The 288,358-nt window shown below is 36.6% G+C and overlaps 1 protein-coding gene across 5 annotated transcripts; it reads right to left on the bottom strand.

The window, feature by feature from the left end:
- Positions 1 to 96,838: 96,838 nt before the first annotated feature.
- GABRB2 (gamma-aminobutyric acid type A receptor subunit beta2) lies at positions 96,839 to 262,284 on the bottom strand. 5 transcript variants are annotated; one of them, XM_062587241.1, is made up of 11 exons: positions 262,263 to 262,284; positions 261,263 to 261,495; positions 261,056 to 261,147; positions 260,045 to 260,112; positions 199,009 to 199,229; positions 168,312 to 168,394; positions 120,306 to 120,443; positions 118,959 to 119,111; positions 117,618 to 117,862; positions 103,198 to 103,248; positions 96,839 to 99,444 (listed from the first exon to the last, which is right to left on the bottom strand). In XM_062587241.1, exons 2-11 carry the CDS (start codon positions 261,337 to 261,339, stop codon positions 99,097 to 99,099), a joined length of 1,476 nt encoding a protein of 491 aa, XP_062443225.1. In that variant the 5' UTR covers positions 261,340 to 261,495; positions 262,263 to 262,284; the 3' UTR covers positions 96,839 to 99,096. The 5 variants fall into 5 exon arrangements, with proteins under 5 accessions (XP_062443225.1, XP_062443226.1, XP_062443227.1 ...); XM_062587242.1 differs by lacking the exon at positions 103,198 to 103,248; XM_062587243.1 differs by lacking the exon at positions 120,306 to 120,443.
- Positions 262,285 to 288,358: the final 26,074 nt, after the last annotated feature.

Raw genomic sequence — 288,358 nt, 5'->3', positions numbered from 1 at the left:
GTTCAGGTAACCTCTTTTAGAAGTCAGTCATTCTCCCAACTCAGTAACTTCAGAAATAATCAAGGCTCTCTCAGCTTTTAATGTTAACATTGAAGTGAGATAGATACCTAGACTGAGCAAAGTAAATTCTGGACTCCCAAACAGAAGGCATAAAAAACAATAGCCACTTAAAAAAGAAAAGAAAAACAGAAGACCTTACCGTGGATCAACTCACTAACTCTAGAATTAGAATTATCCGAATTTTAGACTAAGAATTCAAAGGTAAAATTCCTACTCATTTCAGTGTTGCCAGGATTTTACTATGGTCTAAAATGACAAGTTTGTCATGATTGTGTTACACACGCTTAACTTTGCTAAGTACTGTGTGTACAAGAACAGTAGAAAAGAGCATTTTCATTAAAGAGGCTAAGTGAAATATTAGAATAGACATTCCTTATAACTTACAGTTCATATAAACAGTGAGACTGGGACAGTCCTGGAAGAATCATTTCTTTTTTAACTCAAATAATATTTACAAGTCTTTCACGTCATAGCAATGTGAACTGGAGGCAGGAGTAATGTTATGGGACCTTGTTGACCTTACATAAGTAAATTCACTTTGCTGTTATCGTGTTCTCTTCTGCAAAATGAGGAGAATGATACTTACCTCTTATTCTTAAAAGGAGATATCTCAGTTTTCACCAGGGAGTTAATCTATGGCCTAATCGTTCCAGTGGTGCTCAAGCTTTCGTTGGTCTGCGATGGGACTGGAACTTTGTGCGCACGTGCTGGCCTCCGGTACTAGAGTGACTATCACTCCAACAGCATCTCCAATAGCAAGAAAAATAATGCTTTACATAGGTATTATTTCCTCTTCTCTTGGCATTCCCCTACCTTTCTCTCATTTCTTCTGCAGAGGCAATGGCTGCAGAAGTGTCCCTACAGAAGACATTCAAGAGGCATACTGAAAGGTACTTCCTTCTCTCTCAGAAATTACTAGTCCACCAGTGCTATGTAACTCACAACAAGAAGATGATGCAAAGATGATACAAACCTTGTAGCAGAAATCGACATTTCTAAACCACGGTGAGCAGGCGGAAAGGGACAGGTACTGCACAGCTATATCGATGCAGTGGTATCATTTGCAGTTGCATCATAGCAGGCGGTGCAAATGGGAAGAACAGGAATGCCAGGCTCTCCCCATCTTCCTCGCATAATTCCATGCCTATATTCTGTGCTGTTCTTAACTGAGGTCTATACTTTTCATATCAAATATCATACTAAATATCATATATATCACATTAAAAAGCTTGGGAAAGAACGACACTACTTTTTTTCTAGTTTAACTCTTGCAGAAATGGCACTTTCTATAGAAATTTAATGGGGCTTCAACTGCAGCAACTGCGTGATCGAAGGTTATGTTACTTTGAATCATGAGAAATTTTACTCTTATCTGGAGCAGTTACTCTTAAATTAAATTGATTGTGGTAGTTTTTTCTGATATGAGTTCCACTTTTTCTTTTGTTTTTAGAGATTATAATAAGTTGACCAATCAACTGGATTGCTAGGCTACTGGGAGATATAGCAGTCCTTGTGGCAAAAGGCCAGTCTTTCCGCGTTTCTCCGTTTTATTAGACGCTCTCACATTTTTGGCATCAAATTTTCCCGAAGTAGTACACTAGCTTCCTCTTTTCCTAGCTTTCTGCCCATAATTAACAGAAATCCCCCAGCTATAAAATTTTTATAATTAATTCAGCAGCAGTCATTTCCCACTGATCCGCTCTGCCGAATTTGGCTGTGCACTCTAACTTGTTTCATCCATTTATTCTGCATATTAAAGACTATTGACTGATCCATGCTTATCTGAATATCTTGAGCTGCAAAGCACATGCTCTAACCCTGAAACTAAAAATATTATGGGGGTCTGAGTATCAGCTAATGAGTGTAACATATGTTTGTAGTCTAAAAAGAAAGTTTTTCATTCTACCATAGTATCAATTCACATTTCCTATCCTTTATTTGCAGAAGCACCTTAGATTCTAACAGCAATTCTCACATGGATTTCACTCCAGTTTCAATGGGAAAAAGACAGAAGCTGTGTGAGATACTGTGGCTACATCACATGAACTAGCATCACACTGTGTGGAACTAATGAGGTCAAAGATCTTTTTGTCTCCTCCCGCTTGCTGTGTCCTTCCTAATTTGACTGTAAAATTTTACAGTACCAATTGAACCAGTGTTGGGTATATCCAATATATGTGGCTTTATCATATTCCTGAAGACAGTCAGGATCAGATCCTGAGCCTGACTCTAATTCCTTTATGTTGCTCTGTTGCAAAGTGCTGGAAAGTAGTGAGATGGCTAAGAGGAAATTCCTTGGGAGATTGCTGGTTGCATAGGAGGGATTGTGCCCCTCTGGCTAGTGAAGGAGCTACAAAAATGAGAGATCAAATAGAGCAGGTTAGTATGTTCAGGTTTGTGGGTCAAAGTGGATCTCAGTAAGGCAGTAAGAAACCTGGAATATCTAATCTTTCTTTTCATTTCTCCCTCTTTCATCTAAATTTATTTTTTGTCTCACACTCTGCCAACTTACTTGACCGGAATTGGATCTCAAATTCATTTATAACTTAACAAGCATAAAATTTACTTTTAGAGTCATTTAGATATTTCTCCATATTAAAACTTTTGATACAAGTTATAGTCCAATTAAGCTGACTTCCTAGATTTATAGCATGATACTTCAAATGAGGTTTGGAATATCTACTTTCAGAGCCTGAATCTGACCCATTACAGTCCCGTTGGCTTTAACTGATTTCATTTCACTGGTACAGCTTTGCTTATACTTATGGCCATCACACATTAAACACTATAAACTGATTTTTCTAATATATACTACCCAAATGTTTCATTCAGCCCACCTGTATATTCAAACAGTATTCTCATGGGAAGATAATGGTCAGTTTTACATACTCTGACAATAGATTTTTACAAGATCACTTCAGGTTTTATATTCACATCATTAACCCATATAAAGGTGATGAGCTTTATTCTTCAAGTACCCTTTGAAATTCCCCAGCTGTCATTCTGTCTTCAGACCCCTAATAACTGAATTTCTACCTCACGATCTTAACCTTAGTACCCCCTTACTGACGCTTTGTCTTTGGACTGCTTGCCCTCCTTTTGAATCTCTACTCCTTCAGAAATCAAAACGGTCCCTGTATACTTTAATTAATCCCTAACTCCTTAAAGATTATGTCTCAGGCCTCTTCTGATCTGACCAATGTTACTGACTTTCACTCAGCCTGTGAAACTGAGTCAAGTAGCAGCTTTAGATTCTCAAGCAGGTTGTCATGCTGTGGCATCCCTGTTGCTCAATAAAAGATCGTAACTATTTGTGCTCTTTTTTGGGTCAGGTTACCTAAAACAGCGAGGAGGCTGACAGAGAGTTTATATAGGGTAACTCTCTGAGTGAGTGTTAAACTTCCTGGCTTTGAGGCACAAGAGCAGGTGAGACACCGGGCCTACTGGAGTAGTGTCTAAGGACAATCATGGGCAGAAGCAACCAAAGCTGGTGTGGGCTGTGCCATTCAGTAGCTCTGCAACGAGCACCCATCCTGTCCCTCTCCCCTAAGGGAACTGTGCCCACCTTATCTTAGAGAGATTTGGCTGACTCACTTCAGAAGGTAACTCTGGGGAAAATTAGGATGGTAGTGGTAAGGAGACAGGTTGCAGGAGCAAAACAAGGATCCAGACTGACAGCATAGGTATTCCCTGAAGAATCTTACTCCAATTTCATGCCTCCGTTACCACACTGTTAATGGTACTAACTGGAACCCATATCAAACTCTTTGATAGATGACCTAAGCACCTGAACAAGCATGACAAAGAGACTACATCAAAACTTTAGAGGGAGTCAGGATAGAATATACGTAATATAATGCCTGAGATGATATCAATGAACTTGTGTCTTTGCATCTGTCAATCCATTCTTTTTCATTTCAAGAAAATATATCTGCTTAATATATATAAAAAAATCAAAACTACGTTAAGTATCCAAATTTCAACTATAGCAGTGAAACATTTCATATTCACATTGTGTTAATATGATGACTTTGCTATCACTGCAGCTTAGAGTGAATGATGAAATGAAATCATTGTTCTGCGTAATCAACATCCTGAAATTTAAAGCAAAACTGGCTTATTATTCAGGAAGTTCTGCCACATGTGGTAGAAACTAGTTGCAAGAATGAAGTGCCTGTATCTCTGGTTTAATGCGGTGGAATTACTTTTCTAGGTAAAGATATTATTTGCCCAAACCCAAGAAGCAATAGCTCTGATATTTCAGTTTTTCACTCTGTCAGGGCCAATGTTTTAATGTAGAGATTATTTTTTAAGTCTATTTTGCTTTTCAATTAACCCCTTACAGAATAAGTTGTATAGCCAAAAGACAATTTTGGCGGAGTTTTTAAAAGAACTGTCTTCCCTGTTTACTTGCTGTATACATGACTAACCTACTGCACATACACTGACTCTGCAAGCACCCATCAGTTTTGGTGTGAGAATACTCATGGCTCAAATCTCCAATATACACAATAGACAAGATTCTAGAGACTCTTCAAATCACTGCATTGAATTTTAAGTGTTAAATCTCTTGCCAGAAGGAATCAGTTAAGTCTATTTTATATGTTATGTGACAAAGCAGGCACATTCTAGCAGGTTGTAGTGAAATATAGCTATGTACTAAGTACTGAGATGACAAATTTCAAAGGAAGGACAAGGTATGACTTTTTCTTTAATTCCAACAGTCTGATTTTAGAAATTTAAAGTACTGTAAAAGTTTTAAATGTTTTTAAACTTCACTTTTAACAGGAACCTGATCTTTCAAAGGCCTTAACCGTCATATTTAAGGATCCGAAAGCACCAGAACTTCCCAGAGGCATTTTTACAGCAGATATTTCAAAGTGCTCAGAGATAAGTGTGAAGATCTTCATAGAGCCTCATTATCATGCGACAAAAATTTGAAGAACAACACCATACAAATGCATTTATCAAACTGACAGCTTGTTGCTGAATAATGACCACTTCAAGGAGATGCTTAATTTATCTGCTATTGAAACACTAGTATCTTCCCTTCAGAACACAAATAGATCATCACCGAATATGTTATAATTTGCATGTAAGGTGGAATGAAATATCTTCATAAAGACAGTGATTGCTTTTGTCATTCAAATAGTGATATTTATTCCATGTGACTTTTAAAACATGAATTATTTAAATTAATTGATAGGAATTTGGTTTTAACATTTAATATCATTTGAATCTTCACAGTACCCATTAATTGATTTGTTATTTAAAGTTTTTAATAAATGACACCTTATTTGCTATGAATACCCTAGAAGGAGCAACAAACCTTTACTAATCTCGAATCTTTTTAACTTAGTATCACTCCTATTTATTGCATACTATACTAATGGTCAATAAATCCTTGCACTGGAAGCACTTCTTATATTTATAAAACAACAACTTACTCCTAAGTTATATAATCAACCCTCTTTTATTTTCTTTTCACCTCTGGAATTCTTTGGATTTGACATCTAAATAAGTTTTAAGTAGTTCATATAATCTGTTCTTTGCTTGTATTTTTCTAAATTATAGACAATTTCAGTGTGTTGGCAAATATACTCATCCACATCAGCAGCTACTTTTGTATGCACAATAAAATTAATCCTAAATATATCTCAACAATAAAATAACCCCAAAATAACTAATAACTGAGAAGATGAATATTTTGATGTGCCAGGCTTTTAGTCACATTACCTAATCAACCCTCGATTAAAATAAATCTGTACCATGTCTCTTTTAAGAGATGACAAATGGAGTAGTCCCTTTCTATCTGGTTTGTTACCCAACAACCCAATAACCAGCATCCATAGCACTCTTGCTTTCATTTCTGTGTAAACAAGAGCTAAGTTGTCCACTGGTTTCTAAACTGCTGGAAAAGGGACTTACAATAGGACATCCATATGCAAGCCACGATCTTCAGAAACTGATGTGTTCTCCAAGGGTCAAATATACTAAGCATCCTTTGCCCACCACAGTCTGAATACAGAAGTTTGAAGCTGTGCCCAGAATATCAGCTTTGGGACCTTTGTTCTAGTCTTATCACTAAATGGCTCCTGAGACAGAGAGCTCCTTCTCTCCTCCGTCTCTCCAGACATGTTAGTCATGAGTCCAGATTCAGGTTGTCACATAAAAGCACCCCACAGTGTGAGACAGTTGTAGACTACTTTCAACTACCATCAGGATAGGCATTCCACCATTAAAAAATCTGAAGGTTCAGTTAGAAGATGTTATAGTTTAAATTACTTCAGTTTACAGGCTGGTGTCACAATAACTACCCCTCTAAACTAACATGGCAGGATATTTTGATAACAGCTGTAGCTTTTTAGTGACCCAGCATAACGTTCATTTTTAGCTTAATGTATTAGGATGTGTGGCTAGAACAGGGCAAAAATTTTTTTCTCTAAGTTATCATGGACAGAATTATTTCAGAGTTCACACATGGTTGTAGGCTAACATCTAGTTATATAAACAACCATTTAAGTATCTCTTATTTCATAAAAAATGCTATCAATGGCTTAATTGTGATTCCAATGCTTTGTAATTGGTGTAAAGCCTATCAACCACTTCTTTCATGTCTGAGTTGACTGACTAGACATTCTGTAACTGCCATATTGAAATCCGTCTCCTCTAATTCTATTTTCTTTTCTCCACTAAGACAAGCCTTTACAACCTAGTCAACTATTTAACTTTTGGGAAGATTTATGGTCTCTCCTTCACCTTAAAGTTTTCTGCGCACTGCTGCCAATTTTCCATAATGATTTTCTGTTCAAAATGTTGAATTTAAATTGTAATACAGGAAAGTAGATAGCATTTTAATCCAATGAATTTTTCTATAATGAGGATTTTCTCTACTGGATTTTCCTTATCATCTCCTACTAGTATTTTGAGTATTAACTACCAAACAGAAGGTAATTTTGCTGTGACTTCATTTTTTTTTCCTCAGAATTACTAACATAGCTGCAATAAATTGGGAGTGGAACTAAAGAGGTAGTACAATACATTACAAATTTAAAATATGTAAATTAGGTATGTTATCTTTGGAGGATACAGGAAACCCTATATTCTATTTTTCTTCCTTCAGAATACTAGGTTTGTGTAAGAACACATGTGTAAAACCTGCCGAATCTATTTAACAGTACTTGCTCATACTCCTTTTTGCGCTAGGCATATTAAAATATTTTGATATTTTTAGATTTTTAGGTATCTTTTAGAATGTCAAGCCAAACAGTAAGTAGTAGTAGTCTTTGCATAACATGGAATAAATAAAGTTTGAATGCCATTATCTTGATCATGTCATTTTTCATGCTGGACCAAAATGCGACACAGAAAAAAGCTTTTTAAGATAAGAAAATTGACAAAACTCCTGGAAGCTATTTGCAGTCTAACTGATAATTTTCTAGAACTTTTATTCTGTTTTGCATATCTTCATAACCAGTTTGAGTAGAGATGCTTTTCTTGGATAGGAGTATGATATGCGTTGACCAAGCTGCCAAAATCATTTAACGTATTTCCTGTCATAGCAGGTTTTTTAAAGCCTAACTTTTACACACATATCAAAAGTTATTTTTTTAACTGAAATCCTTTAATAATGGACAATTTAAAAGAGGAGTAAAGTCCACTAATAAACTATGAGTTTCTTATACATTTTGTTGCCTACTGGATACTGAAACTAAACTTCAGCAAACAAAAGGGGTGAATAATCCTTTCTGTGTGCCTTTTTGGAAATGCCACAAATAAGGTAACAGTGTCTGTGCCTGAGTTGGGTGAAAACTCCAGAGAGGAAGGAATTTCCATTTAGATTTCTATTCATTTCTCTAGAGAAATTCAAACTATTTTCTAAGGCACATTGCCTATCCTTAACAGAAATCTGCTGAAGGTGAGAATCTATGGGAAACATTTGGCCGAGTATAGAATAATGTTTTATTTGAGCTAACAGCTGGTGGTTCATTTGGTAGATACAGTCCTTTGTAGTGGCACAACAGAAATTAAAATTGGGAAGTACTTATCTCTGATCTCCTTACTTTCCCTCAGATACCATTTGTCGTTCTAATGTAAAAATCTTTGCATTTTATCCATGAAAATACTGAATCACAGGCTTGGAAGGTATCTTAAAGATCATTTCATTGACCCTATCCAGTTCTGTTCAATGTCCTCAGTTAATGCATTCAGACATCTCATTCACCTACATGACCAAATTGGATGGTTGCATTTAGTTTATAAATGACTGGGTCTCAATCTGTGTGGAATAGCCCACTTTCTTTATTTCTAGATGTACAACCCAGTATCCAGCTTTATTAGATCTATTTGATCTGTAAAACAGAGATTGATCCCCATTTATGTAGACATGTAATACGTTTCCAAGTTTCATTAAAATATTAGACTTAAAGTTCATATAGAAAATGCTACATTTTTCAGATAGAATCATTAGGTTTCTCTATTTCATATTTTCATTTTCCAGCTCTACATAATTTTAATAAAGCCTTTTTTTTCATATTTATCCTCTCAATTCACTATTTTTTAAAACAAATGAGGGGGGGGGGGAAGTGTGTTTTCCAATACCAGCGCATACAGAATCTAATACTTATTCTTCTGTCTTCTACATTTATAGCAATAGAAACACATACTGTGGACTTTCTGTCTCTTAAGTCTAGCAGCCTTTCTGCAGTAATGTATTCTTCTTTGTTACCATCTTGTTAATGATTTTATTCTCCTTTTTATTCTTCCTAAGGCAATTTTTAAAACAGCATTCCTTGAAAGACAAGGCATTAACAAATGATAACTATGTCTGATATCACAGAAGAGCAAAAAAATTTTAATGGAATGGCCACTTGAATTCCAGTAGTATCTTTCGAGGATAACATTTTGAATTCAAGGAAGTTTCCATATTTAAAAGGACTGAAATAAGTTAGAAACTTTGAAGTAATCTTAGAGATTCAACAGCCTAAGTTACATCTTTCTGAAGGGATAGGATTAACACATTTGACACAAAGAGAGAAGACTGTAAAAGATGGATTTGACAAAGTTGCATTTTAAGAACTGAAAATGTTTTGCAAGTTTTCGAAAGGGACTTGACGGGCTTCAGCTTATAACTGAAAAGTATACTTTGAAGATGTAATGTAGATATGTACACATGCTCATATACACAGGTATATTTCAGGGCATACAGTAGAAGAGCGGAGCAGGAATGTCACATTGCAGCATTTGCAGAATGCAGGTCTGAGAGCAGAGTAAAGTCTGCTATCTCAAGACAGCATACCTTTAATTCAAAAAACTCTTATATTCAACAGTAAATCTGTTCATTTTCAAATTAGTCTTTTACTTACACCTATCTTAAAATAGGGATTTGTACTTAAATAGCCAAATAAAATAATGCTATATTTCCCAATTTGGTATATAGGAAGGAGTTTTAGCATCAGATACTCTAGCAATATTTTGATTTGGTGATTCATTCAGTTAGCAATATTAGTTATTATGGAGTTTTGCATTCAATTAAAACATATGTATTAATATATTCACTCAAGAAGTTTTTGTTTCTTTAAAGTTTTGAGAAATAGCGCTTCGACAAAAAATGAATTCAAAATCAACTATCTTTCACAGTATTTTGCAGCTGTAATTATTATTCTGTATGTTAACACACAAGAAATATCAGCTTTAGGAAAGATATCCCAAAGGAGGTTTAAAGTTTCTCTTCATGAAGGAGATGGACAAGCAAGCCTTGTTTATGGTTCTAGATTTTCTTAAGTTCTTCTTCTAAGGCATTCTTTCTAAAACATATTTAACACATGAGAAGAATAGAACATAGCTTTATTATAATAGTGTCTTGTAAGACACTATTATATGCTCCATATGCTCCAGTGTGATTTTTTGCACTTTTGGGCAGCTTTTTCCTATATCTGAACATTGCCACTTGTAAAAACTTCATACTTCTTACCGAGACTTATTTAGATTATTTAAGCATTATTTATTTATTATAAATTTATTATTATTTATTATCAAGCATTATTTAGAAAGTATCAGTTACAATGTTGCAAAAAATTGCAAAATGAGAGTAGAACATTAAATTAAAAAAAGAAATAAAACTTCATTTTAGAGTTTACATATACATCTTTGAGCAGTCTTATGATGCAGGTTTGTAATTAGCCATTAACAACTAATAATCATTGCTTTACATCTACTGTGATATCCATTCCCTCTATAGTTAATTTTGTTGGCATTCCAGTGAGTTACCAATATGGGACACTAAAAAATATTAGAAACATCTCTATAAGAAAACTTAAGAGGAAAGCTTTAATAGAAGTCAAAAGGAAGGCTAATCATGCTAAAAAAAAAAAAAAAAAAAAAAAAAAAAAAAAAAAAAAAGTATGTGACCGTGAGTTACATCCCTAAAGGAGAGTTCCAGGCAGACACAACACACAAAAACAAACAAAAAGATAAAGCACCAGCTGATAGAGGAGCTGAGAAGCACTGCTTGCAACAGCTACGGGCAAAACAACCATATTGGAGCTACAGCTGCTTCCCTAGCACACACTACTACTTTCAAAAGACCATGCTGGGAAAGGATCCTTTGAAGTAGTAAGAGTAAACATAGCAGCAGGCTAGTTTTGAAGGATCTTTTTCTGCAGGATTATGCAATTGCTTTCTTAGGAATAATATCACTAAAAATACATATTTTAGAAAAAGTAGTCTAGCTCAGTGAAAAGCCAGTCTTGAAAGGAACCGTGAGAGGAGTGGCACTAAAGTTCGTGAATTGCCAGTTAGTGGGTGATGTTTCCTCGTTGTCTCCTTTTCCGCTTCACAGAAATTTTCATTTCTGTTTAAAGTGCTCATTTTTGGCCTTAGTTAAGACAGAATGCTTCACTCATCAGTAACAATAATACTTATTCAAAACTTCTGGTTTCTTTGTCTGGTTTCTTCTTCTAAATCTGTGTGATACAACCCCTCTTGTGGACTGCAGCACACTAATACATACTCCGTGCGCGCTATTGCCATACATATTCTACAGCTCTGCAAGCAGTAATTTTGTGAAATCATAATTTTAGTAGGAATAACTCATCTTTCTCCTTCTGCTAAGAAAAACATAGCATTGCTATATGATACTGCATGGAAAAGCGTATTTCTCAATGTGATTCAATACAGTACAATACAATAATACAGTAAAACAGAAATGCTAACTAGGTCACAAAAATAATTGGCTGCTGTAGTATAATACCTGAGATAGTGATGCTTGTGTATATGGTAAAATTTCTCATGGAGCCAGCTTGGCAATGTCTACATTGCATTTAATTTTTAGTTTATTTTATTTTGCTTTGTTCTATTTTATTTTATTTTACTGACATTGTGTAACTTACGGTCATAAAGTAAAATTTTCAAAAATTAGCATCCTGAATAAGTACAGTAAGTGTAATTTAAAATACAGTTCAGGTTCCCAAAACAGTCTAATTATGGTTGTGCAAGTATCTACGAAATACTAGCAGGCTGCACACATTATCTCCCTTGATGCTCCAAATACTATCTAGACTAGTTCTGATATCTGATATATATTCTAAGCTAGTTTAAAAATATTGGCACAATGCAGACATTTTGAGTCCCATTTCAGCATGACTTAAGGCCAGCAGTCCTGAAAAGAGCTACAAGCTTGTTTGTTGTTTATGGGAGTTCTCCGTCATTTTGGTACATTGGAGGCTTTTCTCTGATTTTTAAAAAGACACAGATAAGAAGCATTAACAAAACAGAACGATGTACTGAACAAGGTTCCATAACCATATGTTCTTAGCCAATAATTTCATATTGTCCTAGCAGATGAAATGAAGATTAGGTTCATTAAATTTCCAGACTAGTAAAGATTGCCAGTACTTAGAAGGATATCCTCAGAACTCAAATTCATCTTGCAAATGGGAGATCTTGTCTGAAAGAAAGGCTGCAAAAGGGCAAGAAAAATTTGCTACATCTAGCAGGAATTTGCAGCTACTTTAGAGACTACATGGGCAACAGTTCTGCAAAAGAAGACTAGGGACTATCTAGGGACTAGGCTGATCATTAGATCGTGTTGTACTATTGGGAAAAAGTAGTTGCTGTACGGTGCTACAGAAACAGGAGTAGACCCTGTAAAAGATATGAGTTAGCATTCTGCTTGTGTACGGGTACTAGAAACATCCCACCTGAAGTTTTATATCTGACTTTAGGCACTAAATGTTGTTGGAGTCAGCTGGAGAAGAGAACAAGGAGAATGATGCAAGACCTAGAAATAGTCCTAAAAGTGAAAGATTTCTTGCATAGGAAATTGCATAGATAATTAGAAACTATGATAAGAATTTTAGCTATATTAAAGATGTTGGGGAGAGCAAAGGAGCAATCCCTCCTCTGTGTCTGGTGATAACAGGACAAGAAACAGTGATTTTAAATTTCTTGAAGAAAGATTCAGGTGAGACATTAGGAAAAGGGTCTTTTTTAGCAGCAAGCACAGTGTAAGGATCTCACTTTGGGATTATCTGTAAAAGCTGAGACTCCATTAATGCAGACTATAATAACAGGCTGTACAAGCATCTGTGAAGAACAGCACAGCACAGTTGACCCTGCCTGAAGACAGGGAACAGAGGAGAAGAGACGACCTGTCGTAATTCAGTGTTTGTCTTTTGTAGAGAAACTGAATTGTGACTGAAGATGCATATGCTGTTAAACTCTTTTTAATGATGGGGGCTGGATTGGGGAAGGAAAGCAAACCCCTCGTGTAAAAACAGTACTTCAGCACTGCTAGTATAACAGCACGCATTTTATATATATATATACATCTGTAAATGGAGACCATCATCACTAGAATTGACCCCAGGACTTTTGGGGTAAAGGCTCATGAAATAATAGATATCAGAGGAACATTTGCATTTTTTGTTTTATTTTTAATTTCAGAGACCTTGCTAGACTAATTCACAGAAATCTTGAGATTCTGAATATTTTTATAGCATTGCCATAGCAACTTGATGTGATATAACAGATGCAGGGGATATAAAAGTCACATATCTGAGTTAAAGATGTTAAGACTTTTCCAAAGAACAGAAAAAACAGTGAAAGTAAGATATAATTTATATAAAATATGAAAAATATGAAAAATACAAAATATATACTTGCAACTCCTAAATGTTGCTGGATTGAAGGAAAAACAGAATTATCCTTGTGGGAATAAATTTCCTATTTCTATTTAAAACTATTCTTAAAGTAAAATACTACATCAGAAAAAGATGTAAAAAACATTTTGGACTATCTCATTACAGAACTGCAAAGGAAGCAAGTATTTTGGATTCATGATGATAATTACTGCTTTATCTCCACATGTACACAGAATATGAGAGCTAGATAGATTTGCAGACACATTGTCAATCAGCAGATCCAGAAGCTTCCACAGCAGAAAGAAAATTTACAGTGCTGGGTGAGAGACTTATCCCAGCTGTTTGGTGCTACAGGATAGGGCTCAAGAAGCCAGACTGGTACTGCTAGCATTATTTTGAAAATGGTAGCACAAGCTGGTATAGAGGCATGGCTACCCAGTTTGCTACAGCAAAATCTGTATCAATTACCTAAATAAATAAAAGTGAGGCATACATATGTAAAACTGAAGGCATCTAAAATAACCGGGATACGATGCAAATGCTGTGTATGTGTTCATGGCTTCATTCATTATTCCTAACACCTCTGATGAAGAGAGAGACAGTTATTGCTGGAGCCCTCAATGAATCTGCCCAAACTGATTCCCATTAACAATGCAGATTCAGAGTCAAGGGAAATATAAGATGCTGTAATTTGCTCCTACCCATGCTAACCATAGCAATTTTAATGCATAATTTATTCATAAAACATAGGCTGTTCTAGGATTGTCCAGTACTATAGGATACATTATATTAACAAGTCAGAGAATGCTTGCACACTAGTTGCAGTTACTAGTAATGCTCACTTTTGGTACACATCTAAACTTTATGAGATATATTTTGCCTGATTCACAGCAATGGATATGAATTTACTTAAATTCTGTAAAATAAAATAGTAAAATAAAACAAAACAAGCACAACTCTGTTGATATGGTCATTTCCACTTATACTTTTTCAATTTTTAATATTATAAAAACTTTGACAAGCTATAGCTGCCCATTTCCATTACAATTAAGAGAATCAAATAAACATTTAAATAGACAGGCATTTCAAAACATCTATATACACACAGACACACATAAATATGCTCTAAGAGTGATGCAGTCTGATACAAATTATTTACCACTGAAAGAACTGGAAGATTTCACAGAAACTAGCAACTTCTGTGAAAACAGGCCAAGTACTGCAGTTTTTGTGACTTTTGAAGTCATCAGATTTTATCCACTGATGGGCTTGACTAGTTAATGGACGAAGTCAACTTTATTTTAATGTGTGTTTCTTTAAACTATAATCCATTAACAATATGGTACTACAAATTGTGTCAATGCATTAAAAGGAGAGAAGAAAGGCCTTTACCTTGCATAATAAGTCCCAAATCATATGTGCTGCAGAACGTATGGTTCAAACTGAAAAAGCAATATTGTGAAACACTTAGTCCATGACTTAGACATTAAAATCCTCCCACCCTCTTCAATTAGTTGGTCACCGTCAAGAAACCCACCATTCTCATCAACTGTAAAATCACTGGCTATTTTCCCTCTCATTTTTCCTTAAAGCAATAATAAACTTAGAGGTAGGTATACTCTAACCTGCAAGTTCAATAGCAGCATTTCCATTGCTGCAAGGAAAACTGGTCTCTGTTATGACTGTCTAAAAAACTAAAAAAAATACTATGTAGCTTTTAAAAAAGTGTTTTATAACTTCTGCACAATCAGAAAAAGAAGCATTTTGATCCTTCTTTATTTTGTAATAATTCTATTACAATATTTCTAGCTATTTGGAAAAGAATTTCTTCTATTATTCTTACATGGAAAACAAATCACAGCAGCAATTTAAACACACAACTCCTGCCATATTTTCATAAAAGAATCCTCATGTCTAGGGGTTTGCCGTCCTTTAAGATTATGAGGACTAAAGCTTATTTCATCCCTTGGAACCTCAGTTGTAATTTTTTTTTAATTCCTAATCAGATAAAAAAAAATGAAATTAAAGATTTTGATTATTTTATATTCTGAGCCACTTAAAATTTTACTTTTGCATTTCATACAGGCATTGTTTTCCTGAACGCTGAGCCCCATGGCTGTGAGAAAGGACTGAAAAATTTATATTTGCATATGGACAGCTTCCACCTATTTATGGAAACTATGATGTGGTGTCTCCAAGATTCTCACATCTTATTCTTCATCGTAACCTTGCATTATAACCTTTATAACCTTGTTTCATCAATATATCTTCACTATCTTTTCAAAAGTTAGTCATTAGATGTTTATTGATTTCAATACCTGTTATCCATTACACACTGCGTCTTGAGGGAAAATAATAAATGTAAATATGATAAATGACTGGTATCTCTGTCCTGAAACATTGCTTTCTCTACTAAAGCACATAGTCACAGGGGTTTTTTTCCCCCTGTTTCTAACACTACTCCTACTAATCGAAAAGAATCAAGTAAATTACATAGTGAAGTTAAAAGGTTAATATATTAGCATATAATCGCAGTTGTTCTTTGAAAAGATATTATATTCTCAAGGGATAAACACAAGGAGGGATGACTGAACTGCGCTTTATCATTTTACTGAAAGCGCATATGAAAGACTTTCAGTCTAAAAAATTTGAATTTAAAAAGCTCATATGGGTAGTTACCTATGTGTACCTTTAGCAACATTTGAAGGGCAACTGTGGAAATATATGCTCCTAATTAAAAAGCTTCAATTGTATATTCAGTGAGAGCAAACTAGAACATAGTTTGAGTATTATGAATACCCACAAAAAATGGAATCTGAATCTAAAGCAACATCTGGATTGTTTGTTTTCCTAGTGAAAAGCCTGAGGAATGACATGTGATAAAATTAGATAAACTAGTAAGGTACAAAATGAAAATTTGAAGATATTAAGAGTGCTCAAATATTTTTGATAATTAAGGTCAAAATTGGAAGATAACTGTACTTGATTTGTAGTTGACGAACTTGTGATATGAGAACTCTATTGACCAAGTCTAAAATAATGTAATCACAACCTCTTGGATTGTCTTGAAATTATTCTTTATAATACTGATGGGGTACAGAAAATCTTTTTATTCTGTGCCCATATGATGTGGTAAGATCAGTATCAGTGTCATGATACTGCAGATAAAAAAGGTACCGAGTTCAGTTCACTTCTGATAATCTGAATATTTTTTTTTTAATATGAAAGCTAGCTTTATGCACTATATAGACTGCAAGTTCATGCTGTGTCTGCTAAAGCACTAGGAAAGGCTATTCCTTCTGGATTCAGCTACAGAATTTATTTCTCAACATAATATCGATGTCAGTTTAGTAATAACTAGCTGAAGTGAATAGACGAAAGCATCTTTTAGAAGAAAAGGTTGCTGGCTTTGTAATAACATTACAAAAAAAGTCTTCACCTGATCTTCACTCTCCTCAGAATTATAAAATCTACAGAAACAATTTTAACAATTGATCTTATTGCTCAGGTCATCTTAGGATTTCTTAACCTATTCTCTCACTTTCTCCTGAGGAATTTATGTTAAGGCTTAGCCTCTTAACTTCCCCAGTGGTGTATCTTTCTTAAAACTCAGTTTCACTGTTTATAAAAAAATTGTCCCAGCTTTTTTCTCTTCCTCTTTCTTTTCCCTCATTACTCACTTTGGAAGCAGATACTGCAGTCAGATATTTGAGATTGAACACACTTCAGAATATTAATGTCAGAGTATTTCCTTTCATATTTTAATCACTGTCTTCTGAGTTTTTGGCTACTTCATTTTGAATTCAAAAAATTAGCCTCCAGTTAGCCAATTTATGTAAGAAAGAGGCACACAAAATACTACTGAATTCTACACCAATTTCTCTAATCCATCATTTTCTTTTATTTCCTTTGAATTATGTAAAAGAGGCACAGTTTATTTTCAGGTATATCTTTTGACCTTGACCTGATCAGATCAACTATTTCATAGACACTACACCTACCCCCTCCTAATTCTGAATTGTTTTTGTAGCTGAGTGCTTAATTCAAAGTATAAACTGGCTTTTAGCTGGGTCAGAAGGTTGAGATAATCTCGGGGGCAAGGGGAGAGAGAGGAGCTTCCATCGTCTAGGCAGCACAAAACAAACTTCTGTTATTTTTCCAACAAGAAGAGTGTTAGTGAAAGCAAGAAGAGGAAAGGGATGGTAATGACCTAGTTTGGCCCTCACAACTCTCCTCCAGTTCCCCTTTGCAATGACAGAGGAACTAGAAAGCTGGCCCTGATCCTAGACTTCATGTGCATTAATCAGACAGCAGGTAGGTAAAGCTCACTTTCCTTCTCACTGATCAGTGGTTTAGAAATAAGTACTGCAGTGTCACAATGTGTTCAAGTGGTAGGATTACATGATGCTGACAATCTTCCTATCTGCTAGAGACTTTATCTAGGAGACCATGGAGTCCCCTCAGGAGACAACCCCCTCCTCCGTTCTTAGATGGCACCATCTTTTCGCTGATATGCCTTAGGGCTGCAGTGAATTAAATACCAACATGTTATGCATGAGTTTGCTCAAGGAATTCCTTTGCTGTTCATCAGCTATGGTTAATTGCCCAAGAAATTTCAGCTTAATATCAAACAAGCTCAAATTAAAAACATATTACCAGAAAAGTTTTAGGTTATGAACTATTACTTCTAGGAAGGCTTTGTCTTTTGCCATATGTGTTAAATCCTTTTTGGTATGGAACAACTCTAATTGCTTTAAAAAATAGTCTCAATATATAAAAGAAAAATCAATAATATCATGAAAATGATGCAGGATGTACAGACTTTGATTTTCAAGAGATGTTTTTAGTAACATTCTATTTTTAATAGGCACAATATTATAATGTTATTACAGAACCGACGGGAGTCTTTTGCTTTGGCAGAAGGAGGATGTGATGAATCCTACTGAGTTTACGAAAGCTTTCAGGAACACTCAGAGGAAGCGAGAAGCATCTTAAAGATCTGCCTACTATTTTTGTACCTTTGGAGGGTATTATATTGCTCAACTGTTTCCCTTACTCCTTTCAAAGCACAGACACACACATACTGCTGCATTTTTCTATTCCCACTTTTTCTGTTGCACAAGACAGACACTCTGCTCTTTCTGTTCTTCTGCCTTCTAAACCTCACCAGATTAAGTGGAATTACCATTTTAGGAGGTCTGTAGGAGAGAGGGGCGGGAATGCTTCATACATCACTCCATGTGAATAATCCTCACAGTGCCTTCACAAATCCCACCTACTTCTGAACTTCAGCTAAGATAAACACCCCCAAAAATCCTGAACATTTCTTACATATAACGGACTTTGATTTATGACAAAGATTGCATATCTGACATAATTTAATGACAGCTCTTCTGATTAACCACAACACTAAGTGTAGATCATTTTCTTTTCCTCTTCCAACATTTTGCAGTAGGATTCTAACAGTCTTTCATGTGCCTCCACGAAGGAAAAGGGTAGGAAGCACATCTAGCAAGTGTGCACAGCCAGGAGCAGACATTTTTATACTCTGAACCACCTCTAGTTATGAAATTCTTCCATATGCTACTATGCCACTCTAACCATGTTAATAAACTGTTTGAGTCTTTGTGACTCAAACACTCCTCCTCCTTCAGGTTTAGCGCTGACACTGTCCCACTGCACACAGCTTTGGCGGCAGCCTTTCACTCTGTCTTCCACAGAATTGGCTGCTTAGTGTCTGCCCAAGTCTTGTCAGGGTCACGTAGCCATTTTTTTAACAGGCAGATCAAATAGCTGAGCAGATTGCAGACAAGTACCCTAGCATTTTTACTAAAGGTTTAGGAGATTGCCAGGCAGATGGAGGCAACTATATTTACACTAGAACAATTCAATTTTCCTAACGAGGCCATTGCAGCAATGTGCAACACAGGGCAGCCCAACTGCCTGCAATATCCCTTCATCTGTGATTAGGAAAGTACAAATAGATTCCTCTTGGTCTCTGGATTTTCTTTCATCAGCTTATTGACTTTTAGGATTCATGTGGTATTCAGCAAGAGGATGGTAGTTTGTCTTCAGTTATAACTATTTTGATTTTATACTTTTTTCAAATTAGAATTTATTTGCTCCTCCCTGCATTCTACTAAATAAATTCAATACTGTGAATTGAACTTTCCTTTTTAATACAACTATTTAAAAAATTTTTAGAGAACATTTCCAAAGCTGTTTTCATAGAGTGAAATAAATGAATAACAACATTGTTGTTTTGTGCTTTTCAGTGAGGAAATATAACTACCATTAGCTGCATGCATACACTCAGAAGTGACTTTATTAATGGGGCAGTTAGTGCATGTCTGCACCATACATTCATTTATCTGGCTAACAAGTTCCCATCTTCCTCCTCTTTAAAGTCTTGGCTCACACAACATCTGTAGGAGGCACATTTAGAAATTAGTACTCTACCAGTTTAAACTGTCATTCCTTCAAGGGCCTCAGAAGAGCTCTGAGCATTTCTGCCAGCTCTGAACTTGTCTTTAGCCCAGAATAAGTAAGATGAGATAGGAATAAAATGTAGTCTTTTTTCAAATAATACCACATATACAGTATCAGATGAATAGGGTAATAAACCTATCAGCTGGTCATTTCACCAATGCTATCTTATTGTTATCTCATCATAAAACCATTTTTATAGCAAAGAGATTTATTAGAAATAGATTGATCAATATTTTCTCAGATTACTCCCATTTCATTCATTATTAATAATATGTATCCTTTATAATATATTTTTGTTGTTTATAACAGAATTGTAAGCAGATAAAATGCTTTCTCAATATTACTCCTATCTAGCAGTGCCTCTAGATTCTCTCCATCTCTTTATGTTATTATAATGATAAAACAATATTTAATCCTTCATTATGAGGTGTCTGGATGGAGAGATTTTTGAAGGAAATAGCAAACAAAGTTTAGCCTAAGATTTCTTATGTACTACCAGAAGGTGGAGGGTGCACTGCTGTCTCATATATGAATATATTGGATTTTCACTGTAGGAGAAATTTCCAGTCCCAGAAATCCCAAGAAGCTCAAGCTGATTACAGTGTGTCTGTTGTGTTTGACACTACAGGATAAATGGAAAGCTTTCTTGGAAGGATACCCACTCCCCCCGGCATAGCATTCATTTAATGATGTTCACAGTTATCTTTACAGCAAAGATACTGGCTTATTATGAGCTATCACTGAGCTTGTGGTGCCGTATTTCTTGTAGGAAATTGCCAAAATTGATACAAATGGCAATGAAAGCAATCTGTTTAAATAAATTGTGTAGGGACTTGCATAAAGTGACAGTGCATGTTAGGTGGGGACATTTAGTCTGTTAGGTATAGCACATATGGGTATGCAGACACACAAAAAGAGGAATATTGGGATTTCACATAGATGTGTCTATGGCAACTGACAGCTTATTTTCACTTTTCTTCAAAGATCTTTCCATAGGTATTTTTTATCTGTTACTCTCTTGTGCAGGAAACAAAAGTCTTTGCAATACATACATTCTGTTTTGAGAGGTGAATGGACCTTCTTTGTTTCATAAACCGATTGCTAGTTCCTTTTCATGGCAGAAGAAAAGTAGGGGAAGTTTTCATATATACAACATACAAAACCCAAAAGTTTAAGATGGTTGTAAATGTATATAAAATTATAATTGTAACATTCTGTTCCATTTTTGACAGAGTGAGTTACAACAAAAGGTTAAATGCAATCCATGAACTTGAAGAGTCAAGGTAATTGACAGGTGTGTACTGGAGCACTTGACTGGAGGACACAGAAATAAAAAGGCAATACAGAGGACAAATGTGATGACTCACAGCCTAGCTGGTCTTTCCCTTCCTCACACAGCCATAATGTCATAAAGCCCTTGAAAAAGGCCTTCCTCAGAAGTAATAAGACGTGCTGCAAGAACATTAAGGAAGTAACATTCCCTGCAAAGCCCATGTTCCCTAGATTACAAGGAAATTATTTAGTTTAACATATTTTGAGAAGTATATCACACTGATTGCTTAAGACAACCTCCACACAGATCTGTGCTGGGGATCGCAATATTAAAGGCAACTAGGAATCTATTTCTAAAGTAATACATCTATTAGAAATTCCTAACACATTATATATCATTTCATGCACTAAATCTTCTAATCTTTAAAAGTTAAGCCAATGTGGCAATTTTTCAAGGCTCTTATGACTATTAGCTATCATGTAACTACATTTCACCTCTTCCAGTTCAGCATTGTCTTCACTGAAAAATAAGCAACATTTTGATTTTCATGTGAACTAAACATTATCTTTAATTTTTACAGTGTTTTTGGCTTCCCTTCAGTGAAAAATTGATTTTTCATTATTTGTTTTAATTTTACAAGATGTAAGATAACATATTTTTTGCTGGTTCTTACCTTACCTCTACACTTTCTGACTTCTGAAGATTTCTTTGATGATCAAAACCTGTCTCCATTCTCTTCAGGTTTTCTGAATATTCCTAATATTCTCTTGAATATCCATTCATCCAGCAGGTTTTTAGATCATTTCCTGCAAGAAATGGGAATGTTTGCAAAGAAGACTCTGGAGAGTTAGGCATTTTTAATTAATAATGAAATACTCAAGAAACTCAAGCCTCATCTACATGAAGAGCTTGAGCTCTTCAGCACAATTGAATTCACTGACAAGTTCCCTTAATTTCCTAAAGCTTGCCCTTTTGAAATAATTAAAAAATGTAATTACTAACCTATTTGGTTTAAATTTCTATTAGATATAGACTGAATTAAGTCAGGGTCACTCAATGTAGCATTATTTTCTATGATCAATTCTTCTCAGAAAGTTCTCTGTTACCATTCAGTCTGCAAAAATATATAGCTTGCTCTTGATTTGGTGACTAGTAAAAAGTCTGTCAGCTGGCAAAGCCAGAAATTCATTGGCCTGACCAGTACTAGCAGTATTTTGTCTACAAGCTGTGAAGAAGAAAACGAAGTGCCCTTCAGTGAACCAGTTCTGCTGGTATTAAATCCACACCCAGAATCTGGCCCTGGGGTTTTATAACAGCCTATGGTTAATCTAATTCAGTTACAGTAAATAAACAATGAAACACATTCTGACACTGTGGTTTGGTCTGTACCAGTTGTGGCTTCTGAGTCACATGCTAGAGGCAAAACATTATGCTTTATTCAAAAATAGTTGGTAATAGGCTGTTTCCAAAGCAAGAACATGGAATCTCCCATTCACATGAAGACACCTTTTACATTTAGGCAAACACTCATACTAAAGCAAAATTCCTTCATTTAAAATTCAGCTGAAATAAACCACAATTCAATAAGCGATGTGAGAAATATACAGATAGGACAAAGATAACAGCCTTTCTACGTATGTCAAGATACAGAATTTTAAGGACAAAAAAAATATTCCAGATTCATCAATGCTTCTGCAGTTTTTCTAACAGCTAACGAGCTGTCTTTCCTTAGTTCATGAGAATTTCTCATTATTTGTAGTTTCCATGGGTCTGACAGGACATCTCATTGTTACCACTCTGCTTTTGTACCAATTAGTCAAGTCATAGCACATAACCTAGCAGTTTAGCAAAAGATGAAATTTTGACATGCAAATCAACAGTAGTGAGGAATAATTAAGTCAGAAAATCGAAAAAAAATCCTAGTTATAAAAAGGTGAAACACTGTATCCAAAGATTTAAAAACAAGAAATACAATTTTTCTTCCCCCACAGTGTATAAAGTAGAACAACTTGGCCATGGTGTCAGAGTAACATCAGTGTCTGCATCTAAAGTCCCACATCCCTTAATCTTTCCAAAAAACCATGAGCATACAACAGGACAATTAGCATAAAAAATGGACATCTCTGAAGCATTTTCACTGATATATCATCTAAAATATATATATAAAAAAAGATTACTCTCCCAAGGAATCAAATAACGTTTCCTATGGCATTTGGGGGGAAAATTCAAAGAGAATAGGATTCTCACACACACTAGCCTATTGTATTTGGTTCCTCAGGACCAGAATACCCTCCTGATATTTGATAAAACCTTCCAAAGTTACAGTAGCAAGAAAGTACTGTCACTCACAATCAGGCAGCGTTGTTTCACTCTTTCTCTTCAGTATGTGTATGCAATGTGTCAAGGCAAGCATTAAGTTCTCTTATTTTTATTGATCCTCAACACAGTTGTAATATTTCATGTGCTTCCATAAAGGTTAACACACAAGCTTCTTTCATATATTCCCTGTGTAATCACTGACAAACAGATCCACCAACTAACTTACTGTGCCAGAAAACCCTTGAGTCTGGAAAGGAGATAAGTGGCGAGGGGGGCGTGAGAGGTAGGAAGGGGGTGTGTATGCCGAATGATGGAGTGATAAGTGGAAGGAAAGTGATATCAACCCCCCCCCCCCACACACACACACACTACTTATCACTTCCCCTTTCTGACAGGGCATGCCTCTGCCATGCATCACCTCCCTGGCACTTACCACACCTCCGTTCTAACATATCACCCCCCCCAGCCATGTGTCATCCTATGGCCACATATCCATCCACATACACACTACTACTCACCCTCCTCGGTTACTTATCACCCACTCTACAACTTACGACCCTCCCTGCTCCCAGCTCCACCATTTGTCATCCCCACTACCACTTATTCGCTCCCCCATTGCCATTTATCACTTCTCTATTCCAAACATGCCTCCACCTCTTATCACTCCCCTCATTTATCACATTGCCCTTCTGACATATCACACACCCAGCCATACATCACCCCGCCACCTAGCACCTCCCTACCACTTATCATGCCCTCCTACATAACATACCCTCTTCAGACAAATCACACTCTCCACTACTTATCACGCCATCCTGCCATTTATAACATACCCCCACAACTTATCACACCCATCACCACTTACCACAACCCGCTGCAAGCCATTATGTCTCCTTGTCACTTATTATGCCCCATCCCCACAACTAATGCCTCTATCACCCTCCACATCTTATTATGCCTCCTTCCAACATGCCCTCCCCACTTGTTACACCCCCTTCTGCATAGCATGCCACCCTGCCACTTATTATGCTCCCTTTCCACATATCACAGAATCACTGAATGGTTGAGGTTGGAAGGGACCTCTAGAGATTATCTAGTCCAACTATCATGCTTACACAGGGTCAGCTAGAATACATTGCCCAGAATTGTGTCCAGATGGCTTTTAAATCCTCGGATGGAGACTATGCAAACTCTCTGGGCAACCCTTTCCAGCATTCTGTCAAGCTCACAGTAAAGAAGCTTTTCCTTATGTTTAGACAGACCTTCCTGTGTTTCAGTTTTTGCTGTTTCCTCTCCTCCCATTGCTGAGCACCACTGAAAAGGTGATGTTCAGGATGAGCTATTCCATCACCTTTTCAGTAACTCAGGTAAGGTTGACTGGCCCATAGTTCCCTGGATTCTCCTCCATGCCCCTTTTTGAAGACTGGAGTGACATTTGTTTTCTTTCAGTCCTCAGGTATCTCTCCTGATAGCCAAGACCCTTCAAACGTGATTGAGAGTTGCCTAGCAGTGACATCAGCCAGCTATCTCAGCACACATGGGTGCCTCACATCACGGCCCGTAGACCTGTGGATGTCAAGTTTGCTTAAGTGATCCCTAACCCGATCTGCCTCTAACAAAGGAAAGTCTTTCTTTCTCCAGATGTTCTCTCTGGTCTCCATGGCCTGGGATTCCTGAGGGCTGGTCTTACCAGTGGAGACTAAAGCAAAGGCAGCATTCAGTACCTCTGCCTTTCCAGTATAATTTGTCACCAGGGCCCCAGCTCCATTCAGTATTGGGTCCATATTCTCCTCAGTCTACCTTTTCTTCCTGATGTATTCAGAGAAGCCCTTCTTGTTATCCTTGCCATCCCTTGCCAGATTAAATTTCAAACGGTCCTTGGCCTTCTTGTCCCATCTCTGCATACTTGGACAACACATCTATATTCCTCCTAAGTGGCCAAATCCTGCTTCCATCTTCTGTACCCTTCCTTCTTCTGTTTGAGATTTGCCAGGAGCTCCTTGTTCATCCATGCAGCTCTCCTGCCCCTTTTGCTCAACTTCTTGCTCATTGGGATGCACTGTTCTTGAGCTTGGAGGAGGTGATCCTTGAATATTAAACAGGTTTCTTGGACCCCTCTTCCTTTTGGGAACCTATCTCATGGGATTCTTTCAAGCAGGTCCCTGAAGAGGCTGAAGATTGCTCTCCTCAAGTCCAGGAATGGTCACTCCATCCAAGGTCACCCTTGACCTTCATATATCTAACCAGCCCTTCCTTGTTTGTAGGTATGAGATCCAGCAGAATGCCTCTCCTTGTTGTCTCCTCTATCATCTGTATCAGAACGTTAGCATCAGAGCTCTCCAGGAACCTCCTGGATTGCTTCTGCCTTGCTGTGTTGTCCCTCCTTCTCACCTTCTTCTGACATATCATGCCCCCATTGCCATTTATCACTCTCCCATTCTGACATATCATGTCCCATTCTGACCATCACTTATCACCTCCCCACCACTTATCATTTCCCTATTCCAACATATCATCCCCTGCTACATATCACCTTCTGCTAGGCATGTATCATGCCACCCCACTACAGATCACCTCCCTGCCACTTATCATGTTGTCCTTCTAACATGTCACCCCCTGGCCACGTATCACCTCCTACCATGTATCACTTCCGTAGTACTTATCACATCCCCCTACACATCACGCCCCCTTCTGATATATCGTGCCCCCCCTACTTATTATGCCTCCTTTCGCATATCACTCCACCCCCACACACACTTATTATGCCCCATTTCTACATATCACATCCCCTTCTGAGATATCATGGAATCACTTTTATCATGAGAAAGCACACACATAACAGGGAAGATTTTTGCTAGAATTCATACCTTAAGGACAGAAAAAGAACATGATCCAGTTTCAGATCCATGGTCTGGAAGTAGAAGCAAGTTCAACAAGGAAGGAAACAATGGCAAATAACTCCAAAATTGCTTGAGAAAAATAAGCTAAAAAAAAAATGTTCAAGCACACTTTAATCATAGAATACACTAAAAAAATGAAGACACGGCAACCTGAACAACTATCTGTTGACAAGGACAGGAGGAGAGCTGATTAGGAAAGACAATTGTTCAATACCTATTTATAGGATTTATAGTTAATTACTAACCACCACTTCACCTTCTGCCAGTCAATACAAAACAGCCTGGCATTTATTTTGTTTCCTCTGCCTTGTTTAGGAATTAATCTGTCTTTTTAAATAATTCTTACTGTTTTATTGGATTGTTAGTATTATACAATTCAGCTCTGCATACACAAGCAGGTTCTTCTAAACATATTTGCATTTAATTGTAAGAGTACCAGTAAGTAAAGCTTAACTTTTTTCTTAATTAAACACCAAAAAGCAAGTCATTGTTAGTAAGACACCCTGCAGGGACAGAGATTAGAGATACAAAACCTGACCCAAAAATCTGTATTTATGCCTACAATTCATATTTACAAAACTGTATCAGAATACTTTGTGTCATTGTTAAAATAGCAAGAATATAGTAACAAATAAAGTAAGTGTGAATACTTTACGCAGTTCCCAAGAAAAAAATTGCCTGTCAGGAAGCAGCAGAAACAACCAAAGTTTTTTTTTTTTTAGATTGCTAATGAGGTCTGACCTTGATTTCATCCTTCTCTGCATTCACATGGATCATCTGTGCTGTCAGCTGCTTAGCTTGATGAGGGCAGTCAATCCACAGCTTGATCCACCCACCCCAAGTGTGCCCCATTTCAATGAAATTTAAAACTTCCTAGTGCCAGCACTGAGCATTTAGCGCTATCTTGTTGATGTTTGGCCCTTCTGTGATTAGAAACAAATTCAGAATGGATTCATAATTCAGATGAATTTCATATTCCTTTGCTTGGCATAGTACAAATGCAAAGCCTATTGCTTTGCATAGACATATACTACTTCCCCGTACCGCAGTGGAGAAATAAGAAGCATAATGTAAACACTTTCAGTGTAGACTAGTAAAAATAATGAAGAGGATGATAATTTACATGGCTCAAGTCTGATAAAGACCCTTGGGCTGGTACAAATGATCAGTGGCTTATTCATTAGATTTAATCTGTTCAGCCATAGACTGTTGTTTTATGCATTAGAGTGCCTAGCATGACATGCCCTGATCCATGACTGGTTTCTGGGAACTGGAATAAAAGAAATATTAATGAATTGATATAGTAGTAACACCCATATTCAGATTGAACAATCACAAGTCACACTCTAGAGACTTCTGAGTATTTATTAAAGACTACTGGGTTTAATTGTCTTTTGATTTCTGAGTCCTAGGGACAGAGTCCACATTTTCAAAGGTTCATTAGCAATTGTGATGGCTAAGACCTTACTTATTTTTCATTTTTACAAAGCTGATATTATTAAATAGCTAATAGTTCCCATAAATCAATTTTTAAGGCAAACAAGATATGTTATTAAGTTCATAATAACACAGAATAGTAGTTGATCACATTCACTAAAGTGAAGGATTAGGCCTGGATTCTGCCTTTAATAACAAATACATGTTTGTGTGTAAAAGTAACAAAGAGGAAGGGAGAGAGAGAGAGAGAGAGAGATGCTCTGGCTTGAACCTATTGCAGGAAGCTAGGAAGTCAGAAATCCATCTTGGGATCTTCTTGTGAATGTTGTAGTTGTGAAGTGTTAGCTAATCAAGTTTGCCCCAAAATCAATCACATCATTCACACAAGATAAAAATTCATAAAGTGGCCATCTCCACTGGTGACAATCATAGGCAAATGTCAAAGCAGACTTCTTCCTTCTACTTTCCTCCTCTGACTCTGCAGAATTGCCCCCGGTATGTAATTCAATGCTAATTTAAAAACATGCATGTGCCAGCGGACAGGCTTTTCCTTTGGGAGACTTTTTTTGACATTTTCCGTTAAAAGCTAAGCTATTCCTTCTGATTGAGGTGTGTTAGCAAGGTTTTCTCTAGTTTTGTTTTCCCTGAATCACACCTCCTGCATTCTACAGCTGAGAAATTTAATCTGTTTATTTGCTACTGCATTCAACACTGTTAACTGTAACCTCAGTTTTTACAATGACCTCCTTTACTTCAGCTGACCTATAATTCATCATATTCTGCATTTACAATTTCCTCCACTTCAATATTTTGTTTTTGTTTTGCTGGCTTCAGCTCCTCTTACCAGCTGCCTGCTTGAAATGTTACCTACAGCTATTTACTTTACACTTCTATTCCCAGTGTCTGTTTTGACTGCAGGCCTGGCACTAGGGTCATTTGACTCAAAATCTTAAGGCATGCTGGGCTATGCAGAAGAACAAGCAGAGCTTTTGTCTAGGGAGATTAGTCATTAAGTGATATCTTGTTCAATTGATTTTACTTGTCCTTAACTGGTACTAGTCCAAAACTAGTAAGCCATTTATCATCTATTTATTCTGTATAAATTTATAGTCATTGGCAGCAAGAGCTGCTTCTTGTTCAGGCTTTCTGGCTGATGTATTTATATTGAACAAAACTTCCAAAGGCTTGGGTGTTTTTGCCATTTTTTCTATGGAAAATTACTTTACAGAAATCATATTACAGACATGGATACGTTAATAAGATTTAAGTTCACCAATAAACTAAATCAAAAAATGAGCAACTCAAATCAATTCACAAACTTTTTCAGGTTATTGACGAATTTGAAAAATAAGAAAAAGTTCAAAGATCTTACTTTCTCCAGGGAATTCTGAATTCCATTTTTCATTCATATCAAATCCATTTGGTAAAAAAAGAGGCGCTTCTGTTGCCTAATAAATCTCTTGAATGTTAATTGTATTTAAAAGATACGATCGCGTTGGGTTTTCATAAGGAAGAAATGACCATTCACCAGTGAGCTATTTACATATGCATTTTCAAATGTTTCCTCATCAATTATATGCTAAATTCTGATTACAGGTTTTATAAATCGATCTGTATTGGTGATAACTCTGCAATTCTTGACATTAAACCTATTACACACAGGAACAATAGTTCAATGAAAAAGTTGTCAAGTTACAGAAAGAGAAGGAAACCCACTTTTGAATATCCAGAAGTCTGGAATGAGTTAATCCAATAAAAAGGGAAGATTAGGTTTAATTTACTTATCTAAATCAGCCTGATCAGAAAGTTAATCTAAAGTCTCCATTTTCTAAGCAAATTCTTTCTATATTATCTATTCTGACATACTCTCTTTCATGGCATTTTTTTCTGGCATAAGAAAATTGTACCCACTCAAAAGTTTCTTAAACAAAATTCTCATTTTCTAGACAGTGAAAAAATTCACTGTAAAGTTTATGGTATACTTTTTTTGTAGTATTTGTGGAACTCTTATATGACACTATATGTTTTTGTGGTTTTGCGTTTATTTCTATTTTTATCTCACATACAATACAGTGCTCTTCCTGATGGATTAGTTGAGCAAAGTGAAAAGCCACGATAACTTTAACTCTGTAGGTATTCTATTTTTATGTATTTCTTTGTTTTGCTAAAATGTTTAATTAAATTGAGGAGAATTTTACCTTTTAGCAATTTGAATATCCTCCAAGTTTATAATTTCAGATACTCTAGAGGTCAGATGCTGAGCAAAGGCATCACAGCATCTCATGAGATTCTAAATTTAGGCTAGCTCTTCCCAATATGCATTCTTCTTATAGTGTTTTAATCTGCAATCATGATGTTTGACTGTGAAGATGAGTGAACTATTTTTTTTAATTTCACTACCATCATGATCAAGTGGTACTGCAACAGAATGAACATGTAAAACTTTGCTTTCCATTCATGTTACTGCAATTCTGATTTCTTATTTCTCCTATTTTAGGTAGCAAGGATTCTCTTTTTGCAGGAAAAATGTTTTTTCCACTTTCACATTACGTTTTCGCTTATGACTTAAAATTGCAAATTGCATCATTCACTATTATGCATTACTTGTTATTATGTTAGTAATAATATTTCTTGTTAATGATTACATACTATTAAGCACAGTAATATTTAAAGAGGTATGGAGAGAGAAGCAAAATTCAAGTAATAAAATAGAAAGTTTTTGATGAAATGTACCTCTGGATATTCAGACTAAGGAGCAAAGAAATATCAAAAGGAAATACTCAGACTAACTGTTGTACTCTCTCTTAAGGATAGTATTTTTCCTGTATAGCTATTGTGGCCTGATGCTTTCATTGCAATTGAACGAAACAAGCCACAATCAGCAGGGAAAGACAGAGTGATAATCCTTTCTGAACAACTTGAGGGATGGGAAAAGGGCAATTCAGATTTCAAAATACATGATGAATATGTGGAGTTGAGGACAATTAAAGACTGGGATGATATGGGGACAAATAGGAACTGGATAACAAATTGTTTCTTAGTTTAGGCTCAGCTCTAACTGAAAGTTCTCAGAGTGCTCTAAGCAGCTTCAGTACAGGAATATATATAAATTCATAAAGAATCCACCTTTGCAAGAATTCCAGGAACAAGAGCATACTATATAACATTAGAATTAGCATAAAAATATTTTCTTAGGTCTTTTGAACACAATCTTTATTTCTAGTGTGCCTAGATTTCCAGTATGTGTAATGCTTTGGACAAGAGGGCCTCCTTTCTCAGTTCCATTAGATAGCACTTTCTACAACATGAATATAATTATATCCTTGATGTGTAATTTTATGGGGTACATCCATTCTGTATACTTGATTCTATATATACACATCTAACTATAAAGTTGATATAATTCTTTATTGACTTTCATAGAAGGAAGTGCTCGTTATTTGTGTTACAAATAGCATCTAGAAATTCCAACTATGATTAGGACTCCATCTATGCTTGACTAATACATCACAAAAGATAGTCCTGATCCTTAGAGAGCAGATGTATTCAAGGGACTGTACACAGGATGTATTCTGTGAATGGGACTACATTATATTCAAAACATTCTGTTCACATAAAAATTGTATTCTTTGTCAGAAAATCCAACAAGTAAAATGTTATTCTTGGTGAAATAAGCTGCTAAGAGTCAATAATATGAAGATTGAATATTAATGTAAGTTATAAATCAAATCTAAACTATATACATTTTTAAAGTTTTTTATTATAGATCATTTTAAGTGTGCTCCTGCAAGGCTCTGACAGTGCAAACTCTTAACAGTCACATTGCCTGCTTGAACTAAACTGTTTAATTCCAGTTTGCAAGAATCACTCTCCAGTCCCTGTGCTAACAGAATTTTGGACATCTTTATTTATTTATAGCTGATCCCTTGATTCTTCTTAACCCATATTCCCAACACTGTTTAAGTAACAGAACTAAATCTTTCTCTTTAAAAAACTTTAAGTGTGTGTGCTCTTGATTATTTGACTTCTTAAATCACATCTGAACATTGCTTTGACTTTTTAATGACTTTAGTTTGCTTTCTACTTATAGTTCAGTGGCTGTTGTGTCATATTTCCATATACAGAAGCCAAAAAAATCCAAAGTTTATGCTGACATGCCTGCTTCTGATTTATAATAATGCCATTCTAAGTATCAGGATTGTATTAATATGGTGATCAGTTTTGCTTTTACATAACAAATTTTGGGGTATATATGCCCATGCTTTATTTAGAGAAAGCCTAACCACTCTGTCAAGTATATACGTTCATAACCCTGTTCTTTCTTTGCTCATGCAAAAAGTGAGGACAGCTACTGTACAGTTTACATCAGCGGCTAAGATCTTATGAAAGTCTTTCCACTGATTTCAAGGAGCTATGTTCTCCTGAAGCTAGATACTAAGCAGAACTCACTTTCCTCTTTATTTAGCTCCTCTGGCCATATGCTGTAGAAATATGAAAACCAACATGTGTTTACCTTCTGCTCTTTTTCATCCCTTCCCTTCACAACTGTAGGTATCATCTGTGCTTCACTTTTCCCCCAGATATTTGAGATGAGAGTCAAAAAGTGGTCTACCATGACCACTTACAGAGAGAACAAGGAAAACTTCCTTGTAGATTTGTGTAAGGCTGCATGACCTGAAAGTTCTTCGAAAAAACAAATTTAGCTGGTTGTTTGAAATGAAAAATCTGTTCAATTAATGCTGAAATTATTTATAGTTTAGACCTAAGATAATTGTCATTTGGCCCAAAATCTCGTCATTAGTTTTAAAAGGATTTAACGTGTTAATAAGAATGAATTTTGCTCCTAGCCATTACATATACAGAAAAGCAGAGTCTATGAAAGTAATGGTTTAACACATTGATATCACAGTGCACTGATGAAAGAGCTACAGTAAACGTAATTAATATGTAATAGGAAAATTGGCATTATGCCCAGGTTTGTTCCCTTCTATTCTTTTATAAGAATATTTGAAGCTTTATGAAAACAGTAGCTTACTAATTGTCTTGTGTTTACCTTTGTATTACCAAAAGCTATATATGAGTTCAGATACAATAAATGGGCAATTGACTATATAAAGCACAACACTTAAGTAACTGAAAGCACATAGTTAATCAGTTTATATTCCAGGAAGACACTACCAATCATACACTGCATTCACTTAGCATTTCTGAAGCTGTTATAGACCTCATTTACTACACAAGGCTTCATAGCTGTGGGGTCACTCAGAACTCAATGAGATATCTCAGGCTTGGATAGCACTTCTTGGACTACTTCTTGAAACACTTTGTGGCTCTACATATAGAATCAAAAGTTCACAGTAATGTCATGGAGAAAACTCATGTATATTGATAATTCACCACAAAATTATAGCAAATTCTTGTGAAATACAAGATATGATTCTTAGAATATATACATAGATAAAAGCATTTATGATATTCAACGATTTCTTTCATTAGAGACTTTATTTATATCAGGCCTGAGACTGACAATTCATCAGTCCTGGTAAAAATTCAGTAAGTTTTTCTATGTTGACATGGAGGTTTTCCAGATGAGACTTTGAAAAATCAAAATCCATTTCTATACTAAAAGATCTAAATCCAATTGACATCTCTAGCTATATGCTCATGCTTTTCTCTAAATCTACATCTGTCTCAATATCTGAGACTTTCAGAAAGAGAAAAATTTAATGTCTAAGAAGAGTCTTCAAAAAGTTGTTCCTTTCAAATAAATATTTTGATCACTTATCAGTTGCTCTTTTCCTTCTCTTCACAGTTTTATTCACAAGATACAGCTTCAGACATTCAGAATCTGCTATGCAAGTCTGGACAGAATTTTATAAAGATAATTTCAAATTGTGACATAACAGAAAGTTTTCTGCATTTAATAAAATTCAGACTTTTTAAAGAAGTAAAGAGGAACATGACTGAACAAATAGACTCTGAGCCTAGAATAGGATAAGAGAGGGGAAAGCTTTTTTTTTTTTTTTTTTTTTTTTTTTTTCTCTCCAGTTCAAAATACTGTTCTTCTGCAGGTTGATATAAGAATAAATAAGTTATGTTCTATATGCTAATGCATAAGTTTAAGTAAAGAATATTGAACCACTCAAAGTGGAAAAACATTTTATTTGTTCATTTGTTCTATTTGGATTCAAATGCATCTTAATTGTTTATTCTTGGTTGTAATTCAGTTACATACCCATAAATGTACCCATTAATGACTGTCCAATATGAAATAAGTTTGGTTTTGTCATTTCTATGCTCTCTACTTCTGCCTCATGGATTCAATTGTCACCTTATTTCATGATCTCATCAAGAAAAAAGAAAAATTGAAATGCCTATAGGAAAAGAATTTCAGATTATGGCTGAACCTCACCTAATACCTAGGATGATGTCTCTTCACTGTTTCTCTTTTAGACAAAAATAGATGGATTGATTTTGACACAGGCTGATTTTGACACAGGTTTACATTTGGTGTTAATAATGTAGCTAATATAGAACAGCAGCTAATATAGAATATATAGGTCTATGGCAGCTACAACACTGTGTTGAACACAGTGCAATCATGTATGTAGCTGCTGGGGCTTTACAGTTTTTTTTTAGTGACAGTCTTGAATAGCAACTGACTTAACAGATTTTGGAGTTAAACCAAAGGGTAGATGGGACCAATACTGAGATTTTACATCTTTTTGTGAAGCAGTTGGCTTTGGGTAGTGTTGGAAGGAGAATGCCAATCCAATACAAGACCGATCTGATGTATGACAGTTTCTATCCTTTCTATTTGTGCAGAGCATATTAACAAAGGATACTTAGAAATTTCCCAGATGAGGATGGTAGAGAGTACATATGTAGCTTAAAATAGAATTAAATGACCACTCTAAACCCCACACCCAAAAAGTAAGATTACTGTTAGATTTGCCTCAAAATTCCTATAAATTCAGAATTGTTTCTCAGAATAGAAGTATTATAAAGACAATATAGCTGGTTTATTTTTCAATAAACCAAAGAGGAAAAAAAGACCCTCTAGATCAGAAACTTGACCATACTGTCTGCTATATTTTGTAGCATCCTTCTATGTAATTTTTTACCTGAAAACTTTTGCTGTATTTGTTGTGTGATGGGTGTTTGTGTAAGATGCATGATGCAATAAAACAGCATGCAACGAAATATTTTCTTTGGGCTACCGTGACTCATTTAAACATATTTTCAGGTTGGTTATGTTCTAAATTTATTGAATGGTACTATTTAAAAATAATACTGAATTATTCTTGTAATATTTTATAATAAGGAGCTATGCATTGATCTGTATAGTTCAGTAAATGCTTCTTAAATCCTAGGATACTTTAGATACATTCTGAGATACCTCCCAGGAAATTGGTTTTAAAGGTCTTAGTAAGTTTTGTTTCATTAACATTTTCAGCCTTGTAGCTGTTTAGCTATTGTTGTCCTTAAACACAACAAACTACAAGTGTGTCCTTAACTCCCAGGCTGCTAAGAAGTCTTCTCAAATTACACGTTCAACATGCTTCTTTCCAGCACCCTAGAACTTTTCCGCTCTTTCTTTTCCCTAGGACTTTGAATAACTAGTCTATCACATTATTGTTTGCTTATTTAGTTATTGTCATCAGTCAGAAACCCCAAGAAGTATCTCATTGCAGCTGGCACAGGCGCATTTAATTTACCAACCAGCTGCTGAATAGCAAAAAAACCTCAACAGCAGATAAGAGAAGGAAGTTGAGGTATAACACCCACAGTGCCTGAATGTGTATGATGTGATGATGATGACTGTCTAGTGAATGATTTTAAAACTCCTTTCTAAAGTCAATTTTGTTTAGTTTGTTTTGTAGAACAGATTTGGTTTGGTTGGTAGAACAGATTTTACTGAGCTGTCTTCTAAAAGACATATAGTAATGGATTAAAGACAAATACTTTTAAGATACCTTTTAAACTTTGTTCCTAAATAAGACAGATTGTTAATTGAATCACACTTGTTGTCTTTGGCTCACTGCAGTCTTTCCAGTGAATCACTTGTGCCTAGAAGCATATTATCTATAGGTTATAGAAAAGGCTTTGAAAAAAATAAACATTCATAGCAAGGTAAGATAATAGTGAGAAAGCATGAGTTTTTGGCTTGAACTTGCTACAGTGAAAAAGTAATTAATGACAAATCTTTCAGTCTTTTTAGTGACATGGAGCCTCATTATATCAGGAGTATACAAACAAGGTCTCTCCTGCCATGAATAGCTCACAATCCAACCATTGATTCCAGAAGGGAGAAATGAAAAGCACAGAAATAAAAGTACACAATGAGTGTGAATTTGCTATTATTTTTACTTCAATATTTTTCTCTATTTGGTTGAAGTTTTCCGTTGCTTTAATAAAGCTCATTGTTGTTCTTAATATTGAAGTATTAATATTGAAGTAAAGTAAGTAAAAGCCTACTCTCAAATCATTATTCTGATTATTAATTTTCATATGCAAGGACTCTCACTTCATTTTAATTTTTTTGGTACTTTTGAAAAACATAATCGTAGGGGGAAAAAGGCTGGGGAGAAAGAAAAGAATGGAATCACAGAATAGTTTGGGTTGGAAGAAACATCTGGAGATCATCTAATCCAACTCCCCTGCTATATCTCTAGGGTCAACCATAAAATTCCACAACCTCTTTGGGCAACCTGTTCTCCTATTTGACGATATTCACTGCAAAAAGGTTTTTCATCCATTTAAATGGAATTTCTTGTATTTCAATACAGAAAATAGAGGGAAGGGAAGAGGATCCTGAAGAACAGTCAGGACTAGAGAAGAGAGAAGGAACCACAGATCACCCAGCAAGAGAGAAAAGAATGTTGCAAATAAAACCTATAGAGAGCAAGTCACATAGTGAGCACTTAAAGACCCTGCTGAGGTTGTTTTTTGAGTTCTAATTCTAGTTCTTTTTGTTCTATCCTCACAGTCCTTACTCTTCTCTAAGTCCATATGGCTAAGAGGATACTATCTTAGAAATAAAATAAAGGATACTACATCCTTTTCTACTTTCACAGAATCATAGAATCAGTAAGGTTGTAAGGGACCTCTGGAGATCACCTAGTCCAACCCCCACACTCAAGCAGTGTCACCTAGAACATGTTAGACAGGGTTGCAGCCAGACAGGCTTTGAATTTCTCCAGAGAAGGAGACTCCACAGCCTCTCAGGGCAACCTGTTCCAATGCTCTGTCACTCTCACAGTCAAGAAATTCCTCCTCATACTCCGGTGTAACTTCCTGTGGTTCAGTTTTTGCCCATTGCCTCTTGCCCTGTCGCATGGAACAATCGAGAAGAGTTTAGCCCCATCCCCTTGACACCCTTCAGGTACTTATAGACATTGATAAGATCCCCTCCTCAATCTTCTCTTCTTCATTACAACAATCGTGTTGAGCCAGTAGAAGTCTGGACTGCACTTTAACATTGCCTCTATTCTGTAGTATCCACCAAGGCTGTGAAATGCCCCAGTTTTGATTCCTAGAATTCCTCTGGTTTCTGGGGCTGCTGAAGAATTTCTCTCTCCATCTCTGAGCAGAGAAACCATCTCCTCTACCACTGGGGTGCTGAATAAAGAAGTGATGTTGGAATTTATTCAGGACTGGATTGCACCAAGGGATTTTTGAGGACTTTTTTCTTTGAACAAAAAAAAAATCTATTCTTTTTTAACCATTAGTACGCTATGCCCTTCTCATTTTTTTTTCTTCTAAACGCATTGCTTTCTGTGCTATATTACCATAGTATGGTTTCTAAATAAGATGTTACTGGACTATCTATTTTGTTGTATTTTGTTTGTCCTACTGCTTCCAGGCTAAAAAGACCACCAGTGTTGGTGAAGACCTGAAGACTGCAGCTGCAAAAAAACCTGACTGTGGTTTGAATTTAGCATTAATATGCCAGTTTAAAAATATGATTAAGCAAATATTCTAACCCTATTCATCAAAGCAATTAAACTTGTACCTACTGACTTAAAACTACAGTGGTACCAGCAGGAAACCTAGAGTTAAGATTTCTCAATATAGTCCACATTAAAAATATTAAATTTCTCATAACATATAAATTTAATTGTTTGGACTTAAATTGTCCATATCAAATATTTATTGTATTTTTAAAAGAAAATATCAACACAAATAGTTCAGCCATTTCTGAGAAGAAAATTGACATAATTGACTCTGTTTTGCCTGTCAAAAAACAAAGTTCACAGTATCTATTGAGAAAATGTAACACCTTTGTGAGTTAGAATTTATAATACACCATCTTTTTTTAAAAAAAAAAAAAAAAAATAAGGGAAGAAATCCTCTGTAACATAATCAAGATCTGCACTCAGAAGGCCTGAACACCTTTTTCTATCCTTCTTATGCATATGGATTTTGATACTATCTCTGTTTACCTGGCAGAACACAAGATTTTTGCAAATCACTTTATATTCAGAGTACAGGAAATGCATTAGGTCATTAATGACGTTGTTGTCTAAAGAACCCTTGCTTCAGATAGTGACAGGAGTGCAGTGACTGGAAAGAAAACTGCAAGAAGAAAAGATAGACTGGGCGGCTGAATAACATACTGAAGAACTGACTTTTCTTCCACTGTGAACAGACCCTACATATTGCCTATCTGATGATGCACAGGTCTTTTAAATCAATCTTGTTATTATTGGATTACATCTATCATATTCCTTTTTTGGAAGTGTTTAATGTGACTCTTACAAACATGCATTAGTGGTAGACTTAAAAAATGTGTAAACGTAATTATCATTAATAAAAGTAGCTATTGTTGTCACTCTATCATTACTCATTATGAGTCTTATCCTACAAATATCTATTCATCAGAAGATCACTATTAAATTCCTTTAAAGATTGCAATTACCATTATGCTCGGGCATTTGCAAAATTGGACTATTTACTTGCAAAGATGTGTTGACTTTGAGCCACAGTTCTGTTTTCCTCAGTCTGTTTTAAGGCACAATGTCAGCCTGAATGATGAAATAAAGTACATATATATTCATTAAGATCCAAGATGACACTACTCTTTGAAGGCTCAAAAACATATCCAAAAAATGGGTTATAATACAATATTAGGAGATTATTGGAGGCAATCTGGTAGGGATAAAGGCAAAGTTCTGTATTTATCAACAGTTGGTTTCATCAAAAACAGGTATTTGATTGCAAAGAAAAGTCAAGAATATCATGCTCTTGACAGAAGGACAAACATTGTGAGATACAGAAAAAGTGAAGTAATCACTTCCCTCTATTTGGTACTTGTAAGAGCTCAGCTGGCAGACTGTCCAGTTTAAGGAAGAGGCAGAGAAACTGGAGAAAATTCAAAGAATGCAATAATAATAATAATTAACCTGCAACATCAGATACGAGAAACGTTTGAAGAAACTGGATTTGTGCAATCTAGGGAGGAGATGTGCAGTATGATAAATATTCAGGTATACAGAAAATACCTGAAAATTAAAAAAAAAAAAAAAAGTTTTTCCTGTCTGCACAAGATAGAATGAGAAGCAAAGGTCTCAAGCTGCACAAGGAAGATAGCTGGGACTGCAAGGCACTGAAAGAGATTGCCCAGATAGGCTATGAAATCACCAGTTCCAACTAGCCTGTTTGGGTTCTTAAAGAAAACTAAGGAAGAAAAGGACAGTTCTTGTTATTAAATGAAGCAAAAATGACACTAAAAACGAAATTGCTAGAGTGTATTTTAACAGCAGAATGTGGTGCCAGTGTATGGGGATATTATTTTGCCCAGAAATATAGGATAACATCTTCACAAGTTGCCATTGTGACCCCAGATCTTTGCATGTTCTACCTAGTAGTTTTGAAAAGAAAACATTCATAACAAATAAAGATATCATACAAATTTGTAGACAAAAAGGAATTTACAGAAAACATTTTGTTGATTTTTTTTGAATAGATGAATATTAACAGAGTGGCTGAGATGGGCTGGAGTGACTAAATTGTTATGTTTATGTAGTTTTCTGTCCTTCAGAGTGCCTTTTCTCTGCATGATGTCCTTCTGGACCCTTTGTACCACACAGAAGAAGGGTACATGGATGTAATGTAACTAGTATATTTTTCTATAGACTCAGTATCCTACAGCTAGAGAATATAAATAATATAGATGGCATTTTAAAAACTCCTTTGTTCATACATTCAGTATTAAGAAGTCAAATATTTGATTAACTTCTGTTTATGAAATAAAGAGAAATTTTGCCACGGTATCTTAATGATGTATTTATGAACTTCCATTTTATTTCTGTCCTATAAAACAGGTATTTATCTGTTGTTGCTTTTCATCTATATTCATATGCACTGTGGGGCACTTGTTAGAATATATATATATATAAATATATATGTATTTAAGCAAAAGATTGCCTTAGGACTTGTCCTTTTGAGAAAATTAATCTTTCTGGTATTTGAACATGTCTTGCAGACATGAAGAATATGAAAGCAAATGCTAGTTTTACATATTCAGCTCACCGGACGTGGAAAGCCAAGACTCCCTGTTAGCCTGGCCATGTAAATTACCGAATGCCACTGTCCCCAAAGAGGGAAGATCAAGTACCATAAGAGCTAAGTTTGTCTCACTGAGAAGTTAGATCCACAGTTACTCTGTACTTACAGATTACAATGAAACAGATGATTACTAATGATTAAGAAGATTACAGAGAAATAGAATATTGATATACTGCTGGCATTTAAATATATCCTCTTAACCAAAGGACAGCAGTTTATGTTCCTGACTACAACAGAATACTGCAGTGCAACAGTCACATTCTGCAGGATGAGTAGTTTCTCAAGTTGTGAAAACTATTTCCGTTTTCGGCAGAAGGAAAAGAAGGCATTATAACAGTAGCGAATGTGTCACATGCAGGAGTGTTTGAAGAGAGTAATTTCATTTCCTGGCCCTTATCACATGACAGGGATAGTTATAAAAAGGTTGATATTATTTCCTTTTTTACAGCAGGGGTCTGTATCCAATATCTGCAGAGGTGAGTGCTACAACAGGGAACCTTGATTTGACAGGAAGAGAAAAGTGAAAACTAAAAATCAAATGGGCAAGAAAGGACTGAAGAAGATCAAAGCAAAAGAGAGAAGCTGTGAATAGCTCCTGGCACAGAATACTGTTCTGAAGGGAGGAAAAAGGAATAAAAAAATAAATAAATGTGCAAAAATCTGAATAGGTCGAGAAAAGGAAACAAACAGGGAATCTGTACACTTGAAGAACACTTGAAGAGAAAACTGAAAAAACTGTTTATTTGCAAAAGCTGAACAGAGGCGAGGTCACAAAACACACCAGCTGTCTACCTAGTATGGAGCTAGAATGACTCAAACAAAATTCTTTCAGCAGACTTTGAGTCCCATCTGAATCTGTTTAGTTGTTCTCTAGTTCATATGATTCACAGTGCATTTGTATCTTACCCAGCTCCCTGGGTTGGTAGTCACCAACCACCATTAGTTCTGGCTCATGTGGCACAACCTTACAAGACTAAGATTTGGTTGTCTGACATCTCCTTTTCTCCCTGCTGAGAAATAAGTATTAAGCTTGTACACAAATTTAACATTGAAGATAAGTCAGTGATGTCAGCTGCTAGGGCTAGTGTAAACCTGTTATGGAAGAAGGAGGACTAACAAGCATGTCTTAGTAGTGGATAGTAAAATTCACAGGAAAAAAAGGAAAATAAAAACCCTTATTACCCCAGGGATATAAAATTCCAATTTTTTTTTACTGATGAATGTCACAGGACACGAGAATGAAAACAGTGAGGGGATTTAGATTTCATCTTAGTGTTCCCCTCTTCAACCTCTAACCTGCAGCAGAAAAGGCCAAGTTAAATTCTGAGGATCAGAAGTAAATGCCCAGTTGAAAAACTTACCTCAAATTAAACTAAACTCTCTCAGGGCTTGTTGTGACTTTTCATCTCTAAAAGGGCTTAACAAAACACCTTTGAAAGAATGAAAAGAAGAAAAGTTCCAAAGGAAGAAAAAACAGGATAACAATCAATAACCAGCCACCTCTTTCCCAAGGTACCACAACAGGAACACTAGGTTTCTCTTCTATGGTTGTAGTAACACTTTCAGTTTGTAAAGCCAGAGCTCTTATCCTGCTTTGTAGTAATGCTTCATCCAAGCTGCAGTTGACCTTTCAGTGTATGTTACCCACCAGCTACTCTTTGAGCTCTTAAGTGATCATGCCTCTCACAACGAGTACCAGAGCATACCTGGTCCCACATCAAGTCTTGCTGCCCAAGAAAGACTTGTTAAATAGAGTTTAACTGAGTTAGACTTTGCTACAAGAGTGCCCTTTTCTCTTTAAAGCACGCACCTTGAGGCTGCTTGCTACTGAATTATACCAGGGTGACTGATCAGTCCAGACACATTTCGATATAGCTGGTTTGCACAGACTTTCAGACTTCACTGACAGTTCCTCCACTTTTTTGTAAGATTTATTTCTTAATAGAAATGCCCACAAATATGATAAAACATCAAATGTGAACTATATTTAATGTCTGCTACACTAGGACACATACCTTAGTATGTGTCCATCCACTCTTTCTTTCTCACCACCAAACGTCTCTTCTGCACTTCCCTTCTTCCAATTCTTTCTAGGAAGAGCTACTTCTGTTTTAGGCATCAGTCAATGTTTTCAGTACTGTTCAGGATTTTTTAGCTGGATATGGTACTCTTACTTGAGTGCCTGTTGTAGTCTCTCTCAAAGATGCAAAAAGTGATAATTCGCATCTTAACAGACAGGAACATTATTAGATATGATGTTTTAAATATTCTATTCAGTAAAAGGCAACAGTTTCTGCAAATAAGTTATATCCTTCCTGTTGTAATTATCATAAACTCCACAAAAATAATGGCTAATGAAGAATCACAAAGCTTATAAAACAATTAAAATCATATTTTTACTGTCTTCCATTAATTTAACACAAATACATTTGTCTATTTTTGGTCTATAAATTCTTCTGGTGCAAGAAGTTTTGTATTTTACTGAGATACAAACACAAGTTATACTTGAATGTTATTCAATGAATTGAGGAAATAATAATAAGAAATTACAGGTCATTTACTTATGGAAGGGCTACAGGCCGGTGTCTGAAAAATCATAATCATCCGAGGCTGTAAATAAAAACAGAGAGGTGAATAAAACTGTGACGGAGATAGAACTATGAATGATGGGAGATGTAAGATGTCCTTCTGCAAGAATAAGTGAATCGACAGAAATCGCCTCATACATCTTGATACTCCCACCTAAATTATTCAAGAAACATAAACTTTATTTTCATGCCAAAGATGCAATTGCTAGAGTCCTTAGGTAATATAAGGGCATCAAGGGACAAGCTCAGAACAGGCTCGCACATTGTTGTAGGTGTTCTCTTCCTGATCTAGGTGTAATGTTCTGTCTGGAACTGTAATGCAAGTCACAGAAAGAGTGGTAATTAAAATTTACTTTTCCCCAATATCCCCTCCACACACTCCCAGTTAACAGATCTATGCTTAACTCATTGGATTAGGCTTCCCATCTGGACACCAGGCAGATCAACCCCCTTCAAGAAAACACAGTAAAAACATGCCTTTGGAAACAACTGTTATTCCTAGTGGGAAAAAAAAGAGTAAATTAAGGGTCACAGATAGTTTGAGCCTTATATTGATGATTGCTGGGTAATAAACAACATTTTGTTCTTACATATAGGACCCTTAAGCACTTTCCAGTGAGTTGGGTAAAGCCTTATTTGTTCAAGGTCACTGAAGTGATGGAATTTGTCATTCTTGACCTGCCATCAGTATAGGTCAAGACATTACAGAAGAGTTTTGTACTTAGCTCTGGGCTTCTCGTAATCCATTATTATTCTGAAATGAAAAAAAAAAAAAAGCCAACAATCTCGTCTGCAGTATTATCTGGAAAAAGTGAGCTCAGTAAGACAAACAAAAATGAAATTCACCTTAAAAATGCTTTTTGGGAAAGGAAAATTTGATTTGAAGTGACAATTCTGATATCATTTTCCTATTTTATTTTGAGTTTTCCTCAGGCTGTGGTGAAATAAATAAAAAAGAAAATTATCTGAGCAGAAGGAATGTAGACAAACTGATAAACGAGCATGAAGTAGAAACTGCAACCCACAAACTAAGCAAAAAATGAAATGAAAAACATTTTACACTTAGTATTTAATAAAGTAACAAAATCTAATAGATTTTTTGTGTCACAGATATTAAAGCAGTTACAAGTAAGTACAAGTAAGTAAGTAAGTACAAGCAGGTAAAGTCATCATTAACTAATTTGAGAGTTAAATTACTGACACACAGAAAATGACCAGCAGTTTCAGAGACAAGGATGAGAGTAGATGACTTTCCAATGTTTTCAATATTTTTCTTCTATCATGCCCAAAATAACCATATCTTTTCAATTTTGTATTATACGAGATTTATATAATACAAACCAAAAGATTTGTCCCGAAAGGACACAAGAAGAGGATTAAGCACAATCTGAAAGCAGTTAATGTCCCCTCCTCTTGATCTATGAATTTGTCATGATGAGCAGAAAGACTGAAATGTATGTTTTTTTGTGTAAGTACAGGTACTCCTTTTCTCTTGAAAGTAAATCTGCTCAATAGCCATCAAGTCAAAATACTGTTAACAATGTTATTTCTTTAAGGGAAAACTATCTTATCTGGTTAAGAATTGAAAGATTTTTGCCACAGTAATCTAAGCAAGCGTTAATCTGATATCTTTTTGCATGTTGAAAATATCCCAAAGTTTTGTTTTGTTTTTTTTTTTTTAAAGAAAAAAAGTAAATTTCTCAATCTATAGATGTATTTGCATAGAATTACGTGGTGTTTGCAATAGTATGTGTACTGCAGAGGGAAGAAATAAGCTCTCTAGGAATCAGAAATTCATAGCTCCATTAGTCAAAATGCTAGAGCCTTATCTTCTGTATGTTTATTATTTTCATACATGGTCAAAATGATTTATTATCCAGTCTTCATATTTTATTATTTTGTCTTACGCATCTTTCACTCAAGTGACTGACCATAAGACCCTGCAGTCATTCTAATAATAAGAGAAGTCTGTTAATATGATTTCCTCCACAGACTATTTAATATTCATCATACCTGGATAACATAAGTGATTTATGTTGTGTAAGTGGAAGAAAGAAGCCTACAGCTCTGTTCAGAACTGAAATTTTGAGATATTTTTAACAGTGCCTTATTATATCTTTATTATGTCCACTGACCCATTTTGACTTCAGATCATCTGCTACAAAATGAGCTTTCAGCCCAACTAAAGAGCAAGAATTCAATATTGCACACATAAATCATAATATCAGCTGGTCATAATGTACTATCTTTATGTAGGTCTGATTTCATGGCAGTAACATAATTAATATATAAATAGGAAAGAGTTTCTATAGCATTGAACAAGCAAAATAAACTCCTACTTTTACTAACTTGAATGGGGCCAGGATTTCATCTCTACCTTTACATTTTCAAGATCAACCTCTTAATGTGTATCTGAAAAGAATTTAGGCCTGATGGATCTCATCTACTAAAATCTTATGTGGAATATGCTCCACTTTTAAAATACCCTTGATGTCCATAACTGCTTTTTTTATGATCATAATTTCATTCTTCACAGATTTTTAAACATTGCAAGAAAAATACTGTTTTTGTAATTTAAATAGCTTTAAAATAGTCATTTTCAATTTATTTAACTATAATTTATCATTACCAAGATCCATTTTTGTAGGATATTTACTAAATTGAGTAACTGTAATTTAAAATGCAAGGGAAATGTTCCAATGTGCCTCATTTGGACTGTTATGCTTGTATGAAAGCCTTCTGAGTATCTTGAAAAGGTACAGGTATTTTAAACTCAGGCTATGAATTCAAATGCCTTTTAAGTCTTGTTGTTGGTGATTTCATTACTACATCTGTTATTTTGAACAAATACAGTGGTGATGTTTATTATTCACAAAGTCATAAAATAAAGAAAAAACAAGGCACCAGGTCCAAGATTTCTACGGCACAATTCCTGCATACAACAAACAGGTAAGGTGTTTGTTCACAGACGTCTGCTTTTGAAAATTAATAGTCTGTAATGATCCTTGCTTAGTACAAAAAAATGCATCTTTTATTTTATATATGAAACTTTTTTCTAGGCTTCTATGATTTGCCTTTGGTGTGAACAATTTTAATAAACTATATTTCAGAATATACTTGTGATTCATAGTTTTAAGCATATGTAGAATACGTCAGAGACGGAATAACTTTTTCTTACAAAACATCTAGAAACCTTTATAAAAGAAAGACAGTAAAAATCTGATATTTGCCTCTTTAAATACTTGCATATTTTATATATGTGCCTATCCTTTCATTGAATGTGTTGATGAAATAAGGATTACTTTTCCATTTTTAGCACAGAGGTAACCAAAATACAAATCCTAAGCTTTACAAAGTATCTTGGAGAAGCTACGTGTATAAATTCAGATTATACCTGTTTGCCAAACTAATCATTTCTAATCAATACCTGTTTGAGAACACAGTTCCCATTTGGACTACTTGTCTACTATAGTGATGCATCATTATCTTGGCAATTTTGCCTCTTGCCTTAAAATGGGCTGATAAGGACAATTGGGAAGACAACAAGTATAGACTGAAACACTAAATGTCAACATCATTTAGGCAACTTAAACTATCATTAGCTGTCTTTAAAATCCCCACACTGAAAAATTAAATAAAGCATAGCAATTATGTAGAGCAGCCAAGAAATGAACTCAGGCCTTACAAATGCCTGTGCAATGTCTAAACCACAAAACCATTCTTGATATTAGTATATGGTACATTATTTGAAAAGCCTATTAAGTTTTCACATGCCTATTATGTCTTCACAAAGACAGATATGGGCAAAGATTCAAATATTATGATTCCTTTGAGTTAGCAACAGTTATAAGGGTATTTTGAGCATCACTGCATATGAACTAAATCAGTGTGCTGAAGAGGCTATGGTTGTATTCCAGTACCTGTGCATTATTTTCAAATATTGCAGATGTATTGGACAAAGCAGTAGAGAGACTGACATAACATGGACACTTTTATCAGACACTAAGGAAGAACAGGGAAAATCCTAGCGGTTCTGAAGCTATACTTCAAGTAGAAAAGTTTCATTTGACATTAGCCAGAAAGGCATGATCTTATCTTTCACAGAATGTTCGCAATGAAAATAAAGATTTTCAAACCATTAAGGAGGATAAAAAAGGTTAGTAACCTTACTTTTTGTTCAGTATCAAGTTTGGTATTTTCACTAGTCTCAACAACACACTTTTGCACAAAAAGGTATCTGAATAACTATTTTACAACTACAAAAATATTCCTTCTGCCAAACTGGGCATTTCCTTTTCACATGCTGACTGAAACAACCTGAGCTGCAAGTCACAGTTGACATTTAGCTAAGATAAAAGATATCTTTTAACTTTCATACACCAACCTCTCTAAGTACTTAATATAGCTCACTCAGTTTATCTACATCAGAAAATTAGCTGAAAACAATGGAAAGTACTATTGCGGTGTAAATCATTCCTCACAAACAGTGATTGGTGATGGCAGCTCCTTTTCATGCTCAAGGGCTTGAACAAAAGTCTAAGTCAATGGAAACATTCTCAGCTTCTCAGGCTATACATGTCCTAATTTGTAAAATGTCATACACACCAGTGGTATCATCTTCTTTTAGGTATCTGATATCTATAAAAAAATTATGAGATAACACATGGCTTTGTGGGCAGTAATAAACTTTTAGCCTCGGGACAGAAGTTGTAGCTTGACATGCGCAAATTGAGAGGATAATAGTGTGGAAAAATCCCAACACATAGATCCAAATATTGTTTTCAGATACCAGCATTTCAATTACTAATATATTCAAGAGCATCTGAATTGTTGTGGTCAAACAGCACCCAGCTACATCTGGGTATAATATAGGCTGAGGGAGAAGAAAAATCTTCAGAATCAAGTCAAGGAATTAAATTATTTCCTCTGTTAGTTTGACCTGTTTTCAAGAAAGTCATAACATTGTCATCACTAATCCTGAATATTTAAGGCAGCAATAACAGCAAGACCTGTATTCTGTCACTTCCCACTTGTCAGGAGATTGTATTCTTAATTTTAGATGTCGTAAGAGAGATCTAAGCCCACCTGGATTAAGTATTCAGTTGGACAGATGCATTTTGTCATTTATGATTTGAAAGTGTACACTTCAAATAAGTAACAATTTCTGTAAAGTCTTATAGCTCACTTCCTTGGTAAGGAAAAGCGATGTTCTTTGGAGTACATCATACTACTGTTCTGCATCCCAGGCTGGCTCCTTTATATTCTAGTGATCACTATGGCAGCTGTGCTTTTTAAAAGCCACACTATTAACATGATAAAAAGTGAAGGACTTAGGAACTAGGCAAGGAGAGTTTATTCATCAAGAATCCTGGACAATGCCAATATTTACTAGGGAAAAAAAAAAAAAAAAAAAAAAGCCAAGGTGATGAACTAAGTTTAAAATCCCTGGGTTTATATTTATGAAATCTACTGCAATAATCAAATATAATAAATAATATATAAATTGTATATATTTATCATAAAATAGAAATTATGAGTTAATTAACTGGTAAGCCAGGAAAAGTCAGAATTCACTGCAGATAAGGAATCTTTATTATACTCAGTACATAAAGTATATGAAGAATATATACCTTTGATGCAATTTAAAATGTATTCGATAACAGCATCCTATTAAAATATATAACCCTGTGGTTAGAAAGCTAAGTTTTACTATCAGTAAAGGAAAGAGTGAGGAAATAAATCTTGCTTTAGAATCCTAAGGGAAAAAGACTGCACTTTTGTAATGAAGACAGTTCACTGAAACTCTAAAAATAAAGTGAATTATATACCATTTTTAATTGTGTTTCCCATTACTTCACGGTGGACTGTTACAGAGTGCATTATTTTGCCCCTAGTGTTCCACTGCCCTACAGATACCCACAGGTATTTTTTCCTAAGTGAAGATAGCTGAATTGAGCTTTTCAGCTGGAAATAGTGAACATATTGTAGATTTACTTTGAAATTTTTGAAGTAGATTTTTGGTTTTGTTTTTAGAGTAGATATTCTTGCTATTTTAGTTGTCTGTCAGAACCATTTTGGAGAGGGCAACTAATTTTATCCAATTTTGACCAAGTAAATATTTTCATTGAGGAGAAAAATTAAAAACTTTTAAATATGATTTTTTTGGTAAATTTTAAAGGATATAAAACTTATTATCGTTTTTTTAGGTCATGAAAGCATCTGTCCTTTACCAGAGTTTGCAACTTTTAATGCATTTAGCAAACATTGAGCAAATTAGGGTACTCCAACATATTGAATGTGAGGTTTTCGGGGAAAAGAAAAATAAAGCCTAACCTTAGGGTCATAGTATTTCCAAGATTACTCTTTACTGCATAGACCAGCACAAACTTTTTCATTGACTCTGCTGAATGAAAAGACTCTCAGTTTGTATATCTCAGTTTAAAGGGCTCTGGGTCAAATCAGTAGCTCCTGTTCAGCAAGCTGAGGTTGTAGAAACAGACGCTTGGATTCACTGATTTCTAAGGATATAAAGTTCATCTGTAAGAAACCATTCAGATCACTGGGGCCTAAGTATGTTTCACTGTAAAGAACTGACTTTTGTTTGGGGATCAAAAAATTTATACCTTTTGATCAGAATCTTCCTTTATTTGGCTAGTGACATCTCAATTGCTTTTTAGTGTAAAAGGATTGCGAACTGATTACATTTATGCTTCAGAAGTTTCAGAACATTGGATGTTAAAAACAGCATATCAATGTGAAAAACCTCTGAAGCCAGTGGCTGAACTAGCAGAAGGTAAAAGGTTAAGAGAACAGTAAAAATAGATGGATAGTCATATGAAGAAAAGCAAATATATAATGTAAATAAGCAAATAATTTCAACTGGCCAATGTAAACCAAATGTAGTCTGTGATACTGGGATAGGCCAGCCAATAAAGAATCCTAAGAGACATTTTGGAAAACATGGTACAAAAAGCAGCGTTTAACTCACAGCAATTTTAGTTATAATTGCTAGTTCTAACTATAGCATCTACTTTCATAAAAGTTAACAAACTATCAAATGCTGGTTTTGGTAGGCCTGCTGGGAATCAGGAGCACTAATACATAATCTTATGAGGAGTGAACACATTCTGTTTTAATTAGCTGCTCTCACTAACCTGATCTTTTCCACTACTGTTTTCAAGTAGCCTGTACCACCAATAACTGATTTATCTTACTCCAAACAGAGCTCAGCTTAGGCCAGTTAACCCAAATTCCCTGCTGTTATTCTTAATGTTATGGTCTAAGCACCTGAAACAGAATGTTTTGAGAGGAAACAGACAATTTAAGAACTCTGAAAAACTTAACTCTATAAATTATTGCAGCTGATTCACAAGAGAAGCTATTAATATTCAAGTAATCTGTTAATATCCTAATAATCAACAAAGACAAGTGGGGGAAAATATATGCGAACATTCAACTGTCAAAAAAGGATAATGAACTCTCAATGACTGAATTTTCTAGTTTTCGAGACAGTAAGACAGAACATTAGGTAAGGTGGTGGCTATTTTATTTATATTTTGTTCAAATAATAGGATGCCTGAGCAGTTAGCGGATCCCTTTATACAAAATGCTGCCTGAAGAGCATTCCATTTGTCATGTCAAATTAGTACAGCAAGGTGCTAAAGATGATGTTTCGTGTGAACTGAATTAGTGGCATCTGATGAACTTTCCTAACTTCCCCGAGCTATTGCAGCTATCCTTGATGTACTAAGACCTGTAAAACAAATTGGAAGTGATGCTTATTTTGTACCTATTGGTAAATTACATGACTTTTCTGCCAAACAAGCCTCACAAGCTGCCATACCAGCTGGAAATACTTCTGTTTAGTGTAACAAGTGCAACTCTGAACAGCTTTTATAGATATGACTAATTCAGTTTAGCTTCATTGTAAATTAATGCACTGGGACAGCCAACAGTATAGCCATTAAATTAATGAAATGGCCGTGGAATTGTCAAAATTCCTCCCTTAGCCTGCATCCAAGAAGACAATTTCAGCTACGTGGGTCTCCAGTCAGAGACACAGTTACACATTACATTCAAACACGCATGATTTTTGAGAGGAGTCAAGCAACACAGTCTGTCATACCCTCCAAACACTACTAAATGCATGCCTATGAAATTTAATTTAGTTAACATGACAAAAGAGATAACACTGCAATTAGACAAAGAATGCACCCTATCAGGCAAAAGCCTGTCCAAACAGATGGGCTTTCCAACACACTTGAAGGCCAACAGATTCTGAATTTGCCTATGATTTTGTCAGTAATCACAATAGTTTATAAGCTTTTCCTTTCGCAGCTTCTGGATCTAACCTGAACATCTCTAGACAAGTAAAAGGTAAGGTCAAAACAGGCCTCCTTCATTAAAGAATAAAGGACTTAGCCCTGATCAGGAGAAGGTTGCTGATAGATTTGGTTTCACTGTGGATTATTTGAATTTCACCTTTAATTAAAAAAAGATAATAATAACAATGATAAAAAAAATAAAGGGAGAAAATTTCTTCAAAGATTCTTCTGTGGGACTTGCTCAGAAAAGATGGGAGCCTTTGAAGTAGGGAAATTTAAGACTAAGGTAGTCTGCTTAATCATCAAAAGATCTTTCTCTGTATTTGAATATTCCTTTTTTGTTCGGTTAAGTATTATTTATGGTAAAGTACTTAAGTGAGGTTTAAATGTGTACAAATAATGCAGTTCCACATGGAGTACTGCTGTTTTAACTTTATGGCTTAACGGCTTCTCCAACTATATAGTCAAAGTAGTAAATTCATTTTTCGGGCTATTTACATATACATGGATGGAAGATTGGATTTGAAATTCTGAATCTTATTCTGTGCTCATACAGAATAAAAAGCACCTACAGAATGTGATACTTAAATAACTTAAGTCTTTTGGTCTTAGTAAGCTTTTCTAATGCTTCTTATTCTGTTCCTCTTGATTAATCAGTCTACTTTCAGCCTTTCTTTCTCTCTTCTCCTCTCCTTCTTCCCACATTCCCTTTTGGAGACCTTTGCTTTTCAGGAAAGAAAGGTCTCCAAACCATTAAAAAGCAGCCCATCCTCTCTAATAAATTACATCATGTAAGACTCAATAGCAAAGTTGGAAGAAAAATTTTATCAATTAAAAATGCTCTCTCAGGAAGTCTCTTTCCCTATTAATCAATCCCATCCTTGCAGTGCGGTCCATGAAAAAAGTATTTTTATTTAATTCACTTAGCTATCTGAAGAATAATCCCTTCTACCTCTGTGTCTTCTCTCAAAATCTTGCTTCTTTCTTTGCCACAGGAAACCCAGGGATCTACCAAGCTTAACTTAGAATTTTTAAAGATGAAAAAAATCCCAAACAAACAAACAAACAAACCTCAACAGTATACCAGATGGAAAATAAGAGGGTAGTGTATTAAAAAACATCATTGATAGCACAGCTCAACCAGTCCACGGTACAAAACATTTTCAATACTAGACTTTTCCTGGTTTCTTGTCTAAACCTCAAAGCTACAGTTTGTTTTGAGCAACTGAATGGTTTTGATCAATCTAATTAATACCATCTTACTCTAGGATTCAATTTAATTCATTATCCCTTAGTAGTATCTCTCACTAACTCCTTGTTAAAAAACAAAACAAAAACTTTAGAAAAGTTTTTGCATTCATGTTTCAGAATAATGAAAAATGTATCTTTGCAGGCCCAGTATCATTCCTAGTCAGAATAAAAACTACTGTTCTTTAAAAGAATCTCATCTCATCAACTCAGTGCAAATGTGCAATGCAGCACAGGTTTTTAGGCAAACAAAAAGCCAGATTTGGCATTTTAACAAAGTGATTCAATTGTATTGAAAATGCTTTTGTACAATAATAATAAGATGTACTGTATATGCTTCAGATTATTTGCCTAAAATGCAGAGGTATCTGGCTTTGACAGAGGAAATTAATGACCTACAAACAATATTAGTGTTCTTTGAAGGAACTGGTAAATACCTGAACAAGAGATACACAGTCTCTCTTGACACATCATATCTCTCTTGACATAGTATACTTGGATTTCCAAATCCTTTAGATAAAATCCTCAGTAAAGGTCCAAAAAGACTTTGCCTTCATTTGCAAGGAGATGATTTTGTCTTAAGACAAAATGAAAGATCCTTCTGTTAAAGTGTTAAAGAAGAAAACAAAGGCAGAAATAAATTATAAGTTTTCACAACAGAGGAGTTCAGTGCTGGAGCCTCAAAAATATATATTCTGGACTTGTGTTGCAGATATACATACATGATCATATATGTATAATCTGAAAAAGCAGTCAAAAAGTAAAGTAACTATGATAAATGATTGACAAAGTCAAAAGTAAAGCTCACTACAAAGAGCTGCAAGAATATCTCATAGTGCAATGTGACTTGGCAATAAAATTGCAGATAATATGCAGTATGAATAAACACAAATTAATGTACAAAGGGGGAAAAACTCTAAAAACATTTACATTAGACAATTGCTCTAAATTACTTGTTATTAATCAAAAATAAAAATTGAAGTCTCTTCAAGAACATAAACTCATTCCTTAGCAGCAGCCCAAGAAGGTTTAGAACATTAGAGTAGCAGGTAAAAGAACAGAGAGTAAAACAAAAGGCATTTTTATCTAATTGTGCAAACTGATCTTGCATCTCTCAAGTAGTTCCAGTCACCCAATCTCAAAAAAAAAAAAAAAAAAAAAAAAAAAAAAAGGTAGAAAAATTAAAAATGTAAAGACCAAAGTGACAAGGAAGTACAGAAAAGCTTATACAAGTTGAGAGACAAGGAGACTGCACAGTCGCACCATAAATGAGTTGGAAAGTACTCTGGCTGTGAAAAATTCTAGTTAAAAGTAATAGTAATAAATGTAATTAATTCTGACATCACCTTCACCATATGGTCACACAAGAAGCACTTGTGCCAGTACAAGTGAAAAGGCAGCATGAGGACAGCAATTGAGTGACCGGCGGGATTACTGGGAATACTCCCTTCAGTGACTATGTCGGCTTAAAACATTTGCAGAAGAGTAGAATAACTATATCATGACTCTTCACTTTAGAAAAAAGGCAACTGTGGAGCAATGTAAAACTAGTAAAAAAAATAAATATTTAATAAGCAAGCTTCTTTATATGATTTTGTCAAAATCATGACTGAAAGGAACAAACTTTGCTCCATCTCATTCTTTAAATTCAAGTGGGTGCCAGTTTACAATTATCAGACAACCTTTTCTGTACAACACATAAGTCATTCTTCAGGCATTATACTTATGGTAATTAATATACTTGTATTAATTAGGTTATTGAACAACTTACCAAATACAGAAAATGTTTGCATATATTGTTTTCTGTCAAAAACTGTCTTAAAGGACGGGAAAATCTTTTTGTTAAATAAAACCTGCCAGGTTTTTCTATAAAACTTACCACTTTCTATAAATACTTGCAAGTCTTGACCCACAGCTTACACTCTTTCACTATTCCTAAACACTTAATTTTATCCCATTCTATTTATTCAATTTTATTTCTTGCATGTTCACAGAGAGTGAAAACAGAAAAGGCAACTGTGAGAAATGAATGAAATAGCAAATTGGAAAGGATAACCTGAAATTTGTAACAGATACAATCCACAATTTTTTTTCCAATATCAAATACTTAAAACTTTTTTTTAAACATTCCTCAAAACTGAGATATCTTACAAATAAAGTTAAATATCTCTCATTCATAAAAAAGTCAGTAGAATACTGAAAGGTGTTAAAGCCTGATCGCATTTGTAATGACTACTCAAAATTTGTTCTTTTTTCTTTCACATATTACAGTGGTTTGTTTAGCTAGACCTGCTATAAGGAGAAAAGGAAAGCAATTGTAGTTTTAGCATCATCACCATCCTAGAATCGGACATAGACGACAGTTCAGTTTCCTGAGATCAATATGTCCCTCAAAACTCAAAATAAACATGCTATTTTATGGCAGAAATGTAAGTTAGAAAGTAATCTATGATGAGCAATGACTATAAAACACTGATTCTCACAGAAGTTGGCAATTAAAGATAATTCTGAATTTAGATCTGAGTCTTGAAAATCTTTTTTCTCTGTAGTTTTCCAGCAACATTTTGTTTCTTAAGGGAAAATAAACTCACAGCCCATACATAGATAGTACATAAACTTCTGGCTCTCAAATATTATAAAATAAAAAACATTCATTCTCTTTCAGTTTTTTCTCTCTCCTACTTTGTTCAAAAATTAGCTTCAATTTAAAAAGTGTTAATAACAGGTCCTTTGGCCTATGAGAAATTATGTAACAAATCAGGGAAACCCATCTGGCAAAAAGGCTTCAGAACTGATGGACAGTTAAATTTGAATCACTCAGGATATCTTAAAAAAAAAAAAATAGGGAGAGAAAGACTATTAAGCATCCCAAAGTGCTACTTTAGCTTTGGTATAATTCAGGCTGGAAACCAACTCGTTCTCAATTCAAACACGGCCTAACACAAAGCCAGGTAGTCAGGCCACCATCTTGATGAAGAAAGGCTCCAGCTGGCTGATCTGGATTGGACGCACTTGGGAACTGCTATTTTCATCTAAACAGAAAAAAGTGAGTCCGTGCATACTGCATGTTTGAGTCATAAGGGTTCCATTAGGTATTAGGGGTATGTTAGTAGAAAGGATTTTTCATAGCAAAGCCAGAGTAGTTTACTACAAACAAATGTTTTTTGTCTTTAGATTTGTCTGGCAGAATTTGTCTTTAAAACTTGCTATGGTTTAGGTGACCCAGAGGCAAGGGCTGGTTCATATAGAAGGCTTGGATGAGCATTCAGAAGATCCAAGAACAGACTGCTATATGCAAAACTATAAAGAATAATTGGTTGACAGCAGAAATAGGATTGTTTATATTTGGGATTTAGAAGACTTTAAAGCTATGATATATATTGGTGGACTGCTGTTCCACCTTCCCACCAAGAGTCTCTGTTAGACCATCCCAATGCATACACATACAGGTGTTGGACATGCCTTAAACTTGTATAAAGAAATCCACCTGAACAGTTATAAATAAAAATCGCAGCCTGCTGCTTTAATTTACTCACTTGAGTGCAGTGTCACCCCTGTATCAGTCACATACACTGCAGATCTTGTTCCCAAGCAAGCTGGGTTGAATAAATTTTAAAAAGAGATAAGCAAAATGTTCTAGGGTTGCTTTTTGTTTCTTATAAATTCCTCAACAGGATATTTCAAGCTTCAGTTTGTGCACATGGAACACAACTAAAACAAAATTGCTTTTTTCTAAGAAAATTTGATGAATTTCAGAGTCAGTTAGGAAAAAAAAAAAGAAAAAAGGAAATGAGTAGGACAATTACTGAGAATTGAGTGATAGAAACATTCTCTTGTCATTTTATGTGAACAATTTTCAGCCTTCTACAATTTATTATAATGAACCATTTTTACACTCCCTTGACCTGACCAGGGAGTTTATTTCACTCTGATGAAAGCATAACTTGTAATAGAACATACAATCATTTTGCACTTTTTATTGGCCTCCCCACCTTTTATTTCATATTTCACGCACCTACCCATGCTGCCTCCTTCCTCCCAACCACCCTTTTTTGATTGAAGCACCCAGATCTTGAAATCTTGCTCAGAAATGAACAGAAGAACATATTCCTTGGCAACGATTCACTCCTCAATAGCGTCTTAGCCTCATTTGTAAGGAAGGCAGATGCCCAGCTATCAATGCTGTCTGCAGCACATAACTTTTTATAAACCACCTATATATACATACATATGTGTGTGTGTATGTATATATATATGTATATACATACACACACATATGTGTGTATGTATGTCATGGGAAGACAGCATTAACTTTTGGTTGAGTATTAGTAAGATGCCCTCATACTTAACAAGTGCTTTGTTTATTTTATACTGCACAGTTTTCTTTTTTTTAATTTTGACATGAATTATGCTAACTTAGAAAAAAGTAAACCCCCTTAGGGACCTTTCCCCCTAAATGCATTGCATATTCCAAAATGTAAATCATAGACTCTCTTATGGTGTAGCAGTTGACAGTCTGCATACTTTAATCAAGCCAGAAAGTTTTAATTATACTGCTAGAGGCATCCCATTAACATTTATTTTCTTTAATAAGGACTCTGTACGAGAGATTCAAAAAAAGGTAGAGCTTGCAGTTCATTGGAAAGAAAGAGGAGGGCACTCCTCTGTTTCTTAAATACAGCTAAATTTGAACACTATCACTATGAAATGAAGATATAATTTGTTTACTTTTACGGCAAGAAAGAGAAAATCATATGTTTGATATTGTTAATTATAATGCATTTGAACACCGTAACTGTTCTAACAATAGCAAGATCTTTAAATAAAATTCTCTTCCCTACCCATTTGCCTTTCTTCTGTCTTCCGGCATTTAATACTGGGAGTGGATAGCACCATGCAGTTGGGAACTGTGCACCTGAACAAATACAGCTGTAAGAACAGCATGTGTCTTGCCCTATTTAAGCTCACCTTGAACAATGACAAGGCAGGGGATTTTAGTCTGGGAAATGGAGCATCAAATATGAGGCCTCCTCTGTTGCCTGCTTTGGAAAAGAAAGGGAACATTATAAAACGATCACACTTTGCAATTTCTGTCGGCCTCTGAAAAAGATTAAAAAAAAAGCAGAAGGGCTCTGATGTATCTACTGCAGAAATTTTCTCCTCTTAGAATGGCAGCATAGCTTCTCATAGAAATTTATTTTAGATTTAAATGTTATTGTAGCTTTGCCATTAAAGCCACAGTTTCAGATATTGTTGAATAACATTTTTTGGTACTTCATGGAACAGAAAAAAAGCGTATGGAATTAAAGATCTATTTATGATAGCCTGTATTTTGGATCTGAATTTATCATTTGCCCTACATTTTTTTTTATAAGAATGAGCTTATTAGCCCCAGTGTTCCTGACTATATTCCAAATCAGATAGTTCTTTTCCCACAAATTCTCTTTAATCTTCATTTGGATAAAATGTATTTCGCTCCCTGGTTTGAAAGCACTATTTATGTAGCATTACTGTTACAGCATTACTGATTTTTTGCTCCATTATAGATGGCAACACTGTGAGAGTAAGAAAAATAATCTGTATGTGATCAGTAACGGTTGAGAGATTACAGCTAGACGAGATATGATATATAGGATTGTTAATCTATATCATAGTAGCAGGGTAATAGACAATTTGGCTGAAATTGCTCTTAAATATCAGATCAGCTTTCTTCACAGACTTCTTGTTTAACTTTGGTCAAATCCATGCAGTATATTTAAAAGGGTACAATCACATAACACAGGAAAGAATCTAAGTCCAGTTTCCAAAAGGGGCTTGAATGTCTAATATGTGAATTATATGGAGTTTAAACTCCCAGATCCAAAGATGCAACTTTGCAAATATGCCCTTAGATTGCATGGACTATACGCAGCATATAAACTAAAAAAGGGATTTAATACTAAAGTTCTCCAGATACATTAAGTTCTGCTTCAGTAAATGACCAGAAACAACTCAGTCCTGGTGGGAATATTTATCATGTGCGTCACTGCAGTCAGCAAGCCTAAGGATTCCTCTGCCTTATTCTGCTATACACCTTGAGCCCATAAGAGTTAGAGCGTACTTGCAGCAAACCCACTTTTTTTTTTTTTTTTTTAATAAAAATTCCTCAAACTACTTTCTTTTTTAAAAATGGTCAGAAAGGCTGATTCTCCTTTCCCCTTGCTTTTTAGTCAAAAATTTACTAGCTGGAGCACTGACCCAGGTTCAGTTCTCTTTCCCTCTTTGATGAAGTTAAAAATTTACCACTTAACAAAATGTCCAGACACATTTTGTTAAGAGACTTTCAAGCTTCACAGAGAAACTGTGGCATTTTGCATATAAGAATTAGAAAATTACTTTTCAAAGTGGAGAGACAAAAAATGGAGTCTTGCTCTCTGTCCTATGAATTAAGGCATGCAATTGGGAAGAGGGATTCCCAGGTTGAACTCCAGAAAAAGTTTAAGTGTAACATAAAATGGAAAAAAAAAGGAAAGAAAAAGGAAGGAAAAGGGACCTTTTCTTAAGTGCCACCCATCTCTCTTTTTTTCTTTTTTCCTCTTACCTGGAACCAATTCTGCAGCTCAAACCAACTCCAGGAACTAGTACAGTGCACAGAGTGTGCAGTGACAGCTTATGTAAAGACACATTTACAGCTGTTCTTATCTAGAACACAGGTGTCCCCTTTTGATATTTTTATGGCTAGACAGCCAGCATAAAGATTTTTTGGAGATCATCGACAGTCATTTCTTAAAGAGATTTGTACATCTTCACTGCCACTAATTATAGTAATCATCTTCCTCCATAACAAGCCAAGAACTTGAGCTGGAGAAACTGATTTCACTTTTATTCCCAACTCTGTGTTGCTACTACATTGTTCAATCTTTTCTCAATTAAAAATTGTCAAAATGTTTCATTGGACTTGAAGCAGAGAAAGCAATACTATTTGCTTCAAGATGTATATTGCTTTCTAGATGCAGACTTAAGTAACACTAGATTTAACTGTGAAACAGAAGAAAACTGCATTTTGAGCTGTTTCTCAGGAGAGTAGGTGACAGTTATGTTGTAATAACAGATTCACAGAGAAACCTCCTTTTGATTAAAAAGTACCTCAAAAAGACTGGTTGTGTCAGCAACAATATATGAAGAAGTTGCCCTCAATATTATCTCAGTTTTGATGAATGAGAAAGAAGGGCTAAACAAGTCAGCTGTGTTAGTAATGTAATTTTGTATACTATCAAAAATTCTATTCACATATTTGAAATTAATGTCCAGTACATTTGTATGGAAGACAAAGAAATGGAACAAGAGGAGTAAGATGATAATGGATATATTTAGTAAAAATAATGAAATAATAATATTTTAAAATCTGTGACATTCAGAAAATTCTCACAGAGACCTCACGATTGAGCTGAAATTTAGCTGTGGCATTGAAAACTATATAATATATAGGAGTATGTCAAAAGCTGGATATTATTCAGCAAAATTAAAATAATAAAAAGAATTCCAAATTCATTTTTCTGCAGTTACTTCATCACCCAATTTACTCTATTTTTGAGAGCAAAAACATTTGTTTCCAATCATTACCTCTGTCCTGTAGGCATCATGCCCTAAAATCTTGCTAGATAAATTCAGTTCTATATATTGCCAGTGATAAATATTTTGTTGTTTAAAAATTATTTATACTTATGCAAACAGGCCATTTTCAAATAGCACGTCTAGTTACAACTTCAAAATGCCAATTCCAGTAAGTAACTGTTACAGAGCAAACTAAGGCAAGGATTTAACTTAATTTTATTAGCTTTCATTTAAGTTAACAATTCTTTTACAAACTGAAGATGAAGGTAATTTTTTGCTTCTGCATAGAATATGACAAATGGCTGAAGTTTCACTAGGCTGCTTGTGCTACCTTTTCTGTTGATTGGGACAGAAATTTAATTTTTGCACTCACAGATTATTAGCTAGACACACACTGTGGGACTGATCTGATTTAACTCCAACGCCTAAACGCTAGATCTATAAATCTGAACTATTCACCTCCGATTCCTTCAATAATTGAAGGACGGGCATCTTTAAATGTCTAAAATTATATCTGATAAATCTCATCTCTCTCTCCCTGACACTTTCTAAATAAAGAATTTACCTTTGAAAAGCAGCCATGTGATTGTCTTAAAATTATTGAAATTTTCCATGTCACCCTTATGCAGTGTCCTGTTTACAGTGCACATTAAGAGAATGAAATGAAAGCAATAATTTGTTACATGGCAGTGCAAGGTCTCCATATCTTTTCTATACTCTTTACTTTCAAAATCAAATGTCAAAATGTTGAACTTACTAGCTTGTAATGGAACTTGCTGTTGTTCTCTATTTCTTCATAGCCTTAGTGTCTTGAGAGATTAGGATAACCTTGAGTTAAATCAAAACAAAAAAAAAAAAGCAGAAGTAATTTATTGCAAGCAGTACAACTGCAGAGGGTATTATGTTGATACGGGAATAGTCCTGGAACATGACAAATGCAAATAAGTCAGGCAGTAATGTACTGCATGTTTAAGAACTACTTATATAATAGGTAAGTGCAGGAGAAATGATCTCTTGGAGATGCACTGTTGCTTATCAAATCTCTCCCCATAAATACACACATATACACTTGAAAAAAAATTAATAAGAACATGAAGAATCAATTCAAATAAACTATTTTACCTATTTTAACCAGTGTACATTTATGAGATGAAGTTTAAGTAAGATAGTCAACTCAAAATATATTTCAAAACCAATAATTATAGCCATAGTAAAAATAAGACCATATACTTCACTATTTACAAGATAATTCTCCTAGTTAGTGGAATGTTAGTTATGAGAGCGATACGAGTAAAGGTAAACAGCTTCAAAAACATTCAGAAAATAATCCTCCAGAAATTTTATGAAGTTATAGAATTAAAAAGTGAGCAGATGAAGAAACAATAGACAAACATTTTGTAGGGAATTCTTCTTTTCCTCTCTCATTTTCCCCTGAAGGCAATTTCAATCCTTCAAGATTGTAGCATGACATTTATAGATGCTGATGTAGCTAATGCACAAATGAGGTTCTAGTTTATCCAAAAGGAAGTTAAGCAAGCAGGAATTAACCTAGCATAATGAAATCAATATTAATTTATCATCCCTCTAATTACTTATTAGTAATTAGATATTAGTACCTATAGTGAAGTTTTCTAGTGACAAAGCATTAGAAAAAAAACTTTGTTGCCAATAATTAGTACAAAGCACTAATATTCAGAATTTTTCAATGCATAAGATATTAAGTCAAAAATTTGTCATCTATCTTGACAACTCCCTAATATCTTTTATTATATAAATCTTTCTCTTTACAACGTGGTTATTGATTTCTAGATACAAGAACATAGAACCTTTTTTTTCTTTCCTTAAAACAAAAAGAGCTTTTACCCACATTATGAGGGTTTTTGGCTTGAATCCATTCACTGACTTGGAAGAAGTGAGAATCTGGAAGCCTTCTGACTTTTACACTGATGGCTAACGAGAAAAATGTTCACTGGAAACCTCAAGAACTTTAAAGCTCATTACATCTCATTCATGCATGAATGAGGTTTGCTGTTGTTTGGCTTTTAGCTATACCTGCTTGTTCTCCTAGATTGTTGGACGTACTTTTTTTTTGGCGGATGGGGGAAAGGATTTCTTTTGAAGCTTGAGCTTTGTTTTGGGTTTGGGGTGGGAGATGGGCAAAGAGGGAAGAAGCCCTGGCAATTACTGCTGAAGACGCAAAATTCTGTAACTTTGCTATTTAAGTCATTTTATTGCTGAGGTGAAAGTGCTGGTACTCTTTTTAAATGATTTTTGGACTGGTGGGCCACCCCTTAGCAATTTTCTTCATTCAGGACGAACAAATTTCCATACTCTAATCTCTGTGTGAGAAAGCTTATGTTGAACAAATTGTGGCTACTGGTATTTGTATTCTCTGCACAGACAGATCACCCACACTATCTCGTTACTGAAAATTGCTTTTGAATGCCTTTAGTATGAAAGGTGCTATTACAGTATCAAATCTTACTCTAGTCTACATTCCAAATTCTTGATTAAAACAGCATTTTGGGCTAACAGGTTCCCTATTAACATCTCACCTATATACTCTACCCTGAATAATTCCAAATAATTTGTTACAGCTAAGGAAGGTTAGTGCTGCTTAGAATAATCATTTGCTGTTGCTGCTTCGAATGAGATGTTTATTGCAACACTGGATTCATTACTATAAAATATTACTTTTGAGCAACTTCTAAACGTCTGTGGTGAATAGAAGCTGTATGACTGGGGCTAACATTGTACACTGATACCAGAAGTGTATGTTCTTTGAACACAGAAGTGAACAGTGGATTGAGAAATATTCTTTTTTCATGCTTATCAGGTTGAAATAAAGTTTTATTTATACCATTGCCATTAAAAGATACATGCAGAGGATGTCTCTGTGGTAAGTTATATATATTGTTACAGTTACAGAAGTATGATAGGACACATTGCTTTACTGGTAGAAATTTGGATGTCAGGATCCCTTAGTTTTACTTTTGGATATGTCACTAAATCCTGAAATATTCGCTGCAAAACACTGAGATGTTCAGAAAAAGGAGCTACTGTAAATCCCAATTATTAATTATAGTTAGAACACAGTTACAGTGGGGGAGCATTTTGCCTCGGATGGTGGTAGGCCTTACAGACCATTTGCTGCTTCCCAGCAATGCCCTTATAAGACAGATTTGCAACAAGTGCTTTTTTTTCCAGTTTAAGCCAGAAAACAGTTTTCAAGAATAATTTATCTACAATTTGACAGTTATGGGCAGCTAGAATCTAATCAGATGCACACCTTAAAGTAGGTACCTCACCTTGTCTCTAGAGATGCACGCACAAATGCTTGCTGTAAGAAGATTCCTCGGCTACATTTACAATCAGATCTTCCCCCTACAGAGAAAGGCCCATTTTTTGGCATACAGAAGCATAAAAGCACTGAATATTTCAGAAGCAGACTGAAACAAATGCAGCTTCAGAAGTGAGCCAAGAAATCAGGTCACACTTAGTTACCATCTGCGTGTACCAAGCCTTTAAGTGACTTAAATATGCACGTAAACTGCTTTATCAAAGTGCTTTCCTTACACACACAAAAGATTTCTTCTACTATTAACACAGTCGATTTCCTAACCAAATGAAAGCTGATGTTAAAAATAAAATACATCAATTTTAAGGAGATTCCTTTCATTCTTAAGTAACAGGCCACAGATTCCCAAAGGAAAGAACTACCAAAGCTGCAGTCAGGGTTGGCTGATATCCAGGGCCACTTTAATAGTGGGAAGACTTAGGCTTTCCATCTGCACAGGTGTAACACCTCGGGGGAGATCTAGGGAGAGGAAACAAAACACTAGACATATATCTACCATTGCAAAGTAGCTTCACTGAATAATTTTAGAGAACAGTACAGATAGTAGGAATGTATCAGGGCATTTTCCTCTACATCTGACAAAGGTAATGCTGAAGAGTGAAAGTCTGCAAAAATTATTGCAGTTCATAATATTTCAAAATCAATCCTTATATATCTTAGCTGATATTTACATTTCCAGAAGACTTTTGGAATTAATTACTTGTTGTAAACATTTCACAACCTCTGGAGAACTGTGAAGATTGGTTTTCCTGGCGTAGCTACGACAAGTAGCTCAGTTTAGTTCAGAATTAACTGAGTAGTTAGCAGAAAATTGGGATAAATACATTTAAAGAGAGATTTTTCATTTAATAATAGTTATCCATGAACACCATATACCTCAGTCAAGTTCAGCAATAAAATCAATTAGATAGAGTCAGAAGTGGAATTTTGATCAAAAAAAGTGCAAACTAACTATTCTGTCATTTATGTTCCCTCCATGATAAATAAAAAGTCTGAAATTGCATTTTTCTCCAGTGATCTCCAAATAACTCTAGGATATAATCTTTCTTTGATAAAAGTACAGAGCAAAATATTTTCAATACTGAGTAAAGTAAGAAAAAAATATGCTTACAAAATTTTTGACAACTCAGCCTCAGTTCTGATGACCTTGCTTTAAGTACCTCAGAAATATTTTGAAATGGAGTACATAACTGATGAGGAAGGACAAATAAGATGAGCATTTTTGAGGTTCAAAGTTGAAAAATGCCTATCTTTCAGTAACAGATGAAACTTTGAAATTTGCTTGGTTTTAGATTATGTTACCAATTTAAAATTGCCACACTAATCACTACAGCTGTCACTAACTCAAGAGGTTCAAAAACTAGATATCTGTTAGGTAAATTCAGTGATATCCCTATATGCCATTTTTATAAGAACAATTTAGTTAATCTTTATAGTTATAGCGCAGGTTCTATATGTACAAGCATATATATGTATAGTAAATATTTTGTTTACTTCTTCAGCAATATAAATTACTGGAAATTAAGTAAAAGACAATATGCTTGATACACACACTTATGAATTGTTGCATATGATTGACTTAGTAGCCTGTTAGTTTGTACTGGAGCTTAATGGAAAGTCTAAAAGTGGAAAGTCATAAAACACTGCAAAAATGGAAGCACTAAATGTAATTCCTTTATAAAATACCATTTTGAAACCTCAGATGAGAAAGATATGTTCACAGTGGGACAGAAAGAACTCATTAATTCTGCAAATAACTGTGTGAATTAGCTGCAATGCTCTGCCACAAATTTCCTATTTAGCCATAGGAATATCCCTATGGAAGTGGACCCTCAGCACTAAACCTATGGCTTATGAAATCATGTAGCCATGGAACTTACCTGCTAGAGCGTGCTCAGGAACATGCCTGGAATAGACCTTATATTTTACGATATGCTCAAGAAGTTTCCTCTGCCTGGCCTAGCAGCCACTGCCATTCTTTTGTGATGCCGTCTTACTTTTGATATCAGACAAGAGTGCAATTCCCTTGTACGGATAGGAAGCTTAGCATTACATACTACAAGAGTAAATGGGATGTGTAAGTAGCTTACACTCAAGCTAAGTTCAGGCTGACTGTGAAACAATATGAGTGTAAGGAATTGTAAAAATACTTCAGTTAGATCTTTATCAGGGTAAAGACTTAGTTGTGATCACTGCTTCAAAAACAGATCATACTCATTTTCTTCACTTACTGAGCGATCTCCAATCTCATAGAACCTCAGAAACATTTTAAGCTTATCTCAGTGTGTTTCATCCTAATCTGTATTACAATCTTGTATCCACAGATAAAATGAGGGCACTGGGATCAAAATTATTATGGACTATCTAAATCGATCTGGTTTGAGTGAACTGTGAAAAGCGAACAGTTGATTAGATTGTGCAAAAGGGAGCTGGGCAGGGAATTGTATTGCTGCAGACTTTTGAGATTTCAGAACGTTCACACTGTGTGTTGCAACAAACTAAAACACTTCCAAAGCTTTTCATGATGAGGAACAGAGGGCAGAGGTAGGATGTACAGGAATGTGCATGTACATCAGCACCTGATATATCAGATATTCACTTACACTGGAGAGTACCTATGTTTAGATTTTCAGTCTGCTGGGTTGAGATTGGTAATTCTGAGAAGTCTTCCTTCCATAGACACTGCTAAGGCTGTAGTAGGGAAATCTTTTGTTTGCCTCAGAATCAGACTCTTATGTAATCAGAAATTACTTTCTAGAAGGGAAAAAGGTTCTTTGTAAAAAATGGTGTGTGCTTCCCTCTGGAAAGTTTCAGTTTTGATGAACTGACGTTTTGTAACAGAAAAAAGAATATCATCAGAAAATTCCAAGTCAGTTCAAGGAGAAAATCTTTTTTCATTCTTTTGTTGCGAAAGTAGGTGTTGCCATTATAATTATTTGTTTCACAAGAGAAAACTCTTCTAGAAACTAGTATTGCATTTGCATTTCTACTAATTATTCTGATTGCAAGATATCTTGAAGACACTGTGCCTAAATTACAGCATTTTTTTCCTACTTCTACATATTTTGAAGACATAAGATTTTCTCCGTACAGGTATCTATGGAACTTTTAATATGTAATATTCGAATATTTCATTAGTATGTGAAATGCATTGATTCTCAATTCAAAATTCAGCATTTGTTCATTTCTCTGATTCAGCATTCAAAAGTTATTTTGCTTTTTCCTCATGCATTATTTAAAGGCTTATCCCTCCCCCCCAAAAAAAATTTCTGCAGCAATTACATTTAAGTATATATAAAATAAATTCCACGTTTCCACAGATGTAAGCTACATTTAAATATTTGCCTTCTGACTGTCAATTGAAAATTCACAGTTCTCAGAATCAAACAAAAGCAATTCAGGTGGAAGGCATGCTGTGCCATATTACTTATCTTACAGCCCAAAGCAAGCTGGAATAGCAAGTGTAAACACCTGCACAACTGAACACAAATTATAAACATCTCTTATAACTTGTTTTGCTAATCTTGCTAGAATCAATTACATCAAAAATATTAACTGCAACTTAAGTGAGAGCAGCTGTCGTGGTTTCAGTGTGATACTAACACAGCTATCTACTCCACCCCTCTGCTATAGATAATATACTCTCCCTCCGAAGTGAGGGGACAGAACAGGTCCCCAATTCTCAGCCTTTGGACTTAAAGCCACGTTTATCTACAACTTAAATTAAGAGTACAGAAATGGTTGAAGCATTGTTTTATTTTCCTAACTTGGTTAGGAGACCAGTCATTTCTGACATAATGGCAGCAACAATGCACGATTTTTCTTTTTTGGGGGGAATTGGGGGGAGGTTAGGTCTGTAACCATGAAAGATGAAATCTTCAAAAGAGAAGTTTTAATAGAAGCTTAATAGAAGATAGATTTTAAAAAAAAAATCTAGGGTTTTTTTAATCCCTTCATAGGATTTTGAGAAGGCCAAGCATACAAATCTTCTATATTGTATTTCTCAAAGCAATTCTGTTTACATCAGCCTGCAGGCTCTGAGCAGGAAACAAAAGCCTAACAGTCATCATGGCAGCTCTCTGGAAGCTTAAGTGTGGCAAAAGACCAGACAATGGGGGGTTTCCCTGCTCAGAAGAACGCAGGACACATCACAGTCAATAAGAAAAACCCAAGAAGGTAATGGAAAAAAGGAAAAAAATGAAATAGGGTTAAGATAGCTCTGTGCTTTAAGTGAAGAAATGTAAGGAGAACACGATCACATAATCTTACTGTTCAGGTAAGAGTATTGTCTCTGTTGGGCTCTTGCTTGGTGTTTATTTTAGTACTTTAAATCTTAGGTCTCCTATGTCAGTCACTAAAAAGCTATTTTTAGAGAATAAATTGAGGGCTCTGCTCAAATCTGAATCTGTTCACTTTCCCCATTCTGAATTCTTCTAAACTTAAATCTTAATTTTCCTTATGTTTTTTCTTCTCCCATTGAAATACAGCAGGTTTTGAACTATTCAAGAAGTAGTCATTTCCCAGCTTCCAGAGGCATGCCCTCTGAAGGCCTAAGCCCTTGTTGCTATGACAAAAGAAATCAAGAGTTAGCAACTAGGTTTCTTTCCTTGAGTCTCTAAAGGCTCATTTATTTTTCAGAGAAAATTTAGGTGAGACTTGCATACAAATAACACCTACTGTTTGCTCCCTTTGAGTTGAACTCTAGTTAACTCTGCTTATAGTAGATGCTTCCTGAATTACTACTGTGTGAATAATCTAGCAGAGCAGATACTTCTAAAGCCTTTTTCCTCCCTTCATATTTTGTTACTTTTCTAAGAGCTGTCTCTTCATTTGAGATGCAGTGCTGAACTACAGGGAGTTACAGCCCTGTACTGACTGGGAGAGCCAGTGCAGAAGGATTGTGCTAACAGTGTCCCGTAACGTACAAGTGTTTACTTGGTTGGCTTACAATGATGGAGAAACGTCCTGAAAACTACTAATCGCTTTCCTAAGTAAAGCCAAGCCTGCAGAAGCAACCCATTGTTATAAATAAAATTTCCCCAAGCCCAAAATCAATGCAATTTGCTTTTTAAAAATTGGTATTTGTACAATTTTCTTTAGAATGAATTCAGTATAAAGGACAATAGTGGTCCATGGGATAAGAGAAGGAGAGATCTGCACTTTTACGCTGGCAAAGTAAATTGAAACTCCGTGGTGTCATGATTTATTACTTCTTGAGAAAAATAAAACAACAGTGATGATGATTTTTAAGTTTACCAAAATGGTAAGCTTAAAACAGCTCTAAATGGTTATTAAGAAAATTATTTCCACCAATTGAAATATCCATTAAACTTTCTACATTTATTATTATTTTATGATGTAAGCACAACTTACAATTTTCAAAATATTTTCTCATGTTGATATGTGAAGATTGCTGTATTGTTTTGCTAGGCCTTTCTCTGAAACCATTCAAATAGTTGCAAACTTTCTGTCCACTTCAAGACTTGATTTTATTTGGTTGATTTTCAGGAATTTTCTCCTTTATTGGAAGTTTTGTCTCCAATATTCTAATAAATCTTAGAAGGAAATAGGACTCCTGTGATTAAATCTACTGGTAAGAGAACAATATATTGTAAATCAGCAGCAATAATTGTTCATTACAGTTAAAGGACAGGAGTTAAATGATCGCTAAATGACAATACATTTAATAAGCATGAAAAGTAATCTCATTAAGAAGTATAAACTTAGCAAAAAAGGAGTACCGCTATATATGTCAAAAATTTCACATGGTTTTAATGTTAAAATATGTGAGTAACTATGAAATTGGACTTTCATGCTAAATCATACATAAACTTTAAGGCATGTGCTGTCATACTGTGATATGTATTAATGTAATTCATAGTAATTCATAATGTCAAATACAAACTTAATATCATTAATCATATAGGTCTCTTTCTCAGTTAAGTCTTATACTAGTATTTGAACACAATCCTTGTGCCTTAAAACACTTTAAACGAAACCAACTCCAAACCATTATCAGTTCATCTGGCTTTCTCATTATTTGTAAGCTAGTCCTCAGTGGATGTAAATTGGTGCAATCTGACTGCAGTATATGAGATCATACATTTTTCCTTCAGGAACTCTGTGCGCTATGCCTTTTTAGTATTAATATCACATAGCTTTTGAATTCTTGCTTGGTGATAATCATCTAGAATTCCAGAGCTAAGTCAGAGAAGGCTGCTGGGGAGAAAGCAAACAAGTGCAAACCAACGGCAAAGAAGAAGCCTTGACTTGAAAAATAGACCTTTTACTACATGCATGTAGAATTACTACTTCTGGCATGGCCAGCTTGGCTGCCATAGTTTTTCCTTTGTAAAGCTAAGATATTCTGGCACAGTAGAAATTGAATATGGGATAATCAGGCAATGATGTGACTGCCATCCAAACAGGCTGACTGACAGAGGATTTCAGAGGGACAGGGAGCAAAAAGCCTTCCAAAGAGAAAGCAGGAGGAGGCGGCAGCAGGTTCCCAGGGCCAAAGGAAGTCTAATTAATGCCCAACAGTGCACTCAACTAGCATGTTTGCCTATTTTAGTCCTTTCACATCTTCTTCCTTTCTGTAAAGCAAAAAACAAGAACAAAAACCTCTCCGTCCCTTCCCTCCTCCCCCCCAAACCTGTGTTAGTTTTGGACAGGTTTTGAATCTTTCCAATCAGGTATAATCATAGCTTGCTAAAAATAGCTAAACTGAGTTGGGCATGTCATGTTTAACATAACTTGGATAGAGAACAAGTTCCGTACCGCATTTAAGCACAAGCCAGCCCATCTTAAGAAAATAAATTATGTTTACGTATTGTCTATCATGATAATTGCTCTTCTTTGCAACATGATTTAATTCTTGGTGTAATGAAACACCCTAGTTTAAAGCAAACATGTCAATTCCATATACAGTCATAAACAGGATAGTTGTTAATACAACTAATAAACAAACTGATAAATAATCTAATAAAAAATTATTGCCTTATTCTCCCTCTCTCTAAATCCATCTTTTCCCTTCAAATTTAAATAATGTGTCATTTCTCTCTATAAAACATTCTAACTTCTTGCCGTTCACTTGAGTCATTTTTTCCCTTATTGTCTCATCAAGTGAGACCTTCGGTCTCTACAGACCTTCTTGAGTTTGCCAGTTGAACAATTATAACTACCAAAAGCTCCTTCTGTTTAGTTTTGGTAGCAGTGACAATATCATGAGAAAATCAAAGATAATTCAGACAATTCTTTTCAAAAAAACTATTCTTCCTATTTTTTTTTTTTTTTTTTTTTTTTGATTATTTTGGACAAAAGGTGAAATAGTGGCTGGGACACTGTCTTCCCATCTAACATATCACTTCAACTCTCTATTTTAGCTTTCCATGTCAAGTTTAAATGTTACTATGCTATTCATGTAGATTCAACTGAATTCAATTTCATTTAATTCAGTTTTATCTTATGTGTCTCATACAAAGTGTCAAAATGCTTTACAGTTGAAGATTAGAAATGAGAATGGAGTGCAGGAGTAATATGGGTACAGTTACCCTCATATAAACAGAAAGACAGATGATTTTTGAAGATTGACTGGAGTCCGAAGAATGGAGGTAGTAACTGGGCATAGAAGAAAACAAAGAAAAGACTTTGAGGAAGGGTTTGAGGAAAACTTTCCAAAATTATACGTATGATTGCATGCTCTAACCTATGCTTTCTTGACTTGGAAGCACCTCTCAGCTATACCAATAGTTCATAATTTACCCTTCATATCACTACTGAAAATGCAGTAACACAAAACACTGGGTAATAACATTGCACTGATATGGCCATGCACACACATGTTCAGTCTAATGCATGTTTTTAGGATTTTTTTTTTTTAATATATAAAAAAAAGTTTAGAAGATAATTTAGGAGGATCAAGGCTGAATGTTTCCCTTCTGCATTTCCCTTCTACTTTTTGTAGAACTTAAACAATTCACTATCCTATTGCTCTCCTACTAATTCTATTCTTGGACATTTTTTTCCTTCCTGCATTTCCCCCTAAACAAAAGAAAGAAAAAACAAAGACAATTCAACAGATGTCAAAGCAAAATTATCCCTTTTTTAGCATCCAGAGGTAGATACTAAAAATAACATAAGAGAATAAAAAGATCCATTGCAAAAAGTCCATGGAAATAAGGAAACAAACTTGATTTGGAATTGATAGAACCATAAATAGAAAAAAAAATAAAGAAAGAAGAAGATGAGATGGGATTCTGAGGCTGTATTTCCAGTATTTCAGGGTCAAAGATTAGTCTCAATATTCTGAGAAAGATTGAAAATCAGAGAGGAGGGATTTGTAATTTATGTAATAGAAACTGCATTCAGTAAATAAGGTCTTACAGAGGATGTGAATGTGCAAAGCTAGATAACAGTCTCTATGACTTAAATCATTCTCTGTGTGCAATTCAGATTTGAAAAATTATTTCTGATTCCTGTTAGAGATCATTAAAAGTTTCAAGTGGTTTGTTTGTAGTATTAAAAAATCCTTACTACATCCTTTCTTACAGTTCAGTATCCAAGAATAAGCCAAAGCTGAGTAACAACCCCAGGATTTGGCCATTTTTTTCAGAAAATAATTGTTTAGAAAGACAATTCTGAATCAAATTCCCAGCTCTATCCTGCTCTAAGACTTCATTGACATTAAAGTCTAAATATTAACTCGAATTTTACTGCTGGACTTATTTGTAATTGTTTCTAAATCCTGGATATAGTTTCAGATCTTAGTTGAAATCCTGAACAGATTTCTTCTTTGTTTCACCTTAAAAATAGGAAAAATACAAGAGCCAGCAAGAAAAGGACACAGGATCATAGGAAATGAACATGCTAAGGACACTGTTGTCATCCTTTTCTATACCCTAGTTTGACCGAACTTCAATATTGGCCCCTCCCTGATCTTCATAAAGTAGCTTTGAAATACAAGTTTGTATTACAGAGAAATAAACCTCAAATCTCAACAAATTAAAATTTTATTCTCTTGCACTCAGTACTTAAGACCTCAAACCAAATTATTTGATTTTACTGAGAGGGAAGGGTGTTAGCTGTACAAGATGAAAGAAATGAAAATCTATGAAGAAAGTGTTAAACGTTTGAAGAATTATAGCAAACAATTATTCCTGGGTTTAGTTATCCCCTGCTGTATGTATTCTTATTGCTTAATTTAAAGAAATGCATCCTAATTAAACATATTTCCAGTAACTGTACCAGTTTTCACATTTTAAATATTAATAATGAATATTGTAACCAGCAATGCTTGTTCTGGAAGATCCTATACGTTCATTATAGTGAGAGACATTAAATGAGATGTAGGCAAATGCTCTAGGAAATATTTTAAATGGAAAACAATGTTAACTAATTTGTTCATCAATGCTTAAATACTCTATAAAGTAGATGGAAGATAACTTGGTGGAAATACCAGTGTAAAAAGACTAAGTTTGAAGTTAAGTTCATCATTTAAACTTCAGAAGTATAATTTTTCTAAGAAGAAATTATGCACTAAAGCAGTTGTTGTTCCCAGAAGGTATCTGTATTATTTCTTGAATCGTTAATATAAAAAATGCTTTCATAAGTTATTGCTGGAACTATTCTTAAACAATTGTCATTTGAGGTGGATTAATTTGTCACAAAGAAAATGTGGAATTAACAAGCTAAATACCATTTAAAGAACATGAGTTAGCATAACTAAATGCAGAGTCATCCCACATATACATAGAATGGTATTTTTACATTATATACATTCCATTTTCTGTATAAGAGAATCAAGAGGAGATCAGAAAGTGAGAAGAGAGGAAGTGATAGTATCTGTGACTCAAACTAGATTTAGATTTAGAAATGGTAGTATTTTAAAATTAAATTGTAGTTTTCTATAGAAGAACAGTTAAGCCAAAATGCCTAATGGAACAAATGTATAGCTAGGAAAGAGCATCAAAATCCCTCTTGAACAGCAAACCACCTCTAACTATTAGAAGAACGAATGACATGATTTTGCTTAAAGTAACTTATAAATGAACATGACGATGAGCTTTTTCCTCTAATATGCAGCTTAAAACAAAATATCTTCAATACCAATGTCCTCTAACTTTACAGCAAGTGTGATCAAGCAAGCTATGAAAAACATATAAAGGATTTTCCTTTATCTCCCTTCCTGTTTTCAGAGACCATTAAAAGATTATTTTCCTTTTTCAAGACCCCTAAAGAATCTCTAAAATCTTTCTTTCTTCTCAACAACTCCTAAAACTCCCTCTCTCTTACAGTTTGTATATATAGATTCCTCTCCAGGCCCTACACGTACATCTACTTCTCACCCTTAATATTCCATCATTATCAAGTGCTATTCAGTATTCTATTTCCCCCAGAAGCAAACTCAGCAAAAGTATGATTGTAGTAAATTGTATGTCACAAGTTGGGGCAGGATAGCTCATCTTTTCATGTAGAAAAGGAAAAAACACAAAGGTAAAAATAAATCTGTTCCTGCTATAGCATATAGCAATCTGTATAGCTAACTGCTCTCTTAGTATAGATTTTAAATATGGATAATTATATTTTTAAAAAAAATCTACAGTCTCACCTGATATAAATCAAGTTAGCCTGGTTTCAGTGTGAAAAATTCTATTTACAGCAGTTGGCCCACTCTACTTCAAGAAGCTTTGAATTACCAGAAGGTTCATAAGTTACAGCTGTAAACACTCAGGCTGTTTTCTTACCTCATCTGATAGAGAGATGATGAAGTGGAGGCTTTAGTAATAGACTGTACTGAAACCTTATCCCAGTAGAAACAGCAACTTCATATTTTCTATAAGAAAACATACATTTATTAGCGTATTAAAAAAAAAAAAGCTTCTTAGCATTTTGTTTTCCTTGTTGCAGTGAGAAATTTTGCTTTTAAGTACTGAAATCTCTGAATGTGTTCATAAGATTTTTTTTTCCAAATGAATTGAAAGAATGAAAATGTCATAAATTAGGTATGAATGATTATAGCTTTATTATTCCATCTTAACTTCAACAAGCAAGGGCTTTAAGTATAGAGACATTATCAGCAGTCTTCTTTCAGCACCTCATCATTTAAAAACAAAATGGACTTAATGGGCTAGACAAAAGATGGTGCTTCTGATTAGGGAGGAAGGGGTCATTCAAAAGCGTGCTTCTGAAATAATGGCATTCAGTAAGCAATATTACTGTTTAAATCCAGTATGAAATAAAAGAAGCAGATGGATGTAATAATTCAGGTCAATATGCATATAGAAGCTTTATGGCATTTTGGCAAATGTGCAGTTTGGTACAGTTTCAACTATTTTGGCAGCCTGTGTAGATTGAGCAATCATAAAAACAAGGCCCATCTCCAGTAATGAACCATGTCTATAGCTACAGAAACGTCCATCAGTAACCAGCTACACCTCCAAATATGAAGGAAAAAATTGAAACATATCTAAGGCATTTGTTGAAAAGCAAAACTAGACTTATTACATTACTACTGAAAAAAATATTGTGAAATACTGGAAAATGGTTACAGTACAAATATATAGAAAATATAAAATATTATAAAATTATATTCCTGCTGACTTGTTCCATGTCAAAAAATAACTGGACTAGAAAACATTTCAGCAAATAACATCTAATGTTGCACGATTCCACCTCGGCCTGTTCGGCTGGCTGAAGAAGGCTCCCATAGGAAGGGAATATCTCTGACGACTTTGTTTTGCCATAATGCAAAATCTACAAAACATGTACCAGATGTTGAGCCATAGGTAGAGGAAAATTACAAATGCATTCTTCATTTCAATTTCAAAAGGTGTCCGGTTCAACCAATTAAAACTTTTTCAGGCTGTTTATGGAGCTCTTATAACTGGATTACAATCCTTAGGCAAGTCCTTCAGCCTAGTTATTGTTTTCACTGATCAAATTCTTGAGGAGTTCGCATATATATCTGCAGATAGCTGCTGTCTTCCAGAGGTGCCCCTCATGGGCAAATTTGACTCCACAAGGAGATGCTGGAATTTATCAACTTTAAATTTCCTTCAAAGGACAAGTTTTAACATTACCGCGCAATTCTTTTTGCCTCTTCTCAACTTTAAACATAACATATTCCTTCAGAATGACTAGGCAATCATCTTCTGAGTAAAATACAACTTTAGATGTTTCTTTAGGACTGATAGGAAATCTCAGTATGTTGTTCCACAACACTTAAGACTGATCTAAATCAGTGCTGCCATAATTCTGTCTTGCTCCGGCTGTGCATTCCTGCTCCTTCCCTGATGCCAGCAGTCATCATTGGTGAATTATGAGGTGGAGAAATTCAGGAGCTAAGTTGGCAGAAAATATTTACTTTTGAGAGGGAGGTAGGTTATTTCTCTGTGATTTTAACTCCTTCAGCGGACGCAATGCACAACCAGCACAAAGGAATAGGCTACTTGCCCAGAGACAAGGGTGTAAAGCGGAACTGCAGCAGCACTAACTTGCAGTTTTCTAAGACTGCATCCTTAAGTGCTTGGCTCTTTATAAGCTGAAAAACATAGGTACATAATCAGCTGGAAAAACAGGTACATTTCACAGAAACATTTTTAAGGAAAACAGTGTATGTACTTCTTTATGACCTTTTATGATCTTTAAAGATTTCCTACTGCTGCTTATGCCTGGACCACCTGTTCCCATAATGCTCTCAGATCAGCAAGTTTTGGCAACACCACTACATTAGATAGTTTGTAAAAATACTATCAACTTTGGGTATTTGGAGTAAGCAGTCTAAATCCTGTGACATGATTGATATACATTTGCGTTATTAGATGGATATAGGTGACTATATAAGGAGGTTCCTCCAAAGTGTCTCCTTTCTAACAGCTTTCAAATGAAAAAATGAATGGATGTAACTGGCAAAGAAAGAAGGAAAAACACTGAATAAATCTGACTGTATGTTAAGCTGGTGGACATGAAGGACAAGGACCTTTGAAGAAAAGCCTAACTATATTTGTAACCTGAATGTTTGCAGGGGATGTAGATCATAATTTGTGGAGTTAAAGAAGTAAGAGGCAAGTTGTCTGTTGATGGATAAGAATGGGAAGAGCAGATTATAAGTCATCTCTCTGACAAAGAAACAAATGAGTAATGTATAAAAGAACAAGGAGAAAGGAGAAGGTAAAGTGATAGATGGCTAGTAGATTGAATAGGCAGGTTAGTTAGATACATAATTCTGTGTCAGTTTTAAAAATTCCGAATTATAAATCTTAAATATAGTCTATGACAAAAAATTGTTATCCGTAGCTATAGAGTCACACTTGGAGGAAAATATTCTCAAAGACAACTACATGCCTTTTATATTTAACTTCTTCATCCTCAAAAAAAGAAAAAAAAAGTATCGTAAGACACTTTTCTAGCTACAAAGCTGGAGTTGTCTTTTTTTGTTGTTGTTGTTGTTGTTGTTGTTTGTTTTGTTTTTAGAAACTTTCTCTTTGCTCATAGGCTCTGCAGATAGCTCACATCTCAAGCAAGGAAAGAATCCTGCCATCCCAGGAGGCAAGGAAAAAGAGGAGCTCCTTTTCTTTCTGAAAGGAGGAGTTTTTCATTCACTCTAGTCATAGGAGCAGGCTCCGACTTCTACCACAGCAATATTCAATTGAATCTTTCATGTAGAAATGGTAGAAACTGTTCTTTTCTGTTCCTTACCAGGAACAAAGATTAGAGTAAGCTGGTCTTCAGAGAGCCAGATTTGTTGTGTTACTGATATTTCTTGATGAAAATAGAACAATTATAATACTGTGTTCTTTGACTGAGGAGCAGCAGCAACCTGTTACTTTGTTTGCCCCACTGTAGCGGAGTTAGATCTTCTAACACTGCATTTCCTGTAGTTTGGATCCCTCCACTAATACTGATCACACGCATATTTCCTACTCTTTGACATCATCAAGCTGGCAACTGTCTCATCCAATTTGCAGGAGCAAACCAAGGTGCTGGCATGGCTTTCTTGAATGGTAAATATCACTACGGAGTGTGTAACAGCTGAGAATGTTGCCTGCAGCATCTGCCCACATGCTGCAGGACTATCTGGCACCCCCACAATCTGTCTGCTAGCAGAGAATTAAAAAAAAAACCCTCTAATTGAAATTAACCCTTTCTTTAGCAAAGACAAGATTCAAAAATAAGAATAATATGAGAAATTCAGTTATGCTACCCGCACTCTGCGTCCCCCAAAGCTGAAATCATGATACAGTAACTGAGGAAGAAATTCTGTCAAATTTCACGTGGTTACAGTTGCTTGGGAAACCACTTCCCTAGTAACTAAAATACATTCTCAGCACGTCTCTATATCAATTTTTCTCTAGCTCTGAGACACAGAATCCTGCAGTATGGTGTGAAGAGAAAAAAAAAAAGAAAAAAAAAAGCTCAAAAAGCAATAAGAAAATCAACCTGAAGGAAAGGAAAGAATGAGCAAAAGATTTGTTGTTGCAGTTTCAAATACATCTAAATGAAGAATAACATAATTGAAAATATATCTAGAAGGTAACATTGTTTGGAGATAAATTGTTGATACACATCAATACGTGTGTCTTGAATCATAATCAAGCATGAAGTTGGAGTTAGGTGCTTGTGTGATTCTGAAGTACTGACACGGAGCATAGCACAGAAAGTTAATTGCATCTGGTATTTTCTTGTTTGTGTTCCACGATTTGCCACGGCATTTGTTGCTGAACCACCCCTACACTGAATTCAGCTTTCATCCTTACATGTGTTAAGAATAATTTGTTGATATTTGTAAAATAATTTCCAAAAAAAACCATTGTAGAGTGAAGAGAGTGTAAACCACAGGGTCCTTGCACAAGCTGCTTTAGAAGCATGGATCTGGAAAGTCGTGACAACCTGTCAATGGCAGTTTCACTGTCATCACTGTAAAAACATATTGATCTTTCTTTTTTGAAATATGCATTTGATGTGTTTACATACAATGCAAGATTTTATCTGTTCATCCTTTCTTATTAAAAACCTCACCCTCTGCTTACCAGGACCTCCAGTTTCTCTCAAACAACAGGGCCATGTATGGCATATCAGTTGTTCCTGGACAACATAAAAGAAACCCCAAATATATCAAAAAAAAATTTTGGTTTTGGTTTTAATTTTTCTGGGCTTTCTGTCATAATCATTAGTCAGCCAATCCAGCAGTCCAAATTACGGAAAAGAGAGAGAGAGAGAGAAGGGGGGAAGAAAGGGGGAAGGAAAATGGGAGGGAGGGAGAGAAGCACTGAATTTGTGCCAGATTAAATGCTCTATGCACTATTAAAATGCAAAGCAGACTCAACAGTCTGTACAGGATGGAAATACCTGTATAAAAATGGTTTCCCTTTGCACAGATGAAAACATTTAGGATGGCAAGAGCAGGCAGTAGGACCTCTCTCCTCCTCCCACTTATACTACCTTAGAACTGAGAGTGCCTCTCAGCAAGGATAAATAAATAATATAAATATTTGTATATATAAACATCTGTGGATAAATAAATAACAACAACATGCAATTAATTTAAATCACCTCGGTTTGTAATCCATAACAAAGAACTCTTTTATATATGCATGTGAGTGTACAGGCATATATATCTATACATAGACACACACACACTCACACACACGCCTGCTTCTGCAAGGACAGTAGTAAATTTTTCTGTTACTTTGTTGCAGATAAACTAATTTACTTTCAGAAATCCTTTTTTTTCTCTGAAGGAGAAATATCATCCAATACCATTAACAGTGTCATTTTAACACTTTTAGTTCAAGCATGCCTTCCACCCACACTCCAAATGGTGGAGGATACATATAAACCACAGCTCTCTGAGCAATTTAACAACTAACCAATTCAATGGAAACATTAGCGCTAAGCTGCAGGAATACATTCATCCATTTCCTAGTGCTGTTTCCTGGGTTAAATATGGTGACAAACTAAGAAAGCCTGAAATACTTAAGACTAGACTTTAAAGTCTGTTCTCTGGAAATACAGTAGCTTTTATGATATCTGCAGTATAATACATATATGACAAGGAGGAGAGTGCAGGAGAATTAGTTTTTATGTTCTGGTTACTAGAGAAAAGATGATGGAGGGATACAATAGATTTGTGTGACAGTAATGGAAAATATAGTAACTCTTTCTGTGATGACTACTTGGGTCAGCACTAGTCTCTCATGAAGTATAATGTCTTAATTTAGAAAAATAAATGAGAATGTCAAGAAGAGTTGGGCTGATAGTATGGGCTACTATTCCCAGGTACTTGAGATATTTCCTGAATACATTTTTATGGTACTTCAAGAATGAAAAATGACAGGGGGAAATGCCAAGTCTTCCATATTGTTGAGATAGCATTTAAAATGTTTTGACAATACTCCTTTCCCTCCCTATGGAAGCTTATTACTGTATCCAAAAGCACCAAGTAGTTGTTAGTATCAAAATTATTCAGCTATAGATGCCATGAAAACTGTAGCCCTGAACGTGAAGTGTAAGCCTTCTGATGTACGGTAATTGTTACTGAATTACTCTTTAGTGAAAAGAAGGAAGTTAGACATATAGAAATAAGTAACAAGTAATAATTTATGGAATAGGGATAATTCAGGTTTTCTGATTCTTCATCTTTTGGGTATTTTATAGGCTTACAAGGACTGAATTGAATACTCAAGAAATGCATATGTAAAATTTTCTTTGTTCTTCTGTCAGCACTACTGGAATCTAGTTTGAATTGAAATCCTTTAGGCAGACTCCCAAATTTCTCCTGCCTTGGGATGGAGGAACAAAAAATACTTGAGTAGATCAATTCAAAAAATAGTTTTATCACTATGATTTCATCTGTAAAATTTGCATCATGTGGGATAATTATGTATTCTTGTGACCACCTTAATATAATAATGCATTTCAACTTTGCAGTGATTTGAAAATTCACCTTTGAGAAGCATTTCATTCAATTAGAAGTCTTCTGTATGTACTTCCTAATGTCTTTCAGTCTAGTATTTCAATAAAAATGAAAAATTTCTGTCTTCTAGGCTGCAAAAATTCATAGAGCGTGAACTAAATCCAGACTATATTTTCAAACTGTATATATATTGACATTTAACTTTCCCTGTCTCCAAATATCAGCTAAATGAGAACCTGACAATTTCATTGGGATAAGATTCTCATTTTCTCACAGCACAGTGAGTAACATCATACTTCATGAGTAGCCCATCTAGTCTTGGTGTCTGTTCTTACTAGAAATCTTTAATTTCAGATAAAGAATAATTTAAAAAAGGTAGAAGCTTGATTGAAAACATCACTCCTGTATTGTTTCATGTAGTTTAATTTAAAATCAGATTTTTTCTCTCTCTGTCACTCTCCCTTTATATAGGTGGATATTTCTATTTCTTACATATAGTTGGCTTGATTTATGCAAATCCATCTAGCTTTTAAAAAGTCAGTGTTTGTATATTTAATTTCTCAGAGGATTCAGTTATCTCTACAGGCGTTGGAATTGAATTGAGAACATTATTCTTGCCTTCCAAATATCCATTTGCAGGCATATCTACCTGGAAGATGTTTTCTATGATTTCTTAGATATATGTTTGCCATAAATCTGAGGGAGAAGTTCTTTTAACGTAGAGTGAATAATAAATTAGCATTTATCTTTTAACATACTGGAAATCAAGATATTAATTTATGTTACCTCAGTGTGCAAGAATGGCTACATTGTTTCTTTGCCACAAATGTGACCAAATCCATTTCCAGTATGGTTTCATTACAGAATTTTTAATTTCCTTCTAAATGTTCAGCACTTGCCTGTGAAAATTTCCAGAGCATAATGCATAATATACTGCAAGATATAGGTACTCCTCAGTATTAGAATATGCTGATAAATCTTCAAAAGAAAGTTTTGTGGGTTTTTCTGTTTTTGTTTTTGAAAAAAGGAAGTAGCATTTTTGCATGGAGACATATCAATTGAGGAGTGTTGTTCCAAGAAAAGCTACACTAGAATAATTGAGAATCTTAGTGAGAGAGAGGATTTGAGCAGACCAGGGATGAATAACAGGCTCTTGTGCGCCTTTGGTGAAAGTCCTACTCACTGGGATATTGGTATTCTGTGCCACTTCCCATACATCTTTAAATATTCATCAAACTAATGAAGGGTGATTTGGAACATTGCCCGTGACGTTAACGAATCAGGAGGAACAACATCTTGATCCTCAGTCTCCCAGCAGCTATTCCATTGTTAGTGTCTCTGATGTTTTCACAAACTTAATTTGCACGGTTTTAATTTGTTTCAGTGAAGAATAAAGAACAAAAGTCAAAGCCTTGCAATTTCAGCTGAGCTTCTGTTTTCCAGCCAGCCTTCCTACCATTTCTAAAGGCTTTTCCTCTTGCCCAAAGGAGCCACATTCTCATAGACAAAACCCCCAAACAGTCCTGTGTAGCACAAGTTTCCTCCAAACTATTTGAATTAGGATAAGCAAGTCATTTGTCTAAAGGTAATTTTACATTGTTTACGTTATTTTTCTATCAAGTCTCCCCCTTAAAAATCTCCTTTTCATTCTATCCCTACTTTGTTTTCTTCAATTTTCTTTCCATTTAAGAGCACTCTTTACCTCCCTCATCTATGTGTGTGGGCATTAAAAAAAAAAAAAAAAAAGTGTAGCTACTATCATTCTGCACACTTTCCCACTTTCCTTCTGGTTTTCATCCACTACTCTATCCACTGTCATAGAGAACATGCTTATTAGTAGGTAATAATGTTTTCCTACTGTTGCTAACTGAAGTGCAAGTGAATCACTGGCACCAACAGGCGGCAGTTTTTACCAAAAATAGTCATGTTAAATTAGCTGAAAGCATTCCAGACAAAATAGTTTCCTCCTTTGATAAGCAACAATTTTCACCCCTGTTGGCATAGCATACCCTAGACTTACCCATCTATACATTTCAGTCTTCTATTTCTTAATTGTCAGTATGGTCACATACACACTGAAGAGATCTTAGAGAGAATGCGTATTTGTATCAACACAATTTCAAATGAATGGTAGCTCAGATCATCACATGTTATCAAATCTCTTTCTAAAGCAAATACTGTAAAGCTAATGCTAAGGCTACTGCTTCCAAATCTTCTATCTGCCATTACTTTATTTGCTTTTTCTTCTCCAGTTTCCAAAATAACCACCTATTAGAGAGTACTCATATAAGTGAATGTGTTTATGATACTTTTGTTAATCCTTGTAACACAACAAAATACTGAGTATACAAGGAGAGTCAGTGATCTTTCCTGTCACACCTTAAAACTTCAGTGGCACCATTAGCCGGGCTAGGAAGAGAGATAAAAGGGAGGTATAATAGACATCTGTAATATTAATTGCGATATGGAAAAGCTTCATACCAACAGTCACTATTTGTTGTAATAAAATGAATAGGTGTCAAATTCAAATCAAAAGGAGAAACTTCCTCACAAAAATTAAACTATGGAGATTATTACTACTGGATGTTTAAGATTCAAAGAGTATATAGACTAATTTATGAAAGAAAAAATCCACTTGGTATATTAAATACAGGATATCATCTGATTCAATGAATTTTTGAGCCACAACTCACTAAGGACTAGGAAATATCAGTCTCTGATTACCTTCATATTTTTCTCCTGACATCTACTTTGTGGTCCCTAAACAGAGGCGGAGTAGTGCATTAGATGGTCTGAGGCCAGGCCAGGCCTATAATGCCCCTAAAAATGCAAAGCCCCAGATATTAACTTGGCTAATTTAAGACATTTATTTGAACAGCAGCCAGGGCATACTGTATCCTTAGTAAAAGGACTTTTTAACATCCTGTGCTATGTTGAAAGTTTGAACAGGCTTTTCGTAATGTAGGAGATCACAATCAAAATCACAGAGGACACAAAGACCATCATCTACTTCTTTCTAATTCTAGAAGCAGTTAAATACATATATGGCCCTCTTCCAAGTTTCTCATAGTCTTTTAGCTACATATGCTCTACCATTACAGCTCCACCAATCTGAAATTCACTTACCAGGGCCAAAGCAAGAGTGGCAAATTCAACAAGGAAGCACCCCTTCCTGGCGATAGCTCTTGTTAACGTCACACATGTGCAGGGCAGTGACACTGCTGATAGTATAGCCAATGTCAGTTCCAGATAACCTCAGAACTCTTCTGGTGAAGCTGATGAGTAGTTTGGTTCACCTACCTGAGCTCAAAGTTAGGCCTCTGCAGCTGTTGCAATTCTAGCCAGTGTCTGCACTGTGTCAGTTCACCATCACAGCTCCTCAGGGATCATCTCCACCCCAACCTGCCTCTAAATCTGACCCAAGAAAGTTATACTGTTAGGTTACTCTGTTCCGTGGGATGCCAAAAACCACAGCTGTAGGCTCTTCCTCAGAGAATCCTGGGATAGGAGACCCCAGAAAAAATGGTGACTTTGCATCAATGCTTTTTGGGATTGAGATGAAGATCTAAGTCAGCTGCCTCTCCCTGTCCTTTACCACCCACACCTGAGCTACATTATTTAACTTTACCTTTGGGTAGCTATGGTGATCAGTTAGCACAATTCAATGCTGTTTTTTTGGGTAACAGAGTTCCTAAATTATTGACATACATACATTTAAAAAGTCATAAGCAAACCAGGTAAAAAACAAATGAGAGAGTTAGGTACTACTGTACAAAATAGCCTAACCTCATCCCCTTATTCCTGCTATCCCCAAATAACCAGGATTACAATGAAAGCTGGGAGAAGTACAGTCTTTCCTTTACAGTGACAGCTGTGCAATGTCATATTGGTGGAGAAAGGGAGCTGAGACAACAGCTATTAGGAAGTGAACAACAGCTGCCTGACAGAGAGTAGGGAAATAGATTCCTGCATGCAGCTTTGGCAAAATCAGTGGCAAATCATGTGGCAACGTGTTGCTTCTAGGAAAAAGGCTACTAACCTTAAATTTGAAAAAATGAAAAAGCATAAAATATTTAGTGCTTGAGCATCTGAACCATGCTTCTGCAGTTAGAAGTTTATGGTCTGGTGCACTGGAACTAAGTACTTTTCCGTGAACAATTTTTCTTAAATTCAAATAATATTAGACATATGACTTGTTTTAAATACTTCATTTTCTTAGCATTCATATCAAGATTCATTTTAGATATACACAAAAATGAATATAGGTGTAGTCTGGTTGAAAATAAAATTTTCCGTTTTAATAATAATTCCTCTAATTACAGCACAGCCTTTGACCAATGCTTGATATTTAAGCATAACTATCATATATCAGAAGAGGCTCCCCCTTCATCTGCTGGCCACCCTTGTGCTAATGCTGCGCCATGTACAGTTGGCCTTCATTGTCGCAAGAGACAATGAAGTCCACAGGGACTTCCAGGTCCTTTTTTCAGCCTTCATAACTACCAGTACTGTAAAAAGGACAAAGACTATGGAACTGGGCTTTAGTGTGATTCTTTTGCTTGGAGTAGGAGTTTTCTACCATTAGAAATGATAGGTTTACAGAAAAGGACCTGGAAGTCCGTGTGGACTTCCCAGTTCCATAGTCTTTGTCCTTTTTGCAGTATTGGTAGTTAGGAAGGCTGAAAAGAGATCTTTCTTACTATGCTTCTCTGTTATTTTAACAGCATCCTACATAATCATGAGACCAACAAACTAATGTTAATGTTCCTGAGTTTGACTATGATCTTCATTAAATTATAGAAATATTTTCCTACCCTGGAGTAGCCCAAACAAGGAAGCTAGTCTGATATTTCCAGTTATCTTCACACATAATTACAGGCTACATTCAGTAATTACAGTCTACATTAACCTTTTTCCATTCAGAAACTAACGCATGAAACTCTGAATCTTCATTAAGATTAGCTTTTAAAAAAACCTTTTTTATTATTTATGATCCTTCAGGTTATACATGAACTTTCCTGATGTCCAGTTGATCAAAAGGAGTTCATTAGCTTCCTGACTTTGCACAGCCCGCAAGGAAAGGTTATTAGGAAAACAATCCTTAAATTTTATTTCTTTCACTTGCCCTAGACTCTTGACATTTTCTCTAATGTTATTTGAAATGGCCATCTTTATACTGTATATTTCTTTGAGCCTGATTTAGATATGTCTTCTTAGTGTAACACTCTAAAGCCAAAAGGAATTTGCAAACACATGCATGTAAACATGTGCTTTTTTACACAAACAAACAAAAAAAAAACATAGAAAGTTGTTTTTGTAAAGGAGAGAAAAGTATGAGTTACAGAATATGTTTTTAGTATGTCTTTTAGTACTCCTTCAAGTTGTCAGAAGCAAAAATTTAATTTAGACCCTGTGTTTTGGAAATGTGTTTTAAGATCAGTAGAAATTAATTTCTGTGCACTGCTGATAATAGGTATACCTAACCTAAGTCTGCTTAAAATCAAGGGGATTGGATACACAATGTTGTAAGACGACCACTCTGCATTTGAAATTTTAAATGAAGATACCAAGACATCTGAGATTCACCGCTGCTCTTTCTTGTGCGGTGAGAGAGAGTCTTTTCCTTTGCATTAATAAACAATTCCCCATTACTCTTTTATATTTTAAGATTACTTTCTTAAGATCGACTCCAAGGGCAAGGGATAGGACCTGGGACAGCTGGAGATCCTGTGTTCACTATTGCAAAGCCCATCACTGTAAAGTGAGTTCCAACGCTTGGCCAAGTATAACTTGTGGTATCAAAAATTCTAGAGGAAGAGGACACACATTCATCACCCATCTCTGCCTGCCCCGCAGTGGAAATTGATCTGCTTGTTCAGAAAAGCCTATTATCGTTGCACAGAATTTCAGTCAAGAAGTCATATCAATTAGTAACATAATAGTCCTGCCATATATCCTTTTTATTATTCACAAAAAAAGCTGTATGGTTTAGAGCAGAATTCCTAGGAAGGTACTTCTCATACAAAATAATTTATATTATATAGTAATCTGAAGATATTATATGCCTAATTCTGCTCTTTCTCCACTCTAAAAAAGTGAAACTGTGCTGCAGAATCAGAAATTTATGCTTTGTTTTTGCTAAGAACAAGCTAGAAATTGGAAGCATTTTTATTTTCACACCTTATCTTAAATAAACAATGCTTTTTAAATTGCATCACAGTGCATGTTTTCAGATTGTGCAACCTGACTGCCACTGTCTGTATGTTAGGCCAACTTGTGTTTCACAGGCTATTTTCTCTATTCATTACGCAAACTGCTTTATAGGAGAAAAAACTATAAGCTCTAGGAGCCAATCTGCTACTGTTTTCTGTTTATATAGTCTGATAGCATTTACACAGGCTGGCAGAGAGAATTGCCCTTTGCATGCTTTGTCTCTAGGGTAAATTAGAAGTATGACCAAGTCTTTTAAAATAATGATAATCACACTATACCAAGCACAAAAATCAGATTCTCCAAGGTCCTCTTCTGAGCAAGTTAAAACTGTGGACAACAGAAAATAGCAGATAACACTTAAAAGAAAAAGAAAAGCAACCCATTTATGTATCAAAGTTAAAGTGGGTCACTCTGCAATGTAAAGCACATTTTTAGTGGATATAAATTTAGCAGCTCTCTGCAGCATTATGCATGACAGCAGTCTTGTGATATTTCAAGTATAGAACAGGTCCCTGGAGATACCATGTAATTTATAATGGACTAACCATAATAGATTGTAGCAGTCAGAAAAGGAGTTGGTTCCAGTGAAATAAGGCATGTTGGTTTATTTGTCTTGTAGGAATGTCCTGTTGAAGCTTTAACTTGGCTGAGGTCAGATAAAAACGACAAGGAGTTTGTTTTGTTTTAAAAAAAATGCCAGAATAGAAGCTCTCTTGCTTTGTTTTTCAGAGAGTAAATAATTAAAAGAAGGAAATCAAATACAAAGGAACCCAGTACACTTTTCTAGTCAGCTAATGAATAACAGCCCTTTCCTCCAAGTGCACAGCAAATGCCTTTCTGTCTTTGTGCTGGCAACGCTCTATCATAATTGGTGCAGCAGCAATATCCAGGCATACCTGTGGGGCCATGGGAGCTGCTACTTCTGCTTTACTGCAAATTAATGAGGTGCCAGCTGTCTAGAAAGATACTCTATTTTCAACAGATCTGTAACTTCATTATTTCACATAGTCCTTGCAGGAACGCCGTGGGTGTCTGTTTGTTCTACTTGTACTTCCCAAGTTGACGCCCAACAACACATGTAGAAATATGAGAAATGATAAACATGTTAAAGGCGCTTGTTTCCAAAACACAGAAGTATCTAGCATGTCCACTCAGCACAGAGATACACAGAGTCTTCCATTAATGACAAAAATACATTAACTTAACGCTGTTTAAGGCTTGGAACCTTTAATTTCTAGATTCTAACTTCTTACATGCCTTTGACCACCTGATTAACTATAAAAGACATCATCTGCTTGGCTCTCTAAAGAGAAAGCTTTATTTAACATTCTCCTATTCTGTCACTGTGTCCTTCAAAATAACAACAAAAGTGCTCCAATCATTATATCTTTTTGGTTATCAATTAATGATATTTTTGTTTGCATACATATGCAATGAGGCCTGGGTATTATAATGCAATTCACTGTGGAATTTAAGATTCAATTTAGCAGTAGTTAAAACAGAATCACAGAATCAGTAAGGTTGGAAGGGACCTCTGGAGATCATCTAGTCCAACCTCCCAAAGATTTCCTGGTGTTGGTTCCACTGGGGCTTGAACCCAGGACCTTCTGCATGTAAAGCAGATGTGATAACCACAACAATAAATCTTGTATCTCTGTTGGGTTGCAAATCGTTAGCAAGTACCAATGACCTATGCAGTGCTATGTCCCTATGAGTGACTGCAGGGACTTCGCTCCCTCCTTCACTCTCTTGGAATAGCAGCGTGGTGGCTTTTTTTTATTTCTAAAGAGAATTGGAAGCCATGTGGGGTGCAAACCTAGGGCAAATCCCTATGTGACAACAGGATAAATGATGTGGTGACAAATGTATTCAGAAAACCTAAATGCAGCCTTCTAAATTTACAGCCTAGATTCCATAAAAGTTGTGATCATTTTAATTCTTCACAACAAAATGGCCTGGATGCCACAAGAAAAGTACAAAATAATCAATAATATTTCACAGATATGCATGTTCATGTTGTAGTAAGTGGAGAAGTTCAGGAGGCCAAGTCAGTGGAGAGATCACCAAGCAGGAATCTAGAACTGACACTTTACCAGGTCTTGGAGCTATACTGCCAGCTTATTTCACCAATGCATTTTAAGCTTTTAAAGGGAATGTCAGCTAAATCAATTATAAATTTTAATGAGTTGCACAGTCAGTTAAAAAGCTTATTTTCCATACAGTGGTTAGCACCTTGTGAAATCCTTTGAGCCAAAGCCTGCTTACCTGAGTAAAGAGAGCAGGATCTGGTGTGCTTTTTCGATCACTGTCAGATGTAAAATATACACCTAGGGAAGATGAAGTTGCCTCGACTTGCGCTGTACATCCTTCCCTTTCATCTACACGCAGAGTGATGACCTCATATGGCTTCCTGCTTAAGAATTTGAAATAGGGAGAACCGGTGGTGGATAGATACGCTGCAGTTAAGGACAGAGAAGCATGCTATGCCAGAAAAACAGCTTGTATTTACTTTAAAATCTTACAGCATAGGTGAGAAAACATGCTTTACTTTTCCTTTGCATCTTTTTTGATTCTTCTTTTTGCAAATTGTTTGGATCTAATATAAAGGCTTATTTCTCGCTTTCTCTCATCTTTAATTAGTTTGAATGTCAAACCTGTTCAACAGTCACATAGCTTTTTGTACTAACGAGGCAAATAAATAATGCTTGACCTTTCTTAGAGAGATCTGGTGACCGTTCCAAAACCAATTAAGGTCTGTATGATTCACTGGAATTAGCCAAGATCTTCAAGCACATAACATTAAAATCGGGGGAGGTGAGGAGGGAAAGGTCTGGCCTTCCTAGTCTTAAACCTTCTCATTTTAAAGCATTTGCTTTAAAGCAATAGAAGAAAAGAAAGGAGTCCATGTCCTGCTAATTAGGCTTCACTGTTGCTGTGGAGGGTATTATCTGGACTTCCTCATACTGCGGGGTATTTTTTTATTTATTTATTTTTTTTTTTTTGCCAATGAATTTTTCTTCTGCATATTTGGTGCATATTTCTACTTCAGATTACTTTTTAACAAATTTTTAGTAGTTTATGACATGAAAGCGAGCTCTTTACTAATCTAGACTGCAACTTGGAAACTCACAGTCTCCTAAGCTTGTTCTTAATATGTGCAGGCTGGAAAGATAATCTGTGTATTTGGCTTTTTCTGTACCACACTGCTGGTGCAATTAGTGCCATAATTATGTCCATGCAGTTGTCAAATATATGCATATTTAGTTTCTTTCTTGGTGACTTATATTTGCATTTCTGCGCGTACACAGCCCAGATCTGTGAAGAAAATTGTGCACTTTTTTAGTTTAAAAAAAGCCTCAGTCTGTCATAATGTAAAATATTTAAGAACATCAAAATTGATTCAATTTGCAAATCCTGCAGGCAGGTCTTGCTATGAAATGCTGGTTTCTCTTTATTATTCACATTCCTTCTCCTCTCATGGTCCTCTCCCCTGATGGAATGATTTCTATGCATGAATGGAAGGGAAAATACCATCCTCCATTCAACAAGGCTGAACTTTCCATTTCTGTATTACTTTTTTTTTGCTGTTGGTTTATCCCTGTATCTTGTCCTTTCTGCTGAGTCAAAGAGCATATGAAAGGATTTTGTTTCCTGTAACCTGCTTAATATTGTACCCCTGTGCTTGCCTGTAATCTCCCTTTGCAGTACCTTCAGAAATATCAACGCCATAACATTTGAACCAAAGTTGAAGATTGAAGACATGGGTACTTATGATAATGAAGTACCACTTGGAAAATAAATAGCAATGAAACTGAAAATGCACACGGTTTACATGTCTTAGTTTTTTGGCATTAATAAAGGAACCTAAGATAGTCAATCCAAGACCCAGAACTTTAGGAAGGTTTTGTTTCCTCATTTATATTCTTTCTGAAGAAGAGAAAGTTTTAAAAAGTGGTCTCAGCTGGAAGCATTCCTTTAGCTATAGGAGTACTGAAATGAATGCAGCGTGTCAGCTCTGATAATCTTTCAAAACAGGGAAAAAATACTTTTGTTCATTGAATAAGATGTATTCAAAAGTTTTCCCTGAAATTAAAAAAAAAAAAAAAAAAAAAAAAAAAGTAATATCTGGGCCAGGGCATAAGTCAAGGATATATCTATTTACATAAATAATTTACATTATCTAAAACCCCAATATCCATTTCTACACATAATCATAATTTTTTAAAATTTATTGATTGGCTAGACTGAAATGAGCATCATGATAAATCAGTCATTCCAAATATCCTTCAAGTATAACAAGCATTACAAATTAATAATGTCATGCTGGTCATTAATTTTGATAACCAAAGAATTTCCATTAGTGAATATACTTGCTATTTAGTTATTGATGTTATACTTATTTAATAAATAACATTTAAAATGTGTTAGAAATCAGGTCGCATTATTTCACTCTTTCACAGCTGTTCGGTATTTGTGACTGATAAGCAAGCATACTCCTTTAAATACTGATTTTCCTTTCATAAATTGAGAATTATGATTTGTTAGATAATTTTGGATACACATTTTGTTAATCTTGAGTTGTTAAGAAATATTCAATAGTACAATTTACCAGTGAGAAGTCAGTATTAATATTTCTAACTTGCAGTCAAGGAAATTGAATTAGAGATAGGCCACATTACACAAGTCATGAAGTAAGTGTCAAAGCTTAGAATAGAATAAATGGAATAAATTATTCAAACACTCGGTAGCGCTAGTCTTATATGGTAGATTTGATATAGCACATATTAGGATGTGATAACATTAAATATATTTATAAATACAGACAAATGAATTTGATCTATTTTGATTTGGATATGAGATTTCCTAACAAGTATGAATAGTTTTTTAGACCTTAAAATCATCAACCAGTCATAAAATTGAAATATATTTCTTTCTACCTTCTAATCATCTCTGGAAACGAGAGCCAATGTACATCGTATACTTGTAGTAAAACAACTGCTGACATTTTAGCTTTTTCTCAGAATTCTCAAGTCTACCTTCAGAAGCATCACAGAAAGATGGGATATATATTAAAGAGTAAAGACATAAAGTCATACTTGAGTTTTCCTTAACAGCTCTGAAACATTTTACTTCTCGTGTTCTATATCTCCTGGTATGGACCCAGCATCCAACCACTAGCAGCTCCTCACCTCATTAGCAGGTGCAAGACTCGCAGGTCTTCCTGTCCTCAGGGCTCTGCTCTTCTCTTTGCAGTACGGATGTTCTTTATCCATGGAAAAGTAAGAAAAAACATCAGTCATTAATACAGTGTTGTTTTGAGACTGGGAACATGGAGTTGCCAGGTAGATATAACTTCAAAAGCAATTACCAGCTGCTGTCTGCATTTCTAGAGAAGAATGACAGTTTTATCCATTCTTGATGGCCGTTAGTTCTCTTTTCTGATGCTTCATCTGCTTCACTTGGTTGGACCAACCAGAGAACAGAATTGTGGCAGGACCTGTGAGTAGAGCACCCACAATGCACTCCAAGGAGGAGAATCTTAGTGAAACTCTAGTAGGATGAAAGACTCTTGTCACCTCCCCAGGCCTTGTACCTCCCCAGTTTTTGAAAGCTATGCACAGTTAGGTATTTCCCTGACAAACCACCATAGCTGCTTCCAAGATAGAAAGATGTGGGGTGGTGTCTTAAAGAAAAGCTTGTAATATTTCAGAAGGTAGAGGACTGTGCTTTTGCTTTGATCCTCCTTCCCACACAGGTTGAAGGGTAGGAGGGTTTTAGATCCTCCATAACATTGATGCCATAAAGGCAACAGATCAACCCATTTCTGCTTGGATATTTATGCAAACAATAGGAAAAAGATGTAGGCATTCAAAGTGTAACTTGATTGAATTGAGGTCCATAACTCTTTCTGCTGTCTTGTAAACTGCAGCTCAGCTTCCAATTTAGTCTGCAATCATAGGTGGCTGAATTTCTTCTTCTGAAGTTGCATGGTCACCTAAAACTCTGATACTGCAGTGCCCAGACACTTCTGTCTTGATATAGCTGAGCAGCCTGAAATTTATTTCCTGCTCAAGATTTACTAGGACAGGAAGAGGAAGCAAGAACATAACTGTATTAGTGGGCACACATCTTGGGAGCATGAGAAGAGACCCAGATTCTGGTTGCTACTATTGGCTAATAAAGTTCTGTATAAGATAGTCAGCAAATGGAATAGAGCAATATAGTTGTGTCCCCTGTGAGTGCTGGATAGCACTGTCTTCCAGGTCTGTTCATTTGATTTTTTTTTTTTTTTTAATGCAATAGAACAGCTGTGACAGGAAGAGTTGGTAATTCCACCATCCTAACAAAATCATTAAGTCCAAGCTCTCTCCTGTTAGAAGGAACTAGGGTCTTCCACATCTTAAGGCTGTGTAGACACACTTAAGATTTTTTCTAGAAAAGGAAACACTATTCCACCACAAACAGCAGCTACCATGTTTCTAAAAGGAGGACATCAGCAACTTATTAATAGATTCACAACAGTTGATTTTGAGAGGAAGGAAATATAAAAACTTCTGAGGAGAGATTTTAAGACATCCTGCTCTTTTCAGCATTTCTTATTGATTAGTATGAAGCAGCTCACTGCACCACAACTCTGACTACTGCACAGACAAATTAATACCATGTTATGGCTTCCTGTTCACATATTAAGCCACTGACAATTCAGATGCCTCAGTGCCCAGCTTTCTGGTGTCTCTTTCTGACCCAAACTCACAAGTATTCACTTCAGATGAGAACTGTGACACTAAAGATTTCTGCAGCTTTGAGAAAAGAGCCTGTCCAACATAATACAACTACGTGTATGTTCTTTTAGGTTTTCTTTATTTATATTTTTTTAGTTCAAGAATTACACACTAGCCAACATTATTATATATTTACATGCTGAAACTGGCTGCAATAAGTTTAATTTCAAGAAAATATCTCTTATGTGCTACTCATTTACAATCATCATTTTACTACCTCATATATCCCAGAGGTTAGCAGTCCTTTTGAGAAAGACATGAAGATCTGATGCAATGATATCCACTAGTATTTTGCATTTTCTAGCCATTGGAAAATGTGCATTATGTGCATATAAGAAAGGCTACAAGGTCATTAGTAAGGCTGATGATTACTACATTATGAAGTAAATAGTACTAAGTAAAAAAGATAAATCAGAACTGTGCAAAGACAGTACTAACAGAACCATTTAAACACCCATGCAAATAAAAACGTGATAGAAGTCAAATCATAGTCAGCTTCTTAGAATTAATCATGTTTCAAATGCTTATTTTGTCTTCAACTGAAAGTAATAGGACAGACCATGAACAATACAGCCTGGTGAATATCTGTCAAATGACAGTAACAGTGAAAACATATAAAACATTATCAAATTGGAATAGATGACCTCATGTCTGAAAAAACATTAAAAAAATACAACCATTAGTATGAAAGTATAGGTGAGATTTTTCATCATTTAAGTTTCTTTTTCTTTTTGTCAAAGCACTTACAAAGAAGATAATTTTATAGTTATGAAATGGTTGTGTTGCATATTTTTTTAGAGATAATCTATTTCAATTTAATATTAATGGATATTTAAAGTATTACTATTTTTACAAAGTAGAAGGGCAGTACTTTTGATCAACATTCTATTTGCCTCTTAAAAATTTAGACAAAGTTCCTAGTGCATTTTGTTAAGCTTTACCTTTGGTGTTAAGCAGTGACTTACTAGATTTCCCTTTTTAACAATTTCTGGAGTGAAGATTCTTTGGCTTTGGGGGACTATACTACCTAACGACAGTCAAGCAATTTTTTTTTTTTTCAAAGATAAATTTAAGTCTCCTATTAGATACCATAAGAGATACAGATTTCAGAAACAGACAGACACAGTATGCAGGCTTTCTGTAATGAAATCACGAACAGCTGAATTCTCACTTACCCTGGATTCCTCTACACCTCCACTTCCTGGAGCAACATAAAGGTACCTTACTGTAAGTGAAAATCATGCCCTATTGGTTTATGCTAATCTGAGTACTGAGTGCCAAACTATAATCTTCCGTTGCTCGAATACATTAACCATACAAAAAAACTTATTTTGCTAGCAGTAACAGTGTTGCAATGGCTATTATACACTGCAGTACTTTCTGTATTTTTTATATCTGTAATCCAAATCTGTTTATGCAAAAGGGTGTTTAAATTACTCTGCTAGAGCACTGCAATTATTGTACTTAGTAAAAAAAAGTCACTAAACAATACTGTATCTATTGACTGCTCATTTACAGCTTATTTAATTATTTACATAATTTTAGGACACATTAACCTAAACCATAAATAGAATTAGCTTTTTGCCTTACCATAAAGTACAAATTAGAAGTTAAAAATGTTTAAGAAATCTGATAATATTTACACACGCTCAGCTTAAGTTATGGTTGCTCACATTGTATGTTCTATGTACACATAGCAAAATGTTATGATCACTACTGATATAGTATTGTACCCTGGCCATCCCGCCCTAGATTATTTTCTAGAAATGCTTAATATTTTTGTCTTTTTTTTCTTGGTTCCTTTAGAACTTAATTGTTTTTGAAAACTTACTAGTGGACAATGCTGTTATAAAAAGAGAGAGAAGAAATAGGCAAGCAATTTGAGGACTAGTCTAATTTCAGATGCTAGGAGGTACAGTACTACTGTAATGTCAAATGGTGCAATGCTTCATACGAATTATATGCACTGATCTGCTGATATAGAAATGCCCAGTTACCCTGTATATTTAGTTTGTTTTTCTTAATGCATTTATCTGTTTTCTCAAAAATATATTCATACACTGGTTGATGATAGAAACAAAACTAGTATTAGCTTATTCCTTTAACACGCCAACATATGAACATGTGTGCATATACTCAGCACAGGTGTATATATACACACTTATGTCCATATAGACATTTATGTATGTCCATATGCACATTCACTTGGATAATGTCTAACATCTGTTTCATACTGTGTTAATTATAGGTTTGGAACACAGTCTAACAGTTATAATGAAAATTAATTGAGCTTTAATTTTAATGCATATTTTATCTGAAATAAGTAGGATTTGTTCCCCAGGCATAAGCCCACCAGTTGTTTTCTCTATGCATTGTGCTTTTGTTCCTTGCAGATTTTATGTCCTTTGTATTAGAATGTAAAAACTGTCTGAAGAATTCTGTGACATACTATTATTTGAGACTCTGTTTTCCTCCCCTGGGAATGAGAAAAGAAATGTTCACAATGTCATTGCTTGAGTCTTTCTTCCCAGTCATTAAACTGCAATAGGACAGAAACATAACATTCCTTGTGCAAACACAGAAATGTTGCATGGATTTTCATTTCTGAAAATGTGTATCGTACTTACTAGCAGTCATATACAGAATATATTTACAGATTAATCTCAAAGACTTCATTAAAACTGTGCCATGTTATAGTCATAATTTGCCAATGAGTTTCACAAAGATGAAAAACACCTTAATTGCTGGCTATCATGTTTAATAGAACAACAAAATGTGTAACTATATTGCAAGCTTTATCTAAATTATTAACTTTAATATTTTACTTATTGAAGCTAACGACAATGAACAGGAGTAAAAAGATCTAGAATACTGATTTTTGGTCAGTTCTAAAGTAAAAGTAAGTTTATTCTAATTTACCTGGAGGGTAACACACATAATAAAAACCGTATCTCATGTACGGTGGCATAATTCTCACTTTCACTCAAGCATCTCAGAAGAAGAGTGAGTGCTCAACTTGAGCACTTGAGTTCAATTTTTCCCTTGACAGTGCCTTGTCAGTCTTTCTTACCCCCGTCATCTTCATATCACAGTGTTTAGCCTAGTACAGCATGATAACCACTCCACATCTGAAAGAACCCTTCCCTTCCACTAATTTTTGTACTTCACATTAGTAGCCGGAAGGACATAGTAAAAGCAAAAGTGTTCCTTCCTCCTAGACAACATACTTTTCCTAGTGACACCTGAGCAGAAACCAGATATTGTCTTTCACTCTCTGAGTAGCAATATCAGAGAGCAGTATGGCTTGTACTATAATTTTAGATAAATTAACATGCAGATCTAGGATTTAATCTCCATGTTTCCTTAATAGTTGATGCAGAAAACCAATGCAAAAAATTGAAATGTTCTGTGTAAGGTTTTATGTTTGAGGTGTATCTACCACAAACATGCTGCAAGTTCCCAGTATTCACAGTATGCTTCTGTGAAATTAAAAAAGAGTTGGAAACAATTTGTGAAATGAAAGAAAAACTTGTACAGAGAATACTATAAGACTGCTTTTATTTATTATAAAGAATACCATTTTTTAAGAACAGACTTTGAAGAGAAATACTGAATTTAGGTGTGTATTCTTTTCTTAGAATTGAGAGAAGATTTCCAACATGTTTCAAAACTAACAGTTGAAATTTCAAATGCATCTACAAAGCTTAATGCTTTGTGCATGAAATGCAGCCAGAAACTAAGTATGTGAACAAAAAACAACATTTTGACTTGGAAAGTTAATCATATGATGAAAAATTTGACTCTACATATTTTAGAGTCTGATCCTGGAAACAATACTTGAACATACACACACATCCCCTGACAGCAACAGGTTGTGTATGTGCCCAGCAAAACTCATTTCAGGGTCAAAACTATTCTCTCCCATTTGAAGCAGAAATAAGCATATGCTATGGTCAAAATGAAGTCAGAAATAATCGAATAAACTTGGCAGTTCCCCAAACTGTTTTCCTCCTATGCTGTCATGCCTTTAAAAGGGGGGGGTGGGGAAGTAGAAAGTTGTAAGAAAATAATTCTTTTAAAGGAAGAACAAAAAAATAAAGAAATCTCTTTATGAAAAATATTCTTCACATCTATCTTAAAGGATTGTTAAACCGGAAAAAAGCATTCTCCTTTGCTATTTGGAAGATGCAGGAATTTGAGTTTCTTTCAGAGGTTTGTACACAGATGAGAGGTAGCAGAAATATAACAGGATGTGGCTTCATTATTTTCTGTCAAACAATACTAGGATCTGATTTTGTAAAAGTCATCAGGAATTTATACTTTTTTGTGTGTGTTTTTTTCATTATATAAAAATAGTTTCGACAGCAGAATAAATGGCAAATTTATTTAATTTGCCCACACTTTAGGAGTAGTTTGCTTGTAAACTTAAACCCTATGGAATGGGAAAAATTATGCTCCATTTTAAAGTTTCCTAAAGCAAAACTGAATTTTGCTATTATTTTTTTCCCAACAGAAGTCACTCTAAAGCAAGAAATACTAAGAGTGTAATTAAGTAATTAGAAGTGAGGCTTACCAAATTGTTCCCTTGAAAACAATGCATTAAGTTAAACAAAAGAAAGAAGGGAAATGGTATTGCCTAATCTGGCTTGAGAAAATATCCTGTCATTATTTTCTGTACTAAAGTATGTATGGTTGGATCTCTACTTTTCAAAGAGCCACAAGATCTTTAATCAAATCGGATGTTAGTTGTTAAGCCTAACAACAGCAGCAAGCATAGCACTAGAAGGATTGCAAACTTGAGAGAAATCACAGAACTCCCCGTGAGTATTTTAGACTAAGGTACTTACTGACTGCTGACAACATTCATTTGCACACACATATATATATATATATGTATGTATATGTGTGTTTATACACACACACATATATATGTTCCCTTCCCTTTTCCTGGCTCTGTATTTTTGAATTGCTGTCTAACTTTTCATACCCTAGACAGGCAGGGCACCACTGGCTTTCTTTAGCCACCTAGAAAAACACTTTGGCTGACCAACATTTGGCACTTTGGACAAATGATTCCCTTTCCCTGACATGAAACGACAGCGTATCTGTCATATCATTCACGATAAGACCATTTGATCCACCTTTGTATCATTGCTACATTTCTCTACTGCTCACAACTATAATAATTGTGACAGTCGGCATACGTTATCTCTTAAAAATCCAAAACAAAACTAGTGCTTTTTGCTTCAGCTTCTGTGCAAACACCAAACCCTCACATTATCAGTCAAAGGTTTAGTTCTTTCAAAAATTAACAGGAAATACCTGAATACGGCTGGGAAACCTCTGATCAGCATCATCTTGGAAAGATGACAGGCACTACTTGTTTTCAAGTTTACATATTCAAAAGGTAAAGTGGAGTATGTTTTATAAGCATGACAACATCTTAGCACACTCTCTTAAGTGTAGATGCACATGTTTTGGATACACAGTTTCACAACAAAATAGTACATACCGCTCTTGAAACTAAAAGCTGTTTCTCTGTAATCTCTGTAATCTATGTCATTAAACTCATATGAGCATTGAAATGGAAAAGAGAGTGCGAGAGACATCAAGAGAGAAATGATTGTCAGAATCCAATTTGCCTCCACACTTGAAATGCACTTATATTTTGGAAAGGGGGATATGTCCACACTGCAAATTAAAAACATGTTTACAGTTTAGCAGAAACAACCAAAACTCTATAAAACAGACCATAGAGTGGGCCAGCAACTAAGGTGTTTTAAAATAAATTTTTGTCCTGAATAGAATTTTTCTAAGTCCCACTTTTGGCTGTACAACCGATTTGAAGAGAAATCCAGTTCTTGCTTCCTGTGTGGCTTTGTTTCTTAGTTCACATAGTAAAGCCAATAGACAATATTGAAGAAGGAAAAAACAACAGGGAAGAATATGCGCGACCATCGATCTATGGCATTTACATCAGTCAAGTCAGGGATGGTAATTTTCAGCTGAGATGCACGTCTCCGTAGCCTACTTTTCTTTTGTGCCACATGTCGCTCCAGGGCGTTGCGACCAAAGCTGTGTCTGGGCAAGCCAGCTTTCCGGTACTGGATGCTTGATGTATCGTAGGCCAGCATAGTGCTTCTAGGGTCCCCAAGCCCCATCACAGCCTCGGAGGCAGCCATCTCATTTTTAATTTCAAGCGTGCTCAACAAAATGTTTTCATGTGGATCCATCTGTAAGAAATGAGGTGGCAGACTTAGCAAGGAAAGAAAGGAAGTCCAAGCAGTTACAAACTGAAGCCACACTGACAAGGGTTAGATCTAATATCACTAATTCATTGGACATCAGTCTATAAGACTTTAGGCACAGTCATGACTATATTTTTTGCCATTTGTTTGTAAACTCAAGGAGCAGGGAGGGCAGTACTCTATAACGGAATGAAAGGCATTTCCAGGGCCCCATTTTTAGTGAGTAGGAACGATATCTATAGAAACAGTGTATGGACTAACTGCCGGAAAGGGTGATTCTAGCACAAGGCAGGACACCTGGGGCTGGTGTTTTTCCCATCCATGTTTTTTGGAGGGAGGTCAAATGGAAAAAAGAATCTGCATTAATTTGGCTTTGCTTCTTTCAACAGAAGCTTCTGCTCTAACAAAAGCTCCAGGTAACCCCAAGGAGTTTTTAGTGTCATGATAAAACGAACCCTGGAGTACTGCACAGGAAAATACATGTTCTTAATCCCTATATTGTAGACCAGACTGCTAGTTACTCAGAGGAAAATACTGGCATAGCCTAACTATACTTATTAGGAAACTCCATTCCTAGCGCTAATGAATTTCATAAATATAGCACATACTGGGAAACCTGAACGCTGGAATAGTAAATCCTGCAATTTAGAAGTAAGGAAAAATATATGCATAAATATATTAAATATATGCATATAATTTAGAGTGTAATCACATCAAATGCACATGAACAGTTGTTACAATGAGTGGTTTCAATTACTACACTTACATATATATAAAAAAAAGTGGTTCAGTGAAAAATATTAATGCAATGTTGTAAATAAAACCCTAGACTATTAAAAGGATTTCAGAGCTGAGGGAGTAACTTCTGCTCTTAGGTAATCTGGAGTAGACCTGAAGTAAGCTAGGAGAATGTTCCGTTTATAGAAAACAAATAGAAGGTCATGAGGGAGACGCACACTTTCCTCAGCCTTCCCTCTAAGTATATACTTTGAATTGTGCAATTAAATAAACATACTTTAAAAACCAGTAATGGCTAATGGGAAGCTAATTAAGTATGCTAACTTCAGTGGTGGTATTGCAGATGTACTCCAGTCCAAATAAGAGAGGAAACTGTCCCAGAGTTCCTTTAAAGGTAACTCAATCACATTATCCATTTACCATGTACATAAAATATATACTATGATTATTATTAAAAGCACATAAGCAGTGACTTTTGAGGCTTTCTAAATAATACTGCATTAATCTATTCTGTAATATGTGAAACACAGCAGTCACCAGCAGGTACCTCACTCTGCTAGCCAATATAACATAATATTTTCCAGTATCAAAGAAAATCATGCAGTATTTCACATGCCTTGATGAGGCAACTGGGTGGAAAAGGAATGCTTTTCAGTAGCATCCACCACACAATGTTATGAAATGGGAAGACAGAAACTTCACAAAAGTGCTCTGGACCAACTGAAACACTGCCATTTGAGTGATTACATCTGTTCAGGTGATGCATAAAAACTATCTTTGAGAGAGCAATTCCCTTTTTTCTTTTTCTTTTTTTTTCTTTTCCTTCCAACCTATGTGAGTTTGCACCCCTCTAAGTTCAATGTATTTTAGTTTTGGACTAAATGTAATGACAATGTGAAATAGCCAAAATCATCTATTTTTGCTTGTTTTCAGTCAAAACCGTATGAAAACTTTGAATTTCCTAGCATGTTAAGTTTTTTTTTTTTTGTTTTTTTTTGTTTTTTTGTTTTTTTTTTTTTTTGAGAAGTAATGAGAAAATGGAAAAGTTGGGCTGAAATTCAAGACAAATTCCTTCCAGAACATTGCAGCATTAAATAAAGCATGTTAAAGAAATAGTAGGTTGTAGCCAGGAAGCCCATCAAAACAGTTCTCATCTGCATTATGCAGAATTTAGGCAAAACAGAGTTTTGAGCTATTGTAATACAAGCAAAAGTAAACAAGAAAAACAAAAGCTTTCAAATAGGTCTATATAACTTCTCCAGAGGGCTTACAAATATTTTCCTATAATGAATACAGTCATTCAGAAAATTATTAGAGATGTCTGGGATCAAAATTATTTGATATTTTTGTCATAAGATCTCAGACAAAAAAAAAAAAAAAAAAAAAAAAAGAGAGAGAGACTTTTGGTATCCTGAAAATAAAAGCAATTGTAGGCACTTGGCGTACCTTAACTCCAAGAATGTTTATAAACAAATAGGGGAAGTATCTTACAAGGGGGGGTGCAAAGCCATTTATAAACTACATTTTCCATCATGTCGCAAAGCCTTAGCAAGAGGAGACATGTTAGTCATAATGACATTGGGTAAATCTGACATAACATCCACTAATGCAATGGTTTTTACCCCAAAGTTTAGAACTTGGTTATTTTCATCTCAAAGCTGTGCGTTCTAAGATACTATGTCTGGGAAGATTATGGTGCCTACAGATTTGTTCACATCTTAAGTCTCAGGATGATTCTACTCCAAACATTTTATCCTTCTGATCTGCCACAATAATAGAAATTTGAGTGCTCCTTACAAACTCATATACTTTCTATAGAACATCAAATATGAGAAGAGCTATTAGTCAGTTAAGACTTATATCGACATATTTTAGGGTACAGCTAACATCTTTCCTTTAGTTAATGTTTTGCTTTGATTCCTTTGTTACTGCTGCTTACAATAAAATCACTTAACCAGGAACCTGTCCTTGGTAAATTTGCTAAGGCAGCAAGTTGCTGCACATATCTGGCAGACTTGGCAGCAGTTAGTGAGATTAGTGATGCTGGCCAGAAATAACATTAAGAACATTCTTCTAAGGGAAAGGGTTGTCTTCTGCGCACACCACACTGATACAACATCAGAATTGGAGCACAGCATTTTTCAATATTCCAAGGATTTTTCATAAGAAATAAGTCAAAATACAGTAAAAATTAGTGATGGGCGAACCTTCAAGTCTGAATGGCCAGGAAAGCACCATAAAGTTCAGGTGCTTCTCCAGCACTAATCTGGCCTTCCTGCACCTGGAACAGTGGATCGACCATTACAGGAACTGTCTTTTTCATGGTATTTCAAACCTCCAATCTGAAGTACTCTCAAAGGTCCAATCCAGAAGTACAAAAGAATGTGAAAATAAAATAAATAAATAAATAAATATAAGAAGTTAACCTAATTTTACAACCTCTGACAAAAGATTCATTGTCAGATTAGACAGAGCTGGGAATGTTATTCCCATCAAGCAGGTTCGCCCAACTCTAAATAAAACATGCTTTTGTAACTAAGTGAAGCTTAGATAGAATAGTAATGAATTACATTTATTGTACACAGCACCGCCCATTCAAAAGGATCCCAAAGCGCTTTACAAGCATTAGAAAGAAGAATCACTTCACTTGTCCGTGAAGTGCAATCACCTCTGAGGTGAAATGTGGTGACTGACAGTGCAGAACAGTACACTACATTTTAGTAGAGGAAATGAAGAATGCTATAGCCAATTGAAACTATGGGGTGGGTGAGTGGTGGTGGGGAATGTTAGGTAGGCAGAACAGTTACATAAATCAATATTTGCCCAGATGCTTGGGGCTGAGATGTCTGTTCTATAAAAAAAAAAAAAAAAAGTGCCATGGGATCTTTAATGACCACAAGTGGTCAGGACCTCAATTTTACGTCCCTGAGGATAACAAAAATAAATAAATAAATAAATAAATAAATAAATTAAAAAAAAATAGAAAACAGTGAAAGATACCTTTGTTGAATACATTTCTGGACAATGATATGTGCCAATTATTCTTCTGTCCTGCAAGTTAATAAAATCAAGACCAGTTTCCTTAGAGATAAGGTAGCTGTTATCTGTCATTTAAAAATTAAAGCACTCTAGGGTATTAACAGGACAACTAATTAAAAGATACAGGGACCTCTAAGCCAACAATTAGCATAAGTGTATTCTGGCTTCAGAGGTGCTATTACTGCCTTGCCCTGCTAGTCAAGGTAACATAACTTTGTGATGTAAATGTATTTTTTCCAACTGGTCACTGTGACCAAGGAAGATAGGATGATATGAAAACAATTGTTGAAATTATTCTGGGGGGAAAGTAAGTGTAAAAGTGGTTTCAAAGGGAGGTGGAAGAAGGTTAAAAAGATCTCTTGTTGCTGAAGGATTGTTCAACCATAGAACTAGATTCTTCATGGTGAACAGGAGAGTTCAAACTTAATGGAGAAATTCCCAAGGACAAGGAAGGGAGGGAGGATGTGAAGATGAAGAAAAGCAGCAGCAAGTGCCATGGAAATAAAAGGTGAATGCAAAAGTCAAGGAGAAGTGACGGGAACTCAGTAACCATGCAAGAGTTTCTTTTTCTTTTTCTTTTTTTTTTTTTTTTAATCAGTTTAAAGGTGGATGATAAAATATATGATATAAATGATATTCAGTTACAGGTCCAGGTCAACCAGAGGAAAAGCTGACTCTGGAGCCCTAAAAGAGGCCATGAATCAGTCATTGACCTTTTTGATGACCTCAAACGAAGGGAATACAGAGGAAAGTGTAGAAATGTTACCGTTACATAGTCTTCTTGCTATCTAGAAACTCCAAAATGATGGCTATCTTGAGGAATTCCTCTTACACTAATACATTAGCAACTATAAAATACAATGAAATTACAAATCCCACATTCATACATACCTACATACATATGTACATAAGTAATCCTTTCAGGGTGGTTTTTTCTCTCAAACTACTAGCATCTAATAAATCAATATGTTGCTGATTATGTTCCACTGTTATACCAAACACAGCTTTATAGTAGGAGGTACATTTGTACTGATGAATTAAAAAGATAAAATATCCACACTTTTACTTCCTAGTATTCACTTTCACCTATAAGCTAATCTTCAATTAGAAGCAGGTACTGACAGCTCATTTTAATGCAAAATGGAACAGAAGCTATGAATAAAATAGACAGAGAGCTAGAATTTCTGACTGCAAAATCCGATGAAACAAAACACAGTTGAAAACTCTACAGAAATAACAAAGTCTTTTGTTAAGTAAAAGTGCCATTAGGCTCCCCCCCCCAAAAAAAAAAAAAAAAAAAAAAAAGGTGAGGTAAGCCAAAAAGCAAGAGCAGAGGTAGCTGGTTTATTACTAAGATTAACACCTGAGATTAGGTCTCAGTATTTGTAAGTCTCATGAACTGACATTCTCAAGAGGGGAAGAAAAAAGATCCCTTTAGTAATGAAGACCAACATATATGCCTAGGCACATAATTAAATTTCTTAGAGAGATAAAGACCTTAATATTAACTATGGTATACTTCTGCATCCCTTAGCAGCTGACCTTTACTTGGAAAACCAGTAACATCCCATTCTTCTCTAGTCACAGTAGATCTAGAAAGACTAGCTGAAGGTCCAAAGTGCACATCACACCTAATAGGGATCTTCCACCCCATTAGCAGGGCTTGCCTTACTGCTTAGGAACTGCTGATCTCTGGGGACTGCGCTGGCTACCCAAGGCAGGGTATGGAAGGAAGGTAGGAGTGCTGAATAAGCTGCTGCTGATTTCACCCCGGAAATAAAAATTAATGATTTTAAAATGGCTCCCGCCTACAGCTATACGGACATTCTTGACATGCAAAGCAATTCTGCTAAGACAGAGCTGTAGGAACTCATAAAAGACAAATGCCTTATCTTTCAAAATATCCATACATGAAACAACGTTCTTAAGAATGTAACAAACCCTGCGTTTCTGTTGTCTGTACAGCACGGAATTTACTGCCAGCACTGAAGTAACTGTTTATAAAACCACATCAGCATGCACTGGCTCAAATTACATTGTACACCTAAAATTTGGGTCAGGCCGTAAGGCATGAAGTCAGAGGAGAGAAAAATGTGGCTCACGTGATTTCAAGTTATTTTGTTTGGTTTCAGGTCAGAAAATCCTCAGAAACCTTATAAGTTCAACCGGAAACTTTTTAAAACTATCTTTTAAACTGACTTTTTACCTAAATGACTTTGATCTATCTTTTTAACTTTTAAATCTGAACTTTTTTAAAACCTAAAATTCTAAGCGATTCTAAGCCCATAAAGAATTTTAAAACAAGAAAGGGAGAGAAAATGTGAGGTCTAGACACTGAGCTTTAACACTTCTGTAACTACTTGTAATTCGATTCCTAAGTATTAAGTTTTACCCTCTGATACATGTGATTTCTTGATCATCATCATCAGTTCCTTAGTTGAATTCTAGGATTCTGGAGAAAGCTTGAAGCATATGCTTTATCATCCATTACATATGCATAAGTTCTATACTTTGGACATTGCAGAATAAGCGGCCACATAAAATGAAGGACAGAAAAGTGTCTTTGACTTGACAAAACCATTGAATAAAAACCATGATGTGACTGCATTCAAAAAATCTGAACTAAAAGTAAGTAAATGTGCAAAATCAGGACTACTGTATGCCTTATGGCACAAAACAGGGCAAAGAGGGAAAAGGGCATACTGGTATCCAGTCCCAACCTCAGCTTGAAGCTTACAACAACCATCTTGTAAAATACTCCATACACATCTTTGGACTTTTCAAAGTAAAGGGAGATAAATCACTTTAGCCAACCAAAAAGAAGAGTAGAGTATATGCTATGATTCTGTAGAAAAACAACTTCCTCCTCCTCAATTCTGGCTAAGATAATTCAACCCAATGCAATCTCTAGTAAAGTGGAAGGAAAGAAATATCTTTGAATATTCAAGGCTTTGAAGTTGTACATGCAATTGCCATTTTAGCGCAGCAAATATAGCTGATCACAAGCAATAAAGAGGGCTCTGATTCAGGAAATGACCTTCCTTAGGGCACTATGTAAGCAGATGTATGAGTTTAATGGAACTTAAATAAATATTAAACTTAATCATGACTTCTCAAATTGTGATCTAGAATGAAATTTTCACTCTTCATCCAAAACCAGGAATAATGCAATAAATAAAAACATAAAAGAAGAAGAAAAAAAAAATCATTTTCTAATCCCCAAGAATGTATATCATAATGATGAAATTAAATAGTAGTTAAGGTTAATTCTAATCAGGAAAGAAAAGGAAGAATGGTTGCAGATTTCAATAAACTTCATATTGATGATATTTAGAAGTAGTTGCCTTCTCTTTAAGAAATTTCAGGTACAGATTTTTTTTTTTCACACTGTGAGATTGCAAAATCATCACCATCCCCTCCCTCGCATTCTTTGTAAGTGATTATAATTTAAAAACTCTTCCATGAAACAAATAAACTTCTACTATGTTAAAGATATGCATCAAAAATTTTCTTAGGAAAGCTTAAAAATTTAACAAATAAGTCTGCCTGCACTACCTGAAAATATTTATTTCTACATGGCCAATTTCATAAACACTGAAAATAAACATAAATCAATTGACTTATATAGAACTGAAATTTTTGAAATGTAAAATACATTCTTAGCAACATCTCTTTTTACTGCTGAGAAGTTCAGGAGAAAGCAAATGCAATCAGAATGGAAGTCCAACAAATGACACCATTTGGCTAAGAAACTAGGTATTAGGCAGCCTAGATCCTTACTGAGAGATACTTGTTTTATAAAACAGGTTTTATTTAGATGTTGAAATATTAATCTATTCGCATGTATATATTTTAGTCTGTGGGAAACTATATAAGTGAATTAGTCATCAGCATGGATAATACTTTAAGTAATTGTTTTCTTCAGTAAGTTCTTCCAGAAAGACCTATATCCAAGAGGTACTCGCTTCCATCTATGATAAGTAAGACCCACATCTCATGAAATTTCTGTTATGGTCTCCTATTACATTGTTGTACAAAATACACATTAACAGGCATAGCTGTCACCCAAAATCGAATACAGAAACACAGCAAAATTGCTTGTAAGAAAGCTTCTCAGTGCCCTCTTTTTTTAATTAGTTTCATGAAAGATGAAAACTGTATAGAACATTTTATCATCACCACAACTAACAAAATTTCTAACGTATGATTCAGATATAGTTACGGTTTCGAGATACGAACTAGACAGCAAAAACAATGGTGAGTTCTGAACATCCAGATGCTTCTCTAGAACAGACTTCTGTAAAACACATTAATGTTATTTTTCTTGTAGGAAGTCAGATACAACATGCAGAGCATTACACAGCAAATATTTGTCAGAAGGGCGCACGAGCTACTGACAGATTAGAAGCAGAAGGTGGATTGTGTGGCAGGCTACCAGTGCTTCAACCACCTGCATAAAACATGCTCACTTGTGGCGACAGGTTTAGGATCACGACTGCGGGGGAGACCAGCAGCATGGCTGTTGGGCCTTGCTCAAAGACCGACAGAAGCAGGCTTAGGGCTGCGCAAGGCTTTGGGAGCGATGACAAATGCTGAATAAAACACTGGGGAGAAATCCAATTGTAAATTAATTCAGCAAAAAGACTCTTAGGATCAGACTTTCTAATGTCATTTTGGAAGTCACAGACAAATTTTCAGTGTGAAAAAAAAAGGGGGATGAATTTCTAATTTTTGACAATGAATTTCCAAATGAAATGTACTTATTATGAGTTCAGTGCTGGCTCTGAAGCCTGAAATACTGGGAGCTCCAATGCTACGGACTTTGCAGGACTGAGAGGTCTAATCTTGACTACATTAAAAAGAATAGTGTTCTGCTTTAAAATAATCAGAAAATCTGTAGAGTTTTTTTTTTCAGAATTAGAACATTCAAGCATGATTCACTTGTACATTGATAGTCTAATGTTTTGGGAAGAGGCTAACATTTTGTCACTCATTTAGAAATGAGTGACAAGAATGAAATAAATTTGTTGCCAAAAAATGGTTAGTCATTTCAGATTTATCTCTAAGTAAATCCCTGTGTATGCAATATACATTCAGTATCATAGCAAATTTTGTATTACATGTATGTCGTTTTGATGCATGCATTAATTCTACAGCAAATAAAAATTGAAATATTGTTTTCTTCCTGACATTTTGGAGGTCCTTTGTACTTGGAAATCTAAATTTTCTGAAGTTTGATTAGTTATAAGATGTTATAGTATTATATAACATATATAAATAATATAAATATATAGATAGGAGGAGGATTTCAGAACACATTTAAAATGAAGGAAAGATAATTTATTGGGAGACATGTTACTCTCCTAGTAGGTGCGTAACATATCTCTACTTACGTACATTGCATATATATAATTAAATAATAAATACGTGGCATATATATAACAGAACCTGACTGTAGAACAATATTTTGCTGTCATTCCGTGTTGAACAAAGTACATAGAGCACTTACTCTTTAGGAAAGCACTTTTTTTTTTTTTTTTTTTTTTTTTTTTTTAGGAAAGAATGTAAAATTACTTTATTTGGCAACAGTGTGCAGTTTGCTCCTGACACTCATACTTTCTATGGAAACAAGAGAAGAACTAGATTACTAACACGCAAATAGGCTAAGTGTTTTTGTAAAACATGACTATGTTCAATATTATAGAAGTTTCAGAAGATGCATTTCAAGAGGAGTGATCTGTTCACAGTTAAGAGAGCTGTTAATGAGACCGTGTGTGTGCACGCGTATTTTTATATTACGTACGAAGATATACTGTATATGCCTTATGATACAAAAAATCTAGAAGAAACAAAAGTCAAACTACTCTCTCCCACAACAGCCCTCTTCTAAACGGAATTGGGTTTTGAGATCTTCTCATCTGGCTATATTACCTTGTACTTTAGTTAGCAAGAGACCCTCCATGCAATAACCAAAACTAATATAAAGTCTTTTTCCTATCTAAAAGTGCTGTATGCTGGAAGGCCAACACCTTAGAATTCCACGTAGCAAAATGCAAGCTAAAATCTTCCATTTCTAAACACCTTTATTTCCAGTTACCTGCTGGAAACTTAGAATACTCCAAAAATAAATGGGCAGAAACTGGGCCAAACATAACATTACCTGAAGAAAATCATGTTGCTTTAGGCTGTGTGACCTTTACTGTTGCATCCTTCAGAGCAGCCCAGAAGCATTAAATTTACCAGAACGTTGAGTTCATTTTGAGGGCAAGAACATGAACTGGTATACAGGGCTTTTTATACATGGCTTAAAGATGCATTAAGTTTGTGGAGAAGGCTTGACAAGTAGGGAAGAAAACTAAATTCCAGTCTCTCGCACTTTTAAAAAGAGGAAGAGACATAAGAGAAGAAGATCTAGCCTTCTGTGTTTTAATATAACCCTATTTCATTTCAGACAGAGATAAATGACAGACAGTACCTAGAGAATAACATATATATTTCTATATTTGTTATATACATTTATATAGATACATATATAAAGATACATAAATACACACATGCACACACACACACACACACATATACACATGTGTATATATGTATAAAAAAATGCAGGCACAACCCTTCCCATATCCTAGCCTTTCTTCTAACTTATATGAGAAACTAACCCCCAGTGTCAGTATTTCTCATGTGTAGGGTTCTGGCAAAGCAGCTAGCATCCAAAAGACTGCGTAGCACATTGAATTCCCTGACAAATGTGGCTCTTCACAGCCCAGTTTTACTGTTTCATTAAATCTAATATACATGTATGCAATACGTTCTGCTCCTTCAAAAACATAAATTTGCCTTTTTGTGAAGTTTCTTATTTTTCCTAAATCTGAAGTAATAATATAAATTGCATTAATGCTTTCTTTGTTGCAACCCAAAGTTTGTTTGGTTCAGGGTCACAGCTGGATGGCTGGTTTCTAGATGGCTACAAAAGCAAAAGGGATAAAGTGCTATAAACAACCGGCGTGCGTGCATCCTGTTCTTACAGTAATTAAATGTGGCATTGCAAGGGACGCGGCTGCAGAGAGAAAACCTCACACACTTGACTTGACCTTTATTCCGATGTCAGTTGGAATATTACCATGGATCGCAGAAATAAATCACCTTCTGACTGCTTCTGCAAAACGCTCTAGGCTAAAACTGGAACTTCCTCAAATTTCCCTCGTATCAAACTCCCAGTTTCAGCAGCACAGTCAGAGGCTAGCGGGGCTCTCTGTGCCTTGCTAGTTGTTTCAGCTGCAGTTGCTCTGTGATAATGCAAGAATGTAAGTTTAGGAGAAAGGATTAGCTTTCACGATCCATGCCCACTCTCGTTACAGGTCTCTCGATAAGCCCCTGTGAGGGGAATACCCGCTGTCCCAGGCTTGGACTTGCTCCTCAAGCCACGTTAGCTGTGCTGCGAACAGGAGGGCAAAGCCCTGCCCAGGACCCGCGGGAAGAAAGCGTCCTTTGAGACGGGGACAGTGGCAGCACTGTTGAAAGCGCCAGCAACGCAGACCAGTGAGCGTCTGAGTTTTTACACGGAATTTTTGAGAGTTTCATGCTGCTGCTGCATTTTAACATGCTGTAAATTTTAATCACCTGAATCTGTACACACAGGCATTTTAGTATTTGTCTTTTCTCTAGAAGCTCTTACAGTCACGTCTATTTCCTCACTTGTGCTGCACACTAGAAGCACTTCTGCTGCTTAGGGTGAAAGGTGCAGCTCTGCCAAAGACATCAGTCTTGGGTACCTTCGCGTGAATCCCTCGTCCCTAGGAGGGCCAAATGCACGGTAGCTTCGGGCAGACAGGATCAAAGGTTGCTGTGCACTGGCCAGGCTGGAGACAAGCCCACACTAAATCACAGGTGAAGTAAGAGCTTTAGACAAGCCTAAGCTAACAAGCGCCGCTTTGGAGCAGGACATAGGAGCTCGGGCCTGGAGCCCTGTTAAGGCAACGTAGTCAGAAAGCTGGGAAGAGCCACCTTGTCCATTTGCAGCCCATCCAAAGCTATTGCAAGGTGGCCTGCAAAGGGCCACATGTATATGTCAACAGTTTTACATCGGCTGAAATAAAACATATTCCTCCGTATGGTTTCTCTCCTCTTTTTTGAAAGAGCCAGTTATAGATATGATAGCGGAAAAACTGAGGAAAAAAAAGGGGGGGGGGCTTTTCCACTTATTCACTGTTAAAGTGGTGAAAAGAAGCTAGGAAAGCTGCAACGAGCAGCCGCTGAGGGGAAATGGCAGGTGGCAAAGCCGTACCTGAGCTGGCTCCATGCCATTTCAGAGCACGCTGCTTCACTCCTCTGAAAACGAGAGACCAGAAGAAAACCATTCAGCCTCTCTGGTTAAAGCTGGGCTCTTGCTTGGTCAGAAAGCTGCCAGGAAAAACTAAATTCGTAGCTAACCCACCTTGAAGGGGAAGAAAGGTACAATGTTAAATACAGCTAAAGGGCAGATTAAGTTTTTATTTGCTCTTTCCGGGCCATCTTATCTCCTTTGGCAACTGTGTGCTAATTCAGATACAACAACAGTGGATCAGGAGGGCAGCAGTATATTTGTTTTAACTATCTTAGCTCCCTGAGCCCTACGTTAATTCTTCTAGAGAATATCTCTATTGTGATTCAAATTTATTAACATGTTTTTCAATCTCATTAATATATGAAATTCCCATGTTCTCTACTTGCTAGCCCAGTTTCTGATAGAAAAAGTTCATTAGGTTGATGGTTTCTCTTGGTTGTGACTTGGCACTGTGTAGCTGTAAGGCACTAACTTCCAGGCATGCTGACTTTGAATACCTTACATAATACAAAGCCTACTGAGTAAAGAATTACTCATTGTTTTAAAAATACATTCTTTTTTTTTTAAAAAAAAGTCTTTGCATTCAGAAAAACAACTCTTATCTAAACATGCAGAGGTTAGCAATGTCAGCTCACATTTATTTAAAAAAAACTTAGCTGAATAAATCTGTATAAACAGTTTAATGAAAGTGTTGCATAATATGCTGACATATTCCCCTCTTTTCCAGAGGGAAATTTCTGGATTAACACTCATACTAAGAACAGCGTGATAGTAATATTAGCAATAGAATTTTATTTATGATTCTTATGTCATCATGTACTTCAGGTATATAACCTGGATACTTACAGCATCCCTGTGCTTCAAAGTATGTTGGAAATTACTAGGTTTCAATTATTAATATAACTGCATACATTGCAAAACAACATTCAGTGATACATTCACAATTTGAACACACTTCTGTGCAGTGGCAAAATCAAATATATAACAAACTTAAAAAAACCTGGAAGAAGTGTTAATTTACAGTAACCACTTAAAACAACCATTCTAAAACTAATCTAATATAAAAAAATATAATTTTGAAACTATTTAAACACAGCCTAAAAAACATGCATGTTTCATTAAGGAAGTTATAGCACTAGAATTTGAAGGTAAGATACACCAAATTGTTACACCTCTGGTAGCACCTCTGTAAGGTCTGAAGTCTGGATTAAAAAAGCGCAAGCACCACCTCCTGTGGCTGGCTAATATCCTAGCAAGAAGCCACATTCATTTCCACATAAAGCCTGAGAAGGTGCTCCGTGCAGGGAGGGATCTGTAGCTTTTCTTTTAGCAAGAGCCTTGATGTAGGAACTGATAGCCACACTTGGGGCCAGTATCATCCTTCTGTTGCCTGACACTCTTCCAGTCTCTGGTACGTTGGAAGAGGACAGCACACCTCTGTTTTTCCATTATTATCACCCCTCATCAAACATACAGATGGCAAGACCCAGGAGGCATTAGCTTGTGGAGGAAGAGGACGTAAGTCAGGCTTCCATTCAACTCGGTATGTTTATCACGTTCTTTGCAGTGACAATTCTGATTGCCATTAAAATACCACATTGCCATAAAGGCAGTTTTCTAATCTATGCAGAATAATGAACACAAAGATATCATTGATTGTCCAAAGTATTTTCACCTTACTTAGACCTCCAGAAAAGTCAATAAATGTGTGTAGTAGTCTAGATCAAAGGGGTTAGAGCATCTGTGGAGAAAACAGCAATGAATCCAACAGACGTAACAAAAGCATACAGCAGGGTGGTTGGAAATTTAGTTACAGAGGGGAATACAGTGGAAAAGAAACAAGAGTCTGAGAGGTGATCAAACTGCAAATCCGGAACAACACAAAAAGATGCATCAAAACTTGATGCATCAGGCACATCAAAGACAGTAATCAGTATCAGCAAACCCATCCAAGCCTCCATTCCAAGATGACAGTACCAGCTTGTCAACCTTTATTTAAGAAAGGGGCAAAGCAAAATTATTAGATCTGACAATGTAATAGAAAATCCAAAAATTAAGCAAAAAAACACCTTCACTACTAAATTTTTGAAGAAACTTATGGGGAACAAATTGGTACTGAGAGAGCAATGAAACACTATTTATTTGAATTAGGACATAAAAGTTAAGCTAGATTCTTAAAATGGCTGGGGTCTACCTCAGAAATCCTTCTTAATTGTGCGGGCTCTACACTGAGATCCTGCTTAGACAAGTCACTTCCTTGAAGACAAAGCCAGGCTTCGTCTAGGAGGAAACTAGAAGGGTTGTATCACGGTAGCTTGGGCTTTTTTCTTCTTCCACCCCTAATGGAAGCATAAATCAGAATTACTATAACCTAGAAGGAAAAAAAACCTCACAGAGGCTTCCAGATCAAATCCTTCCAGAGAACATATTTATGTAATTACAGAATTAACAGATGAAAGGAAAGTTACGGTAAAGTAAAACCTTGGACACAGTGTCTTACGACAGGATGAGGATACAGTTACCTGTGGGAATAAGTTAGCTGAATGACACTGTGGAGCCAGAGGTTAGAATTTGGCCCCGTGCCTTTTTAGCATGTCTGCTAATCATCTGGGAGACACACGGGAAATGTACTGGATCACTGCATTGGTTTCAATGAATAGCGGGTGACTGTCAAACTCAGAAGAAGGCACAAAATGATATAAGAGTATTTCTTTTGCTATAAGGATGGCTTAGAAAAAAACTGTAACAAACTGAGCCTAAATAAAAGGTAGTATTAAATGTGCCCACAAATGAACAGAAGGATATTGATGAACTTTGGTATTACCATTGAAAATAAGGAAGTCCATAGAACAAAACACTTTATAACACCAGGTTAGAGTATATAAGCCATAGCTTATGACACATATTAGGTCCTCAAGTAGCAGAAATATAATACTCCCAAGTTTACTCATCTTTATGTGTACACCTGCAATACTGTGCCCTTCACTACAAAGAAAGAATCAAAAATTGGAGACTAGCAAGATAATAAAGATATCTGAAGAAATAATAGAATAGGCTTCAAAGAGAGAAGTCACAAAATGATGTGAATGCTATCTACAAATAACTGAGGGGTGTCTTGAAAAAGAAGAAAGCTCAGGTAAGATCCAAAAAAACACATACATGCCTTAGCATATGACACAAGTACAGCGTGAAATTTAACAAAAGGTTTGGCCACACTTCCCCTCTGGAATAGCTCAGGGGAAGCCCTGCAGCCAACCTGATGGTTTGCTGGGTGGAAAAAACAGGACATTCTCCTCCTGAGTCATCAAATTTCCAAGAAATTACATGGGATTCAGTGGATATCGTGGACATTCAAGAGCAGCTTCTGCTGTGCTTCTGTACTGGTCTTTTGGCTTTTAGGCTTTAAGGTATCTTCCGGATAGCATGGAGCAAAACCTGACAGGGCACCAGTGCCTCTGCCAGCCTTCAAATCTCTCCCTACTGCAGAGACTTCCACAGCACAAAGGAGCATGCATTAACTTCGACCTTGATTTTACAAGTAGCTGTGAATGGAAGCACTAATCAGCATTTCTCTTCTCCCCATCCCCTGCTGTTCTGAAAAGCTGTAAGAGGGCGTGTGAAAAACTGGTGTTAAGGTCTGTGGTAGCCTACTACAGATATGCTGGCCCATAACATCTAAGCAAAGATACTACACTGCAGGCAGCAGTTCTAGTAACTATTCATCCTCCTCTTCAGCAGACTGTCAATGTTGAATATAGTAACAGCTGTATAGAGGAAATTTTGATCCTCATGTTTTGAGGTTTATTTCTTACAGCACTAATATTTTCTCACATAGTATCTGAAGCTACAAGCATAATTTCACAGTATTCCATGTAGCAATATAAAAGGAATTTAGTAATCTCACAAAGGGCTACACGTTTAGTAAAATCAGTTCATCAGTGTTGGATCTAATTAAGGATGGAATGTAAGTTAGGTCCTATTCCTAATGAAAACCTGTATCTGAACCAAATTCTGCAATTATGACCCATTTCTGGCTCTTATGCATGAAAACAGTTATATAATATTTGCCCCCCTTCATAGATAAAATAGTCACATCCATTAAACGAATCTGTTTTCTCACTGTAAGTCAAAGAGCATGAGTCAGTTCCTTTCCTCATTCCCAAAGCAGTCTATAGGCAGGACGATGTTCTCTGATCACTCTTTTCTGATCCTCTCCTATTTGATTCACTATATATTGCTTAAGGGATTGCGAACCTGATTATCAGATCAGACCACATCTGGATTCCGGAGCAGAACTGATGAACCTTATGAACCACGCTGGCCTGCTATATTATGTTGGGCAAAAGGCTCAACATTAAAAAAACAAATAATGTAAATTTATTCCTAGTATATTCCATATTAATTCTGTGATCTGGTGAGCTGCAGCAGCAGACACAGGAATTAATTTACTCTTCTTACTGGATTAGACTGGTACACTACTTAGTGCTTTCAAATTCTAGTTTTAAATTATTAACAAAATAGCCAATTTGGTACTAGACTAGTTATTCCATTAAATGGCTGATAGAGCTATTGTATGAATAAGTATGCAGAGAATATCACAAGTGAAACAGTATTACAAAAATATACCCAACTAGAGGCTCCGATGACACACTGACACTTACAGACCTCAAACTTTCCATTGATGTCAGTGCAAAGATCTTAAGTAAATGCAGATCTAGTCCCACAAAATAACTTCTAGGATTTCTAAGTGAATAGCTCTGTCTAAAGTAAAAAAAAAAACAAAAAAAAAACAAACAACAAAAAAAACTTTTTAAAATATAACTTGGACAAATTAAATAAAATCTTGAAATATATTTACATTGTTGAAGAATCACCAATAAAAAAATTTTGCTTTTAAATTAGAGTTTTTATGGACATTAGAATCATAAAAGGTGAATGAGCTCATCTATGATACTATATCATCAAAATTAAACTCATCACTCCGCATTTACCTTTGTTCATTAAAACACTCTTCTCTCAAATTAAAAGAAAAAAACAAATTAGTGAATGCATGAGATCCAAGTCAAGAAAATATAATCCCTTAGTTTAAAAGACTATAAACTCCATAAACTGTAAAATTATAACTGTTTTATGCTATCAACTGGTAATGAAATTTTTTGTTGTTCCTGCCTCTGTCCATAGGCACACAACATCAGTGCAGAAATTTTGAACAAACAATGAGAAATTCCACCACCGGAGCTGTATGAAACTTACGTTTTCACTCACAAAAAAGCACTTTTTGTTTGTTTGTTTGTTTTAGATATTTTAGATACTGCTTTTGTTTTATTTAAACCTTGGTGTATCATGCTGAATTGAGACTTTGAGAAGCTTCCCTTACCAAAGAAAAAAAAAAGTTCAGAATTTAACTTCATTTAACTTTGTATTTTTGCATGTGTGAAAGTTTATACATTTCACACTGAGAAAAATTTTAGCATTCAGCCCAGATTTGCCACTGTGTGAAATACATCCAAAATAGTCAAAGTGAAAAACGACAAGTGCTTTACGATAAGTGCTTCATTTTCATTAACAGACACTACTTCCAAAAGCATTCATCTTGGCATTTCCTGCCTCAACTCTCTATCCCAAGGGGACCATTTTCAGACTCAGAATTAAGTGCATAGAAGGTTGATGCTTTAACTGTAGGCAGTTTCTCATTCATTCAACAATATTCTGGGCTGTTATATGTTGAAAATATGAAAACTTTTCAAATTTGAGACATCTCCTTAGCAAATATTTCTTATCCAGGTCATCTGGATAGAAGGTTCATGAAGTAGGTTAGAGTTATGTTCCATACAGCTCTTGCCAGAATATCAGCTATAGCCATCATTTTGGATTTGTTCCTTACAGACAGGTTAGACATATTTAACTCTACATTCTGACTGAGAAAACAAAATCATAATAATTCCAACTCCATTTTCAACAAGAAATTACATTCTAAAGCTCTATCTGGCAGAAGTCAAAGTCTGCTTTGGCCACCATGCAAGCCTAAAAATATATCCTTGCTTCAATTTACCTTATTGACATCCATTCGCAACTTCTCGTTGTTGGCACTGGCAGCTTTCTCTGCTGCTTTCTTTTGACGCTGGGGTCCCCTGCCAAAGAAGATGTAGTTGACCAAGGCATACTCCAGCAGAGCCATGAAAACGAAGACAAAACATCCCATGAGGTACATGTCAATGGCTTTCACATATGGAATTTTGGGAAGCGTTTCTCGAAGATGGGTGTTAATGGTTGTCATTGTGAGCACAGTTGTGATTCCTGGAAAAAGATTGACAATTCTATTGATCAAATTCGTGTTAATTTTCTAGCATTACAGCTTGTAATATTCAAATGCTAGTCTTGAAAAAGTTCTAGTTTTTCTGGTGGAAAAAAAAAAATCTCACCTCTGTTCCTATTCCCCCCTCTCTTTTTTTTTTTGTACAGCAAAAAATTGTACCCATAATATATTGTGTTCAACCAAACAGACAGCAGTTGCATCCTACAAGTAAACTTGCTAACTGGTTAACTGCAACCTTTTCTAAGGGTCTCTGTTATAAATTACCAGCCTAGAGTCACTGTATCTTGCTTTCCTCCAGCACTTTTACACTGTCTTCAGGCCTGAAGGAAAATGCTACATAAAAAGGCCTGGTAGAATTCAACTGTATATTATAAAGCCAAAAAATGTAAAATTCTCAACCGTGTCTTCTATGGTGATTTATGCATTTTATCCATATTAAAGATGCACTTGCAGAAACTGGACTGATTTATGCAAAGTTTGGCAATAGATACTTATATTTATTTTTGTAACATGCTTGGATCCTCTGATGAGGGGCAGAATATAAACAAACACACATGAGATTAGTGATGAAATATAAAATAGCACTCTAGAGATTAATTAGAGAAATGGTTTTGCTTTTAAAATGTAAGATAACAGAATGGAAAGAAAAATCTCTATTTATATTTAAGGCAAAATTAGTTATACAACCGTAGTAAAACTTTATTTAATTCATACCTGAAAGGAAAAGTAATTTATATTCCACACTACAGTGCTGAATGTGTATTCTGGACTGCCATGAGCAAAAGCAAAGTAAATGCATTCTCTTTAGATGAAGAACAAGCAATAAAACAACAACAGAACAATTAGGCTAATTCTGGTTACAATGATTATACAGTTAGCTAATTCAGACATGAAATCACTTTAATTTTTATTTAAATTGTGATGATTTAAATGCTGATTCAAATAGTACAAAGCTTAACAAGCTAGACATAAAAAGATCTAACATCTATTTTTCAAATCATGCACTATCTACTATGCCAGAAGCAAGAAAAAGCACTGAGCTAACACACGCTGCATGAGATGTGTAAAAATGCCTACCTAAAGCAACTCTTGCAGCTGAAGCATCATAATTAATCCAGAAAGAAACCCAGGACAGGATAGTGATCAGAATAGAAGGCATGTAGGTCTGCAGGATGAAGTAACCAATGTTTCTCTTAAGTTTAAAGCTGAGAGACAGCCTTGGGTAGGCACCTAAAAGAGAATATTTGGTATGGCCATAATTTATTTGTATAAAGCCTGAAAACATTCTCCTGTCATTTCAGTTTTATTGTTTCATGTAGCACAGAGCAAATAGAATTGAAAGATCCAGTATAATCAAGCACAGAATTTCTAATAAGAACTAGAACTAAATGGTGTTTTATTCTAAGGGTACAAGGCTGCTGCTATATCCACATCTGCTGATAATCATAGTATTCCATGATCCACAGTCAAAATATTCATATGCTTCAGAACATCAAAGCATACAAATGCTTCTTCCTTTGCAAGCTGTGGTACAGCTATGGTGCACCTCCTCCTCTAGCCTCCTCTTCAGGCAACGCAACACTTCCCCTTCGGCACAGGACAGGAGAAATATTTTGGAGTATGGAAACAGAAGCCTAGCAATGACTATGTATTCAAGTCCCATTTCTGCTTGATTTTGAGGAATCTGGGCTGCACAATCCTTATATATTCCCCCCTCCAAAGACAGGAGGGCTGTAGCTAGAAGGTGAATTTTGGGGTCTTTTTAAATTCTGAACAAAACTAGCAGCTTTCTAGAGTAAGAAGAGAACATCAAATAGTAATATCCCAACTTTTTTCTCTGTTGTATGATTCAATGTGTTGCTGAAAGGTTCTAGCTGGGTTTTTGTTTGCTTATGTTTTTAAAGAAATTCTATCTCATTTTCCACTCCTCCCATAGCACCTTCTCAGCTTTCAGAAAGTCATATGCTTGCTAGCACACACAGTTACAAATCCTGCTGAACCAGGGTTTGAAAGCTTGTGGAGTGAAGGTAGAACAATTAACCTGAAACCTCCACAGCTTGGCACAACCAACATCTGGAAATAGTAAAAGAAAGATTTCCTATAAGTTGTGTTATTTCTTGTTGGAATTAGGGCACTGAAGTGCACAGCTGGTTTAATCAGTTTTCATAAGAAAACAGAAAATACAGCATATTTGACTGGGCCTTAACCTGCCAGTCTATTGTATCCTGTTCATATGTTAATGAGTGATGCCTTATATACAGTGCAAGCTGTAAGAAAAATTACTCCCTTGAAAATTCACAGTTGCTGCTCTAATTTATTCCTGTTTCTGAAATTCTTGCTCAGATCCTGCATTGCACATTGAGGATTAACCCATTTCTAAAACTCTTCCCAGTGAGTTCCCTGTTTAACTTCCCCTCCACAAACCTGTAGAGAAAACAACATTCTTGGTGATAAGCTTGTAGTCTACAATGGAGAACTGTGGCAGTTCGATCTTTGTCACTCCTGTAACTGCATTATCACCCCCACGCCAGTAAAATTCAATGTCATCCGTTGTATAGCCGTCTATAAAAACAGAAGCAAAGAGTGAAGATGCCTATCATGTCATGTACAACGTCCAGTGAATTCATTCAGAAAACAAATTTAAATGTATTTTTAAAAATAAAATTAATAAAATTAATAACATAATAGATATGTGCACAGGGACTCACATAATTCAAATATTTCACATGGCAATTCTTGTTTTATATATAGTTTTTAAACATATAAATATACATAAAGCAAATTTTTAAAATAAAATTAAGATTACCCAAATTCCTTATGTAAATAGCAGCTTTACTTGCAGCTTAAGGTGACTGCTGATCCCACAGCTGGATAAAGAGCGTGGGCTGGTGGCAATTTCTGCACCTAGGCGGTACTGGGCTGTTTACAGAAATACAAGCAGCCCACCGAGAGGCATGCAAGAGCCTCACTGCTCTCTTGTGCACCATGACCAGCATAAGAAAGAGGATAAAGTAATACAGGTAATACATAAGTTCAGTGCACAGTATCTTATGATATTTGCTTTGTATGCAAGGTAGTTCATAATCAGTCTATCTTTGAGAAGGACACAGACTTTTTAAAGATGATTTTACTTATAAAATAGGGTCACTTTCTCTGAAAAGGTTTGAATGCAATAGAAAATGGTCACACTTAGTGAGGCACTCATGAAAAGCACCTTACCCAACGCTGCAAAACAAAAGGTCCTTATCATGCAAGGGCCATCACTCAGGAAGGAAAGAAACAAAAACAAAACACAACAACAAACTGTAACAATCACAGAGTCCTAAAGCATATTATTTCATGCATATGAAATAAGAATCTGGGTTCTCCAACTAGCAGTCAAGCTAAGTTGCATACACTGCAGTTGGACTACAGGGCTGATCAGGGGACAACAGAAATAAACCTGCTAGAGAAACAGGAAATAAAAGATTCATGAAGTTTGGTAGCAGATTAGAATTTTTTTGCTGCTGAAAATCAAAAATAGAAAGAATCCTGTAAGAGAATTATGATTATCTACAATCTTCTAGGGAATATGCATAATGAAACTTGAAATATGTTTTGAGCTTGCTTTTAAACTCTAACTATAGATACAAAAAACAAAAGTAAATACCAGTTTAGAGTGTTTGAACATGACTTGATTTCAAGGAATAATGCAGAATAATACAGATTGTACATTTTGTGATTGAATTTATAAAACTGTTCACATGCTCTGTTATTGTTGAAAATCAAAGTATAATCCAAGTGCACAGGAGCAGCAGAAGGTAAACACGAGTGAAGAGAAGAACCCAGTAACATGTCAGAACACAGAAATTACCACAACATTCTATTCAACACAGTAAATTCTAACGCATTTTCATGGTTGATTTCAATTTTGTCCGTAAGTCTGAGGGAGGCAAACAAGAACATTTTCATGCATCAGAGCTGTCTCATTCATAAGGGACAGATTTTGAATAGATTGTCAGAATCAAGAATTCAAGGTGGAACCAGCTCTTCTTTCAAAGTCATGACACTAGCAGCAGGACAGAAAAGAGAAACAGATTTTTAGAAATTTTTTTTGTGAAATATATTCTTTGGTAAACTGTATTTCCCCCAAAAGTCAATTAGCTCAGACTGATGACCTCAACTAAAGCAAAAAAAAAAAAAAAAAAGGCCTGTATCTTTTAAGTAAGCTTCAACAGTTAAGAAAGAAATATATCTGCAGTGCAGAACATGATATACATATGACTTATCCAGAACTCTACAAAGAGTTTAAATTCAAGTCAAGGAATGATATAAATCAACGGTTGCTGATTTGTTTCAGGTCGTGCTCTCTCTCTTTTTTCATCAAGAATAGAATTAACAAAGGAATAGCTGAACATTATTTGGACTAATAACTTCACATCAATTATAGCTTCCCTTCTCTGTTCAGACGTTGCCATCAACAAAATTAAATTCCTCTATACTGGATTTGTATGAAACAGATCTCATGAACATCATAATCTTTTGCATCTCTTGTATATGACATTTTCAGAACCTAAAACATGATAGATCTAAAAAGGAGCCAAGATTATTGCAGATTCTGTCAGCAGAGTGCCTGTCCTTTGCAACCAAAAACACATTAGCTGCAATTCCACAATCCTGATGCATGGGCAGAAATTCTGCCTGAACATGAGGGGGAATTTCTTCACTGTAAGAGTGATGGAGCACTGGCACAGGTTGTCCAGAGAGGTTGTGGAGTCTCCTTCTCTGGAGATATTCAAGGCCCGCCTGGCTGCAACCCTGTCCAACATGCTCTAGGTGACCCTGCTGAGCGGGGAGGTTGGACTAGATGATCTCCAGAGGTCCCTTCCAACCTTACTGATTCTATGATTCTATGATTCTTAACACACCCTGTTACCTGACAAAGTACATTCAACCCATATTTTAGCCATCAGAAAGTATTACTTTCAAAGCTGGCTTTTGAAGAACAACACGTAGTTGAACTCTCACTTTTAATTGACTGCAACTTTGGAGATACAAACCTTTACCACCCTACATGAAAGTGTATCAGACAATACCTACACTCCAAGATTATTGAAGTGTTATTTATCAACAGTATGCTGTATTTAAATATAAGAATAGTCTTAGCACAATGATTTCCTGAGGCTAAGCAAGGCATTCTTAGTTCAGCCAAGACTTGTTAGAACTGATTTGGAATTGTTTTACAGTATATGTTAAATGATTTTTTAAAAAAAAAGAGAAAAAGAAAAAAAAAAGAGCCAAGTTACAGACTTACACAGGAGATGGGAATTGTTTTGTTCTCTTGAGGAAATAATGTATCTCACTGCTTAATTATGATTTTCTCAAACTACCTAATTTCAAGAGAACCTTCCTCTCTATCTCTCTTTTCTTCGGTTAACCTTGCTCTATTTCCTCAATAATCTAAAGATAACAAAAGATACATGAAGGCAGAGTGTGCAATACTTTAGAAGTTTCTTCCCTTCAGAAATGGTCTGAAATACTGAGACATTTCTAAGTCTTGGACACTAAGAAATGAAGGAGTACTTGTTCTTTACCATATTTGCATGTGTAATTGAGATTGCCATAGTTTCTGAACAGAGTTGACTCGAATGGAGAAACAGGATTTTGTCATCTTTAACTTAGATGTTTTATCTCTATTATTTCTCATGGCGAGTTTATACCATATTTTGGCTCAGCTAATGATATAGCTTGGTAGCTCCTCACCTCAGTGGACCATGGGTGCAGATGTCTCAGCCTGCTATCTCAGTCCCCTGGCTCTCCAGTAAGTACCTGCACTAGGCACGTTCCAGCTGATGGGCTCGCCCTTACAAACCACCTGAACCCACTAGTAACAAAAGCCACTGTAATTTTCCCAATTAGTATATGGAAAGAAGTTCTCTGACCTTGCTTTGGCAAACACAGGGCCAATGGCCAAGCAGCTGCTTGACAAGAACAGAAATTATGGTTAATACGGGATAATAACAAGGTCTTTTTTCTCTCAGCAGGATTTTTAAATACTGCTAGGTCTGCTTCATTTGCTTGTAAAAAGGTACTTTTCCAGGAAGATACATGGATGGAGTTCACTAATGATGGTGTTCATGACAAGACAGGCTCAGTTCAGTACAACATCTAAAGGGGACAGAGCCGTTTCATGTGTGTCTGAAGCACAAATTCCTCACTCTGTGCAGTAAGTTTTCTGGTCATTTTTGCACCGGTTGCACGGCATCAGGAATGTGGGCATGTTCTGCAGACCTAGAATGGATGAGGTTGTCATGGTGCCTTTTACTTTTCTGGTCACAATTCCATCTCCAGAAAAGAGGCAACAGCTTAATGACGTATTTCCTTCTCTATCACCATTTTGTATCTGCTGGTCTCATTCAAGGCTTTCAGAGATAAAAAATAAAATAAAATAATACTAAATGAATAAACTGGTTGATCTTGAGCTGTAATAGCAATTATATTTTATGAGAAATAAAACAGCATCCTGTGAAAGTTTGAAAAGAATAATAACCCATATCTTGGTGTGAGGGTTGACTCTTAGTTTGTAGATACTGTTTAGTTTTGCTGATACTGTATCTCAAACCTACCGTACTAATTCCAACAGTAAATTCCAGATTATAAGACCATTTACTGACCACTGTACAAGTAATCAAGAATATATTTTGAGGTAATTCAATTATTAAGCTTTATAACACTAATAATTTTTCTATCTTCCTTTCTGTCAAAAATAACATGCTAAAATGAAAATAAATTCTTTTTATGTACATAAGAGAAAAATTACTTAAAAAGCCCACCTGGCTGTTTCTGAACATCTGTTAGGAGATCTTTTCTGCCTGGCTGCCTTCCCACTGTTTAGTCCTGAACCTTCTCATCACACGGGCATTCACGGGGAGCTGCAGGATTTACCTTCCAGTTAAACGTCCTCGCCCTCCTCCTCTGCCTCCAAGGATGAGAGATCTCATTAAGCTGCTCCCTGTATTCTTGTGGCCTTAATAGTCAGCACGTAACCACAGCTACTTCCTGAGCACAGCTCAACTCCTTTGAAAATGTCACCCAAAAGTTCAAACCAAGGATTCCAAAATAGGCAGCTCCGGGCTGCTGCGGGGAGACCACGCAGAACCGCCTGTGGCCTGCACCGGAGAAACGGTATCCTGAGGTTTGACGCTGAATGACGAGATTGGTTAGTGGGTATCGATAAGAAAAGTGTTAGGAAATATCTTCAAACTTTCATTAAAATACCCTTCTCTCCTTCCAAAAAACCCATTCATTCCATAACACGGGGAAGGAGAGGAAGGAAATATTACAGTGATCTGCAAATGAATGCCATTGTGTACTGCTAAAGTACCCAAAGATAACTGGGGATAAGTCTAGTATCTGCAGAACATCTGCCAGAAAAGAGAATGGGCCTAGTCATGTCTCTAGTGGATGTTTTACAGATATTAAATTCTAATTACCTGTTGCTATAATAAACCTTGTCTGCAGGTATTTGGGCCTCAAAATATCTCTATTTACAAGTTAAAATTATTTAAACACCAAACAATTTCAAAGAGTAATAGGCAGAAAGAATCAGCAATAGCCCTTAAGAAAAAGACAGAATTAATAAATGCAAGATCAATATTTTAAATGATCTGATTACATCAGCAATGAAGAGTATGAAGTCCAAAATTCCTCAAGTAATTTTGTACAAGAATCCAATTTTCACAAACAAACAACCGCCCTACTATTTGTTTTAGACTGTAAAAGAGCTGTTGCTTTACTATATATTAAATTATATGTAGCTCTGCTACCAGGCAGAGAATCTGATTGATTGCTTTTTCCTAAATCATTTATATATCATCAGCAGCATGATTTACTTCACATTCACAAAGTTCAATTTCTCATTTCTGCCATGCATCACACACCGCCAGTCAACCGAATCAATACATTGTCCTGGAAATATGGGGCCAATCCTGAGAGAAGCAAGGCATTCTCAGCTCCCATTAACGTGGACAGGGAGTTTATCACTGCCTGGGCTTCAAGGAATGACAGACGGCGAAGCATTGAAGAAGAAAAACAAAGAACTAGTAGCACCTAAAATAAAAATTGCTTCATACAGAAACTACAAAAAGCCCAGAAAACAAGCCCATTGGATTTTTTTACAATCTATTTAAGAAGTTATTTAAGATACACTCTGTTCGGAGAAGCTGAAATTCTGAAATTCTTTAAATCAAACCAGCCTAAAACAAAAGCTGTAAGTTCATCATCTAAATGATGATGAACTTGATGGTGAAGCAACCCACAAAACAGTTATAAGAAACATCACACAATGAAATAAGTCAACTTTTCTAAGAAACAAAGGATTCCTCAGTAGGATTTATTAATTTATTATCTCACAGGGCTTTTGTTTGTACAGCATAGAATTCAATACAATACATTGAGGACGGTTGGCTATATTTTAGATTTATGTGTAGATATACACACATGCCTCAAAACAGCGTGCCCACTATATACAAATTCAGGTAGTCTGTAGTTTATTATTAGTACCACGGCAGCAACTGGAGACTAGAGATGAGACATTTGTTGATGTAACAGAGATGTAATTCCTTCTCCAAGAGCTTAAAAATGAGAAAATAATGACATAAGCAGACAACACTGAAAGTTTGGCCAAAATAGAGAGAGAATTCAGAGGCCATGAATTAACCGTATTGAGCTCTGAGCCAGCAGCACATTGCCTGAGCCTGGCTGGAAGAGCGTTGAGGAACAGACACATTTGCTCAGGATCATTTCCAAGCAAAAACAGCGGCTTCAGCACTAACAATGAGGCAAAAGGACTCTGCTGGGAAGCGACTTAATCCCAGCTTTATCCGCTCAAGTTTATTGAAGAAACTGTCCCTCTAGTCCCATCTTTTATGAGTCATTCTGGGCAGCACTAGCGTCGGAGCACGATGAAGCCCAGTAAGGCCCCTCAGATGCTTTTGCCCAGCAGCTCTGAAGTCTCAGGGAGAGCTGGCATTGCACAATCTTTTTGATCACCTAAGGTATCTATCTTTTACTCAACAACACAAAACACCTCAAAACACAGGTTAAAATAGAATCTGGAATGAAATACTATTACAATGCAACCAGTATGCCTGGGGTTACCTGTTACAAGAAGAACAGCGTATGTTCTGTGGAGAATTAGATAGAGGCATTGTATGCACTTTTTTTTTTTTTTTTTTTTTTTTTAATAACAAAGTGACTTTAACCTATACAAAAAAATATATGGACTCATAAGGAGGGAAAGAGTACCAAGCTATTTAATGACTCATATCCCTGCAGTTATTGATTGGATTTTGCTTGCCTAGCCATTCACAATATAATAGTTTCCCAAAATAAAATGGAGAGAACTGATGGATGACATTATACATATCAGACTGAAACTTATACCTACCAGATTTAATATTTTGATTAATAATTTAGAAAGTTTTCTGTGGCCTATCAGGCCTATCAGACTAATTCAGAAACTTGACATCTACAGGCTCTTTACCATGAGATGAATGAACTATAGGAAGAACAAATAAATGATTAATCCTATTTATAACACAGATCATAGTACACATTTAATTGTGATATCTGTACATTTTATTTGTTTTTTTAGAGAGCAGACCATCAACATTTCATCTTTCAAGAAACTTCTTCAGTAACTTTGCATTTGCACAGAAGCATGGAGGGAGCTAAATTTCACAGTAAAACAATAGCAGAACATTCTGAAGTTCTGAAACCTCTCAGAATACATAAACTTGGTTCTCTGCACAACTTCCTCTTTCACCATCTATTGGTTCTTTCAAAAACATAGCTAGAAAGAGCAAGTTCAAAGTCTTTCTTTGAGGCTGCAGAGTTTTCAAACACAGCACAAGTCACCGTACACTGAAATCATCGGGGTGATATGGTGGGGAGAAGGTAAGTCAGATTTTGTGCATAGCTGAACACCTCTGGCATTGGAGAACATGGAAAAAGCACATCATAGTTTTTTCTCTCTCCTATTTTTCACCCCCAAATATAATATTCAGCCTTTCTACATAAAACATTAACATTCTTTTTACATTTCACTTCAAAGACTTTTTCCCTTAGGGCTCTGAAGATCTGGACACCAAAGAGGATGTACAATTTTCTGACTACAGTGAAACTCTGAAACTCAATTGATTTTTAGATTAAATTGGTAACATTATCAAAAAAAAATCTTCAAGTTATGCAAATTGTTCTTGGGGAGTGTGGGGGTGGTGAGACAGAAGGGAAGAAGGAAATGTGACGCCATAATCACTGGAGGGTAGTAAATAGCTATTAAAAAAAAACTAGTTTGATGGACAAGTGAAATAACAGAATTGCTTCCAGGCCTCAGAGTGGATCTTTCACAGAGTCAGCATACCATAACCACGTTTATTTTTCATGTAGGTTCTCCAGGCCTGATTCTTGCTCAGGGTAAGCCTGGTGTATGTTATGAAATAGGTGTCCTGGTGCAACCCTTTTCATCTTCCATATTTTTTTGTTTTCTGTGATACTCACCTGTACTTTTTAGGCAGTTGCTGTAAAGTGCCTTCAAAAGTAAATTTCCATTGCTAAAATATTTTTAAGAAAAGCTTCTAGCTGCTCAAAACTACCTATTTCTTGTCCTTGAAAAATACTGTGCCATAAAGTGCCATATGGTGGCCCTTTCTTCAGAGCTATCTTGGATAACTACATAGCTCAACATGACTTCTTATATCTTCAAGTGGTTTGTTTTGCTTTGTTTTCCTGATGGTTGTTTTCTTTGTGTAGCTTGGAGACACATCCTAAACCTGGGGAAGCATGCCACAGGTTCATCTTTCTTCTTCTTCCTATCTTTGCCACTACTCATTTTTCCTTGGTGTTTTCTGCAGACCAAGTGCTATGCATACACATTAAGCATATCCCAGAATATTGTAATGAATAATACAACTGGTCCAGTTGTATTTAAATGTCTAAAGTTTAGGGATTTCCACCATTATTCAAATTACATTTCTAATCTGTGTATGCAAACAAGAAATGTTAGGTAACTATGCATGTTTTATACAGTACCTAAAAATAGCCTATCCTATAGTTTTGCCAGTGTTTATATCTTCTAAATGATTTACTTTATCTAGCAGAGAACCAAGTCTGCTCTTCTTCTGAGGGTGTTTACAAAAATATGTCATTTTTTGCAATGATTGAGTCTGGATAATTTTTGAAGATTTTACTGTTGCATGGATAACGCCAGAAAAAGGCCATATGAACAAAACATGGTAGTGACTGTTGCTGATAAAAAAAGTAGAGCTAAACATACCTTTTTTTTTTCCTCACCTCCACAAATAGATGGAAATAATAGAATAATTAGAAAGGAAAATAAAAAGGTCCCTCTTTCTGTAAACTTCAAAAAGCAGATTTATATATGTTACAGTTCTGTGATAAAGCTTCAGATCATTTAATTTCCTGTTGAATCTACCACATTAAAAATTCATTCCTAAACACACAGTTAACTTTATCAAACACAGGACAGATATGTAAGAGACTTCTAAATAAGGAAAAGAAAGCTTGCTTTTGTATTTTCACTACATTAAATGCTACTTTCATATATTTGTAATTAAAAGTAGACTATTGTGGAACAATGAGAAACTGAACATTAACTAGCTACTACTAAAGTAACAGTATTTTCTCAAAACTCAATTTGATTATCAGCTATGCAGAAGAACTAAGAAAAGTGCATTTACTTTTCCTAAGAGTAGATTTTCAAAAATGCAGTAGATTATCCTCACAGCTGTACATTGTAATTATGTCAATCTTTTTTGAGGGAAGCAACATTTAGACAGAAATAATAAATTAATATTTAAAAGTGAACTTCAGCTGATGTAAATATGATAAAAATGAATACATCAGTTCTTAAAGTGATTTGTTTCAACTCCATTAAATCACAAAATGAACATATCCATTTTGAAAAGACAAGTGCAATCACGTATAAGCAGCCAATAGGCTCTTTTTCCCGGAGTAATCTACAAAGGGAAAATACATGTTTATTATGTTCCAAGACTCAAGAAAACGCCTCTGCCTCATTCGTAACCATTCCTTCCACACTTAGGTCAATGAAATCAAGCTAAAGCCAAACAAAGAGAATAAGTATCTTCTATATCAGGCTTTGCCATCAAAACTGCTTACAGAAAAATAATGCTCGTTTCACCCAGCTTCATAAGAAACTAGAAGCATCTCTCCATTGAGCTGAACTGTGGTATGCATTCTGAAGGACCAATTTAACTGCTAATCTAAGAAACCTATTTTAGTAACTCCTTGCTGAAGAGGTTATCAACCTTCTATAATCTAAATAAGGATTTGAAGAAGTAATGTCTCTTATTGGATTAGCTGATATAATTTGAGAAGCGGACAATCCTTTGGGAGTTGAATACACTCTTTAAGTTTTAGGTCATTATAGTTATGAAAAACATGCAATTCAAACACCTATTTCATAATAGAGATATCTATCTTAGTAATAAAAGGAAATGTTATATTAGTAGGCCCATACCAGTATTTCAAATTGTGTCACCTTCACATTCTCATGTTCCCCCCTCCCCCCCCAAAAAAAAAAGAAAAAGAAAACCAGCAAAAAGACTCCTTAAAATACCAGAATAGGGCCACACTACTAATTTCTTCAAGAAAATAATAGCACCATTCAAATATCATCAATTTTGGATAAACTTGGGTTATATCTATTTTCAACATTTTTAATCTTCTAGCAATTTTATTTTTACAATTTACTTCTTAGTCTTCAAAAGGACCAGTCCTAGTTCATTCCACCTTCAGTTTTTCAAATTACCAATTGCCTGTATCATCTCTGGGTTCTCTTGTAGAAAATTAATGTCTAAAGATTGTCCTTGGAAACAAAACCATTTGCAAGACTAATGCACACACAAAAAGACAGAATCAGAAGCCTAAATGCATCTAGGGTACACAGAATATAATACCTCTAAAGATGAGCCGAGTGTCTTCAGTACTCCAAATAACTTAAGAAATAAGAAAACAGTTAAAATTTCTAAAGTCATATCCCATTCACTTTTTTCTTTCTTCCAACAGCAAGTGCACAGCAACTTGCCTTAAAGCAAAAAATATGAAGATAATTAAAGATAAATACAAGTTAGCTGAAACTTTAAAACTGTTTCTGAATGCCAAAATGCTACCCAATGCCTTCTTCCATACCCCAGACCTTTCAGCGTAAAAAGGATGCTAATCAAATGCACATACTTAATATATAAGGCAAAAACTTCACCAAACAAAACTCAGTAAATGAATCATTTACCCCATATATACTGATTAGATCATTCTACAAAGTCTGTAATTAAACAGGTGGACAAGAGTTCTGTTCCAGTACAACACCTTGACTGAATTTCTGCAGCATTCTGTCATTTCCTAAGAAACTGAATATTAAACAAGTACAGCATAACCCCCCCCAAAAAAAACAAAACAAAACACACTTGACATTTTCTACAATATATTTTTCATATAGTACCTATCTAGAGTATATTTTTTGTATGACTAGCCCACATCAATTGGATGAATTTATTGAGCATCCTGTGGGCAAAATTACCAATAATAAGTAAGTCACAATTGTGTTTGGATGGGTGGAAGAAAGCTGCAAATATTTAAGGCAGTAAATACCGTCATCTTGGTCCTGCACTACTATACTGCCCTTTCTGTTCTGCTGATGGTACGTTTCCTTAGTCAAAACAATTTTGTGGATACTGCACAGTTTTGAAGGCCTTCTGGTATCTTGAACCTAGTTAGGCTTTTTCAGCTTCTGCTTAGTCTTCACTAAGTTAGATGTTTCCTGTGTTATGCATGTACACATCTGAGCAAAATAATTTGGCAGTCAGTATCTAGTACTGTTATCTTTTTGCATGATATTAAAGATTCAAGATGATTTTGCAGTATCTCCCCTTTCAGAGAATTCCCCAAAAGGTTCCAGAGCCTAGAAATTCCCTGAAAGACTCTGGACTGGTGACAAATCTAGACCAAGATCCAGGTGTGTGTCTTCCTGGAAGGGTTCTAGAGTGCTGAAATTCCTGGAAAGGGTCCAGACTGGGAAATTCTTGGAAAGGTTCCACTCATGTTGACAAGTCTAGAATCATTCTAGATTAGGCTCATTCTAGATTAGCGAGCCTAAGCTGGTGATTCTAGAACCATTCTAGCCTTGTGCATTCTAGATCTGGAAAAAGGTCTTCCAGATCATGGAATTCTTAGAGAGGATCTAGATGGGGGAATTCTTGGAAGTGTTCTGGCTCGATGAGTTTAGAGACACTCTTGATTGCTGAGTCTAGAACTGTTCTAGACTTTCAGATCTAGAACCATTCTAGACTCATCTGTCTAGTGCAGTTCTGGGTCCACTGTCCATTCCAAGACTGAGCCTTCCTGAAAAGTATTCTGTCTCTGGGGAATCCCAGAAGTCTTTTAGAGCAGACAGGACCCTGGAAATGCCTAGAGGTGTTCTAGATGCAAAGCTTCTGAGAAGGGTTTAGAAAAGTTTTACTCTGGAGACCCTAGCACACACCAGGAATTCCTAGACAGAGTCTAGAGCAAAGTTGTCCTAGGAAAGGCTCCAGATCCAGGCATCCCCGGAAAACACCAGGAATTCTCAGGAAGATGGCCACAGTGGCAGCGGCTGAGCAGCACTGCCTCAGCAAGCCCTTTGCAGATGCTGGGACTGAAGCCAGAGTGGCAGGGTGAGAAGGTCCGTGGCAGGTACAGAAGATCAGCTGCTCAATTTCCTGTCTCACACAGACACCCCTGCAGCATGGCCCCATCATTCCCTCACTCCTCTCTTGCAGGGGATCTGGGCAGCCAGAGGCAAGTGCTGGCCATGGGGACTCCTGGCCCAGTTGTTCAGAACTGAGGACTCCCACGGCAGCTGTCCAGCACCAAGCACAGCCAGGGTGTCATCTCAGCTGGGGCCTCATGGTGCTTTGGGATTAATTAGCAGAACTTACAGAGCAACGCACTAACGAGTGGAGTTTGGCTGAGAGTGAGGAGGGAACCATATAAACTGAATTTCTCAACTATATGCCAAAGAGATCAGTTCTGAAGATTGATGGAAAAGTCATAAGAAACCAATTAATAAAAAAATTTTGCATAGACTATTTCTATCTTTGAAAATAGTGATAAGCAACTGGCTTCTACTCCCAGAGCAAGTCTTTTTTTCAGAAACAGAACGCTCATAATAAAACTTGCATCCACACAGTGGGTGCAAGTGACAAATTGTCTTCTCTTCTCACCACTGGTTATGGATAAAGATCACATGGTGGGGAACAGATACCTACAACTGCTGCACTCCCCGTTGATTTCATCATTGCAACCAGTATTCACGGTCATGTTCTGTGCTGATCTCGGCATTTTTATTTCATTTGGATCCATTCACTTTAAATCTATGTAACAGAAAACTCACGTCCAAAAAATACGTATTCTCTGAAAAAAAAGAAGGGGCTCAAACACTAAATGTTGTTTTCTAACAGGTAAGTAGATCACTCAAGTTTTTTTTTTTAGTTGACACTTCAGTAAAAATCCATATATTTTGGACTTTGGCCCTTTTATGAAATGACTTAGTCATTTCAAAACGGCAAATATAAGTTGTAGGTCTATTCAAGTAGAAGAATCATTTAAACATCCTACATAATCTGAATTTTTCATATATTACATTACAATAAAATATTTGCTCTTGATATCACAACCCCCTATCAGCCTACAATTTGAACACTAATTTACGTTAAAACTGAGAGAAAAAAGAACATCTGTCAAGATTAACATATTATTTGTAAAATTGCATTAATACTCCACTCTGCTTAATTATTCCCTACCTATATTAAAAATCCAAGGCTGTAAGGAGAAAAATGTAATTTGTAGAAGAAAGCCCTGCTATCTGGTGCCTGTGTCATTTGTTCAATTTAGTAAAATATTTTTTCATTAAGATATGTTACCTTGCAATGGTGCATGATGCAGTGTTCTGAGATATTCTGTCACTACCTGCAGCACACAGGACATTATAATATCTAAAAAATTTCTACTTTAAAGCAAAGCTTTGGTTATGAAAGAATAGGAACACTGCTCTGTCCAAAAAAAAAAAAAATGTTAAAAATGCTAAAAATTGTTACTGAGAGGAGTTAGACAACATTAGAACATTAAGAAATAAGCCATATTACACATGTAGAATTAAGGTTGGTTTTGGACACTTAACTATGAGTTTGTAAAAATCAATTTTCTTTTACTAATGAGTATATTACAACGAATGCTCTTTCTAAAGTAGTCCATCTGTATAAATTTGGAAACTTTTTCTTAATATAATTTCCTTCCCAGATAAGTAATCTGTCTTCCAAAAGGTTTTTCAAGGATAATTACATGTATCCTTGCTGTGGAGAACTATTTATTCAGTACCATGTGAGTGAAGTTTATAGGAATGTTAATCATAGATCTTATCTCCTTGTTAAAACTACATCAATATTTCTTCAAAATTGCAATAGACATGTAACATTCCCAAATGCCCTTCACACAGCCTGGCTGGTATAGGAAACCCATGTTGCTGCCTTCTCAAAATATTTCAGAGGAAGTTGTGTGCCTGGAGGCACAAAGGACATTTCTGTTGGAAACTCTGTTGTGACACCCATATCAGAAAAGACAGCAAAGGTTGGTTGGCAGTATCCCAACTACTTTGAGAGGGCATGAAAATAGGTAGGAGTAAATTCTTTTGACACCCAGCCCTCCAGGTTGTAGAAGCAAAGTATGCAAAGAAAAGTTTCTTGGCAGGTAGTGAGATGCTAATGGTTGTGGACTGCTGGGTGTAAGGTAGCTGGAAGTGGGAGTGCTTTAACAGGAGCTAGGACAAGGCCAAAGGAGGAGGAGAAAGAAATCTTCTCCAAATTCGCCCATTTAATTGGCACAGAAGCCCCTCAAGAGCCTCAATTCTGCTACTAGGAGCCTCTTTCTGTGAAAACCATGGCAGAAGCAACCTGCTTTCACATTTTCCTCCTCTTCATCCCTAGAACTAGAGTTCACCGACTTTAGTCATCTTTAAAGTTTTGGCTTTTATGTGCCACAAAACTATGCAAAATCCTACTCTCTAGGTAACATTCTGCTACTTTGCAACCTCTAGTCCCCTCAGTAGTCTGTCTCCACGTTCCCAGGTACCCAAAGACGACTGCACATCCACATTCCACATTTCAGAAAGCTTCTGGTAATCTCAAAGATAACAAAACTTCCTTCAACTTCTCTGACACCCACTGTTCTTGTGAGTAGTGACTCCTGGCTGAGCTCAGGGCTATGCCTATTTCTTGAAGTAGATGTGGCTGAGATTAGATAAGGCCAGCTTTTAAAGGAACTTTTCTCAGCAAGTATATTGTAACACACACTGTCGACTTTTATTCTGTTTTCCTTTAGTTCTAGTATCATAACTGTGTCAATATGCAAATATATATTACATAAGGTTGCCTCTTGGGCTGGAAAAGCTAGATATCTGCATGTAAATGATCATTAAAAAGAAACCAGTACAATATTTCAACATACATAAAAGGAAATTAGCCTCAAATACAGAAGTCAAAACACTGCATCTTTGTGCTGGGAGCCCGCCCCATGTGGACTGCACCTCTCTTGTGCCATAGAAATAAATGCCTTTCTTCAAAAAAAGGAAGTAATTTACTAGCAGCAAAACACATGAATAATACAATAATGTATAAAACACAATGCAGCAATGAAAAATGTTATTATTAGCACTTCAAAATCACTATTTCTGCTGAAACTCACAACTGCACAGCTTCATTATTGCAGGAATTACAACTCAAATTCTGTCCTAAATTGTACCAAAGTAATGTGAAAATGTTCTCACCTGAGTCTACAGTATTCCATACCCGTGCTCAAGTGTGTCTTCTTCCCAGTACGAGATATCCCTTATTCCTAGCACATCCTTACAAGCCAGTACTTATTTGCATTACACATACTGTCAGTATCTATGTCTATATTCCAACTTCCTAATTTTTCCTTGCTTCAGAAAGTGTTATCCTTCGTGTGTCTGTGGGATCACTCAACTAGAAAATTATTCTTTGCAGGAAAAGGATTGCTTCTGTGTAGAAGTCGGGGCTGCAAGCACAGTGAGCTCTAGTACGATAAACATGGAAATTGGTTTCTTCCCCTACTTGGTAGTGCCCTGGTTCTCCGGGAGACTGTCACAGATGAAGAGCGTGTCAGTGCTACCAGTACCTAACAGCCACTTTGTCAGCTTGTTTATCAAACTATTGTCCTATCTGTGGTTCTTCCAACTTTGTATAATATTAAGTTACTACTTAAAGAATAAACATGCTGCAGCACATGTATGCTGCAGTTTATTATTATTAGGCTATATTTTATTGCTATTATTCTATGAGGTAACTATTTGTTCAAAGTTTAGAATGAAAAGGCCTCTTAAGTAGTGAAGAATAAATCAGAACAAGTAACAAGCACCTTCTGAAGGCACTGACCTGAAAATACTGATCTCTCTCACTGAAGTTTTAGCATGTCACTTTGTTATAGGGTAGGACAGGGAACCCTGAAGAGCTGAACTGCCTCCAGTGACTTGTAAGAGACACTTTGACCTGGACCCTCTTTGGAGCTGTTAGATGGGTGGGAAGGCTACAAACCAGATGTTTCCTGAACACAAGGTTGCAATTACACCGAGTTAATACATAGAGTGCTGAGATGGCTAGGAAATACTTTATTAATAAGCACTCCCAGGAAAACAGAGACTGAATCTGATTCTTGATTTGTAGAATACCAAAATGTATTGAAACAAAAATTGCTGCAGAGTGCTATGCTTAGGTGTCCAAGGGAAAGACACAGGATACTTTTTCTTCAAGGAAACCAAAAACTATTCAAATCTGCATATTCACAACAATGCTGTCCCATTAAAAAACTGACAATAATGATGCATTCAGAAATGAAGCAGCAGATACTATGAACAACTCTCCTCACCCATTTTCATACCCAGATTTTGCATCATCAGGATCTGCCTGAAGAAACACAGCCCTTCCTGGAGACCACACAGGCCCTCGTTATTGATGGTAGTGGCTGACCACTAACAGCAGAGAATGCTATACTAATAAATGCCATGAACATAAATATATGTGAGTGTGAAGGGTCCTCTGCCCAGAACGGGGCACCTACACACAGGTACTCTCCTGGTCTCCAGCACAGCAGACGCTGGAGGCACAGCAGCAGAAAGGCTTGGGACTAATGCATGAATAGCTCTCAGAAAACACACCATGGAACAAGTTTTAGGCGACCTGCTTAGTCTCTGCAATTCCTCAGAAGCACCCCCAAATTCTCACCACAGCTTTACCACGCATACAGTTGTAAATCACCAATCAAAAACCCTGCAATATAATATCAGAACCACACTTCTAAAATGGATCAGCATCTGTAAAAGACTTATTCGTGTAAATGGGGAAAATGTACCTAATAAAACTTAATGCTAAGCAGATAACAATTTACCAATAATTTTTCCTTCCAAGTTTGGTTTCTCCTTTTTTGCCAAAATCATATATAGAGGAGGCAGTCTGCCAGCTTAATTAGAATAAATAAAATAAAAATCTATAGTACACTGATCAAACCCACGGATGTCCTCTTCACTAAACCAACTGCATTCATGACCCTGCTCATTATAACTATCTGATGCATCATTAAATAACGAAAATAGCACTATATTCCTAACACTTTCTGTAGGATCATCAGTGCAATTGGAATAAGGTTAATAGTTGAAGATGTGGAATTAACATAATACTAACATTTAAAGAGCCTCCTGCAAACAAGCAAACAATGCATTAAAAACAGCACAATACAGGAGAGAAAGGAATGGAGGTTTTTTTTTTGTGAAAATGGGAATAAAAATTTTAAATTTCAAATTAAAAAGCCATTTTCTGATATATTTACCCACTAAAACAGCAGAGTAGAAAATGGTGCAATGCATAAACCTATACATAGAAATGCAAACTTGCAGGCATTTTCTGCACAGCTTGTATATCAAGTATATTAAGAAAGATCCCACCTAAACAACAGTAAATATCAGGAAAGAAAAAAAAAAAAAGACAATTTACTGGGTAGTCTATTTGTTGCACATGACAATGGTAAAATCCCTGAGGATGTAAATCTGAACTGCATATTCACTTATTTGAAAAGGTATTTTCTTTCATGATTTTGTTGAGAATAATCTTAAGAACAGGTCCTCGTTTACCATGAACAGACCTATTAGAAGATGTACTTAGATCATCTCTGTTCTGTGGAGTTACCATATGTCAATATTTCAGAATCACTGGTAACACAGAAACCGCAGTAAGAAATTATTTATAAGAAAAGAAAAATATACAGAAGCAGATGCCAGGTGGGGCAGACTGTTAATAACGTTATGAGGATTTACATCTGCTGAGGATCTGCCAATGGAGCCCGGAAAGAGAATCTCAAAGAATAACTCTGCTATAACTAAAATATTGGTTACCTGGTTTTAGTTGCTATTACCTTAGGGGCAATACCAAACAACATTAGAAATTATCATATGAAAAACAGCATTACTGTGGGGAAATTAATTCTTGTTTAGAAAGACTAGAAATATTTTAGCACTTTAGTTACCAGAAAGCAAAATAAATAAATAAATAAAAATATATTTTTTAAAAGGAAGAATGATTAGAGTTAGAATAAAGAACATTTTTTTCTTAAAATGGGAGATGGTTTAGAAAATGTATTAGGAAAAACACATGGGAATACTTTGCTTTCAAACTGTCAGCCTTAACTTCCACTTTCATAGGCTCTGAAGTGTGTATGGCTCTATTCTTAACCTAAATTCATTTCAAATATATATTTAAGGTATGTGCAAATTAATGCAGAGTGCTACTTAAGCATGGTCTAAAGTATAGAGAAAAACAAAGTGGAACTTTTTGGTAGCACACTTCCAAAATATGGCTGCTTCATAAGAAAATATATATATAATTTTAATAGCTTGGCTTTATACTGTACTCTTCTCAGTCAGTTCTCAGTGGGGATGAAGGATCTGCTCAAGGTGGGAAACGCTTCAGTTCCTCTTGCCCATTTCACTGACACAAGTGTCGAGCGCAGCTTTAACAGAATTAAATCAGAAAACTGGGGGAACCGAGATTGTGTTTCGGCTGAAGATCTCATCGACTGTAGCTACCAGCTTTAATAAATCTTAAAGCACCTCGCAAATGACAAGACACTTTGTTACCCTGTAACTGGGATAAGGCGTATGTCACCTCCCATTTAAAGGAGGCCATTTAACAGCCAAAGCAGCATCACACAGCATTTTGTGGCATCTAGTGATGAATACAAAATCCAATTAAAACTTCAGGGAGAACTTAGCAAGGCAGAATTTAATCAGCAGAGATGCGCTTTTGCCAGGAGGCTGTGGCAAACAGCTGCTGCGCCGGGTAAAGTGGCACCGACAGGGTGGTAACAAACGCCGGGGCAGTGACTGCTGCTGGGTCCAGGAGAGGCTCCTCCGGGGGCACTTGAGTGCTTGTCCCCCATCACTTTTTTCCATGAAAAAAGGTGGATACAGTGTCAAAGTGGAGCTGGAATGACCATAGACAAGTGCCAAATCTTCACTCTACTGTCTAGAATAGGACACTCAAATATCCCTCCTCCTCCTCCTTCCCATCCCTGGAGGATTAATGAAAATCTTGAGCCATTTTCCTCACAGATACAACACACCTGATCTCAGCTACTGCAGTAGTTGAACAGGCCTGTGCCCATCATGGTCAAGCATGAGGTTGCAAGAGGGACACGTGCAATGAAGTGTTCACAATGCTGAAGCTGTTGCAGCTGAGCTGATAATACGTATTTCCTATCTAGGATACACAATTCTTATCACCCTTCCTCAGCTCTAATGTCAATGCAATGGTTGCTTAATGTTAATCTTCCTTAACTGTTTTTCCAAGTGGCATAAACAGTGAGAACTAACACAGTAGGTTCATGCAAAGGAGAGAAAGAACACGACCAACCAGGCAATAACGAAGAAAAAAGTTTAGGGTAAGATATCTAATTTGGCAGTGATCACTGGTGTACATGGTCTGGAGAGAAAGGTTTTGAAAGTCCATCTCACAAAACCATCAAATCAATAGAAACGACTGGATCTTTTGTGTAGTAGGCTTATTAAATGCATACAGCTTTAACAAAACCTATTTATTTTGTAAATATCTATTCAAAGTAAAGTTGCTTTTACACTAGTAAAAAAGTCTTCAGGGCATGACATATGCTGTGAAAAAATGGTACCTGTCTGGGCACCGCAGATGTCTTCTTCCTAACCAACTTCTCACCCAGAACAGTTAGTTTTACCCTGGCTCAGCTCTCACTCAGCAAGTGACATTAATTACCCACTGTAAAGTGGCTGTGAGCTGTTGATTAAGGAAATGACTCAATTCCTGTGTGTGCACCTAACATCTGCATCTATAATATTAGGTATTTTACCTCTTCCCATAGCACAGTTTTTAAATCTCTTCAATATGTAGGAGCCAACTTTTTAAAAGAAACTAAAATGGGACTTGAGATACCTTACAGGGAACTTCATTTCTAAAGGCTTGGTTGCTAGGGAACTCCTAAAAAACATATGCCCCATGGTACCTCAAAAGTTTTGGGGGTTGTGATTTGCAGAGCACAGTTCTTATGACAACACCTCTGCCTTGAAACCTTTGCTCCATCAGCAGCTGCAGAGGCAGCATATCTTCTGCACAAAATACACAAGTAGTGAAGGAAGAATAAATGATTATTTTTAGGAAAGACAAGTATCTAGCACTGACAGTCCTTCCTATTCCAAGAAACTCCTCTTTAGACTTATTTTTCATTGGTCAATCACAGTTGGGCTCTTTTGCGAACTGCATTCATGGGTCAATGCTTGCTCCAAATCTGTCAGACAAAAGACACAATGGATAAAGAAACACATGAATCTCTCAAGAACACCGGAGTCTTCACTTTCTACTACTGTCTAGTCTCCCAAAACAAAAGATTCAGACCGATGAACAAAGATATTATTCTGATCACTAGAGCTGCACTTTTCATTGTGGTCCTACTTGTCTCCTAAGTCCTCCAGACTGACAAACCATTTTTGTCAATACTTTTGCTGGGACTACACTAGTGGTCCTAGAAAGCTATGACAGTAAAATATGACTAAGATGATTATTTGTAACATATATTAAAAAAAAAAAAATGGTGTGGGCAACATACTAGTCTTTGTTCTTGGCCTTAACACTATTAGGAAGATAAAGGGGTGCTGTAGAAAAAATATACTTCTAGTGCTTAATTTGGATATGATTGCAGCATATCTATAGATTGATATAGATATAAGCAGAGAGGAGTATATAATTTTTTAAAGAAAGGGAAGAGTAAACACAGGGGGGAAAGAAAAAAGATAGTTACTCTAACATGCCTTTCATCTAAGTTCAATTAATGTAAATAGAAAATTTCTGCAGAAATTTTTCACATCGGGCTCATCTTTCTTATTTTAATAGATTACGTATGTTTTATATGCTTTCTGTCCTTATGAAACAGGCAGGGCTGTTGATACTACCTGACAGTGAACTCTATGTTTTTAATTTCATGCAGTGATAACAGCAAAACAATAAAACTATCTGTCAGAAGTTCACTATTTCTGGTCAATAAGTTTATATAGCAAGTTGCTTGTAATAAATGTTTCTGTGCAAACATGGAAAAACATTTTGAGTCATTTAAAATTACACAGATCACTCAACTTCATCTGGAGGCAAGGCACTACTTTATAATCGAGTCTCTAAAGACAGCCATTCCATCAATTTTCTGTACATTAGCTTTCATAACTAATAACTAGATTTCCATATTACTACAAATATCATCCAGTTAGTACTTGGAATAGGCAACTGATGCTTCAGAGGAAACAAAAATGCTACCTCACACTGGTTTATATAAAGAATATATATTCATTTGTGTATATGTATCTTTAGCACAAACCAATTAAAACTTATATACATTTTTTTTCTATTGGGTATTTACCAATTGCTCTTCACATCTCAAGACACGTAATAGACTACACAGATACATTAAGGAAGTTTTAGTCACTAAGCGGTCAACAGCCCCCCACACACACTTCCAAAATTACAGTGACATCCTTGAATAGATCACAAACAATTAACAGAGCAGAGAGTACATATTCCAATTATTTATCTTCTGTCTAGGAACGGCCACCATTAAGTTGGATCAATTCTTGCTGACGATTGGAGTAGTCCCACCTCATTGGCATTTAGATAGCTTTGATCAATATGCAATGCTGAGCAGTAGTTAGGGTCACTTCAACCCTTTATTTTGTCAAATGATACTGTTCCTTCCTCCTCCTAATAATGAAACTCCTTAATCCAAAAGGTTTGTAACTGAAATGGGGCAGAGTAGCTGTAAGAAAATTGCAAGATGTTCAAAGAATATGTTTGCACACATTAATTCGGCTTGGTTCATCACGTATTTATCAAAACGTCCACCTTAATGCACTGAAGACACAGGCTGATTCACAATCAGGGTTTACATTACAGGAAAGGAGGAAAAAAACAAACAAATCTCAACAACCACCTCTCAGACCCATCCCACAAAACAGACAAAAGCCCTGGCTAGTTCCCAAGAAGATAAAATAATTGCAGCATCTGAACCAGCACGACCCCGTTGCTCAAATTTTGCTGAAACCTCCAACCTAAGGGCTCTCACAGAAACGCACCAGACTCTCACACCTTCTCCAGCCATGCTTGCAGCAACAAGCACAGCAAAGTTTATTTGATCTTTATCTTGTTTTCAGTTCTGTTGCTTTTTGAAAGCTCTCTGCAGTTTAAAAGAGATAAACTTCTCCCCAGTGAACTCACTTTTTCATGTGCAAATGTCATCAAGAATCAGTGTTTAGTTTTTGCTAACATTGACTCTTTTACTCAAAAATAAAATGTGTCAATTGAACTACCACGAGTAGACTGGCCTGAGTGTTTTTTCTGGGAACAGAAAAAACAAACACACACACAACCCTCCCCGCTCTCCCCACACACTGTCACTTTCCCAGCAAAATTCAAAGTATTTTTCTGCTTTGTAAAGGAGAGGAAAAAATAGAGAACTATAGAGTCAAATAAGCAGATAAAGGGGAGAAAATCAGAAATTCATACATATGTTACATAAACGCAATTATGAGAAGTGCATTTAATCCCTTGCATGAGAGATACCTGCTCCATTTTTTCCAATCTTATTTGTTCAGACTTTCTTGATTACTTGAAATAATTTATTTCCTTTGACATAAATAACACTGGACTGATCTTTTCTAATGATATATATGAATTCTGATAGGATTTGAAAATTATTTTTTAAATAAATGTATCAAAAATTCATGCAGGACAGAGCACACAGACAGTAATCATGGGAGAGAGAAACCAGATTAGAGTACTTTTATATCCTGACAAATGGTATCAATTTCTGCTTGGAATCTGTTAAACAAGTAAGAAACAATCAATGGAAAATTATTGTGTACCAGACTATAGTATTATCTTATTAAGAGTGTGTATTAATGGGGGCAATCTGTATATGGTGTGTTTTCTCCTTGGGAATCATTAGATTCCTGAATTATGAAATATTATGAAGCAAAATAATGTGGAGGAAGAGAAAAAGCTTTAAGAAAATAGCTTTATTTAAAGAGGTAATTAGATATAAATGGCATAATGTGATAGCAATTATTGCTAATAGCCCAAAATTTTTATAGATAATGGGCTATTCAGTAGTCATCCCACATTATTACCATTCCCTATTTGAAACTACATTGTATTTTACTTGTACCTCTATTACTATAAGCAGCATCTTCCTAATATGCTCTATTTACTACTGCACAACCAAACTATTCTCGACTACTATAGCTTCATCAACTTTTACAGTAGGTTAGCCAGAGAAACATTAATGTACCAGAAAAGAAGAAAAAAAAAAAAGTATAGCCGAGACAGAAGTGACCACAGGTTGCAGAAGTGTTCAAATTAGTGGCACATCTGGAGTCAGAATTCAAATCTGTTTCCCAGGCTGGTGCTTCCCCTAATGTCAGCTGCTCACTCTCATGGAGACACAAATCTCATAACTGAGTTTCATTCCAAAAGCACAAGACTTTTTTCAACCTAGCAACAAAAATTAATGACCTGATCCATAAGAAGAAACACAGCTCCTCTTACGCCTTTAGGTAACACTCACTAAGTGGAAACATTTTCATCAGGTACAGTCCTCAGGGGCCTGATGTCTCCTGTTCCTCTTCCTTGAAACAATTTTACTCTCATATCCACTAGCAGTTTAAACACTAGTACTGCATGATGTCACCCAGTTAGCTTTTAATTCATCACAGTGTTATGAAGCACACAGGAGCTGGCTGCAAAGGCTCTGGTCAGCACATGAGAAACGGAGTTTAGTGCCAGGCTGCGTTACAGAAGGAAGAAGAACGTCATGGTTCCATGCTACAACTGGTTTGAATAAAACTCGTTCTTTGCATTGTTCTAAAAACACTAACTTTCCTTATCCTAATAAATTAACAGAAAAAGACATCTCTCTTGCAATCACATTACATAAACATCTCACCAATAGAGATATATCATTAGATTATATTTTAAGCTCCCATATGTCACTACAATTCATGTTGAAACAACCTTGCAATGCAATCTTTATGGCAGATTTTTGTGGATTAACCAGTTTCCAGTTTTCTCTGACATTTTGTTAAAACTTTAATACTCTAAGCATCAGTATTTGACATGCTTTCTGCCACTACTTTTGCCAAGCACCAGCATATGTTACAAAACAGTAAATGATGCCCCTTTGATTTAGGACTTTTAGCAAGAAAAAAATTTTGCATTGATACCGCATATTGTTTTAAAAGCACTCAGTTGAATAATACTTTCTTTTTTGCACATGTAACTTTGTTTTCCACGTTTTGTTAGTTTTATAAGAAGCTGTTCAGACAGAACATTCAGAGAACGTAAAGCTCATCTGCTGTTTAAATATGACATCACTGCCTTTCCCTATCATAACAGAAACCTAGTAAGGTTAATCAAATGTTACATGGGAAAGGCAAATACTACATCTAAGGAATAGGGCAGAGTGCAGTGCATCAGCAGAGATGGACAGAACTATGACATTTGAGGAGCGAAAATGGACAACCTCTTTCCCCACTCACTGGACGCAGACAACAGACCACACATTCCACCAGTGCAGTGGCAGGGGAGGTCCTTGCCACATCCACATTTGAAGAAACAGTATTATTTTGTCTTCTGGCCTATAACATTGAAGGCTGAAGTTCTTCTTGCAAAACCTTAAGTTTTAAAGAGGTCACTCTCAGATCGTAAACGACAGATAATGAGAAGCCATGCAGAATCCTAGCTAGATTTCTGTTTTTCTGCCTGCATGTTTGGCTAACAAATCCTGGAAATACTTACTGCAATATGGCACTGTCAAACGTCACAAAGTGGCCATCCCTGCAGGTTGTCCTTGCCAAGTCCTCCTGGTGCAGCGAAGTGGAACCACGACCTCCCGTGCCTCCTTTGCCTGCGCTCCTTTGGGACACAGACACTGGCCATAACTAGCACCTCATTGTGCTTCCCAAAAGAATGACTCCTGCAAAACTGCAATACCAGAAGAAACTAAAGGAAAGCAAGAGGGAAAAAATACCCTACTGACTGCCGGAGCAAGATACTGGAAGCGAGACAGGGTCAACAGAAATATATTAGTTCCTAAGCAGCAACCCAGAACGCTGCCAATTTCTTGAGCACCGCAAAACCAGCATATATTGACAAACAGGAATGGCTCAAAACCCAGCAATGCTAGTTCCAGGTAACATCAAACCTTCAATCAAGCCTTCAGTCAAATTCACATTTTCCTGGATTATAAATGTCATATGTCTCTATGGGATTTTCCTTCCACTGTCAGAATAAAAAGAGCCAAGGAACAAAAAACACTCAGAGATCAAAAGCCATCTGGACACAGTCTTGGGCAAGGTGCTGTAGGTGACCCGGCTTGAGCAGAGGGGTTGAACTAGATGATCTCCAGAGGTCCCTTCCAACCTCAACCATTCTATGATTCTGCGATACTGAAGCCAGATCATGTCCTCAGCTAGCCATCTTTCTTCAGAAAAAAGTATATGGGTATCCTTCTTTCAGGCTATTTTCAGAGCATAAAAAATGCAAGCACAAGGCATTTCAGATATAATATCCCTTTTCAGGGCTATTCTAGAAGAGGACCCAATGAAAATTTACAAAGTTGGATCCTATAAAGCTAAACATATTCTACAGCTTTAAATATCAGTAGAAGCACTTGTTACGCATACTGAAATACTGCCCAGCATGGACACCAATAAACTATTTATTGTTTACTAGTCCTTGCCTGCATCTCAGTAGGAAACATGTGCCATCATGTGCAGAAAGTGTAGAACACCTTGTACTAGAAAACAAATGAAAATCACCTTTACTCTTTTGAAAGCTGAAAAAGCAGGAGAGAAGAGAAAGTAGGCAACACTGGAGATTACTCCTGGAGATGTTTATTGTAGCTCTGCTTCAGACTGGTAGGAGGGAAATGCAAATTTAATCTCAGTCTTGAACTGTTATTCAAGATTTGCATGTGGTTTTAACTGTTTATACAAGGATGCACCAGTATGTAATTATCAGGCTGCCAGTCACGCAATAACTATGTATCTGCAGTGTTAGGAGGAACTGTACCTCCGCAAGTCCTGTCAAACAGTTGCTCACTTCTTTTGAAAGACTTCCCATATTGAGGGAAAGAGCCACAGAGCCAAAGTCTATCCCAGAGTCTCACTACGGTTATTTTTATACTTCCCTGTTGCCACCATGTGCATATTAAACTTCTGCTGGCTGCAATTTAAGCTCATAACTTTCTGTACAAGCTAACGTCACAGAAAAAAGATAAGTCCCTTGCTCTTTGCAGTACTTTTGTATATTTGAAGTTTCATCCTTTTCCTTACATTCCTCTTCTCTTACTAGAACAATCCCCACTAAATCTTTCTTCATAAGTTATATTTTCCAGACCCCAGATTAACTTCACTGCTATCCCCTAGGCGTTCTCTGATCAACACAAGTCTTTTCTGAGGTGCAGCCCTGGAAGGACGCAGCGTACTCACTGTGTCCTTACTACTGCTGAATAGAGTGGGAAGATTATTTCAGGTATTTTACAAATAGTGGCTCCATTTACAATTCTTGATATCAGGCTTGCCATTTTCACAACAGGCTGAAGAGGAGTCACAGTCATGTTGCAATTCATGATATCTCTCCATTTTTTTTTTTTTTTTTTTTTCCCCAGGACTGCCATCTAGCTAGTTATTTCCCAATTCTTAGATGCAATCTTAGGTGTAAAATGTGAATCTTTTTTTTTTTTTTTTTTTTTTTTTTTTTTCTGCTCCCTTAGGCAAGTTCAGTTATTTTCAGTTCATTAATGAAAATACTGAAGATGGACAGATGGACTTGATTGAAAACTGAGTTCTTTCAAGTAAACTTAATAATCACATTCTTAGTATTTTCCAAATGTGGTTTTCATCTAATCTGTTTCCTCACCTTGTTTATCAGACCATCACTTAAGATAATGTTAAAAACCCTATTAATGTCAAAATATAGGACATCTATTGCTTCCAGCAAAGTACACTGCTGCTCATAAATGGTCCAGGCACCACCACATGGGATCCTCTGATGAAAAGGAATGTTAAAAATGGAAAGAGAGTCATACAAATATTTCATGTCTGCAATGTCTTTTAAAAAGAAAAAAAAAAGAGATTCAGCTGTGTAGAGCTTTAAAAATAATATTTTGGCAAATCATTTTGTTGCTCATTTAAAAACATTAACATTTCCAACCTGAACTGTGACTGTCTGTAGTTGATTTTTCTCCAGAGACTGTGCATCTAGCGGCGCCACTGAGCTGGCAGGGGCCTCAAGGGCTCCTCAGCTTGGCAGCACAGGGTACAAGGTCCCAGTGTGCTGCCAGCTTTGCAAATACTCTGGCACATGTATTATTAAAGAAGTTTTGGAATAAGGAGAGCAATGCCTTGTTGACAGCTCCAAAACAAACAACTCAGAAAACAAATAATCATAGGTTGAGCAGGAAGTCATCAGTACTATACTCCCCATATTCTAGCAGGGTAGAGATAAAGACTATACAACCCTTCACATTGCTAATGCCACTGGGTAAGATATACTGTTAAAGGCAGTAAGGAAAGACTGAGAATATATATAATATTTACTGAATCTATAGGAATATCTGAGTGGGGAAAATGTTACTAGTCTACCTAGGAGAGAGACAGAGAGAAGTATACATATGCATTTATTTCTAAAAAGGAAAATGGTGACAGAAAACAAGTAAAAAAAGACAAGGACAACCAAAAACCCCAATGGCCTACAACCACTTTTACAAGCAAAAAAGGCAGCTTGCCAATTTTCTGTAGGCAAATTTGCTTTGAGGAAAATACCCAGAAGTTTCAGGTCTGTTCAAGCATAAAGACATACTTTGCAAGGCTTTTAATATGTCTGGAGTAATGGTATAGATCACTGTAAAGAATTAAGAGAATCACCGTGTCCAAAAATGGCATGGGAAGATGCGAGTCATGAATCAGCTTGGTTTACAAGATACGGATAACGCCAGCTTATCTGGTGCTAGCCTGCCATGCTGCCATTTTAGGTTTTACCACCAAACCGTTAGGTCTTCAGTCCACAAAAATGTGTGCAGAGCTTTGCAAGAATCCAGACTTTTTAAGAATGGCTGGAGTTTTATAGACATATGCAAGACTTGTATGATTGCTAAGGGGCCTATGGCTACCCTAGCTTTTAAGGAATGGTCTTTTACCCAAGAAAACATAATGGTCAAATCAGGTGTTTCCCCTCATTAGTACATTGGGGGATTAATAAACAAAAATGTGAGCAAAAACTTTATTCTTGGTAAATCTGAGGTTTTAAGGCTGGCACTTATTTTAACAAAAAAAAAAATGAAGGAATTAGGACTGCCATGTAAAAGGAATGAGAATGAAACTGGAATTTAAAAAGTGAATGTGGAACCAGGGGGAACAACGAAACAACAGAAGGAAATTCGGTAAGATCCTAAAAGGTGCATCTGCTACCTCTAAAGAGCACAGCAACAAACTTCATGTGTACAAAAAGAGGTAGGTGAGAAGAAATGAAGTTCCCCATTTTTACCCCCCCCCCCCCCCAAAAAAAATAATAAAAAAAAAAAAAGTAGGACAGAGGGCTGCTGATACAGGGATCTCCTCTCTCAATCACCCAACCTGCCTCACTCCTCCTTCCCCAGGTATACCAAAGAGGAAGAAACAGAAAACTTTTAAATTCAGCAGGAAAAAAAATAGTTTTTATATTATATAAAAATTAGCATCTTATATTTAGTTCTAACAACCTGAAAATTCATATCAACTGTACATAATCTTTGAACTGGTTGGGCTAGTCTTCAGGAGGATACAGAAAAAGAGAATACTTCGTAAGAAATATCCCCAATGAGGACATCCTTCCTTTCTTAAAATATCCTCAAAGTTATAGAACATTTTTTTCCTCTCTATTCTTTACTATCTTCAATTTTCAGAAAAGTCCTACAGAACATACAAGTGGGAAAAAAAATGGAATGAACAATAACCCTTTTCTATAAACGAAACATTCAGCTATTAGCAAGATATATAGAAACTCAGTCATGCTTTCATAAGCCGGCATATCTATCCTTGCAAGCCAGAAGTTTCTCAGAAATTTCCTTAATAGGTGGAAACACAACGGTATGCAACTGAGCTGCAGACACCCGTTAAATAACATCCAGTAATTTCCTCACAGAAAACAAAGTTACACAAAAGACAGCTGAAATTATATTTAAATATGTGCTTAACTACGCTGTCACATTCAGTCTAAAACAACCAGACAAAATATTTTGATAAATTAATATTTATTTTTGCTTTTCTTTCCTTAATTGTAATGGAATGCAGCTGAATGCAGCTATGCTGATCAATCTGGAAAAGTCAGTCTTAAAACCCCATGAGGGATTTCACGCTCTGTACATTGAGGCACTGATGCCAAAGATAGGAGAACACTCATGTAGTCGCTGAAGATGGGTCCCTCTGAGAACAACACAAAGCACCAAAACCTGGCTTCTCCAGAAGGCAGTTCAAAGCAGAGACACTAACCTCCCAACTCAGGCATCTAATATGAACCATCAAACTCAGTAGATTTGGTTCTTCAAAGTGAAGTTCGAATGACAGTACTCTCTCATTCTTATACAATTATTTAGAATAAAAATACACTTATGAAGGGCTTTAAGTATCACCATATCATTAATAATAGGTATAATGAGAGACTAGCAATGCGGTTCAGAAGAGAGGTGTACACCATTTCAGATCATGCATTCCAGCTATGACAACAGTGTCTTCAGATGAGAATCTCCTCATACAGACCTCTTTAAACAGCAAGAGCTTCCAATCACCATTTATTGGGGTCAGATTTTAATGACAGATAAGGACCCTGCATCTCCTGGTATCTCAAGAGAGCCATTGACTCCTCCACCTGCATTGATTGGGAAACAACACTAGTATCAGCTATTCCCATCACAAGTAAAATTGGAATTTTAAATTTCCACATATGCTGCAGGACGTGTTGTAAAAAACAACACCGATTTACTGTTCAATACTCCTTTTTGCAGAGAGCTGCAATGCAGTGGACAAATACTGAGACAACAGATGAACCGGAAACAGCCTAGGTTAAAGCATGTAGAGCTCCACATCAGCTCACCTGCCCTCCTTCTTTGCCTCTGAGAATGGATGCTCTCTATCTGTTAATTATCTTTCTCTGTGCAACTGAATCTGATGTTTTCCTGAGATATTTTTTACAGCCTATTGAATACTTTGATATTTTTATCACGATTGGAAAAATAATTTAGATAGCAAAGATCTAACTAAAAGGCTTGCTTACTCATCATCAGCACAATTATTTAAGGCTTACATTAATCTTTCCTTTGGAAGCTGTTTGTAATCTATTCAAAATAACTCACCAAGGATGACAGCGCTTGAGCTGATAGCTGAGCTTACTTCTTGGAAGGTCAAATACTTATAGCATAGCCAATATTCATAAGCAAATTAGGAAATGGGACAAATATATCTATCTGTATGTGCCATGGCAGAACGTAGGCCTTTAAGAATAATGCTTAAAACAAGGTATTATCTCCTTTTTAACAGACTGAGTTCATTTTTGGCAGGTCAAGGGGCCTCATGTGTTAACTCATGATCATGTTGAATCAACAATCCTGTATTTTCAGTCCCAGCTGGAGTCTCCCCAGTGAGCTTTACGCTACCTTCTGACTAAAATATTTTCCACAATCAGCCAAATCCCTGTAGGGGAAAAGGATTTAAAAAACAAGCAGCTGCTCTAGGTTGCCTAAATCGTTGTATTTAAAGAAAACATGCTACATTCAAAAACACTCTATTTTCCCAGTAAGAACAAATAATAGCAAAAAATTATATTGTTCAGAGAGCTAGAGAGCAGGTCTTTTCCTTTAAAGAACTCAGATCACCACCTCCAAAAGCAGCATTTTGCCTGAATAAGGAGAAATCTCATCATAAATTCCAGCAAGTTCTTGTCAGTCCATGGCAAGAGTAACAACTTACTGCTGTAGTCATCAAATCTCACCCAAACATAAGACCAAGATCAGTTCATGCTAAAGGTAGCAAACCCTTGCTAACAGAGAATAAGCTAAAACTAACAGAAAGAAATTCTGCTGCCTTATGCTCACAAGCAGTTTTGAAAGAACACCAGACTGGAATCACCTAGGAGAACACAGCTGGCCAGCCCCTGAGGGGATCCTTGAGTCCTGCTATGCAGCGGGAATGTCTATGTCCTGCTAATCTCAGTACCATCCTCTCAAAGTAATGGAGAATATCAGATTAAATAAATATTTTTGCCATGCTGGAGTCTATGACAAAACATATAGCCACATTACGTGCCCAGAAAACTCTCTCTCTTGAGATATTTAATATGGAGCTAGCTTGTTTTTTGCTTTAAGCACACTAATTCGGAGGGGTATTATAGCTGATTTCTTCTACTTCTAAGACAAAATGCCAAATAAGTAAAGTGCCTCAAAAGCTCTCTGATACGTATCTTGTCTTAGTACTCCATCTTGAGAATAGTGAGTTCAGACACCCCCCTCCCAAATAATATTTTACTTTCAGTATTAGCCTGTGATCCAGATTTGTATTTGCTGAGTGCCAGCTGTAAAAGAGACAAAATTAATATTGCTGTTCCAATAGGTGCAAGATTCCTACTCTACTGCCACATAATTCATACACTCAAATCAAACTGGTCACCTTGTCATTGAAACTACTGAGGCATCTGTAAAAGTGAGCAAATCTAGGTGAAACAGGAATAATCATAAATCTAGGACAGAAGTAACTCAGTTTTTGTCATTGTATTAATGTGTTCAGATGGATATTTCAAATCAGCAGCCATGCAATAATTGTGCAATAAATATACACAATTCAAAAACCTAATGCCTTGGACCAGAGTATTTAAAAATTTTATTTAGTTAACATATTCATGGTGCTAGCATTCTTGTTCCTTTTTAAATGAAAGAGAAAAAGGGAAATAAAGTCTCTTTACTTACACTGATGAATCTACAACAAGTTTCTGGACTCTATATTGTTAGTCAATTTTCCATCTGAAGAAGAGTGATAGAAAAATGTATCAAGAGAATAAATTCAATTTAATTTTATTCTGCAAGTACCACTGTGAAATTTAATATACCTAATTTAACAAGTATCTATAGCTTTTTTCCTACAATGGTATACGTATATAAACACCCATATTTTGAGCTGTTAAAAAGTTATTTAGATAAAGCTAAAATCTTGATCTCACTTTTTTTTTTATATAGACTTTATTTAGTGAGATGCTCCCTTTCCCTGTAGCAGTGAGCACAGTTTAAACTAGAACTAGCATCATGTTGTTTAAAAAATATGCTTTGAGGAATACTCTTTATGCATTGTATTGATTTTTCAGAGAATCTGAGTAGCACTATAATCTTGTTCTCACTGAAATCAGTTGGCAATATATCATTTATTTGTTTGTCATGACGTGGTATCTCAAAGTACTTTTCAGCACTGCATCTGTAAAAATCCCTCTCTCCTCTTTTGTCAGATGAATTTTTTTCTTTGCTTTACTGCGGAATGCTGTAGCTCTGTCATGTTCTGCAAACACTTTTGTGATCTCTCTTAAAAAGCTAGAACCCTAAATCAAACATTGAGTTTTTAAAACATTGAGCAAATCCTTTAAAATTCTTTTTCTCCCACTGCAAAAATTCAACTAACCAACCTTGACAACATACTCAGCATACAGGAACATCAACCTAAGTGACTGTGTTCTTCTGTACGTTCAACACTGAATGGTCTAAATAAAAACAGAAGTGTTAGTATTCGTAAACATTGTCTATACATACAAGGAGATAATTTTCAGAAATTGAGCTAGGGATTTGTCTCAGCTGGGGATCAAGTTTCACAAATTTTGCTTGAACAATATGGTATATTGAAACAATTCAAACAATTATCAAGTGTCGACAATTCAATTCTTTCGTTGCCTCTATCTCCCCGGTAAATTGCTGACTAGCCTTGTTTATGGTCTTTTAAAAGTGGAAGAGATCATATGCAAAATATTTTAAAATGACAAGGCTTAATTTAATTACAGTTTGCAACATTATCACCAAAGATTATTGCAGATCATCAGTGTGATACTGCTATTTGCAAACACTCTTACCTCGAAGCTATACTATGCTAGCCTTGTGGAGCGAGTGGTGGAAAAAATACGAAAGATCATGAGTCTATGGACACTTTAAACCCAGAGTCAGTGAAAAATGAAATGGCAGCAGAGATCTGCTGACTTTCACAAGGACAATGAGACAGTCAAAAGACAGCCCTGCTCAGAAAAGGTTGGGGTAAGCAGTAGATAAAGCTCCTTAGCCCCAGTTTTGAATTGTGATTCAGTATTCCCAGAAAGTGAAAGCACAAGTTTTAACCATGCTGGAGAGTTTCCTGTAAAAGCAAGACATATTAAGGTACTTTCCAAAGTCCGCAAATAGATTAAGATGCCTCTTCATATGTGGCCGTTAATAACATGAAAAACAAAATTAAATAATAACTGCACCAATGTATTTACAATTTGTTGTTTGGTAAAAATTAAGGCCATACCATTTGCAAGAGAGACAATAACCTAATCTATCAGGTACCCTTTACATACTCCTTAAGATCAAAAGCAAGTTGGCATCTAACAACAAGACAATGTGGCTCTGAGTACAGCTTCCAGGCCAAAGAACTAGTACATATGCAAATATGTGTAAGCAAGAGCACACTGTTCATTTGTGAAAAGATGGAACTTGGAAAAAAAGGTGACTGAAAGTCTGTACAGGCATCACTCAGTAGCACCAGTGGACACGTACGTGCATAGTACAGACGCCACTTATATTTGCCTCACGTAAAAGATCTCCTACCCAAAATAAAAAAAGACCATTTTTTGTTTAGTACATAAAGACCACTAAGTGCACAGAAAAACGAACTGTAAGCAATTTCACTCTTGCAGTCATCTTCTCTTAGCAGACTTGGAAGTTTCCCATTTTTTTGTATTCATAACTCCTTTATACTCATAATAAAACACACAGATACCTCAGTTAAAAACACAGTTTTATTTCTTTAAGAAAGCCAATGCATTTAGCAAAGACCATGCAATTTTATAATGCAAATAAGTTTCTCACATCCATACAATCAATACCACACTATTGCCAGCAGCACATAGGAGTCATTATAAAGGAAGAATAAAGGACTGTGCTGCACACAGCATGTTAGAAGGTGCAATACAAATTTTGAATACGCTGTGAGATAGCGGCTTTTCTACTCTCACAGCAAAACGTAAGACCCAATTCTTTAATCCCATCTCCCATAATAACTGAATACAAACATAAATAAGCACAGGCTAGTTCTTTGGTGTGTTTGTACACACCTAACTTCATTAGGAACTTAGCTAGGTTTTCAAGAGGAAAGTATCGTATATTTACCTAATACAACCATGGGTCTTCCTGGACTTGCAGCAGTTCTGAAAGGAAGAGAATGCTCTAGTTAACACACATGCACACCACCACTAACACCAGCTGTCGCAGAGGAATGTAAGGAACTTACGGGACAAACGCATTACACCTGCGACAGGCACTTCTTTACACTCATCCAGCCTCCTGCATTGTGCGTCATCACGTTCGTGCGAGCTGTAAGTGAGGATGAGAAGCTTCTGGGCGTAATACCATCCCTAGGACAATAATTCTGACAGAATGTGAGTCACCAATGTAACTGCTTACATTACTCACTTGGATTCTAAAAAAAAAAAAAAAAAGAAAAAAAAAGATAGCGATAGACCAAATATAAACAGAAAAGAAGAATCAACTACTATATTTTTATTTTTTCCCTCCCTTTCCAGAATTTCCCCAAAAATAGTGATAGAATATGTCAGGTAATAGGCTACAAGGGCCAGGCACTAAAAAGAAACAGCAAAATTCACAAGCACACTTTACTTACCAGCATTTCAATATCACTCAGGTTGTCTGTGAAACATTTTGGTACATATCAGTCTTCCAAAAGTTAGCTGTTGGAGAGACTTGATCATTCCGGGCTGTGGTGAGAAGAAAAATTCCATTTTTCTTGAAGAGTCCGAGATGTGCATGGATGAGCTCCCACACAGTAAGATATGTGTGCCTGCTCTGCTTTAATAAAACTAGTTCTTGTAGTAGCCTGCCACAGGTCTTAGCCTTGAACAAAGCTGTGTCTGCTATTGACCACATATATATTGATAATCAATTAATAATTTCAGAAAACACAGTAACCATGGTGATATTAGCAGGAGATTGTTGTATTCGGTCATGTTAAAAAAAAAAATCAAACACTTGGATAATCATCTTTCATGCATTGGTAGAAATACCTGGATTAAGTATGGTATTTAATTCAATCCATGGCAACTACAGGTTATTGCTATTAGAAGCTGCTGCTTTCAGTATCGCACACTGTTCTCCTCTAGAACAGAGTACCTGCACACCCAAAGTCAAAGTGGAAAGGTGCACTGTTAGAGATATGACCAAATACTGACTTCCATCAGTTCCTTGTTCTTCTGTTATGTTGCCCTGTTGTTATCTAAGAATATTGCCTAAGTCGAGATGACATCTCAAATTCTGGTGACCACAGCTATATCAATCACAAGATGAGACAAACTTGTACAATACAGAAAGTAAGAAGTGGATTGTTCTGTGGCTGAAAAGTAGAAACAGAGCATAGCACAAATTCCAGAGCTGTAACGTAAACAAATGCATATCCAATATATTCCACCTAACTGACAATCCATACACGGGCTCCATACACTGTAAAGCTGACTTAAACATTGTGCAGTTACAGATCTCAAGGAAATGCCTTTTAGATGAATAAGATGAGAAGCTTTTTAATGAGCCAGATGTTGTAGTGAAAATTCTTATACCATTGCTCAGAAGAATCCTTATTTTCAGAGTTTTTAAAATTTAACAAGAGATTGAGAATAACAAGACATACTGAAGAGCTTCAGTGTAGATGATGGAACGCAGTCTATGCGATGGAATCAAGATATGGACCAGATTTCACTGTGCCAAGGGAAAATATATGGGGAAAAAAATCCCTTTAACTCATAAATGCCTTTGACAAATTATAGGGCTACTTATACAATACGTTAATCCATTTAGAGCATTCTCGTGATATTGTTGTTCAGTTACAGGACTTATAACTCCTTTTTACTTTTACAGTATAGGTTGCCTGACACTTGTTATATTCTATTTTCAGACTGATAACAGCAAATACTAAATTCATAAGCAGGTGTGGCACACTGGGACAGGATAAAACAGATGCACAGCATGGCCTCTCTTCACAATTACGACGAAATGTCTTCACTCTTAGGACAGCCAGCCACTGGAAGAGGTTGCCCAAATTGGTTTTGCAGTCTATCTTTGGAAGTTTTTCAAAACCAGACTTGACAAAGCCCTGAGCAACCTGGTCTGGTCTCAGAGCTGACCCTTCCTTGAGCAGAAAGTCGAGCTAGGCATCTCCTGAGGTCCCTTCTGACCTGTATTATTCAGTGAAGTATGTCTTGAAATATATGCATATATAAATAATCTACATGGTGATTTCACTTTTCACACATAAAACTCAACATTGAAAAGAATATATCTAGATTATAATCATAAGCAAAAAAATAAAAACATAATTAAATGCTTGAGACTATAATCTTTATAATTTCTCTCAACCAGATATCCTTTCCTGTATAAATGTTCTTTCATAAAACATATTTTTGACAGTACTTAAGAATAATGAAAGCAGTCTTTGCATTTAGTCTTGACTCAGAACAAATACACATCATGAGAAAGTACAAAATATTCCTATCTAAGAGGTAAAAGAATTTTTCATATATAACTCTTGAATTACTACCCAAAAAAGTTCAGACAATATGTCAAATACATACACCACCCATAACATTCAATATGTATTAAGAATATTTCTAAATGCTAGAAGAATTTCCTTGTGAAGTATTTCTTTTATGACTTGCACTTAATGGCATTTTTTCACATCAATTATAGTAGGTTTAGATTATTAAGAGATGACAACCGATTTCTCTAGCATTGCCAAAACTTGGATAAAGCTACGACTGAGTTCTCTTTAGATGGACTACTGCTATCATAGGCAATACTAACTCTGAACTCTATACTACACAGACTTAAAACACAGGAAAATGGGACTATATCCAGCAACAGAAAGCAGCTTGTATTTGCTAGACATAAGCAGACTTTGAACAGTCTGAACTACAAGTACAAATCATGATGAGCAAATGAACAAACATAACTGTGCTTCACAAAGCACTCGTCATTAGAAAGGTGCAATATATTGATCAAAGGAATAAAAAAACCTCATAATGCTTAATTTAAAAGTGCTTCTACTGATTCAATTTCTTCTCTGTTATTCCAAAATAAAATAACGTTTCCCAAGCTTGTCCATTTGAAAAGTTAGCCCTTCTTCCATCCGATCCTTATTTCATAATGAAATCAAAAAACTCTCGTTCATTATGGTTTCTCTGTGCTCAAACAAAACCAATGATTTTTTTCCCCTCTTAAAAGACTAAAAGTAAAACATTTTGCATTTGAGCATCAGTAAGAAAATTAAGTGAAACGAAGGGTTGGAATAAAAAGAACTGCTGGAGAAAACAGACATTTCTATTCTTCAGCTGGGGCCACTGATTCCAATCAGCTAAGCTCATGTCGGGGAGGCAAAGCTCCAATTCCTGCTCCAGGAACTGATCCCGAATCAAACAGCCTCAGCGGGCAGTGCCCCAGGCCAGAGCACGCTGCGGTCGGAGCGCTCGGGCTGCCTCACGAGACGCAGGTTCAATTCCCTCCACGCCCGGGGGCGACCCGAACAAGCGCTGCCACGTCCCAGCTAAGCCCGACTGCCGCAAGAAGGGGGAAGGACGAAGGACAGGAGCGGTGCTGTTTTCTAGTGTAGCATAGGAGCTGTCATTGGTTTTTTGTTGTTCTTAAATCAACCAGAACTGTTTGTCAAATTTCACCTGAATTCTCAAACAGATTTTTTTTTAAATGACCCAAACCTTCATTTTCTAGTCCTTCCCTGAAATGAATAAGTAATAGAGCTCTGGCATAACTATTTCAGCTGCTGTTATCAATGGGCAAGTACAAATACAGATTAGACTGATACTAAACACAAGCCTTCCTATTCCTAGATGTGTTTTACACACTGGTTTAAAATAAAAATTTCTCTGTTTAAAAGTCTGTAATCTAACTTGGTGAAGGAGAAGTATCCAGTAAAAATACTTCTCACTGCTGATACATAATGATGAGTAAGAAAATATCTGAAGCCAGATACAATACTGTTTCAATTGCAGAAGCAAACATATCCTGATAGTTGTTTGTTGTTGATAGCTGTTTTTAAAATTGGGGATAAAAGAGATAATAACTATTTATTAGAAATAAGTCTTGATATTTTGAAACTATTTCCTTTCTGGGAACTGTCAAAGTGCCTTCAGCTTTAGCAAATTTGAACGAGTTTCTCCACAGACTACTCTTGATTCTTTGCCTCCAAAAGACTTCAGTAGCTGAATATAATTTGATCAGTGGTTAAAAGGTGAATCGGTGCAGCACGTCTAGATTTCCAACAGTGAAAGGAAACTGATACTTACTTTCTCCAAAATAGAGAGACATGTTGCAAAAAGAAGCTATTTAGGAAATGCAATGACTGTAGAAACACACTTCGGTTCTTCTCGTAACACTTGGGAGATACAGAGATCTTAAATGGAATGAGACACAGGCATGTGATCACTGTGAAATAATTACCGTCTCAGTTGCCCTCTGAAGTGTAAGACCTGAGGGCAAGTGATTCCAGCATCCGATAAATATTACTATTTCATAACAGCTGTACCATGTTGAAGAAATTATTTCATTTAGAAAAAGGTAATTGACTTTTTCAGGAAAACAGTGCTATGGAGGATAACCCTTATTAGCTTTCAACTCCACTTATTTCCTGCTAAGACAATGATGTAAACAAAATTATTTTTAAAATTAGGACCTGACCTTCAGAAGCTTTTTATCTCTCCTCTTACTTTGACTTACCTTCAAAAGACAACCTGATAATGAACACGTGGGGAGAATGATTTATTTTAATAATTTTTGTTTCTCTTAAGAGAGAAAAGGATGGTCTTCTCCCCAGAATGGAAAAGTAATTTTAATTTTTTCTCCTCTAAAAAACCTATAATATACAGGAATTGTAAAATGAAGTAACATTTCTGTACATCTGTGAATGGCACAAAATGTAACTTGCAGGAGGAAAGAAACCATCAAGGATTTTTTTAAAAAATTTTTATGAAAGCTTGCATGTTCAAAGTCTCCAAAACAACTAGGACTGCAATCTTGCTTCACCCCTAAACTCCCACTATGAACAGGCAGTTAGATAAATTACAGTAAGTCTGAACGTGTCACAGTGTCCTAGTTTTGCAGTGAGTCACAGGTTGTAATTGAATTAAGCTTCTTTCAAAAAATTTAGATTTTGCCCTGTTCTTTAAAGCATAGATTAAAATATATGTGAGGTTTTCTCCACACAAAAAGCCTAATGAATGCTCTCTTCGCATCATAAATTGGACACATCCAGAGAAAGAAAGCTCAAAAGCTGGAATTAGACTATGCGCCACATACAAACACTGAGAGAATATTTCATTCTTCCACAAAAATAACTTAGTAAGTATGCATTACCATTTGTTTCTGCAGGGGAGAGACGAATGCCACGTACAAGATTTTTTGACAGAGGTTGGAGTAACTGCATTATTTACAAATGGCACTGTACAACTGTAGATCATTTCATTAACTCCTGAATAAACCTTTGTTTAGCACTAACTGCAATCTGAGTAAGCCACACATTACAGGGAAACGAAACACTGCATCATTCTGCTGGTTAAGTAAAGAGAAAAAGAATGGAGGGAAAAAAAAGTTTACTCTCAAATCTCACTGCAAAGTCAGACGTGTTAGCTGTTATGAATTTGCAAAAAACCTCACAAGAGTCCATAAAAGATGTGATATAACCTATAGCTGCCACAACTTCCAGGTTGGAAGCACCTATTCTAACCTATGTCCCACGAAAAAGCAGAATTTCCTGCTCAAAATGGTTAACGAGCTCCTTCAGAGCTGTGAGGTTAGTTTACTTAACTACAAGAAACATGCAGAAAACTCATTAATGAGTTGAAAGATACATAAATCTTGTACTTCTGTTAGAAAATTTCCATATTTTAAGCATAAGAAATATACTGAGGACAGTATGACATTAAAATGTTAGCGGTTCTAGAACAGCACTACATTTTGAAGAATAGTGGCATGCAACAAGGCGGCAGCTGATTAACAATAGCTGTCCATGGATAAATTATGTAAATTTAACTATGGTTTGAGAAGCACAGAATCTCTCTTCTTTGTATTTTGTTTTAATGTACATAGATGCACAAAAGTATCTATCACTTTATTTTACATATACACCTACATGTTCTGTATTAAAGGAAAGCATATGACGTTAGGCCAAAACTCAAAAAGTGCAGCTGCCTTAGCCCAGCGACCAGAATTTGCTTTTCCACTTGCTTTATTGCCTCCTCAAAGCAATGGCCACTTAATACCAGGAACAACAGTAGACGATGCAACATGCCCTCTTGTTAGTAGGAAGATGGTTGTGTCAGCACTGAGCATACATTTTCTGCCCCTTAGAGACAGATGTGTAATTTCAACTGCAATTTTATCAATACTAATGATCAGGTCCAGCATTCTTCAAAGCACCAAGCAGATGATGCAAGTCTCAGGCAAGCAGCTACTGTTTGACTCAGCAATTGCTTTCATGCCTAAGCTGAAACTGAATTTAGAAGAGCAACATACACTACTGATAGACTTCCACCAAGGATTCTGTCCAAACTGCCCACTAACCCAGCTAAGGCTTTAAACTGTTTTAAGTACTGCAACCTTATAATAATAATAATAAAATATTACTTCTCCTAGAAGAATAATAAAGATAAGTAACAATCTCAGATCATATGCTATGCAGATCTAAGGTGTATCTCAGATATCCTTATTCTGTAACTCTCTTAAGTATTTCTTTCTCTCAAATGACTAGTTCCAAGGTTTTTGAGGAGAGCATTAGACCTATACAAAAATATATGTCTGAAGCTTAAGATGGAATAACTGACAGATCCTACTACTCAGTTTAGAAAAGAAAAAAAAGAAAAAAAGTGAACCCTGTAAAATTCACTCTGGAAACAGGACTGTAAAGTTCCAAAGACACCAGCTTTTCACCTTAATTGATTGGGTATCCGATTATCAGAGAAACTTTAGAACTATATGCCTTTCTCTTGGATAGCATAATTTTATGGCATCAGAGATGCCCTCGTTCAGTTCTTCCAAAATCTTTAGCAAACGAAACAGGTGCTATCTGATTATGGGCGCTTTGAACTGGACCCTTTTTGCCTCCTATTTCCCCTGGTGAAAAGTCATATTAGCTGCAGTAAGTGCAAATGTACCACTACTCAGACTGGTTATTAGAGGCAAAATGCTTTGGAAATTTTAGAATGGCTTGCATTTTGTCTGTGTATCTTTTTGATCCTTATTTTCCCCACAATCAACTGAATTATTTAAAAATGATCTTCAAGCTATGAATTTCTCTGTAGAAACCTACATTGCCTACATTGTCCAATGTTGATAGGTGGGAATCAGATAATACCTTAGATTCCCTTCAGAAATTTAACTCTAGGTTGCTTCAAAGTATTAAGTAGCTTGCATGGGGTTTCTGTATCATCATTTGCTCCTTTGCTGACAGCACAGCTTCCTGTTGGTGTTATGAAAACTTCCAAGATCCACACTGTTGCAAAGGTGCTCTGAAAAAAAGAAAATATGAGGCAGAACTTCTTGCCTGCCTCTTGCCTGCCTGCCTATAAGATAATAGGAAAAATACACCTTGCATGTGAGTTCTGGTCTGAAGGCCTGGCTGAAGTCCCCAGATGTGGTCCACGATTGGTCGTCAAAACATTGCAAGCACTGGTTCACTGGTACACAGCCTGCCTCCATCATGTGCACTGATGGTTAGCCGAAACGTCCTCTCTTCAGACTAGCCACAAGAGTTGGCTATTCTTTCTTCAATCCTACTGAATCATCCTACCTACATTGTGAAGAAGAGTTGGGTCCTATTCATTGCCAGTGAACATTACACCACCAAAATTATACCTTTTTTCTTTTCTTCTTCTTTAAGATATAATTGAGACAAAGTTACTAAGGACAACTTAAAAAATGTCATACCTGTCCCAAGGAACCCTGGCTACAAAATTCTGGTCTGTTGAAATGACCAGAATGCATGAGCACAGACAGGGGATTCATTATTCTTTCTTAAAGCATTTCTTTAAGTGCTGTACAGGTTGAGCTACCATATTCAAACTGAGACATCCAAACATACAGATGATGCACAAGTAGGAAAAGGGGGAACTTTGGTATAAGGTCAGCTTCTGCTGACAGAAGAATACTCTCCCTGCACAAGGGCCACTCTGCAAAAAAGACTTAGCTGAAGGGACAAAGGCTTACCTGATAAAATTGAGAAGTATAAAAAAAAAAAAAAAAATTTTTGAACCATGATTAAGACTCTAACCTCCAAAGGCCCCAAGCTCTCATATTCAGTTTTCCAATTACTATATAAATGTCAGAAACGACATGTTCCTGCAATAACCTCTCTGCTGAACGCTCCACAACCCAGGGACTGGCAGAGTCGCTTGTCTAGCATCAAGCATATCCACCTCTAACCCAGACGAGCGTTGCTTGGTTGGCTCTGGGAGCATTATCATTTGTTCCATGGGATCTGATTATAGCTTTGACTGATGACCAGAGCAGCCATCTGCAAAGTGCTCAAGACTTCAGCAAAAGGTATCTATGATTTTTTTTCAGTGCCTTAAATGTATTTGTAAAGTCACCTCTAGTACAGGAGGATGATTTCTGTTTCTCTTCTTGATGATCCTTCAGAGGATCCAATCCGGAAACATTTGTTGCTGGTGTGCACAGTCACTGGGAGGAATGATATTCTCTTTCTTCTGTTCTTACTGGCTTCTTTTTGGTTCTAGACTCTGCACTTTCTCCTGTTCGATAAGCATGAGTGGCAAGCTCACTGCTTACTGAGGTCTCAGACCACAGGACTTCAATATGTTTATTTTTACACCACACATTTAATACACTACCAAGAAAGTTTCTGAGAATATCCTTCAAAAGAGAAGCTCAGTAAGGTCTTGTTTGTTGAACAGCAACAAAGAAAATGGAAAAAGATTTATTTACATAAATATGAACCAGTATTCTGCAAACTCCCTAGTTCTACTTTCTGCCTTAGGGTTTCCTCTAGTCCTATGGTTGATTAGCTATCAGATTTCTTTTAATAATTATAACTCCCACTTTCAAATGGAGAGGCATGGGAGAGCAAAGAAACAAAATTATTCTACAGTATCTCAGAAACTCAGCATTTCATAGAATAGGGGTAAAGGTAGGGATCAGAACGAAGAGGTATTTTACTGAGTCAAGTCAGTATTCAACTGAAAAGGAAAGAGCTTTCTGTTGTCTGCAAGCTGGGAAAGGAAAAAAATGAAAAAATGAATACACTAAAAAATTGATTTCCCTCTGATATTACATTCCCCAAATTTAGCAGGCTGGCCAATAAAAAAGAAGAGGAGAAGTTAAACCACTCAGATCAGACCTGTCTGGAAAAGATGGCCTACAGATGTAGAAGTATCAGAGGAAAACAAACAGTTGATATGTTTCTGCTCTGCAAGGCTCAGGAAAACACAGAATCATCACAGAGATGTAGCCACCTATCTGTGAAAAAACATAATTTCAGTTCTCAAAATTGATACATTCTGAACTAATAAGGCATATGCCTCTTATACACTCTTGAGCATCTAATTGTCGCTAATACTACCTTAAGCCGATATTACAAAAATGCTGCCCCTTCTATCTCTTAATTGATGATACCACTTCCCTCTGTTCATATTTTATCTTTAACGTACAACCCTTTATTTATGTAATTTCTAATTTGCAAATTAATATAGATTTATTCAAACCTAGATTAATACAAATTAATGTAAATTTGATAATGGCCACAAACTTCAGCAGACACAATGACATGTTTAAAAGGTGATACAGGCTACTAGCAAGAAGCCAATCACTGGTATCAATAACAGGATGGGTGGGTGAAAGAAAGAAGAAAAAGGAGGAGGAATAGAAGGAAACCAGGATAAAATTTATCATGGTTTAAATAATACAAACCAATCTAGCCATATGATAACTCTTCTTTTTAAACAAAGTATACACAAACTAGACTTCATTAAAGCATTTGATGTACTATCATCATAAAATGTGTATGCATATAAAAATGCATAGGAAATTGTACTGCATTGAAAGAAGAGATCGAAGTATAGGGAATGATTATAAACAAGCTCCTCATACTCTTTCTTGGCATTAATATTCTTCTTTAATATTTGTATCATTTATTTCTATTGAAATAAAATCTGCAGGCACCAGTAAGAAAGAACGATCAGAACAAATAAAACGACAAATCCCAAAATTGATGATTGTAGCATTATTAAGGACACTGATTTAATGTGAACAGTATTATGAAATGATAAATCATGTTTTCTTAGGGTCATGCAAAAATGTTATCACTGCTGGGGAATGAGTGAGGAAGGGAAAGACCTTACTGAGTACTGGTTCAGCAAAGGTGATGATGTGTAAAAGTTGTGCAGTTGTGAAGACAGGCAAAGGTGGCTCTAGGATCATGTCTAGAAGAAAGGGTAGGATTAATTTCATAGCATAATAGAGATTTAATCTGGGATATTCTTTAGTACTAGTCATTCCTACAGAAGAACGATGAATTCAAACTGTAGCAGCTGCAGAAACTAGTATTGGCATGTTAAGAGAAACAGAGAATTAGCTCTTATGAGAAAGCTAAAAGGGACTGGCATGTATCAGTTAATGAAGTGAAACCTATGAGAAAATATGACTGCTTTCTTTAAATATATTATGAAGGTCACAGCAGAGCTGGAGAAGATATTAAAATCAGAAACATTGTTGGAACAAGGAACGAGTATAATTTCATGCCTTCTTGGCCATGAAAACACTTAGGGTGGAATTCACAAATCTTTTTCTAACCATCACAAGAGAAGAGCTATGGAGTAGGTAGATATCCCAAAGAATCGACAGGGCAATAAACCACGCTAATTTTTAACATGGAGCTTAACCAGTTCAAAGAAGTGATCATAAAACTCGAGTACCCGCACCAAACGCAGGAGGTCATTTTCAGCCTTATTTACTTTACCTAGTTGAAAAGCGTTCCATCTGAAGCAATTTATAAAGATTAGACAGGCTCAGGTTTTTATATATGCTACTTTATCCAGGTAAAGTGTAATAATTTTCTAACGCAGCACAAAAGTATTTCAAAGCATGGTTCAAGTATTACCTCTATTCACATTCTTAAATGTCCCTTCCTGCTGCAAAAATAGATGAGCTGGTTTTATGCGGTATCCTTTTTAAAATCCATTTTACTCCTGCGATACTGCAACAGAGCTAAGAGACAGATTCATAAAGGAGCGCTTCTGTAAGCATCCTAACTACTAGACTAAGTTAAACACCCACTCTCTCTATAATCCAGTGAATACATTATTCTTCATATCAAGTGGAAAATAATTTCAAGAGAATATGTCTGCATCCTGTTTTCCAGGACTGTTTCTTGCAAGGTAATGCACCTAGGTTCAAACTTCTACTCCAGACTGGACAAAAGGGGGATTTCAAGCCAGAGGACCCCACTCCAAGCATGAACTGAGAGCACAGGCTCTCGCTGGAAAGCGAGGATACACAAAACTGAAAGTTAAATGAAGTATAAGGGCTGACCTGGGAGGTATTTTCTGGTAATATTTTCCAGAGGGGGTTCCACAGCCACGACAGGAAGGGGAGTGTCTAGTTTGTGAATCCCGAGCAGATTGAGGTATCTCAGCAATTCACAGCTGTCAGGACATGGAAGATTATGCACATTCCTGGAGCTGAAACGGAGGAAGCCCTACCTGTGGATGCCCAAAGAATCACTGACAATTTCTTCTTGGGATTTTATACCAAAATCTTGCCTCTACAAAATAACCAACAACAGTTTAAGGTATAAACTAATAGAAGTTAAGCTCTGTTTGGTATGATATTCCCCTTACACACAGACATTGAACCAAGTAAACGAAACAAAAAACATACCAGCCTGCTGATACCACGCCTGTGCCGCACGTACAGAGATGGTAAGACTGCGCCCTCTACATTTAAACAATTTTGGAAATAGGCAGCTTTCACTGAAAGCCTTCCAGCTTCCCCAGCTTTCTCCCCTACACAAACAACTGTAAAGATGACAAATCGCAGGTCCTCGCTACAGTACCGATTAGAAGATGCTGACACAGGAAGCCTAAGCCACATTCTCAGCGAAAAGCTCTCCAGATCTGAACACAGTTACACCAGTACAGAATTCCTCTCTCACAGTAGCAGCACAGTAGGCTGCTTTTAAAAGACTGCAGTTATGAAATCCTGAATCAGATTGAATCAATATGAGTTCAGTAGTCAGCTACAATGACATGAAGATTCTACATTTATCTTTTTTCAAAGAGCAAAATCCACAATCACATTTGCTGCTTAGGTATTTAAGCACAGAGCAAGGAATGAACTTTAATGATAAAGACTCAATTTGCTTACTTTATGTGTGTGAATTATTTCAGTCAGAAGTGTTACAAGTGTAATTCAGGAAGGGATTTTGGTATACATTTAAATTACACTAAAATGAATCAAATTGAAAACAAGTTTAAAGTATATCCTTAAATGCTTTCTAGAATAGGTGAAAGGAGCTCAGCTGAACCACATCCCTGCTAGACTGCAGCAAAAGCTACGATCACTTTGAACTCTAGTGTACCCATGGATCAGTGTAATTTCTTTTTAAACACAGATTTTTTTTAAAAAATACATATACTTCTGTGTGTGCACCTTAAAACATGTCATTAATTTTCATTTTGCTTGCTACATTGGACATAATAATATTCCCTGAGTTATCTACAGTTCTCCTGAAAAAGGAAGCCTTTCTTGAAAGTGCTGACACAATCTTAATTAGATTGTCAAGCAATGCATGCATATTGTCTTTACAAAAGTGATCATAAATTGTTTTCTCTCTGATGTACTTAGAATTCCCTAAAGAGTTTTCAAAGAAAAGAGATACGAAATTTTAGTTCACAGTACAAATTTTATCTATACGAAAAGCTCGGTAGAGAGATCAGCTATTAAATCAGCATGCATAATAGTCTGCGTTTCACGAGCATTGAAAGTTGAACTGTAGAACAGGGGATATAAAAAACACCTGTAAAACATCTACTGCAAAGACAAATCTAACCCTTGTCATCATTTAAAAATGGAAACAAGCAGCAGAGTTCAGCAGTAGAGGAGGATAAAGAACTGATAACAGTCCTCATGCTCCTCACATGAACTCCAACAAGGCATTTGAATGAGACTTTTAAAGCTGAAAATTGTCCATCAAAACACAAAATAACTTTTGCTAATCCTTGTGCCACAAATTACTAATGCATCTGGAAAGCTATTTTTTTGCATGTGTTTACAGGGATCTGAATATCATCAGACATAAAGACAACTAGGTTAGCAGCATGCAAAAATAAATAAATAAATAGATACAGAAATAAAAATTCTGCAGCAGTTGACCACAGAATAAGTAGGATTTGCAGCAGTACTTACAGCTCTCAATCTCCAGCGTGCAGTTCTGCTCATCCAGTGGATATCTCCGTAGGTCCATCATACAAGCAGCTGTTGTTGTAATTCTAGGAAGGAAGCACAAGAGCTTATTAATTCTCATTCCAATCTTTGATTGCAAAAAAATGAAAGAAAGAACATATTTCTACGTAACTGACACTTTTGCCTATTTTTATTGAAATACACTACATGCTACTTACAGTAACTAATGCTATTCTAAGAAAGTCAGTCAGACTAGTGGGCAAGCAGATTGTTTTCCCTTTATGTATCATTTTCACAGTACTGATCAGCTTAATTAGCTTAATTAATCAGTTTATCCCGACAGTATTGTTGCCATCAATTAATTGCCATCAATCAATTAATTGCCCCATTTTATAGTGTAGGACTTCAAGCCAAAAAGTAAGGCTCACAGAAAGGTGGCAGAGCAAATCTAAGTACACGTACTTCATAACCGAGGTTAATATCCCAGGTTTCACAGTATCTTGTGAAACTTAGTTCTCCTCTCTTCTGTTCTCTTCTGTTCAATACTATTTTGTAAATAAAGGATTATTTTAGAACTACATTAGCAAGCAAACATCTTCAGGACTGTTTTCACAAAATGACCATATTTGTGCCTCCAGACCATGTGAAACCTGCCAACATTACATGTGTCAAGTGTGCCTTTTAAATGTTGAGAGAAACATCTGTGCATCAATAAATCTTTTGCTGATAGACTTCACGGAGGAATAGCCCTGAGCTGAATATGAACCAAGGCACAATGCTCAGCAGAATTTTATTAACTCTGTTGCTGTCAAGTCTTTCTAATGTGAAGGCAAAAATCAATCCTTAATCGTCTTGTCTTTCCTGAGAGCGTGTAATGTTTTACCTAACTCTATAGTGCTTAAAAAACACATTACAGTCTGGAATCTGCTAGCAAACAGTAGGCGTAGTCTATGTATCCTCGACACAGGAAGCGGTGTGGATTTAGGGCAGGAGCTGGGAGGGTTTCAGTCTTGCTTCTCTCCTTCCCGGCCTCACAAAAGGCTTCGCCCTGCACAGCGCTGCAGCTCAGCGACTCGCAGAGTCTCATCACGGAACCAGGGATTTTCTCCACTCCCGTATCACGCCCGTCTGTTCAGTACGGCTGGCGGCACGGAGGGGAGCGGATTCCACATCAGCAAAAAAGCTTCAGCATCGCGTGACAGCCACCGGCACACGCCTTCTCCTGGCTGAAGGCTGGCCAGATACAGCCCCAATCGCAGAGCCTGAGAAGGTGCCCACCAGCATGACCGCCAAGGGGGACCGTCAAACGCGGGGGCTCAGCACCGCGTGGCAGCATGACCAGCTGCAAATTTCAGGGGATTCACGAGAGAGTGGGTGACCTACATCGTCCTCTTCCCAAATCCCGTCCCCATCTATGATGGGTATTACTAGGCCTAGATATTTAGACTGTTTAAGTGATTTATTTTACACTCTTCTTGGATCTGACAACAAGCTAGAGACAACTGTTTCACTGATGGGCCTTATTTTTCCACCTTAAATACCTAATAGTTTTTCACCTTAAATACCTAATAACAGTTCATTATAAGCAGAAGACTGCTTAAGAGAGGCTCAAAATTCACTCAAAATTGATTCCAGTAATCCTTTCCAGAAGGCACTTACAAATATTTCAAACAGTACAACTTTTGCATTAATATTATTTGTCCTAACAATCCTACCGTTTATTGTAATTTCCAGAAAAAAGTCCCTGTGAATTTTTCCTCAGTTTAAAGAAGGGAAAAGTGAAGACAAACTGTTCCCCAAAACACTTAGCAAGTCCTACCTCTTTCATGTAAATCTAGACAAGATCATTTAATTCTACATTTTGACAATTCAAATCTATCGGGCTCTCAGGAAATTTGGCAACAAGTTCCCGTTCTTCTGGCACTAAGTTTCCATTTCAATCACTACATAGCTATTCACAGAATTGCTTTTGAAAATATTTGTCTTTATTTTTTTTTTTCCCTCCTATAAGTGTGTGTCACCACAAATGCTTCAGGGATGCATAATCCTGATTCAAATACCTTGAAAAGAAGCCAAAATAAAAGAAGTCTTCCAGGAGCAGACAAAAGCAGGACAAATGAATCCTTTGGCTCCTCTGAATGGAAATCTTCCAGCATTAACAGCAAACTGCTACAGAACATATTTGCCATGTTGATGGCAAATGTAAATGGAGCAGGTAGCAGCACATATTGTTAAAAATCTCCTACATTTCACACTTGCTTCCTTATTCGATAATTTTGAAGGCCAACCTTGTCAGGTGTCAATGTAAGATTGATTATTTTGGAGAAGACTTCAGCAAAAACGTTTTATTTCCAAGAGGGAGATAGAAAAACATTACTGTCCATGTTCTTAAAAAATAATATCCTCAATATTTCTATAACTATGTGTGTATAAAAGCCACGTGATTTAGAAGAATTTCAAAAAGGTGCTTTCTGTTCCTGAAGGAAAAAGGTGGGAGTATAAATTTAACCAAGATCTAAGTGCACAGAAGAATTGCCATAAATAGAAACTTGGTTGGCTTTTCCAATTCGTTTCTCTGCACTTAACGCCTTCTTCCTATGTGAGTCTACCAGACCAGAGTCCTCTCCATGAATACAACGCGCTGCCTGCGCTACCATCAGGAAAGAGTCTGACTATACTGGCGCTGAAGCTGCATTAGCTGAGCAGTCTCAGTTCTGACACATCCTGAATAGGACTTTTTGGTGCAGCAAATACTACATGAGTAGTCATAGGCTGCAGCTAGGATAAAAGCTCTGTGAGGAACATTATCAAATCATTAAAATACACAGTTTCTTGCCTCATCAGAAAGTAAAGAATAAAACAGTAAAAAAAAAAAAAAAAAAAAAAAAAAAGAAGAACAAAAAGCCCAGCACAAACAAATATCCAAAAAGAACACAGCAACAAAAAGCAATTAGCAGGGTAGAGATTTAATCAAACCAAAACAGTAGTTTTGAATAACATATTTAATTTTAGCAGCTTGTTCACTGTCATCCACAATGCATATCTATCAGAATAAAATAAGAAATCTTTCCTTTCCTCTCTTCATACCTCTCGTATTTTTATCTTGACTTTTCTCACCTTTGGAAAAAATAGAAATAGTTCTCTCTCTCATCTTCAAAATTATTTAAAACAACAAACCTACCTTTTGATAATTTTTAATGGCAGGAATTCATGGTGAATAGCTAAAAAATTACTAATGCAAGAACACGCAAGGATTACTAACTTTGAATACTTTAAAATTCAAGACATATGACCTATACCTTTTTAGACGGAGAAGAAAACAATAATTCATTACAGCTGCTAGGAATACTTGAAACAGACATACAACCTCTTCCCCAGAGCAAAGTTACTTCAATTTTCTTAAAAGGATTAAAAATATTTTTAAATAGTCTGGACCAATGCATAAAATATAAATGGTATGTGGCATAATATAACCTTGAGAGCAAACAATGAAAAATGAAAGCTCTTAAAAAACAACACTGTGACTCAATGCATTACAGTCATTAAGGATGATAACTGAATACAGTGCTCTCAGAGAAACCCTGTACAAAATGAAACACATTACAGAACCATCTAGTACATTAATTTTTTTACTTCCTTTTAATGAAACAGAAACCCTGTGATATTTCATTTATGACTCTTAACAATGCAAATGACTCTTCAGCATCCTATTTTATGATGTGTATTTTGGATGTAGACTGATTATGCAGTGCTAGGAAAAAGAAAACCCACAAAACAACAACCAAAAAAAAAGAAAAAAAAATCAAACCCCTAACAACCCGCAAGCCTAAAGCAAAGCTGCACTAAACTGACTAAATAAAGCATTATGAAGTAGCCCCAAAGAAAACTTGATATGTCAAACCCAGCATAGTCTGCAAACAAATATGCCCCACACGTAACTTGCAGGGAGAGTAAAGTTTGCTGTCAATAACTCAGAGTAATTCAGATAACTTTTATTGCGGAGGCTCCGTGACATAAACTAGAGCTGGAAACTGGCACGGCTCCTTTCTCCTATCAAAGTGCGAGAAAGCTTCGGAAAACATTCTGTAAGTGATACAGAAAATACATCCCTAGCAGATAATATTCCAGTAGCACAAATGCTTCTTATTTTTCAGTGCTACTTAGGACACACTTAGGAAGAGCAACAGGTCTCGCTCTTCCTAAAAGTCCACTGGGATTTGGAGGGGAAAAATATAAAAAATAATAAAAAAATAAAATCAAACCGCATCTTATAGATAGCTGTGACACCTCCAGGGAGGAAGGTACGGCCCCGAGGGCGCGGAGGGCAACACCACGGACCCTCTCCAGCCGTACCACTGGTGTACCTGGAGGCACCTCCGACCCTCTGGGATCAGCCCGGGATCAGCCCGGAGAGCTTCCCAAGCAAACTATAGCTGTGCCTGGCCACGACTCTCCGTTGCAGCCTGCATCAGCACCGCGACCCGGAGTCGCTCGCTGCCTTTCCTCTGGATTAGTTACAGAAACCACGTAGCTGTACCCACCGCATGCTTCTGCTTCCAGGAACCCCCCCGCTGTGCCACCACGGGGAGCCGCAGCGGCAGCCCGCAGACCCAGCTGCAGACGCACGCAAGTCTGCGGACAGAGCCGAACCGCGACAAAACGCTCTCCTGCACGATCATGTCGGTCTGACAGAGACGTGGTCAAGGTTGTTAGACCACCAGACCTACTTCTAATTTAAAATACATATCCTGCTAATTTTAGAATTCATAGAATTCTTTTGCTTCTCTTTACTCAAAAAAAAGTAAAGTTCCCCCTTGCGATTATGGGTTAAGAGATGACTTTACCAAAGAACAGTGACATTTCCATAACTCTGTTGTTAAAAACTGAACATTCAGCTTCTCTCTGCCATAATCTTTCAACCATAAACTACACACAGTTTCTCAGCGTAGTCTTATAGGAAAAACAAAACAAAAAACTGAGTAATTTTATCAAAGCCTCACTTTGAGACAAAATTATATTCTCAGGCTGTAGAGAATCTGCAGTATGATCCAACTCCAGTTTTTGGCTTTCATGAATATTGCAACCTAGGCACCAGCTTAGCTCATTTATTACTCCTTTTGGAACCAGCTATTTAAAGACATTTAAATATTTTGCCCCTGGTTCTGCCTTGCACATTTAGGTATTATTCTTATGGAAGCACTAACTGTATTTGTTAAGGCTAGAAGGCTTGACCACAAAATGAATTAAGGATATGATTGGAAGGATACAACTGGAAAGCATTTTCTAGATGCAAACAAGTTAAGAAAGAACTTCTACAGTTGATAAAACATAGGGAGTCAGAACACATATGGAAACTTCGACCTCATTAAGTTTTGTTGTTGTTTATGCAACTGAAAAAAGAAGCATATACAATTTTTTTTTAGAGGAAACTAGAATGTGTGTCTGCGATCTTTCTTTAGGAGGAACAAGTTCTGCATTTCTCTGCTGAAAGATGGCCTGCTGTGCCATCTGCGTGCCAGCTGGGAAGAGTCAGAGAAAACTGGGGAATTTGGCTGTTATTTCACGGTGGAGGAATTCTGATTCAGACTTTGCTGCAGAATCCCATGCAATGATGCCTGGTTTTCTGCTGTCTCTCTCTTTTCCCATACAGCTCTCTAAACTGTGCTGGATTTAATTAGATAGTATTGCCCATTATCCTCTTACCGATGGAGTCCAACACTCAGCCACATCATCATGCTCACAATTTTAATCCTGGCAGAAAGCACACATGACTCTACAGTAAAATCTTCTGGTACATCATCAGCAGCAGCTTTGGACTGAAGTCATTCAGACCTCTCTCTGAACTACTACACTCTCCTCGAAAAGGTAACACCCATGTAACACAAGGAAACAACTATGCCGGAATAACTAGGCAGGAAGAGCACTTCAGAATTTTACTATTTTATCACTGGGAAAACGTATCCTTGTCTTTCAGCTTCTCCCTTTCAAAAATAAAAATAAATAAAGGCAAAACCTTAGGAGTAGAACTATGAAACCTGAAACTGCATGAGCACAAAGGCAGAACGACTCCATGTGCAACAACCAACCTTGGAATAAAGAGTCACTACATCTTCTCCACTAATATGGAATTCACAGACCTTTAGCTTTATGATTGACAGTGGAAAACAGAGTTTTATTTTCAAATATTTTGCAAAATTTGTTCCTTACTCTGGTTGGAAAGCTTACATGTCCATTCAATGAGCAATTCAACGAGCAATGTCAGCACTGAAATACAGAATGCGTTTATATTGCTACCACTCAAGACACGTTTCATACTTCTAATAAATCACATATACAAAATATCTTCAAAATACGTTCAAAACACATGCCTTCTTCAACAGGAAAAAAATTAATACCAATAAAATTCAAAGAGAAAATTGTTTAATTTAATGGGTTTCAGAACATGAAACACCTTCCTTACAACCTTTTAGAAGGCTCTTTTTGTCCTACAAATTTGAGTTCTTTATAAGCACAAGATTAAAATTGATTCAATCTCTTCAAAAATATCTAGTTTACAATTCTGATATTACATTAAATTTAATGTAGACGCTCTTATATTACAGAAGAGAGCTACAACTTTTTAAGGAGCCACATGGAATTGGTACCTAAATCTTGGTGCCTGAAATAACTGGTACTTAATTCTAGTGAATATTTTGGACCATATACATAACCCCAACAATATTTTTATTCCAAGATACAGATAGATATGTAAGATAGATAAGATATATAAATAAGATACATGGCTCAATTAAATAATTGAAGGGTTAGGGAAAAAATAGGAATGTGCAATATGCACTACCTCAGTGCAGAGATTCTGTAGTTAATGACAGTGCTAAAAATGTAGAAGTAAGGAGAGTATACACCACCACAGTTAAAATAGTATGTCCCTTGCCACAAGCTACCCTGTTAAAGTCTTTAGACTGCAACAGCCTCTGTAGCACTACGACACTTGTCTATGGGAGAGCCCTGCCTCACTCCCCTCGGGAAATGCACCACATTTACTGCACGCAAATGTTAAATCATGTGGTGCTTAGAAAACAGTACAACCCTCTCCTTCCCACCCCCAGCAGTCCTGCGGAACCCAACCTCCAGCATAGCTGCTGCCAGCGAGTCCCAGCTGCTCGGGAAGCCGCCTGCGAGGCTGATGCCCACGGTAGCTGCACAACCTGCCACTCCCGCGCCTTCCTCCGCCAGCCAAGGACTTGTGCTCCAGGTGATGAGCTCACACAGAAACTGCACTTGCTTAGTCTATATGGTCTTAATTCACACTTTCTTTGACAGACTCAGTCCTGTAAAACTCCTTCTGCTCACAAAATGCCGTCAAGAAGATAACCAAGTACTTGCCTATTGTGGGAGATGTCTAAGTGGATGATCTGACAATAAGGTATTTTCTGTGTTCTGGAGAAAGAAAGTTTCACCTGAGTTAAAAATTAATACAAAAGTCAAAATAACCTTGGGTAGAAAAGGCACATTCAGCTTTATGATTGCAGCTTATTTAGTAATTCTTACAGAAGAACTAAGATAAGAGTCCAAAGCTCCTATTCCTCTGGCTTTTGAGAGTCAGAATAAGAAGATTCATTTTCAGAAGGAAATGTCAATAGAAATAATTAAATCTAAGTGGATTCTTAATAAGCAGAATTACTCTCAAAACCAAAAGGAGGGAGAGGAACAATAAGAAACCCTGTAACACAGACCTGAAATTGCCACATTTTTTTTCAAGGACCTTTACAAAACAGCAAGGACCGCCAAAAATCTGATTCCAATCCTCAAAATTTTAAGGCAAAAGTGAAATGAATTCTGTCTTTAAGTGGAAGTCACAATTTAAAAGTGATCAAACAAGGAGACAGTCAACAGCTAGAATTAAGGGAAAATGGTAAAGCAGAGCACAATAAGAGGCATAGACCGTTACTTACTGCATCGGTTATGATTAGAAATTTCCATCCACAAACTGGAAAGTCATAGCTACATTGCTTCTCTGTGTGATCGCAGGACTTCACTTAACCCTGTACTTTGTAAGCTCCTTTTTCATTAAACAAAGTAGGGTTAGTATTTTACCAAAACAAAACAAAAGCAAAACCCACCTCACAAACATACCATTCCTTCCCTCTTTACCCTGATCTTAGAACTTAGCCATAGCTAGGAAGGAAGAACTTAATCACTCTCTCTCCATCACTCATTACCTTCCTCTCTATAAACAACCCCCAAAACACACCAGAAGCTTTTGTAGTTTGGGGCAAATGACTATGGATGAAACTTAGTATGAAACAGAATGGGAAGGGGAAAAATACCTTCCTCTGAGCTGCTCTGTAACCACAGCACAGCGGGCTAACGGTGGCCTTGCTGAGTAACCACTGCTGCCTAGCACGTTTCTAGTGCCCCATTTACGTAAACTTTCCACACAGCAACACTCAAGGCTGCTTCAATCTATGACAGGATCTTAAAACAGTTTGGGTGGTTTTTTCTCCTCTCCCTTTGACAGTGACGAAGAGGATGGTCTGTCCGTTCTCCTTCCCCCTAAATAGGTCTAAAGAACAAAGATACTCAGTTCTGGGAAAGAGAGCATGCTAGGCAGTCCCCAAGAGCAACAGAGCTACGGATGTCCGACGTCGTCTGCGCAATCCCAGCCCCTACAGCACAGCCACGCCAGTGGGGGCAGCCCTACCGCGGTCTGTGCCCCTTCGAGGGCTCTTGCTGGGTGCAGCTACTCACCGCTAGCAACACTCACAGCTTTCCCTTCTCTGCCACGGAGAGCTCGCCCAGCTAGCAAAAGGTTCTGTAAAATCAGAAATAAAATTCTCTCTTTCTGCTGAAAGCACAGGCCGGAGGGACGGCTTCACATCACCGTAGCTCATTTCTCCACTGTCCCCATCTTTGCTCTCCCTCCCGGCTCTTCTAAGCTTAGCAGAGCGCCCCAAGCCGAAGCGGGAACCAGCCTCCGCCCGCTATCGCACTGCTACTGAACAAGCTCATTAAGCCTGCCGTAATTATTCGGTACAATAAACCAAATATCACTGGAACTGATTATTGTCATAAGATCAGTATCTTGTACTTTGCAAATAAACATTTCAGTTTTGCTCTGTTATTTAGGGAACAGCAGGAGACAATTATCCAGAAACATAATTCCACCCTACTGACATCTTTTTAAATATCACTATAATATCAACTGTCAATAATAACAAAGCAAGAATAAAAACAAGTAATAGAGATCTTAAAAGTTTCAAAGCATCTGAAAGACCACCTTCATACTTTATGCTCTTGCTTTAACACCATCATCATCTAGATACAGCACATTGCTATTAAGGTATCATTTCAATTTTAATTGCACTGCATGGACATTATTTGTAGGTAGCTGATAATGCTTTCCTGCCTTGTGGGAATAAACTATTTATTTCTTTTCTTTCCATGACAGATTTTGCAGTGGTATGGTATTCAGCTACTGATAAAATCTGTAATCGTAATCTTGCCTTTTTTTTTTTTTCCTTTTCCCTTCCCCCTTTTGTTTGTAAGCTTCATGCTTCATGATTTGTGCAGGAGGGCTGGTATTTTTGAAAACACATCCTTCAGGATGCAAATTCTTCCCAAAGCCAAGGGAAAATAGGCACATAATTCCTTTAGTGCTTTTTGGAAGTACTTGCCCTTCTAAATACTGTGGGTCTCAAATATGTTTAAAAAATCAAAAATATAAAAGCATGATTTAAAAAGACAAAAATTAAGTATCTTTGAAACATTTAGAAAAATTTCATTATTTCAAAACTGAGCATTTCAAAAACACCATTGGTTTTATTTTGGGTTCATATGCCTCATAGTCATCTAAGCAACATAAAAGTACGTAAGTACAGAACTAACATTTTATTTTATATGTGTATATATATTTATTTATATGCACACACATATACATATACTTATAATGTCAGCGCTATACTTACATAACTTAGAGTACACACACATATATAAATAAAAATAAAATAAAATGCACACACACCTCACTGGTCAATTATATTTACTCTGTCAATTTACTTAAGTAGATGTGCATTTATGTCAAACAGGTTTTCAAATCCTATATGCCTAATTGAGTCATTTGCTGGTTTGTGGATGAGAAACAGGTTTATAAACAAAGCTATTTTTCTTGATTTGTGCCTTGAAAGGGAAATGGTACATATGGCAAGTAGAAAACCATTTTGAAGTACTAAGTAAAAAAGATGCCATGTCTGACATGGAAGGATAACAAAAATGCACACTATGGGCATGTAAATATTAAAAATACATTTATTATTATGTGTCTTTCCATCCTAGAATAATATTTTGGAATTATATAAGAACATTAGGAAAATTTGCTTACTTAGCAACTTTAAGATAAAATAACTAGTAAAACTCTTAAAATTGGCTGGATTTTGTTGAATGATTTAAGGTCTTTATTCCAATTTTTGCTACTGATGTTTTGTACGAAGATAGTATCTATAATGCATAGATGAAGGACAGACAGACTATGTAAAGCATCCAATACATACACAGTAGGAACTAAGCTCAAGTGATATAAAGCTCCATAACTTCACCCTTCACCCGCACCTTGCGTGTCCCCAGCACGTCAGTGGGGCTTCCCCATCCCAGATTGGCAGCCGAATCTGGGGTTGTTTAGCCTGCCAGTCTCTTTGAAAAATCGTGTGTTTACATTGTAGCTACACAGCATATCTAAACAATTATTCCCATATAAATAGTATTTAACTGAGGACAATGAATAAAGATTTGGGGGATGTTTTTAGGCCTAATTCACAGCATACTGGTATCAAATGAAAGATTCCTATTAATGTCAGTTGACTTTAGGTAAGGCGCCTTCTGCAGAGAAAAAGCCCCACAGGTTTAAATATTCACTGTGAGAGTAACGGAGCACTGGCACAGGCTGCCCAGAGAGGTTGTGGAGTCTCCTCCTTTGGAAATATTCGATGCCTGCCTGGATGCAACCCTGTCTAACATGCTCTCGGTGAGGCTGCTGAGCAGGGAGGTTGGACTAGATGATCTCCAGAGGTCCCTTCCAACCTTACCCCATTCTGTGATTCTTTTCTATGATATTAAAAAAGCTAGAGTGGGGAGTTAGGAAAGTAAGAGTATCCTTCCTCATGAATAAATGCTTTAAGCTAGCTCTAAGACTTGAACAAAATATGAACAGTCTTTTCTGTACATTTCATTCTTAAACATTGCTATTTTTCCTACTCAGGCTAATCTGCAAGCAGACATCCATAGAGTACACTTTTTGCAGACAGTTCTGATCATTCTCCCTCTTTTGTTTCCCCTGAGGGATATGTCTTCCTGCCATGATACCTAAGCCCCTAGAACAACTTTTTTGGACAATGGAAAAATAAATTGCTTACAACTGCCTCCCCTCACAGTCCAGACGTCTTGCCTGGCCTTGCTCTTGTCATCTGCACTGTTAAACTTATACTCGCAGTATCCTTCATCTCGTATCTGGTCCATTTTAGATATCAAAGACATTTACAATTTTCAAGCTGTACAAGAATTTCATCATTTTCTGCTTGCTTTACCATGCATTGAGTATTACTGTTAACCTCTCAATTTTTGTTTGCAGCAATATTAGTTTGAAAACTGGAAACCACGTTTTCCTTTAGCATTTCCAAATGCATATCTACATTTCAGAGCAATTCAGCTTTAATTAAGGGTGTATCAATGCTTGATGTTATGACAGTAGCATTTGGCTTTCACCATTAACGACGAGTCAAAACTACTCAAATATTTGCAGGAATTTCAGGGACACAGGAATATTTACTTCAGTTAAGAGGCATCTATCCTGTCAAATCCACGGAGTTTCTGAAGGGCTACATCTACTGTTCTGTCAAAGGTGAGATGCTCAGTTATGACCTTTATCTTCCTCATCTTCATTTCAGTAGGAGCATTTATACCTTTGCTCAAAACAGAAACAGAAATGATAGAAAACGTCTGACACACTAGCTGCATCATACTGGCAAGAAGAACTGAAAGCTTGACAGACTACAAAAACAGGAAACATTGGAAATGTCAATACATAGAAGTGCCGCATATATAGACTGCTTTTGCAAACATTAGATACTCAGTTGATCTTTTCCTGTATCTGAAATACCTTTTAAATTTCTGTAACAAGATCTCCAAGGCTGGAACACTAATCCATACACGGAAAAAAAGTATTTCCTCTTAATGCCAATCAATATTTTGCTAGTGAATACATTTCTAATAAATACAATTGATATTTAAGACAAGCTTCAGTAATATTACCATGTTCCCTTTTCTCTTTCTCCCTTTTAATGCTAGCAAGATTCACAGGTTTTTATTGCTAGCTATTTGCACTTATGATCTATAAAGCAATTAGATTTGGAAGATAATTGACTCTGCCCTGCCAAGCAACCTGCAGATGATTCTGCACACAACGTTCTGTTATTCGTTAAGGTATCACCTGACTCAAAAGAGAGAAAGAGAGAAGAGGAGGAGAAGAGTTTGGTTGATTCTCACTGAAATTTAATCCAGTCTCTGCTTTCTATATGCTTACACAGACAGTGGATATCACTTAACACTTGGTATATCCCAACCTGCATTTTACCACTTCATGCTGCAGAGAAAGTTGAGTCAATACATAAGTTAGTTTATATAGAACTTCTTTGCTTTGTATACTTCTTCAAATTTAGTTTAGAATATGTGTCGCCCATTGGTCTCGCTTGCCAATCTATGTTTTGTGAAAAGCAATCTGTGTTGTTTGAGACCTTCTCTTCTCCAAGAAAGAAGTTGTAGCTGGTTCACATCTGAGGTGGATGTGAGTGTAAGAGGCAGCAGAAAAATCAGTCCTACTCTGAGCACAGCAAATGTGCATTTCTGAGAAAAAAAATACTTTCCTATGTTGGACCTGTCCCTGAGCTATTCCCTGTAATACAAATTTATTAAGTGATCAGTCTGCTTTGGAGAGTGCATCAGTATATCTTTTTTTTTGTTTTTTTTTTGTTTTTTTTTTTTTTTAGTTTTACAGCCTCTGCATATTCTAAAATTATTCCTGTGCTTCACTGAAAAGTCTTTAATACATAGGACAATGCACCTTGAAACTCAGTAAATTAAATTCAGAGCATTATATTTATCAGGAAGGCATTTACTTGATTGAATGCACAGGTGCTCTGAGGTGAATGAAGACACTGGCATAAACCCACAAGGTGAAAGCATCTTTTGCACACCAGGTTCATCAAAGACATGTCCCAGAGGCACGGCAGCAAGCCAGCGGTCCCCCTTCATGGGTCCCCACCTGTCCTGAGCTGAAGTGTGGGAAGCAGCAGCCCTCCAGCCACAGCCCCGGGGCAAGACATGGGCGGCTTCACCCAAACTAAGCCTGTGGGAGGGAGCTTTATGAGAGGGAATTTCCAGCAACAAAAGCAGTACTTGCTGGGATTTACCTTTAGCTGGAAGTTCAAAACTCAGTAATTCATTCCCCTATGTCAAACTGGCTTTTTAGCAGAGGAATGTCCACTGTGAAGAGTGCTGAACATCTCTTTCAAACATTAAACGATATTTTCACATTATAAATGCCAGCACATCAACACTAGTGTTTAATATCAAATGATGGTGACACGACATGACAGTCCCAATAACCACCTGGCCAGAACACCTTTTAATTTTCTTAGTGTACAAGAATGATAATAGTTCACATCACTCCCTTTATGGGGTATAGTATTTGCAGCAGGAATATTTCAAGAGTTCTGTAAAAATAGCAGCTCAACAGAAGAATCTTAGCACAGATGTAAACTTCAAGCCAGCATTGCCTGCAGGACTGCAGTACAGCGGAGGGGGAACGCTCTGTGGTGAAACTGCCACACTTTTATGGGCAAGCAGGTTTCTCCACTAAGAAATATGAAAGGGCACATAAAAATGATCTCTATCACGTCCTGAACAGTCAAGATACTTCTGTATAAACCAATGCCGGTATTCTTAAACTCACTCAGTACACATTCCAAAGTATCTAATTAAATGCTGCACAGCATTTAATATATCCATCTGGTTTTTTTATTATTATTATTGTCACAACATTGCAGTATTTCACTTACAAAATTACTTCCAGATATTTCAAGCATTGACCAAAATTCATCATTACTGTCATGAATTACATATGTTCATTTAACCTAAAGGTAGAGCTAGTAACTCTGCAAATTTTCTTTTAGATGGTACATCTCATTTCTAACCACGGAGTAGAAAATCCAGCAAATGAAATCAGCAGTTTAGTAACGTTTATATTAATGTTGAATGTCTGTTCCCGACGTTCCTCCAAATTTAGGAATGAGAAGACTAATAACATAAACATCAGTACTACATTAAGGAAGCAAGCCTTCAGAGGTCAGATGGAGCCTGCTTATATTTTAACCCACATATTACAGAGATACAGACACAGATGATAACCACCTTGCTCAAAACTGCTGTACTTTTTCACACTCTCATCAGTCAACGATCTCAAATTTCCAACACTGAAAGCATGCAAGTATTTCTGTGCTGTTTGTCTATCTGAGTTTTTCCTTTATTTTAGTAAACCTCTTCTCCAGTCAACTGGAGTCATGACTGCAGCTTCTTAACCAGGTCCTGATAAGTTCTCCCTTCTTGGAATAGCAGAGAGCCTGCTAAATCCAGAATACTAGTACCTTACTCAGAGGGTCAAGCTAGGTATTAAACAAAGCTTTTGCAACTACATCTTCTGTAGTTAGTAGCAGAAACCAAGGACACCTACTGCACTGGGTGCAAGCCCCAAACTTTGTGTATGTTGAAGAAAGAAGTTCCTTCCAACTCTTTTCTACTTCTCACAGTTCTCTACTCACATCTGCGATCTGCTAACTCCGCAACCTTAACTCATGCTCAATGAAGCCCTCACAACCACTCCTCTTTCTCAAATGCTTGTTACTCTCCTTGCAACCAGCTGTAGGTACGGAGATGATTAATCCTTACCTTGCCGCACACGGTATATGTACATGATAAGGAGACACAAAAGGTAGCACTCTCATTGACAGGAATGAGTTTGTTTGCACAAAACACTTTTCAGGAGTAATCCTATTCCTTTGAGCAGTATCTACAACATAGGATTTGCAAATGAAAAGCAAATTAAGGCAGGTATGAAGACCAGAATCAATCAGACTACTATCTGCAAATAATGATCAAGAACCCAGGAATGATACTTAAAAGCTGAGAGATCTTTAAATTTAAAATAATTGAAAGATCAGTGACTTTTGTGAAGAACAAACACAACAAATATTTGAAATCAGAAAAGGCAATACTATAATGCAAAAAAAGCAGTAGTAGGTAATCTGATGAGTAAGCTGGCCACAAAAGACAAATGGCACTGAAGGAAAAAGGAAATTGCAAGGAATTAAAATATTAACAGTTGTGTTTTAAATATTCCTGTTCTTGTAGTAACAGTGTAAGATTGAAAAAATGCAGAAATAAGACAGAATAAAAGCAAATATTTCTACATTGCTTTGTTACCTGTCACATACCAATGACACTTGATTATTAGAACTTTGAAAAATGTTTGCAGTGGAACTTAAATATTTGTAAATCTCATCTTAAGTTTTGGCTTGGTACAGTCTCTGAAAAGTCTATGAATCTTTTGAACACATAAGGAATGAGTTGTAGTTATCCACTTAAAGCAGGCACTGCAAGTTTCACATGTTATCAGTATAAATTAAGATGAAAATTCAGTGCTCCCAGCTGTGATTTGCTTGAAGGTTTCAGGCACAACTCAGCACAGGTGTGCTCAAAAGAATGTGCACATCCAAATCCTGCCCTTAGCAACAAGATGTAATCTCAGTATTTGATTTCAAAGAGAGCTGATGAATCACATAAATCTTCATAAATAAGGAGATGGCAATACACCCTTTTAGCACGGTGTAAATGTCATGAGAGGGGGAGATGGAAAGCAACTACCACATAGCTCAGCCACTACCATCTGCACAATTAATATATGTTCTAGCAACGAGAGAGTAGGAGGGAAAAGCATCATCACTTATGACTGCATAGTCATTAGCAAAGATCCTAATCTTCATTAGGCAAATGAAATAAAACTCACCATAGACTGAAGCTTTCACAGTGGATCCACAAATACTCTAAAAATGGTCTCACTGGAGGTAGATGGAAACAGTGCATTTTGAAGGGGTAGTTAGTAAGCAGAAGCATGACATTAAGAGAAACTGATAATCTAACCATGATAATCTAAAGCTACCCCTCTCCCCATAATTGAAGTAAGTAATTTTACAGTAAGTAAAAAAGAAAAAAGAGAACACTGCAGATTTTAGAGGAAAATGATGACTCAGGGGATAAACAAGGTCTATAATTGAATGAAAACTTGACCCCAAAAACACAAATGGCATTCCAAAAGATTTAGAGATTGCACGGACTTTACATTAGGAAATTGCTGGACAGAAAGCCTGGATGAGCACACAGTGATGAGGCAGAACAGTGAAGAGTGTTAAGCAAAGCCAGAAGAGGAGAGGATAATGCATATTTGAAGCCACCCAGGAAGCAGGATAGCTTTGTTAGGGCTAAGAATACATTTTATCAATCACAAACTGGGGGGAGGACAGACTCTCCCGCTGCCACTCCGCTGTCAGCCACAGATCCATGTTTACCTGGCAGTTTATTTTCAGTACAAATCAGAATTGAAAATAATATCAAAGTAATGCTCACACATAAAAGGGATGAGGGAGGGCTCCCCCACACACACTTCAATCTTTTTTTTTTGCAACATTGACCTTTTTTGCCAGTGCTGAGGCACTTGTTTATCTAAATGGAAACTCTCCCATGTTCTTAGATGGCAAACAGCCTCACTAAGACCTTCTTAGTAGAAAGATAAAGCCTCGATGCAGAGCTGGCGCCCTGCTCTGTGCAGCGATATCACACTCTCAGGGTAGAGGACAAAAGATGATTTTATCTTCAATTCTGTGTGGCAGTGTTTCCACAGCTACCACTCTCATCGCCTTTCTTCAGTCTCACCATTGGTCAGGACACACCATGTTTTCCTAGCAATCCCATAGATCACAGATTTCTATTTAAATTAAAGCTGTATTGAAATAAAATGAACAGATGAAGCTTAAAGAAAATTAAATGAGGGGAAACGGACAAGATAAGACAGATGAAATAAGACTCTTTCTCCTTCAACACACACAAAGCAACTTCAAATACTCAAGGAAACAAAATATGAGGGCGGCGGGGAGGGCACAGTATCTTGTTCTGAGACATTCCCACACAACGTTTGTGGGCAGTTTTGAAATAACGTCAAGTGTTTGACACTACATGAAAAAGCATACTACACTTAAATACCTTGTTCTTTAAATATCATAAAAAGCCCTGGTTGTAGATACAATGAATCTTGCTGGGCAGCTATCTGAAAGGGACTTCAGGCCCGGGTTTTAAACTTTGCATATTTGTGTTATTAAAAAAAAAAAAAAAAAAAAAAAAAAAAAAAAAAATGAAAGAAAAATGCCATTTAACTGCAAATTCAGAACATCTTCCTGAACAGCAGCAGCAAACATCTCATCAACATCCTTCAGCCTTAATGACATGCAAATAATTTCCCTGAAATGCTGTATCTTCTCTATGACAAAAATATCTTCTAGCATCAAAAGTTGAACACAGAAGGCTGCAAAAAGTAACTGACCTTGACTAAATCTTCTTGGTTTAGGGAGAATTTTTTCCTCAGTACATGAGTGTATGTATATAACGTGCAGTAACTCCACTAAACAGACATGATTTTTTTTTTTTGCTTACATATTTCAGCTCCCAAAAATTTTTTTTCTTGAGCATGTGCAAGAGTCGTATGTAAATAAGACAATTAATGGCATATCCTTCCTATGGCTATTCCATTACCTCTTTAAAAACGCAATAGTAACAATACTCATCTCTCCTTTAAGTCATAAGAATGAAATGTTACACATGATATTTCTCCAGCAATACTAACATTATGAAAAAAAGAAAACTCAAAAGCATTTCAGGAAAACCATAGCAGAGTATTTATACATTAGAATTATACTTTGAGAACCTTTGCTTACAGAAACAGCCCACCACTTAACGTTTATAAACCATGGTGTTAGTTGGTGTTAGCTGAGAATTAAATGTAAGGTATGGAATATAATTATGAAGTATATTTCTAATGTAAATAATTTAAGAGAAGCAAACAGGGATAGAGGTTTGGAGTTTCTACATGCCTTCTAACCTTTGCCTGGTTTCCCATCATGTGCATTGATTGATATTTCTGCTTTTTACTTATAGAACCAGATGGGAAAGATATCATTATCTCTCTAGAAGATACAAGTTGAAAAAACATATTATAATCTCTCACTGAAAGGATGCAGCTTATCAGCAAAGTCTATAAGTGATTTATATTCTCAGCAGACCACAGCAAAACATGCTGTGGTGATCTGAATTCAGGAGATTTCCAAGCTTTTTCCAAGTGGTTTTCATTGCTTGAAATGTGTAACACTTCGGCAAAAACGTGTACTACGTAGATTGTGATAAACCTTATGTTCACAATAAATTAAAGTTACATTTCTCTCCCATATAAAGTGCAAGTCAATTTAGAGAAAAATAGTCTGTATCAACAGAAGCATTCAAAACTGTGTTGGAGTGCTTCTTCCCATGCAGTATCCATGTCTGGTAGTTTAAGATATTTGGCTACCATCCATTTAAAGGCCAGATAAATGTTTTAGAGAAAAATTGGGCCATACAGACAGACTGATTGTTACTAGCAATAGTGACTCTCGCAAATACATGCCCACTGAAACACATTTTTGAGATTACAAAAAGTTTGTCTTTCTGCTTCATTAACACTTCACTTACTCATTTGAGTTGAATAGGAGATAAATCTTTTATCTTATTTTAAACTGACTAAGGACTTAGAGAAGACCTCATAATTTACCACTTTGGTTATACAGGAAGCCCCAATTTTTTAATTATCATTTTTAATGAGAGAATTATTTTGGTACAAGTAGACTATCTGCAGATTTATTGTGACCTTGAATATTTTAGTTGAGTGCATCTACCTTGAATCTTTCATTTGATACAATTTTTCTGATTAAAGAGATCACTGTACTAAACCTTGAGCCTATTTTTACCTTTAAGGATTGAAAAGGAAGTTTAAGCCATAACCTATGATTTCAGGTCATACTATTAATATGCAAGCGACAAACATACAAGCAAGAGGGATTTTGAAGGCAATTTTCTGATGAGAATTTCAGATGGGATATTTTTCTTTCCTCTCTTCCACTGAAAAATGGAGGGAAACAATAATGGTTTTTAAGTAGAAGAGAAACAAATCTTTGCTAAACTAAGCTGCCCTACTGATCATAATTTGCTATGTGTTCTAAGACAGCAAATCTAAATACATTTCCACTTATAATAATTCCACAAAATATTATTTTCTTGCACTTTTTCTTTTTTTTTTTTTTTAATAAAAAAAGTAGAAAAAAAGTTAAGTAACTTCATAGTTCGCATACAAAGTACACACAGGGAGTGTGGTTGCCTCCCCTTATAGCCAGAGGCACAGCTGCCCTTCCCTTTGATCCTGTACTAAGCACACAATTTCTGCTAGTATTTCCATCAGGAATAACTGCTTTAAAAAGTGGCATGACAAAGTCACAGGTAGTAAATGACAAAATAAAGGGAGAAACTGTGGATGGCAGATGATACAGTAAAGAACTTTTTTTTCCCCCCACCAGTTTCAATATTTCTTATATTTATCCAGAGACCTCCAAATGGGTTAGAGTCAAGACTGACAGATGTTACAGACTGAAGTGAGAAAGTGAAATTGCAGTTCTAAGAAAATCAGCAGCAGGGAAGCCCGACGCACAAATGGTGGAACGCTCCGGTCCTGTGCGCATCGCACCGCTTTTGGTCAATGCATACGAAAAAGACCTCAAAACTGTTTTCTCAACAGCTACTCATCCCTTGTTTTTCCCATTCTGACGTAGAAGAGGATCTGTCATAACATTATTCAACATATACTGCGTAAATTTTCCATAAGCACTTTAAATAGGGAAAGCACCAACAAGCAACATCATCCAGAGCAAAATAAAACCAACTTCTCCTAGCGGCGGTTCTGAATGCCTTTACTCTAAATTTTGTAAGAGGAAACAAACGTTAGCTTTATAATTCCCAGTGGCTCTACAAATCTGAGCAGTACTTTGAGAGAAGTAGAAAGCTCTCTGCATGAATTTGAAAGTCTCTTTAAAAGTTTATGTCTTTCACTTTTTGGAAGAGAAAATTGTTGAAGCAAATATTTTTAAATGTCAGTTTTAAAATATAATCAAGAGAGAAACCCTTGTCAGTAAATGAAAATATATTTAGAAGTTGTAACTTTTTTGTGACATTTGTAAACTGACACTCTCTGCCAATATTCGTCATACAACTGAAATTATACCTCACTGAAAGATTGCATGTGTATGTATATATATATATATTCTTCAATATACACTATATATGTATACATTATACATTCTGCCTTTTTTTCAATTAAAAAAAGGAACTTAGGTGTGTTCTCGGAAGTGATGCATTGTACCACACAAAGAGGGAGAAAACGTAATGAGTGTTTGCTTCGGGTGTTCGTGGGGAGGATCATGCACCCTTGCAAACCCCCACCACGAAGTGCCGAATACGGATTTACTGTTCGCATGCGAGAATAATTCAGGGACGTGAACATTTGTTCTTTCCTGGCAGTTACCCAGGACGGAGCGGCACCGCGGCCCGCAGCCCCCGGCATCGGCAGGGCAGCGATTACAAGCCCTTGGTCGCAGACAGCGGCGTGGGAGTGACCGGTCTCCGGGCCGGCTCGCCAAGGGGCTCGCTACGGTCCCCTTCGCTGCGACACTAGGAGCGCGGCCGCGCGGAGCCTCTGCCTTGTGATCCGATCGTGCAGTCTCCTCCTGGCCCCGAGACATTTCTCCCATCTGTTCATACAGATGGCATGCTAGAGAATTTAAAGGAACATTTTTTCCAAACTTTTCCTTTATTCCATCCCTTTAAATTGCACTATTCTAGACTAGTAGAAACACACAGTGCTCCAGGAATTATAATTTAGAAGGAAAAGGCATTAAAAAAAAAAAAAAAAGAGAGAGAGAGAGAGAGCATTTCTTATACACATGATTTACAGGAGAAGAAACTGTTCAACTGGATGGCTACTACCAGTCCCCACATTACAGCCTGAAGATCAGAGACAAGCATGGCTTAAAAACACTGTTTTGGAGACATATTCGTACTTTTATACATACTCCTCAAGTATGGAGAAGTTATGGAAACATCAAAAGAACAGAATCTCTTGCAATTTATCCGGTGGTTTCTCTTCTTCAACGCAGACCTGAATACTGTTCCAGGAAAAGCTCTCCTTGAGTCTTTTGCACACTGAGAGCCAGCTGAAATTTAAATTTGCAGAGAAAAAAGAAATAGAAAATAATCCCAGGAGATAGGGAAACAATATGGACTTCTAGTAAAAAACAACATTTGAATTTTAGGAGTTTAGGTCATTCTTATTTTTCAGAAACTGTTTTTTAACATTTTGGAAAAATCATAACAAAACAAGATAAAACAGTAGCAAACAATCACCAATTCTCTTCAAAGAAAGGCTGTTGATGAAAAAAGGAAGATATTTGGGGGGAAAACCTCCCCACTAAAACTAGATATTTAATTGGAATGAAAAAATAACCTCAAGTATTAGCATCTCCAAATAAAACATGTGGTGAAGGAAAAATATGTTCATTTTATTTAAGAAATAGCATCCAATAACCTCTCCAGATAATGTTCATAAAAGCACAGAAGAAAAGCCTCATCTGTACAATTAGCTAGGAGTGACTGTCTGTGAAAGAGGCTTTGTTAATTCCAAACACCTCATAAAATGTACTTTTCTTACACAGTGCAAGGTCTTAAAACTTTACTCATAAAACTCTGACTAACCCAGTTTATGTCATCCAGCTCAGATCTTCCACTGTGCATGTGTGTCTGTGTATATGTATAAACTGTATATACGAAACTATATATATATATATTTACAGTGTGTGTGTATATATATATATTTACATAAACTATAGATATATACCAAATATATTACTTTTGTATTTATACAAATGTCCACCCATATTACATTGACTCTTAACAGCCATCTTATTGGCTGTTAACCTGTTGAAGGCTGTTAAAGTTGAACCTTTTCTAGAGTATTCTGAAATAAAATTTTACATATAGCCTTCTTACATGGAAAATTCCATTGTCAGGATCACCAACTACCAGATAAAATGATATGATAAAAGACATCATAGAAGAGAGACTGAATAGATTTATGTTGCTGTAGTTATGAATTATGCTAATATTTAAATTTCAATTCAAGTTTGTGCATTTGATGACCTCTATTTGTTTTTGGAATTAATGTATGTAATAACCTTATAGCAACTTAACCTATTACATGGTTCTATAGCTGATTGGGTTTTTCTTGCTAATATAGAGTAAATGTCACAGTTTGTCTGTTAGGCAATAAAACTCAATTTTTTTTCACTTCATTGCAGTGTAATAATCTTGGGTAACAAGGCCCTTAATGGAATAGATTCCTATGACTTAAAGCTTATTCCTTATTAAGCTTAATTGAATTAATTATTCACATACTAATGATTTAACAGCCACTTCATATAAAATAAAAGCAAAAGACCCTCTCGAATACTTATCTCATACTTCAGATCTAATAAAGGAACTAAAGTAGAAAGATATTTTTGTTTTCTTTAAGATAGGGGGGGTATTTAAAATCCAGCTACATTCCCTCCTGCTGTGGATGGAGGTGTTCTGAAATAATACCATTCCAAATCCTACAGCAAAATGTATCTTTAATCTATGAGTCCTTAACTGTAAAAGATATTCATGACAACCAGTGATGTTTTCTTTATTTCAAAAATTGCATCTTTCTTAAGACTGGCTCATTTTCTGAATGTGCTCTTACACGGGAGAAACGGAACAGCATGATTCTCTCTATGGAGAATGGCACAGATTTGTATCTATAAAACAGCTCTCCCAAGGTGCACATGAAGGCTGGCATTTTATAGTTCTTCATAATAATGCCTGGCACTTATGTAGTGTTTTACAGGATCAAAGCGCTTTACAAACTAATTAATTAATCTTCACAGCACCCCTGTGAGAAGGCAGGGTTTACTATCCCAATTTAATATATGGAACAACTGAGGCAGAGGAGTTGTATGATTTGTTTCAAGTCACAAAAGAGGTCCAGGGCTTTGGCTTGTAGATCATTAGAAATAACAGCAGTAGCTGTTCTGCGGTGAATTCCTTGGGACCTTCAATGGACCTATTTGCATGAGTAAGGAAAACAATCTGGCCTGTATAAATGTACAAGGAGAGCCAGTATCTTGCTTAGTTAACCTTAAGACTAAAATTAACTCACTTAAGGAAGGCGCTGTGATTCAAGAAACCCAGACGCCTTTCCTTATATGCTAGATCTAATTCACTGTACAAAACAAGAGCAGGTATCTGACTTGCCTTGTGCTAATTTTTCAGATAAGACTAGGATGGTAACGCCGCTTCTCCACTCTCGCCCTGGGATGCTGTGGGAGCTGCTAGGTGCTTTGGACCCACAATTCTACGTAAACATGCAGCGTTCTTAGGGAATTCAAAGCCTTAGTCTTCAGAGTAGAGGCATAACTTCGCTTTGAGACTGTGGTTGTACTTTATTACACCTGCAACTATTTCTGCCCATTTTCAAAAGTTTCCTGCTTTAAATAGCTGTACTCAAGATGTAATGGTTCTTATGAATGTGTATGTATATCCTAACAGCCTCTACAACTTGGACATAGAAATCCAATTTATCTCAAGGTTTCTCATGCAAATCTAAATAAAACACTGTGCCAGACTGAATTAACTTCAGCAAGTGCTGGCAACTGAAAGATCAGTAACTGCACCTACAAGCACAAGCCTTAGCACAAAAAATTCCACATGTAATTCCCAGTTAACATAATGGAAATGCCTGTTCACAGTACTGAGATTCTCAGGTTCAAACAATTCTCAAACATAATATTTTTCACATAATCTTTGTATGCCCTCATCATCATATCACAGACTTCAGAGTCATACACTTGTGAGATGGAAAGAATGACAAGAAGTGATTTCCAAAGTTAAAAAACAGTATGTGTAATCGAGGGCAATATAAATTCTTTAGACAGCTATTGTCTGTACATGCTCTGCATTCCAGAAAACATCTCCAACCCAAGTTTTTGTATCATTGTATGATCTTTGATTACATGGGATATTTTTATGTCACTCCACTGGGCCAGACAGGTAGAATAGTGACAGTAAAGAGACCCAATGTCACTACAGAGCATCTCATTACAAGATTTATTTCCTTTCTTTTCTCCAAGCCTAGAGAAGACTCCAGTTGGAATGGAGGCTCGCACAGCTCAGGGATGCATCAATACAGCATAACCAGGACTGCCAAGCCACTGCATAGCTACCATGCTCAGGAAGAGAGCCTGCAAAACCTCTTTTCCCCAGTTTGGAAATTTATGGAGATATTTGAAGGGGGCTCACAGTCCAAAAGCAGAAATTTAATTCCAACAAGTGCCAAAGATCATGAGGAACTGGATTTCTAACCAAAAAGTTGACATTTATTATTAGACTATGTTTATATTTTATCAAAAAATCCATACTATCAGGAAAACACAGTTGTAAAAAGTGGCAAAATAAAGATTAGACAATTTATTGAAGAATGTCTAGCACCAACAACTCACCTCTCAGTTTGTATGTTCCTCTGAAAGCTAAAGGCATTTAGAAATGGATTCCATTTTTATACTGTTCATCAGATTTCATAGATAATAAGCTGACTATGAGAAGCTAAATTGCTGAACAAGTCTGTTAATAGAATGAAAATGCCTAAGGCTATTTCAATAGAGCATAATGTAGGAGAATATTTTATTCGCAACAGTGCAAACTTCCAAACAGCCAAAAGCACAAGTGAGCAGGCAGCAGAAGGCACAGCTGGGGCAATATAAAACCCAAGCATCCAAGACTATTTTGAACTCACATGACTCAATGCTCTTAGCAAGAAATAAAGAGAGGATAAAGCAACACTCTCATACACATAATTCTCCCATTTAATATCAGTTATAAAAATTCAATAAAGCTTGACTACGTTATATTTGTCAAATCGAAATTATTGTTGGTTGGCTTGGAAACTTATAGTTGGCAGCTTATTAAATAAGTCCTTGCAAATAAAACTGTTGTGCTTTCAAACAGAACAAGCCTTTCATTTCTGACAAAACTACTCTGCTCTACTTCATTTTGTCTTTCTTTGGGCTAAAAAGGATGGAAGTGTCACCACCTTCTGGGTATATTGCATTTTGGGGGTGGGGGGGACAAAGCACAACCTTCAATTGCAATAGGAACGTCTCATCTGCCAAGGGAACACAAAGTATAAGATAGTCTCTGTCATGCAATTATTAGAGTCCTCAGTGAGCAACCCATTGTCCCAGAGTTCATTTGTGAGGACTGTTCACAGTCCTGAGACATAGGCAAAAGCAGAAGTCTCTAAAATAGTCAAAATTTTAATAGTGCAAAACCATGAGAAAGTTCTTTGTCTTCAGCTCCTTCTTCAACCACATTTAATCTTAGCATACTGTCCCTCACTTCCTCCTTATTTGCATGTATAAAACCCAAACACACTCTTCTAGCAGAGAAGATGATGCCATTAACACCACCCTAGGTGGTAGACACATAAGAAGTGGCAGTTACGAAATGGCAAACACCACCAGGGTCTTACTGGTCCCACTTCTCAAATCTTCCATTCCAACTTTGAAAAAATGTGTAAAAATTCCACTAGTTTCACAGGCTGAAAAATCAGGGAAGCAACTGTTGACATGAAGTGCAGAGAATGGGCCAAAATATGGCAAAATTGTCATTGCAAATGTATTTAAGACAAATCTAGTGTCAAAAGTCAAGAGAAAAATACATACGCTTATGAAAGAACAAACCTCATCTACCATACCAGCTACTTCTGTTATTATTTGATATTTTAATGTACGGAAATTTAGCTAAAGCCTTATCTTTTCATGATGTATGTTCTGGTTGCATGTCTTGTTTAAGCTTTGCTCAACCTACTGTAAACTGTTCATTAGTTTTCTTAGATTTGAATCGTGGCTCTCAAAGTCTACTGCACTATTCTATACATCCTGCCAGTCACTAACATGCTATTGAAAATCATCTTATCTACCAATAGATTATCATTTTCACTGTGACGACTCTTAATTTAAGCCTGTATATTGTGATTTCCTTTCATTTTGCCGATTTAAATGCATCATCTATTGAACGTCCTGGTGCTGACATGTCTAGCAGCAAAGAATAATTTTAGCTGCAAAGAATAATTTTCTTGAAGATGGAAAATGAAATAAAATATTTTTAAAAGAGGAAAAAAATTTGCAAATACCATACTGTAACTTGAAATGGAAAAACAAAATGTCTTTCCTTTATCTTCTCAAAACATAAACGGTTTTCGAAATGGTTTCTCAAAACATACTGGCAGCTATCCCTCAAAAATAGAAGTCCTTCTAAAACTAAAAGTAACCAGTATGTCACATGCTATGTAAATAATCGGTCAAAATTCACTTATGTCCTTAACTAATAGCCTATTCTATTCACTGCTATAGGACATGAGGACATTGTAAGTACAGAATAGATGTCTACATTCATTACTAAACATTTTTGTCTCTCTTCTTTCAGTGATAGGATAAGCCAGGTGCTTACAAAGCTGCCACCTAGTCCTACCTCAAATTTACCTTAACAACGTTAAATCTAATCGAATCTGACATGCATCCGTTCACATACTACGTACGGGTTCTATTAGGAACAACAACGATGAACCATGTCAGATGATCACCATTTACTGTATCCAAAACAGAAACTCAACTACAGGAATTTAGAGGAACTTAAAATGCAGTTCCATGCGTTTATTTATGACAATCCAGGTCAGTGAACTTGAATTCACAGAAGCATGTGTGCGTATATACATATAAATTTGTGTGTGTGTGTATGAAATAAACACACTCATATATGTACACACATGCACACATATGTATGGAGAGACAAAAGAAAAGGAAAGCAGGACTGATACGTAAAGGAATCTCAATTTAGTAGTATGCAAAGCAAAGTTAGAATATGCCCCTGTAAGTATAAGATGAAGCAAATACAGTGATAACAGTGATTTTCCAAACAGTAGTAATACACAATTTTTAAAAGATACGTCAAAATTAACGTCAAGCAGATATTAAATATACCATTATTACAGGAACTTTAATTACATTAACTTTGAACTAATTTAGATGAAATAGCTATTTAAGGGATATAAAACTGTAACCTTAACATTAGAATCATAACATTGATTGTCACATGGCTCAGTGAGGGCAAAGCAGAATAAGGCTAATAATGTAATTCTATTGTGGTACTCATGTATATATTTGATAACAGCACCCATCCGCCAGTGCTTGAAAAACATATTTTAGCCAGGAAAGCCTTTCAAACTGTACTTGGAGCCCAAGGAGGAGGAAGGATTTTATTAGGAAAACTTGCATGTGGATCATTAATAAGCAGGGCCTATAAAACGGATTTTTGAGGACAATGATCCTACTACAAGAAAACTGTTTTGACACTGAAATTTGTCTCTTACTGTTGGCAATGCCCTCAGCAGTCCTTCTTGGAGATGGACTACATCCCAGATACACAGGGAGATAGAATTCTTGGGGACTGGGAGAGAAAAAACAAGGAATTATGTGTATTCCTAGCCTTAAGATATAATAGTACAGCTTTAGCAATGCTTTCTTACCCTAACAGTTTAGCATTGCGATATATATCATACAGAGAGATGCAGTCAAGATTTCTTTCAAACTTATTTTTCCAAATAATTGAGATCAAAGAAAAAAACTCTTCATCCAGATCCACTACCTATTGTGCTTTTGAATGTCTTCATTTTTCTTCTAACCTGAAGACGTCATAAAAGTGATAGAAAAATCCTTAAAACAACTTTTTCTTTCTTAAAAAAAAAAAAAAAAAAAAAAAAAAATTGAAGACTAGGGAGTTGTATCCTCCAAAACTCAGGAAACCTGTGTGTGTACACAGAAATATCTATGTACATAATGTATGTATATACACACACATGCAAACACAGCAATCTACATATGCAAATATACATAGCAGCAAGATCCATCTTGCATGTCTTTTACTTAAGTGCATCTTTTTAAAAGCAGCAGGTAACCTCAGGGACCATGCCCACAGGTTTTGGTGCAGCAAAAGGTACAATGACCAAAATAAAGATTTTTATTATTAAACGGACATCACCAAGTTCTCATTTCATGACAGAGGAATAATCATTCCTAGATGCTACAGCTGATAACTAACCTGACAGACTTTCCAGGATTAAGCCACTTACTCACTCTTGCCCTAGAGGACGAAGCGGACTCTGTGAATTTAGTACAGATAAAAGCTGGACCCCTTCTGCCATACCCTCATCTCATCATGTGGAGGCATGATCTGCAGCAGCACCAACTACAGTCACAGCCCCCCGTCTTTGCAACAGGTAGGGGAAGCTACGGGGTGACAGCCACCTGGCTACAGCCCTCGGTCTACAATTCATGCCAACACAACAAGGGAATGAAGGAAAAAAAAAAAATCTGTGTCCTTCATTCGTCTTTTAACAGCTCACAGGGTGAAGAGAGCACCTAAAGGGTACCAAGCAGGGTCTTGAAAGGAATGCAAGGACTGATAATCGCAAATGTATCAATAATCATAAATATTAGATTACTAGATATACAAGGATGTTACTTCCCCATTCAAAACTCTTGAACCATAAAAATGCTTCTAATACACCTCTACTTTGGGCTGCTTACCAGTTCTACAATTGGAATAATAAATAGAATTATTCTAGAAATATTTTGGATGACATATTGTGATTGTCATTTTCTAAAGATTTACTTTGGGAAAGAAAGAAAAACTAAAAGTATTAGTAATGTTCCATCCAATTATGTTAAATAAAGAGCTTCAGGTTAAAAATCGTATGTGATTTTTCTTTATAACATTAAAAAACGTATTAAAACTGAAATACTACATGCTCAGTAAAAACAAGGACTAGCTCTACCCAAGACAAAGAAGCTATGCTAACCCCAACTGAGGCAGCTAAGACAACTAAGTCCATTTTCAAAATGGTCCAGCGGTTCTGCTGTCATCTAGAGAGCAGGCAGTTGGAGCCTGCCTCCAACCTCGTGGTCTTCCAGTCACAAGGAGAAGGTTCCATCCAAGGGCTGGCAGCCTCTACTGTTCTGGGAAAGGCATCTCCTCACATACACGAGTGGCAAAACTTTACCACCCTGGAGACTTTCAGGTCAGCACATCACAATTAAGTAGAAAGCTAAAAATGTTAAGCCTGAGTCATATTAAAATATATGAAGATTAGATAGGTTTGTTCAGGTATCTCACTGATCTAAGTAGTTCATAGTGAAAATGGGGTTTCTAGAAACATCTGCAAGATTAATATCAAGATGTACATGCAATAAAAATCTAAAGGCATCCAACATTTTCAAGACTATTAATTAGTAACAGATGATCACAATTAGATATGAACTTCACAGGGCATGTTTGTTCAAGTGATATGACTAAATAAGTAAGCACATGCCACTGCTTCAAATCTGAGCAGAAAGCAAGCAAGTTCAATTCATGCTCCTTCACCTGCTAATTACAGGTGGACAGCAGAAAAATTCCACAGAAAATAGAGTATTCACTAAAATTATTATTGTATATTTTGCTCCTACTGCATATTTTGAAAATATCAGATATTCTAAATTAGAACTAAGTTATACAAAACTTTCTTCCATTTTTTTTTCTTAACCCAGTTGATTACCTACTCATACCATATTCATTCATCTTTTGCAGGAATGCAAATAAATCCTCTTTCACAGGAATTTTTGTCTACCAATACTGCCAGACATTTCACATCACTTTTCAAGCCTTCTCAAGAGTGGGGGCTTTCTGTTAATTTGTCCAGTCACTACAAACATGTATATATTACCACCTCTCTACGTGTGGTCATGCACAATGACAATATTAGGCTGAAAAAACATTTCAAGTCAAATTTCTTTGTAGTGAAAAGCAGAAAGTTTTTTTTTTCTTTAAAATCAGTGTAACCTACAAATCAGAGGTTCAACAAAAAGTATTCATAAAAATAGCATTTGAATAAACAATCTATTCAGCTGCCATACAGATTTTTCCTTTTTTCCTCTCCCTCTAATCCTTACTAAATATTTTTTATTTCAATTCCTTTAAGGAAGCAATTCTAAAAATGACTTTTAAATCCAGACTGTGTATTTTAAAAAGTATTTTATAGTCTTATCTCTTCTTAAAACAAATAACTTTGCACTAAAAATGGCAATTTATCTCAAAAATCTATTAAAAAACTTTATCTGCTCTTAAAATACTTAAGTTGAAATTGTTTCCAGCATATCATCAGTTAGGATGAATAGCAATAAAAGGAAAAGACGAAAACAAAGGAAAAGAAGGAGGAAAAAAAAAAGCAAATAATAGGTTTTAATTGAAGCCATGATTGAAAGATTGAAAATAAATGACAGAAGAGTTAGAAATGTTTCATACTGACCTGAGTCCATAAAGGACTGTCCCATCTGGATGCAAACGGATCATTCTGTTCTTCACAGTGACACCATGTACAAATGACTTCTTGTCATTCAGAAAATAGGTATCAGGAACCCACAGCTGATCTGCTACTCTATTGTCCAGAGTAAGATTTAGAGGTATTACATTATACGACAGCCTCTTATCTCTCCAAGCTTGCTGAAAGTACATTGTCAAGGTATAGTCCTGTGATTATAAAAACAAAAAAATTGTTTGCATTGAAACAGACAGTACACATATGCAAAAAATGCAAACACACTTATCCACTGTGACTGTTCTTAAAGGCAAACATTTCAGTTTAGAATTTCCACAAGCAGGTTTTTTCCCCCCTCCCCCAAAAGCGTACACTGAACTCCTGTATACCCAATAGCAAAGATTAGAACACAAAAAAAACGATACCCCATCTGGTTTGTAAATGGCTTGAGTATTCTCATTTCAGTATTTTTTTTTTTTTTTAATCTAGGAAAGATACATTTAGATGCTTAACAGTCTGCAGTTTCTATAGTACCTTGTAAGCCTGTGAGTTCTAGGAAACAGGAAAATTTGGAGATCTAAATTTTATTGCATGGTCTCCACTGTATTCACCATGTTTTATATACCAGTGATCAGCTCTGGATCAAGCCTTGTATCTCTAAACTGCAGCTACCCATTTAAACATTTTTCTAAATGAAAATCTCTGAAGAGTCTGTTAACTTTCCCCTAGGGACTGAAATCAGTGGGAAGTCTCCTGGGTTTCCGTGCTACAGAGTCTTAGTCTTATGCTTAATTTTACGGATGAAGTAACTCTGGTTACTTCAATGGGACAATTCAGAGCACACAATTAAGTATCTGAGCAGATATTTGCAGTATTGGGAGACAACAGGCTTTCTGTGTGTTGATGCAGGCCATTAATGAGCAGTAATTTGGAGATGTTTTGATCTTTGGGTGATTTAGTAAACAATCTCTGTCAAAAAGAGGTAGAATGTTCATTATATGTTATCCTATATTAAACCTTTAACCAACTCCTCAAAATAACACACAGCACAGTTGCATATCTGGTCACAGCCAGTCAAGGGCTATAAAACAGTACTGAAGGAATACTTAAAAGAAGACTAATCTAAAACCACTGTTTTGTCTTGCTTTATTTGTTGTGGAGTCTCCTTCTTCAGAGATAATCAAGGCCTGCCCGGATGCAACCCTAACATGCTCTAGGTGACCCTGCTGAGCAGGGAGGTTGGACTAGATGATCTCCAGAGGTCCCTTCCAACCTTACTGATTCTGTGATTGTGTCTTTTAGTTCATGTTTATACAAAAATTATAAAAAAGGCTCAGTGTCTTGGTTGAGAATTCATATTTAACACAATCTTCATTCATTAGTGATAACTGTAAACATAAAAAGGTTTCCATCACAGATAGTCAATAAAAGCTGCTTTCATTACAGCAGCTGAATCCTGAAGCTGTTCATTACATGTATAAAAGTACATTCTTATATTATGCAAATCTACATCCACGCATCAGTCTAAGAGGCTTGAAAAATGCAAACCCACCTGTGACCGCATAACTGGCTATGGTGACTTTGTCTCACAAACTATACATAAATTAGTGCAGTGTAATTAGTCACTTGAACATGTAAACGGGCCATCCTTGAAAACATGCATTAGGGAGGCCCTCCGGAAACCGAACAGGAAGGGTCATTTACTCCAGCAGGGTCCCGCAGGCAATGGCACAGCACTTGGACACGAGATGACCCTGCCTCTTCTGCAGAACCTTGTGCTCTGAGATGAATCAGTACACCCTGTTCTTCCGTGGAAACACTTCTAGTTTTTATACATCTTTCCCCAGAAAAGCCCACATGCATAAGCTTCAAAATGCTTCTTCATTTTTTCCATTAAAGCTAGGAGAGGTGTGTTCCAGTTGAGAATAACTATGGCATTTCCTCCTTTGCAGCACAAAACAGAATGGTGATGCTGTCCCTTCAGTCTTCTTCATATCTGCTGCGGTTAAAGCTTAACAAACTTCGCTTGCTAAGACCTTGCTCCTGCATTGTGGTTGCTAACGGAAGCACGTATGCCCAACATATACTTGGCTTTGCTAGGATGCCACAAACATTAACAGAAATGCTTGGCTGTAAGGTGGCAAATACAGAATGAATTTTTCAATTATTGTACTACCAAATATATTTACCTGTTAAATATTTTAAGCTGACTAGTTTTACTCTTCTGAATATGTCTTTTTTTCCAGAAGCAGGATTAGATTCTGTTCTCAAGAGCATCCCATCTACATCTGAAAAAAGTCCCATACTATATATCTTACTCTTGTTCATCACTGTACTGCAGTATTTACTTCATAACCAGGTACCCAGTCACATATTGCCAGTAAGAAAATGTATTAGTCTTCATTATAACAACATATCACAGCATAAACTAGATGAACCATAGCAACTGCTCCACTATTGTCCTTGGGATATTGCATTTCATTCCTAAAGTAAAATCCACGTGTATTAATATACAACATACATATAGAACATACTTTATACCCCAGTAAAAGGCGGGGAGGAGGGGAATGGGAAAAAGAAAACAAAATATGAATGGTTCAGTGCCTAAAAAATGAATTACATAAATTTGGAGCACTGGTACCACTGAAAGAAAAGGCAAGTCATCGTGCCAGAGTTCAGACTCAAATACACTGTGTTCCAGAAACAGGCCTGCTGTTCCAGCTAAAACCATTTGTCATCATATGGCCCTAGTTTTCAGAGGCAACTGCAGTTTTGGATGGTCAAAATAGGTAGGACACTTTAAAAGAATAATTTTTAGAAAGATCTCACTACCCTTTCAAAATGTTCCTTTTTTAAAAAAAGTGTTCCAAGCTACATATCTCGAAGTGTACGTTATTAGTTACAAATGAAGGAAAACTTATTACTCAAGCTGCAATTCATTCCCTAATAAGGAGGGAGACATCTGTTTTCAAAACCCCAAAATGAAGCAGGAGTTCAAAAGGACAACGCAGTGACAAATGTCACTGAAGTAACCCCAAGGCACTTTACACTTCGAGACTGAGAACACGCTTACCTAGAAGCAATACTGCAAAGACTAAAAGTCTGTTAATTTTGCATTAAATACGGGAATTTCCTCTATTCTAAGGAGGGTCATCAGAGCAAACACGCAAGTATCTTCTCTCTTTAGTAAGACGAGCACTCAAAAGGCTGTGAAGAAATGGAGACATTGAAGTGGCTAGTAAAGGATGCTGCTGCTTGGTAAGACGGAGAGCACCAGCCTGCTAAATTCACAGGATGAGATTGTTAGGTGCTTCGTATAAATACGGAGATGAAACGGAAGCCAATCCATTTAAAGAGCCTGGCACAAGGCAGTAATTAGGTTGGGCTGAATGAAACATGAAACCAAACCTTATGCTCACTATGTCTGTGTATACCACTACCCAGGCAGAAATTACAGATGCACAGACTATTTACGAGACACACATATAAAGAAACACTTTACAAATGTAAATAAAGAGACACATTCATCAGTTACCCTGAAGTCTTAGAAAAAAAATGTGGTAAAAAATTTTCCTAGTATGGACAAAGTAACCAGGAAGCAAACCTAGCATTTTTAGACTCCAGGAGAGTGGAGAAGCATGTGCTTCTGTTTAAACACAGAAATATTTTTGTTTTTTGTAAACACACAAATAGTATAATTCTGTGCAGCTTTATCATTCCACCGTTTACAACCATTTACATTTAATAGAATCAAAAATTTTATCTAGATGCAAAAGTTTAGACACTTCCATTCCATCCTGGTCAAAGTAAAGATTTCTCTTCTTTTTCCTCTCCAGTAAAAGGTCAGCATCTTATTTTTCTCCTCTTTATTCCACAAGATGAACAGAAGAGCAAAGTAAATTGTAATGAAAATTTTTTATATGAACAAAATTCAATGATCATGTGTATTATTATTAGTATATCTATGATTAACTTTTTCCCTGAGTTCACGTGTCACCTTTGTGCAGTGGTTATCTGGAAAAAACTTTTAGCTGCTGCAAACATGTATATACACCAAGAGATTTAAACTTGATTAGATGAACAGATCTGTTACAGCCAGTCAAGTTACCAGTTAATGACTACAGTCAGTGATCCAAAGACAGAAAAAGCAGTCTAAGAACTGACACTCAAATCTATATCCTCTCATCGCATTAATACTCCGCACAAAGTTTTCTTAAACCAAAACTGAATGACATGTTCTGCATCTATTATTAGCTAAAATATTAGAACACGGGGCTTAGCTAGACCCATTCACGGGCCAGTAATCACGAAGCGTATCCTGCCGGCCCACTCTACCGTTGACAGAGCTAAGGCAGAAAGTGAAACAACGACAGTGTGAGTCCAATGCAAAAGATGGAGCCAGATGTAATTTTTTTTTTCAAAAGCATGAGGATATTCCAGTTTGAGCATTACAACATTCAAAATATAGCCTTTTTTCTTCTACATTAAAGAAAACAGGATTGATTCACAGTATCACTTAAAAACGTATGCTAGCTCTTATATATAACAGCTGTTCAAACACTTTAGAAATACTAAAATCAAGACATTTAAGCAGAGAACAATAAAGAGCTTTCTGTGTATTATGAATGCAACGTACAGCAGTAGGGAGTTGAATAACCTATTTATTTCTACTCATCTGTAACAAATGGAGAGCACATTTCTGCTTTGGCTTTAGTCCACTTCTCATAGCCTTCCTGATTATTCCTAACGTGTAAAAGCACGCTGTACTATGCTTTTCAGTATATGATGTTTTAAGCATTTCTAAAAGGAAAATAGCTAGCTTGAAACTGAAGTTTTTCCCTGAATGCTATATTTATTTACTGTGTGCACTTAAAGACATGTCTATGACATACTTAAGTATGACTTATGTAAATATATTACAAATATATACGCATTCACAATAAAACATATTTTAATATATTAAAAGCTATATACCTAAGAAGAATCAATTACAATGCTACTCATACCTGAGACTCAAATGAAATTACCAATGAGGAGTACAGGTCCTACGCTGGGAAGCACACAGCATGTTTCCTACTCCAGTTTTGCAGAAAATAACCCAAAACAAAGCACTTCAAGCTACAGGAGCTTAAATATATTTATTTTAAAAGTGGTGTTTTTTTCCTAAGTCCTGGTCACTGAAAATCCTTTCAATCCTCATTTTCTTTAAAATCAATCATTAGAATGTTTCATTCATAACTACCTATCTCATTAAGAAAATAAACATGAAAAGTGTGCTCTATTAACAACAGAAAAACCACAAAATGAATTACATAAAAAGTCATTTTTTCAACAGAGTAACTCCTGTTTTTAAGAATAGGTGATACCAAGAAAATGTCAAAATAAGCTCTGGTATATGCCCTTCCAAAAAAGTAGTTTTCACATTCTGTGGATCTTCATTTCAAAAATAAACCACAATGAATATTCAGCCAACATCAAGAACCTTGTACACAGCTCAAATTGAACTCTTATGGTCTATCTCAATTTGGCTTCAAGTCCACAGAAAACTTCTAATAATTGTGTCTCATAAAACTTAGCTAGTAGACGAGCTTAGATGGAAATTGCATGATCTGAAGTCTATAATTTTTCCAAAAAAGTGACTCCAACATATAAGCTCATTGTTTATTCTGCAATAACCATCCCAGAATTATTTATCAGAAAGTCTCATTTCACAACTAACAAACATGGACTGTTTATCTTCTGCAATATAGTTCTTGGAGAAACACAATATTTTCTGAATCAAGCAGGCTTGCATGCTGAAAGCCAAACAACTGTCAGCAGAGCCCGATTCCTAGACATAAAACTTACTACTGATAATATGTTATCTGCAGTGAGAGGCTGCTTAGCATCTCAGTGACAAGACCATGAATTTGTGTCTCTTTAGCACTGCCAGTATTCAGCATGTACATTGTTTCTACACAATGATTTATATATTGCACTGCTATGTGGCATCATTATATTTCACACATTGCAATGAAATAAAGCAGTTATGGCTGCTGGGTTTCCTGTCATGTCAATTAGTTTAGCAAGAGACTGTGACACTTGATATTCATCTCTGACAAATCACCCAGACTCAATCATGATACTGCACTTTTTCTGAGCTAGCAAACTGCATGTCATTGCAGTCAAAAAGCATATGCAACATGTCTTTTAGCTCCCAGATTTGTTGTCTCTGGATGAGACAAACTGATTAAAGTGAACTTGGAGTGAAAACTGCAAAGTAACCTGTTATGAGCTCGAGAGCCCCACGTATCTTGATACATTTAGACTTTTCTGTCTGTTGGAAGGAGCTACTCCTCTTAAAGTTCTGCAGGATTCTCAGATGAGCAATGCAAATGCAAAGTACGACAAACAAACCTATGTTCTCAGTATTTTTGTCTCAAATAGAAAATTACGTGCTAATATTATTTAGTAGCGTCTTCAAAGTATTCTAAAATGTTTTAAGCCATAAGAAGTACCCAAAGAGTTTATCTACATAGGAGTTCAACTTTTTACTCATGTACCACAAGATATTTTCCAGATAAGATAGAATAACTGCGTTCATGGATTTCTTACAAAATTGTACAATCTTACAGCTCTTCGGAAAGGTTAATGCCAAAAAGAAATCCTATCTGAATTGCTACTACTGTCAGGCTTCTCTTACCATAACCTATTATTAATAGTGTTGCAAGAGAGCAAAGAAAACTACAATTAAAAAAAAGAAATAAATAATGAGAAAGTAAAAATAAACAAGCAGATCTGGAGATCTATTGGAGACCTCAGTAAGAGCAAAACACTATGCAGGTCCAAGCTACTACTTTGAAGTAGAAACAATCAAAAGAAAAGAACAGAAACCCAGAAGTTTTATTGATCCTTTTAATGAACAAGCATTAAACAAGTTTTTAAGTGTTTTTCCAGGATAAAAATAAAGTAACTGATAGCAAGATTAAACCTGGGTAAAAATATGGGACCCAAGGTTGTGTTTAGGTGTGGAACTGAACTGTCGTAACATCTGGTCATGCAATCCTTTTTGCATGATCCTTTTTAGCTTCCTGCCCTGCCAACATATAAACTAATCCCCAAGAAGATATTTAGGAAGCAAAAGAATTGTCAACTCAATACTGCACTGAACCATTACATTAAGTCACTTGTGAGCAACTTACAAGATTAATAAACTGAGAGGAGAAATTCAATTAAAGCCTATGATACTGTATTTACTAGGGAGCTCTGTCCATCTCTCTGGTTTGACAGGACATACAGCAACTGCTAAATTATTAATCTGAAAAACTGCTATTAATCACCAAGAACTCAAAATACTTCAGCCCCCAAAACGAAAACCCGAAGCGCTGCAGGCACAGCACTTCGGTACTAAGGTTTAACTTCCAAAATTCAATATCCTAAGACTGTCTTAGAGTCCAAACTAAACTACGTGCAAATCCCCAGTTAGTCTCATAAATTAGTATTAAACTATCATATAGCATATATATAAAGTATAAATAATAGCAGTATTAAATTTTAATATTAAAAATAAAGATGCCTGAAAAAAACATTGACTATACGAGCTTTAAAAAGCATTTGTACAATTGCTGGTTTTGATAAACAGTATTCTACTGAAAAAATCTGTCCCTTCTGTGGTCTCATTTAATCAAGTTGCCTGAGGATTCACTTTTAGAAAAAAAACAAAAACACTATAGGAATATTTCATTGGGCCATATTTATAGGCAGAGGAATTTATTTTGCTATATTTAGTTTGTTTTCACCAAGCAGATTATTTTGCTAGTATTTCCTTTCAGGTACAAAACTAGCTGTCTTCCCACTAAGCAATGGCGAAATTTAAGCAAGATAAATTCCACAACAGACACACTAAGCAAAACATATATATATAGTCTTTTTTCTTAAATATGTTCAAGCTATTTTTTGTTCTGCTATTCTATTAAATATGGATGGTATTATCGATACCCTGTGTTTGTCAAATCTACATCATATTGCCTCTCTGTCACTGATTCAGATGTACTTTATGGCCTTTGAGATTACTTTTTTGTGTGAACTCCTATCAGTTGAAAATACTATTAATTTTTGCTCTGCTTGTGACATATCATCTGTGAAGATAAACAAAATCTCATATGAAAATACACTTTTGATTGAGATGGCCAAAGAATGTCTCAAAACACTTTACCCCAAGTATAACAGTTGTTTGACAGAAGAGCTGGTGGAGTAAGCATGAGTGTTAATTAACGCTTAGACATTACTTTAAATAGTCTTGGTCTCAGTGTTACACAATTAATAAATATCATTTCCAGACTAAAATATTCAGAATGAAATTTTAGTATGAAATTACTAAATGATCTGGGCAATACTTTGATTTTTTTCAAAATTTAACTAGTCACAGTTTTGACTAAACAACCCTCTTGTACCAGAACTGAAAAAGCAGACAGAATTGGAGCTGCTTTTCCAAATGTTGCCATAAACTAAGTGTCTGATAATACAATCCAGATAAATCTTATTAATCCACTAAATGATTTCTGTTTTCAGCACTACTTGTCACTGAACACTCATGTTATACATTCTAACTTAGAATATCTTTTAGCAAGACACAGATTTATTATTCAGTTTTATCGAGGCAGTTTAATTATCATTATACTTGAAACACTGTTTCTAAACTATCTAGGTTACATATAATAAAAAAAAATACAGCTTTAAAGCAAATTTTAATATTTATCTTAATTGAACAGCAGTCTCGGAGAGGAGGCTGACCCGAAAAGAGAGCATGCCCGAGTGACGAAGGGGCACGCACGAGAAAGAAGGTGAGTAAAGCTCACATACAAATTGCTGGGGTTGGAGGATTTGCATGCTCTCACTCTCTCTCTCTCAAAAAAAAAAAAAAAAAAAAAAAAAAAAAAAAAAAAAAAAAAGCTTCCCTGCAGGATCAAGAGTTCATCTCAAAATTGTAAAACCAAAAAGACATATCACCTTTCCTTTACTAATTATTCTGGAGTTGAAATAAAGTTAGACTAACTGACTTCATTAGCTTCTAATTGTTTCCAAGAGCCACTGACACTTCACAGAAATTTGCAGCAGGAAAACAGCTTGGACTGCATATAATATATTCAGATTTTATTTTTGTTCTGAATAAACTCAGAAGCCTGCTCCCTCTGTGTGAGGAAATACTACCTACATGGAGAGGTTTTCAGAATGGTGAAATCTAGAAAGTTTAGATGAGCCACTGAATTACTCTTCCCTTTTCATTTTATGACTACAGTGGATAGAATGAGTCTGTTAGGATTAATATTTTAAAATCACAAATCTCACTGCTAATCATGCTAGACTTCTGTGCTGTTTCCTTGCCTTTTCTTTTCCTCCTCCCCCCCCCACCTTTCTTCTTTGAAAAAAGAAAGGTTAGGTGGAAAACCCAAACACCCTTCATCTCTTATCAGATGCAACCACTGTGGAGAACAAATGGAAATGGTTTCAGGAACTGCAACCTGTCAGTTATTTCTAATGCCGCTCTCCAGTCGCATATGAAGCGACACCAGCAGCAGCTTATTTCCATTAAACACTTTCACAGCTCCTACTACTGCTTGTTTCTCTGGCCTGCTGATTCCAAGAAGTTCTCTAAAATGGTTCATTAATCCGTTAGTGACAAACGGATGTCCTGAAAGAAGTAATGTACTTCAGAGAGCACAAATCTCCCACAGATATGTTCCTATAAGCGTTTATATATCATGGTCTAATACACCAGAGGCTCCACACTGCACTTCAGACTAATGTTTTTTTCCTGTTTACATATAAATCTTGTGGGAATAGACCAAAAACCCTGATTTAGCTGCCTTTCCTAGTCCAGTAATCTCTTAAATTGTCTAACCTTATGTACAGATTTCATGGGGGTTGAACAGTGAAGAGTGTAAGGATGGGGAAAAAAGAAACACAAACAGTGTCGTGTCATGTAGGCCTTTTCCTGTATTTAACAAATGCTCTTCCCCCCAACCCTGGATGTGTCAGGCTGCTTCTCAAAAACGTCAGGCACTGCAGAGAGCTGACAGCAGTGAAGTAAAAGACAATTTTAAATAAGTACATATCATTTTTTTCATAGTGATGACAGGCCTGTGGAAACTGAAAGTCCAATTTGCATGACAACCAACACTTCAGCAAAGAGAATACACTTAGTAGAGGCACTTCCAAGAGAACAAGTGATATATTCAGATGAAGAGATGAATATTATATTCTACAGAGAAAAATCCACAAACATATACAATATATATACATATATATATAGCATCTTTAACAGTCTTTCCACCTGCATTAATTTTACTTTAAATTGCTGATGGTTCAGCAAAGCCAAAAGTTATTGGAATATCCCACAAAGAAGAATTTCCATTTTGAACACCTGTCTATTCTCTTTGACAGATACAGAAAACATAGCAGGGAACGGTTGCAATACTCATAACAAGCAAGCTAGTTTTCCTCAATTAATCTACATATTTAACCAACAAGAAATCAACAGGAGATTCATGTGGAAAGATTTGCAAGGTCAGAGTTGTAAGGGTATTTCATTTTGAGAGAATCATAGAAGATTCAGGTTCAAGCAGCTGAGGTCGTCTCTGGTCTTTTGAGCCTCAAAACAGAGCCAGCTCTAAGGTCAGGCCAAGTTGCTCAAGGTTTTTCGTAGTCTGCTCTTAAAAACCTCCAAGAGCAGAGGCTTTCCTTTATTTCTATACAGATTAGAATGTTTTAATAATAATAAAATTTATTTCTATTTCAAGCATTTCTAAATGCAATTTAATGTCAGTAATCAAGAGAATCACCATTATTTAGCAGTGGCTGCAGCTTAACTTCAGTTTACTTTATTGACTCGTCTGATATTTAAAGCTGTCACACATTACTGCTCCTACCTACTCTGTTCAGTGCTTTATTATTTGACAGACTTCTTTACATCATATGCTTAGTAATTCTTTCTGTGCCTCAGTCTCACAACTTTTTGAACCACTTAGGAATCAACAGGATTAATTCATCTTTGAGCTAATGAACAGATATATTTGTTCAGTATTTCCTACACACTCCCATTTTTGTCACTAACAACTTACTCCTGAAACCATTCTCTCTCAGCAGACACATGAACTATCTTTTTAACAAACTTTTCCAGTTTTCTTTTCCTTCTTTCGTCTCAGTCTTCACTGGTTTCCCATCTGTGCCAGAGAACTTTCGATGTGTTTAAATAATTCATTTCCATTCCAACAAATTTAATCCTTACATTGTAAACCATTCTGATTGTATTTGTCAGACTTAAGCTATCCTGTCATCAAGATCTATTAATTTAACATCATTACACTTGTATCTATCAGTGCTCAGAAACATACCCCAAGCATCAAAGAAAACTGATCAGGCATCCTTCACTGCAGAATGGATCTATTTATTTTGTCTGCCTCCTACTAAATTAAATGTCTCATCTCATCAAGCTTCAAAGTTTGGCTTCTCTCTCCAGAGCTGAGGTTGGGCTTGTGCATGTACAGCTCCCTAGATTCTCCTGCTCTTTATCTTAATACAGTAGACAGTGTTTATACATTCTGTAGACCTCTGGAACAGCTGAGGTATTTAAGAGGACATCAAACATTTTAGCCAAAGGTTTTTCCATTCCTGTCTCTATTTCTATCATAGTTTTGAGATTAAATCCATTTGGGTCTGATATTTTAACTAGCATTAAATAGTTAAAACAGTCTTACTATCTGTTGCTGTAACAGCTCCACCTTTTAAAGTCTGACTTTATGTCCCTCTACGCAGGGAATGCTCGATTTCTGTAATATGAAGAAAAAGGAAGAATTTTAACCTTGAACACTACAACCGTAGGCTGGTGGTGCTTTATTCTGCTCAGTTATTAGTTACTTTATTGTCTGTGGAACTTCACGTCTTCCTCCTTTCTTAGCTATAAAAGAACTATAGGAGAAAAAATTAAAATCTTAAATTAAATTAAATTGATTAAAATCTGTGATTCAAGGCACATTATTCCAAGAAACAGCATTCCCTACTTACATAGAAATGGTTATTTTTACTGTTATCTGTATTGTTGTAGTGCCTACAGGAGTGCCCAGGCATGGATCCAGTCTAGCATACTAGACACTGTATGCAGACAACCAAAAAGATCCTTCCCAAGAAGCATGAGTTAAGCATGCAGAAGATGAGCATACAAGAGGCAAGTGTGCAGGGAGAGATAGGGCAGAGGAGAGGGGAACACGCAGTTTAATGTGTGGTTCTTATTACTGTAGTACTTCACAATCTCTGAATGTTTTCACTCTTGTTAAGAACAGTTCTGTGTGTTTAACTGGAGCGTTTTTGTCCCATGCAGTTTTAGCTACCTACGCCATATAGTATAACCTAGTCCTCAAAATTTCATCTATAGTCAAGCATTAGAGGTATCCTTTCAGGAGATTCACGTCCTCAGATAGCCAAGAAGATAACATGAGCAGGTATTAAGCCCCTTTCTCTTCCTCTACAGAAAGGCCTAGTCAATTAACTTAAACTAAATTTTAGTGGTTCAAGGTAAGAGATCTACTCAAAGATCCTAAATAGGAAATACAAAATCATGTGGGTCATCTAGGTCTGTTGGTCTGCATCTCAGTTGTATTCTCATAATTTTCAATAGTTTTAACAGTTGTGACAACAACAACAAAGCTCACCTATAAACCTCTATTCTTCAACTGATAGTTCATCATGTACCAGATGCATTTCAATAGTTCAGCTAAAGAATTTTTTTCAGCATACCCTGAGTAGTCTAAAATGCAATTCTTGGCAACCAAAAATTTTCAACATGCTATAGTGAACTCCTCTAATACCATTAGCTACGAATTTTGTGAATCAAATCTATTTCAAAGAGTATTTCTTTAAAATCCTACAAAAGGATATAGTGTTAATGGAAAAGTTGGGAGGGGAGGGGGAAAGAGCTGAACACTGCCCTTTCCCTTCAGTTTGAAACCCCTCCACAATCCATTAGTTAGTGCTCAATACACAACTCAGCCAAGGCAGCAAGTAGCAATGGGAGACCATGCTCTGAATACGATAATCGAGTTAGATGATTTTTGCATATCCTGCAAAAAGAGCAGAGAAAGAAAACAATATGGGAAAAGCAGCAGAAAGATAACAGGACAGATCAGAAAGAAGAAAATAGCAGGCATGCCTTTTATCATCAGTAATTCAGTGACCAAACGGACGTACTGTTGTTGGTGTTTCCAGACAAAACAAGACAGAAGCTAATCTTTTCTCAAGGCAAGGAAGGTAAATGGTTAATTGGAAACGGCAAGAAAAAGATTTCTGACTTGGCATTAATACAAATCCGGTATATTTTAATCAAAATACTATGCATCTTTTCAATCAGCCTCCTTTCTGCCTGCTGTAGAAGTGAATGTATAAGTATTACCACTGTCTTAGCTGTATATTTTCAAGTTCAGATATTTTAGAAGTGCAGCATGTTGCTATAAGACATTTTTCAGGAAAAGAGAGCCCATTCTTTTTACTTAAGGAATTTCATTATCCATTCCTTGAATCCATTTGATTTGGCAGATGCTCTTCCGAAAACATTCATGTTATTTAATTAACTTCGAGATCCTGCAGAGAGAGAACTTTCAACTTGCACACTGGTTCCCTCCAACTATTTGTACTTTTGAAGACATTTATGCAACTTGTTGGTACTGTTAGTTTTACATTATCCATTCCATCTTAGCATCCAAACTAGCAGTCTAAGTGCCTTCTTTCCCACCTTCTATCTACTTTACTGTCTTGATATTTATTTTCTAACACAGGAAAAGTCTGGGAAATCATGAATCACTCTGTGAATACTTCAGAAGCAACTGAAAATAGAGTTCTCTTTCCCCCCCCCCCCTTATGGCACTTCCTCTAAATTAGCTCTAAAAAATTTGCTGTTTCTTTAGTACTGAAGAAATGTTAATCCAGAGTCTATGTTTGCAAGAGTAGGGGTACCACAAAGCAATGCTTTTTTTTTTTTTTTTTTTTCTTTTCTTTCTTTTTTTTTAATGTGTGTATAGAACGCTTACCATTCTCATATCTATATATTTGGAAAAGATCAAAATTGACTAGATGAATATGAATACGTTTTATGAGAAAGTTCTTTAGGACTAACTTCCATTTCATACCCCTCAGTTTTTATATTAAGACCTTTATATCTTCAAACACGAACAAGGATGTGGAAAGCAAACTAATCCCAGGATCAGAAATGGACACAAGTTTACAGCAGCAGGAATAAAAATGTTCTGAAGAACTTCTACAAAACATGTTTTCATCCAACAGCTTATCTGGCAAGAGTTTCAAGCCCTACATTTCTGAAAAAGGTATCATCAGTTTTCCTTCTCACACAGTCAGTAGGTACCAAACATATATTTGCACTCCCACTGCTGGAATGCTGAAGGAGAATCAAAAGTAGCAATGGGAAACTTATTCTTAAAATGTGCCTCAAGGTTAAGCTGGAAAATATCAAGAATTTGACCCCTCATAACAGTTCTTAGGAAAATTTTCCCAACCAGTCTGATCTGCAAGATACTGTACAATTAAAAACACCATCAATAGAGGTATTTTCCAGAAAATTGATTGAATCAAAAATGTCTGTATTGTTTCAACACAACATTTGTATTTCTACAATAGAAACAACTTCCTCTAAATCTTTAACCTGTGTTCATGTGTGTCTGCCTGCCCCTTTCAAAATTTAAGGCTCAGATTTGGCTTTCAGCCACTGAAACCTGTATATATGATTCTGTTCTTCCCAGCCAAATAAGTTGCCATTTTACTGCACAAATTACTGTTCCATAATACATCTTCAACATATTAAAGTAGGATTTGAGTACATAGGTATTACTGAAAAAAATATTTTAAACATATTCAAGCAAAACAAAAGAAAAAAAGAATCAGAAGTTTCCATGATGACTCCATTAACATTGCCCTGAAAATAATGACCAAGTCCCTAGCAGCTGGCTCAGTCTTGATGGATTTATTTCTGGATTTCTAAATTTCTGAATTTATTTATTATTGTACCTTCACCATAAAGATTTTCTTTAATATGTTAGTCTTAACAGCTTCAAAGACATTAGTTGAAGTGTTTTGCTTATTCTATCAAATGGTTAGGCTCTAAGCCATCCCTGTAAGTGCATGGATTCAGCATGTGTTAACAAGCAAAATCTTAAATAGCTCGTATTTCTGGCCACTACTTCATGTGCCCTTTATACAGTATTTCTGCTTGAGCACCCTAGACATTAGTCAGCAAGCAGAATGCATCCATTTGAAATCCACTGGTTTCTAGCAGGTTAATTCATGCACAAAATGGATGCGTTTATACATCAGTTCACTGGCTTTACGACAGCTATCCTTTTTAAAATAACAGCATTGTTTCTCACTCAGTCTCACAAGGATGACTATACAGCAGTTGGCTGAAATTTAAAGAAAATTTTCTTTAAGGAATTCTCCTTTCAGACAAATTTGCAGTCATTTCTAAATGACATAGAAGCTATGGTTTTCCTTTTGCCAAGAGCTTGGTCCAAAAGTGAAGTCTTCAATACTACACTTGTCAAAAAGGGTGCTTCACCAAAATACCAATGATTTCTCATTCTCTGTCCCATTCTCCTCCCCCCATTATGAAGGGAGGCAGCACACAATCCTCAGCATTACTTGTGTTCCCCCCCCCCCCAAATTCAGTCTTATAGGACTTTGCTTCTTAATGCCCCATTCTTTAATTCTGATAATCATCTTTTCCAGATGTGCAGTGAAAATGAGAAAGGACTCCGGTTCATATTTATAAGGAAACACAGTAATGCTAGCATTTGGATACACCACCACTTAAAAGGAGCCCTGGGTTCCATTAAAGACAGTTTTGTATTTCCAGTGCTTCTTAACCAACAATTACATACATACATCTGACACTTTCTTTGCTACAAAAGTGAATTAAGAGTAGTACCTTGTATGCACTGCCTAATTATTGAGGAAATATTAACAATACAGTTTTAAGAAATATGTGCCACGTTTTACTTAAATTTCAGGTATACATTTAACAAAGTTGGACAGATAAATAAGACTTGCATATTGAGGGCTTCTCACTCCAGTTCACTCTTGTTCGGAGTGCCTCCTTTGTAAAAAATAAAACAAAATAATTTTTTTTTACACTTTTTTTCCCTTAGTTCATATAGAAACATAACAGCAGACAATACCTACAGATATATTAGTTAGTTAAATCTTTTATATTTGCAAAAAAAGGCATTATGTAACTGAAATGTATTGGTGTTACCTCCACCTAATTATACCCTTTCTTTCCAAATGTCTAAAAAGAAATTAAAGTAAGGGTAGAGAATAGAAAAGTACATATCAAATATGAACATAAGGACTAGAAGTCATGAACATGGACTAAAACATAAGCTTTTTTTGTTTTGACTTAAAAAGTAAAATATATTATCAGAATAGACTGAATGTTTTCACACACCAGTTTAGAATTACGCAGAGAACATACAGAGGAGTATAAAAATCCTGTCCTCAGCAACTCTGGCTGTCCAGACATTCTTATTGACTCATGACAATGCCATCCCAGTACCTGTAAGTCAGTCCTAATATATCAAAGAGGTGTCTTCAAAAAATTAATTTCAAATAGCAGATTTCAAAACTACCACTTACATTATCTTCCTGTAAATGCCTTTATTCATTTTATTGAGATGTCTGATCTTTCGTCACTTGCATATTTAATTGGTTTGAAATTTTGAATTGCAACTCCAATACAAATTCTTTAATTTTTGCTTTGCTGATACAATATTTCTTTATCTATACCAAAGCTCTGCTCCAATTTTCCACAGTATATCATGCTGGCACTGGTCTCCAATTAAAACATTCTGCCTACTAGCCCAGCCACAGCATGTCAGATTGTATGGTGTTATCTAACAGAACTGTTGCAAAATTTTAAGGGTTTGAGGGTGGGGGGTTGGGTTTTTTTTGTTTTGTTTTGTATTTTGAGGAGGCTGAGAGGGGAGGTGAAAGAAGAGGGAAGGGAGGGAAGATCATTGCGCTTACTGAATATCTGAGACAAGTACATCCTAAGTTAATTGCTTAATTTCTTGTATTAGATAACTTGTTATTAACATCACCAAAGATTACAATTAAGTACTCCTCTTAAATTATCTCATCTCTACAGTGTTCAAAAAGTCAAGCTAGACCTCGACTGGCCTACGGCATAACACAATTATCTATAGCAGTTTACAATTAACAAATTACAGTTACACTGCATGTTCTTGCAAACACTTACAAACTCATTGAAATATGAATCTAAGTATCTGCTTGTTCAAGATATTAGTGAGGAAAATTGAGATGGATCTTATAACCTGGGAGAATCAAGACTCTCTAAATGAAATGGTTAAAAAAAAAGTCTAAAATTGATTATAGCAGAGTTTGCATGAAGGGAAGGCAAATATCCTTCATGCTTCCCAGAGATGCTTTGAGCATTTTTCCCAAATCAGTTTTGAGAAAGGTCTTAAATAAAATACAGGTGTATTCACAAAAATAATTCATTTTGCATCTACATGAAGACCCTGAGGTTTCAAGCAGACAATTTACCTAAGTCCAGTCATCCTGCACCTAGTCAAATCATGGCCAAACTTCAATACAGGGTTATGAATAAAGCTGATTTCTATAGGAGTATTCATATAGGTAGATACTTATTTAAGTATTCATTGGATCAGAGTCTAAGCTATTAACAAAAGGAAACTCATATTTTAACAACCTATCCAAATCTAAGCTTCCCTGAATTACGACACACATATGGACCATTTATAAAAGGGTTTTTCCTAAGCTTCCTTTTGATTCTAAGATTCTGTTTGGATTCATACTCCTCTAGATCTGGGAGCAAGGAAAGCCTCTACATACCCTATTCCATTTCTAGTAACTGCATTTCACTTACATTTTATTTAAATTGCTATCATGCTGTGTAAGGTAATTAACCATTACACAGTTAGATAAACAGTAAGCATCTTTTTTATTGCATAATATATATTTACTCAAAATCCCTACCTGAGCATGATTACTCCAAATAAGCCAAAGGAACACAAAGATGGGGGAACACAGAGTCAGGGGAGAAAAGAGGAGAAAACCACCAACAAAAACAGCTAAAACTTGCTGAAAAGGGATGATAGTACACATTTAGCTTGTTACAAACTTGTCAGTATATTCTTTTTCTTATCAGGAACAAATCAATATCTACATTTAGCTTTTAGCAAGATATACAACGGCAAATATCTGTTAGGATGATTTCATGAGAAACACAACACTGTACCACAGAGCTCAGCTTCTACAGCCCTACCTTGACTTAATTAAGTTTTACCTTCCTCTTCCACCCTAATGAAGTCGCAAGTTGCAAACAGATGGAATCACTGGATTAATATATTCATTTGTATAACATATATCTTTAAAGAATATACTGACATTTTAGTACTACAATATATTGATTTTCACTGCATTGAACATAGGAATACAAATTCCACTCAGTGAGCAGAATCTGATCAGTTGCTTAGATCGTATTTCTGTTCTGTTATTCAGTCTTTGAAGGCGCCCTGTATGTTCGGGTAAATTCGCCCTTAACAGCCATTTTACAGTCAGGACACAGCTTCTCCCTCCCTGTCAGCCAGGAATGGATCTACATTACAGAGGAAACCTGAGCAGCTGACCGCAAAGGTTGGTGCAGTTTTCCTGGTTTGTTTTTAAATATGTCAACTGGATGTTTCAAACTGAAAGACCTTTAATCAATCCCTGTGCATGAATCTGCTGGTAACTTCTAAATTCATTCTTAACCCCTTCCGGTGTCAGAAACTGCATTCTGTGGGAAAGGCATTCTTTCCCCTACCATCATTTCCACCTTGCTTACAGATTCCTGTGTTCTTGCAGACCACAGTACATTAACTTGTTAATGTTCACTCACACCAGTACATACACCTTTTATATATGTCTTAATTCAATTTGACTATCTACTCTCTGCTCAGAACAGAGCAGAGACAGAAAAGCAGCAGTAAAGCCAGGCAAAAGAGGATTTGAATTCTAACTATAGGATACTTTACATAGTACCCATACATATGATCTATTATTAACACTAAAACTCACACTTTAAAAAATTGGATGTTGAAATCTAATATTCTTGGCTGCCAGCCACGCATAGAAAACAGACAGGCTAATGCTAAAGAAAACAAATTTTTATTCATTTACCTTCTGTGTGAAATGAACTGTGCAGTGAATTATTTAGAAGAGGAAAATTGTAATTGCATGTGTAATAAAGCTGAAAATTAAGGAGAGGCAGATGGAAGACTAAAAGTTCTTCTTTGTAAGTGATAAGAGGATGATTCATAAGTATTTGACATTAGTTAAAATTACTTATGGAACAAATGTTTATGGAAAAACGTTCTTTTTAGGACAATGTGCCATCATGCAACCAGCCAAGAAATATCTCAATTGAGACCCCCTAATTACACAAGGGAAAAATGAAATAAACAGAAAAAGAAAAAAAAGGGCAAAACTAGTTCACTCCTGAACTTTAGTAACTCATGCCCTTACTTCCTTCCTCAAGGATTCAAGGCACTTTCTGAAGCACCATAGATGACAATGAACACCACTAAATTGTGGTTTTAAAGGTACTTGAAACTGTCACAAAATGCTGATGTACTTCCAAAAAAAGTCTGCTCAAAAGAAGCTAGGAAAACAATAGCTGCAAGTGGAGTATAACTATAGGAGATTATGGAAGTTCCCTCATTTTGTTGTAAGCAAACCTTAGATGTCGTCTTCTTTGTATGTATCAAAAAATTTAATGAATCAGTTGAGGAAAAATTTAAAAATTCAGATTCATTTTCCACTTTAATGACATTATGTTAGGGAAAACATACACAGCTACCCTATAGATGACCCTTCAATACTTCTTGTTTATAATGATGTAAAACAGCAATGAACACAGCACTGCCACTATGCATTCAAGTGTCCTCTTCACTCCAAGGTTAACATACAGTTTTTACATGTGGGGTCATAGTCAACCTTGCTGTCGGAGGTATGTAATGTTGGAGGATCTAACCTTGCAGAACTGCTCTTTCTTCCTTTTTTTTTTTTTTTTTTTTTTAAGCCTCCTATCCTCTGCTGCTTTAACTCTAGCGTCAACACCACACATGCTTTAACCCACATCCTTTGACACATGGATACCTTGAGTTTAAAGCATATGCACATGAGTATACCATATGTTAATTCAGAGGTAAAATTCAAACTTACTTGGAGCTAACAATGTAATAACACACATCTTAATCCACTGAACATTTGGGGTTAGAATCAACAGCTAAGTGTTATTGTCTATTCGTAGTTCATACACAACTATTTAATTCTGAATTGCTTACAGTCATACATTACCATTCATATGTATTTACGGTGTTAATCATGTTACATAGAAGGATTTACTGATAATTTGAATAAATCAGTCCCTAACCTCTGTGAACATCAGTAAGCATTTTAAAATATCTGTAAAGACAGTCCATATATTGGGATTTGTCATTCGTAGTGAACATTTAAAACTGACTACTGATAGTACAATATGATTAACTTGCTCTTCAGTGTTGTTTGGGGACAGCATAAGGCAAAGTGATAATGCCTTTCTAATAATATTGAGGTCAAATAGTTGCCACCATTTCACTTCAAAATATCCAGCCACTGAAATTGTACTTCGAGTTGAAAACTAGTATGCAGAGTCCCAAGAATAAACTGTGTTGTTGGTATTAGCATAATGTTTCTCTCAGTTTTATTACTGAAATTTCCTGCCATGACAGACTGCTGTATTAACCCATATAAATGATTACAGTGGTCCTATTTAGCCCAAAGAACCTTCTCATTTTATTCTCAAAATGAAGAAGATATGCTGCCATTATATATTTTTTTCCTTCCTGTTGGATACAGCTGACCATAAGGATCGGACTTTGTAACTCTCTGTGTTACTATGACATACGAGGACTGCAGGGGTGTTATTCAGAAGTTCACAGTTAGTACTGGTACTAGATGAGAATGCTCCTGCTTCTTCAAAGAACAATTTCTGTCATCATTTTTACAGCAAACGTTGTTAGCCATGGAGAAGCATGCCTACTTAACCCCCCAACACTAGCAATATACTCTTTGCTAAATAAAAATTGAACACTGAAAGAATGGGTAGCTTCATATTCACGAAAGATGTATGATCGAGATGACAAAAATATTTCTGACTTTCAACTTGCTCTTAGTTAAACATTCCATCTACGAGAAACGCGATTTCTTTCATGTCCATCTGGTCAACCCAAGTGTGGTGGCCGTATTAGTCCCATTTTTAATGGGACTAATGCAGCCTTTCAGTTTACCTTCTTACACTATTTAAATGTACCATCCTTTCTTCCCATAACGCTATCTAGTGTTCATTCCACAGCCCTTAACGTTTCAGAACATATCTAATTTGATATTTCAAGTAAAAGCTATGGTAAGGCAGATTCTCTGGGCTTCTCTGATTCACTTATCTAGCCTTCAGACAGGGTTATAGAATTCAGGATTATTCTTAGCTGTAAGTATTTATAAAGTGCCCATCTGTTAATACGGCCATCAGAGTCCCAGCAATGCTAGTCCCACAGATTTTAAAGATCTCTTACAGAAATGCACAAATTCAAAAGAGGAGTTTGCACAACTCTGCAGCCCAACAGGCAGATGATCCAGATGAGCAGAGGTGCTTTGATTCTGGTCTTGTTCCACATTATTGCATGCCTAGTCCTATACCTAATGACAGCAGTCAGGTTCACTTGTCAGCTGCTTAAAAATTCTTCCAGTCTTTTACTCTGCCCCTCTGCTGCACAAAGTCATCTTATAAAGAGCGCTAATCCCTGGTAAAACCTTCAACAGCAACAACCCTAAGGAATACCCTGAAAAATCCTCCCCCTCCTTTCTATGATGGTCTATATTACAGTATAATACTTAGCCTTTTTCGCATAATAGAAGCAACAGGCATTTGATATCAAAGACAAAAGTACAGCTATATATTATAACACATCATCATTTCACACTAGGCTCTAGGGGCTCAGCAAGTCAAAAGAGAATGCAATATGGAGTGCACAACTTTCCAAATGCTTACAGAACCAGAAAGCCTTTTCAGATGCCTAAAAGAAACTTCTAGATATACAGTTCTAACAGCAAATTCCTTGTCTGTAAAGGCATGCTAATATTATTCATTTTTGGTTTTGCAAGACAGCATTTTCTAACTACTATTCTAGATCAAGAGTGACATTATTATATATCAAAAATATTTAAGTGGGACAAGCATATAAAAATCAAAGATGCTGAAATTCTGTTGTGACAAAATAACTGTAACTGATGGTTTTAATATCTAGCAAAATCGAACCATGACTCGGTTTATTTTTCCCTACATAGTGGTCAAGGATATTCATCCATTTCCCCCACCACCACCACTGCTGTTTCAATATTTTCACATATTAATTAGCAGTTCATATTTGGAGTTTCACTTGCCCTTGCAATGATTTATTTGCCTCTGTAGTTTCTTGTTCTTTTTTCTTTCTTTGCATAACATGTAATTTCAATGATTACCTCTTATCCTAACTCTGTGACATAAGCCATTAACTGAATAAATAACAACCTCAACTTGCAATAACACACATTGTATATGTAAAATCAACATGCTAATTTGGAAAGTGTCCAGGCATACAGCATTATCTCAGAAAGTCTAGCATCATACAAGGATGGGAAGCAAACTAACTGTACAGTTTCTAAACTTTAATTAAACTCTGAATAAAAAAGTCATGTTATGCTACATCCTGAAAAAGAATGGGCAGCATAAAAAAACCCTTTTGAGTAGAAGACCACTGTGAAAGTTAGTAGGTACCATCACTGCGTGTGAACAAGTTTAAATGTAGACATAGCTAAAGTATCAGAAAGCAGTCTGGAACCAACCTCCCTTTGACAGGCTGCTGCCAGCCTTTCCCATGCATTTTTACTGGCTGTGTAAATACTGAAGACTTTGATACCTGATGTTCTGCATGCCTGTTCCTTAAAGTTGCAATTTCCTTATCCCAAGCCAGGTTATCTGCAACTAGCCAAGAATACCTCCATTTGGGTAAAATATAAAAGTAACAGAATGCCAGCATTATTAGTCCCAAGAAAGAAAGAAAAAAAATTGTATTTGCAAATTCAAGCTTCACAGAAGAAAATGAGGCAAGGATAGGAATTAAAGGAACAAGTTGTGGCTCCTGAGAACACAGGTCATGCTACAGAGATCTCCAGATGAAACACAGTATCTGTTGTAGACTAGGCCAGGAAATTTATTCCCTATTTTTTTTTTTCTTTAAGTCTAATGGATGAATTTTTCACTGATCATTTTAAGCTTGCTGAAAGAAAAGGCTAAACAGCCAAGAAAGTTTCTCTATAGAAAGTGGTGTACTGGTATCACATAGCACTTGGCAGAATCCAGGATCTTGCATAGCGATATACGACACTTCTGCCAAGAGTCTGTCTGTTAGCAGGGCTGAAGCTCAAAAACAACCCAAGTAACTCACATATTATAGTCTTCCAAAGAAATGAAAGATTAGCTTCTATCATTTCCTAGATAAAGTTTGAAGGCTTTTTCTCCTAACAGCATACCCAATAAAAGATTGCCTTTCTTTGTAATCGGCTCCTGTGATACAGGCTCATACGGATTACAAGAGGGGCAAAGACTAATACTATAAAATTGAATCCATACTGGAAGAATGGAGTATTTAAAATGTATTCTCCATATTTTTCCTCTAAGATGGTTCAGAAACTGATGAACAGCTTTAGAATAAAACAAAATCAAATATTCACAAATAAGCCCTATATAAAGCAGAAACACATATATAGATTTAACGCTTGAACAAGCACATGGATGAAGGATGGGTTTTTAGTTAAAGGAAGGACAGTCATCTAAGGATGCAGACTAACTTTGCAAAAGAGGATATGAAACTATATAAAGCATTTTATATGATGTGAGCAACTCCTCAGCAAGTAACAGAAATTAGAGTGGTTGGGTTTATACGTTCAATGGAAGAACAACTTACTGCTATGTACTTAGATAGCTACTCTGTTGCTTCATTCTTAAAAACATGTAACCTTATCAGCCATCCTCTTTTGTTCAATGCCAGATGCGGTATTGCATCTTCATGCCAGAGAAGAAACATCAGTTAATATTATGGAAAGTCATACCTTTTAGTGAAGATACATAAACAAGTTATGGCCAAGTAATAGTTGAGTATTGTTAAAATCATAAGGAAATCATATGTATTTCCTACCCCAAAAAAGGCCTTTAGACTTGTCCCTGCTCACAATCCTTTCTCAATGAAGGGAAGATGCAGAAGATCAGCAGAAACACAAACTGCATGAACTAACATAAAATGTAAATGCAAAATTTGTTTTTTGTGCAGAAGGAAATACTTATGGTAGACAATTTCTTTCTGTAATACTGTGTTACTTAAGAGATAATGTCAATGAAATAGTGCATTGTTAGTGGATAATGGTCCCCTGCTGCTATTAAATGCCAAGGCACAGCTAAGCCATTTATTTGGAAAGCAGGATACATTAATCCAATGATGATGTTCTACTACAAATGACATTTCTATTATACTGAGTAGGGAATGTTGATTCAATCATTTGATCTGATACCTGCTATTGCCACAGAGCACAGTTGCTCAAAGGTGCTATTCTGAACTTGCGGCATTAGAACCGACCCCCTACAGACACTGCAATAGGTAAAACTTTTCTTCCAAGCATGTAAGCCTCAGCTAAATCATAGGTAACATTAGATGCATTTTTTGTGACCATCTTGTAAACAGAGAAACTAAGTCTCAACCAACATTACAAAATATTTTAGTGGCATGACTAGTAGCAGTGGAATAGTATTTACCCTAAAGGAGAGAAACTCCTCTCCTGGGTTCACAAACCTTTACTAGCAGCACATAAAAACTTGGACTTGTTTTATACCAACAGTATGAAAGGTTGAGTTTCCTTTCAACTTTCAGAATACCAAGAAATTTGATGTGGAGGGCATGTGGAAATCATATTTCAAAGAATTTCAGGAATATAAAGAAATACTGTTTGACTCTGTTCGTGCACAACTCCAGCACACTGGGAGCCTCAAAGCAGTAAAAATTAATCTCAGAGTGAAGTCAAGTCTGAAGTATGACTCAATCACTACTTTAAAATGTTTGTTTTCTGAATTTCTGCACGGAGACGAACAGGTGACTTGTTGAAAAAGCCCTGCAATCCTCCATCTGAGTGAGAAGCAGGTGATTTGAACAAGACTTAACACGTCCATGGACTGGAGACAACTTCTGACATGTTTTCCCTTTTTTCTAGAAAGACTGAGATTTTAGGATGGCCTGGGGGGCAGCACTTGGTATAAAGAAAAGAGCAGAACAAAGATGGCAGGGTCGGCCATGGGGTTTTCTGTAGCTCTGAGTACAATCATGCGACATCAGTGGATGGAGCTATGCAGCCACAGTATTGACTCACTGACAGCCATCTCAAAATGTTTAAGAAATCAAAGAAGTTGTCCTAATTATTGGATGATGCTGTTGAAAAAAAAAAAAAAGAAAAAAAAGAAAAAGAAGTGTTTACACAACATCTAAAGACAGTACCAAGACTCTTCATAGTAAAATAAAATCCCACCAGGAAACCCAAGGCCATATGGCCTAAGAGCCTCTGTGACTGCAGTGGTAACTTTGACTCCTGCAGCACAAACAACTGCTAGTGATGCAGGTCTGCTCAGCACTGTTGACTTGCTTTTGGCACATGTAGGGGAGCAACAGCATCCTGACACACATGCTAGCTCACAAGCCCATGATACAACCATGGCTAAGAATCTCTTAATAGCTGCCAATAGCTGTCAAGACACAAGCTGAAGAACCTGAATCTTTCTGAGCGTTGGTCCTTAGCTTGATATTTCAGTGCTGGAAAAGCATATGAGACTTAAGAAAGTACTACCATCAGCTGCTTTCCATCCTTCACAGCAGGTGAGATGGTGTCCTAACACAAAGCTGACAGGCTGGATAAACACAGCAGTGAAATACAAACTCAACCATGAGTAGTTATGAAATAACATAACAGAAAAACAATTTACTAATTAAAGCAAGGATTCCCATATGGTCCAGCTACATATAGTGAAAAACTAAACTTGCCTAAAATTCATACTGAAGCACTTGAAAACAAAGGCAGAGAAGATCCATTTCACTAAAATAGAAATACCTTGATGTTTGGGAGCTTGAAGCACATGCATATCCACAGCAAAACAAACTTACAGAAAATCACTGGAAAGAAAAACCAAGGCTGCTCTAATGACCAAGTTCATTTCAGAAAAAAGGGGGTAATTTTATGATCTTGCTTGTGATATCTTATTTTGCTTGATTAGTATAACTCTAAACTGTCTGTAAAAGAGTTCAAGTTAAAAACTGGATGTTATTACATATCTTGCATAGCTCCTTTTAGAACTTTCAGCTTTATGTTGTCTTGCAAAACTCTATTTATTGCATTATTTCTTTCAACTTACATCTGAATTGCAAGTCATTTCTTGGGGAGCTTTTACAATAAATAAAGGCACTGGATCTATCTCAAATAAAACCATCCATCTAAAGCAGCAAAGGTAACTTATGTTATCAGTGTCTATCTAGTTCAGACCAGGAAGCTGTATTTATGTAAAGTCAATCTGACACAAAGCTTAAAATGTTCCTCTTAGTTAAACACTCTAAAACAAAGCTTTGAGTATTTTATTTTTCTTTCATTTTTAATCTGAGAGGGCAGGTTTGATGTAGGGCACTTAATTACTCTTTCTTCAGTTTCCTTTCCTCATTCCCATTCTGTAGTCAGCACTTTTTGGCTCCACTCTCCCACATCCTCCCCCTAAAAAAAAAAAAAAAAAAAAAAAAAAAAAAACTAACAGCTCTGAAGAGCAGGTTTCTTAGAGATCAAAAAAATGCTGCATGGCAAGGAAGCATGATGATCTAGTGATTTGGGCTTTATTCAGTTAAGTTGCTCCGCCTTCTACAAACTCTTGTAATCAGGAGCAATCCAGTTCAGACATTTATAATTTATTTTTTCTCCTTTTTTTGAGGCATAATATATTAACAAAAGACCTGGGCACACCAAAATTTACTAGAAGTTGAGTAGAAATCTGTAGACTCTTACACTTATCTCAGGAGACACTAAGAAATCATTACTACTTTAGAGGTAGATTCAAACTGTGTGTGCTGCACATTTGTGTTTATGCATGTCTAAATAAAGGATTGTTATTTGCTTCCTTATACTCCCCGTGGCATCAGGTAATGTGGTAGCTAAAAAAAACAGCACCAGACAGACTTAAAAATTGATCCTGAAGTTAATTCCACATTTTCCTAAAGGACCTTTCATTAGTAGTACCCAAAGGGTGAAAACATAATTTGCCTTATATAATGTAGAGTTAATTATGCCACTTTAGAGCCCTAGTGACCAATCCATAAAACAGCTGGTAACATCATCTTTCTTTAATTGCAAAAGCATTGTCTACTTTTTGTTTCTAGAGTGATACATGCAATTTTTCTTAGTAATTTTTGCCTACCTTATAAAAAGCTGACCTATCTTCAGATAAATACTGCATTACTAATGTCACAACCTAATAGATATTAAGGAAATACAGACTTGTTTTCTTTTCAGTTTTGCAAAATCTAAATGATTTTAATATAACAGCCCCCCTCCCCCCCAAAAAAAGAACATAATCTGTACCTTTACATAAGATTCTGCATAAAAGAAATCCTTTAGGAATGAGTTCATAAATCATTAGCAATATTCATTCACAATGGATTCAGGGCTATTGAAAGATCCTAGATCAGGAATCTCTACTTACAGGGTCCTACTGTTAACAGAAACAAACAACCAAAAAAAAAAAAACAAACATACCCACTACCCACAGAGAAGAGTCCTGCAGTAAATGTCATAGTCGGTCTGAATAAGTCACACATGCAGCGAGAACTGCGTACCAATGACCAATCCACATTTTTATGACCAAATTAAAAAAAGTAGATATTTGGAAATGAAATCTTGGCCAACTAAAAAGCAAACGATAGCCAGAAACACAGCTGTCTGACCAGCAGCTTACATGTACTGTTAGTCATCATCACAAGTTCTGTTTAGTTTCTCAGTATTTAGCAGAAACACTGTCTATGTAACCACAAATAACGTGTTCATCTTCAACTGTACCTACTATTCAAATATTGGATTTGTAAACTTCTAATATATTTTGTACAATAAACACCAAGCTGTATGAATCACTTTTCCATTTCATATTACACATATGCAGCAGCAGTGATCCCAAGAAATCTCAGCTACTAAAAATTAAAAACAAAGATACATATGTATAGACAGGATATTTTATTATCATTCCATTTGCTGCCTAAAAGCTCATGTTGCTTTAAACAACATAGTAAGTTAGTCTCAGTCATAAGGGGGTATTCTGTGAACCCAAAAACATACTTGGTGCAGAGACTGCAGAATTTACAGGTGTCGGATTTTTAACCTACCAGTAAGCTGGGTTCTGATTTCCTTAATATTTCTGTCCTTCGGCTATTAAAGGAATAAAACAGAAGAGATCAAATGAAGTAAACAGCTGCATTATAGTTCAGTACAATAAATCTCTGCAAGAACAGGGAAGGGAGGGGGAGGGAGGAATTTTTCATTGAGCTCCTTTGCCCTGAGGATTTCACTATCTACTAATTTTTCTTAACATCAGGTCAGCAAAGCACTCTGATAGCTATTCTTTCATAAACCATTATACTACCAGTACTTTCAACACAAACCTCTTCTGGTGAGCCAAAAACTAGGCCGTGAAGTCTTCAGATCATAATCTGCACATAAAGTATGCGCCTCCTTGCAGCATGTGTATGTGTGCGTGCACATATTACACCAAAATAGATATAAACCTTGGCTGCTATTAAATGCATGGGAGAGGTTTCTTTTGTTCAGTTCTATCACAATATTACCAGTTACATGTGACTGGAACTGATAAAGTCAAGGCTAACTAGAATTATCTTTTCTTATATTTCTTCTAATGAGTAGAAAGCATCAATGACAGTATTTTTGTATTTCCTATTTTTTCCAAAAACAGAGCACAGCTCTACATTTGATTCTCTCTCTCTCTCTTTTTTTTTAACATTCGATTCATTTTTTTCCTCTTTTGTGCATTTTAAAAAGTCCAAAGCACTTACTGTAAGAACTACTAAATCCTATCATTGCTGCTGAAATGCTTAAGTGATTCTTCTGGTACATTACAGAAAAAATTCTCACAATACTACAGTATGTAGTACTTAAGAGACATTATTGCAGAGGCAATAATGACAAGCATTTAACTTTGGAATATATGCTAATATGAGGCCTTATTAAAGGCCTCATTAATATATGTCACCATTTTAAATATATGAACTCATGCATTGCCATGTATCAAAAAAAACAGAGGACGGCTCTTAAAGGCTATATTTACATATTCATAAATAGGCTCATTAACTATTAATCTTGATGCTAATAAACTTAGAAGTGTAAAATTGGAGGGGGGGGTGACACAAAAATGCACACCAAATAGAGCCTTAATACCTAGAAGCTGCAGCATCATGAATCCAAACGTCTTTCCTCTGCTAAAACTGCTCAGAAATCCCTCTCCTATTTTACTAATTTCTGATCATTCTTTTAGATAAAGTTTCCGCCTAACAGAGGGCTCACAAGAAGATGCAAATCTCTCACCACATGTAGATTTTCTTTTCATAACCAGATGCTAACAGAGACACTACCTTGAAGCAAAAAGACTCTGTCCACCTAATTTTTACTCTAGTTAACATAACTGCAGATACACTGTCAAATGAACCACAGCATCCAGCATATAACTAATAATTTAAAAACATCCCTACTGGTGCTGAAGCAGCCCTTGAGGTCCAGCTTTGTCTCTCCTGACCATTCCCGTGTGGCTAATGGGTCTTGCTTTGGCTTGACAGGACATCTGTCTTTCTGAATCTATTTCTGCCTGTGAGCAAGGGCTCCCATAAGCCATCTCATGACATTTATTACAGAAACTACTCCACTTAAAATGAAAAAAGAAAAAAAAAAGTATCTAAGTGGAATAAAACAGTGGAATTTTCACAACTGTAATTATTTCTACCATAGAGCCTTCTCAGGGATGCAGGGATAAGTCATTATGAGATCCTCACCCTGTTGATTGTGTGAGTTGTGAGAGTAAGGGAGGGAAGCTGATGCAGAAAGGAGGGAGAGTAAAAGCAAAAAGCATCTTTATCACTGCTGAGGTGAAAAATTGGTTTTTACTTTTATCTAAAGCTTTGGATTTGCAACTATTGCTATTCAGTGAATCCTAATACCTCTAAAATCATTAAAGAGGCATACCGATGCCTCTAAAGTTTGCAGCACGGATGTTCCTCCAGATGAGCAGCAACTCAGTCTGCCTGAAGATGTGACGTAAGAGGAGAAAGTACTGCAGCAAGAAAAATACAAGTAACTACACAAAAATGCATGCCTTTCTCAGCAAGTATGGAAAGGTCAGAGCTAACGCTGCCAAACTACCCAGTTGTGGTCTAGGCAAGTAAAAATAACTTCTCCGAACCCCCAAAATACGAAACACGGATCTATTATATGCATTAAGAACATTAAAACAAGTGGCAGATAATCTTGCACCCACCATAGATTTGGCACTCACACAATGCCATCCAAATGAAATCTTGTAACGTGAGTTTTTCCTCTACTTCAGGAAATCTGAAAGAGCACTATTCCTAATCTCTGTATTAATTCTCCGTCCCTTTTTCAAAAGGCCTTATTAAAAACCTCTTTTCTTATCCAATTTCTTTTCTTTTGCTTCATATCTCCTGATGTGCTTCCCTGTGCAGATCCACTTAATCCACACAATCACTGGGGACCTTCCAGCAAGATGACTTGCATTCATTTTTTTACCCATCTCCTAATAACATTCTTATGGCTCTTTGTGTCCCTACTGCTGCTGCTGCTACAGGCCCTTCTGCATTTAAGCATTTTTGTGGAAATTTAAACACCTAAACATTACAAATTAAAATAAATATAGATTGATAACTCTGAAAATAAGTCTTATGTCTTTAACTGTTTTATCCGTACAAATAGTCATGCCTTTTCCTGGAGGCCACTTACGACCAATTCTTAGTCTGAGAGCAATAATTACACAAATACTTACAGTTATCACCCAGAAGCCCTGGCAAAAAGATTAAACTCACAATTGGTTTAGTGTCTGGCACATAGCAACAAAAAAAATCTGCCTCAAAAACTCAGTGTAAGATTGCACTACCAATATGTACGTTCAACTGGGCCTAAAAAGTCAATTGGAAAAAAACACATTTTCACCAGACTTCCATCTTAAACAACATAAATACTGCTCTTTTCACTTACATCTGTTCTCCACTGAGCCAAACTGTTAGTTCTGGCTAACTCCTCTTATGCTGTCTTTTTGTCCTCTCTCTCACATTGCTGCCCTCAGTTAAGCACCTCTCTGCATACCCACTTCTTCACTCAAATTCCTTCTTCAGACTATCATTACCCTCTTTTGCTCTTTTTACATTGGCCAGATGAATTTTACTGTAGTTTATCTGAATTAAATCGTAAACCGTGAATTGTAAAGCCAGGAATGTGAGAAGTTGTATGTACATCAGAACGCCCCAGAAGTGACTGTCTCCTGCAGTAGAAAGGGATATATTTTACATTCAAAACAAGCGTTTCACTTGTCTCAATGTGCAGTTTACATAACAAGGCACAGAACATGGAGCAGACAAGAGGATAAAACACTTCAGAAGAAGAAACGCCAACCTTCTGGCTCTGTGGAGCTCTCGCACCATGGCTGCCCATCAAAGGCGCTTCCAACCCATCTGCTTCAGAGAGGAACTTCACAAATTTGAAGCCCCACGTACTCATGAAATTACAACTCTATGCCCATCAGAAAATCCTGGACGAGCTGCCTGTGTAAAGCTGTGAAGAGCCACAAGAAACAAGTGAGGCAGCAACAGAAAAGCGCACACAAGGACCTGCAGCAAGGCAAAGGCTGTCAGGCACACACAGGTGGGCAGCAGAGGTAGGCAAGAGGCAAAAGCAGCCAGGTCAGATCTGAGGCAAAGAGTTGGGGACCTCAGAAAGCCAGGAGCAACAGCAGCTAGAGAACCAGCACCTTGCACCCAAGTGAGTCTTTCTTCATATCCTGCTGACAGGAGACTCTGTTCTTCCCATAGAGCTCCAAATTTATAAACAAATGGTGTGGCCAGAGAATAAAAGGTAAAATGGCCAGAATAGGCAAGATTTCTACACTCAGCCCTTAGAAATAAGTCCTCACCCCCAAAATGTCCAAACAAAATAAGACATGAGGACAGAGAGATACCACAGCTGATGAGGTGAATAAAACCAATGATTAATATGTAGAATGTATAGATTGCAAACTGAGATCTGTCTCCTGACACTTACCATATCATGAGTCAACTATAGATTGCTCACAGCTAGAAAGTGCTGTTACTAATTTTATTTTGCCCAACTTCATTCATTTCTTTAGCTCTTTGTTCACTTGACTTACTGGCTGCCATAAAAAGTAAAAGTACAGTTAAGAGAAAGAAACAAAGCGCTGTGCCCCTACTAAGCAACTCTTCAGGATCATGTCAAGGAAAATAGCCCCTGCTTTAAGATGAAGAACAGTATTTCCTGGATTCATTTGTTTTTATTCTTACTTTTTGGAAATATTTCACTTGAAATACTATGGAAATGAGGTGCAGAAATAAAATACAAAATTTTCTACCTTGCAGACCATTTATGAAATGGAGCCACTCAACACTGATACCAAGAAGTGGATGATGGCATGCAGGTGTGGTCTACAGAAACTGTGCATTACTGGAACTATCTGCTATTCTTCATACAAATCACTTTAATTAAGCAAAAAAGTTTTAAAAGCCTTAATCCAATAGAGAATTATTGGGATACTGAAGCATTCTTGGACCTCCCTTTTTTGTATAATTGAAGTCCTTTTAAATGTCAGAGATTTTTAATTACATTGCAGATGTTAGTTTGAAGTTCCACCCCCCAGAAAGAACCCCCCTCCAAAATAAATAAATAAATAAATAAAGCTTTTCAGAGAAAGTATTTGAAGATACTAGCACTTCTCTCTTTTCTCCTTACTCCTACTGTTGTTCAGTCCCAAGATCCAACGAGTGTGACTCCCCAAGTCTCCCCAGTATATGCCATGGAGATGCCACACACCTCTCGGGTCCTGAGAAGACATGGAACTTGAAGTGTGATGGACAAAAACCAACAGCTGGCCCCCAGTGAGCATGACTATATCATCAGGAATACCAGTCTCGGGCTATCTAACAACTCCAAAGAGCTGGAAGAGGTTTAGGGCATAAGAACTTTTCTGGAGTTACTGTAGAAAGGAGTGCAGGAGATGTGTGTTCATATGGATGCACATGGCTATGTAATCTTATTTACATTCCACAGTTAATGAAGATAATCAGTTAGCTAGAGAACAAAGAAATGTATTCCTCTGCTCAGTAAAAATGTCATGGATTATTAATTTGTAAAATAGGAATAAGGCATACATGCTACAACTTGACACTAGAGTTTAATATCACTAACTTCTGCAAAAAATCCTACTCAAATAGTATTTAACATAAAGCATGGTACTTCTCAATGTGAGAGCGCACCTTTAAGTAACATTTTGTAATTCTAGTTTTCTTATCTATGTTTTGCATATATTCTTTTCACAGCAGAATGCAATGATTCTGAAGTGCTTCTTCTGGTGTATATAATGAATTAGTTTACTACCACAGTTGTATTTCCTAGTTGGGGTAGAGAACTAAGATAACAGCAATGCACTTCTCAGCAAGCTTGCAGAAAAGCAGATAAAATTCTACTGCAGGCAAATATATGCATTTTATCTAAATTTGCCTCCATTTTAAAGTATGTGAACTCTTAAGACAACTCCATAAAAATAACCTGCCTAGCCTTTAAAACTGTAGAATATCCACATCAAAAAGACTACCACATTCATCAAATTATCTTTATATATCCATTACTACTGGGCTGAACTTCTTCATCCACTTCAGTTTCTCTTTTCACACAACCTACCGCAAATATGCATATAAATGAAGCGTTCCCCCAAAGACACACACATCTTTCAGGTGGCTTTGTCTTGTGCTTTGCTAGCATGAGAATCACCCCAGACTGCACTGAAGAAAATATCTATCTGCTACACATATAAAGAAATTGAACATCTCATATTCAGAGCTTTATAAAAATTTAAAGAAAAACCCTCTTCTCTGGAGAAATAGCGTTCAAACATCAAAGGCACGCTATCCTTTATTGCAAGCATTTCTCAAGACATGTTGCTCCCATGTGACAAAGTTTGTTGCTATCATAATTTCTGATGCACATTAATAACATCAATAAAAATATTTTAGCCATAGGATAATGGCATGTTGAAAGCTGCTGAAGCCGAAAATTACGTTCTCACAGTGACTTGAAAGATAAATTAAAAATCACTGAACAAAAAACCCCTAAGACTGAGATAATCCTGCAAAAGAAAGACTCAAGCACTATCCTTAACTTGCACCATCCTGTACCATTTCTAAGCAACAACTTAACCATCAGTTGTTGACCTAGATACTTAGCTTGCACTCCAGATGTTCTTAAATTCCTCACTGCCGGATTTCTTTTCTCACAGGCAGTATGAATAGATACTCCATTAAAATTCTCAAAGCACCGGGTAGACACGAGAATATAGAACTGTTATTCACTCTCGTAATGTTCTTTTGCCTACATTTTCATTTCACTGCTTTTGTTTGGTAATAAAAGGATTGGGAAGTGTTAATGAAAAAAGTTAAACTGTTAGGAAAAATGAGTTAATAGTTTCTACAGAAGCCGTTAGCAATTAACTCTTAGTAGCACTTAGTATATCGCTCCTTCTGTGAACACTGACCAGAGAATACTTACAGCAGCCTCTCACCTAGGTGCTCTTGTTCCTCCTTTTTGGCAATAAGTATGATGTTATTGGTTCCCACTGCACTACAGACAGTCAGCCCAGAGCCAGAACAGAAGTTTTTATTTAAAGTTGACTAGACCACTCATTTAAATCGCCATTCAAACCACACAGGACTCCCTACAAGAATACGTTTAAAGGAACCATGGGTTCAGCTCCTAGTTTCAAATGCTTTGTAGGGAACTAAGAGGAACCGCAGCACAGTGCAGGGGTGTTCCTACATAGGATGCCCTAAAATCACCCTCCACAGACTATCTTATCAGCCCCTATAGTTGAATGGTGTATTCCAGCCACATTTCCTTTTCCAGACCACATACAGACACCCTGAAAGCAAAGGCACAAAGAAGGGAAATCATGCATCAGGAAAGGGGAAGCTGAAGGGAAGAAACACAATGGATTTTAGCTGGTACAAAACAATCAGAAAACACCCTATAACTGAATGCTTTCTGCACATAGCCCACCTATGGTCCTAGCTTAGTGGCAAAAAGGAGTCAAAGACAACCTCAGAAGTCAGCCCCTACTTCTCTATAACAGATATTACAGGTCTTTTTAAGCAACCTATTTTCTCCTTGAAAGAAAGCAAGCCTCAACTAGAGAGCTGCTGAGCACCTCACATTTCTGAGTCCAAACTGTATGAATCTATATAGCGATTCACTCTGCAGAGACCTCACAGGAGCTCCTACTTTGTAAAGATTTAAGAGGAAAAAAAAAAAAAAAGATACAAGCAGCATGTTTTTGACAGAAATGGTATAAAGTCTCCCATGTACAAAGAATAGATAACAACAATGCACTGTAGGAGTACATTAAAAATGTCATAATTGAAAAGGCTGCATTTATCTGAAGCGGATACTTGTCTTTTAAGGCAGTTATTTCCAAATATACAAAGATTCTAGGTCTATTATAATACCACTGTACAGATGCCACTGGTAGATGACGACTTTTCAGTGACAGTCACTACAGAATTTTATATAATCCTTTAAAATAATCAGCCTTCAATGATCAAAGTTTCAGATGTGCACACGCAGTTAAACATCTTAAATACAAAGGCTGTTATAGCTGTCACTTCCACATCTCAGTGAAAACTGAGGGAAAAAAGGGCACGTGCAGCCAAACTGCACAGACTGCAGAGAAAGCTTCTAAGTGCTGACAGATGCCTAAACAGGGAGGTATTAACAGTCTTGAGCTTTCATAAGTCAAACAGTCTCTACTGTGGCATTATTTACTAAGAAGAAAAGAACATGTAGGGTCAAAAATGAACATTCCCCATTATTACAGACACTACAATTACCGTTAGTAAGATATGCTTAACCCCTTGCAAAAAAATACCACCAAACACCCAAAGCTTTCTCCCAATACTCAACTGAATGACCTACCACCACCTGTGGCTACTGCCACTCCTTGCCTCAAAAGATAGGCAAAATGGATCCAAAAAAATCAAACAAAAAAGAGTCCATATAGAAACACAGGAATTTGGAACAACAACGGCAGTAGGTGGATGTCTGAGGAAAGAGCACCTTGAGGATCTGCAGTGTGTCAGTGCGAGGCACGCGCACTGCTTGGGTGCTGCAACCCAGGGTTTGGAGTTGCAAGGTCATGGCAGTATTGCCTTTCCCAGTGCAAGAGAGAAATGCTGAACAGCATACCTGAAGTCTTAGAGATGATAACTCAAGGAAGGCGACTTTAAAATGACTGTTCTTCAGTGAAAACCTCTGCAGATCTGAATGATGGGAAAAGTTTGGTAATGATTTATAAAGCAAACTCATGAAAGCAACAAACCAAAGTAAGGACAGAAAAAATTTGAGTGCAAAGAAGCTTAGAAACCTAGCAGCTTTAGTGAGAGGATGAAGTGATGATCATGTTACTCTTTTTCTGTCATTTTAAAAGACTACTTCATATGGAAGATAATTATGGAGAACACATACTGCTCATATGTGGGGGCTGTTGGCTTACCCGAGTTCCACCTGTTCACTGCAGACCTGCTGCCCTTGTGCTAGCCTAGCTCATATTCTCTCTGTGAAAAAAGCCAGCCTTTAAAGAAATCATTACCCTGATCCTATCAGACAATGCTGCAGGCTGAAAATGAAAAAAGAAAAGAAAAGAAGAAAAAAAGGAGAGCAAGTGAAAATCTCAGAGGAATGTGAATAATTAGCACTCTCCAGAAAATAGGTCTTAAACGCACACACATAAAAAACACTTTGAAAGTGCCTCCACAGTTGAGTGACTATAAAGATGAGACATGCAAAAATCACTAATCACAAGAAAGAAAAGGAAAAAAAGATTGCTACAGCATAGCGGGGTAAGAACTTCGTCTCTGCTTAAAATGATATTTCCTTATGAAGAATTATTTTCATTTTTCTGAAATTGTGCTCCCTTATAAAGTAACTAGTGTGTTGCTTTATTTTATCTAGATGTAATAACTCAGATGGCTTTAGGAACCAGACTGCTGTTGAGTTATATTTAGAACATGAGGGAAAACAGCCCAACATAGCAATTCTCGGCTGCTGAAACTTCCTTTGAAACAGAAACATGGCAACTCTTCTTGTCTTCATGCATAAAGATCTGTGTGAAGTCCCACTGTAAATTAGAAATCAATATCTTCAAAATATTTTTTATTGTTAATTCTTGTAACTTAGACATTGAGGGAAGGAAAATTTCTAAACTCGGTAGTAATGTTACACAACCATGAAGCAGAAATCATATTTATAATGCAGCCATATGTAGCTATGTCAGAGGTGACGTGGTGAATACCAAGTACTCCACGTCATTTAAAACATTTATAGATCAGCATACCAGTAGCCCAGGCGCAAGGGACAGCAGAGCTCCGCTATCAGAGGAATAAATCCTGGTCTTACATAAGTTTACTATCCAATAATTTATATAGCCAAGTTGCTGCATGTCTTACAAAAGGCTGAAACAGCTTCTTTGTTTACTAGGACAAGTAACAGGGTGGTGGGACTAAAAGGTCTTCCTGAAACCCACAACTTTCAAATGTTTTTATCACCATCAGCTAAGAAAATTATAGCAATGAATGTCATCTTCTCAAAAAGCAAGTTATTACAGTTTATTAACTGTACCCACTCACAACTGAAGTAACTACCTAGCTTCATTATCTCTCCAGTCTTTACTGTAAGTGGATGCAAAGGTAAAAGAAAAGGAGACAAAAAACCCCTACACCAGGCAGCTGTAGGGGGTCAACCAACGCACCATATTGCAGAGTGCTACGGATGTGGTACGCACCACGAAACGGTGAACGGCCAAGGCTGGTTTACCTCAAGGTGCGGAGGTCCTATGTTTAGCACCGCACAGGTTCATAAAGAACCATCTTTGAGATCTTCAGATAGAAGCAGCTAATCAAAATGTTAATTCATTATCACCATTGCCTTTTTTCATGTCAGTTCACTGGTAAAACTCAGATTCTTTTACTACCATGAGTATAATTGTGTGAGCAAAGAAACAAGCAAACAAAAACCTCTTTAATAAAATTCTGCATATAAGACAAAACTTATCAGCTCCAGCCACTTTGGACTGAAGTCCAAGACTTACTCATGTTCTGTTGTTACTTTAAAAAGTGGTTTTCTGGGGTCATTTTTGTTGATTATCTGAGCAGGATAAAACTCGGCCCCTCTAGTGAGGGATGTGGACAGTCTGAAAGTTTACATTACACTACTGCTGTTTCTAGAATCATATTCCTCACTAGTGAGCCTCAGAAATAACATTTTACCTTGAAAATGCCATATTTACTGACAGAAACACAATGTGTCTCTTGCTTTTTGTAGACGCTTTTATGCTCATTTCCAAATTAATCTTTCAGGAAGTCTTTCAGATAGCAGCAGAGCCAGACTGCTGGTTACTGCTCCTAGATAAAACAAACTGCAGTTCCTCTCCTCTGAGGAGATCTTGGTCCTCGGCACAGCAGGGTCATTACCAGGGCTGACAGCTGATGCTGCAAAACAAATAGCAACTGTAACGTGATGCAGCCCACAACTTGAAGGTTATTATCACGCCACGTGTGCGAACGCACACGAGATCATTAAGCAAAAATCATAAGCTGATGCCAACATCTATGCAAATGGAATTAAATCTTAATTCAAATATAAGAATACTTTTTTAGATAGTCACATAGGACTGAACTTCAAGCATCTCGAGACCACAGTTGGTGAATCAAAATCCAAAACACTTTCCAACAGCCAATAAATAAAATTTGGTTTGCTCATATAGTAAAAAAATAACATATTAAAAAGCAGACTGATTTTTGTCAAGAAAAACATGAGCAAGAAATTACTTGTTCTACTACTACTGATATAGTTAATACAAAGATTTTTTTCCCATTGCGATTCGTATACTGCCAGTGATCTCCCCACACAACTAGAAAAAGTTTTCTAATTTTTAAAAACACATCTTTTATGTTGTGTCTTGAATAAGATCATGCTCCCACCCCAAATTAACACCTTTTTCCTTCTCTCCTGGAGCAACAGAGTCAAGCTTCAGTGACCTCTCAAGGAGTAACTTCTCACCTTGCAGTTCCAAAAGACCAAATGGTATAAGTTCAATAAACTTGAAAGTTTTTAGAATTTTGGTCTAAATGATAACTTATATGAAGGCAGTTCTCTTTTCCCTCTCCCTTCCTCCTGCCTAGGTACTTCCTACACCAAGCCATCAGAAAGCCACAATCAGGGTTGATTAAAACTGCCCATGCCATACTTATTTATTTTTCTCCCAGAGAAAGGTTGCTTTTCCCTCTTGGTTTCCGGTATACCTGATCACTGTTCAACCTACCCAACTGGACTGCTTAAAGCACCAATTATGTCTAGTGTACAAACCCCTACATTGTCATATATTCTAAATGTAATAATTTTCAGGAAGATAAACTTCCTAAAAATAATATTAACCATAAATTTTTTAAAAAGTTATGAAATCTGATGTATAGTCAACATACTAAAATCCTTAACTCAGGAATTGTGCATTTTAAATACATTAATTTCACATTTGCTATTCATGTGAGTCAGCTTTGATCTGCTAAAATAATATAGAAAAGACATTCTTTCCCCCTCAAGATTTTTATTTCTGTTTTATAAACAGAATGCTTCTTTTGTCAGTATTTAAAAAATGACATTAAGATGACACAGCAAAGCAGTGTGGGTGAGAATGAGTGGGAAGCTGATCAGAAGCACAACGAGCTTTTTGGATGTTCAGAGAACAGCTGATGCCTCAAGGGAAATTTGAAAAAAAATATTCTGCATAGAAACAATTTGGCCGACATATCACATTTTAGTCTTTCTATCCTATGGTTCTTTATGACTAAGAATATTTCCTGGAAAATAGATTTTTCTTTCTTGATGACTTGCAACTCAAGACATAATCCTGTTTATGACATTACCTCTACTTACAATGGAGAAACCCCACAACCCCTGACTATATTAAATTTCATTGTCTAAAGGCAGGATTATCTAAAGGACAATACTCAGCAAAATATATGCATGTTTAAATTTTAGCACATCCTTATGTCTTACAGGATACATGTCCTCAGCAAATGAGAGCGTAAGGACAGTCCACGAAGAATTTCTTTTCAATCTTGGTAAACACTCCGGTTGCCATTATTATTGCAGTCAGTGCCAATATGAGACCACAGCAGTTGCCAGCTAGATTAAGGCCAACTGTCACACATTTACAAGCTACAAGTTTAGTTTCACGTTTTTTTATTTGTAAGATTGCTTAGAGTCAAGTAGGTTCTGAAACATTTTACTATACCAGCCAAATCAAACATAACAAATTGAGGAAGCTGAATGAAGGGAAAGCATTGCATGTGGCATGCAAGGCAAAGAGGGAGAAAGAGGCACCAGAGAGTCCACCCAGACACAACAGAAATCAAGAGAAAGTTCTTTGTGGGTAACAGGCATGAGGAGCAAAATGAAACACTGGAGAAAAAAAAAATCAGTTATGATAAGGAGAGAGTTTTGTGCTTCAGTTAATGTTGAGTGCAAAGGAGCTTATGTGTACATCTCTGCTCCTACACACGCTCTACTTACGTGCCTGTATTATTGGTCAAACAAATTCAAGGAGCAAAAGCGTGATGGAAAAACTCATAAAAGCCAAAGGCTGACTTTATCCCAGGACACCCTCATCCCTAGACTCTTTCTATCATCAGTAAGAAAAAGAGTTGCACTTAAAGATGCTGGAAGGGCGGCAGACAGGCCACCCACAACAATGTGGGCCCTACTTAAAACAGAGACTAGAAAAACTGAAAAATTTGGGTTATGGTTTACCATTCTAAAGTAAAAAAAAGACAGTAGCATGTGAAATCTGCCATTGCTTGGACAAAAAAGTTTAGAACTGGACTATTACATAAGAAAAAAATACATTTAAAGGCCAAAATTTTGAAGAACATGTTGTGTTTCTTTATGCAAAGCAGAGGGACACTGAAAAAGTGGCATACTCTCACTACAGGAAAATCTCAGACACACTTCTATGAGCCAAATCTAAATAACTGCAGGGTTATAAACTGGGCATTATGAAGTAAATTAATGTTTCAAATTCTAAACCATCTGTATGTTGCATAGATTTGATGTTATTGATGATTCAAGAGCAGACTGATGATCGTATTAGGAGTGCTTCAACATAGTATGAATCTCAAGTAAAAAGTAGTGTATTTGAAGTGGAACATACACTTTTCTCTTTAAAGATCCTCAAGATCAATATAAAATAAGGCTATTTTAAGTAGGAAAATGCTCATAAAAACCATACATAACAGTAGATTTTGGTTACACTCTGATAGTTCATTAGCATGCTGCAGTCCTCTCTTACTTTGCCCATTGCAAGTTAATTCCAAATATCATCTTGCAGTAGTCACTGATTTTTCATTCTTTCACCTTTCTCACTTTGTTTCACTAGGTTCTTATTTAAAGACAAAAAAAAAGAGAGAGAAGTATATATTCTATTACATAGCCCAAATAACAGCAGTATATCAGTATACCCTAGAATGTATTATTACAATTACTACTAATAAAATCCACCTGCTGCTATAATGTGTTTTTTTCCTATGACAAAATGACATATTATTTAGCCATCCTTCCCAAGGAAATCCACTGTACAGCCATTTAGACTTGCATGCTCTCCAAAGACCTTTGAAATGAAGTAACAAGTTCCTCCAGCCTAGAAAAATATATGCACACTCCTTTTACCTTACCTCATACTTTGAGTTTGCAAGATGCATCAATGTACCAACATTCAGAACAAAACTAATTAAACGTCACCTGCTGTTTTCATCCTCTACTAATTTCTTCCTACCTTGACTGGCTCTCATGGTTTCTAAAACTCCCTCTTTCAAGTAGGAACAGATCCAGAGTTTGGTGACCAAGATAACTGCAGAAACGAAGGAACCCCACTCTAACTGTTGCCCATTTTAGGGCTTAGCCATGGATCACAGCACAAGCGACAGAAACCATCATTAACTTTACCTTCCACCACAAAAGGTTACATTAAGCTACTGTAGGTTGTTACTTGTCTAGATGACCATTCACACTTACTCGGACTCAAAACAAATAGTAAACTTAAACAAGACAATTGCATCCTCTCTCTGTCATTCTGATGGTTTTCTATTTTCTGTGGCAGATGGCACCCCAGTGTTTAAAGTTTCAAAGGCAACATCTTCTTCCATTCTGTCCTTCTGCAGTCAGGTAAACACTTGCTAAGAGCTTTGTCATAACTCCTTTTCTGTCTTTTCCTTTGTATAAATAGGCATTGTCCTTCCATTTGTTATCCCTTCTCATGGACCTTACTGACCAGGGAGTGAGATTCTCTGTTCCTTACCCTCCTCAGGATTCCTGAGTAAGACTCCTTCTCAAAGGAGAAGCTCCACTGGACAATGTTAGCAGCAGTAGACCCACAGATCTAGTGGTATGGACCTAGCTTGGAGACAGAGTACAGAAATACCCTGGTTGTCAGCAACTTCCATAAAGTTTGCCACAAAAAAGAAATGTACATGAAGATATGTCCTGGTGCTAGGTTTGGGGTCCACCACCAAGACACTAATCCTAGTTTACAAGCAATAGATGCAAAGCTGTATTCAAGAATGCTTCCAAAATTCTACCCCACAGGCCCAGAAAGTAATGCAAAAAAAATCAATTCTCCACATTAAGTACTCTTCTGCTGCACTAATGAACAGTAAACCTGAGATTTACCGATTCACAGCTTCATATCAGGGTAGTCAAAGTCTGTTTTTTATCTGGTTAATGAAATCTGTCCTTGTCACAGTAATTCTCTGCTACAGCTTCTTTGAGCATGCCAACTTAGTCCCTAAATCCTGCTGCATGCATGGCAGGAGGGCAGAAAGCCTCACAATGATTAGAATTACTTCTTTCTGTAGCAGCAGCATCTTGGAAATAGCCAACGGAGAAATGGGGAGAAACAAAGGAGTTTATCACAATGGGACAGAACAGGCCTGCTAGATGGAAACCACACAACTGTGGTAACTGAATTTTTCCTCCGCTTCCCTTTGTTACGCTTCAGCGATGTCTTGAGTGAAACACACTACAGAATACTAAATTCTGTTATACCTTTAATAAAATATTTATAAAACATGACTCATCGGAAGACTTTGGTCAGCCTTAGAGAAACTCCTTGTAATTTCACAACACTTGTGACAGTAGAGACTTCAGCTTTCTGCCTCTGCATGGAGGCCTCTTTCCATGCTTTTCCAATAATTTTATGCAAGTCAGCCATCTTTTACATAACTTCTTGCTTCCCCATGTTTAAATCCTGCATTTCTTCAAAAACCAAAATCAAAAAGATCATTCATCTCTCTTGTAAATTCTCTCCAGTCATTCACTTTCCTATTCCTTCTCTCCCAAGCAGGAAACAATGTTTAACAAGTAAGATTAGCCTTGCACTTTAAAAATCTTATACACACCTGAATCACCTGAAACTAACTTGCAAAGTTTGTCATTTGTGTTTATTTCTGGGTTAAACTGATTCATGTGACCTTTTTTTTTTTTTCAAAAATCTGATAAGTTGACATATCTACCAACAGCTAAATCACAATGATTATACCTCATTCTCTCTACAATCTAAGGTGTTTTCATATAGCGCATCTTGTAAATATTATAATTTCACCTAGGATTCTATTCTGTTGGTTGGATTAAAGCTATTGTACACTTTTCAAATATAAGTGATCCTAAATAAATTTAGGACGTGGGTTCTGAAGCCAGAATGTGCATACATGCACAATGAATTTGTTCAAATACCTTCCACTGATACTTGGACACAGTCACTTTATCACTCTGTGCTGAAGTGTAATATCTAAGCACTGCGGAATGGAGATTCTCAAAGACAAAAGCCATTGCTTATATAATATTTCAACCTCTTTGGAACACTGTGTACATATGTATTTGCAAATGAGGTATCAAATTCTAGTATCTGTCAAAAACCCGTCTGGATGCTGACTTTGTTCATTTCCACTCAGATCCCAACACCAAGTCTCACATATACCATGTTCTCACTTCCTGTTCTGAAATAAGGTTTCAGAACTATACGTAAAGACTCCACTAATAGATTGAGACTACATCTGCTATGAAGAATACGCATGAAAAATTCGAAAATCTAGAAAACAGGTGATCCCAGTAAGACACAGACTGCACTGTAATGCGAAGATCAGTAGCAACTTCGGAGACAGTGTTTCCCCTGAAACACAGGTAGACGGGCTGCAGTAAGTTTCCAGAAGTGACACTATCCTCAATACAAGCCACCACTTATAGATTGATAATAGCCGCAAGAGTAAGAAAGAAGCCTGTATGGTCCTCAGTATTAATAAAAATCCAGTATTAGCCATGCAAACCAAATTTCTTATTCCACAACCATAGCCTTTTTTTTACAGGCTGCTGCTCCTTAAACAGGTAACTAAAAACTAACCAAAACATTAGTTTTATAACACTCAGCACTAGCTTGGAATATATCCTAAGTAATTGTTTTCACTGATATTAGGATAAAACCCCAGCAAAAACTCCATGACAGCATGTCTGGAAGAAGAATACTGCATGGGCCCAGAAACTCCCACAGCAAGGCATTTCACTAATCAGCATAAACATACATTTCAAGGCAGGGAGCCTCTTTCCACCACAAAAAGAGATACAATATAAATATTAACTCAAACAAAAGCAAAGCCACTCTTGTTTCCGATTGCAGTGAATCAACCCATGGAGACACTAACTATAACCACCCAGGTTGAAAGTTGTCATATTATTTTATAATAATGAGGAGACACAAAGAGACGTTTTCAAATAACCACAGTACATGTTTCAAGAAGTCCCTCTAAAAAGAATGTTCTCACAGATTGTCTCTGGCAAAATCAGCAAGCCTGCAACCGTGCAACCACTGCATTCGGGCTGCATGTCCAATAAGCATCCGAATCACAGCACAGACACGTGCTAGAAGCTGATGTGGTAAAGATCTTGGACACATACTGAAGGTAATGCCGAAATTTTGGAAAAATAAAAAAGTTGCAGCTCAAAGCGTATATGTATTTGTCCTTTGCACAGAGTTCCATCTATTTTTTTCCCAAACTGACAGTATAGCATACATTAAGCAACACCAACTCAAAGCTTAGACATTTATAACATATGCAAATTGCTAAATTTTATGTGGTCTTCCTCTACATGCTGAATGTAGCATATGTAAAAGCTACCAGACTAAAAGAACCTTTACCACTTAACAATCTGATAAGCTATAATCTGAAAGAACAAGGAAGAATCATTTTTTAGGAGTGAGATTCCCCTTCTCTCATTTCAGGGTACAGTATGCTACCTAAAAGGAGGAGCCCTGGCCCATCTCTGCCAGTCTAAAAGAATCACACAGAATGATGATCAAACACTGTTACCTCAATGACGCAGCACAAAATACTTGAATTGCGAAATTATCGAATATACCGAAGATGTTACAATCTTCCTATTTAATATTTTTTTCCAGGAAGAATAAAAAGTTAATTATACTCAGCCTGCTCACAAAATGCTCAAAAAATAAAAACAAAGAAAACGAAGAAAATAAAGGTTATTTTACTTTGCCCAGGTTCAACAAGTTGTTGCTGTTCATTTAAAATTGGTTTTGCTTTGACAAAGGCAACCAAGATGTGGCTAAGTGTCTGCTTAATAAGATATCAAAATGCAATTGGTAGCCCTTTGTCATTGCTTCCTGTAACCATATATGTTTTATGCCACCCATCAATCATCACTCCTGAGGTTTCATTAATCTCTAAGACTGCACTAGTCAATTAAAGATTAAGACAGATGATCCAAACCATTTACAGTGTTAGAAATGATTCACATGAAGTTATCAGCATCATAATGAAATATTAGCATTTTCACAACCTATCTGAATATAGAGTTTGGCTTTCCAGCATACGTAAACACTGAGGTTTTTCTAGGTTCCCAAATCCAAAAGATGTTTATGCTGTACAAAATAATTTCTTGTAATACATTACAATATAACTGTACATAACACCATGACTAAATCAAACAATTACATGTACATACCCTACTGCACTCAACTGCTGGCACGACTGGTTTTCTTATTTTCTTCCCCCCTTCCCTTATGCTCAGCTAAGGTGCCTGAATAACAGAAGCAAGAGAAATATAAAACAAAATCTGATTTCATATAGGCTATACTATGGTATTAGACTACTTCTGTATGTTATTATTCCCCTCAAGTCCTCTTTTCTCAAAAGTTTACCTTTCTACCTTCTCAAGCAAAAAGTTTCACTCACCTACTTTCCTCCATAACTAGGCCTAAATAAATATAGCAATTAAAGAAATGTAATCTAAGTCTACACAAAGAATAATGTTTATGATACACTTTTAATAGTGTTTATGATCAATTTTTACGGCCATTGTTACACTCAAGTGTAAAATAGTACTCCTTGCCTTAACAAGTGCACAAACAATACCAAGTAACACAGAAGATCAGCTATCACTTCCTTCAAACTGCACTTAGGAGGGTACAGAAAAACCTTTTGAGTAGGGATTCCAGAAGATCTGCTCATTCGGCGCAGGCCCTGCAGGATGACCCCATTCTCAGGACAGAGCAAGAGTGGGACCAATATCTACACCCTTGTACACATACACAGTCAGACCACTGCTGTCTCCTGAACCAGCAAGTTTCCAGATACATTGTCAAGGAAAGAGCATATCCATTCCAAGGGTGTTTTCTTTTGCAAGGATTCCTAAATCCCCAATATCTAATTTCTTCTGTAGAGAGTTATAATCAATTTAGCTGTTCAAGACACTTTCTTTTGATTCAAAACAGGTAAGTATATGGAGTTTTTATTACCTTTAAGGGACACATATTTAAGGCAGAAATATCAATGCAGACTCGAAACTTAAGATAAAAACGCAAGTCATACAAACAAATTCAATTTAGCTATTCTGTCTATAGCTACAGCATTGCTACAGCAACGTTTTTCTGATTTGTCCATCAGGTACAGAGGCCTATTTTTCAATGGGTCAAAAACAGGTGGATGTCAAGCTTCGGAATTCAAGCTACCCAAACACAGTTTTGTTTCCCCATTTAAGACCTCACTCTAAAACCCTTTGCTTAGAACACTAACTGCAACAAAGTCGCACATTTAGGATATATCACAGAATAGTTGGGGTTGGCAGGAACCTCTGGAGATCATCCAAGTCCAACTCCTCTGCTCAAGCAGGTCACCTAGAGCAGGTTGTGCAGGACCATGTCCAGTCAGGTTTTGAATATCTCCGAAGATGAAGACTCCACAGCCTCTCTGGGCAACCTGTTCTAGCACACATTTGTCCTCACAGTGCTTTCTTCTATCCAAGTAGATTCTCCTGTGTTTCAATCTGTGCCTACTGCCTCTCATTCTGTCACTTGGCACCACTGAGAAGAGTCTGGCCCCATCTTCTCTACACCCTCCCATCAGATATTTATAAACATTGGTAAGTTCCCCCTGAGCCTTTTCTTCTCCAGGCTGACAGACCCAGCTCTCTCAGTATCTCCTCATATGAGGAACGCTCCCATCCCTTAATCATTTTTGCAGTCCTTCTCTGGACTGGCTCCAGATAATCCATATCTATCTTGCACTGGGGAGCACAGAATCAGACTAACTACTTCAGATGTGCCCAGAAGCTAATCATCTCATCATAGAAGGTTATCAGGTCAGATAAGCATGATTTCCCCTTTTTAAGTCCATGGTGACTATAATGTAGAATTTCTGCTTTTTATTTCTCACTCCAAACTGTCACCAGCTTCTCCAAATGTTAGTTACTATGCGTGGATTGAAGGACAGTTTGTAATGCTGACACCCTTTCTAACCAAATTCAGTCAAGTCACTTTCAGAATGTATCCCTTTTTGCTGATAACCAAAACTGCAAGCCAAAAAAGAAGTTCTCCATAACTGCTACGAAGAACTCTGCTAACATTTCACTAGCAGGTCCAGATCTTTTCCAAACTATGGCAACCATTCTATGGCTGGACATAAAGGTGAAAAATAAGTATATTTTAGCTGCATTCTAAGGTTCAATAACAAATAAGCATAGGTATGCAAGCTGATGATGTAGATCAGCTTTTAGAATAGATACAAGAAAGTGTCAGCTAGAAATAAATGAGTCCTCAAGCAAAGGCTCGAGTGCATAGCCAAGCAAATGCCAAGGCTTGAATATCCATCCTCACTGCTCTCTCCAAGCTCAAATGAAGAAAAATGGTCTTTTATTTTGGATCCAATCCAGGGATAGATTTGCATACAAAGATCCAAAACCAGTAAAGAGGCACTAGCCAACCAGAACCTCACACATTCATCAAGAGAAAAATGGGGCTCAAGAGAACCTGTGTCAGCTAATTTTTCCCCCTTTCCCAGCATAGGATCAACTATACTTAATACCTTTCTAATGAAATTGTAGAGTCTTAATCATGGTAGTTCTCTGAAAGTAACACAATTTATCAATTTCAACACTTCACTATTTGTCCCGCTAAAAGTTTTGGTTGATAGTTGACCTGAATCTTTCTGCTGTGGTTTCAACACATAACTTCTTGTACTGCATACAGCATTTCTGAACAATAAGTTACAAGGTGACAGAGAAGCTATAGGCTCCTCACCCGCCAAATAAGGTATCAGCATGCTTCTCTTGAGAGCAAATCCTCTTTAATTGTAGACCCCTCAAACAATTTTCAGAAGTGGCAATAGCAGTTTTACCACTGAGACACAAACAGCTGCAAACATACAGGGATTCACTCCTAAAATGGTGATTCAAGAAGATCATTTGTAAAACAGAAAACAGAATGGACCCCCCCCCCCCAAAAAAAAAAAAAAAAAAAAAGATCAACCCCCACCACTAATATATCTCATTAGACAAATCTGCATAAAACAGAAAAAAACTAATCTCTCCAGATAACTATTTTGGTTTCTAATGCCTACAAAAAAAAGGGGGGGGGGGGGAGTTGTGTATACTGCAGTCAATGTATTATATAACTACATGGTTGTTTCTCCACTTTACTTGGTAATATATACAGAAAGAAATAGATGCAAACTGTTCCATATTATAAGAAAAGTGAACTACAGTTTTACCTGCCCCCAGAAACATATTCTCAATTTGAAAATCTTCTTTGGTATGACTTACTTAGTGAAAAAAGCATAAACACATCCTTTGTCTTTGAAAAGTTTAACTCAAAAGATTAAGTTACATACAACATGATATAGTTCCTTACAAAGGCAATTGTTTCTGCATGGAGCTATACCAAAAACTTTTTCATGAGGTCACCTTTTTGATTAAAAACTCTCATTCTGAAATTGTTCTAATTACTGCCTTTACACTACTACAAAATTGTTACCTATAGTCAGTGTATTACTGTAACAGATGCCTATTTCTAAAATGTCAAGTGACATATCAGGTGTTCATACATCATTTTGTTCTGAAAAAGTCAATCCAATTAAGAAGTTAATCAAAATTAAATTCCACACTTAAGTTTTTTCATTGCACCTACCCTAAAACGATTGATTCACAACAAAAAGGTTCATTTTTATTCATTTACTCAAAGTCACAAAATATGCCAGAAAGATATCGATTTAGACTGATGTCTCCCATTTATCAACAGGCCAAGTTCAGCACTTGTAAGAACTGCACAGGCCCCCAGTGCTGCCTCACTAATACACTTAATTATAGCACATTAAAGAACGAAGTCTAGGAGTAAAAAAGAAAAAAAAAGAAAAAAAAAAAGCACTTCTTATGATTAGACTCTTCAGCTTCTAAATATCCTTCAACCAAAGCTGCCAGCAAGGTGTTAACAGCTTTTTGGGATTGGAGTCTTTTTTGGCCAGTAACTACAGAGCACATCTACTTCAAAAAAGCTCTTACTGGACAATAACAATTTTGGAGACTACTAACCTTTCCAGATTCACACTTAATGTCTGAGAAATGATAGCAGCCATCTTTCACTGCATTTCAAATCATCTAAGCACCCACAAATCTTCTCTGAAAGCAGGGCAAAAAAGTCTCAGAGGAAAATTCAGCATCAGATTCACACACTGTTTTAGGACTTCCAAACAAATCTTATGCGGGACTTGAGCTTGCATAAAAGCACTCTGCAAACCCCATGCATAGAGGTGGACACTTTTAGTTGCAATTTTGAATGTAACCAGTTAACTAGAACTTTTATGTATTTTTCTGTAAGTGGTCACTTGTGTCACATAATAGTAGATCAAAGAAAACTGTATTCATTTCCAGGCATTTACACTAACAAGAGTGATCATAGTTAAGGGTCTCTCAGCATTTCCATTACAAACCTGTTTTCAGGAACTAGCATATTAGCTATTTTATATTTTTGACTGAAATTTGATATGAAATGTCTCAGCTACGCTTAACTCGGTAAACATTCTTAAACCTTTGAAAAGGCTTTTTTCAAAACTGCAAGACAAAAGTAATTTTGCAAGTCATTTTTCTGAGAAAATTTAAGCATTTTATCCAGAGCAACCTAAGCATGTATATGCTACAAGATATGAACATTACACCTCTAATTCTATTAGGGATGGAATTCTAAAAGCATTTCACATCACAAAACGTCAAATAGTGAAAGAGTGCAACAGGAGATGATAGTGCATTGAGTGTTCAAACGAATCTGAGGAAGATTTCAGACTGATTAAAAGGTTTCTTTGGTCATTTCTGGACTTACATGATTAGTGAACAATGATGCAATTTGTTGCAACATGCTGCATTTCATTTGTAAATGACGTGTATTTGTTTAACCATATCTCCCTTCTTGCTGTATGTTATCTAAAAGAAGAAATCATTCCATAATAAGGAATAATGAAATTCCTTTTTTTAGAAGCTCAGTCTACCGGACCTGCAAACTAATTGTATTTTACTTAAATTTTATGATTCCTTCACTGCATGTCTTGCCAAAAACAGATTAACATAGTAACTTTGAAAGTCTCAAGGGGTGCTAGTTTTTGATAGGAAAAAAGTTTCCACAGTGCTCTACAATTCGTTTGGAGCTAACGTGTCTATGAACACAAAAATGCACTTTATAAAGAGAACATAACACAGATTTACTCAATGGACCGTAAAGACTTCCAAAACACCAAGTAAGAAGAGTTATACAAATGACAACATATATTTACCCTTATGGACAATAATGAATTCAAATTGTTTCACTACTTTGGCTAAATGGATACAATATTCATTTGATTTTTTAAAAATCTCTTAAAAAAAAATATTCCTGAAGATCTGTACTGCAATCCTACTCAGGATGCAGCTGGCCTAGGGGAGCCAGTGTCTTACTCCTATGTAATCCCATTCAAATAGTTTCACAATATTTGCATCTCCTGAAAAGCTACATAAACTCGTACGCTCAAATTGCGGCCAACACAATAGACAGTCTTGGCTACTATCATTCAAAAACCTTTACAATATCCAAGGAGAAAGTAAAGGATGTGCCTGCAGTTCTTCCACAGGTTAATTTATGGCACAAAGATCTCTTTTCTTGGTTCTCTGCAAACTGAACACTCCCACTCACAACCACAGTAGGTTAATATGTTACCTAGAACAGGATTTGTCTCTACTCAAGCTACTATGCAACAAAACTCAAAACTTATGGCAACAGAAAGGAAACACTCCAGAACAGTGATGAGGACACTCAACTATGTAGGAAAACCCAATTTTTTAATCTTTTATTATAGCCCTGCTTAACGAATAGATATTTCCATTAGCTAACAAGAAAAGAAAGAAGAAATAGTCCACAGAACAGGGACAAGCATGAAGACTTTTTACTCCAAGAAGCTAGTTTAAGTATACTTTGATTATGGTAGTTTTATACATTACTCTTGCTCAATGCCAAACTCTTTGTAATCTTTTTCTACTTCCGAGTCAAAGTACATAAAACTGAATTTGTGTTTCAGTACAACTGCAATACACCCAGAATTATTCCACTAATTTTTTTCCGTAGATGAAAAACTGAATTGTTTTATTTTATACAGTAGAGTGCGCCTGAATTGAAAAAACACATCTCACATAAATGTAGCTTTTCCCCCCCCCCCCCCCTCCCCTCTATGTAGCTACACCGTTACTCTTCTGGACCTAACAAATGAATCATCAGTATCTACAGTATTTGTAAAAAAACAGAAGTAATAGATTCCTCTGTTTTTTTAATTCTGGGAGCATGGGATGAACTCAGACTCAACATACTTTGCCTGGACTGTGATAACCTTTATCAAACATGAACTATTCCTTCCTTCTTCAGATGCAGACTTCCTGCAGGTTGAAGGTCATTTCATTTGTAAGAATAAAAATTTTAATTTTGACTGACAAGTATTGACATTCTTTACTGCAAAACTCATCCACAAAGGACACATGCAATAGAAGCAATTCCAGATCTGGGAGATTCTTTACATTAATTAGCTAATTTGAAAATACTTAGCCAGATAATTTGTATGCAAATATTTCTGTAGACAAAACCCATCATGTGAAGGCACCCTTACTTCACATCTGGCCTTCAGACAGGTAAATCTGCAAATGAAAATACATCTACTATATCACTATGTCTAATGGCTTGTGCTATACCAGCCATTATATGTCTCTTTTAGATAGCATTACAGCTGAAAAACATAAGCAGGGTGGGAGTCCTTACAGAAGCATATTGAGAGTAATTACAATAAAGTACAAAGGCTGTTTCTGTCCTGTTTATCTGTCAACCCACAGCATGTCTACAATTGTAATATAATTATGCAATTTATTTGCTTTTAAATTACAGATCTGTGTACAACTGTAGTAGCCAAATTTTCAATATTAATATCTCAAAGATATGACTATTTCCAAAGCTCTTAACTCTAGATGAAGGCTAACAAGATGCTATCTTTAATTACTTGAAAGAGATACTTCAAAAGATTACCCCATGGAGGAGCACCCTCCTATTAAATGAAGTGGCCAAATCCTGCTCAACTAACTCATACAAGCACTTGCAGAAACCTATGGCATTAACCACTACGAGCCTCTAAGAAATCTGGCTATTACTTTCAGAAAGATAAACAAAACTAAAATAACTATATAAGCCAGTACTTTTGAGACAGTTGAATACTAAAGGCTGAACTATAAATCTTGGGGAGGGCTGTGTGAGATATGGGGAGGAAAAGGGGGAAGGGGGAATAATAAGGACTGAGCTATGGATCACTTGAGAGTCACCAGGAAGCATGCGTACAACCACAGCAGTGGCTTAGACTTGTGACAAGTTTGTAGTTTATGATATAAAAACTATTTTTTCTATTCTACAGCTAGCTCATTTATGAAGATTTTATGTGATCTTCACTAGGGAAGAGATTAAATACACCAGTTCAGTACTAAGGGGTAACAAAGTACGCTTCATGTTCATTCCCACACTTTTAACACTGAGACACTGCCTACAGAACATATTAAAAGACAAATATATCTTTTCTTCTATGGCAGGATCCAAATTATTCACATATTTATGGGCCAACACTTACTCAAAACAAGAAGGCAGTAACTATTAATTTAATTGCACAAATGATCTCCAAGGCAGTCTCTTTAAATTACTGACAGCCATCTTCTGGTTTGCAGAAAAAAATCCAAAGCTATAAACTTTGAAAAATCACCACTATCAGCAAAGCAAGAAGCTCTTGTATTGATTAGTATCGAAACACTGTAACGTGCAGAAAGTGACATCCAAACAACAAACCATACTGACCCTAAAGAGAAACAGAATTATTCCCTATAAACCCTATACAGATTCACTGCAAGCTTAGACCTCTTAGATTCGACACTTTGTTGCTTATATGCAACTCAGACTGCTACCTCCAGAGTGAGCTCCAGCGCCTCAGTGAGCAGCAGCAGCTGTCCAACGTCCAGGGGACGTTGCCAGATTGGGGCCAGGACGGCTGATCAATTATTCTTCCGCGAAAACCCTCTCACTGATACAAGTGGTGTAACTGGGCACTTGCTGTCCTCAAACTTGAGAGTAAAAAGCATCCACACAGTAGCAAGCAATATCTATTACTATGGCAAAAGAATAACGCCTACAGGATCAACAGCTACAGATAACTTGCCTTTCACTTCCGTGGAATAAAAAGGCATGCCTGGGCACGGGACTGCCTAGGGTAACTTACCGTGCCAAGGCACAAGAAAAATACATTCCCGTAACACTCTAGAGGGCTTCCCAGGAGCTACTTTTTTGAAAGGAATTATGTGAGAACACAAAAAAAGTTCGACAAGATAAATGACACCAAACAGGAAATATATGTAACCATTTTCTCCACTTCTCTAATATAAAAATGGCAGGATCCTGAAACTACAACATGAGCTCTGATACAGTTGTAGAATAGAGTTTCCACATGGGCAACACATAAGCAAAAAAGAGCAAAATGGTGGAAGCTCACAGGCTATCTATCTGAACAGATCAAAAATGTTCCACACAAAGTACAGCTGAACAAGGATTAGTACCACCCCAGGGAGAATTCCCCAAGCATAAGATGAACCCAGGCATCAACATTTACAGCTGAAAGCTATAAGCAGAAGCAAGGACATATAAAGTGAGTGTTCTGTGGAAAGAAAATGCCTCTAACTCCCTTTTAAAATTTGTTATTGAATTATATTTCTAAGTATCGATCAAAAAATGCCTCTAACTCCCTTCTAAAATTCCTTATTGAAATATATATCTAGGTATTGATCAAGAATATATATAATGCATATTACTAGTATTTATAATTCGTCTGAGCTACCTTATAAAATAATTCTAAACATGCTACATTCACACGCATATATTCTAAAGAAATTGTTTCATATGGTGGCTGTATGTATTTTAGTAAAACTAGCTGGAAGCATTTAATCCATATGTAGAACATTAATGGCAATACCCACTCTGGTCCTTGAGGACAAACATTTTACTACAATGTGGGAGCTCTCTTCCCTCCTGCCCCCCCCCCCTTTTTTTTTTTTTTTTTTTTTTTTTAAGATCTATGAAAAGTGAGGAAAGATATTGCATGAATTAGTCTCATGTAGCACAACAGATATCAGACTGAAATATATACTAACGTATCTTACTCTCATTAGAAAATAAATGTCTTGTGATACTATCCCAAACAATAACTAAAGGGACAGGTGAAACAGGTGTTTCAACACACATTCTCACTTTCCAACACTTAAATCTCCTACTCTGCCTTCAGAGGAGTCTCTGCAGTCACTTCTCTATGAACCACCGACGTGCAAGCATGGCAATTTTGGGAAAGGCAAGCTCCAACTGTCTGCTGAGAAAAGCAGTGTTGCGTGAAGCAGCATATACATCTAGTCACAGGGATAACAGTAAAAATGTAACAGCCTAGCAGCCGGTAGTGTTTTAGGATCAAGGGAGCAACACCTTTCCAATCTTTCTTTCAATTTGTGTAATAGGCCTGGCAAAATACACTTCCAGTCCTGCTCTCTCTGTATTTGCGCTACAGATCATGTACAACACCATGTTCAACTAGAATGGATCAGCAGAAGATATTGCTGGCAGGAAGTATTTTCTTCAGTTGACACAGGACAGTCTTTTCCATGTTCCACCACCTATTTTCTTTCATTGTTTTTCTTCTTTTCTCTATACCCAGGACTTTATCCATGTCTTACCTTGAATCTTGTTGTTCGGAACAGTTCCACCCTATTTCCTTACCATTTAACCCTCGTTGCTTGTTATATCACAAGCCATGTCTCCCCTTTTCACACATAGGGATAACCACTGGTACCTAAAGATAATAGCACAGCTCCTATTGTTTTCATAATCTAAACCTATGTCTGTTGCACTCTGCTAACGCGCCCTACTGAAAATACCTCAAGGAAGCGCAAGACATTTTAAGAAAGCTAGTAGTGGGTCTCCATTATCAAAAAGAACGGAAGGCTGCAGGTCTATTAGCAGAGTACAAGTCTGACTGTATTTTTATGCACTGAAAATATTCTGATTTATGCATAGTTTGTTTAGTATTTTATGCAACTTTGGGATATCCTGAATATAAAAGTTGAAATACGATATTAAAAACTATTTTTTTATAGCTTTGAAGTCATTAGGTTCTGTTGTGTAAAATTTGGCACACACTAATAAGTAAATCTTATCCTGATAGATAATAGCTCCTTTGTTTCTGCAACTCCCACTCAATGGAAGGATTATACAATCAATCAATCCTAATAGCTCCCAATAAGACAAACCAGTTTATTGTATCTATTTAACTCTATGCCTGCATACTAAATCCACGTGCCATAATCTGTGCAATGGGGTGCAAGCACACGTTTTAAGTCAGACTGTTCAGATTTCTCTTCACAGAGCCCCAATTATCCACAGTATTAATTTAATTAAAAATAATTAAACAAACAACCCATTACCAAAAAAAAAAAAAAATACATCCATGGAACATTTTTCTGTCTCTTTGCAAGACATCCTGTACTAAAATCCTAAAATAGCCACAGACCAATAAAATGAAAAAGTTAGTTGACCTATTTAATATAGGCAAAAAACAAGACTCTAAAAATCACCGCAAAACCAGCACAGAGACCTTCATGTGTCATCTGGATGGACCAAATGCAGAATGCATTATAGATCTTCAGTGATGTCTAGAGAACACCTAGAACACCCTGCACACCTTATGAACTGGTCAAAAAATTGATACAGTTTTGTGGGAACTGTTAAGAGGGAGAGGGAGGAAGAGTGAAGAAAGTGAAGAACCATCTTAGTTGCTGTGTTGTCAAGGGGTCTGCTCCAATAACTAATCAAGGAGATGAGGATGTGGAAATGTGACATCCCAGCTAGCACGCGTTATTTAAATAAGTAGACTGTTAAGCCCTCTGGAGTTATTTTTACAGTGAGTCTGATTACTATTAAGGAAAAGAAAGCTAAGAAAAAATTGAAGTACAGTAGCCAACACCTTGAAACTCTCTTGAGAGCATTGCATTAGACTCACTGCAATTCAGTTAATCTTATACAAGATCAATTCATTATCACAGGAAGAACATTTTAGTTAAGCAGCTCTCACACCTCACCATGTTTGTTTTCAGTTGTCACCTAAGAAAATCCTTAAGAGAATCTACAGGAGAACTAGTACAAAGCAACAGTCAGTAATAATGCAAATCCAAACAGGTCAGTGGAATTAACTATAATCTTTATAGCATGACAAAAAAATCATTGACTAATTTATACTCTTTATAAAACACAAAAACTTAGTAAAAATAACTATAATGCCTATTAACAAACAAATAGGCTCGAAGGTCTTATTTTTCTCATGTGTGCTCAAGTGCATTCCCTACAGCTGAAAAGAACTACGTTCACAAGTACCATTCGGTATTTAAAAGTCATTTTTGGAAAATAAGAGATATACTAATTCAAGTTTCTGACTAAGAAAGGTTAAAAATTGGAGGGCAGCTATAAAGCCTGTTACACTGTGAACTGGTTATGATGCGAGGTATTCCCCACCTCTTTAAGAGTACGAAGTCAGCAAGCAATAATATCCCTTGAACATCCTAAATATACATGTAATTTCTATAGCAGTGGCTCTAAATTCTTCTGCTCAAAGGTTTGTGATTTACTCTATGACACTGAGGAGAAACCTTTCGCCTGCATAAGGACATAAGCATACATAGGGAGATGGAGTGTGTCAAGCCAGGGGAAAGCAGGGAAGAGTGACTTTTAAAGTAACACTGGAATTAACAGAAATCATCTTGAGCTAAATAACTGATCGCTTAGTCTCCCTCCTAAGTCAAAAGCTTGATCCCATTAATGCCAACACATACCCCAAGGCAATGATCTGCCTTTATCACAAGTCAGTCGTATTTGCCATGACTACAGCAAAAGAAAGTTCATGGCTCAAAAACTAGGTCCATAAATCACAAATATGATGTCTCTCATTATTTCAGAAGATTTCTCACCTAAAACCTACAGCTAGAATCCAGTGGTGTTGCTCCTCGTTTCCAAGAACGGGGACAAAAATTCTGACAACTTCGCAAGGAACAAGCTAAAGAAAGCAGAATACTCAGCGTACGAGGCTGCTTGCATGCCCCTCCTCTCATTTATTTCAGGCCTATTAGTACTTGTTATGATGTACAGATCATTGTAACATGAACTGTCATGCATCATATTTTGTGGTTAAGCAGGTTAAGAAAATCTTGGTTTGGAATCTCTTCTGAAACTGTAAGATGAAAAGATTGTGTGTGGGGGGGTGTGGAGGGGGAAACTTATGGTTTAAGAAACAGGTATCATCTTCCAGTTAATTAAGCCCAGAGCCTAAATGCTTGGGTGCGACAAATTTGACTATATATCAGCTCCCCTCACAATTTTACAGATAGCCTGAAAAGGCTTTCCTCGCAGAGGTCAAACATTTCATTACGGAAACATAATAAGCTGACATCAGAATACTAAAAATAATACTCAGTGTTCTAGTCAGTCCATGAGTGTCAAATCACAATATTCTGATCTACTATCACCTTTAATTGGAGACTAAGTTTCTGAAAATCATTTGAACAGATTCATACTTCTCTAATCAGGAAAACAAAAGATTTGATACTATCTTCCAGTTTTGAAGAGATGTAAAGATGTAACACTAACCGAGCAGATCACTGCTCCATCAAGAAAACCCTCCTCATTCCCACACTGCTCATGGCTGGTTAGGAAACCACTGTGTGTCCACGTCACCTACCCAAGACTGAATGAAAGGCAAGCAGTTTAGAGCACACAGGAATTTTGTTCCTTTGCACATAAAACTCCTGGAGGGAGAATACTAAATAGTAATAGATCCTAAATTTCAAGTTTAATGTAAACAAACTTTAGAAGCCTATTTTAGCCATTTAGAACTACTTTACAACTATGTTGCTCCAGGTAAAGTCACTCAGAGTTTCCTGGTATCTAGAAAAAAAGATGAGTATCAAGATCTCTGTCACCAAGACCTCACAGAGCAAAGCTTACAAAAAGAACACCAGTAATGTCACCCTTGACTTAGTCCTACGCTACAATCTGCATTACAGAAAAGCTGCTATACATCACAGAATATATCCATTTGAAAACAAACAGCTGCCAATAGGTTAAACAGGCACATCAAATTGATAGTACAACGGGCTATTCAAATATGGCACTGAGGCATCTAATGAAATACTTTAGTAGTAGAAGCACATCATTAGAAACAGTATATTAATATAAAACAGAACTTTCAAAATATTATTTTAAAACAGGTCATTACAACTACAGCAAAATGCCTGAAATTCCGTTTAGAAAGATGCATCTTTGCAGCTCTTTCAATAATTGAAAGCTTATTTTAAGGAATAAGCTTCTATCACTACTTGTATATACTTCACAAAAACACATTTTTTCTATCATTTGCTGTTAACATGCTTCAGTATGTTGGTTTTTTTTTGTTTGTTTGTTTGTTTTTTTTTTTTTTTTTTTTTTTTTTTTTTTGGTCATTCAGAGACAAACATTCAAGAGCACAGGGCTAAATTCTGTGTTCTTAACAAAATAAGATGCAAGTTAGGATAAAGACTTCAGAATTTGACCTTACACATTTTCAAGAGATGCAACTGCAAGAAAACTTCAGTCTAACCCACGTACAGCTTCTTCTAAAGAAGTAGTCTGAGACTTCACCTATTTTCCCTCACACTTCATTAGCCTCACAGATAATGAAAGCAAAAGGTATCATTATCCTATGAACAACTGCTGCATTTGAGCAATCACAGTTCAAAATATTCAGATAAGAGACACAAACATTATGGGAAATTAACCTGATAAATTCTTTAGCTCAGTCCTGACAATAAACATAGTGTCAGGCTAGAAAAAAAAAATGATAAGCTTAGGTTAGACACGGAAGTAAAATCTGCTCGTTTGCTTTTTGTGGGAAACGTACTGCTAAGATAAAACAGGAGAGACTTTGGGTTTGTTTAACCCGCTTAAAAAAAGGAGGAAAGGCACAAAAACAGGTTAGCGATCAAAAGCGCGGCCGCGTTTCCCAAGGGCCCTGAGGGGGTGAAGGCCGGCAGGCTCCCCGCGGCCGCCGCGCCGTGCACCTTGCGGGCCGGGCCGCGGGGGTCCCGCCGGGCCGGGCCGGGCCGGGCCGGGCGCGGCGCCCCGCGGAGCGGCAGCGCGGCCAGGCGGCGGCGGGGTGCGGTGCGGGCGCGCCGCCGGCAGGGGGCGCCGTTGCTCGCGGCTTGGCGGCGCGGCCGGGGGCGGCGGCACCTGCCGCAGGAGCCGCCGCGGCCGGGGGTCGCCGCCGCGGCCGGGCCCCCCCGCATCGTCCTTCGTGGTTGGGGGGGGGCACCACCCCCCGCCCGCCCCCAACCGCGGCCCTCGGGGCCCGGCAATGCTCCGCACCGCGGCGCTCCGGGGCAGGAGGCCGCGCCGGCCCCGGCGGCGGCGGGCACCGCTCCGCCCCGGCGGGGGCGCGGCGACAACCCCCTCCCCGAAAGCGGCCAGCCCCCGACCCGAAATACTCACCATATTGACTTCTGATACCATGTCTATACTGGCAATGTCTATGTTCATGCCGACAGCCACTGGGGGACCTGCAAACCAACAAGACGGTCCGCAATGTGATCTCCAAGAACTTAACTCGTTCTTACCACAGTTAGCAGGACTAATGAAGCAGAGAAATGAAGCGATGATTAAAAAAATAATAATAATACTAATAGGACAAAAAGAAAATCAGAAGGAAAATAAAAAGTGCCCCCCCCCCCCGCCGCCCTTCCCCCCGCCTCCCAAAAGAAAAGGCAACCAGGCTCTCATTTCAGGCGCTTGCACTGGATTCACCCTTCGCGCCCCTCGTCAGCTGTAGCGGTATTTTATATAACACGCACACACACGTGTTCGCGGCGGGGGGCGGCCACGCAGTGGCCACGCGTGCTCACGGCGCGAACGGGCTCCGCGGAGCCGGGCGCGCGGGCGCCCGCCCGGCCGCGGCTCGCCGCCCCCAGCCCGGCAGAGCCGCGGGGGCTCCCTACAGCGTGTCCCACCATCCCCCGGCGGAGGGAGGGGGGAGGGACACAAACGAGCACGTCCAAAATAAATAAATAAACTAGTTCCAAGCAGGAGCACAGAGGGGGTTAAATGACATTTTTTTATCAGTTAACAGCACATCTTGTACTCAAAAATAGTAACTGTGATAACAGGCACATTAGGCTGAGCAGCAAACGATGGGTAAACTTAAGAGACTTGCATCTTGACACAGCCAGTTAAACAAGGGTTTAACTACAGGTTAATAAATCATCAGCACACACACATGATGATGAGGGACCGATCACAAACATGCGAGAGATTTAAGTGTTTGCATTAAGAGCACACCGTGCTAAGAAAATTGAGTAACAATTGGCTTAACTTTGGATCAGCTTGAGAAAATGGCAACACACACGCACCTCAAAGCAACAGCACCCATAACACGTTTAAAAAGCACACGCCAAAGGTACACAGCCTGGATATGTAATATCTCTTATTCAAAAGCAGTCAAATTACCTCCGAAATCTGGCCTCAAGCGAATGTCATAGCCCTTCAGCAGTCTATCCACGGTCTCTTTTACCAGTGACATATTGCTAGGGTCATTGACACTAAAGAAAAAAGAACACAGATTTCTTATTTCTTAGACCCAAGCTGTACATTCCTATTAGCAGTAACATGCAGTGCAATTCAAAGTAAAGCAAAAGAGATACCTTCATCACTTACCTCTGTGCACACACCACCGCTATTATTAAAGGGAATGACCAAATCCCAAAGTAACCCTTTTTGCGGACTCTCAACATCCCTTTGGCTTTTGATATGATTTAGGGTTTCAGTGAAGAGAAGAAGAGATCCAACTTATTCTGGCCAGTGCAGTAATTCTAATGTGAAGCGCATGCGCACAGCGTACCACAACATCAAAAGGAGCAGTGGTTGCTGCTGGAGATGGAGCAAATTTCCTTGCCAAAAAAAAAAAAAAAAAAAAAAATTAAAGGGGAAGAAGGAAATGCATTATTAAAAAAAAATAGTAGTCTACCGGAGGATCGAGTATATTCTCGTTGTCCTTTTTGTTAGTATTAAATATAAACCACATCAACCAGGGAAGTTTGAGGAGTTGTAGGGCAAAGCAGCTTCGCAACCTTGTTAAAAGGAGGGGGGGGGTGGTCGGAATAAACACGGGGCGGGTGGAGGGGGGGCAGGTTAAAAATGGGAATGCAAGGCGTACGTATAGTCGCGGGGGGGGGGGGGGGAGGGGGCAGTTTAAGTTTTTGGTCCCTGGAAAGAACCGTCTAAGCTGAGGCGAGGTGCAGAGGAAGGGAGCCGGAGCGCGCACCGGGGGCGGGGGGAGGGTGGGGAGGGGAGGTGGGTGCCGCCAGCACTTCTCAAGGGGGGGAGGGGGAGAAAAAAAGGGAAAAAAAGTGAAGTGATGACGAACAGTTTTTTGTAAGAAGGGATAAGGCTGTTTTCTGCCTTACTCTGGCGGTAGGAGCAGCTACGGGGAAGGGGGAGGGGGGGGCCCGGCTCGTCCAAGCGCAGAGACCCGGCGGGCACCAGCCGCGCCTTAACCCCGGGCTGCGGGCGCCTCAGGTGGATCCAAGCTTGGCCACAGGGAGGGGGAAGGGGAAGAAAACCAGGAGCCCGAGAGGGAGGCAGGAAACCAGGAGCCCGAGAGGGAGGCAGGCTCGCCGTGCGCAGCCGGCGCGCCTCCGCGCCGAGCGCCCCTTACCTCCGCGGGGAAAGGCCGAGCTGCTCCCGCGCAGCCGGATCAGCGCCTCGGGAGGAAGCAGTGACGAGCAGCGAGCTGGTCTGGGGATGCTTTGAGGGACATTTAAATCCTGGGGGGGGGGAAGAGAGAGAGAGAGAGAGAAAGGAGAGAAGAAAAGAAAAAAAAAAAAAAACGGACTTAAATTATTCCTCGCAAATCTGCCTTGCGCTCGTAGCTGCTTTTACACCTCCTCATCCACATCCCCACTCGGCCCCGCGGATCTGTGCTGCTTCAGGGAGCGGATCTGGGCGTGCACACGTCGCTCTGCCCAGGGAAGGGAATTAGAAACACTTGGATTCCTCAATTAGCAAAAGAAATATTTAACTCGCTGCAGGGGGGCGGGGGGAGGGACGAGAGGGAGCGCGCTGCCGGCAGCGAGCTCCGCAGAGCCCCTCTGCCCCGGCACGGTTTCGCCCCGCAGGCGCGGCGCTGGAGCGGAGGGCTGGCCCGCGCCGCACCGGCACCCCGGGGCGCTTATTTCGCGGAGAGCGGAGCTATCCGGCCCTCGGGATTTTTTTTTTTTTTTTTTTTTTTTGGGGGGTGGGGGGGAGTAGACACCCCCGGGTGTGCCGTGCCGTGCCGCGCCGCGCCTTGCGCACCCGCAGACGCGCTCCGGCCGGCGGGGCAGCAGCGCCGGTGCGGCTGCCCGGGCCCGGGGGCGGCAGCAGTGCCCCGAGGGCCGAGGGAGGCCCGGCGGCGGCGGGGGCCGGGGCGTGCGCTGGGGGGAAGCCTCGGGGCCGCCGCACCTGCGAGAAGGCAGGGCTGCAAAAAGCAGCAGTAGAGTAAGTAGCAAAGCAGCAGAAAAGCAGGCAGCCATTTCGTGGGGACCCGCAAGTGGGCTAAAAACACCGCGCAGCCCCTTTCTCCCCCCGTCCCCCCACCCCGAGCTGGCGCGCTACCGAGCGGGGAAGCCCCGCGGAGACCCCGGCTGGAGCCGCCCGCACCGCACCGCAGCGCGGCCAGCGGCGCCCGCAGCACGGCCGGGGCCCGCACGCAGCGTGTCCCCCCCCTCGCCGTCACTTTCCTACTACACCACTTTGCATCCCGGAGAGCAAGTGAGTGTTCTTCTGGGTTTTGTTTCCAGGGGAAAAAAAAAAAAAAAAAAGGACTTTCTTTCCCCCCTCCCCCCCCCCCCTTTTTTTTTCCATTGGGCGAGGGGAGGAAATCACTAAGATACATTTTCACATTTTTTTTCCTATTTATAACAACTGGAACTTACACTTTTCAAAAAGTAACAAATGAGAATATTTTGTCATAAAGATTTCTTCTATACTCTTTTACTTAAGTATGTACTCCTCCCCAAAAATACAATTAAGAATTTTTTTTAAACTGCAAGCCCCCCTTTAAGCTTTCTATTCCATGAGTGATGTTACAGAGCCACTCTCCCTGTTCACCAGTGGAGGTTTCTGTTCTCACACAGCTACTCTGCTTCCCTGCCAAACCTCCTGAAATACAGCCCTGAAAGGAAGATGGTGGATACTCTGTGCAATGAATCATTTCACCTTAGATGTATAATATGCACTTTTTTTTCCCCTGCAATCATATGATAGAGCAGAAGATCTCAAGGTAAAACACTTGATCAAGTGCTACGAAACTCACCTGCAAGTGCTAATTCAGGACCACATCAGATGCTCCAGCTCTCTGAGCTTTTTCTGAATCTCTGCTATTACTATTACACCACTGCAACGTTTCATTCACCATGTCCAAATATGAACCTGATATAAACAAGAACCTAAGACTGAAAGTCAGTGCTGAATGGGTAAGAAGTTGTAATTCAGGTAGCAACATAATGTCAGGGCTAGAAAAATACCATGTTTCCATAGGTGACATGAGACTAGTACACCCAAACAATTCAAACTATGTCAATGTAGCAATAACATTTGTTCACAGTTCTGGTGTACATCCTGATAATCAGGCAATACTTATTCTGGGGCCCAAGATTGCTCTCAACCACAGCTAGCAAAGCCTGCTTGTTCTAGCTATTCCAGTAAAAGAGAATGGAACACAACATTTAAACAAATCCAATACATAGAGATGCAATGGCACATATATGGAAACTTACTATAAATGCTCAATTTTTTGAGTTAAAGGGGCTCTAGCAAACAATGCTTGGGATGATCTGCATAACTCATCATTTTTGCTAGCTGTAAATGCACCACCATCTAAATGGATCTACACCAGTAACACATATTCACCACCATCCCAGGCTTTTCTGTGTGCCCAGACGTGTCTATGTGATAGCAGTGTCATCACTATATATTGACAAAGTACAAAACCATACTATACTTTTTGCATATGTTTTCACACTTTTTGACACTTTTGTGCACTTTTGACAGTATCACTGGTTCTCTGACCACAGGTTCTGGTCTATTTCTGTCACTCAACATTTCTCAGCACCTTCAAAAGCTCCCATTTATTTTAAGCAGCTTGTCAAAGAAATCTTTCCCTCTTTTTCTCACTTGTGCCTGTGTGTTTGTTTGAGGAGGAGAGGAAATAACTGGTGTCAATGCCAGTATTGGCAAGACGCAGAACTGTTCATGTAACATGTTTAAGGATTGCTATCTAAGATTTTGGATGTCTTACAAAGGGGAAACAACCTGGTTGCCAGTTGAATACTTACTTCTAGCTCTGAAAAGATCTCAGTTAGATTGCCAGTACTATAATCTTACCAAAAGACCAGCATAGATGGTCATATTTTAAATACAGAGTAAAATTCAATTTGATTTTTTGCTTTCAAGTGTGAAAAATACAAATAAATAAATAAATAAAAATTGAAATACTCTAAAGTAATGGCCCTCAATCTTTGCTAGCCAGTGTGTGACACTGAGAAAGAAATGGGCTACATGCAACACCATACTTTGCTTGGCTTGTCAACCCCTGACTGTAGCAGTGCTAATTCCTGTCACCAAGAGCAATATCCTAGGCCATGTATTGAGAAATGCTCTAAAGTGTTTTTAAAATAGTCTGCTGTAAACGTATAGAACATGCAAAACCTGCTTTAAGATGGAATAGGAATTTCAAGCCAGGTTCTCAAGTTGTCAAATCACTCAATTCAATAAAGACAGAAGAGATGCTGATTTATGCCATCCAAAGAAAAGCATTTATGTATCACAAGTAACACGAATAACAGGGGTAAGACCTGGTTTTCAAAGTCCTTTCACTTCACCTCAGCAGGCTGGCATGCATACAGTCCCAGCAAAGTGATGTTTCCTGAGTTTTTGAACATTTTGATAAGATGCAGTAATATCAGAAACACTCCCTTCAGACTTGTTTCCATCTATCAGACAAAATTTTATTCAGTAATTTGCAGAAGAACATTTGTAATAGAAAATACCTATGAAAATAATTTATTTTCAGATTCTGTAAAACTCTGAATTCATGTAAAATAAAACACACTCAAGCCTAGTAGAAATTACCTGAGCAAAGTTTCAATATATTCTATCTTGTTTTCACTTGTCATTTTATGTTTTCAGATCTGTGCTGTGAGACTCCACACACGAAACATATCCTATCAGCAATCAGCCTGTCAGCATGCAGATCACCATTAAAGCACGCGCACAGGAAGAGCGATCCATGCACATGTACCTTGATTCTGCTTCTCATGGGCAATGGGACTGCACTGTGTATGCTCACTGGCCATCTTCCTGGACCTCCAGATTCTTATTAGCTTAGGCTGTCTGTATAGAAATCGCCAAAGCTGTCAAGCTATCACCACAAGCAATAGTGTATGATCTGTCAGTTGTACTGCTCTTGGCCCTTAAAAAAAAGATGATCAGTACAGTACAGAAACCAAGTCTGGTAAGTTGCTTAGGAAACAAGTATAACTGATACAGTGTGAATTCCACTTAATTACAAGGGGAAAGCAAGTGGGAGGGGCAAGTAATAGCCTCCACTTGGCTTACAGCTTTATGCAGGGCTTTATTTGCTGAAGCTCAGATTTGTTCATTATGTGACTTCCTGCACAGCATCCCCACAGGGTTACAGGCACTATAGATAAGAACTTAACCCAGATCAACCTAGGCTGTACTTTATAAATCAAAGACAAGCCATATCTTTTAACAAACATACCTTTTGGTAGCCTGGGATCAGTAGATTTCAGATGTACACCGAAGAAAGCCTTTTAATGTGAAATGAAATCACAGATTAAAAAAAAAAAACGGAAGTAAAAGGTTGTAGGAGACATCCCCAAGTGCTTTGATTGCAGACAATTCTTAGCAACTCATCAGGGACTGGAGTGAAATACAGCATGTCTGGCACCTAGAATTATGACAGAAAGAAATCTAAAGTCCTCTTATCAAATCATGTAAGTACCTTAAAAAGCTCCGTTTCCTTCAAAGTAGTGTAATAAATTAGTTTAACAGTTACACAGACAGCAATTATTGAATTTCTCAATTCTAGCTACCCTAGTACTTAAGATAGCTAGGATATATCTACAGTACACACACATCCTTTGACAAGAAGACAAGGCAGGTGAGGTCACCAGGAGTGACAGCATAGGGTAAGGATATGAAAACATTTGAAAGACAACACAAACTGTGTGATGAGATTATGTCACTGTGTGTGTCTAAATCTCCTCCATGCTCTTTGTCCAAGATTCAGCCCTGAAAGCAGCTTGCAGAAACCTGTTATTAAATTAATGGAGTGGCATCTGTCTGCATCAATGGATTGTAGGATTTGGCCTTCATTTGTAAGCTCTCTAGGACAGAGAATTGACTTCCTAAATGTTTTATATTGGTTAATACATTTCAGAGTATTGGTATAAACAATACCTGAAGTTTCTGAAACTGTTAGGTTGGAAGCTTTTGATAACCTCCTCCCCCCCCCCCCCCCCCCAAAAAAAAAAATCTTTTTGAAGTCAGTTGACTTCTAACATCTACCTTAGGTCAGGTGTAAGTGTAGAGAGGTTTTAAGGTCGAAGCATGAATCTACATAGGGATATTTAGCTAGGATGCTCTCAAGAGTCTTCTTAGTTGAGAGACCCTCAGTAGTTCAGAAAGCTCCTCATTGTGACCAAGATAAGTGGGATGACATTGGAGGGGGGAAAAAAAAAAGGCAATTGAGACAGAAAAATGAAATTACTAAATATATAGGCATACAAAGAAGCAGTGTCAAGGAAGAGATGAAAGAATAGAATGAAGGCAAGTGTTACAGGTCATAGCACAATGAAATACAAAAAAAGCCATTTATTTAACAGGGACTTCAGAAAAATTATTGTTCATTTAAACTAACAAGTAAAACGTTGAACAGTCCTATCTCAGAAGTCGCACACAGTTTCCTCATCAATACTTTATTCTCTAGACAAAGAGAAATTAGTGAAAGGTGATCATAGGACACCTGAGCTCTGTGATACATAATGTGTAACATGTTTTGATCCACATTAGATATATTGAGACTTAAAATTTTTTTTATTACTCCTGTAACTGAGGAAGCTTCACAGGATACTTTTAATCTGACTTGCCATTTGTAGTTTTAAAAGATATTTCACGAGTAAAGATCTCTTAATAAAGCTAAGCAAAACAACTGTGATCAGCATACAACAGCTGAAGCACAACCAACAGATCTATTTTAAGACTGAAATATGCTTTATATACTTAATTAGAAAGACATCACTATCATTCCGTGCTGAGTAGAGCTCCATTACTCTTCTAAAGCAAGGATATCATTACTTAAAAGTTATACTGCAGTAATGGCCTGAAGGCCAGTCAAGATGGCAAGGTATTTGCTAACAAATGCAAATACACTATTTCTATTTATCAGAGGGAGCAGATTATAAAGAAACTTGACTGTATGGGCATGTATGCATCAAAGTACTCCTTAAGTAGTGTAATATAGGTAGGGCTAAATGGCTGAGTGAACTACAAAAGCAGAAGCTGAAAAACAGAAAATAAAATTAATTTAGCATGGAACACACCAGTGTTGCAAACCAGGCCTAGAGACACTTACAAAAACAAATAACACTGGAAAAACTAATAAGAATATCAGGACAAAAAAAAAATCTGAGAAATGACTCCTCTCAAGAAGCTATATACAGAATGAAACTTAGTAATATTGACAGTATTTATCACTTTTCATCCAAGAATCTCTTTCTAATACCTCATTGTTTCTGTGGTTAGTTATCTTTGACGCTCTCCCCCTACCCCAGTTTGTGCTTATACTTGGTAATTTACCAACAACTATAATCTGAAAAGAAGTCTCATTCATGCAGGTAAGTAAGTTTCTATCATAGTATTATACTAATTTCACAGATGAGGTAGATGAAGTACACTCTGGCTAAGCACCCAAGCCAAGTCCTAGAGAAATTAATGGTAAAATCCACATTCAGCTCAGGAGCAGCAACATCAAGGGCCATCTGACAGAGCAATCAGTGGGGAAAAAAAAAAAAAAAAAGGAGAGAGCCCAAGAGTTGTGATTATCCAGTAACTTCTTGCAGATACGGTATGAGCCACATTTCTAGGGAAACACTTCTAATTAAGTGCTGGATAGAAACAAAATCAACCTCAGCTTCTCACATTTTTTTGAAGGTAAATCACACAAAACAGGATGCATCAAATCTCCCAGGGATCCCAATCTGGTACAAGCAAGTGTGGTGCTCAAGCAATGGCATGGGAAGAACAGGCAGGGCCTGAAGCCACTGTTGAATTACCATTCTGTATCTGATTTTGCTCACCTCCTCCCTATTATCTAGAAGTTACCAAATCTATCCTACACAGCCCATGTTGGACCTAAACATTTCTTTTATATGCCAAATTATGGCCACTTTAACACCTGAAGCATCGACTAGTGTTCCAAGCCATTAACAGTTCAGTGAAATCTTAGAGCAGTAAAATTGTCTTCTGAGATGCTTTAAAGGATTGTGAAGTAACCAGAGTCAGTCACTGTCACCAGAAATAAGCAGAGCAATAGCTGTAGTAATACTAATCACAGTATTAACTTCATTAATTTATTCTCACAGACAAAAGAAGCAGCTGAGTAACACCCATATTTGCTATTACACAGCAGGCTCAGAGTACTGCTTTGTATTACAAAAACAAAAAGAAGCAAAGTTCAGCATTAAGATAATCTCTGGTTATCACAATAATTATACATATACATTTATTCATTTAGCTTAACTTTTGTTATAACCAGCTCTTCAGCTCACTATGAAAAATTAAGATGCTTTATGTAACTTCCACAAAAATGTTTGCTATTTCCAACTCCATACACATAAAACTGGTATGTCCATTGTGTCCTGGAGTCCACATCTAGGAAGTGCTGTACCTACCTTCCAAATATTTTATTCATTTTTCCAGTTACACTGTATAAACATTGATAATTTGCACTGCCACAAGGCATCAAAGGTCTTTTGAAGATATCAAGAAACAAAGGGTTCAACACTGCCTTTTGCAGTCTTGTCTAGTTAATGTCCTGCTTAAAATTCATTGAGTTTGATCTGCTGCTTCTTCCTAGCATGAGTCCCTACTATGACTTTCTGCTCTAAAATAAAGTTGCAATTAGCACAGTAACAACGTTGTTGAGGCAACAGGTAAGAGTTCTTCTATTTTCAGGGCAAGTCTCATGGATGTTGCAGTCATATACACCTGCAATTTTTTCCTTAGCAGTTTTCAGAGGATGCTATACGAGTCCATACCCAGAGGTGAATATACCATACACCCAGGAGATCTGTCCATTGCTGCCACATAAAATTCCACCTGAATGACTTTCTTATTAACGTTATTATATTATAAAAGTTTATTATGTCATCTATATAATAGAATTTCATTTTAGTTCATACTGCCTTTGCAACAGAAGTGTTATGATTCTTTCACCGTTCCTTCACCTCAGTATTTGATTCTGTTTTAAGCAAAAAAGAAAACACCTTCCCTTTTCTTCTCCTATTTCATCATCTTTAAATATTCTCATAAATTTATCTGCAGCAATTGAACACACCTCTTACAAGGAATATAGGTATTCCAGTGTCACTGTGTTTTCAACATCCTCATTAGTAACCCTCCCTTTCTTTTAAGGAAAGCATTTAAAATTCTCATTCCTACAGCACGTACCAGAAAAGACATAACGCTGAAGAGTGTAATAAATACTTCTGAAATAAGACCTACAAACATAAGAAGCCTTAAAGTAAGTTTTACAGAGCTTGGGAGAAGGTTTGCGCTTCTAATATGGGACAAAATAAATATGTTCAGTCAATTCTCAAAAACACAAACATTTGAGATTATATACATACACACACACAAGGAAAGTTAGGGCCTGTGTATACATTAGGGAATATGTAGCTTGTCTGCACTACATGCACAGCTGGACATGCACATAACCTGAATCCTGACAAGTAAAATGCAAATTACAAGTCAAAGGCTGTTCATTAATGTGACCTGTTGCTCTTCTATGCATTGCTCTGCTGACGACTATATACATGAAACATTGCATTAAAATATTTTGAAAATCATACCAATTTATATCATCTTTTCACATTGCACTAAATATGTGGTTCGGTGTCAATGTGATAGGAGGGACCCCACTCCTGCTTTCTTTGCTCCAACAGATGGACAGTGGACTGGTACATGAAACTTCAGGTTCTGTGTACCTGAGGGATAACTCTTACTCTAAAGTGGTCTTTCCTAGGCCAGGTTAGAGAAATTTATAATTAAATTATGTTATATACAGTTCATATAGCAGGTACATCTAAGTATGTACACTGTACATGTTCCAGGTGACAAGAACGGCATTACAGCTGAAAGCGTGTGTTGGTCCTCAAAGAGATCAAGAAAGTGTGTAACAAAATCTGCTAGGATGATGTCATACCATAAACAAGCTGTATGTCACATCACACCATAAATTGGAAAGACAACTTTTAAAGTTGTCTTTGCACCTTGGATCTGCTGCTTCTGAAGCATATAAGAGAAGAGGCTATTCTTGACTTTGCCCTGAGTAACTTTCTGAAACAATTCCTGTATATAATGTGGCTGAACGACTAAAGAGTAAACATAATATATTTGACATGTTTAAGATCAAACAGAGGTAATATCGTGACACTAAAATTCAAGAGCCAGGTTCTCTTCGAATGAAGAGGGTACAGCAGCTCAGAAGACAATGAAGGAAAAAGAATAGGAGGCTAAAATCCATAGGGAACAGGCTGTAGGCTGCCTCGTTAGAGGGTGAGGGAAATATCTAAAAGTAAAATACACAATTTTTAGGCCTTCAAGCCATTTTTTTCTGAATGAAAGTCAGTCACAGTTACGATAGTATGCAAGAGTCTACACTGTGGCTGCCTACGAGGTTACAATTCAAACGTGATTGCCAAAAATAAGAAGAAGAAAACAAGCTAAACCCAAACTTCGGAAGCTTGGTAGGATGCATGTGGGATGTCAATATCCCTAGAGATCTTGCACTGAGACGATGCTTTTGGCATAGTTCTTTAGGCCTCGTGAAGAGGGCAGATATATTTACAGAATGAATACAGAAAGCAGCTTTTGAAGCAAAGATAGTAGTATCAGAAAGATGTAACAGCACTGGATGAAATATGAGGAGGAATCAGGTTCTTTTAAGAATTGGAGGGCTCCATCTAAGAGTTTTGACAGAATGCAGTGATAAGCATCATCAGCGTTATAAACTTTATGATGTGTACTTGTCAGATTAGGTTTTGACTGAACTGTATTTGTCTAACTTCTCAGAACTCTTTGTAATACCAGATAATTAAGGATAAAATGGAAAACTGGTAGATAACTATTTTTTACAACTTCAAAGAATAAGAATATTCTTTCGGGTTAAGGCTGAACTGAGACCTATAAAAGAGGATACAGATTCTAGTTAAGGACTCATAGGTATACTAATATTATCTTTCTTAACTTAGTAGTCTTAGCATAAGATTTTACTATAAACATAAAATAATATATATTTTAAATTTAAATCACATCTAACAGTCAGATGAAGCATCTATGACAAAGGCTATGACTTCCTCAAGAATAAATAGCGAGTCAGAAGCAGAAAAAAAACCACCTACCATCCTCTTCCCTGCTATGACTTCTGGATAGTACTTCACACAGGATCATAGGATAAGAATACCAAATTGGCTGCATTATGTGGCTCTACACCTTCCTTTTAAATTCTATTATTGATTGTTAAGATGGATAGATGACTATCCCAAGTTAGGAACAGAATAAATACTAATTTCTAATTAATTCTATTCGAGGAATAGAATAAATAATAAAAGGGGGGGGGATTCACGTCCAAATACAGTATGCAGAGTACTCATGCTATTAGCATTGGAGTCTGTCTGTGGTACATTCTGCCTCATGATATGTAATTCACAACAGATTTTAGTCAAATAATAGAAAAACTAAGGCTTTTACAGTGGGCTACAAAAGCATCCATGTTGCTTCTAGCCCACTAAAGCCCTGTTCCGATCCTTTAAGAAAAAGTGAAGTAGTGCATAAACTCTAATTGTACCTTTCATAAAAACAGGTCTCTGTTACAGCATCTCTGGAAGGGCTTCCTGTGGAACTATATTTAGCCTGGGCATCGTGAGCTCAGCGAGCAGCGCTAGCGATAGCAGTATGGAGCTCAGCATGCACTAATTTTTCAGGCTTCTCACACAGCAACACCAGCCACTCGGAGGGAGCAACGCAGTGCTGTGGCTAACTGCGGGCACTTGAAATACTTGCTAGCTTAAAAGTTAGCTTAGTCCTGCTGTGACTGCAGCGTATATAACCCTGTAAAAAGATGCATTTCTCTCTTGATTGCAGATGTCAATGTGCTTGATAAGTTGTTTTCTTTTTAATTCTTTGGTAATATAAACAAGACAAAGCTGTTGCAGATTAATATACACTATATATAACATATTACACTTCTTGCTTTTCCTTAGCTTTTCCTCAATTGAAAGTTGTGCATGATGTACAAAACAACTGAATCATGAATAAAAAAGGCATGCTATTTAATTCTCTTAGTGGAGACCAGCAATTATTGTATACTGACTGTTCAAGGGTGTTATTTTTGTAAACAAGAAAGAAACTAAATGAGCATAGAATTCATCATTAGGAAATGGTCTCTTATTCAATTAATACACATTCAAGAGAGCCCCATATGCATGTGCTCTAGTTGCTGAAGTGCTGCAGGAAAATAGGAAGAGATCTCCCAGGGAGCAGCACACCCTGCTTTCTCTACCATATGCCTTCTAAATATGTTCCCTCTGTGCCACAATGTTAACTTCTAGCTCCCCTAATGCTCACAAGGCAACTCGCTGATTCTTGGCAGATCAATTCCAACAAACTAAAAGCTTACCATTCTTAAAGAACTGGCTTTGCTCATTAAAAAAGCACAGCCCTTACAGAAGTGACCAGTGAATTCTGGCAGCTGATAAATACATTATCGACATTGTGGTGCTCTCATTACTTTCTGTTGTAATTTCATCAAATGTCCCATTCTTTTCTAAGTAGTGGACTCAAAGTGCTGAAAAAGCTTTAAAACCTTAAGAACTCCTCCATGATGCATGAAACATATTAGTGATATTTATTTGGATGAGGTACTATATAAGTTTAAAGACTGCATGCTATAGGTTCTGTGAAATCATAAACTGTTTTAAGGTTAGTCTAAACGTGAATAAAAACAGTTAGATTAGTGAACTTTCAGGAAGAAAGCCACAATATGTTAGCTTATATATATATATATATATATATATATATGTATGTATGTATAAAGGCTAGAGGAAGCCAAAATAGTTCAAATAGTTAACCTGCAGATAACTTACAGAGACTTTAAATAATACACTAAAATTGATGTTTACACTATAAATCTTCTACATTGTTCACTACTGTGCAACAAATTGGGTAGGAAGCTTTCTTCCTAAAAAGAGGCTCTTGAAGGCCCTCCAAATATCCATAAAATAAGGAACTACTAGTTAAGAGCAGACAGGGAGAGAAAGCATAAGGGAAAGAGAAAAGTGATGAAGATATGTAATTGTGTCCTTACACTTATATTAAATTCAAAGAGCAGTAACACATTCTTGAGGGATGTTGGTATGTTATAGAAAAGAATAAAGATGCACTGAGATGAAGCAGGGCTGGATAAAGGTAAAAGTAATGATAAATTAGCATCTACAGGTGATGTATGAGATTAGAAATTCAAGAGTTGAAACATTAGCAATTAGTATTAGAAACTCCTTGATAACTGGAGAGCTATCAGTTGATTGGAAGATGGTGATTAATTTTTCAGTACTTAGAACAGCTTTCTTGAGTTATTTTAAAATTGATACACATCTGCATGTTCTGCATATCTTTACTTCGGGCTTTAGAAACACACATTTCAGTTTGCAAGTTGTCTATTTGCTTCCTAAACTTGGAAGCAGTAGGATTGCTTTTTCAGTGTAGCGTAGGGAACCTGAACTTCTAATCACATGGCCTGTGGATCTCTTAAGAACTGCTTGGATTTGAGGAAAACAAAATGTTCTAAACACATTGCTTGCGCCCAGCCATGAATCTCAGAATACTCAGAATTCCAGAAGTAACAAAAATTCTCAAACATTGTAAGAAAATCATCATCTTTAATAGCAGAGGATATTATTTTATTATGCAAAAAGATTGGTATTTAAAGACATTTTGACATGGAAAATACTTTGTTATGTCCAAACTCTTTTCACCCTAACATGATGCATCTAATTTTTTCTTACTCTAAAATTTGTGTCAATTTAATCTGTGCAAATCTCTTTCTGACTATTCACATTTAAAATCATTTTGAAATCATTTTGAAAATGTGACCACTAATGACAGGGATGTTTAATAGGTCTAGTAGTTTCATATTAGTATGTGGAAAAGTGAAAAAATTTCAACCTGCATACATATTTTTATCTGTCTTCTTTCTATGCAAGTCATGAGCCATATAATCTGCAAAATATGATGGCTTCATCAGTTCCATGGGAACTGAACAAAACAAGATGCAAATAAAAATGCTCTTTTTCAGGAAAGTTAGTTTGGCAAACATAGGCAGAGTTCTAAACTCTCCAAATTGTAAAAGATTATGTTATGATTACTTCAGGGGAGCCTGTCCTTGAAAGAAGTTTAAACAGTGAACATACATACCTAAGAATATATTAAGAATTGCAGATTAAATCCAGAAACCAAATGCTACTCCCTAAATTATTTAAATAATTGCAATCTACTGAACTGCAACTTAAACTGGTTTAAAAGTTACAGGGACATGCCTTCTCTTATTCTTTGGTCACTTACCCCTAAAATTAGTTACCTCAAACTGAGTTGCCCTAACATTTCCATTAATGCTTACCTGCTCATTGTAACACTATTTTACACAGAAACTATATAGCACTGAGAAAGTTTCCAAGCCTATATTCCAAGTCTATTGTTTTAATTTTGAATTTAAAAGAATATTTTTGATCAAATTCATTGAAGATATTTCTCTACGTTGGATCAATACAGATGTACACAAAGATGTCATATTAACAGTATATACATTAAAATAAGCATCATATGTTAAGCATCTCTTCTCTGTTCATACATTTAGCTTTTGGGCTTTATCCTATCACAAGTAACATTTGACAACTACTTGTGAATATTCAATGCAGCGCATCAGACAATCTCCAGTACCTAGCTGTCAGCAAATTCTTTGCAAGAGTAAGACAAATCCAGCTTCCACTGGAAAGGAACTCTGCACTTTTGTAACACATTTTGTATGATAAAGACTACCTGACGCTCAGGAGAATAAACAGATACAAGAGTAGCAATAATCTGAAATTCCAGATAGGTCTTATGTTGGGGTCAGCTTAGAGAAGACATGAATTATTTTGCAACATAGTAGCAGAATTATGACTATTTGCACAGTAAAACAAAAATGCAAAAGAGAAAACTTAGTCAAATTCTGAAGTACTCTCTGAATTTCCTCTGTTGTTAGGTTGCCTCCAGCAAAAACTCAGGGAGTCAATTCTAAAAGGTTGAGGAAATTATACATTATCTAGACCAGATAGATTGCTAGGCTTTCGGCAGAAAATTCTTGATAAACTCATAAAGGAGTTAAGAAGCTCAACTTTGAACTGTTATCACTGTTATCACCTGCACTAGCACATCTGCTGCCTCCTTCCTGAAGGGATAGGAAGGGAACAAGGTGTGATCAGTATCTGCAAATGGGCTCCTTCAACAAGCTCCACAAATAAGCAGATTGAAGGAAGTTTCTGAATTCCCTTGCTGTGTATCTGTTGACCCCACTTGGGTCAGGGGAGAGATCCTCACATCACTCCTCAGCTCTGTCCTGGGCTCTCCGGGTACCCAATCAGTCTCAGGATCGTTAAGACAAGTTAGAGAAAGTTGGGGGTTCCCCCACCTCCTTTGGCTGTCTCTTAACTGGGGCATTATATAAGCTAGTACAGACCTTCTCAGCAAGGATTACACAGAGGAAAGGTCTAAAATAACAGAGGGAGCTACTCAGGGGTAGAACCAAACAGCTCCTTGCCTTCAGTTTCATGCCCAAGGTAAAAGACTAGCCCATCTCAGAACTCCAAACCGCTCATTTCCAAGGGGAACACAGTTTACTCTCCTGGGAATCCTGATACAAGGATTATTATAATTAATGTGAGTTTTAAAAAAAAGATCTTTCAATATTCTTCATTATTTGGAGACTATGTTTAAAACATGTTTGAGCAGCAAGATAAACATATTGTGTATTCAGATTTCTGTATGAGTTAAGATTGGAGTAGCAAATAATGCTGCGTCCACAGAGTTTTTAGCCAGACAGTTACCAAAGCATCAATTAAAACTCTTGCATGCAACTGAAGGCTTAAGAAATAAGTATCTTTTGTAGCCTCTCTACTTCCTATAGCACAATGCCTGCTCATTATTAATAAATTGTATTATAATACGGCTTTTCAGCTGACAACAGTTTATGACTTTTCTTAAGCACAAGTACTTTTACAAATTTACAGCCACTATAGATAGCAGACTACTCTAAGTATAACTCTGGAAAAAAGAGGGCAAAATGTAAATATCCTTTGCCCATTTTATTAGCAAGTTTCTTAATCTATTTTAGTAGATTTTAAAAATATATTTCTGAAGTTTGAGACAAATATTCCTCTGAACATCAATCCAGTGAGTGAGTGTTGAGGGAAATCATTATCTGCTTGCAAAACAACCCAGTCTGACCAACACTGTTTGCTTGGCAGCATGAATAATAGTTAGACAAAACAGTACCAAACAGAGGGCCACTTCTAGAAATTCTGGAGGGACAGAGGTTTTTACGTTGCAAATATTATATTTGGTCTATAACAGCATACATAGCACAGAAACTGAAAACAGGCTTCAGAGCAGCTTCCTTATCTGAAAGGTAAGTTCTGCAGCAGCCTGCTTTTGTTTTTTCTTTCAGTATCTGAACTACATATTTTAGTTAATATAACACAGTAAATGAACTTACCTAATTTCAGGTAAACAGGAGATAAAACTATGCCTCAGAGTCCCCATAGACAATAAATATTGTCTCCAATTTGATTCACCTATTTCTCCTTGAAAAGTACTGCTAGATGAAGCTACTTCCAATAGTCACCACGTATTTGCTCGTAATCAGTCTTGCATTCAGATCTGATCTACAAGCAGCAACTCTGTCCCCTTTCTAACTTAACACCAACCAGGAAAAGGCTTAGTTTATTTGTACTAGGCCTGTAAGCGAGCTTTGCACAAGCAAAATTTTGATACACTATTTCCTTTTCTTACCACCATCAGCTGCTACAGCTGCTCTGCATCCACCAGCTTGTCACAGTGACATTTCCTAGGAGTAGCTGTGTCGGATGCAGGGATGATCGGGCTGAGAATCCTACAGCTGAGTTAATTAGGGGATGCCAGACTGGAGTCAGGCACAACCTGCCTGTTAGCACTATTCCTAAGTCAGCTCAGTTTTGCAAACAGGTGAGATATTATAGGAGACATAATTTCCCAGTGTACTTGCACATTCAAAACCCCATCCATTGAGCATTGTTGTATTCTCATCGGATACAACACAGCCATAGGGACTTGCAGCTACAAGCAGCACTTAATATCCTATATCCTATAGAATCATTTGGTAAACAAACAAGCTCTTCAAGAGCTGCCCAGCACTGCAGCTTTCTATCCAAGGCATGTGTCTGTAATGATTAACCTTCACAAGCAGGCCCCTGAGATATGAGTTAGGCATTGAAACAACAGAAAAATGTTTTTAACTATATTCAAGCACAGAACTGCTTTTAAGAACTTGCTGGTGTCTAAACCCCATTGATCTCAATAAAGGTGGGAGCCTAAGCTACAAATTAGCCCCGGGTGGGTTGCCACAGAACATCTTTGGTAGACCAGACAGGGCTGGGCATGCTTAGTTGAACTATTTGCCACAGAAGTGTAAGGAGTGGCATCTCAATTCTCTCTACATCAGCCACAAACAGTCCTGGAGAACAACAGGCGCAACATCTTATGAACGACAACTGAAGCAAGAGAGCAAAAACACGCAGAGAAGGCAAGCCTGGAGACTGCCCAAGGGATAGGGAGCAGGATGAACAGGACAGCTAAATACAAATCAGTAGGGCCAGAAGCAGTTCCTGCCATAACGCAGTGTGCCAAGATTTCCTGTCAATCTAGTGAGACCTGAGGGTGCTGCTCAGTGTCAGAATCCTACTTTAAACATTTAAATGTCCAGCTGAGAGAGCACTAACAGCACTAACCAACACGCCAGTTTCTTAAGATACCATTAGTGAATTTTTCATAAGCATCAGAATTTGGATAATTCATTGGATTCAAAATTTAAAGAAAAAAAGGTAATAAAGGTAATACTCCAAGCCAAGCAAACTTAAGCAATTATTCAGTATGTTAAATAGAACATTTAGGAAGACTATTTCCACACTGATTTTGGAAAAAAGACTAAGAAAACGAAAACACAAGCAATATTTTAAGAGCTCTTACAAGCTACATCAGTGAAATGGGCAAAGCGTATAAAAACAATGGAAGGAAACCATTTGTTGGATGGTTGGTATGAAGCTAATGATATTCATTTGTAGAAATGTAGAAATGAGAAAAAGAATTACCAAATGGAACAGTCTGCACCGTACACATAAGGAGGCTGATTTGCTGAATGAAGGACTAAAAAAAAAAATCAGTAAAGTATTATATTACATAGCCCTCTGAGATACTAAGATACCAAACATATACAAAGAACAAGAGAAAGAATGCCTCATTTGCTTATATGTTCATGGTAAAGACTGGATAACATGAAAGAAGAATTGAAAAATTTCACTGTTATACATACATACATACATATTATATATATATATATATATATATATATATAAAAAATTGATATTACTGATGCTAGTGGTTACTAGAATTAAAATCACCAATTATAATCCATTTACATTAGTAAGGTGATAGGAATTTATCACTTGATTCAGAGGTATGAGAATCTCAAAAATCAGTTATAAATGCATATTTAATGTTCTAACAAGCCCAGGAAGGGCCTAATGTTCACTATTGGTTCAGCCAACAGAACAAGAAGAACTTCTCAGACACACATCTGGAATGTATGGACTCAGCAGCATGTTATGAGAACCTCATTTCAGAAGACTGGCTGAAGAACTCATGCAGTCAGAGTAATAAAACATCATTAAGCTTTTAAACACAATAACTGCTACAATTGATGCTATTCTGGACTTTGGTGGCCATTTAGAAACTAATCACCCAACCAAATTCTTTCCATCTGAACAAACATGCAATACTCCCATTTTCAATGCTTAACAATGGCCTCTTTCCTTAGAATAAAAATATATGTTGACCAGGCCAGAAAAAAAAAAAAAAAAAAAAAAAAAAAAAACTTAGAAAAAATTGAATGAAAATGAAGTATTTCTAAAGATCAGCACATTATACATTCCAAATTTATGATTCCGCTAGAAGAAAGACAACTTGAATTCAGTGATAAGGTGAAGGTGGAAATTGGATTAAGAAAAAAGAAAAGGAGATACTAAGCAATATAAAAGTTACGAAGCATGGAAAATTGATCAGAGAAAGTAAAAATAGCATCTTTATCCCAGAAAAATCTTAAGATATTTAAGTATATTCTTCTTTTTCAGCTATAATTTTAGGATTAGTGATACAGCACATCTTTATTAACTTCTACTCTTCATTTTTCATTAAGAAACACAGCAAGTGATATACATCTCAATCCTTTCCATCTCAGTTTGAATTTGGGATCCTAGACTGTTGAACAGCTAAGTAAATTCTGTCATTCCTGACTTGGAATCAGTTTTGGAGATTTTTTCATCCTTTGCAAAATCATCCTTAGCATATCATTGTATATAATCTAGTATAGATGTTATATAATTTTCACAAAATTATACTACAGCTATATGTTACCTATAACTAAGAAAAAGATAGCTGTAGTATATGTGCAATACCAGATATATCTTAAGATATATAAAGATATATCTTTAATATATCTTAAGTTAGTTACATCACATTAGGGATAAAATCAATATGTACAATGAACAGTCACGTTTTATATAGAAAAAGAGCAGGATAAGGTATTGTGGACAAAGATGGCAAAATAATTTGTTGACAATGAATTATTAGAAAGGATGCTAAAGAAAGCCTATCAGGAATAAACACTTTAAAAATCAGAAAACCTAGAAAACTTCTATCTAGGCATAGTAAAGGAAAGGTGGCAAAGAAGATCTCGTCTGCTAGTATTAACTTTCTAATAAATCATGGAAAACTGGAGAAAGTCCAGAAGATAAGAGCACCAATGCTGTGCCCATATTAAAAATGCCAAGAGGAGTGAATCAGGTAACCGCAGGCCAGCTGCCCAACTTTGATTCTTGGCAAAATAATAGAAGGTGGCTGCAGTCTGACAAATTGAGGTACAGAAAATACATAATGCCAGATTACATGATTTTAGAGAGAACTGGTCTAGAGAGAAAGCTTGATTTTATTCTTTCAAAGGATTACAAATTTGGTTGATGGAGGTAATTGCCTACATGTAATAAAGTTCATCTTTGAAGGACATAAAAAATGAGTACAAATCAATATTATATATCATTTATGCCAAAAGAAGAAGCTGATTGCTCTGTAGGGGTAGCCCTTGAATTCCTGGGGTTTCTAGCTTTGAAAGAATGAGTGAAGCATCTTCAGACCCCTGAATATATGTGAGGCCAAGAGATTAAAGAATCCATGTGAAAATCTGTGTGTCTGGCTATTTATTCTTAACATCTAACTGTACAGCAGACCAACTGGTGACCAAACTTGTAAGAAATCGCTTTCACAAAAATTTGCAAAAAAAAAAAAAAAAATTGATCAGAACATTTCTGTTCCAGAAGTTTGATCATATTATTTCTGACCAACTTGAATAACAAGACGACAGAAGATCTGACTTCTGCGTGCACCATTGGCAACTATGAAACTGGAATTCTGCATCCACCTTTAGGATATAAATTAAAAAGAAAAAAAATACATATATTTAAGCATTTTTGCCCTACCTAAGCCATGGCCAACAGTTGGAGAAAATGACTTATGGGGAAGACAAACAGCTAGATCACGTAACTTCTTCTAGAAAGAGTGAGAATTGGCTTGCTTGTATTTAAGTATTTTCTTCCCATGACAGAGGCACTAAGAACAAAAAAGCTCTTTAATGGGACAAAGAGCAATGTGAAGCAAGAGCTGAAAACTAGAGCTTAGTCCAATCACTGTCTAGACTAAGATGCATAGGCTAGGATAATTCAGCTTAGAAGGGACCTCAGTGGCCACCTAGCTGAACCTCCTGCTCAAAGCAGGGTCAGCTCTGAGGTCAGACCAGGTTGTTCAGTATCTGGTCCGGTCTGGTCTTGAAAACCGTCAAAGAGAGACTGCAAAATGGCTTTGGGCAATCTGTTCCACAGCTATTAATTACCATCAAGGCTGTATGCACACATGAAGATATACTTTAGCTATGTATTATTTTCTGAATTGAAATAATGCCTACGATTATGAACAAAGTGTTAGAGTTACTCAAAAATAAAGATGAAAAGGAAAAAAAGAAAGCTGCTCCTGAGGAAGTGGAAGCTGAAAAACAAAGAGGGTAAGCATATCTTTAAATGATATACTCCTCTTAACTGTATGAACACCTATTTTAGAACTCACTCTTCCCTGTTAATGTGTTTCTGCTAAAACAATCATACAGTCATCTTAAGGTAATCTGAGATATTAGCTCTTCACAACATGATATAAGCTCTTTGCTAAGATCAGATACTTCACCATCTTTGTCCACCAAAAGAGTCTGATACTAGATATTAAAGGCAACAGCTGCATAGATCCAAAGTACTGGGGAACTACATTATCATCCATCAATTTTTAGATAATTTCTTGAGAGAGAGTGTTCTTTGCTCTATGCTATGCAGTTTGCCTTTTCAAAAGTAAATGAGATAACTTGACATAAAGAGGCTTTAGTAACCAAAGAATTTCTGAAAACAAACATGTTGCTGTCCTGTTTAACAGCTGATGGAAGAATAAATGCTAATCTTCAGCATCATTATGAACTGTGACGTGAACCTCATCTACACAAGAACACAAATTTCTATAGAGAAATTAAATTCAAATTACAGTAGTGTCTAGAGGTCACCACCAAAACCAGGGTCTCAGTGAGATCAGACAAACCTCAAGATGTGCTCTTTGAAACAGTCTTGCAACCTAAAGAATGTCATTTGTAATATTCTCTTTTATCTCTGGCTACCTAATTCTCTCAAAAGAGAGGAAAAAAATATAGAGTACCATTGCAGCAGCAAAAACTCCATGTCAAACACTTTTGATTCACAAGCTAGAATTCTAGGATACTCTGTTAATTTCATCTGGGACTTCGCTGTTATTTTTCCCTCCAAAATGGAGGAACTGAAGCATAAAACCTTGTTTGGAAAATTCCAGTAACTAGTAAACCTAGCACTCGCTAACTTGTTGAAAGAATTGAAGCATACTTGAATTCACATAAAACTGGTGAGATAAGCTTATTTATCCACTTGTAATGATTTTCTCCTCACCGTATTTGTGTGAAATTTTCCATGATGCAGAATGGTATCTTAAAAAAGGAGTCTTCAGTGAGTGTCATCAAAATTTGGGGCAATATGAGCCATTTTATCTACAATGAATCTTTCTGTTTTCTCAACCATACTGAATACAATCAATTCCCCAAAACAGGTCTGAGTGAAGAGTCTGGGTCCAGGAAGTCTGACAAACACACTCAGGGACCGCATCCTATTCACTGCCAAAGATAGAAGAAGAAAATGTAGCAACTTGCAAAGAAAAAAAAAATTAAACCTTGGTTAGGCCAGTATATACTAATCCAATATGTATATACTAGGTATACGTAGTAACAGGACTTGTTTTAACCACACTCTCCTGCTGTGACAAATGCCACAGAAATACCAGACCATATACGAAAAAAGACAACCACCCCCATACTCACCCACTTTGACTGTGTAACTTTGGGGTTGGGCATTTTGTTTATTTGCTTGCTGTTTTGTTTTGTTTTGCCTCCTCCTCACTTCTGATTCTCCCAAATACTGGAAAGCAGGCATAAGCCCAGTGTCCCACACCAGGCATCTCTGCCTGAAAATCCTGAAATAGCTCTGGGCAGCTTGAAATGAAGGAAGAATACATAAAGTCTGTCATCAAAAAAAAAAGGAGGACTATTCAGCGCATTACTCGTTTCCAATCAAACTTTTCAAAGGCATTACATATGTACCGCTTCATACGGTTTACTTCAAAATAAAAGCATCTGAAACGGTGAATCATTTCACGCTACTTACTTTGTGCAACCTATGAGGCTGCTGCCACTTGAAACTGCCCACGACTTCGGCGATCAATCCGAGCACGGAGCCAATCCAAATTCAGCCCCAGCAGTTTCCTAGGAAACCGGCGAGGATCCTGACATGGGCTGCACACAGGGGAAAGAAATGCACAAAAAAGCCCTGTCGCAATCCCACTTTTTTTTCAATACTTTGGATTGTGTGTTATAAAACGCTACAAGAAAAAAAAATAATAAAGCAGTATTGGCAAGCCCAGGAGCAAAAAAACAAAGCAGAATTATAATGGGGTGATGAAGCACTTCTATCTTCAGTGACTCAACATGCTGCAGAGCCTCCAGTTGAAGCTTTGCTTCTCAGAAGCTACAACATGGACCCCTCCCTTCACTGGCGAGCCATGGAAATAAGAGCAGCATCTCATTATCACAAATAGGACACCTTCCCTGGTTTGTAAATGCTTTATTAAATTAACATTTGTTCTTCAGCAACCCATGCACAAGTGAACTGCCTTTCTCACGACGCAGTATGAGACACTGCTTTTTATGTAGACTTATGTTAAGACCTTTAATTGTCAGCTACCAAAAAAGAAAAAGAAAGAAAAAAGGAAAAAAAGAGGAAAAAAAAAATCAATAGTCTTCAGTGTAAAGGAAGAGATGTCAAATCACTCATTAGAAGAGATTTCCCTCCCCTCCCTTCTCCCTTCCAATCACTTCATTCAAAACAGAATGTGCACAAAGCAACATGGTTCTTACTTTAAATGCTAACACCAGCATTTAAGGTCCTAGCTACTTTTAGTTAAAATAGCTCATCAAAAAAAAAAAAAAAAAAAAAAAAAAAAAAAAAAAAAAAGATCTTGGCAAAATTCACCTGAGAGAGCCAAACTGAGCTTCTGTTACTCAAAGATTTAAAATTGAGATTTAGCAATACACAGGTTGTGCAACAACAGCACATCCAGACATATATCTTGTCTATCTTCAATGATTATTATCAAGAATAAATGGCTTATACAAATGAGGTCTATTAGGTCTGTTACAAGAAGCTTTTTTTTTTTTTTTTTTTTTCCTGAAAAGCTTCTTGACACTGCTCCTCTAATTTTGAAGTTTTCCTGACCATGATTATCAGTCATGTTTATTGGTACAAAGCCACATAGTGGGAAGACATCAAATTCCCCAGAATCTAATATGATACTGAGCAGCCTGGTTTTTCTTGTGAATACATCAAAAACTGAATCTTTGATCTCCAGAAAAGAGGAATGCCTTCTGCATCGAGAAAAAGCTATTTTGTCTATGAGGCTGCTTACTGGAAAAAAAAAAAAAGGAAAAAAAAAAAAGACTCCAACCACTGGAGCTATTTTCCAGCTCTCTGATTACCATATCTTACAAGGCAATTCTTTGGTGGTTAGAAAGGAATATTCCTTGTTCATGAAAGCAAATCCTTCATGAAGGCATTTAATTAGCTTTGCAAAGTGCTGCATGACACAAAAGCTGTTTGGTGATGCTTGTAAAACCAACTCCTCAAGCTCAGAGTGGTCTGAGTGTATTTAAATACACAGAAGACTCAAATGATTTTTAATGATTTCAGTCAATCTAGTTAGGTTATTAAATTAAACAACTGTGCAGTCATTGCTAAGTATTTTTTAAATGCAATCATATTTTTCAATTATTGCAAAATTTAATGCTAACACTCTGTAAGGTAACCAAATACATAAGTACTAGAGTAGGTCAAAAGTTGGTAATCAAATTCTAATTTAATTACATGTACTTCATATTAAATCTTGCTGTAAGATAAAATGATTTCAGAACATAACCCTAATTCATTTATATACTGTAACCCTTGTGAAAAAGAGGCACAGTGGAATCAACTTCCTACATTACTTAATAAACACCTCTGTAAATAAAATTAAGGCTAAACTTTGAAAGCAAGGTACAGGCAATGAGACTGCTACAACCTTTGCTTGCACATGCGAATAGGATAACTACATGGTTAGCCATCTGTCTGCAGAAATACCAGCTTTTATTCTTTGACTTAAAAAATAGTTTGAAATTGTATCCTGAAACTTCATAGGATAGATTAAAAAAAAAAAAGATTTTATAGTCCTAATACTATATAGTAGTAAACAATAATTCTTGGAAATTTAGGGACACAATTCTTCTAGCTTGCCCATTTGCTTTACATTTTTCATATCTATTCAGAATGTATAGACAGGGTGAAAAACAATGTGTTTATTCAGAATTTGTATGAGAACAGATTGACCCAAATGTCTGTTACAAAAATAGATTATATTAGCTAGAATGGAGAGTGTTGCTTCCATGCAATCAGCATGAACCTTATGAAAATGTCAACTCTTATATATGCATTCCGATGTAGGATAAGTAAAATTCTTTTTCGAGTCTGTAAAATAAATACATTAGAAATAGTGTGCTTTGTACTATGAGCACAAAATATAACACAAAAAATACTATTCTTTGTAACCAGTTTCTTTTGCCATTGAGGTTATTTATTGCTCTTTGTAGACAACAAAATAAGCCCACCAGTTTCAGACAATTCTCCTCCACGTCGCTAATCGTTGAGATTAGCAGAGAGACTCTTGTGGTCCACGGGTTCCTCTGACAGACCAGTCTAGGACTGGCTGCTGCCGGTCAAATCGCCACTGAGCATGTGTGTACAGTAACCCATTCTTCTAGGTTTAGGAGAATATATGGCTGCGTTTTAGCTTGCAAAGGACACAGCATGTCTATCACAGTGCTTGAAGTTCATCTTGAATACCAAGAGAAACCTCCGGGCACCAAAAATACCAAAACATTTAAGTCTGTGAAGACATTAAAACTGAAACGTATTGCAATCTGCTCCAACAGAGATGGTGCAGCTTGTTCTGTTCCATCATCACTCTTTCCTTAACACTTTGTCATTTGGCTTTTCATTTAAATACATCTCTAAGGGCACAGAGGGGAGAGAGAAAGGCCTATCTTAGTTGAGCAAGCTGTATCTATTTCACTTTTATCCACAATATTATCTTAATTAGCCATCACAATAGCAGTAAAGCTGTAAGACCTAGGCTAGATAAAAAGTTATTGGAGAACTGACAAACTTAATAATGATTAAATTCAAAATGTTTCACAATTCCATAGTGTCACGGGGTGTCATCCTCTCACTAGTATCTTCCTTCAGTCATATCCTTTTTAGATGCAAAGATTTAAAATCATAAATCCATGTGTATTTTGCACACAAATCTACTTTATCTATTTGGAATCCTATTCTCTGTGTTCAGTTGGATAACATCAAGGAAACCATAAATGGTAATATCAATTGAGATGAGAAAAGAGAATTCTGTCCATTTTCCCCTCCTGCATTCTGGCATGGCATCACAACAGAGTTGTATATGAAGATATGTTTCCCACTGTGTTAGTTATATGAGTCATCTGTTAAACAAACCCATCAAAGGATCGGGATGCTTGTTTTTGAATTGAAGCATCAGTAGTGGGAGTTTTAATAATCACTAGTCATTTTATTGTATAAGTTTAAAAAAGAAAAGATTATTAAAAAAAACAGTATAATTCAGGTCTCCTGTTTCGTAGGAGTCTATTACTTACAAAATTAACAGAATTTTGTTTCTAGAAAGAAACAGCTATACTTACGTTGATTTATGACTTGTTCACTTCACAAAGTATTAGAATTGATATTCAGCTGGGAATGTCTAATAGTTTAGACCGAATCAAAAAAGAGGAAATAGGAAAGCTGATGAAAGTACTAAAGTTCTGTTTACAATTCCTACAAAATGAATTGTGTTAATGAAAAGTAATATGTGCATACATTTCTAACAGGTCATACTGATGAAATGTCATAAAACTTTTCGTATCTCCATTGAACAACAGTACTTAAGGTCAAAATTCCTATTAAGAACTGCTCTTACAAATCTGGTTCTCTTCTGGTAAAGAGAAATAAATGTCTGTCCATTAGTTTTAACAAACTTTTGTTATTCAGAGGCCTTTGGGCAATATAAAGTGCCTAAACATGTAGACAATTTACAGAAATGACTACGTAAAATTCAGTGGGAAGTAGACACAGCTGCCTAACTTGTCTTTAAATAATTCTGTTAAACATCTGAATATCTTCAAAGCACCGAAATAGCTCTATATATCTGTCCCTTGGTCTTCAGCATTGTCAGTCTAGTGTGTCTACTTGCAACAGAGCTTTTCTTTTGTCTAGTGATCATACTAGCTTTGAGATGTTCAGAATGATGGGTTGTTTGGAAGCATGTAAGTTGGCTTACTTCCCACATCCAATTCTCTCTCAGATC

Source organism: Rhea pennata, chromosome 14 (genome assembly GCF_028389875.1).
Source record: "Rhea pennata isolate bPtePen1 chromosome 14, bPtePen1.pri, whole genome shotgun sequence".
NCBI classification, from domain to species: Eukaryota; Metazoa; Chordata; class Aves; order Rheiformes; family Rheidae; genus Rhea; species Rhea pennata.
This window is presented reverse-complemented; position numbering and strand designations above follow the sequence as displayed.

Bases quoted from the DNA above. Each gene is read 5' to 3' on its own strand.
- GABRB2 (XM_062587241.1), bottom strand. From the start codon at position 261,339: ATGTTGAGAGTCCGCAAAAAGGGTTACTTTGGGATTTGGTCATTCCCT. The intron at 261,148-261,262 runs GTAAGTGATGAA...TTTTTTCTTTAG, and splicing joins GCGGTGGTGTGTGCACAGAG to TGTCAATGACCCTAGCAATA. The intron at 260,113-261,055 runs GTAATTTGACTG...GTTGGTTTGCAG, and splicing joins CTTGAGGCCAGATTTCGGAG to GTCCCCCAGTGGCTGTCGGC.